A 250,086-nucleotide genomic window follows, 5' to 3' on the forward strand; every position below is an offset into this window, starting at 1 on the left:
GAACACCTGGTTCACTCACTGACTCACTCATTGATTCACAAGCATTTACTAAGCTTATTCTCAACAAACATGTTCAATTTCAAAAGCCTCAGATATTAATGAATAAATCGCATCACTGGAGGCTGTTTTTCAATTCAGTGTGATGAACAGGCCGAGGATGCAATGGGGTCTGTCCAAAGAGTGGGGATGGAGATGAGTTTTGCCTTCAAGGAGCTGTCGTGCAGCTGTGAAGAGAGGAGGCTGGGTGCCCAGTGGAGGGTCCTCCTGGATGGGAAGGAGGGTGAGGAGTGAGCCAAAGAAAGGCTTCCTGGGAAATGAGCGGCTTGACAGGAACTTGGGGAGGGGCGATGGTAACCAGCCGGGCCTGGCAGACGGACACTGTTTGTGCAGCTCTGTGCCGCTCCATGCCGCTCCATGCCGGGCTGGAGGAATTGTGAGTGAGGTGAGTGTGAAGGGGGCGGGGCAGGCGTGAGTGTGGACAAGGCTGGACCAGTTCACAAGGGGCCTGCGGGTCAAGCCAAGGAGCTTCAGCTTTCTTCTCTAAGGGCCACAGATTCCGGGGAAGTTGCACACAGGAGAACACCCTGGGAGGGTGGGAACGAGTACCTGGAGGGGGGAGGCAGGGGAGAGGCCCCTGCAAACCCCCATCTCCTCCAATCTTTGCTCAGTTCGCTACATCAGGAAACACCCACTCTGCAGATACCACCCATTATCCCCCTGAATGAATCACCAAAATCACATAGAAAAATATTTTGCCAACCTCTGGTGAAAATAAGTTAAATCAACACGAATTTTGAGGCATTCTAAAAATGTTCAAATACAGACGGGGTGTATAAATCGGGCCTCTTACGTTCAGGAAGCTGAAGAATACAAAAGCAGAATCATGTTAACGAGCAACGAATTAATTTTATGTAAGGAAAAACTGCCTCCCTCCCTTTGACTTTTTTTTCTTTTCATAAAGTAAAAAACCTGGTACAATTGAGTTATTTTTTTCCTGTGTATCTAAATAGCAGATGGAAATATTGTGCAATTAATCTTTCCAATTTTGTGAACCTATAACATTAACAAAAGTTAATTTCATTTATTGAATGAACCGCCCCACTGGGGGTTTGTTATTCCAGTCAGTTCAAATCAAGAAGCGTTCACTGCAGACCAGGTAGAAGCAGGTGCTGCCCAGGTGTTTGCACATCTGTTCCCACTTTATCCTCACCGCTCCCACGGCAGTACGGCTGTGGCCACTTTTGTGGAAGAGGTGCCTGGAGATCAGAGGTGTCACTGGGCTGGCCCGAGGTCTCAGCGCTGGGAAGTGACAGAGCTGAGCAGTTAAGCCACTACTGGCTGACTCCAGAGCCCTTTATTTTTCTAGAACTGCACCTCCCTGCCCTGCATACACAGAATATACTGCACTCCCCTGCTGTGAGGGGAGAATGTTCACGTCATCTAAAATATCAAATTGGGGAAGTACAGATACCTGGGTGCCGGAAGAACATGGGATGGAAGTTAGAACAGGATGAGCATAAGTCAGCTTGTGGCAAAGCTTGGGGTGCGTATTCATTTCCAATGGTTGCCATAACAAAGTACCGCTGACCGGGGGGGCTTGAAACAAATAGAGATTTATCCTCTCACAGTTCTGAGGCCAGAAGTCTGAAATCAAGGTGTTTGCAGGTGGTGCTCTCTCTGCGGGACTTGGAGGAGCATCTGTGCCTGCCTCTGTCTTAGCTTCTGGTGTTGCCAGCAATCCTTGGTGTTCCTTGGCTTGTAAATGCATCCCTGTGATCTCTGCCTCCGTGACCACAAGACATTTTCCTGTTTGTCTCTGTGCCACTCCTTGTAAAGATATCTGTCATGTTGGATTAGGGCCCACCCTAATCTAGTGTGACCTCGTCTTAATCTGACTCCATCTGTGAAGACTCTATTTCCAAATTAGGTCATATCCACGGATACCAGGGGTTAGGACCTCAACATATCTTTTTGGGGACACAATTCAATCCACAACAGGATGCTAATATAGATGAGGGCTGGTCAGGGAGGGCTTCTTGGAGGAAGCGACAATTTTAAAGATAGAATCAAATCAGCCCTTATTCAGTAAATCTTAACCAGTAAACCAGAGGCTGTGGCAGACTGGGTGGGAAAGGAGACACTTTTCTCATTTCTAAACCGAGGACTCACACAGAATCCCAGAACTTTCTCAGCACAGCTGAGGAAAAGCAGTGAACAAGTATGGGGCAGTGAGCATTTATTGAGCACCTACTGTGTGCTGGACAACAGGCTGGGAGGCAGTATCGCGATGCTGACCAGCAAGGGCTCTGGATTTAGAGCTGCTCATTTGCATCGTGGCTCAGCTGTTTACGCAGCCCTGGGTGAGTGGCTTGTGGCTCCGTGTCTCGGCTTTCTCCTGCACAAGATGAGACCCATAGTAGTACTCTCCTCAGAGGGTGGTCCTGTGGATTAAGTGAGTGACTACCCTCGAGTGTTTACACGAGTACGGGCATAGAGCAAACACACCATAAACTCTAACTCATCAAATCCTTCAGCCCAGTGCCTGTTGCATAGTAAGCACTCAATAAACACCACTCATTCTGCACCTTTGTCAAGCTCTGGCTGTGCCAGCGCTGTGACAGGCGTCTGTGTCAGTCTCCTTGGGCTGCCAGAACCATGTGCTGCTGTAACACAGTCTGGAGGCTGGAAGTCGGAAGTCCAGGTGTGGGTGGGGCCATGCTCCCTCCGAAACCTGTAGGGAGGATCCTTCCTGCCTCCCTTTCTTCTGGTGTTTGTCCTCCGTCCTTGGCTTCCTCAGCTGGTCGCAGCAGCTCTTCAGTCTCCTCCTCTGTCATCACCAGAGTTCTTCATGTGTCTGTTTCTTCTTATCAGGACATCAGTCATATTGGAGTAGGGCCCACCCTACTCCAATATGACTTCATCATAACTAATTACATCTGCAACAACACTGTTTCAAAATAAGCTCACAATCTGAGGTACTGGGGGCCAGGACTTCAACATATGTTTTAGGGGGACACAATTCAACTCCTTATCAGCATTGGTGATTGCTTTTCCTGGCAGCGTCCTCAGGACCCACTTCAGTGTGCTCCCGACTGCCCACCATCCCCAATGCATCCCCCTGGGACAGGGATCTCAACCCAGCAGGGGGCCCCAGAGGCAGCTCCTGGGGCTCCAGGACCATCCTGGCTGCGCAGTCTACAAAGAGGGCGATGACAAAGATGACTTGTGATGACAGCAGAGCAACAGCAAATTCACATCCATTGCCTCGTCTTAACCTCTGTGGCCCCTGAGACATGGGGATCACCATTTACCTTTGCAGATGAGCAAACTGCCTCTCAGAGAGGGGCTGGTTGTCCTTTTAGCCTGTATCTGCAGGACCCAGTGTGACCAGAAACCAGGCAAGGAAGGGATTAATGAAAATCTGATCCATAACTAAACATCGTCTGTCAAACGTCTTCCAGACAAGGAGAATCTAAAGGTGCTGTTTTCAGAAGTTGATGTCGTCCTGTTTGCAGATGCTGCCATCCTGCAGTGAAACTGACACTGTTGCAGCAGGACCCCTGCGAACTGCTCCAGCTCCAAGTGTCCAAAGTTACCATGGACCTGTCATGTAGTGATATGTGACCTTGAGCTCGTTATGTAACGGCCTGCACATGCGCCCTGATCAGGCCCAGTTGTTACGCAGTTGTAACATATCCTCTGCACTCTGGTGTGTAAAGTCTCTTCCCGCACTAAGCTTGGGGTCACTGCTTTGGGAGCTATTCCCGGTGTTCTCCGTTGCTTGTGCAAGCAATAAAGTTGTTCTTCACCCACTTCAGCCTTGGTTGTGCTTTTCAGCTCCGCACTCACCAAGAGGCGGACCCAGGGAGTGTGGTCACAGCAGCACAATGACCGGTCTCCTGATGCCAGTCCATCGTCCATCTGTCCACCCCTCCCTCAGGTGTAGGCAGCAGCACAGAGCCTCAGCCTCTGGGACTCCCAACGCCAGGCCTGTCGGTGTGTGCTCTTCTTCACTGTCTTCAAGATTCTGGAAGAATTAGAACAGCAAGGACTCTGCAGTGAGTTTTCCATTTAAAAAAAAATGTATTCAATTTACTGGCCTCTCTTCATTCTGAGATTATGCCCTTTCTACCTTTCTTTTTCGGCATTAACATACTATTTCTTTTATAACATGATGGGGATAATAAGTGATCTTGGTTTTAGAAGTCCTTTCTGGGCAATAGGAACAGGTGGCAACAAGGCTGGCCCCTTGGGTTTCTGTGGGAGGTGTCAGTGGTTCATGGAATCCTGCCCTAGCTGACCCCAAACTCCCTTCCACTGCAAAATCATCCGACAGTCATGGTGAGCAGTGCGTAGGCAGGGTGCTACCCACCTCGCCAGCCCAGAAGCGGCAGGCACTCAGAAGGCGTCAGGGGGCTATTTATAGACAAGGCACAGTTTTCTTTGGAAAGCCTGCTGCAGTTGGCTCCTAGCTCCCCACACTCCCCGAAATAACCTGATGTGGCTTTCCCTTCCCCAGCTCCTGGAGGCCAGAGAGAGACCCTGATGTGGATGCTCGCCCTCCTCCCCAGCAAGGCCCCCAGGTGGCTCACCCGGCAGAAGGCGAGCAGGGCCTCTGGGTCAGGGGCCGGATTGGCCTTTCCCCATGACTCCTACCCCCAGGGACCCCTACCGGGCACGTGCCCTCTGTGAGAGGCAGCATGCTGGGCACATAACCCAGCAGGATGCCCTAGAGGCAGCTCATGGGGGTCCAAAGCCAGGCTGGGCAACTTGGGGGCTGGGTGAGCACAGGCAACTTCCTTAGCCTCTCTGAACCTCACTCTCCTCTCCGTGGAGTGGTAATAAGAAGTGACAGCTTCCCAGGGACCATGTGAGGAGTTCACGTGAGGAGAGCACCCCTGACATGTTAGGTGCTGTTCCTATGATCAGTCTCTGAGTATACATCATCCCCATTTTGCAAACGAGGAAACTGAGCTTCTGAGAGGGTCTACAGCACTAGAAAGCAGGAGAGAGAAGACATTGCCTGGCAGGCTATTTGGGAAGTCCTTCCACAGAAATGCATCCCCTCCCTGGTGCTCCACCTCTCCCTCGTTCATCATGTCAGCAGATATCTGCCCCCTGAGTGTCCACTGTGCTGAGCCAGGGCTGGCTTGAAGCTGGGGGTGAGAAGGAGAGAAAATCCTTGGGTTTGGAGGCCTGGCAGACAGGGTTCCGATCCTAGCTCCGCACACAGCATAGCTGAGCCTCTGCTCCTCCCACCCTGAGCGTCCCCGCACTCTGGGGGGCCTGCGGTTGTCCAGGGCTGCCTGGGCTCGGGTGAGTCTAGAAGATTCTGGGGCTCAGCCTGGGAAGCCCCTTGTCCTCAGACGTAAGCCATGCTTTCTATTATCAGCTTTCTCGGTCACCAGGCAGTATTTTGAGGTCCCTTCTGCCTCTCTCTTGTGTCTGTTTTTTAATTGGCTCCAAACCTGGGCAGAGAGCTCACTTACTGGCCCTTTGTATTCCATTCCCTCCTAACCAAAACCTACACCCAACAGGCCGCCGACAGGCACCTGGGCCTAGCCTGTCCACAACAACGCATGATGCCTCCCCAAGCCTCCCCAGTCTTCCTCCGCCTCCCTGGAGGCACCTCAGCTGCTCACTTCACAAGACCCTGGAATTCAGCCTTGCCTCCCTCCACCCCAGTCCCTTTCACCTCTGTCTCAAAACCTGCCCCACGTCCTCCCTTCTCTCCTCTGCTGCAGCCCCCTCCCCCAGGCCCCCACTCACTTGGAGCACCTGATGGGAAGGGCTGTGGAAGGACCCTCACCTGACCAGCCCTTGACCCTGACATCATACCCCCACTGCCCCTGACCTCAGACTCCCCACTGCCCCTCACCTCAGACCCCCCACTGCCCCTCACCTCAGACCCCCCACTGCCCCTCACCTCAGACCTCCCACTGCCCCTCACCTCAGGCCCCCACTGCCCCTGACCTCAGACCTCCCACTGCCCCTGTCCTCAGAGCCCCCACTGCCCCTGACCTCAGACCCCCAGTACCCCTGTACTCAGACCCCCACTGCCTGGCCTCCCTGTCACCCCTGGCCCTGAAGCTGGGCTCTGCCACCCTGCACTGTCTCAGGCCTGCCCACCTCTGGGTGTTCCCACAGTGCCTCTGGCTCTAGCCCAGCACAGACGCCCACATGGACCCCCATCACAGCCCTTGACCCGACCTCCTTTCTCAGCACATCACACGCCCTTGCCTAAGGCTCAGGGGGGCGGAAGGATGGGGTGGAAAAGAGCTTCGTCTCCCACATCCTCGAGACCTGGCTCAGCTCCCAGCTCTGGGCCGGCAGTGGAACTTTAAGGCGAACCGTAAGACTGGCGGCTGGCAGTCAGAACCTACAGCAGGTTGAAGAGCGGCTCTCCGAAAAGACACGTCCACGCCCGAACTTGTCATGTGAGGTCATATAAGAGAAAGGACGGGGGAGTTGAGACCCAGGGTGGAGACGGTGTGAAGAGGAAGGCAGAGGTCAGGGTGATGCTTCTGTTAAGTCAAGGAATGCCGAGGACCGCCGGTAACACCCCAGACGCCAGGAGAGAGGGCTGGAGTAGATCCTCCCTCAGAGCCTCAGAAGGGACCAGCCCTGCTGACTCCTTGATTTTGGACTTCCAGCCTCCAGAACTGTGAGAGAACAAATTTCTGCTGTTTTCAGCACCCTCGTTTGTGGCGCTTCGTCACGACGGCCACGGGAAACGAATACAGCGTCCTCGCCAGGTGCCAGGCACACATCTACGAAGGAGGCAGATGAGACCACAGAGGCGAGAGAGGTTCAGTGACTTGCCCAGGACCACCCAGCTAGGAAGCAGTGACAGCTGGGTTTCAGCTGGTGTCATTCTGACTCATGGGAATTCATTCACATCCCTCCACATGCTTTCGAGTGGAGTTTCTAGATTACAGATTAATCACAGTTTAATTTTTACCAGATAAGGCCAAGTCGGGTTCCTAAGTGGTCGAGGCGATGCACACCCGCCAGCCGTGTTCCTGACGACTTCAGATGCTTTCAGAGCGGGTGCCCGTGGGTCTGCGGGGACGAGACCTCTCCCGCAGGCTCCCCGAGGACCAGCGGGGTCGGGGATGAGCAGGGCTTCGGCCCGGGCCACGGCTCGCAGCAGCCTCCGTCACCAGCTGACATGGCCTCGGGGGCGGTCGTCGTCTCCATCGCAGGGAAGGAGCAGTTCTGTCCCCGAGTGTCTCACGGTCCACCCCTCCTTCTAGACAGGGTGTCTCAGGCGCTGCCTTGAGTGGAGCCATTTCTGTCCCACGTCAGCGGCAGCTCTGCCAACACCATCAGGGTGAGTGACCCGGTCACACAGGTGAGGGGCTGCCCGAAACAGGCCACGTCAGGGCCACCCCGGAGCGCCAAGCACGGCCCCCAACAAAGAAAACGGCAGCGAGACTCCAGCTGGACGCTAGGCCGAGCTTCGTGGTTCAGGTGTGACAGGGGCATGACATGAGGCGCCGCCATCCACCCTCCCCACCAGTGGACTCCTCACCCGACTTCGGGGCAGCGGGCAGGATGCAGGATGGGTGTGCACAGGGCGAGGGCTGCACTTGGAGCCTGAAGACCTGGGGCACGGCTGCCACTTTGGGAAGGTCCACGATGTTCATGGGAATGTTTAGAGTGTCCCCTACATTGAGTCACATATTCCTCCCGGTGGCCCTCCAGGCTGGTGTTTTAGCTGTGTCATACATACAGGGAAACTGAGGCAGGAGAGGCAAAGTACCTTTCTTTTTTTTTATTTTTTTATTTTTTTTATTTTTTATTTATTTTTTTATTGATGTTTTAACGGTTTCTAACATTGTGAAATTTTGGGTTGTACATTTTTGTTTGTCCATCACCCCATATATGACTCCCTTCACCCCTTGTGCCCACCCCCCACCCCCACTGCCCGGGTAACCACAGTCCAGTTTTCTCTGTCCATGTGCTGGTTTATATTCCACATATGAGTGAGATCATACAGTGTTTGTCTTTCTCTTTCTGGCTTATTTCACTTAACATAATACGCTCCAGGCCCATCCATGTTGTTGCAAATGGGACGATTTTGTCTTTTTTTATGGCTGAGTAGTATTCCATTGTATATATATACCACATTTTCTTAATCCAATCGTCAGTCGAGGGACACTTAGGTTGCTTCCACTTCTTGGCTATGGTGAATAATGCTGCAATGAACATAGGGGTGCATAAGCCTCTTTGGATTGTTGATTTCAGGTGCGTTGGATAGATTCCCAGTAGTGGGATGGCTGGATCATAGGGCATCTCTATTTTTAATTCTTTGAGGAATCTCCATACCGTTTTCCATAGAGGCTGCACCAATTTGCATTCCCACCTGCTGTGTATGAGGGTTCCTGTTTCTCCACATCCTCTCCAACATTTGTTGTTTTTTGTCTTGGTGATTATAGCCATTCTAACGGGCGTGAGGTGGTATCTTAGTGTTGTTTTGATTTGCATTTCCCTGATGATTAGTGATGTTGAGCATCTTTTCATGTGCCTATTGGCCATCTGTATATCTTCCTTGGAGAAGTGTCTGTTCATTTCCTCTGCCCATTTTTTGATCGGGTTGTTTGTTTTTTTGTTGTTCAATTGTGTGAGTTCTTTATATATTATGGAGATCAACCCCTTGTCAGATGTATGTTTTGCAAATATTCTCTCCCAGCTGGTTGGTTGTTTGTTCATCTTGATTCTGGTTTCATTTGTCTTATAAAAGCTCTTTAATCTGATAAAGTCCCACTTGTTTATTTTTTCTTTAGTTTCCCTAGTCTGGGTAGGCATGTCATCCGAAAAGATTCCTTTAAAACCAATGTCAAATAGTGTGTTGCCTATGTTTTCTTCTATGAGTTTTATAGTTTCAGGTCTCACCTTCAGGTCTTTGATCCATTTTGAGTTAATTTTTGTGAATGGCGATAGCACATGGTCCACTTTCATTCTTTTGCATGTGGCTGTCCAGTTTTCCCAACACCATTTATTGAAGAGACTTTCCTTTCTCCATTGTATGTTCTTAGCACCTTTGTCGAAAATTAGCTGTCCGTATATGTGTGGTTTTATTTCTGGGCTTTCAATTCTGTTCCATTGATCTGTGTGTCTGTTTTTGTACCAGTACCGTGCTGTTTTGATTACTATTGCTTTGTAGTACGTTTTGAAGTCAGGAATTGTGATGCCTCCTGCTTTGTTCTTTTTCTTTAGGATTTCTTTAGCTATTCGGGGTCTTTTGTTGCCCCATATAAATTTTAGTATTCTTGTTTCTATTTCTGTGAAGAATGTCATTGGGATTCTGATTGGGATTGCATTGAATCTGTAGATTGCTTTAGGTAATATAGACATTTTAACTATGTTTATTCTTCCAATCCACGTGCATGGGATATCTTTCCATTTCTTTATGTCATCGTGGATTTCCCTCAATAATGTCTTGTAGTTCTCATTGTGTAGGTCCTTCACCTCCTTGGTAAGATTTATTCCTAGGTATTTTATTCTTTTTGATGCAATTGTAAATGGGATTATCTTTTTGAGCTCTCTTTCTGTTAGTTCATTATTAGCATATAGAAATGCAACTGATTTTTGTAGATTGATTTTGTACCCTGCAACTTTGCTGTAGTTGTTGATTGTTTCTAACAGTTTTCCAACAGATTCTTTAGGGTTTTCTATATATACAATCATGTCATCTGCAAATAGTGAGAGTTTCACTTCTTCGTTACCTATTTGGATTCCTTTTATTCCTTTTTCTTGCCTAATTGCTCTGACCAAAACCTCCAGTACTATGTTGAACAGGAGTGGTGTGAGTGGGCAGCCCTGCCTCGTTCCTGTTCTCAGAGGAATGGCTTTCAGTCTTTCCCCATTGAGTATGATGTTAGCTGTGGGTTTGTCATATATGGCCTTTATTATGTTGAGGTACTTTCCTTCTATTCCCATTTTATTGAGAGTTTTTATCATAAATGGATGTTGTATTTTGTCAAATGCCTTCTCTGCGTCTATTGAGACGATCATGTGGTTTTTATTCTTTGTTTTGTTGATGTGATGTATCACGTTGATTGATTTGCGGATGTTGAACCATCCCTGCGTCTCTGGTATAAATCCCACTTGATCATGGTGTATGATCTTTTTAATATATTGTTGTATTCGGTTTGCCAATATTTTGTTGAGGATTTTTGCATCAATGTTCATCAGCGATATTGGCCTGTAATTTTCTTTCTTTGTATTGTCTTTGTCTGGTTTTGGTATCAGGGTGATGTTGGCCTCATGGAATGATTCAGGAAGTGTTCCATCTTCCTCTATTTTTTGGAATAGTTTAAGGAGGATGGGTATTAAATCTTCTTTGAATGTTTGGTAAAATTCACTGGAGAAGCCATCTGGTCCTGGACTTTTATTTTTTGGGAGGTTTTTTGATTACTGTTTCAATCTCTTTACTTGTTATTGGTCTATTCAGATTCTCCATTTCTTCTTGGTTCAATTTTGGGAGGTTGTATAAGTCTAAGAATTTATCCATTTCTTCTAGATTGTCCAATTTGTTGGCATATAATTTCTCATAGTATTCTCTTATAATCCTCTGTATTTCCATGGTATCCGTTGTAATTTCTCCTCTTTCATTTCTAATTTTATTTACTTGAGCCTTTTCTCTTTTTTTCTTAGTAAGCCTGGCTAAGGGTTTGTCTATTTTGTTTATCTTCTCGAAGAACCAACTCTTTGTTTCATTAATCCAAAGTACCTTTCTTAACGACCTGCGGCTGGGAAGTGAAATCCAGCTGTGCCCCGTTTCCACACTCTTTGTGCGTGCTCTGTCGCCTCCCTCTGACAACCATGTCGATCTCACCCAGCCTCAGTTTCTTCATCTGTGAAATGGGGAGAATGCGCTCATGTTATATGGTCATTCTGAGAAGCACAAGTTTAAATGAAAAGAAGTCCAAGAGGTCAATCTGGAAGCTCAAGACATTCCACAAATGTTAGATGTCATTACCGTCTCTCTCACAGGAGGCAGAAGAGGGTGGGAGACCGCAGGCTCTGGTCAAATCCTGACCCCATCACATACTGACAGAAGACATCGGGCCTTACGAGTCCCCCTGGGCCTCCATTTCCTCGTCTGTGAAATGGGCATAACTGCAGACCTGCACTGCAGGAGTTTTGTGAGGACTGCTGAGACAATATGAAGTTTTTAGAATGTACCCGGCCCCCAGCAAGTCCTCCAGAAATGTCATCATTCTTGTTAATTATCACCATGCGGACCTCTCGGGTTTACAAACCTCCCTGTCATGACAGGGCAGAACTCAGGTAAGAAGCAAATACAACTCCCTCAATTAACAAAGTGTGAATCGCACAAAGATAGGAAAGTAAGGTTCAGAAAGGTTAAGTAACTAGCCTGAGGCCACACAGCATCAGCAACAGAGCTGGGTTGACTGCCAGCCTCTCTGACTCAGAGTCCAGTGCCCAGATGCTTCTAATGTGCTAAGAGAGCATCCAGTTGCAAACCTCTGCAGCACAGGCGGCTTCGCAGCACAGCTCCTGAGGGGTCTGTCCATGTGTCTGTCCTTGTGTTCGGCTGGCAGGCAACTGCTTTTCACATTAGCTACTATCAATCAGGCACCTGCTCTGTCCAGTCGACAGGAGCTCCTTTACTTGCTTTTCTACGTGCAACATCGTGACAAAGCCTGTGGCACAATTTTAGTTGTTCACCCAATATCCACTCTCCAGTTCGTCCTTACTCATAGAACCCCAATTTTGTTTGGGGTGCCTGAAAAAAACCTTCCCAGAATCCTTTGCAGCTAGGATAAGATTGAGGCGAAAATTGCTTGGGGATGGGGAAAGTCTTCCAGAAAAGCTTCTTAAAAGGGACCAACCTCAAGCCCTTTGTCCCTTCCTCCTTCTTTCCGCCTGTAACATGAACAGGAGCACAGAGATGCAGCAGCCATTTTGTCACCATGAGGCAACAAGCATGAGGACAAAGGCTGCCTGTTAAGCATGGCTGAGCAGAAAGGCAGAAAGAGTAAGGGTCCTGGTGGCATGGCTGAGCCTTCTTGCCAGCCCTGGACAACTGCCCTGGGCCTCTTGTTGCTGGAACGAATAAACATCTTCTTCTTCTTTTTTTTTCTTGTGAGAAAGATTAGCCCTAAGCCAGCATCCGATGCCAATCCTCCTCTTTTTGCTGAGGGAGTCTGGCACTGGGCTAACATCCATGTCCACCTTCCTCTACTTTATATGGGATGCCGCCACAGCATGGCTTGACAAGTGGTGCGTTGGTGCACGCCTGGGATCCAAACCTGTGGACCCTGGGCTGCCGCCGCGAAGCTTGCATGCTTAACCGCTATGCCACCGGGCCGGCCCCCGAATAAACTTCTTAATGGTTACGGCTCGGTTGGTGGGTGGCGGAAGGAAGGGCTCTGGCTGTGTGCTACCCCCTGGACAGGTCTTTGCTAACCTTCATGGAGCTGACCTGGTCCCTTCCCCCCTCCCCGAGGTTACCTTACCCTAGGTGCCCTGCGCTGGTGTCTGCTGTGTGTGGCCATCTTCCCTCGTCTTTCAGGGCAACTTGCTGGCCAGGGCCCATGCAGTGGTGCCCTCCATCGCTGCCTTCTGCGGGGTCCTGACCCCAGGCCTCTTGCTGCTCACCGGCCCACTCAGCATGTCCCCCATCAAGATGCACAGACACTCGGGGCTCCGGGTCCTACTAAGCACACGGTGAGGGACCATGCTTGTCCCCCACCCCGGAGGATTCTGTCCACGTGGAGGGAGCGCCCCAGTGTAGCACACCTGGCCTCTCCCTGCCCTGCCTTCCCTCCCCAGGGAGGAGGAGGGGCCGTCCGATTACAGTGAGCACTAGCCTCTCCCCTGACCATTTTCCTTGGCCTGAAGGGCCTGAAGCAGTCTACACTCAGCTGCACTCCTCCCGGCACAGGGTTCACAGCGGATCGCGGCCTGCCGGGCCGGGCGCTGTGCATGACTGAGGGGTAAGTCCCATTCTGCTGCCAGACACCTAAGCCACGTTCTCCAACATCACATTAGTCAGGAAGGTGCTATTCAGTTTCCCACTGTTGCGGGCTGAAGTGTGTCCCCCAAGTTCACACGTTGGCGTCCTAACCCCCAGTGCCTCAGAATGTGACTGTACTGGAGACAGAATCTTTACAGGTGAGGAAGGTAAGATGAGGTCATGGGGGGGCCCTGATCCAATCTGACCGGTGTCCTTGTAAGAAGAGGGGATCAGGACACAGACACACAGAGGGACGACCAGGTGAGGACACAGGGAGGAGACGGCCGTCTGCAGGCCAAGGGGCGAGGCCTCAGAAGGAACCAACGGCCCACGCCGTGACCTTGGACTTCCAGCCTCCAGGACTGGGAGGAAATAAATGTCTGTTGTTTAGGCCGCCAGCCTGTGGTCTTTGTCACAGTGGCCCTAGAGAACTAACACACCCATCTACTGTCACTTTGCTGTGACCACTCGCTGGTTCAGATGCTGGTGCCATTCGTGGAGCCCCCCTTGAAGCCCCAACAAGGGACACCCCACAAGAGGGTCCCTCCCAGAGCCCATGTAGGAGCCTGCCCGCGTGGCTTCCCCGCGTCTCCCTGTACATGCCCTACCTCGGGGGGCAGCAGGAGAGGTTTCTCTTTGGAACCCTAACCACGTCTTGGCCCTCCAAGACTCTCCACTTCTACCTGAGCTGAGGAGTCCCTGGATGTGAAGCACTTAAACAGCCCCGGCCCGCGGCACTCTCTGTCAGGGCCGGCGGTTGAGAGCAGAACAGTCCTTTCCCTCGGCGTGGCGCTCTGCAGCCACACCCTGCATCCACAGGACAGCCCACACCCACTGGGCATTGCCACATACCAAGAGCCATCTCTGAGGGAGGAATCGCTGCTACCCCCACATTACAAATGTGGAAACTGAGGCACAGTTTACAGAAGAGCCAGGAATCACCTAGGGCCATCTGCCTCCAGAGCACCAGCTGTCACCACCTGTGTGGTGACTGCTCTGCTCCCACTGGGTTCTGCCCTCCCTAAGAGACAACGCGGTCCCTGAGCTAGTGGGTGGGGGATCCAGGACAAAGGGGGCTGGCGAGCTCGGGAACAAGATGTGTTATTTCCAAGCCTCCCCAGTGTCTCTCCATGATGCGCTGCTCCCGGCCTGCCCTCCCACCCCATTTGAGGCTCTCTCCTGCTGCACGGTCCTCCCGCTGGGTGCCTGCTGAGCCTGCCCTGCTCCTCAGGCTGGGCAGACCCCAAAGGGAAGTGCCCAGGACGGTCGACGTCCTTCTGTAATTGTTCGCAGTGAACACAACCCCAGCCACACTCGGAGCTTCCCCGTCACTGCTGATCCTCACTCTAGAGACGGGACACCAAGGCTGGGGAGGTGACGACTTGCTCCAGACCCCACAGCCCGTATTCAGGGCAGATGCAAAAGGACCCAGCTCTGAGGCTCCCAAGCCCCATACTTCCCGCTGCCTCTGCCTCCAGAGCTCCTCCAGGAATGCCCACCCCGCGTCCCCTCCTGCACCTGCCTTCCTGGGCCCCGGGATGGCCGGGGCAGGGGTGGGGGCACTGGGTGTAGACGGGCTCACTCACGGAGGCAGACAGAGCACTGAGTTCTGTGCTAGTGCAGGCCCCGCGGTGGCCGGTGGGAGCTCTCAACGGCTCCACGGTGAATGGAGGGGCCCGGCGGCCCCCGGGTGCGCATGTTCGATGCCATAGATGGCCACTGATGAGCGGCCGTGGTGGGGTGTCAGCAGAGATCTCCCTCCCAGCACTTCTCTACTCCCGGGGTCTCCTGCTAACATCTGCTGAGCCAGCCCTGCTGCCTTGGAGGAGCTCCATTCAACAAGGAGACAGACAGACATACAGGAAAACAGGGAATGTCCTCCAATAATTACTAACGGCTTTCTAAGCAGCGTGTGATCCCATCCCTCTCTCACCACGATACAGAAGAGGAAACAGGATCAGAGAGGAGGCAGCCCATGGTCACACAGGAGCCGAGCAGGGTGGACCGGGAGCCTCTGTACCCAAGCCCAGGGCCTGCTTGGCCACATGTTCATGGGTCAAGAGTCACATGCCCCGTGGCAAACCCCAAACCCGTGCCCTCAGAGTGTGGTCCAAGATGTCACATTCCTCGGTGATGCCCTGACGAGAATCACAGCCCGGCGGGAGCAAGGACTATGCTCTCAGAGGGACTGTGCCACAGGGGTCGCAGACACACCCCCAAGAAGCTGGCGTCTCTCCTGGGAGAGGAATCCCGCAGGGCTCCGGGGCAGGGCCCACCCTGGCCCACCCCCCATTCCCCCACGCTCGAGAGGAAGGAGCACGGGGCTCCCGACGTTGCATTCCCTTCTTCTCACTGTGTGGCCCGACGCAAGCTCCCTCTCTGATCCTTGTTTCCTCCTGTATAAAAGCAGATGATAAAAACAAAAGACAAACAACCCAATTAAAAAATGGACAAAGGATCTGAACAGACATTTCTCCAAAGACGATGTACAAATGGTCAAAAACGTGAAAAGTGGATCAACAATATCAGTCATTAGGGAAATGCAAATCACAACCACAACGGGATACTTCTTACCCACCGAGACGGCTAGAATCAAAACATGAAGACCAGTGTTGGAGAGGAGGTGGAGAAAATGGAACCTTCCTCCCTGCTGGTGGGAAGTGAAAATGGCACAGCCGTTACAGGGTCTGGTGGTTTTTCAAAAGGTTAAACATAATATTATCATATGACCCAGCAATTCCACCACTAGTTATATACCCAAGAGAACTGAAAACATATGTTCAAACAAGAACTTGTTCATGCAGCATTATTCATCACAGCCAAAAGGTGGAAACACCCAAATGCCCATGAACTGATGAACAGGTAAACAAAAGGTGGTGGCCCAGACAATGAAATATGATTCAGCCGTAAAAAGGAATGAATCACTGGTTCACGTACCCAGACCCGCCCTTTATGTCACAGCTGAGGAAACCGAGGCCCAGGCTCCACCCCTGAGCTCCTTTGCTTCTGTCCGCTTCTATGATTGATATTGTCTTCATTTCTACACCGGGCATCTCAAACTTGACACGACCAAAATGGAACTCTTGATTTTCCTCCCCAGTCCTCTCCCTCACCAGCACCCCCACTCTCCTGGCTGCACTTTTCCATCTCAGTTCCTCAGGCCCCAAACCTAGGAGTCCACCTTGATCCTCTTCTCTCTTCGCCCCCACATCCAGTTCCTCAGCAAGGTCCTCAGTTCTACTGCCAGAATGTCTTCTGAATCCACCCGGTCCTTCCACCTTCATTGCCATCGGCGCCTCTACCCTGGACAAACTCAGTATCCTCCCTCTCAGTCTCCCTGCTTCCATCCTCGCCCTCTGTCACCCGTGGTCCACGCGAGAGCCAGCGTGACCTGTTAAAAATGAGAATCCGATCATGTGTAAAGTTTAGAAGGAAATTCAACTCCTTCCCATGGCCTCCCAGGCCCTGCCTGACCTGACCTCTTCATCCCTCCCTCCAGCCTCGTGTCTGATCACTCTCCCCCTCATTCACTGTGTTCGAGGAACCCTGGCTTCCCTTCTCTCCCTCGAGGCTCCCAGCCCTTTCCTGTCTGTGGTCAAGGGTCTCCAGGATGGTCACCGTCAACTTCTTCTCTCCCTGAATGTGATGCTGCTCCTCACATCAAGAGGAGCCTGGTTCCCCTCTCCCAGACTCTGGGCAGGCCATAGTGTCTTACTTACTCAGCAGAACGCAGTGAAAGGAGTGTTTTAGGTCTTGGAGGCTGCATCATAAGAAGCCGTGTAGCTTCTGTCTGCGTCTCTTGAGTTCACTCTGGAGATGACCAGCCTGGGGGAAGCCAGCTTCCTTGACGTGAGAATCCCAAGCCATGCAGAGAGGCCACGTGTGGGTGCTCTTGTCAACCACCCCAGCTGAACTTCCCTCCGACTGCCACTGTCAACTACCAGCCATGTGAAGAGTCATCCTGGACGTCCAGCCCAGGAGAGCCTTCAGATGACCACAGCCTCAGCTGCTGTCTGCACCCTCATGAGAAAGGCCGAGAGGGAACTGCTCAGCTAAGCCCAGTCAGTCTGTAGAACCCCGGAGATAATAATCCCTGTTGTTGTAAGGGACAGTGTGTTACGCAGCAGGTGGTAACTGCAACACTTACTCAGGGTCTCTCCTCTTCCTATCTCCTGCATCTGAAGGTCTTTCCTCAGATCTTTCCACGACTGACCCCTCTCCTCACTTTTCTCTCCAGAAGTCACTTCTCAGGAGGCCTCGGCTGGTCTCGGGGCTGGTGTTTTCATCATTGCACTGTGTTCTGTGTTCGTGGGAATAAGACCTGGTGTGGACGTCGGCAGAGCTGTGTTCCAGGTGGTGTTTGTGTTTCCTATCCTAATGCCAAAACCGTAATACAGAGACCCACAGAAACGTTTGAAATTTAAACCTTTTTAGTTGAGGTACAATTTCATACAGCAAAGAGTACAGACCTTGGGTGTCCAATTTGATGATTTTGACAAATGTGTAACCGGCATGCATCGGATACTGGACATTTCCATCACCTCGGAAAAATCCCTGCCTCCACCTTCCAGTCAATTGTCCTCCCCGATTTCTGAAGAGCCGCCATATTAGTTTGCCTGTTCTAGAATATCATGTGAGTGGGCTGTTTGGTGTCTGCCCTGGGAAGCCAGAGGTCTGGGGAGAGTTCACACACAGAGTTGCTGCCCCGTCTCTGGTTTTCTCCTCGTTCCCCTGCAGTTTGCAGCAGCTGAGACGTCCCTGCACTCTGTCAACTGTTGCTTCAAGCCCCTGAGTCTGCAGGCTTCTCTCACGGCTTTGCTGTCCTGAAAGGCAGAGTGAGGACCGCCCTCAGGCTGAACCACAAAACAGGAAACCCGTCCCGTGCCTGCCCTTCTTACCAGCCTCAACCCCTCCAGTACCCGTCTGCTCCTGATTGCCCTCGGTGCCTTCAGAGGTGGCTTTTTATACTTGGCCCAGGGTCCATGGTTGGTGTTTGTGGGAGGGTGGGTCTGATAGGAGCTACTTTACATCAAGGAAGCAGAATTCTCACTATTTGGTTCTTTTGTTATTGCCGAGCAGTATTCTGTTGTGTTATGTACCGCTGTGTGTTTGTCCATTCTTCTGTTGGAGGCCATTTGGGATGCTTGCAGGTTTGGGCTGTTTGAATAAAGGTGCTAGGAATATTCATCTATAAGTCTGTGTGTGGACGTAAGTGTTCTTTCTCTTGGGTAAATGCCTAGGAGAGAAAGGGCTGGGGCATAGGGTAGGTGCGTGTTAGCTTTATAAGAAACTGCCCAGTCATTTCTCATAGGCTCTCCTAGGTGCCTGGCACTGTCCTATGCACGGCTATAGTAGTGAACAGCATGTAAATAAATAACAGCAGACCCCATAAACGTATCATACAGCATGTTAGAAGGTGGTCACTGCTACAGAGAAAAAGCAGAGAAAGTTGATAGGAGGAGGGAGTTGAGGGATGGGCTTCTATTAAAATCAACCATTTGGGGAAAGCTTTGCTAAAGTAGATATCTGGGTCAAGACTCAAAGGTGGTGCCTGAGTGAGCTGCGTGGAGACCTAGGGGAAGAGCGTTCCAGGAGAGGGAACAGGAGCTGCGAAGGCCCTGAGGTGCTAGCTGGAGTGGAGTGACTGAGGGAGGTAGGAGGCGATGAGGTCTGAGAAATACTGAGGCGGATCACAGTAGGTGACACAGGGCTCATGGGCAACTGTTAAGAACTTGGGTTTACTCCAGGTGGGACAGGAAGCCGTGAAGGTTAGAGGAGAGTTGCTCTGGCCGTGTGTTGAGAAGAGACAGTCGAGGGAAGGACAGAGAAGTGGGGAGCCCCTGAGCATGCTCCTGGGACATCCAGGCACGGGCGATGGGGGCTCAGTGGCAGCAATGAAGGGGGTCAACACGGCCAGACTGGGATCATCTTGAAGGCAGAGCCAGCAGGATGTGCCAACAGAGTAGATGTGGGTGTGAGAGAAAGAGAGGCATCCAGGACGGCTCCAAAGGTTTTAAGACCGAGTGGTGGAAACACTGAGTAGTGCAGAGTAATGTCAATGCTGGATATTGATCCAGCGAAGTGGTAACAGACCCTTGTTGGAAGAGGGGGACCGGGAGGTGTGGAAGTCACTCTCTATCCAATTACCCTGCCTGGTTTCTCCAGAGCATCTCGAAATAGTTTAATTTCTCATTTGCTTATTTATTGTCTTTGTGCCCTACTGGAAGAAACTCCAGGGCCCAGCATAGGTTCTGGCAGATGTACGAGCTCAATAAATATTATGGAATGAAAGGAAGGAAGGATGGGAAATGAAAGGAAGCAGGCAGAAAGGCAAGGAAGAAGCGCAGGGAGGGAGAGAGAGAGGGAGGACGGGGGAGGGAGGGCAGGGGTGATGGAGGGAGGACGGGGGGGCACGGAGGGTGGGCAGGGGGAGGGACTTGCTGGAGGCCAAGGCCACACAATCAGCCTCCTTCAGACTCTCAACCAGTGTGCGCTCCTCTGTGCAGCCCCACTGTGTGTCACAGACCAGACGGGAGATTTCCTCGTTTCTTTTAAAAACAAGTTCCCCAAGGATTTCCTGGCAGACAGGAGGGACCCTGGACTTGGAGTCTCAGGTCCAGGCTTGCCCGGGCTCGCTGGTTCCAGCACTGAGAAGCACTGATGGCAGAGAGTTCATTTGTACAGAAAAGAAACACACTGTCCCGTCTGTCCTCTCCCCAGAGATCCACCCCATACCCTCCACGCTCCTTCCTACTGCTCCCAAGGCCCTTCAGACCCTGAGGACAGAGATGATCCCCAGCCATCTCTTTTCCAGACCAAATCCTCATTGATTCCCGCTTCCTCATTTATTCTTTCAACAAGTGACTTCTGAGCCCCACTTATGTGCCAGCCCTGCTCTGGGCTCTGGGGCCAAAAAGACAAAGAAGCCCCCATCACCCACCAGATGGACCCCACATGGGGAAGATCTGGACCAGATGTGCCACATCCACTCTGGAGGCCCGAGTCCCACTGTCCAGGAGCAGACGGGGTCAAAGGGACAGGGTAGGAGTGACTCCGCAGCTCCCCGGGCCACCCTTAGCCTCGGCCTCCTCATCCGTGAAATGGGCCAATGGCCGTGCCTTCCTCACGGGGACCGGGACCACGTACCTTCCCCCCACTGCTTCTTTCTCTAGCAGCTAGCCCAGGGCCCACGGAGGGCCATCGACTGAGTGAATGAATGTGTCACAGTGTCACGAGGATTAATGCTGCTAACATACATGAACCCACGTGATTCCTGAGGGTGCTCCACGGGATCTGCTGGGGGGATTTCGGGAGGACATTCGGACCCCAGCTGACCGCCCCCGCCAGTCCCAAGAGCCAGTTGGTGACCCCATGGGTCTCCATCAGCATTTGCTGGAAGGGAGCGGCCCAGGTTCCAGCCCCATGCCTGCAGCTCAAAGGCCCGGTTGGTAATTCTGTTCCAGAACCAGCCAGTTACATTTTATGGCAGCAGCTGGGCTGATGCGTGGCGATCAGAGAACGGCATCGTGGCCGTGGTGCAAGGGAAGCAGAGTTTGTCAGAAAATCCATCCCAGGTCTGAATTATCTCTAGATAATTATTCCAGCTTAAAAGAAGCCCTGGGTCACAATGACTGCTTCTCCTGGAGCTGCTGGTGCGGTGCTCCGCGTGGGCCTCTCAGCCCGGCTTCGCTGTGGCGGGAGGTGGCCGGGGTTTCAGGGCTTCGCAGCCGCGGGTAATGTGAAGGTTCTTCCCGTGTCGGCCTTTACTACCCTTCACACCCAGCTCCCGCAGGTCCCTGCAGGAGTTCAGACCATCCTTGAATTAGAGCGATTGGTCCCCACATCGGGGCTTTTGAACCGTTAACCCTGGGTGCCCGGAGGGTGTGCACCATGCGGGCCCTTGAGCTAGTGGTCATTGGGGGGCGGGCCCCAACGCACCCCAGACTCAGTTCAGATGAAACTTCCTTCCTGGTCACACAGAACCTTGAGACTGTGCTCCGACGTCCCTGCTGGGGACGACTGGGGCCCCAGTGAGGGGCCACAGTGCCAGAGGGTCCCCTGGGGGCGTGGGGCCCCTTCTAAGTGATGGTCGGGCCAAGGCCAATTGCCCTGGATGGGTGGGTCAGAGGGGGCGGGGGGACTCCCATCTCCCGTATTCATTCTTCTACTGAGAGAAATCATAGAACGCCTTCATCACTGTGGCTTCACTTCATTTAATAAGTGCTGATCAAGGACCAAGGGTGCCTAGGGACAGGTCTATCCTGGGGATACAGTGGTGGAAAAACCCAGAATTTTTCTCCTCTATGAAGCTCACATCTGGTGGGAGGAGACAGACTATACCTGAATCAGCAGATAATTCCTATATGTAGGGACGAGTGGTGGAAGGACTTTGAAGAAAAGAATGACTTGGTAGGGAGGTGGTTACACCTTTCACGGGGTGGTCTTGGTCACCTTTGAGCAGAGACCTGAATGAAGCCAGGGAGGGAGCGTGCAGATATGTGGGTAGGAGCTTTCCAGACAGAGGAAACTGCACGTGCAAAGGCCCTGAGGCGGGACTGTGCTTGGCATGTTAGAGGAACTGCGAGAAGACTGATGTGGCCAAAACAGATTAGGATGAGGGGACACGAGGCTGGAGAGGGGCTGACAGAGCCCACAGGAAGTAGAAGAAGGACTCTGCATTATTCCAAGAGTACCTCCTGCGTACTTCATTCCCTAAGGTATTTTGTGAACCGAGCACTTTGGAAGATCTAGAAATGAGTGAGTTGGTCCTTCCCCCGAGCAGCCCGGGGTGGTTGTTGCTGTTGTTTTGGTCCAGCCACCCGGCACAGATCACAGAGCCCTGAGCACCGGGCTCTAGGAGTGTTCTGGGGTCTAGTGGGAGCCTGAAAGCAGGAGGGACCACTGGCTTTCGCTTCCCCCCCCACCACCACGTCATGCTGCCTCTACCTGCCAGGGTGCTCCTCGTGGCCCACTTTTCCCCAGCTGTCAGGGAGAGAGAGACAGGGAGGGAGGGAGGGAAAGCCTGTCGAGTTGCTTTACTGTCACTAGAAGATAAGCCGCGTGACACGATACAGATTTAGGGACACCTGCTTCAACATCAGCTCCATTGAGATACGTGATGAGGTCCCTCTTAGGATGGAGAGAGGTGGCAAGAGTAACCCAGAGAAGGCTGTCAGAAGAGACCTTTTCCCCATTAGCGACTGTCTGAGTCACCCTGTGTCCGCACTCGGGCCCTCGCACAGCCTGGGTGCTCCCTGGGCTCAGCAGGTGTTTGTGGCACAAGTGAAGGAGACGTCTGCTCGGGGCGGCTCACCTGCTGCCCTGCTGCCCTGGGCTCTGCACAGTCACCAGCTCCTCCGCCTCGGGGAGTCACCTCTCCGGTCCCCTTTGCAAACTGCTGTCCCTCATTGATATTCCACACCACGCCCAGTCAATCATATCCACCTCACTTCTTTTTTTAATCGTTGGCACCTTAAGTTTCTATTTCTATATTTTAAAAATTATGAAAAATTTGATACACGCAAAAGAATATTTCATAACGTGCATGTAGATTACGGAGCACAGGAATAAAGGAAACACCCGTGGGCTCTCCACTCAGCACAGGACATAGTATTCCACGTGCTCCCTCCTGTCCCAAGCCTCTACACCCCTCTCCACAAAGGCAAACACCACAGTCCTGAGTGTTCTGTTCATCAGTGCCTTGTTTCCGTACAGTCTCAGCACAGAGCTATAGCGCTAAATCATCTAGTGCTCAGCTGAGCGTGGCTTTTGAACTTCATGTAAATAGAACATTCAGTTGTGTTCAAGGACTTGGCTTTTCTCACTCGACGTCTGTGTCGATGTGTTAGGTCCTGCATTCATTTTTACTGCTGTGCACTGTTCCCTTATATGAATGTGCCAGAATTTATCCATCCTCTTGTGAGTAGACATTTGGGATGTTGCCCTTACTTAGTTCTCATGACGATGCGCTGTGACCATTACTGTACGTACCTCCCAGGATGTAGGCTGTGAGAGTTTCTGCAGGGTGTTTACTAGAGAGATGCCGCTGCGTTTAGGGTGTGCGCGTCACCAGCTTTACTGTGTGTTGAAAGAGCTTTCTGGATCCACTGGACCCGGTGACCACCCCCAGCAGCGTGAGACCTCGCCCACTCTCCATATTCACAGACTTTCTAGGTTTTGCCAATCTGGTGGGTGTTAACGGTCATGTGATTTTAATTTCTATTTCCCTAGTGATCTTTTCATATGTCTCCAGGGGCTTCCTCTAGGAAGTACTTGCTCTGGTTTGTGCTAACATTCATTGGGTTCCTTGACTTCTTGTTGACATTTAGTTGTTGACATTTATTTTCTCTATTAATCAATCGTTCATTTTCTGTGTGGTAAGTGCATTCGCCTTGCGTGTGGCTTGTCTTCACTTTGTTTGTGGTATCTTAAGGTCTTGATTTAGTGTAGTAGAATGTCTTCCTCTTTTTGACTTGTTTAAGAAATCTTATCCTACCCTGGGGTCATTAGGATAGTCTTCTGTAACTTATAAAAGTTTTCAAGTTTTGCTTTTCACATTTAAATCTTAGAATTGATTTTTGTGTACAGTTTGAGGTAGGGATCTGAATGTATTTTTTTTTTCCCAGAAGGAGGGCAATTCTTCCAGCAACATTTAGTGAATGTTCTACTCTTTCCCCCTGATCTGTAATGTCCTCTCTGCGTTACGTCCAGTTTCCTTATGTGCGTAGTCTGGATTTTCTCCTGTTCCATTGCCCTGCAGGACTTATCTATCCTTGCACCAATGTCATACTGCCTTAAGTATTACAGCTTTGTAATAGGTCTTGCCACCTGTAGGGCAAGTTCCCCTTCTCCTCCTAAATCCATTTCTCTTCTAATAAGTAACCAGCCACTATATTTCTCTTCCTGCATCATGAACACACTCAGCTGTTTGTCATCTTGCCTTTGTACCCAGTGCTTTGTACCCAGGGGCCCCTCCCTCTCTCCTCTGAGTCACTCCTGGATGGGAGACACAGGTCAAGCATCGTTGCCTTAAGTTCTCTGGAGCCGTCCCACAAGAAGAGCGAAGTGATTCTTCTTTTGGTACAATTATCCTCTTGCAAGGTGTGATGCTTGCTTGCTGTTTACTTGTTGCTCCCCAACCCCCGCCTCCCACCAGCCCTGACTTATTTCATCTTCACACACCAGCACCCACCGCAGGGTCTGACACGCAGAGGCGCCCAGGGAACATCCACCAGAGCAAACAGAACTCCACCTTGACTTGCCTCTTCTCCCCCAAAATATTCCTTCCCTCCTTCCTTCATCACATATTTGTTACAGGTGAGTTTTCCCAGTGAAAATGAAAGGAAGAATATTCAAGCAAAACCTTTGTTGTACCCATTTCAGAGATGAGCTCTCAGAGAATCCTGTCCTTGGAGGCTTGGGCTGGCCGGGTCCTGATGGGATTATTCTTTGGTCTGATTCTTTTCATGCTATGAACGTTTTCTTTGTAAAGTAAGAATTTTCTCCTCATGTGTAATGGATTGAATTTTGTTTTCCAAAAAGATACGTCCAAGTCTTAACCCCTAGCACCTGTGAATGTGACCCTATTTGGAAATCGGGTCTTTGCAGATGGAATTAAATGAAAGGATCTTGAGATGAGATCATCCAGGACTTGAGGTGGACCCTAAATCCGAGGACTGGTGTTCCTCTAGGAGACAGGAGAGGGAGGCTAGAGAGACAGAGGAGAAGGCAGAAACTGGAACGATGTGTCCCCAAGCCAAGGGACACCAAGGACTGCGGCAGCTGCTGGAAGCCGGGAGAGACACCTGGAGCAGAGTCTCCCCAAAACCTCTGGAAGGAACGGGCCCTGCCAGCCCCTCGATGTTAGCCCTGTAAGACTTGTTTCAGACTTCTGGCCTCCAGAACTGCGAGGGAACACATTTCTGCTGTTTTAAGCCATCAAGTTCGTGGTAACTTGTGATGGCAGCCGCGGGAAACGAGCGTGCCGGGCAAAGATTATCCAGCAGGAGAGAGCTGGGAGAGCCAGCCACGAGCCCTCCCTCCATCCTGGGCAGCAGTCAAAGCCTTTGACACCCTCTCTTCCAACTGATGTTCACCGCGGCCCCGGGAAAAAGGCTCAGAGACCTATTATCTCCATTTTCCAGGCGGAGAAAGTGTCCTTGCCCCTCTGCGGCCCGACTCAGCATCACTTTCTTTCTGAATCACTGCTGGAGCCTGAGATGAGCCCAGACCTCACTGGGAGGTCGCAGGGGCAGGCAGGGACGTCACTCAGCCCACGTGGGACCAGCCATCACTCAGCACCACACCCTGAGCCCCCACTGTGTGCCAGCACCGCGCCCAGCACTGTCCCTTCTCTCGAGGGGCCTGGTCAGCGGGCCTCTTGTCCCTCCTGTCAACTGCCTTGGCTGCCCCTGCTGCTGCGTCCCGGGGCCCAGCCAGTGCCCAGCCTCCTTGGGGGTCGGTGTGGCATTCGCTGTGATGACATCAACTTGCTGTCACTCGGGTGGGCTCAGGTGTGGCAGACGTGCCAATGGCAGAGGATCGGGCTGTGTGGTGGCCCGTCCACAGCCTCCAGGCTCTCCCGCCTGTACTGAGAGAGCTGCTCGCTGGCTCTCTCATCTGCAGGACTTTGCTCTGGCTGTGGACGAGCTGGCCAGCTGGAGAGGTAGGGCCCTCAGCCCGCAGGGAGTTGGAGGGTGGTACCCAGCTCCTCTGTCCCTCTGCCTGTACTTGCTCCCCTTCGTGGACAGCTTCCCCCATCACGTGGGCAGCAGGGTCTTCCCCTTGCGCCCCCAGCCCCTCATCCACTTGGTCCCTGCATCTGCCCAGTCCCCTTCTGAGACTACAGTGTCTCCCCACCTCCTCCCCAAAGCATGTCCCCAGGCCAGGCCACCACCAGCCCGGCCTGCACAATTGCCACGGCCTCGTCAGTGGTCTGCTCCAGCCTCGCCGCACGGCAGCCTCTGTCTATACAGCAGCCAGAGAGAGCGTCTCTGAATCCACCCTTTCTGCTCATCTTCCCCCCTTACCTCAACCCCACAGCAACAGCTTGGCCTGGCTCTTGGGCTCGAGTCTACACTGCGTGGTCAGCCCCTGATTCTCCAGCCACACCAGGTGGTGGACAGCTCTCCTGGCCCCTTCCTGCTCACACGCCCCTGTTTCCTGTGCCCGGAGCCCCGGTCACGCCTCCCGCCCGTCCTTCAGACTCAGCGCAGCGGCCCCTCCTCCGTGAAGGCCTCTCTGGCCTGGCCCGCCGGGTCACGTGGCCCTTCTCCAGCACCCACCCTCCCGGCGCACCCTGTGCACTTACCTGGACGGTGCCGCTTGCCACACCGCGTGCTTGCCCGCCTCCACCGGGGCTGCGAGCATCTCGAGTTCAGGACAGGGTTGGCCTTGTTGCCCCTTGCAGCCTGAGTGTCTGCGCCGAGTCTGGCCTCAGTCCGGGGGATCCATGTTGCTTCTGCATTGCTGTGTTCTGGGCCCCAGTGGAATGCAAGCTCTTTGAAAGCAGGGCCCAGGCCTTATTCTTCTCTGCCTGCGGGGGCCTGGCACAGGGCCTGCCTGGCATGAAGGAAGTGCTCTGTAACTGTTTGTTGAATGACTGAATGATTGACAAATGAATGAGTAAATGCAGGACGGGCTCCAGTGTGCGGCACCCAGGGCAGGGACTTCACATCCATATTGACCCCCGAGGGTACTATGTCCATGGGCCATTTCGAGGCCACTCTGCAGGGCCAACCCAGGGCCCCCGGCTATAGGGCTGAAATGGAGGCATTCAGCCTGGACAGACAGGCCTGGACTCGTTCCTGGTCACTGGCCAGAGCGCCGAGAAAGCACAAAAGACTCGTGCTGAAAATTCAGACAGGCCATAAGGCAGTTCAAAAATGTACGTGGCTCAGGAAGCCACGTGGTGGAAAGGCGGGTGTGGATGAGGCCTGGGGACAGATGAACATGTTCGGATTTAAAAAGGCTAAAGCATCTAACAGCCAGGGAGGTTGGCTTTAACATTCCAGCGTGTTCTGTGGATTTACGGCTGTTGCTTGGTAACAGAGTACACTGAGGCGGGTGTGATTTTAAAGCCTGTGGCTCCTGAAGAGTCGACAGAGAGAAAACCATTAATCGGGCTGGGGGGCTGGGGGCTGGGGGAGGCTTAAACGCAGCACAGAGGACCGGGAGCTGTTAGAAGCAATTAGAGCGAAGCCAAGGGTATCCACCCCCTCGGTGTTCGCAATCCTTCACGGGTGTGTTCAACTGCAGGCGCGGAGAGCCAGCCGCTGACACGGGCTTCTCCTTCAGAAAGACACCAGCGTGGATTTATCTTTTATTTTGCAGCAAATTGATTTAGCATGTGTCAGATTTCTAACACAGTGCTGCGAGTACACGAAACGTATGAAGTGTGTGATCTTGATGGTCGGGATGAATTGTCTTCATTTTGTGTTACAGATGGCTCCACCTCCCAGCAACACCGTTCACTGGCTGACACACACCGACACCTACTGTGTGCCTGCTGGGACTCAAGAGAGAACAAGACAGAAGCCCCCACCTGAAGCTGACGTTCGGGCTGGGGGAGACAGACATTAAATAACAGTCATGAGTAACAGGCAAATTATATCTGATGCTAAATAGCAGAAAGAGAAAGTAAAGGTGACCAGGGAAAGGAGAGTGTGTGTGTGGTGGTGGGGAGAGGATCGTTGCAATTGTAAGTAGGGGGATCCTGTTTGGCCTCATTGAGAAGGTGATATTTGAGCAAAGTCTTGAAGAAAGTGAGGGACTGAGCTGTGGAGATATCCAAGGGAAGAACAATCCAGGTTGAGGGATAATCCAGCGGGTGCAAAGGCCCTGAGGCAGATTGGAGAAACAGCAGGTAGGCCAGTGTGGCTGGAGTGGAGTCAGGGGAGGGGGTAATGAGGGGAGGGTAGCAGATCGTTTAGGGTCCTCAGGCCACTGGGAGGACATCATGGCAGGAAGAGGGGGACACTTTCTGGGGAGGGGAAACCACCGTTCACGGGGCCATCTGTGCCAGGTGCCGTGCTAGGGGCGTTGTGCACCTGAGTGCTGTGGGACTCGCTTATCTGGCTCACGGACAAGCAGGCTGAGGCACCAGGGGGAAGGGGCTGGCACGAGATCCAGCAGCTGCTGAGTGGCTGAGCCTGGATTCAGGCCTCACTTGCCTGCGCCTCACCTGCCGGCCGGCACCACACAGAGTGGGACACGTGGGGGCAGAGGGTGACATCGGGGGCCGGGCACCAGGGGCAGACAGCATGGCTCAGATGCTGGCTCCTTTACGATCTTCCCTGTGTGACCTGGGACAAGTTGCTTCATCTCTCTGCCCCCCATTTTCCTTCCCAACCTGTAAAACAGAGGCAATCATAGCTCTGGCAGAAACGAATGCAGCTGTTGAAGGAGCCCACCTCATCCCGCGCTGGGCAAGGACCAGACACTCACTGAATACGCTCCCCTTCCCATCAGCACGCCTTCACTGAACAAGTGCGTGTGAAATTGTGCAGTTCTGGCGATTTGTGGGGTTAGCAATCATGGAGGCAGCCTCTGTTCCTTTCTCCTCAGCTGGGTTAGCTGTGCCCCCTTCTCTGCTACCCATAGGCCCCTGTGATTATTTTACCTTCACAGGGATGACAAATATATGGGAACCTCTACCCCAGTCCCCATCACTTCCCACAGCCTGGGCAGACATTACTAGTTGATCACTGATGGGCTCGGCCTCGGGGTTCTGCTCAGGCCAACACTCGGGGCAGCCGATGCCCATATCCAGAGTTGGCACAAGAGATAACAGCCACTATCTCGCTACTTCACAACTGGCTCCCTGGTGTCCGTCTGTCCTAAGCTGGGAGCGCCTAGGTGAAGTGGCGGGGTCTGACGTACCTCTGGGTCCCCAGAGGCTGGCACAGACAAGGTTCTCAGAGAGGGTGGTCAGGAGGGGAGAGCAGGAGGGGAGGAGGGAGGGGGAAGGAGGGAGGGAGGGAGCATGGAAGGAGATGCACGTGGGCTGAGTGGTCTGTGGAGCCTTCTGGAAGAGCCGGGAAATGAGCCGAGCTCGCTGCATGTCATGTGGGAGGACGCAGGAGACCCTCTGTCTGAGCAGGCTATTGCCCCACCAGCCCTCGCCTCTTTACCGGGACCCAGGTTCTTTGGGGGCGGGAGTGTCGCACAGGCACAGCCCCTCCTCCAGCACTGCCTGCGGCTGGGATTAGATGGCGGCTGTGAGACTGTCTTCCCATTTGTGAGATGGAGGCGAGAATGCCCGCCGGGTGGGGGTTGCGACGAGTGCGCTGTCTGCGGAGGCTCCAGACGGTGCTGCACATGGCAGGGGCCTCATCAATGGCACTTGTGATCCCTTCTTGCCTTTGCACTCGCTCTTCCTTCCTCCCATGGTGCCCCCTTCCTGCCTTATCCTCCCACAAACTCCTACTTATTCTTCAAGGCCCAGCTCAGAGGTCTCCTCCCCCGAAGCCTTTGCTGACCGGGTCTGTACCCCTTGTGTTTGGTGCCCCTGAACCCCCTTCTCTTGTATCAGTGCTTCAGGGCCCCTTCTGGACCATGGGCACTTCAGGGCCAGGCCCTGAGCTGATTTACACCTTGTCCCCAGAGCCACCTCAGCAAGGGGCTGTTGAACAAATGAATGAGGGAAGGGAAGGGGCGAGGGAGGGAGGGAGGAAGTAGGGAGGGGTGTGTGTGCAGGGCAGCCTGTGAGACAGAGAGAGAAAGAGCGAGAGTGAGTGATACATAGCGCACAGGATGACGGGCTGGGGGGGGGGGGTGCCCCCCGCCCCGCCCCCAGGTTAAGTCTCTCGTCACAGACCTTGCCCTTCGCAGGCCCGTGTGTCCAGCGGCTCCAGGATTCCGCCTGGCAGACAGTGGGTGCCGGTCTGAGTCCTGGAGAGCTGGGTTCCATCCCATCATGACCTCCTTCACTATGTACACTGGTAGCTGACCCTGGGTGGGGAGGAGTCCCAACCCTGTACAGACCCCCTCAAAGCCCTGAGGTCCCCCCTCCTCCGGCACAGGGCTTCCCGGGGGCCTGGAGGCAGCTGGCCCGAAGCTCATGGAGAGCTGCCCCCTCCCACCTCCCTGCTGGCTGGGGAGAGTGTGACCACCCAGTGGAGCCTCTTGAACCCCTGGGGCCTGCTGGTGAGGGGACTGGGGGCTGGTAGCATTTCCTCAGGCTGCCCGGCTCCCCAGGCCACCTCCTGTGGGAGGGCAGGGGCTCCACAGAGCTGGGATGTGCGTTCTGGGTCTCAGCCCCCGCTCCAGCCCCTCTGGCTGGGCCCACTCTGACTCAGAGCCCCTTCCAACTCGGCGTGGAGGGGGACTGGGGCAAATGTGTGGGACTCGGCACCCGGACCATGGAGGCTGTGGGAAGTAGAGAGAGAATGAACTCTGCCTCCTTCATTCATTCATTCACCCCCTCAGAAACTACTGAACACCTACTGTGGCCAAGCACTGTTTTAGCGGTGAGGCCCTACGCTCATGAAGCGTATATTCTAGAGACAAAGATGAAGGGTGAATAAACAAATGAGTAAATGATAAGCTCGTGCCCATTATGTTATTCTAAATTATCACATAATGCTAAGTGCTGGGAGAAAAGAGGAGCAGGGTGAGGGATTAGAGAGTGATGGGGTTGCCATTTGCGATGGGGTCACATCAAGGAAGGCCTCTCCGAGGAGGGGATATTTGACCTGAGACTAGAAGAAGAGAGCTAGGGGAGGAGCCAGGGGGGAGTGAGACCCAGAATCAGCTCAGCCACTCACAGTCACGAGAACGCTCTGCTTCCTTGACAGGAAAGCGGGTCCCGTGACACCCACCTGGTCAAGTGCCAGCAAAGTGCCTTGCGCCAGGCCTGGCACAGAGTTGGTGCTCATCACACGACAGCGAGGACAGCTGTGAGTGCCCCCAGTTTGGGGAATGGGCACCCGTCTCTCTCCCTGGGCCTGAGCGGCTCGTCCAGTGCCCCGGGCTCTCTATGACCACTTGCTGCTCCTCTCAGGTCAGCCGCCCCTGGGTCAGAATCCCGGCCCCGAAGTCCAATCCCACACCCGGGGCCCGTGCCCTGCAGTCAGGCCTCCCTGCCGCTGAGGCCGTCCTGCTCCTGTCCGAACGGCCTGCACGCGTGTCCCTGTCGCAGGTTCTCCAGACTCCCAGGGGCCCTCTACCCAGGGTGGCTGGGTTAGGGTTCCCGGAGAGCAGAGCCTGAGCAGCACATGGGTGCAGGTGGTTTATTTCGGAGAGGATCCCAGGGCACATCATTTGTGTCCCTGCTATGGGGAATGGGGCTCCTGCCCACTGAGAGGTGTACAGAAATTTCCAGGACTGATTTCTGAAAGACAGGGGCAGCAGCAGTTCTCCAGGGCTTCTCCTGACAAAATGGTGGAGGGTCGCCCCAGTGGCACTGACTCCCCCATACTCCAGGCCACGTGTGCTCAAGACCCAGCGGCGTTGGCAAAGGCCTGGGAGCAGGATGCAGTAAGACGCCAGGGCGCTTGTGGGGAGGCCTGGCCGCTGGTGATTTGGAGCCTGGGTTGACCGTCCACCGCGGCTGCAGCTGGAACAAGGGGTGGGCTGAGGCTCTCCCGACGTCCTCCCCAACCCCCTTCTCATTCTTCAGCACCGTGCGCCTGGGCAGGCCAAAGACAGGACCTGCCTGCTGCAGGACCCGCCCGGGGTAGGCAGGTGTCCTGGCTGATGCAATGGGAGCGCGCCGTGGGGCTTCCAACTGCAGTGGGTGGTGAGGGGCCCTCCTCCTGCTCCAGCCGAGATGTGACCTCAGAGCTGCTGCTGGCCATGGCCTCCCCATTCCCGGAGAAGCCAGCCTGCAGCAGGGAAGAATGGGGCACCCCCAGGAGAAAGAGACAGGAGAGGCAGACAGTGTCTGATGGAGTTCAAGCCCAGGGTCCACTGGTCCCCAGGCTGGGTCCGCCTGCTGAGGCCTGGATCTGTGTCACCCTCTGCAAGGCCAGTTAGGACTGGCTTTCTCCCACTTGCAACCAGAGAATGCTAATCAACGCTCCTCACTGTCCCTGGCACCACTGGGCCCTTGAGGACGGTGGTTCGCAGGCCCTGCAGCAAAGCCAACAGGTAGAGCCCAGCCAGGGCCACACACCCTCCCCCACCAAGCCCTGCTCCGTGATGGGCCTGGCTGCCCGCCTGTTTGAACCAGTCTCCGCCTCTCTGTCTCTCCAAGGCCCTTTCAGTTCTGACAACCCCATTAGGCTTGGCTCTCTCGTCCCCCGAGGGATGCTCGGGCTGGTCTTGCCACCCTGCACAGCCCCCTGGCTCGACCCACCAAGACCCACACCCAAGCTGGCCCTGCAGCGTCTCCCCACGGCAGAAACTGGGTGGGCAGCCTGCACCACTCCCTGTGGGAGGCACCGTGCGGGGAGGGGAAGCAGGAGGAGGTGGCACCTGGGCTGAGTCCATTCACTCACTAATTCATCCAGCAAGTACTGAATGAGCTCCTGCTACACACCACACGCCAGGGTGCAAGGCGCATACAGCAGTGAACAAGACACAGAAATCCCGCCCCCATGGGGCTGACATTCTAGTGGGGAAACAAACAAAACCAAGAGAAACTGGAAAATACATGATATATTAGTGATGAGTACTAAAGAGAAAAAATAAAGCAGAGCAGGGGGTACAGAACATTGGGGCTGAGGCTGAAAGTTTAGATGGATGGGGTGGTGCCCCATCTTCAGCACAGGGAGAGGTTTGGAGCCAGCGCCAGAGCCAGGCTGCCGGTGTTTGAGTCTCATTCACTGGTCACCTGTGATCTAACAGAGAATGCTTAACCTCTTTAAGCCTCATTTCCCATCTGTGAAGTGGAGATACTAATAGTCCCTCCTCATCGGGGTTCTGGAGGTGGAGGGAAATAATGCATTCAGAGTGTTTGCACAGTGCATGGCGTGTGACTGGTCCCCCAGCCTTAGCTTCTCTCCGTGGCTAACATTCCTTCTCGGGCCTGAGATGTGTAGGTTCCCTAACACGCTGTGCCCTGATGTGTCCTCTCTCCCTGGAATGCCGAGCTTGGGAGAAGCCAGGAGAGCAATCCTCATTCTTGAGGTTCAGGATCAGTGTGGTCTGTGATCATCTGGATGGTTCCCTGTCCATCTGTCCCTCAGGACTGTGGCTTCCTTGAGGCCTCGAGGGCAGGAATGTGTGTTAGTCATTGGTTTCTGCCGCATGTCTACTGCAGGCCTGATACCTAATGGTGATCAATAATTTCTAATTAAATTAATGAATGGTGAAAAAACGCTGTAAGTACTTAGTGATGACTTCAAGCGCTGAAGTAATCCAGGAAGGCTCCATGGAAGAAGTGCCATGAGAGAAGAGCTTGGAACTTCCAGTGGGAAAGAAGAATGCCATCCCACTGGTGTCAGCTAGGTAGATTCCACTCACTGTGGTCCCCCCTTTAAAGATGAAGAACATGTGTCCCCGGATGAGAGTCTGGCTCTGGCCCACTGCACCGAGCTGCCGGGAGCATGCCCTCGGGAGCTTGGAGTCTTCTTTCCCTGGCATCGCCAGGCCCAGGTGGGAAGTGGAGATGAGCATCAGGCCTTCAGAGCCCTCTCGCAGGGCCTGGGCCGGCTGGTCGGAGAGACGGATGAGTAAAGGCCACACACTCTGCCGGCACTGCTGTGAATTATTGATCACCAGAGAGTCCTGTGTAGGCAAGGTCATCTCCTTCCTGGGCCAAACTGCTCGATCATGCTTAATTGCTTGTTTTCCAAATTTCCCTAGGGCTTGCCCGGGGGAGGGATTTGCTGTGAGCCCATTTATTTTGCTTGAATCCAATCTTTGGCATATAAAGCGATGCCATCCATTTCTCTTTGGTATTAAGTTTGAAAACTGTGGATGGGATTAATTCAGGTGCCAAAGAGGGGCTCTGGTCCTGCCTGGAATTGCAAAGAGGTGCTGCTCTGTGCCCCCTAGCCCCTGGGCCTTGACTGACTTGTTTGGGTGGTGGGATGGCAGAATCTGAAGCATAAGGGGCAGTACGTACTTCTGGAGCACGTGCGAGCTGCCAGGCTCTGTGTATCTCATCTCCTTTCATTCTCACTGAGACACCCAAATGAAATAAATACAACAACCAGAGTGGGAAACCAGATGAAGAAACAGATTTTCAAAGAAAATTGTCAAACGCTGGTTGCCAGGATTCTTCCACCCCTCATCGACAGGGAGGGTAAGAAAGGGTGGGGTGGTGGGTGATGAAAGGCGGTTGTGGGGAGCATTGCTCTGGAGAGGGCTGTGCTGGGAGACCTGTCCGTGCTGAGCAGGAGGAAGAGGAGGCGCCTGCCCCTTCTCTGAAGCCAAGCGTAGAGGGACGACTGCAGGACGGAAATGACTTGGCTTCCAGTCAAGATGGAATAACAGGGACCAGATTTACCTTCCCACCCGAAACAACTAAACACAGGACAAAACACATGAAAAGATGGTTTCCAAGACCTTGACATCGGGCAGTGAAGGACAGTGATCACTGAGAGACGAAAACCAACAAGGTGAGCTCAAGGGTTGCTCCAGCTCACGCCTTGAGAGTTTCCTGGCCAGGTGGCAGGGAGAGGTTGTCCAACGAGCCTGGCGGAGTCCCCAAGCTGAACAGACGGAGCCAAGAGCGTGGGGAAACAGAGGCGGCAGAGTCCACCAGGCAGCGTAAAGGAGAGGAGGGAGCTGCAAAGAGAAAGAGCCCCAGAGACATGGAGAGGCGAGCTCGAATTTTCAGCTGAGTACTGATCACACGCGCACAGGAGGAAATTATCTGTTCAGGGGAAGAGCCCCCCAAAGGACCAGAGGGAAGAGTGCTGTGAGCACACGCAGAGTGGGGAATGGTGCCGCCTCTCACCAGCCAGACTGGAAAAACTCATAATTCGTGGGGCGTTGAGTAGCTTACTCAGGAAAGTCTTGCTTACTCAGGAAAGGAGTGGGGAATAATTGGTCCTCAACTTAGAACTGCTTCAGACATACTTAGCAAATCACCACTGCAAGACTCGAGAGGATCAAACTGTTTCTAAGTGAGGTGACTACAGCTCAAAACAAAGTTCAAGAATATTTATAAGAATACAAACATACCCAGCACCCCACAAGGAAAAGATCACAATGTCTGGCGTCTGGTAAAAAATTACCAGTCATGCAAAGAACCAGGAAAATCCAACCCCTAATGAGGAGAAAAGTCAATCAATTGAAATTGACCCAGAATTGATACAGATGTTAGAATTATCTGACAAGGATGCCAAACCAGTTATTATAACCGTGTTCCATATGTTTAAAAAGTTAGAGGAAATATTGAACATACAATGGACATGGAAGATATAGAAAAGACCTAAACCAAACTATTACAGATAAAAACTACAATGTCTAAGATGAAAAATGCACTGGATGGGATGAACAGCAGAGTAGACATTGCAGAAGAATAGATTAGTTAACTTGAAGACAGCAATAGAAACTACCCAAAAAGAAACAGAGAGAGTAAAAAGACAATAATAATAATAATTTAAAAGGTGGACGGAGGCTTGGTGAGCTGTGAGACACTCAAGAGGCCTAATAAATGTGTAACTGGAGTCTCCAAAAGAGAGGAAGGTGAAGAACAGAAAAATATCTGAAAATTTTCCAATTTGATGAAAACTATACACCCACAGATACAAGAATCTCAATGAATCCTAAGTGCAACAAAAATGAAGAAAACCACACTAAGGTACATTGTAATTAAATTGCTCAAAATTAGTAATAAAGAGAAAATCTTACAAGTAGCCAGAAAAGGTGGGGGGGAGGATATGTTACATACAGAAGAACAAAGATAAGGATTACAGCAGGTTTCGCGTAGAAAATAATGCAAGTGAGAAGGCAGTGGGGCAACATCTTTAAAGTACTGATTTTTTTTAAACTGTCAACTTAGAATTCATATCCAGAAAAAATATATTTCAAGAATAAAAGCAAAATGAAGACTTCTCGGACATATAAAAACTAAAAGAATTCACCTCTAGCAGATCCTAAATATAAGAAATGTTAAAAGGTGTCCTTCAAATAGAAGGAAAATGATACTAGATGGAAATATGGATCCACACGAAGGAATGAAGAGCATCACCATCAGACATGGTAACTGCACAGGTAAATATATATTTTCTCTTGTTTTTTTAGCCTCTTTTAAAATATAATTGGCTCTTGAAACAAAAATAACCATGTAATGTTTGTTACCTAAACCATGTAAGGTTTATAACATATATAAAAGTAAAATATATGACAAAAATAGCAAAAATGCTAGGAGGGGAGAATGGAAGTACATTGTTGTAAGTAAATACAAGTATCCCAAGCTATATGTGATGTGGTCTAATACCACTCGAAGGGAGACCATGATAAGTTAAAGACATACACTCTAAACCTTAAAGCAACTACTAAAATAATAAAACGAAGAGTTATAGCTAATAAGCCACAAAGTAGATAAAATAGAATTATTTTTAAAATGCTCAGTTAATCCAAAGAAGGCAGAAAAAGAGGAAGAAGGGAACAAAGAAAAGATAGAACAAATGGAGGACAAATGTCAAGATGGTAAATTCAAACCTAACCACATCAATAATCACATTAAATGGCAAGGGGCTAAATATCCCAATTAAGAGGCAGAAATAGTCAGATTGGATGAAAAAGCAAGACTCAAATACAGGTGACCCACTTTAAATATAAGGACAGGAATAGATTAAATGTAAACAATGAGAAAGACAGACTATGCTAACACTAATCAAATGAAAGCTACAGTGGCTACATTAATCTCAAATATAGCAGTAAAAAATATTACCAGGCTTAAAGAAAGTAATTTCATAATGATAAAGACGATGTAATAGTCTTAATGTTTATGCACCTAATAATAGATCTTAAAAATACATGAAACCAAAACTGATAGAACTACAAGAAGAAATAGATGAATTCATAATTATGGTTGGAGATTTCAATAACCCTCTTTTAACAATTGATAAAACAAGTAGAACAAAAAGTGTAAGGAAATAGAAGACATGAACAACACTATCAACCACAGGACTTAGTTTACGTTTATAGAACACTCCACCTGGCAAGAGCAGAACACACATTCTTTTCAAGAACACACCACAGAACATTTACCAGAATAGACCACATTCTGGGCCACAAAACAAGTTTCAATAAACGTAAAGGGATTCCAGTTACAAAAAGTATGTCTCTGCTAAAATGGAATTAAATTAGAAATCAATAACAGAAAGAGCTCTGGAAAATCTTCAAATATTTGGAAACTATGTAGCACACTTCTATATAATGCATGCATCCAAGAAGAAATCAACAGAGAAATTAGAAAGTATTTTTGCCCGAAAGAATATGAAAACACAATGTATCACAATCTGTGAGATGTCACTAAAGTAATACTTAGAGGGAACTTTATAGCACTAAACATCTGTATTGGAAAAAAAAAAAGTTCTCAAATCAGTTATCTTAGGTTCTACTTTAAGAAACCAGAAAAAGAAGAGCAAATTAAACCCTGGGTAACCAGAAGAAAGGAAATAATAAAGATCAGAACCAAAAGTAACAAAATATAGAACAAAAATGATAGAGAAAATCAATGAAGCCAGAAGCTGATTCTTTGAGCTTTTTATCAGTAAAACTGATAAACCTCTTGCCAGACTGACCAGGATAACAGGAGAGAAAACAAGATTACCAATATAAAAAATGAGAAGGTGACATCACTACAGATCCTACAGATATTAAAAGAATAATAAGGGAATGTTATGAACAACTTTTTGCTAATAAATTCAACAACTTAGATGGAGTGGATAAATTCATTGAAGACACAAACTATCAAAGCTTACTGGAAAAAAAAAGATATCCTGAATAGTCTTATAACTACTAAAGAAATTGAATTTATAATTTAAAATCTTTTCACAAAGAAAACTCCAGGTCCAGATGGCTGCACTGATGACTTCTACTAAAAATTTAAGGAATAAATAATGCCAATTCTACTCCAACTCTTCCAGAAAGTTAAAGAAGAGGGAATATTTCACAAATCATTCTGTGAGGTAGCATTACCCTGATATCAAAACCAGACAAAGACATTATGAGAAAAGAAAACTACAGACCAATACCAATATCCCTCGTGAACATCATACAAAAATTCTTAACAAATCTAATCCAACAATATAGAAAAAGGATAATACGTCATGACCAAGTGGGTTTATCCCAGGAGTGCAAAGTGGGCTTAACATTTGAAAATTGACCAATGTAACTCACCATATTAACAATCTAAAAAAAGCCCCAAACTATACAATCATCTCAATAAACACACACAAAAAGCATTTGACAAAACCCAACCTCTATTCCTGATAAAAATCTCTCAACAAACTACAAATAGAAGCGAACTTCCGCAGTTTCATAAAGAACATCTCTGAAAAACCTACAGACTTAATGGTGAAATACTGAACGCTTTCCCCCTAAGACTGGGGACAAGGCAAGGATGGCCACCTGTACCACCTCTATTCAACATCGTACTGGAGGTGATAGGCAGTGCAACAAAGCAGGAAAGAGAAATAAAAGACATTCAGATTAGAAAGGACAAAGTAAAAGTGTCTTTATTCACAGATGATATGATTGTTTACATAGAAATCCAAAGAGATCTACAAAAAAGCTACCAGAGTTAATATATCAGTTCAGAAAGTTTACAGGATATAAGATCGATTAGAATTTAAAATTTTAAAATACTGTTTACAATATGAGATATGGAGGAATAAATCTGACAACAGATGAGAAAAACCTGTACACAGAAAATTATAAAACATGGATGAGAGAAATTAAAGAAGACCTAAATAAGTGAAGGGATATACTATGTTCATGGGTTGGAAGACTCAATATTAAGATGTCATTTTTGTCCAAATTGATCTATAGATTCAACACAATCCAACTGAAATCTCAGCGGACTTTTTTTTTTTTTTAAGAAACTGACAAACTGGTTCTAGAATTCATATGGAAATGCAAAGGCCCTAAGACAGCCAAAACAGCTCTGAAAGAAAAGAACAAAGCTGGAGGACTAATATGGTCTGATTTCAAGAACTGATTACAAAGCTTCAGTAACTGATACAGGTGGTATTGGTGTCAAGATAAGCAAGTAGATCAATGGAACAGAACAGAGAGTCCAGAAATAGACCCACGTGTATATGGCAACTCATAGCTGATTTTCAACACAGGCGTAGAGGTAGTTCAGTGGAGAATATACAGACAGTTGGTGATAAAACAATTGTGTGTGTGTAAAAATGAACTGTACTTCAAAAAAATGAATCGTATCTCACACCCTATACAAGAATTAATTCAAGATGGATCATAGACCAAACGGCAAAACCTAAATCTATAAAACTTCTAGAACAGGAGTTGACAAACTTTCTTAAAGGACCAGATAGTAAATATTTTATGCTCGTGGACATTATGATCTCTGTTACACAATTCTGCTGTCATAGTGTGAAAGTGGCCATAGAAAATACATAAATGAGTAGGTATGGCTGTGTTTCAACAAAATTTTATATATAAAAATAGGCAGCCAGAGCTAGCCCCGATGGCCTAGTGGTTCAAGTTCGGTGCACTCCGCTTCAGCGTCCTGGGTTCGGTTCCCGGGGGTAGAACCACACCACTCCTCTGTCAGCAGCCATGCTGTGGTGGCGGCTCACACAGAAGAACCAGAAGGACTTACAACTATACACAAGTATGCACTGGGGCTTTGCGGGGGGGAAAAAGGAAGGAAAAAGGAGGAAGATTGGCAACAGGTGTTAGCTTAGGGAGAACCTTCTTCAGGGAAAAAAAAAAAATAGGCAGCCAGTCTGCAGGCCATAGCTTGCTGAGTCCTGTGTAGAAGACAAGATAGGATAAAAATATTTTGACCTTGAATTAGTTAAAGGTTTCTGAGATATGACACCACAGCAGAATCTGTAGAAGAAATAAGTTGATAAATGGGTTTCGTCAAAGTTAAAAGTATCTCCTCTTTGAAAGACACTATTAAGAGGATGAAAGACAAGCCCTAGCCTGGGAGAAAATCTTTGCAAAACATATATCTGATAAACGGCTTGTATTTAGAATATATACAGAATCCTCAAAACTCAATAATTAGAAAACAAACAACATAAATAATAAATGGGGAAACAAATATGTTGGAATCTTAACATTGATTCCTTTTGAATCAATATTCAAAAGGTGGGATTAATAATACACTTCAGTCTCTATTAATTTGAAATATTTCATTAAAATAAATACAATACAAAAAAGTATATAAAGTATGATCATGATTGTGTAAAAACAAAACTCTACCTTGAAAAGGCCCTGGAATGAGATACTCCAAAAGGTTTTTGGTAATTATGTTTGGATTCAGGACATAGCTTCATCTTCCTTTATTTCCACATTTTCTATCATGAGTAAGTGTTACTTTCGCAGTGGCAGAAAATCTCTAAACTTGTGTGTATTGGGCTAGGTGATGCTCTGGGTCCTTCCATGCTGACATCTCTATTTGGTGGGTCTTAGCCTGTCTCAGAATTCTTGGACACTCTCCACCCAGAGGCACGGGGACCTAGACTGGGGGTGGGTAGGTGGGTTTTTGTCTAGCATCACTGGAGAAGAGATGCACCTGGCCCTGTTCCATCCGGCCTCTCCATGGTGGAACATGGTTCACCGTGCCGGAAAGAACCAAGAGCCCACATTGAAGCTCCACCCTGGGACCTGGGTGGTCATGGAGAGGAAAGGTGGCAGAGAAGTAGGCACATTAGTACCAGCCAGGATGGGTTGACTCTGCGAGCTTTGGATTCACACAGACCTGGGTAAATTTCAGCTCTGCCACTTACTAGCTGGGTGACAGGAAAAGTGACTTGGAGCCTGTTATTTTTTCAGTTGAAGAATGAGTACTGTAGTAGATGACATTATTGTGCAAAATATTTGCGGCATCTCCCTGGGGGAGGACTGTACTTGTGTGCTCATTGAGGTCAGCTGGCCACATGACCTACAGTGTCCCTCCCCACCCCGAACTCATGAGTGGCAGTTATGTGACTTACCTGGGCCAATACAGCTGTAAGAGTGAGCTCATGGCCCCCATCTCTCTCTTTTGCCATGAGCCCAGCGATGTCTAAATTTAGGGCTGTTCCATCAGCCTGGTTCCCAGAGTAAAGGCGACAAAGATCCAAGCCACAGCCAATTTAAGATGGACACACAGCATGAGCGAGAAATGGATTCTGAAAGGGCCATCCCCTGCTGCAACATAACCTAGTCCATTCCGGCCGAGACAGAGCCCTCACGTTCTGAGGACAGAACAAGATAACACATGTCCTCAGCCACACTTGACATACAGGGGTGTAGCAGTCAGGATAGGTGAGTGATGCTTCAGTAACAAACAACCCACCAGTCTTGGTGACCAAACGCATAGCATGTTTATTTCTCGCTCACACTACACATCGTATAGGGGTCTCAGTTCTCTGTAGTCATTCAGGATCCTGGCTGATGGAGGCTCTATCTTGATGGGTGCTTTTTCAAGACCCTGAATCAGGGGGAAAAAGAAAGGACCCCACAAACCACACTCAGGCTCTTAAAGCTCCGACTCAGAAGAGTTGCCAGTCACTTCCCTCACATTTCACCGCCAAGGCAAGTCTCATGACTGCGTTTAATTTTTAAAAAGATGAGAAGTGCAAATCTACCCCGTGCACAGAAAGGGGCGGGAAGCAGGATGTGTGAGGTCGGCACTAAGACCCCCCGGAAGCCATGTGATGAACGGCAGCTGCTGCTAGAGTTACCATGCACCCTGACCTTTATGCTCATCCCAAGCGGAGAAAAGTGGGACGTGGGAACAGCATTCTAGGCAGGGGACAAGCATGTGCAAATGCACAGGGTCTTGAAGGGGCCCGCCTAGCTCAGGAAATTGCAAATGTTCGGGGAAGAACAGATGGTGCACACGGGAGCTGGCTAGAGATTTGGTTTGAGGCTGTATTGTGAAGACTTTTGAATTTAGACTTTAGCATGTACAAGCTGGGAGCCTTGAAACTTCTTTTTTGCTGAGGAAGATTGGTCCTGGGCTAACATCTGTGCCAATCTTCCTCTTTTTGCTTGAGGAAGATTGTCCCTGAGCTAACATCTGTGCCCATCTTCCTCTATTTCGTATGTGTGACAGTGCCACAGCATGGCTTGATGAGCGGTATGTAGGTCTGCACCCAGGATCCAAACCCGTGAACCCGAGGCCACCAAAGCGGAGTGTGCAAACTTAACCACTACGCCACTGGGCCGGCCCCCCTTGAAATGTCTTAAACGGGAGAGTGAACATGGTCAGCTTTGAGTCCACATGAGGGAAGGGTGAGCCCCTGAGTTCCAGCGGGGCAACGAGGCTGGTGGGAGGAGGGGGAGGGTTTGAGAGCCGAGAGCAAGTCAACAGGATTGGAGGATGGACAGGCTGTGAAGCTTGAGGGTACTGGGGTCGAGGATGACTCCAGCTCATCCAGAGTGGGGAGGAGGAGGAGGGCCAGGGCCAGCTTCAGGAGAGGATGCTGAGCACAGTGTCAGAGGCGGTGAATGGCTAAAATCACAGACAATGACAACACCTCGCTTGGGGAGGGTGTGGAGCAACAGGAACTCTCTTACATTAGCTCTTGGGTAAACTTTGACGACAGCTCCTGAAGCTCAGCATACAAACACCCCATCATCGGGCAATTCCCTGATGAGTGTGTACACTCCACACTCATCCGTGTGCATGCTGAGACATAGCTTTATTCATAACAACCTCCAAACCGAAAACAAACTAATGCCCATCAACAGGAGGATAAATTGCAGTGTATTTCCACAACGGAATATTATACAACAGTGAAAAATGAATAAATGACAGCTACATATATATAATAATGACAGAACCTCAGAAATGTAATGTTGAACAAAAGAAACCAGATCCAAAACATTCATATTCTATGATTCTATTTACAGAACACCCCCGCCCCAAGTAGCAAAATCAGTGTTAGAAGTCAAGATTATTTTTGGGGTGGATACAGTGGGTAATGAAGGGGACCTCGAGAGGAGGGCAGTGTCCTCTTTTCCTGACTCGGGTGGTAGTTATACAAGTGTTTACTCTGTGATAGTTCATTGAGTTGAACATCTAACTTTTGTGCACTTTTGTGTACTGTACTTAAAACAAGTTGAGCGGAAAAGAGAAGCAGACTAAGACACAGCATTTCAGGGACCAGCAGGAGGAGCATAACTTGTACAGCAGCTGAGAAGCAGCAGCAGATTGTGTCACGGAAGCAGAGGGAAGGAGTGGAGGGGCCCCCCAGGTAGAAGCTGCAGAGAGGGCAGCTGAGGGAGGGGGCGGAGATTCATCCACTGGCTCCAGGAAAGGAAGGTCATTATCAACCCCGGGAGACCAGAGTTTCTTTCTGGGAGGAAGGGTGGGATGGTGGTTAGAAACCAGGTCGGTGGAGGGCTCTAGCAGCGAGTAGGGGCTGGCGAATGTGGGTGTGTTCTTTGGCACCGTAGTTGTGAAGGGGAGGAGAGCTATATGCTGGCAGCGGGAAGGGGATAGAGTCAGGACTGCTTTTTAACGTGGAAAGACCCAAGCAGGCTTTGCCGTGGGGAGCACCAGAGAGATGCTGACAAATTTCACCTTAACACAGAGACCACCTCCACTCACCCTTTATAAGGTAGACGCCCCCTCCACCATCCATCTCCATCCCTGCACCCTACCTTCTCTTCTCACTAACCATGACCCACATGTTATGTGTTCACCTTATCTAGTTGATCTCGCACCACTGGGAGGTCAGCCCCATGGGAGCAGGAGGTTCTGTCTGTTCTGTTCTCCTCTCCGGCCCTGTGCTGGGAACGTGTCTGCACATAGTAGATGCTTAACAAACAGTCAGCATGAATGAATGAAAGAATGGGGAGGAGTCCGTACAGAGACAGAGGCTGGGGATGGGGGACAGAGGGACAGGGAAGGATGCAGATAGAGAAGAGGAAGCAATGGATGGCATGAGGCTGAGTGGGAGCGGGTGGGCAGGAGGTTGAGGGCGGGGTTCTGATGAGGGGGCTTCAGGAGAATGGAGGAGACAGTCTGGAGGTGCCCTGGGGAAGCTGGATAGGGGGGTGCAGAGGGGCTGATGCCGAGCCTTGGGGCCTAGCGAGGTTGGAGACCGCCAAGTCCAGGCTCCCCAGCCTGGCTCAGAAGCTGAAGAAGGGGGTGGATTGCTGTGTTGGGCCAGGGCAGAGCCCTTTTCACCGTGGTCCAGGGGATCCCAGGAGATGGGGTGGGTGTTTTGGCAGAACTGACAGATGGGGAGGATGGAGTGAGGGGGTCTCCCCAAGATCAGAGAGGTGAGGCTAGCATGATGATGATAACAGCTAACAGCCAGAACAGTGGTGAGGGCAAGCCGCTGCTGAGCATGAACTGGCCACACCAACCCTGGGATCACGTTCATTTTACGGGTGAGGTTGTGCTTGCCTGGGCCCCCTCGCTGTCATGACTTGAACCCAGTCTGTCCGTCTTCCAGTGTCTGCGGCCGCAGCCATTTTGCTATACTGAGCTAGAGCAGTGACGAGGGTACAGACAGAGAGTGGGGTGCTGGGTTCAGGATGTGAGGTGCGGGGCATCTGAGCAGACCAGGCTGGTGGGTGAGACAAGATGTGGATGTCAGCGTCCTTCACCATGCGGAGCAAGCACATCCTGAGGGGCCTTGCACTGAGTCTGCAGGAGGTGGACACTGTGAGAGCTGAGGCTGGGGCAGGTGCGGACTCGCCCCAGGTCACTCAGTAAGCAGGTGGTTGTGCTGGCGGCGGAGCCCCCAGGCTCCCCCTGGGTCCTGCCCCTTCCATTAGGCCCTGCGGGGTGCTGCGGGGGTGGGGGGGGGCTTTCACCTCCTCCTAGTCCATTCTGGGAATGAAACCCAGCTCTAGCTGCGAAAACTCCCTCCCACTCCCCAGCAAGAAACCTCAGGGGGCCTCCACCTTCCCCGGTCCTTCCTATGACCCCATCCCCACCCCGCCCAGCCCCTGCTGGACTCTCCTGCCCCAGTGCAGTTTGGGGAGCTGCCTGGAGTCTCTGAAAAACCAGTCAAGAGGAGTAGAGAGCATCAGAGGGACTGAGGGAAACCAGCTCCACCTCCCACCTGGGGCTTGAGCCCCCATGGTGACCCCTCCCAAGGCTGTCTGCACCTTTCCTCCCCCTCCCTTCCCAAAGAGGTTTTGCTGAGCCCCTGGGAAGGCCTGCTGGTCCCTGGGGTTGATCCATTCCCTCCCCAACACCTCTGAAGCCCCCACTGGGGCCTGTGCTCCGTGCAGGGGACGTGATTCATTGGGCAAGGGGTCAGCCTGGAGGAGGTGGCAGCTCAACAAGAGGGACAAATATTTTTTGAAGGCCTGCTCTGTGCCAGGCGCTGTGTACCACATGATGCGGGGTGACTGGTGACGAAGGGAAGGGAGGTTCCTGCCTGGCAGAAGCCCTGGGTTTGGTGGGGAGGCAGATGGGGTGGAGGGACCCCCATATTCCAGCTTGTTTCTGGAGTGTATCCAGCGCTCTTCCAACACTTCACGTCACCACTAAGTAGAGAGCCGAGCACGAGGAGAGATCACGGAGCTCTGTCTGGAGGAGGCCAACTACCCCCAGCTGTCTCATCCAGAGGTTTTCCTTGCAGGGGGCTGCTCTTGGCCCCTCAGTCCGCCCCCTTCTTCTTCCCACGGATCCAGTGTTGTCCCCCGGAGGGCCCTCAGAACGTGTCTGACCCACCCTCTTCTACCAGTGAAGGGACCCTTGTCCTTCCCCCTCGGAAGACTCTCTCCTCCAGGTGCGCCACCTTCGGCTGTCCCCCCATCCCCTCCCTGTCCTTCAGGTCGCTGCCCGCTTGCCCTCCCTTCTAATTCCTCCATCCATTGGCCATCTCTTCCATAATTGGAGCACCTGGGCACCCAAGGTGCCCCCCTAAAGCTCAGCTGACCAGTGCCCCACCCCAAGCTGGCCATCTCCTTCCTCCCTTCCCCGCTGGCGCGCCCAGGCCCCAAAGGTGCCCACCCGCGAGGGCCGGAGCACCGCGGGGCCGCCTCCGCCGGGCGCGGCTCCACCTGCAGGGTGCTCGGCGGCGGGCGCGCGGCGGGCGGTGCGGGCCGCGGGGGCGGAGGAGCGGGCGGCGCGAGGGAGGGGCCTGCGACAGCGGCGGCCCCAGCCCGCGCAGCCCGGCTCGGCCCCGGCTCGGTCGGCGCAGCGCCGCGCGTCCCCTCCCGCCGCCGCCGCCGCCGCCAGCGCACCGGCACCAGGCCGCCGCCGCCGGGCGCACGGACGCAGCGCGCACCGGCCGGCCGGGATGCGCGCCCGGGCCCCGGCCCGCCCCCACCCGCGGCCGCCGCCCGCCCGCCGCGCGCTCGCCTGACCGCGGCGCCCGCCCCGGCCGCCCCGCCCGTCCCCGGCCGCCCCCGGCCGCGATGCCCACCCCCCGGGGCCCCGGCGGCCCGCGCCCCTGCTAGGCTGCGGCGGCATGGCCCGCGCGCCCGGCGCGACCTCTGCGGATTGCATCGGTGTGCGGCGGCGGGGCATGCCCAGGGCACCAGGCACGGCCTTCAATGGGCGAGGACACGGACACGCGGAAAATTAACCACAGCTTCCTGCGGGACCACAGCTATGTGACTGAAGGTAACGTACGTGTTGTCTGAGGCCCCCTCCGGCCGGCCGCGGCGTGGGGATGCCGTCGCACCGAATGCCCTCCGAAGGTTTGGACCGCGCGCTGTGTGTCGTGTCCCCCCGCCCCACCCCACCCCACCCCACCCCGGGTCCGGGAGGGAGGGAGCCCGAGTGCACCGGCCTCCGCTGCCCAGCCGCCCGGGAGGGCAGCGCCCTCCTCCGCGCCGCCCTCCGGCAGGCAGCTTTCCGCCCCCAGGCCTGGTGCCATCCTGAATGGGCCCTGGCCATGGTTTTCAAAAAGGCCATCCCTGCGGCTAAGCCGGTGAAGAAATCCCAGGGAAATTTAATGGCTTAGAATCCTGGGTTTTCCATTCAGCCCTGCCCAAAGCCTGCAGAATTTTCTAGGCTGCCCACTCCCCGGAGACGAAGAGGGACCCAGGGGGAAAAAAAAAATCCATTCATTGCCAGATTCCTTGGAGAGGCTAGCTGTCTTCGGCCCCTCGCTGTGCCTCCAGAGGCAGGGTCCCTTAGTGGGCGGGAGAAGCGGCCGGTTTGGGGTTGGTCTTTTATTCCTGGTGACTCATACTGAGACAAGAGCAGCTGGCCCCAAACTGTCAGAATTTTCCAAAAAAGTGGAATATACCACCCCAAATGGGCCCTGCGTTTCGAAATCCACTAAATTGGCCCTAGAAGCCCAAGCCCAGCCCCCACCCTGCGGCTGGTGCAATCGAGGGTCAGCGCCCCTCTCTCATAGGCTAGTAACCTCCAAGGGTCCCTCTGCCCCACCTTGCCCGGGGAATGGGGGGACCGCTCCCGAGCCAGCCGCAGCCAGGCGCCCGCGGAGCGAAGTCTCCATCGAGGATGGGGAGAGCTAGCCGCGGGGTGTCAGCATGCGGCGGTGGGGACTCTTGGGCTGGAGACCTCCCCGGGTTTAGAGACTGTCTGCGTCCTCCCAGGGGCTGCTGGACTGGTTGCAGAAGTGTTTGTGGGTTTTTAGCAAGAGCTCCCCTGCTGCTTGCCCCAGTGGGAGGGGCCCTGGGCATTGCGTGCTGCGGGGCTGGTGCGCGTGGGTGCCTCTGTCAGGTCACCGGTGTGGGCTCGGCGGCGGTGACCCCGCTCCAGGGTGGTGTCCGCTGCGCTGATGCCTGGCTCCGCCGGAAAGGAGGCCGGACCCGTAGCCGGAGCCCTGCGGAGGCCGGGGAGCGCTGGGCCGGCGCCTGGCGGCCTCCCTGCCGTCCTGACCCGGGAGAGCAGAGGCTGGGTGTGTACCCCTGTGTACCCCGGGCGGAGGGATGCTGAGTGGTGGAGCTCCCCGCTCCCTGCTCCTGGCTCCCCGCTCGGGAACCGCTGAGTCATGCCTTGCTGATGGGTGTGTGTGAGGGAGAGGGGGCAGGGCTGCCCAGGGCTGGGCGCTGGGTGAGGGCTCTGCCCCAAGCCAGGGCTTCTCTGGGCCCAGGGAGCTGAGAGGGGCCCTTTGTCGCCTGCCTTGGTGAGGTTGAGGAAGGATCAGCGTGTGGCCGGGGTGTTCTTTCTGCTCCCAGCCTGCTGAGCGCCGAGGGTGAAAGAGGCCTCCGGGGTTCTGGCAGGTGCCCCAGTGGTCTGGCTCTGGCCGAAAGACAGGGCAACTTGGCAGGTCCTTCTGGTCTGGCTTTCTGGAGGAAGCCGCGGGTTTCCCATCTCTACATCGACGATAATGGACAGGGCTCAGGGCTTTGTGATTAAAAGTAAAAAGCACCAGGCCTGACCCAGAGTGGACACGTGCAGACATTAATTCCTTCTTCATCCTCCCCTCTCCCCCCTTTCTTTCCTCAATGCACCAGCTCTTAACAGGTGAGAGCAAGGGGAAAGTGCATAGTTATAAGGGTGAGAAGTGATGATTTTAATTCCCCTTCATTCATTCAGCAAGTGCCAGTCACTGTGTGAGCCTTGGGGACTGGACAGAGAGCCTGCCCTTGGGCAGCCTATGTTCTAGAAGGGACCTGTGATGTTGAGGAGAGTCTTCTCACTGTCTCAGTTTCCCCGACTGTAAAATGGGAGTGAATAATACCATCCTGCCTACAGGTTTTGGGGTTTCTGTGAGTAGGTGAGATGGTGGATGAAGGAGCCACCTCGGAACCATGCTCTGTTAACTGGCAGCGGAAGTATGGGGGCACCCATGTGTGCTGGGGCCTCACACAAGATCCACATCCCCTCACCCCATTTTATAGATGAAGAAACTGAGGCCTGGCCTTTGTCCATGTCCCAGACTGAACACTAGTTGTGTGTAGGGCATAGGGCCCAGGTGTTAGGGATGCAGAGAGGATCCGGATCAGAAATTCCTGCCCTCATGGAGGGCAGGGTCAAGGAGTGAAAGCAATAACAATAATTATTAGAATTAGAATTGTATGAGATTTCTGGCCTCCCTGAGTGAAAACAGACTTCCACACTGTTGCATCTTGCTCGCGTTTTGTGCTGAGAGCACAAGGTAGGTCCCAGATTTGGATGTCAGACAGACTTGTGTTCAAATCCTACTTCTGACTCTGCCTGTGCCGTGCAGCCTTGGACGAGTTACTAAACCTTTCTGAGCTTCACTTTCTCCCTTTGTAAAGGGAGAAATAATAATGACTTATCTTACAGGGTTGTTGGGGTCACTAGTGGTAATGCTAATATAGAAAGCACCCAGTATAGCATTTGGTCTACTGGAGGCATTTAATAAACAGCACTCTTATAATTTAGAAGTTTTGTTCCTGAAGGAGCTTCATGAGCAAATAGTGAATGCTAAGAGATTGCAAAAGACCGAGGTGTACAAATTCCTGTTCCACTTGGTCATTTGGTTCACAAACACTTGCTCACTACACTCCAGTGGCTCTGATCTACCTCCTGTTCCTTAAGCAGGCCATTTTCTTTCTTGTCTCAGGGCATTTGCACTGGCTGTGTCCTCTGCCTGAAACACCCACCTCCTGCTCTTCTCATGGCTGACTCCTTCTCATCTTTCAGGTCTCAAGTTAAATGTCATGTTCGCCCGTGGGAGTCCTGCTTGAGTTCCTGCACCTCTTCTTATAAAAATCTTGAAAACCTTGGGGAGAGTTTAGGTTTTGTTAGTCATTCACACCTTGGTGTGAATTAGTCAGAACACCTTTTTTCCCCCTAACTCTTGGCTCCAGTCAGCTGAGTGAGGGTTGTGATCATTAGGTGAGGGTGCAGGCCACCTTGGGGCACAGAGAACTTTGCAAGGACGCATGGGTGTTGGGAGAGCGGTGCAGGTGAGGCTGTTAGGAGAGTGGAAGGCCCTGGGCCCTACAGAAAGGGGCCCCAGGGAGAGGAGGATGCCAGGAAGTCTCTGTCTGTCTAGGCTTTTCTCAGGAGCTGGATATGGGCCCAGGAAGGAGTCTTCCCGGCTCTGTTCTCTTGTTGCAGCCCCCGGACTCAGCTTTAGGATGAGTTGAATAGGCATTTCCAGGCTAGACTGGATCTACGAAATCCGTTCCTCCTCCTTCATGCAGCAGGCACCTCCTCCTCTGGGTCTGGCCCTGGACAGGCAGTGATGGACCAGACCCAGGGGCTCACGGACCGGGGGAGGTGGCAAATGCTGAAGAGGTAGACAGTGGCAGTGACTGGGTCTCTTCAGGAAGCAACAGTCACTCCAGACGCCCCCCTGATGGGTAAGGCACTTTGGGGGCACACTTTTCTGCTGGGACCACAGGCAGAGCTTTCCCTCCCTCGAGCATCTCAGCCACTAAACCCTGTTGTATGCACGTGCCTCTTTCATCCATGGAAGGAAATGTACCTGTTTCCCTAACCCTGTATCCTTGCCATCCTTGCGTGCCCCATGTGATTTCAGAGTGATCTGTTTACCCCACAGGCTTGTCCTGAGTTTGTAGCTGAGGAAATGAAGGGGGCTCAGAGGAGTGAAGGGGCTTGCTCAGGAATTGGGGAGATGAGGAGGGGGTCCCAGGCCTGTCTGAATCAGGCATTTAGGCAGTTTCTACCGCATGGAATTGTCTTCATGTTTTGACCCATGTTTTGGACCCCGGATGATGTCAGTTTTCTGTCCAGACCTAAACCACACTGGAGAGGGGGTGCTGCTTGTGCCCCACATTCAGGCAAATTGGCCCCCCATGGTGGGTGTTGTGGCTGATCTCCACAACACCCTGTCCCCCTCACCCCACCGAGAACACAGGTGCTTCCCAGCAGGAGACCTGTGGCCACGGGCTGGATCAGCTTGGTCTGAGGGTATCCCATCGCTCGTGCAGTGACTGGTTCCAGAATGGATGTGGGAGTTCGTTCTGGAGGTTCAGGGGAAAGTAGAGAGGGCTGCAGGGAGCCACTCTCTCTTGTGATGGAACGTGGAAGCCCCATTATTGGTGGCAGCCACCTTGAGACCCTGAAGGGAGTAAGGCTTAAGCCAACAACGCTGTTGACGGCAGGGCAGAGAGCGACTGAGAACTGGGGGCGCTAGTGACATCTGTGACTCCTTGGATTAACCAGGCCTGATGTCCACCCACCTCTGACCTTCCAGTTCCGTGAGCTGGTACTTTTATTTCCTCATTGTTATGCACTTTAAGCCAAGGCTCTGTTACTTGCAGCCAACGGCACCCCTATGTGCACAGCCTTTCCTGGTTATCCAGAAAACCAGGAGGCCACCCTTCACTCACGACCAAGACTCAAGACACATAAAACCCAGAGGGACTTTGATTTGTTTGCCCTCTGTTTTAGGAATCCTCTTTGATCTCTTTTAATGCACTTAAGTCAAAATTGCCAAGTTCTGGTTTCCCCTCCTCTGCCCTACTGAGGAGGCGTTTCCAGCCAGATGACATGTCCCACGATCTGGTGCCAGGAGACCTGCGTTCCCGTGGGGTCTGGCTCTGGGTCTGTAATCTTGGGCAGGTCACACGGTCTCTCTGAGCCTTAGTTTCTTCCCAGCTCGTTGCTTAGATCACTTGACACGAGGGCTGTACATCTCATGAACCCCCAACCCAGCTCCATGAAGGGAATGCTCTCAGTGAACTCATGGCATTAGATGGTGTGGCGCAGGGCCTGGGCACAGTCAGTGCTTAATACATATTGTCCATAAATCATGATACCCGTTCTTTCGGGGTAAGAGTTAGACTAGCCCATAGAACTGTCACCAGACTGGCTGACCCGACTCCGTCCCTAGCCCATGGGGAAATCGAGGCTGAGGGGGCATTACTTGTGGCACTGACGTAGAGCCAGCCCTGAGGGAGAGCTGGAGGGCCAGGCTTCGATTTTTGAAGATCAAGACATGGGCTGCTCAGACCTTGGTTCCTTATCTTCCCTTGAGGAGTGTCACTTCCACAAGCTTTCTTGGGGTTTCACAGCTCATGTTGTCTCCATCTCAGGGGTGGGGCAGGGAAGGAGGCTGCACTGGGACACCAGTTGTGTGTTCTCCACTAAATTGCATCGCCTCTCTGAGCCTCAGTTTCCCTCACTGCGTCCTGCCCAGGGTTGTTATAGGCTCTAATGAGCGAAGGCCACGGGGACTCCAAGTTCTCCAGTGTGAGGGGTCATTGTTGTTACCTGTTTCCCCAGACTGTCATGTGGACCAGCCCCACACCCCCGCTGTGGACAACTCGCTCGTTTATTTGCCATCAGTCCTGACTTAGAGGTTGGTACAGTCACGGAGCAGGGTTTTTTCATTTTTCTTTCCGCAAGATGGAAATCAAATTCTGATAAACTTTTTCCACATCGTCTCCTGGTTGTTTTAACTTGCTACAGCTTTTGGGTTTTATCCTTCGAGCCCGCAGAGCTAAGGGAGGTTTTGTAAGCGGTATGTTAGGTCTTGAGAACCGGCAGTGTGGCTTGTGAGCTGCTGGGCTTAACGGAGAGGATTGCAGAGTAACAGGCCGATGAAGAGGAAGGAACCGTCCCAGCCCACCTCCCAGAGACACATCGTCCACAGTCTGTGACGGTTCCTTCCAGTCTTTTTTTAATGCCCATGTCTGTTTTTAGTAAAAGCTGTAATCTCTCTAAACAATTTCCAAGGCTACTTTTCTCATTAAGCGTGAGATTATAAGAATTTTCCAGTGCTTTGCTACAGGGCTGGCTTCACAGGTGTGCCACCTGTGCAGTCATATAGGGCCCCATACTTAGAAGGACCGTGTGCTTGGTTTCATGCTCTGCTGTCACCGTCTTGAAATGTTTAATAATCTCATCTTTGAACCTATGTTTTGTAAGTGACGTCTGATGGGACAGTGGAGCACGTGCGTGAGCAGAGGCGACACATGCAACAGGTGTCTCTGCTGTTCCTTGTGCGTCTTCCATAACACACTTGCTGTGTTCACTTTGAGTGTCGCTGAGCTCCCACGCGTTGTGGGGCCACCAGAATTCCGTGCTCGTGCACCGGATCAGTGTGTCTGTGATTGCGTAAGCAAGGGTGCTGACAGCCCTGGGACGCCACGCGTTATGTCTGAACCAGAACTTGTTCTGAATGCAGAAAGGAGGCAGTGACATTCTCAGAAGCATCAAGGCCCAAGGAACCCTGTCACGTCCTTTCTTACTCATGTAACGTCCCCGCGTTAGCCGATCACTGATGCTGAAATGACGACACCGAAGGAAAGGAAAGATAGGACAACCACAGCTTCTTTTCCTTTCAGCTCTTATTGGTCATTGAGCCAAGGGTAGAGATGTGTGCCTAGCATGTGCGAGCATCAAAAAGTGAAACAGAAACAGATAAGTTGGGTTTGTGCAGTTTTTCTACTGCTCTGGGAAGATCGAAGTGTGTATGCGTGTGGGAGCCACCAGATACGAGCGGTGTGTTTCAGTGACGCTGCATTCCAGTTCAGTGCTCTTCTGTTTGCATTTAAAACTGAAATTGCACAATAGAATGCTGAGCCATAAAATTCATGCTAATAATTTAAACTTTTTTTTCTTTATTTCAGTTGGCATTAAATAGCAAGTAAATAGCACCATGACAAGTCATGGAAAAAATGAAAAAGCTGTATATTTTAGTACCTTTACTGACACTTTTTCCCTGCTTTTTGTACAAGGGGCTCTGCATTTTCATTTTTCACTGGGCCCAGCAAATGATATAATTGGCCCTACTTGCTGTCAGGGGAAGGCCGGAATTCCTGGGAGGGTGGAATCCTTGGCCCGCCTCCCACCCCCCTTGGCTTTTGTGATTGGTGGAAATGGGGAGAGCCTGTCACCCATTGGGCAACCTTTCCCTCTTGGGTGGGGTTATACTGTTAAAGGTCCCTGCTCCTCCCCTGCCCACTGGGGCCCTCACCCCATGGGCTGCTCCGGGAGGAGGCCTCCAGTTCCCTCCTTTTAGAGTCCAGCCTTCAGACTTCTTTCTCCCACAGGCCCTGCGGGAGAGGCACTGGACTAGGGATCCCTAGCTCATTTTTTCCTCCAGGTTTACCATTAATAAAGCAAATTTTTTTGACTTCTCTCTTTTTGTCCTCCTTCTCTGTGTGTTCTCAAGTCCTAGCAGGGCAGAGGGGTGTGTAAGTGGCTGCCTGAGCCCCCGCCCCTGAATTCCATCATTTTATTGGCTGCGTACTATTCCCATAATAGATGTGTCACAGTTTAATCACCCCCTGATTGTTGGGTAATTAGGTTGCTTTTTTTCCTTTTATAACTCACACTGAGTGAATGAACAGTATTTGTGTATGAAGATCCCTACTCCCATCCCTCCCCCAACTTTGGAATAATTTCTTCGGAGAGAGTCCTATGCATGCAATTTTATGTAAAAATTATGAGCGGGTTTAATATTCTTGACACATATTGCCAAATCATTCTCCAGAAAGTTTCTCTATTTTACTACATGCTGATCAGCATTAGGTATTCTAATTTGTGTGACCTTTGCAGATATCACAGATGAAAAATGTTTGTTTTAATTCGTGTCTGAATACCAATGAGGTTGAGCATTTTTTCCCCTTTTGTTCTACAGACATTTCCTGGTCACCCTTATATGCCAGGGGGACGTTAGATGCTGGACATTGTTGTTGCTCACTCACTCACTCATTGATTCACGCATTCATTTATTCAACAAGTATTTCTGGAGCGCCTACTTTGTGCTAAGCACAGAAGAAGCTCGTGTCGCTGGGGCAGGGAGAGTGAGGGTGGGGGTGAGAGGAAGGAGAGAAGAGAGCTGAGGCCAGAGCGCAGGGTTCACCAACATCCACGGGACAGAGAACAAGGAATCTGTGATGGTGCCAGAGTTGGGATGGCCAGCTCTGGAAGAAGGAGGAAAACAGGAGGACTCTGGAGTCACAGATCCGAGAGAGTCCCGGGAAGGAAGGGAGAGAGGGAGGTGGGAAGAAGGATGGGTCACCGGCATTAACCGCCGCCAGGCGTCGGGGGGACAGCATGGGAAGGCACCGCTCTGGCTCTTCGTGTTCTGGGCGCTTGCAGACCTGTGCCCGGTCCCCTCGGGCACTGCTTTGGTGATGCCCTATTTGCAAGAACCTTTGTAGCTTGCGCCCCTCGTCTCCCCACCAGTTCTCCCTGTAGGCACGCAGAATAGTTTGTTCTCTGTTCTCCTCACTCCAGGACGGCTCCTGCCCCACCCACCTCCCACCCCGTCTTACTGCCTCTGGGGCAAACACTCCAGGTCCCAGAAGGCACGTTTGAGAACTCTGCACTCCCAGTCTCATTTTGTGGACACGAGCCAGGCTGTGTGCTTCTTGAGGTGTGGGCCCGGCCCTCCCAGGGTCTTGGATGCCAGTGAGAGAGTGGGCTGCCTCAGGAGAGAGTCTGGAGTTGCTGGAGGAATCTGCAAGTCCACAGTGCCCTGGGGAGTCTTGCTAGTTAAACCGGGCCATACAAAGAGAGAGGCCTTGCTGGTCAGCCCTCGTGCAAAATGACCCACATGGACTTCGGTGTTAAATAATTATAAAACAAACACAACAGCCATTACATTTATTGAGTACATACTATATGCCAGATGCTAAGTAAGTCATCTTATTGGATCGTCACAAAACCCAATGTTGTGTGTATTATCTCCATTTTACGGAGGAGAAAACTGAGGCTTGGCTCTTGCGTGGAGTCACATGTGTAAGAGGCAGAACTGGGGTTAATGTGGTCCATCTGCCTGCAGAACCCACACTCCTGACCTCCACGTTGCGTAGTGGGACCAACAGGGCAGGCGTAGGTGGTCCATTCAGTTCTGATTATGCGCCCAGCTTAGGAGGGTCTTGGGGTTTGAATCCAGGGCGGCCTGATGTGGTACTGGGTGTGCAGCAATGCATTTGTCACAGCTGTGTGTGTGGTTAAAAGCATTAGAGATGGTCAGTAGGAGAAGGGATCCCCTCCGCCGCACAGGTGGATGGCGGTGGGGTGATGGTCACAGCTCTGTGGAGGACAGGCACTTCAGCACTGAAGGGAGCGGCATTCCCCAGGTCTTGTTGTTGTGTTGGGATACGGCATTCTAGTACATTCCAGGCAGGAGGAACAGCATATGTGAAGTGATATATGCATGTCCCCTGACAGCATCCAGGCTCCTCTGCCTGAGCCCAGGAGGCAGTTGCCAGCCTGTCCGGGGAACAAGACCCACCTGGGAGGAGCTGCTGTGCTGCCCAGGATGGGCACTGCCTCCTTGCACAGTGGAAGCCATTGTCCCCCAGAACCCTGGGCTGAATGGTGCATTGAGGCAGAACAAAGGCGGCTCAGAGGTCCCGGCTGCCCCAAGCAGGGATGGGATCTCCAACTGCAGGCCCAGGGCCTCCTCTGGGCGGGCCTGGCCTCCTGCACCCCGTCCCCACCCCGACCCCCTGTAGAGCTTGCAGCCCTGACACCTGGGGCTGCCGATGCTGGAGACCAGGACCTGGGCCCCGGGCTGAGCTCCAGTCCTTCACAGCCGTGAGCCTTTGGCTGGTTCTTCAGCCTCGGAACCGGTTTCCCATCCTCAGACAGAGGGAGAACTGCCACCTGGGCTTCTTGTGAGTATTAGGTGAAATAATGTACACACCGCACACAAATCTCAATAAAAGGGAACTACTTGCATTATCATTATCAGCTTTTGAATTTTTTTTTTCAACTTCAAGAAAGTTTTAATGAAAACTTTCAAATATGTCCAGAAGTAGAGAAAATAGTATATGGAATTGCTCCTCTCCCACTGCCTCGCTTCTGCTGCTCTCAAGGTTTTACCATACTTCCTTCCTTGACTTTCCCCTTTTGGCTGAAGCATTTTTAAGCAAATTCAAGACTCTGGTCACTTGACCCCTCCATCAGCAGATGTCTGTGAACAGTAAGGGCATTTCTTTCATAACCAGATACCACCATCCCATCTCACAAAATGAGTACCGATTCCTTCCAAACTATATCCTGGTCCATCTTAGCAATGTCCCCAGTTGTCTCAAAACTGTCTTTTTATAGTTGGGTGGTTTGACCCCAGATCCAAATGCACCTGCATTTGTTGTTCTGTCTCTTAAGTCTTTTCTGATGGAGACCAGTCCTCTGTTCCGTTTTCAGACCACTGACTGCAGGAGACCTTCGTTACTGTTTTGTAAGGATTGTGGTTTGTCTCCACTGTCCCTAACCCGTGTCTGGATCCCAGGTCTGGGAGGCTGATGGGTGGTTGCCTGGATCCTGGGAATCAACCCCAGGGTGTGCTCCTCCCTCCTTCCAGGCCCCCTCCTCACCTCCCATCAGCTGAGAGATGTAGGGCAGGTTGTTCAGCGGTGCACACCATCTCCACCAAGACCTTCCCAGATTGCAGGTTCGTGAGCAAACAAATGGGTCCTGTGTTAAGCCACTGAGTTTAGAGGTGATTTGTTACACAGCAGTAGGTAATGGAATAGCCGTGGATTCTCGAAGTTGAATTCCCAGTCCTTCCCAAGGCCCTGCTCCTTCTGAGGTCCCCTGTCCAGCTGCTGTGCTCTCTCCTTGATTCTGTGGCTCCCTCGGAGCCTTCCAGTAGCTTCCTTCTTGCTCGTGTTAGCCTGTGTCAGTTTCCATTGCTTATAACTAAAGAACCCTCATTCTCAGTCCCAGCCAAGAGGGGTGACTCAGCTCACAGCATAAGATGGGACTGGGACCTGGGCCTTTCAGAAACACAAGCCCTAGAGTCCTGTCCATGTAGATACAGATCTTGGACATGTCTGCTTCCTCTGTATACAGCTCAGCACCTGGTACCTACTTGGTGCTGAGAATATGTGTTTGAATGACTGAGTGAACAAATGGCACATCTTCAGATCTGACCTCAGAGCAGTCCAGATTTTTTTTTTTAACCAAATGCCACACCTTCCCCTGGCCAAATTTCCTGAGTGTAAACAGCCTTCACTTCGCACAGTTCCATATGTACAGATTTCAGTCACCACAGTTCAGTTAAGTAATGCCAGTCCCCCAGCCACACGGTCCATCTACCACGTATGGTAACTGTGGGTAATTGCATGAAGTACAAACTTTGCCACCACTTCCTCAGTCCACACAACACTAAGGAAATAACGTTTGTGCATCATGATTTATGACCGAGTCACTTCTTACATTGTCATTTGCTGGTCGGTCACCGCACTTCTGTCAGTTCACACACAGACAGCAAAGCGTGTGGTGGGGTTGCCTCCTTGTTTCCCTGTGATGAACTCATGGATCATCGAAAGAGGGAATTGTCCCACGAAGATGAGGTTCAGCAAAAAAACGAAAAGTGATGATGCTGGAGGAGAGATTTGGAGTGAAAGTGAATGGAGGTGTAGGAAAAATGGCTGATCCTGGGAATGTTGAAGCTGCTGCCATTCGAGACTCTTCTGTGCAGCCAGAGGAACTGAGTGAAGGTGAACTTATCGACACAAGTGAGGAGAGTGGCTGTGACAAAACAGATGAAGATATCCCGGAGGAAGTGACTCCAGGAAAACATTTCACGTTAAAGGAAATCTTAAAGATATTTCACGATGTTGAAAGTGCATAGGGTAAAATCTTGGAAGCTGACCTAAACTTAGCAAGACAATTCTCCAAGGCAAAGAAGAGATGCTTGCCCGGTGTCTTAAGTGATACAACAAGCAGAAGAAGCTAGCACTGTTCAAACTGCTCTCAATACATTTTTTACAAAGAAATAAAACACTTGAATTCTCAGCGTTTCTCATGTTTTAAATTACTGTGTACAAATAAATGCTAGTGTTACTACTTTTAATTTCCCTTTACATTTATAACCATCAATAAGAGAGTTTTTAATATCTTGAAAAACATTTTAAAGGTCATGGAACAGTTATAATTTCCACACTGATTGTTGAGATCGCTTTGAATGGTTTCAGCGTGCATGGTCACATTTGTGGTCCCCAATATGCGGTGAGAACTCCCTGCATTTATTCCAAATGGGCAGTGGCTACACTGTGTGGCCCTCCACATGTCAAGGCCACGGTGATGTTTTAAACCCTGGCTGGAGGATTACAGTCAATATATTCCTTATTGAAGGCGACAGCCCAAGAATATTAAATAACTCGATTCCTCACTGTGGAAATGGTTAGGCAGCCCACGGATCACCGCGAGAGGGACACACACCTTCCCTCTGCTGTGTTTGCCGTGCAGACCTCCAGCCAGCCTGTCAGCTTCAGGAACAATCCATCATGGAATGAACTGGCTTCAGGAGTCAGGGGCTGAACGATAGTGGTTCCTACACCTGCTTTCAATGTGAGAGGTGATAAAAACAACCCTGAATATTTTATAGCCCCAAGGAGAGGTAAGGCTCTTTATTGAAACTGTGAAAATATAATCCATCATCATAATGTGTCAGGCTCTGGGAGCTAAGTTGTGTGTATGTTAAGGTGCTCCTTTTGAGAAGATTTTAATTTTATTTCTCTATTTTGTCTCATTGCAGAAGCATTTGAAAATGCAGAAAGTAGAATAAAGAGGGGGAAAAATAACATCCTGATTTCACTGCCTCACAAACATTGTTCCAATTTTGTTGTTTTTCCTTCTTACCACTCCCCTGTAGATTGTAATATAAATACAGTTTTGTATCTTTTTAAATATTTACATTTCCCCATATCATCACATACTCTGAGTAAACAATTTTTAATGGCTGCATAATAGTCCATCATGTAGCTATAATTATTCATTCAATCACTGTGTGTGGATTCATTCATGAGACTAGAGTTGATGGCCTGCGGTGGGTGGGTGGGGTGCAGGAATGAGGAGGAATAGGGCACAGCCCCTCCCTTGAGAACCTCTGGAACCAGGGGGACATAAACAGGTGCCCATAATACAGTGTGATGGGAGCCGGATGAGGTGGGACCGTGTCGCAGCCTGGGAGCAGATGGGCAGAGATGCTGAGTCTGGAGCAGAGGAGCAGCTGGTCCAGCATGGCAGGAGGGAGTAGGGGAGAAGGCATTCCAGGCGGTTAGGGACGTTGTGGGCAGAAGCACGGAGGTGCGAAACAGTCTGGCTCCAGGGTGCTGGAGCATTAACTTGGAGCTCCTGGCAGGCCTGGTGGATGAACAGACGAAACAAGCTGCTGGTGGTGGAGGGACCTTGGTGGTCTGTCCAGGCACGGAAGGAAGAGGGAGCTGAGAGTGGCCAGAGGTCTCCGGGAGTTTGGAGAGTGGAAGTGAAGTTCAGAGGGGTTGTGAGCACTTCCAGGAGGGGCGCCCAGACCGGGCAGTGGGGGTGGGGTGTGGAGGTGATGGTCGTGGGAAGGTCGTCCCAGAGGGTTGGTGTGGTGGAGGTGTGGCGTGGTGGAGGCAGGAAGATTGAACCTCCTCTCCTGGACTTTGGTTAACACAAGAGCGTGCCAGAGGCTGGTGGGTGCAGATGCTGGTGGGTAGAGGGTGTAGAGACCTGCCTACTCTTGGACACCCATGTCCCAACTTTGGGACACCCATGTCCCATGAATTAAGATGTGTTGAGCGTCCTTGTGCATGTACATGTTCCTGTGTTTCAGATTATTCCTGTCTCTGGGTATCCGGGAATGCAGTTTCTTAGTGGAAGGACAGGGGTGTTTTTAAGGGCTTGAATAAAGATTCGCATATCATGTTGTCTACTAAACTAAAAATAAAATTTACCAAAAATCTTGTTTGGGTGATCTTTAAAAGAGTAAATCCACGTGTATCATGCAGCTCTGGAGTAATCTGTAGATTACAGCAAACCCATCAGTCTCTGTCTCTCTGGCTTTAAAAAAAAATAAGGATCGATTTCAGCTCCAGCCCACGGTGACTTATGGCTGTGTTCATTGTCTCTTGATGTGTGTCTGATGGGTGATGGGGCTTCGGCTGTGCTGCAGAGGTGCAGAGGAGTCGTGCTGTGAACCGCCTTTCTCCACGTGTGTAACTCTAGTCTTCACCGTAACATAGTAACAGTGATGGTGATGGCGATGATAAGGGAAGCTTCCCTTTCTTCACTGCTACAATGTCGCCACACGGATGTTCGTGATCTCATTGAAACTTTTACCTGCTCTTGGAGGCGGTGGGAATGACCCCCTTTTATATGTCAGAAAACAGAGCCCCAGGGAGGTTGGGCACGAAGTCACACAGTGAGTATTATGGTTACTGTTACTATATAACAAACCACTCTAAATTGTAGTGACCTAAGACAACAACCATTCTTTTATGTCCCCTGGATTCTGTGAGTTGGGAATCTGGGCAGGGCTTGGTTGGCAAATCTGCTCTGCAGGGCAACTGCTGAGTCTCCTTTCTAAGCTGGTGGATGGTCTGGTCCGGAGGGTCCAGGATGGTTTCACTCACATGTTTTGTGCATGGTGGGGATGGCTGGGAGACTGGGCTCGCCTGGGACTGTTAATATGGCCTCTCCAGCATGGCCGTCTCAGGGTAGTTGGACCCCTTAGGTGGTGGCTGGCTCTCCCAGATCAAGGGTCCTACGGGAACCAGGCGGAAGACCTGACTTCCTGACCTCCTCAGAGTCTCACGTCAGCTTTGTCGCTTGTGTCACTTAAGGTCATCGAGTTCCAGGCTGGCCGAGGTTGAAGGGGAGTTAGACGCTACCTTGGGGTGCAGGGAAGGCCAGGTCCCGCTGTGGAAGAGCTGGTGGGATGGGAGACAGCGCTGTGGCTCTCTTTGGGAAACATAGTCTGTCGCAGATGGCGGCGCCGGGCAAGATCCACGCTGAGCTCTGTCTGACCTTGGAACTGCTGCACCTCAGGAGCAATACTCCCTTGTCATCCGGACCAGTCAGAGGAGGAGGCCTCCTCCTCCACACCGTGTCCCTGTTCCGAAATGTGAAAAGCATCCTGTAGTTTTGCCCATTTAAATACAGAGTTTGTGACAACGTGGATGGATCTTGAGGGCATAATGCTAAGTGAAATAAGTCAGAGAAAGACAAATACTGCATGATCTCACTTATATGTGGAATCTAAAAAAGCCGAACTAAACAGAGACTGGAATGGTGGTCACTAGGGGCTGGGGGGTGGAGGAAATGGGGAGATGTTGGTCAAAGGGTACAAACTTGCAGTTAAAAGATGAATAAGGGGGCCAGCCCGGTGGCGCAAGCGGTTAAGTGCGCGCGCTCCGCTGCGGCGGCCCGGGGTTCGCTGGTTCGGATCCCGGGCACGCACCGACGCACTGCTTGGTACGCCATGCTGTGGCGGCGTCCCATATAAAGTGGAGGAAGATGGGCACCGATGTTAGCCCAGGGCCGGCTTCCTCAGCAAAAAAAAAGAGGAAGATTGGCGGATGTTAGCTCAGGGCTGATCTCCTCACAAAAAAAAAAAAAAAAAAAAGATGAATAAGTTCTGGGGATCTAAGGTACAGCATAGGGACTATAGTTAATAATATGTATCATGTACTTGAAAGTTGCTAAGAAAGTAGATCATAAATATTCTCACTACAAAAAAGAAATGGTAATTGTGTGACCTGATGGAGGTGTCAGCTAATGCTACGGTGGTCACCATTTTGCGATATATGAGTGTCTCAAATCAACACCTTAAACAGCATTACATGTCAATTATATCTCAGTAAAGTTGGGAAAATATAAATGCAGAAAACGAGAAGTGAGTAAAAGCTTCCTTTAGGGGTGGCTAGGTTTCCCACAGACCTGCCTCCCTGTGTGTGCACCAAGCGGAAGTGCTTCCTACAAACGGGGTCGGGTTGGGGTGCAGCCTGCCGGTCGCCCCCCAGCCCTCCCCTTCTGCGGGCGCGCGGTGAGGTGCCCACACTGGGGGTGGTGCCCTCGGGTGGAGTTGTGCTTGCCTTCTTGCCAGGGCCCCCGCGTGGGGGGAGGACTGCAGGCGGGGAACGGGTGAGCTGGCTGGTTTTCTGCTCTGCTTCACTCTAGGGGCTGGCCTCCTGGATCGTCTTATGTGCTCAGCCTCGAGGAAACAGTTTGGTTGGAAACCATTATGGCCCGGTGGCCTGGTCCTAGACAGGGCACACACGGTGTCCACCCCCCGGGAGAGGGGGTGTTGAGCCACAGTAGAGGCTCCCCCAGGCCCCTGGCCTCAGAGTAAGTGGGGGTCCGTGTCCTCAGGGTGTCAGCAGAGCTGTGGAAGGAGCCCTTGTTCCCCAGGGGTGCAGGTCACGAGGCAGGTGGTGCCTTGGGCTGGCCCACGTGGATCGGCTCAGCCTGCCCCCTGGAACCCTGGCCAGACAGAGGCCCAAGCCGCAGATGTTTACACCTTTAATTTTTATTATAAAACAGCTTTATTGAGATAGAATTCACATACCATGCAATTCACCATTTAAAGTGTACAACTGAATAGTTTCTTGGTATATTACATAATTAATTTTTTAAAAATTGTAGTAAAATATATATAACATAACATTTGCCATTTTAACCATTTTTAAGTGTACAATTCAGTGGCATTCATGACATCCACAATGTTGTGCAACCATCACCGCTATCTATTTCTAACTCCGTCCCCATTAAGCAATCCACCCCTCAGCCCCTGGGAGCCTCCGAGCTGCTTCCTGTGTCCTCCCGGGACCCCACGTAAGTGCCGTCTTGCTGTTTGTCCTTTGTGTCTGGCTCGTTCCACTGAGTGTAACATCTTCTAGGTTCGTCCGTGTTGGGCAGTGGGGAGGAGGTGCCCGAGGCTCACGGGGGAGCAACCCACGTCACAGAGGGGGCCTGGGTGTTCTGCAAGAGGGAGGGGCGGGAGACCCCCCCCGCGCCGGCTGCGGGCACTCACACCTGTGCCTTTGTCCAAATGACGCACGGTGCCCTCCCCAAGTGGACAGCTTCCCAAAGGCCCTTCCCCCAGCTAGGAAGCATGCTGTGGGCACATCTACCCGCCCACCCCCTGCCAACCATTCATCGTCTGTTTTCCCCCTCTCAATGAATCGTGAGCAGCCCTACAGGTGGGGGTGGTTCCCCCCTTTACAGATGAGAAAACTGAGGCTCCCAGAAGTTAAGACCTCCCCCAGCCAGGCGGAGGCAGGGCTGGGGTGCCCGGGGCTTGTTCCCCATGCCACGGGCACTTGCGATGACTTCTAACTCCCCTCCTTCCTCTTTGGGGGCCCCTCCCCCCATGCTTTGTCTCTAGTGCTTTTACTTCTGCAGAGTGAAGGGCAGGAGAGGGACTCAGGTCACCCTGGGGCCAACCTTCCTCTGCGCCCACTGCCCCTTGTGCAGTTGACCTGCTGCAGCCCCTCTCGGCACCTCCGTATCTCCAGCTCTAAATCGGAGGCCAAGAAGAATGTCCTCTCGGGGTCTCTCCAAGGGCGATGGACAAGATAACGTGTTAGGTCCCATCAAATGCTCACGTTTCCTCTAAGCAGTGGAACCACGGACGGAGGGGGCCGTACAGACCCCTCCATCTCGTCAGCCTCAGGTGAAGATGCTGCAGGCGGTCTGCTCTGACCCACCCCAATCCCACTTCGCCCTTTAACCAACCGAAGGGCGTCCTGCAGTGTGGCCACAAGGAGGTGGAGCCAGGGATGGGGCAGACCATCCAGGTGGTGAGCGGGCAAGCCTGCCGGGGTGGCAGTGTGGCCCAGTTGCCCATGGCTGGCCCAGCCCCGAGGTCTCCTGTGGTGCGCGCCATGTTCCCAGGAGGGTCCTGATCTGTTCCCAGGAGGGTCCTGATCTGTGCGGAGTCAGAGGGTGAGTGTATCTCGAGGAGAGCGCTGGGCTGGGATATCCCGCGGGACAGAGCTGGGCCCCGAGGACCCATGCGAGCTTTGTGCCAAGAACTCATTGGTGACTTTGCCTCCAGGTGACTCCCTGAATCCCGGGCTTGGGAACATTTGGGGTGGAGCCCTGCAGTCAACCAGTGAACCCAGGCATGCCTTGTTGATGGCACGTTCCCTGCCAGTGACCCAATTTTCAAAACCCCAAACTGGGACACTTGTCTGGCTACATATATGTGTCCATATGGGGACAGTGGGACAGCAGGTGATAAATTGGGGCAGTGGCTGAAAACCTGGGGGTTGAGGTCGCTCTAGCTGCATCCTTATAAGGGGCCCTGTGGCGTGGTGACAGGTGACGACGGTGAGCCTAGAGGCCCCTGTGCAGGCCAGGCTCTGCTGGTGACTGGCTGCGTGACCCTGGGGAAGCCCATGGCCTCCCTGGGCCTCAGTTTCCTCATTTGTGAAATGAAGACTCTGCCTTGGGGGCACAAATGCCGGTGTGTCCTCTGAAGCGAGGGTGTCTGCAGAAGGGAGGGGCACGCAGGTGTGAGGCCCAGGCCCCAGGAACAGGCCCCGTGACCACCCAGGGAACAATCCAGGAGGACTGAGATGGGACCAGGGTGAAACCGGGGTGTGCCCGGGGAACTGGGGAGGGAGAGTCACACATTCGGGATGTGAGTGGGGACACGCAAAGTCATTCTGAGGGGACAGATGGCCCCAGGCCAGCAGGAGGTGGCTGGTCCATTTATAAATCTAAGGAAGGCACAAGTCTGATTTTTCAACAATATCGCACAAGCAGAGTGGGACCTGGCCCTCCTATCTCCCATCCGGGCTGTTGGGGGGCCCTACGCCAAGCCCTCCTCCTGGGGGAGGGATCCTCCTGACCCCCCCACCCTGGAGCGGGGCGAGGGGTATACTCTGATTTGTGGGTTAGGGCAAGTTGTGACATGCAGGGGCAGGCTGGGGGTGGGGTGAGGCGGATGAGGTCAACTCTGGGTTCTGGGACAGCGGGTCCCGCTGGTGTCCGCGCTCACACCACGTCCTCCCCTGGGCCTTTCTCAGGACCAGGTGCTGCTGAGCCCAACTCTACACACCTCACCCTCCTCTCCTTCTCGGGGGGTTTCAGACTTGGGCAGGAACAGGAGTGCCATTTACTGGGCTCCAGACACCCCAAGTCCCTGGAGGACCGAGGCCAGAGGGGGAGGTGGAGGGTGAAGGGGACTTAGTTCAGTCGGACGGAGAGCGCAAAGGAGCAGCTGAAGGAAAGGGTTCCTTCTCCTCCCTCCTCCCCGGCCACCCCAACCTTGCTGAGGGGACAGCAGGACTGCGGGGAGGGGCTGAGGGTTAATTACGCTTCGGCTTTGTAAACAGGCGGCTATAAAACCTATCGGCAGTGCAGCACCTTCTCCACAAGACAGGCGCGGCTGGATTTATAACCCGGTCTCTCCAGGGCTGCAACAGAGAAGGAACAAAGCAGCCCCACCCCGCTGGCCTGCCCCCCGCCGCACCGCGCAGAGGGGTGGTACCGTCCACTGTAGAGAACACGGAAAATACAGGGAACAGAGGAGGAGGCACATTCGGTCTTAACGTGCGTTAGAGGGAATTCGTCTCAATGAGAAGTTGGATTTAGTGGGGGAGCAGGTGATTCAGGAAGCCTGGCCAGCTAGGAAGAGAATGAGATGGACATGTTTGAGAGCATTTACTAAGGTGTGGTGGGAATCTGTGCATATTGATTGTCCTGGACAGCCCGCAGTTCATTGAACACCTACTGTGTGTCGGGTGCTTTGCTGGGAGTGGGGGATATGGCTGGGGATGTGACTGACAAGCTCCATGTCCCAAGGAGTCCCTAGAACAGACCAGGTGGACAGGGAGTCAGTGCTGGGAAGGTGGCAAGAAGGAGCCTGGGGGCTGGGCTGCCCAGAGGAGGGCTGGGGCCATGGGAAGTCACGGAGGGCTTCCTGGAAGAAGGGAAGTAGCACGTATTGATCGGGGCCTGCTATGCACAGGCATTGAGATTGGTGTTGGAGGTACAGGAGAGACAGGGCCCTGAGCAAGTTCTAGGATCTGAGGAGGAGCAAGGAGAGGAGAGCGAGGAGAGGGAAGAGGGTTCCAGACGGTGAGCAGGGAGGCTGGCAATGTGGAAGGGGAGGCAGAGGCAGGCCCAGCTCAGGAGCCCCCTGTGGGGTGTGGAATTGTTGTCATCTCCAATCCACAGACAAGGAAATGGGGGCGGGTTTCACAGCCTCTAAGCGGGTGGGCTGAGATTTGAACCCAGGCCTGCAGATGCCACATGCAGCCCTTGTTCAGGCCTGCACGCACCTCCTTACACCTCCGCCCTCTGGGGTGGGTGTGGTGTCCGGGATGGCTCGGGCCTTCGTTGGCCCGCTGTCCCACCGGCCTTCATCCGTTATTGGCGAGGACACTGTGAGCGGGCGCTGAAGGGCCGGAGTCCCCTGAGCTGACCCGCTGTGCATTCATCTGGTGTTTTCCTTCAAGCGCCTGGCGAGCTTTGAGAGTGTGGCTGAACCGTTGCTTGATTTTCCTCTGACCCAGATGAAGAACTGGATAGCCATTCCCCCAATAAAGTGGGAGACAGACCCCGTGTTCAGGTTGAAAATGGGGGTGTTAACGGCAGGCGAGGGAAGCCAGTATGTGTGGAGTAGGTGCCACGGAGTGGATGCTGGACACCGGCCAGAGGCGCCGCAGTCTGTGTCTCAACAACCATCTGCAGTTGGTGCCAGTACCCTCCCTGCCCCCACCCGCACAGATGAGAAACTGAGGCTCAGAGGGGTCAGGCTCCTTGCCTAGTGTTGCACAGCCAGCAGGGTGGTGGGGATCGAATCCCAATGGGGATTCGGCCCAGCCTTGCCTGACTCCAAAGTGAATGCCGTGTCCACCACTAGTTACAGGAAACCCCACCCCCCAACGCTATCTAGGACAGGCAATGCGATGAAAGAGAATGAGGAGGGAATCCTACAAACACGGGGCTCCGCAGCTCTCGCAGCTGCCTCTGCTGGCAGATCGGGAGCGGCCTCCTTCAGTCCTCTCTCGCCTGGGAGCCCCATTCCCATGTCCAGGACTGGCCGTTCCTCCAGAAATCATAGCCCACCAGCATTGGCTTCTGGGGAAAGGAGAGAGGGGATTCTGGCCACTCAGAGCAGGGCCTGTGGGGGATGTAGCACGTTTTCTGGAACTCTCAGGCAGGGGCCGGAGGGGGGCCCCACATGCTGCCTGGGTGGCCTGGCATCCCAGGGCTTGGAAATTTGCTTCTCTGCTGAAGACATCGCTCTCCTGTCTGCTTTGTGTAACTCACCCCGCTGTGTGTGGGGCTGTGGCCGTCCTGACACCCGAGGCCCCCGTCGTTGTCTGTGTCCCCCCATCCCCAGTCCTGCGTCTGTCCCCCCCACCCCAGCACAGAGGCCCGGTTGGGGCTGTCTGTATTTTCCTTTCTCTCAAGTACATATTTAGTAAAATTTTACTAGCAGTTGCTTTTATAGTCATTAAAAAAGGCAAACTTTTTTATTATTAAAAATTAAAGTCATGTGTTCACATGGTAAACAATGTTTAGAGCCTGGCAGAGGTATAATGTGGAAATACAGTTCTTTCTGAATTGGCACGTAGACCTCGCCAGTTCTCTAACACTCCAGAGATTTCCCTGAAGGGACAGAGCACAACTGACTAAACCCAGCACCTATAGAGACGTTAGCTTTGCATCTGGTTTTGTTTTTTTCCCCCATTTTGCGTGATGCTGCAAATTAACACCCACACCATATATCGGAGGATGAATTCCCACGAGTGGGTATTGGAGGGTCAGAGGGTGTGTGTATTTTTATTTGGATTAGTGTAGCCAGATTTGTGGCGCCGGCTTCCTTGATCCTCCCCAGAGCTGGGCTTTATGGCTGGGGAGATGCTGAGCGGAGTGTGCCCGGTGCCTGCTCTCAGGTGCACTTTGTCACTAGACCTGGCCTGGGTCCTGCAGGGACCCCCTCAGGAGACGGAGGTCGGCTGCTTGGTTACTAAGGCTGAGTGTGGGGAGATCTTTGGGGGCTGCGAGCGGCTCTCTGCTGGAGGTGTCATCAGCAGAGACATGTCTGCGCCTGCTGGAGTCAGCACTCCCCCCCACCCCACCCCGATTAACCAGGACCTCGGTTGACTGATGCAGGCGCCTCATTGCCGTGCGTCCCTCTGGGGTCGTGGTCATTGGCTCGTGGTTTCTTTGTTCATTTGGGGTGAGGGGGACAGCCGGACACGGAAGAAAGGGGCTTGGAGGTGGGAGTTCCTGTCCCTGCCTGTGCTCCAGGATGAAGGTCCTGGGGAGGTCACTTGGCTGCCAGGGCCCCAGCTTGCCCACCTCCCTGGATCAGCAGAGTGGTGGGTGGGCAGGGCCTGTGCACCTTGGCCCTGGTGGTTCTGGCTAGGGCCTCCTGCTGAGTCCTGGGAGCCGTGGTGACGGGAGGGAGGAGTGGGCCCTGGGACTAGGGGGAGGGTTGGGGTGACCGAGCTGTGAGGGGACAGTGACGTGGATCAGCGGGCTCGGCGGGCCTTGCCCTGAGGATGACGGTGGGACCCGAACCTGAGCCTTCAGGAAGCCACAGCTTGGAGCTCAGTGGGGTGGGGCGACCTGGTGGGGGCAGGGGGGTCCCAGAGTGGCCTGTTAAGAGGGCTGCAAGGAAGTGTTAGGAGAACTGAGCCTGGGTCCTGGCTGGCCACCCCTCTCTGTGACCTCTCGGGGTCTCAGTGTCCCCATCAGCAAAGTAGGCGTAACAGTTCTCAAATCAGAGAGCGGCTGTGAGAACTCTGCGGGAAATGGTGGAAAGGGCTTCGAATGTGTCTGGCACAGAGCAAGGGCCCAGTGAATGCGGGCAGGAGTTACTCCTCGCACTAGCTGATGGTCCCCGGGAACTCCTCTGAGCCGCGCTCTTGTCATTTGCCAGCTGTGCACGATGGCCGTCCTCATGCCCTACGAGGGAACACATGGAGCCTCCCACTCTCCCTGCCCCCAGCAGGGGCTCATCGAATATCTGCTGCGTGGAGAACTTTCCCATAATCTTGTAGGATTATTAGGTAAACGCATACCGATTCCCGGCGCGGGATGTGCGGGCCCTTCTGTATCCCTCTGCCCTTACCTAAAGCACTTGGGAAAAGGGACGCTCTAGGTTCAGGGGCTTGTCCAGGTCATGCTGCTGTGACAACAGACCCTGGATTCAACCCCAGGCCATGTCCCTGCAAACCCGAGCCTTCCTGGGCGGGCATGGGGCCTCTCTCAAAGGGAGGCAGATGGATGTTGTTTCAGGAGAGATTACCAATTTCCTTCTGTCATTCAACTGCCAAGGAAATGGTCTCATTGCACCCCAATAAAGGAGAGGAATAAAGGTCAAGTCTGCCCCGAGGCCCTGGCCGTCTCTGCTGGTGTGAGTGAGTGGGTGGGTGGGCAAGTGGTGTGGGGTTGGGCCCTGGGCCTCGAAATTTCCATGGCATCCTGGGCACTGGTGAGTGCCTGCCTCCCTCCATCACATTTATCCTGAGCCCTTCCCCCTCCGGGAAGAACAGCAGCCCATCGTGGGGTTATTTCAAGGGGATTCCCATGGAAACCAGAGTGGGAGGCTCCTCGGCACTCGTGCAATGGAGTTGCCACGGCTGCGGGTCCCCGACTGAAGGATGGAGGGCCTCTGCCGGACCTTTGCTGCACCTCGTGGGGCTCGGGCTGGGAGTCTCTGGCTGAGAGAAGCCAACTGCTCCTCCACGCTCTCCTCCGCTGATGATTGTGAGCCCACCCGCACTGCCTGTCCAGGCCCCCACTCCTTCGCATGAGACCCGGGCCGGCTCCCTAGAGGCCTCCAGGCCTGGCCCTCACCAGCACTCTCTCTTCTCCAGCAGGTCTTGGGCTGCAGCCAGCGCAGCTCCCGGAGTTCTCTTGGCAGGGCCTCTGTGCTTTGATCCTGTCAATCTGCCGTTGCCCGAATCAGTCCAGCGTCCTTAGTTCTCTGTTGCATCCCTCGGTCATTCATCCACCTTTATCCAGCAGATCTATTCTTTACCAGCAGAACCCTTTGCTCAAGGAGAGAGTGCTGACATGGACGTATAACCTCTCCCATCCTCGCTTTTATCATCTGATTAATGGGAACACGGGCTCCCTGCTTACAGATGGCTGGTGAGGGGGGGTGAGAAGGTGGCTGCAGGCAGGCAGTGCTGTGCAGGCATCATCAATATTTCCATGGCCATGAGGCAGGTGGCTGATGGACAAGCTCCTGGAGGCAGGGAGACCGCTGGGAATGGCCTCGGGGTCTCGGAGACCTGTAGAAGTGTCCTCAGGACGGTGGGACTCATCAATTCCTGTGAGCCCCTGTGTGCACAGCGCCCTTCAGCATGCAGCGGGCTCTCCTGTGGGTAGTTTTCATTGATCCTGACGGCAGTCTTGTGAGGTGGGCGGCATTAATTTCCATTTTACAGGTGAGGAAACTGAGGCTCAGGGAGGCAGCATGCCCTCTGCCCACGCCTGGGAAGAGGCGGAGCCAAGCCTCAAGGCCAGGTCTGACTCCAGCTCCAGGGCTCTGCGAGGGTTCAGCGCCTCCCAGTGGCTTGGCTGCCAGGCCTGCAGTGGGAGAGGGTTAAGACCACACTGGGGGACAGTGAGTCTCGGTGAGTGGGTGGGGGTGGGGCTGGAGAAGTGATGCCTGTGCTCCTCCAGGTCAGCTGTGCTTGGTGGGAGTGGGGCAGGTGGGGGACCTCAGTCCTGTGTGCCAGGGGAGGTGGAAGATACTGTGGGGACGCCCCTGAGTTGTGGAGTCTCCGGATAGTGACTGAGGGTTTCTGGGCACGTCCTGTGGGGCAAGCATTGTTCTAAGCACTTTACCTTAACCTTCAACATGACCCTGTAGGTACGTACCATTGTCAACTGTAAAAAGTGAAGAAACTGGGGGCTGGTGAAGTGGCATGGTGGTTAAGTTCACGTACTTCACTTCGGCGGCCCGGGGTTTGCAGGTTCGGATCCATGGTGTGAACCTATGCACCGCTTGTCAAGCCATGCTGTGGAGGTGTCCCACATATAAAGTGGAGGAAGATGGGCACGGATGTTAGCCCAGGGCCAGTCTTCCTCAACAAAAAGAGGAGGATTGGCAATAGATGTTAGCTCAGGGCTGATCTTCCTCACCAAAAATCAACAACAACAAAAAAGAGGAAACTGAGGCACAGAGAGGTTGGGTAATGTGCCCAGCGTCCTTCAGCTAGGAGGGGGCAGAGTGAAGATTTGAACCGGGGCCCACACCCAGGAAATGCTGGCTCTCGGGGTGACCGTGTAGTCCTTGGGGAGCGTCCAGTGCAGGCGCCTCAGTGGGCTCGAGGCCACATGGGCACTCAGGGGCGGCAGGTCTTCCACTCCTGCTTCAGGTGCCGGAACACGCGGGAGCCCAGGGAGGAGGGGGGTCCCAGAGCCCCCGCCAGAACGTCACACCAGGAGGAGAATGTTCAGAGCAAGCAGAAGCCTTGGTGCTTAGAAAGGCTTCCTGAGCCACTTGGATTAAGGAAAGTTATACATTTAGAACTCTGTTTTTCTTAAAACTTTACCTTTACAGTCTCACCAGCCCATTTGTGAAGCTATGCTTCTGTGTAAGGTGAGGACAGTCACTCCTGCCTGTCCTGGGAATATTTCGTTAACAGGTGAACAGGCTGGACTTCTCCTACAGTCTGTCCTTTTGCAAACTTCGTTAATTCATTTCCCCTCCATGAGTTCCAGTTGGATTAATTAAATGCACGGTGGCTGATGCAGGTGTGCAGTGACCCCAGCATGTCATGTCTTATCTGAGCAGCAAACAAGAATCTGGAATATTCTTAGCTGTTGCAGAGAGTACCAGGAGTCACCTTGAAAAGGCTTGGGGAGACGTTTTTGATGCCACCGGGCAGTAGATGTGAAGGTGCCACACGGAAATGATCCTTGCAGCCTGTTTGTCTGTCTAGTGGACGTGTCTCTGATCTATGCAAGATCGTTACAATACGTCAAAGTAAAAACCGCTGAGGGCAAAGCCGCCTGTCCAGCTAGTCATCGCTTAGAAACGTGGAGACATTTTGTCTTTTGCACAGTGATTCTCCTTCCATAGGCAGCTTCCTTGTGTTCAGAGAAATTAAGAAACTCAGCCCTCCTCAACTTAGTAGCCTCTGAAATGCTGAATCGGGGTCTCTGAAGCTGCGGGGCAGGGAGAAGAGAAGAGAGGCGCGTGATAACTTTGAGAAACCTGGGGAGGAAATTGCACCTGTGAGGACCCTGAGTGTCAAAGCGCATTTGGAATTTCCTGTAGTCCTGGCTTCCCTGCTTATTACCCAGGGGACCTGGGGCAAGTTATGTGACCTCTTGCAGCCTCAGTCTTCTCCTCTGTAAAATGGGAGGAGGAACAGCTAGGCTTTGGTGTTGTTGGAAAGACAGAATAAGACAGTGGCTGTGAAATGGCTGTCACAGTGCCTGGCCCTCCATGCGTCCCCCAGGCCCACCCTGGTCTCCGCCCACGCAGACCTCCTGTGGCAGGTATCAGGGCCTGTGTTTTATTTATCAGCCTGCGTCCCCTCCCTGGGTAGACTGTGTGTAGTCTGCATTGAGCACCTGGTGGGCAGCTGTACTGTCAGCCTTTGTCCATCATTTGGTTCTGGGCTGTAGTTTTCCTAGTCTGTCAACTCTTTCCTAATCAGATGTGTGTACCTGAGTGGGGTCCCCAGCTCAATCATCAGCAAAGGGCTGCAGGCAGTCCAAATATGTGACCGGGGATGGTGGCTTGTGCTGCTGTGGGGTGAGACCAGCCCGACCAGCCTCGTCACGCTGCCTGCAAGCCTGTGTGGGCCGGTGAGGCTGCCGGGCGAGATGCACCCAGCAACCATCTGTTTGCAGCCCTTGGAGCAGATGGTCTGCAAGCACTCCTGGGTGGAGTGGGGAGGGAACGTTTACCAAGCACCCCGCATCTTCCAGAGCCTCTTTACAGCCCTACAAGCTGGGCATTGCCATCTGATTATACAGACCGGGCTCGTGAGGCCCAGAGTGGTCGAGTTGCCGGTGGAGGCCACACAGCCAGGAAGTGGCGGTGTGGGATCTGAGCCCAGGGCTTCTTAGCTCGTGTTCTTTCCACCAGGCTGCTGAAGGTTACGATCATCCTTCCAGCTGAATGCTGCGGCAGGGACTTATGGGAATATCCATAAATAGGGGGTGACTCATGCAGGATAAGCTGGCTCCTCTCACCATGCCTGACGACCCCCAGGTCCCGGGGTGTCCTCGGGCTCTTGTGCACCAGTTTGGACTCCTTCCTGCAGCAGATCAGACAGCCAGGAGGGAAGGTTTGGTCTGGAGGGCACCCTGTGTGTGCCGTAAGATGCTTTTTGCCTATAACAACCTTTCTAATCAAATCAGTGCAAGACGGAGAAGCCAAATTCAGTTCTGAGAGATGACACTGATCCTATTAAGGTTGACCAGGCTGACTGCATACAGAACTAGTCCTGCCAGGAGGCTGCCCAGTGGGCTGGCTGGGGACCGCATGAGAGTGGGGCCGAGGAAGAGAAAGGGAGGAGCCTCATCTCTTCTGGAAGTTTGAAGAATTGGAGCCACTGTAGCGCTTTGTTCTCCGGGATCCCTGGGATGGAAAACAGGGTTTCCCACAAGGTGTGGAAATGGGTGGTGGATGGTGGTAACCAAGCAGGGAGGTGGTCCACCACGGTGATTCAGGACATGGGCTTCAGGACCCAGCAGATGCACGGTCAGGTTCTCTGTGTGACTCTGGGCAAGTCATGCAAATTCTCTGAGCATCAATCTCCTCGGCTGTGATAGGAGGAATACAGGTGCCTCCCCTGGTGAATTCTGGGGGCTCAGAACCCATCATGGAGAGCACTGGGCCCAGCCAGCAGCTGCTCTGTGCTGGGGCAGTGGTGAGAGCGTAGGCTTTGGAGTGAGACCCGTGCATTCAAAGCCCCACTCCTTTCACTAGCTGTGTGGCCTGGGGTGAGTTGCTTAACCTCTCTGTGCTTTGGTTTCTGCATCTGTAAAATGGGGATGATTAAACTGTATTCATGCCCCGGGGTTGTGGGAAGCTGAAATGAGTTAATTCGTATAAAACATGCAGTGAGTGCCTGGGACACACCAAATACTCAGGTTGTCTTGGTGGCTCGATTATTGCCGTGGTCATCATCGTCATCACTGAGTGCTCTCCCCAGCCCACCAGGGTCGTGCTATTTGTGGGGCCCAGTGGGGCCTGATGACACCTGAACTAAATTGAGCTGAATGGTCAGCAAAGCATCACGGTCATGGATTGGCGGCCCTGGGGGCTGAAGCAGGTGGCCGAGGGCACTTTTTGCTTCCCTGTGTGGGTTCTTGAGTGTCCAGGTAGGTTGGTCCTGAGCCCAGGCCTCTGCCCGCTCGCCCACCTTCCTGCCAAGAGCAGGCAGGAGCTGACGCTCCCCCCAGGCAGGAGAGTCATCTGCAGCCCGACTCAGAGGGGAGCGTGGGCCGTCTGCTGGCGGGGCAGATGGCTGGGTGTGGCAGGCCATGTGCTGGGAGCCAGCGTGGGAGATGGCATATTAGACAGTCTGGTGGCCTGTTCGCCCAGAGTCCGCCCAAGCCACTGGCACTTTCATTGCACATCAAGATGCCACATGTCACAGCCTTGAGTTGAATCAGAATGTGACAGCCTGAGCTCAGCAGCTCAAGGATCAGGATGAATCCAAGAGTGAGCTGGTCATCTTGGCCAGCTGGCTTCTCCCACCCACGGTCAGCGTTTGGCCAGATGGGCTGTGTGCTGGGCCTGACCCAGGAGGTCAGGCGGCTCCTGCCGCGGCCCTGAGAAATCCATGGAGGAGGTCGGTGGAGAAGCAAGGAGCTATGCTTGGCTGAGACCTGCGTGTACCAGGTGTTTAGTTCTGATGGTAGCGCTGGGAGGAGGGTCTGTGACCCCGAGTCACAGATGAAGACACTGAGACTCAGGTGCTGGGTCCCTGTGCAGAGATACAGGATACCTGGTGGAGCCATCATCTCATGTGGATGCAGGGGCCTCACCCCCTCTCTTTCCACAACACTGCCCTTGTTACTTATCCCGTTCACCTGCGAGGTCCCTTTCCTCCTCTGGGACAGCAGTGAGGGGAGCGGAGGCCTGGGCTGAGGAATGGAGGTATAGGCATGGGCGAGGGGCAGGGACCTGGGCGAGCTGAGCAGGTAACACAGACACCTGCAGGGTGGATGGTGATCCCTGACCCGTTAGCTGAGTGGGCCAGTCTGGGAGGGCTCTCCGGGAAGAGGTCACAGCCTGAACAAGGCCAGGCGGTGAGAAGTGCACATGTGGGGGACTGCAGGCTGTTCAGTAAGGCAGAATTGTGAAATGCAGGTTTGGGGTCGGGGGGCTGCAGCTGTGGGCACCTTGTGAGGCAGGCTGAGGAGACTGGATTCTCCCTGCAGCTAGTAGGGGCCGAGGAATGGGAGACCAGAGTTGGGCTGAGAAGGGCTGCTGTGGTGTCAGTGTGGAGAGGGGCTTAAAGGCAAGGAGATTGGAGGTAGGGGCTGTGGCCTCTGCCTGTGTCCCTGCAGACCCCTGTACTGTTTTCCAGCATAAGGACCCCCGAAGTGCTTTCTCTTCCAGGAGCCTGCACTTGGGTCTCCCCTGGGCTGCTGGAGCAGCCTGTGCACTGGGGAGCCAGGACTCCTGGGAATCTGTGTCCTCTGAGGGGCAGCCCTCCCCCAATGACTGACAGGTGCAGTGGTACAAATATCCCAGCCCCCTCGCTCCTGATTGGAACACGCTGAGGGGTGACCTGCACTGTCCCCAGAGCTCCCCACAGGATTGAGCCAAAGTTGCCCTCCTTGGGACTTTCTGTGGTCTCATCCCCTCTTGGCCTCCTTCCTCTCCTGGTCCCACTCTCATATCCTTCCTGGTTTTTCCTGGCAACACTTCCTAATCACTTTCACTCAAATCCTTGCCTCAGGGTCCACTTTTGGACCCAGCCTAATGCAGGGCAGCGAAGAGGCCGAGGTACTCATTCAGAAGGAAGTTGAGGGGAAATACAATGAGACAAGACCCAGGCAGTGGCCGTCAGCTATGCCGGGAGGCTCTGAGGTGATGCCAGATGGGGAGGAAAGTGCTGAGGCCATAGGCTGAACCGGAGGCTGGAAGTCAGCACCGTGGTCAGAGCCAGGGAGACTGCAACCTCCCCGTCCCCCACCCGCCGACCCCCCACCCCATGCTGCCTTGGCTCTCCCCATTGGCTGGGCCCCACGGACCACAAGGGGGTTTATTTACCTCCATCCTGTTTCCTCACTGCTGAAAGGCTGGTCATCGGTCATCCTCTGGTCAATGCCTTGGTGGTCCGGGAGCTTTGGCCTCCCTTAGGGAGTTGCTGATCCGCCCTCTCCACATCCACCGTGCAAATCCTTGGCCCAGTGGGACTGGATCTGGACAGGACTTGGGGTTTTCCTGTTTCTGCTTTTCTTGCTCGTAGGATTGGGATTCTGGCTTGAGCTTGTCAGGTCGTAGGATTGTTCCTGCACGAAGCTCTAATGGTAGATACCCTTTACTGAGGACTTCCTAGAAAATGAATGCGTGGAGCATTTGCTCACCTGTCCGTCTGTCCACCCATCCACCGTGGATTGCGTTCCAGTTGTTTGTTGACGCCATGCTAGGCACTGGGGACCTCGAGGTGGCTCGGTCCCCACGGTCACGCCCTGGGGAGGTAGCTGTGGAGGGAGAGACAGTTGGACAAAGAGACAACGGTGGTGTCATTTTGACAAGTTCTAGAAAGGAGGGACCCCAGGGCCTGTGAGCCCTCTGTAGTGATGGCAGGATGGGGAACGGTGGGGCGGTGGTCCTTGAGCTGGTCTTAAGAGATTAATAGGACTTTTCCAGGCAGCAAAGTGAAAGTGGAGGGCAGGCTGGGGGGAGGGGTTGGCCCCTAAAGGATGCGCAATAGCACGGTGTGCACAAGGAACAGCAGATGCAAGGTGTGGTTTAAGCTCAAGCTGGCCAAGATGGGGCTGGCAGTGTGGATTTGGTTAGTAAGGACTCTGAGAAGTATGCCAGGGTGCTGGGACCTGACCCTGGAGGTCCAGCTGTCCAACAGTGGTGTTTAAGCTGGGTGTGGTGGAGTCAGATTTTCAACTTAGGAAGATCTCTCCAGACGTGGAGGGGAGAGGGGAGAGATGGGGGAGCCTGGAGGCAGGAGGGCTGGCGGAGACCGCACACTTTCCAGGGGAGGGAAGAGGGCTGGTCCCCGGGCCTGGCTGTGAGAGGTGGTGACCAGAGGCACCATCCGCTCAGATCACGTCTCCCTAATTTAGAAGAAAATGAGAGGAGAGATACTTCTCATCTCTGCTCTTCTGGGATGGAAATGAGCTATTTTGAACCATGCTAAAGTTGGATTTCTAATTTTCCTTTTAATCCGTGTCTCATTTAGAGCATTAGAAACTGAGAAAACAGCACGGTATGAATGTAGTGCCATAAATCAGTGCATGTCACAAACTGCAGAACAAATCATTTCTACAAGAGGGCACATCCTTGCATTTATAATAAATCTAATTCTTTATCTTTTTAGGCTTCAGACTAGAGTAATTAGTCATTTCTGCTGATATTGGCAAACCAACGCCATGCAGGGTTAATGGAAAGCAAATTTATTTGAACTGCCTTTGCTGTTGCTCATGAATGTCACTCATTATATTGTCTTCTGCCTATTTCTAGAAGGAAAACATTCTGTTTATTTCATTGTTGCCTTTTCTAGAAATAGGTGTGGCAATAATAGTAACAAACACCATTACTGAGTTCTTCCCACATCCCTGGCGCTGGTCCGGGATTCAGTGTGAGCGGATCCTTTGTCCGAATGTCATCTCCCCGGTGTGCTCTGAGATCCTGTGGTGGATCTCACCGTGTACTGTGTTTGCTCTGTGCCCGCAGTGTCAGGTTTCTGCCCCTAAACTGTAGTGGGTCAGGGACCAGCTGCACACCACTTGTATTATTACTCACTTAATATTTTTCTTTAAAGATTGGCCCTCTAGGGGCTGGCCCGGTGGTGTAGTGGTTAAGTTCATGCGCTCTGCTTTGGCGGCCCAGGGTTTGCAGATTTAGATCCGGGGTGCAGACCTATGCGCCGATCATCAAGCCATGCTCTGGCGGCGTCCCTTATACAAAATAGAGGGAGATGGGCACAGGTGTTAGCTCAGGGCCAGTCTTCCTCACACACACACGAAAAATTGGCCCTCTGCCATAAATGGAAAACCAGCAAATCAGGCCAGGTAAAATGTAATTGTAAAGTAAGTACAAGTATTTCTACTCTAATAGGATATATGCGTTCCTGAGAAACCTCTTAAGCTGCAAAATCACATGCTGACAACATCCAGGCTGAGGGACAGGATAAGGCTGGGGCAGACCACTGGAAGCCTGTGCAGCATCTAACCAGAGCACTGACAAAAATTGTAACAATCCTATAAAAATCTAGCACAGTTAAAAAAAAAACACATTAAACTTCTAATAAGTAAATATTCCAGCACTTATACAATGTTATCTTGGAGAAAAAAGGTGAGGGTCATTTGACGGAAGGGGCTATGAGGAAGGGAGCTGACGTATAGATGGAGACTGTTCCCCGGTACGGAAGGGAGGGTCGCCCATCAGCCCTTCCACACTGAGCCGAGGGGGAGAAGGGAGTGGACGGGGGCGGTTGCCTGGGCCGTGTTCCTTTGCAGCTTGCTGTGTTCAGCTGTGAGTGTATTTTGTGTTCAGCTACTTCCACTGGCTGGCGCAAAGCATTAACACACCAAGAAAAATTGTATTTGAACCAACCCGACTTGCACATTATACTGACATCATTCTCCTGTTTACAAATCACGTATGACCTAATTTGCTTTGCAAAAGCAGTGCTTATAGCAGAGCCGACTGTACAACGGCAAGCAGTATTATTAGATGCAGGCTAGATACTGCTGGAACAGGGCTCTGACTCGGGACTGTTAATCCACTTGCCTGGGATGAAAAAGGGCAGGAAGGAGAGGTTTTATGAGAACTCTGGCACAGACCCATGAAAGGCACTCTGATTTGCCTTCCAGAAAACCTAGTAAAACTGCAGTTAAGCCAACAGCAGAGCTATCTGGGAATTGGTCCAGAAGATTGAAAGAAGAAAAACTAGCTAAAATATTTCTATCCTCCGCCTTGCAAGAGTCTCTAGTTCTGTTATGGTGAGAAAACTTACTCGTAGAGACAGGAGACAGCAGTTCAGTCACGCCAAGGTGAAGGCAGTTTATCCATGCACGGGCTTGCTGTGAGGATTGGATGAGATAAGGTAGACGGAGCCGAGAGTGGAGGTGGGGATGGCATGGAGGTGGTGAAGAAGATTCACTCACACAACCTGAGTGGCCACCTGTCCTTGGAAGCTGAGAGGATAACACACACCACTGGCCACCGAACCTTTCTTTGTGCCCTCAGTTCATGGGCATATTTATGAGTCTTTATGAGTACATTTTAGTAAACACAGAGACAGATGGCGAGAGACACGACTCCTTCTGCTTTTCCTCTCGGCCTAGATTGAGTTCAGTTTTGAAGAAGGGGCCCTAGCGGATTTATAAATGACAGCGTCCTGGATGAGGAGACATTTAATGAGAGCTGTTCCCAGCTCCCTCTGGCTCTGGTCAGGTCATGCTCCTCTCTGGGCTCTAAATCCTCATCCTTAAAAGGAAGGGGTTGTGCCAGATGGCCACAAGAGGCCTTGCCAGCCCTTATGTCTCAGGTCCCCTGTTGCCAGCAGGATGAAAGGATGGCTTAAGCCAGAGATGTAATTTACTTCTGAGAATTCCAGTTGTATCTCTTGACAGCCATGTTCAGCCTAGCACTTTACCAGCTTTTTCGAGGAAATGGAGCGAGATGCTTGTCCTTCACTTTGGTGACCGTTAAGCTGGGATGCCCCAAGAAGCCAGGCGGGTCGTGTCGGTGAGCAAAGTACAGAATGAGTAAGGAAGACACGGTGCAGCGTGATGTCAGGAGTGGCAAAGTGACACTCCATCCAGGCATCAGGGAATGGTGGGGACTGTGGCGTGCTGGCGAGCATAGCCTTGTGGGACTCTAGAGTGGCCAGCTCTTAACGATTTCTGAAAAGAAATCAGAAATTCAGGTTTGTATGTCAAATCTTTTCATTTTTAAATTTTCACTGAGAAGTTTTTGAACATCATTTGGGTCAAAGCACAGCCACGGGCCACGTTGCCCAAAGATGGCTTGGGCATTTGCAACTCCATTGTGACCTCTGCTTTATAGGCTTTATTAGGGGTTGCTAAACTCTGGTCCCTGGTCCAAATCTGGACTGCCTCCTGTTTTTGTGAAAGAGTTTGAACGGAATGCAGCCATTCTTTGTTGAGGGATCGTCTATGGATGCTTTCCTGCTGCAAGAGCAGGGTTGAGTAGTTGTGACCAATGGTGTGGCCTGCAAAGACTGACATATTTACCATCTGGTCCTTTAGGGGAAAAGTGTGCCGACCCCTGGTCTATATCAACGGATCGTTGTGGGGCAGGGGAAACATTCGGAATCTGAGAATGACCTGAGTTCAGAGCCTGGCTCAGGGGTTTCCAGTTTTAAATGACAGAGTAAAGACGGTGTTTCTTTTCTCCTTTTGGAAATTATCCTGAAGCAACAAATGGAAATGCAAATGCCATCCTTGATGAAACCATAGCGTCTGGAACCTTGTATGTGGGGAAGGTCAGAAAAGGTCAGAAGTGGGTGCGGGAGGACTCCAGAGGGAGAGAACATGCCCATGGCTGAAGAGCTCAGAGCACGAATGCAGAATTCTGTGCACTCTGGTGCCTGCAGAAAGGAAAACCTACAGCCCCTTTTATGGAGCAGCAGGAGTGAGTGCCTCGGCTGGCGTGGGAGCCCTCCCAGACCTAGTTTTATGCAAAGTAAAAGCAGGGAAGGCTGGGCTGAACACGGTCTCAGATGGACAAACCAGAGCTTCCAGAAGCAGTCTCCTGGGGAGGCTGGGGGGGAAAAGAGGCTCTGTGTGAGGTGCAGGCCTGAGGCCTCTGATATTTTGCCCGGAGAAAAGTCAAGGCTGAAAGAACTGATCTCACTCATGCCCTGTCATAAGAACCGTGTCCCTTTTTGGACTGTCTTGCACATGAATCTTGTATAAATTGATGGCTCAGGAAAAACTCGCCTCGCGCAGAGCTGAGGAATAACCAGTAAGAACCAGCACAGGCCCTAGATTATCTTACCCTGAAAAACCCAGAAAGTGAAGAACATGCATGAGAATCAAGTTGCCACACAGCAGATGAAAATTTCAAACATACAGAATGTCTTGAATTAAGGAGAAGGTGCTGGAGGCCGTCCACCCATGAAACAGAAGTCCCAAGATGAGATACAGGAACTCGGGCGAGGAGACAGTGATGGAGAAGAGGGTGAAACCTCATACAGCTGAGCTCACGAAACAGATGGACTGAAAAATAAACACACCTAGAAGTGAAGCCACAGTGGGGTCACCACCATGGAAACAGAGAAAAGGCTCTGAGGGATCTGGGAGGTGGGGCTGGGAAAAGCAAGACCAACTAACATGGATAAAGAAGGAGATCCAAAGGGTAGAAAGGAAGTGATGCAGAAGACAGACGGGGTCCCTGACGTGCACGGAGCTGGTGTCCCTGGAGATGAGAATAGAAACAATTAAATAAATATTTCGAGAAAACTTCCCCCAAAATAAGAAGATGTGAATTTATGGATTGAAAGAGACTATGGTGAGTGACTGAGGGAATATCGGTATGGTGGGGTCGACACAAAGACATACTACAGAGAAAGGACTAATTTCCTTATAAGTCGATAAGAACCCCCCTCCCAAGAATTCAATAGAAAAATAGATAAAGGACGTGAGAAGACAGTTCAAGTAAAAGGAAATAGAGATATTTTACATATATGAAAAGAGATGCTCAACCTCACTCCTCATAAGAACATTGCAAGTTAAAATGAGGTACCATTTTCATCTGTCGTCTAGACAAGGACCAAGATATCCGATGGAATTACGTGGTGGCGCAGGTGGAGGGATGCAGGAACTCTGCTTCCCTGTAACAATTCTAGACTCAGGAATTCCACTTCTAACCATTCTCGAGTAGATTCTTGAATAAGTGAGAAATGACATTTGCCCATGAGGTTCATCATGCCATTGCTGGCGATGCAGGAGGGTGGAAGTAACTGTAGTGTCCATCGATAGGGGACTCGTTAAATAAATGTTCCAGAGTCTGATCACATTCAGCGTGAAGAGAACGAGACAGCTTGAGGGGCGCTGATACAGAACAATGTCGAAGATGCTTTGGGTGAAGCAAGCGGGGTGCAGAATAGCGGGTGACCTGTGATGCCAGGTCCACTTCAAATGTGACATCTTACGATTTCCCGTGCACAGACTGTTCCCGGGAGGAGGGTGTGCTTGAAACTGTTCACAGTGGCTGTCACTAGGCAGGGGAGCTGGGGCGGGAGGGAGACGGTATCAGGGAGACGCATTTTCAGCAGTGGCTTGGTTCCACCCTTCGCATAACCAAAGGCCGTGCAGCTGAGAGGTTATGACCATGAGCTCTGGAGTCCGCTGTCCGAGTCCAAATGCTGGCTGGGCCACTGACTGTCTCTGTGACCCGGGGCAAGTCACTTCACCTCCGGGGGTCTCAGGCGTGTACAGTGGAGTTAACGATAGTACCTTCCTGCTGTGGTCTGAATGTTTGTCCCCCAGAACGCGTATGTTGAATCCTAACCCCCAAGGTGATGGTATTAGGAGGTGGGGCTTTGGGAGGCGATGAGATCATGAGGACTGAACCCTCATGACTGGGAATAGTGTCTTATAAAGGGGACCCCAGAGGGCTAGCTTGTCCCTTCTGTCACATGAAGTTAGAGTGAAAAGAGAGCTGTCTGTGAGGATGCGCGCCCTCACCACACACCGAATCTGCCCGTGCCATGATCTTGGACTTCTGGCCTGCAGAAGTGTGAGAGAGAAATAAATATTTGTGGTCTATAAGCCACCCAGTCTGTGGTCTTTTGTTGTAGCAGCCCGAATGGGCTAAGACACTACCGCATAAGGTTGTTGACTATTAACTGAGGTAATTCAAGTGAAAAAATCAGGACAGAACCTGGCACAGACTAAGTGCAGTCAAATTAGCTATAATAATTACTGTGTCCATCGCTGATCCCAGGGTCTGGAGTCGGAGCCCATATGCCTCTCAGCCCAGTGCGGGAGGCTGATCTGGCAACAGACTGGCCACAACCAGGCAGTAAAAGGTCTGGAGAGGGGTGCTAGGGAGGGGACAACCTGCTCACCCTGGGGGCCAGGGGAGGCTGCCCAGGGGAGGCCATCTTGCTGGGTCTTAAGAATGAATGGGAAAGTGAGGCAGTATTGTTTCGTCCCCTCAGATCTGTGGACTGCTGACGTCTCCTGAAGCCAAGTGTGGGGAGGGCTGGAGAAACGGAGACGCACATACACTGCCATCGGAAGCGTACATGAGAGCACACCATCGGAAAGGAATTGCCAATATCTGGAAATGTAGAAGATGGCCAAGGCCTACAGCTGGCTCTCCCTTCCTGGGTAGACAGGATAGAAAAACTCTCGCAGCTCTGCACAAGGAAACCCGTTCAACGATATTCTAAAACCACAAAAACTCCAAAGCCAATAGATTTTTCATAACTTGTTTGGCAGCGAAACCCAATTTAAATTGATGCCTTAAATTGATTTCTAGTCTTGATTTATCCCTTTAGTGTGAATTTTCATGTTTTGCCACAGAAATATAAATGTGTTTGAGTACGGGGCGCTGGCCCAGATCCTCCAGGGGGTGACATGTAGTATGTGGAAGGCAGGGCTGGGCTGGGACCGCGTCTGACTTGTGCTCAAGAAGGTGACGTGGCCACTGCTGGAGGATGGACGGCTCAGAGTGGGCAAGCAACAAACGCGGAAGGGGAGCCGGGAGACAAGGTAGGAGGCCAGAGCCGTCGTCTGGGTGAAGACCGCAGTGGGGGGACGGAGGAGAGACTGGACAACTGGAGAAGGGCTAGTGAGAGAGGCCCATCCTCCACCCGAGACCACATGGCTGGGAAGAGTCAGAGGCAGGCTTGAGATCTTGGGAATCCAGGCTCTTCAGGGTCCCCAGAAGCCGACCCTGTGATGAGGACTGAGGTGCAGGTGGTTTATTAAGGAGGTGCTCCCAGAGGAGGCCAGGTGGGAGTGAGGGGGTGGGACAGGGAGGGTGTGAGTTCAGCCTGATTCTGCGTACATGGTCCTCCCCGGGGGCTGGGGGCGGGGTGGTGGTGGGATTGCAACTTCACTGCTACGGGCCTGGGGTGGGGGGCGGCCATCGTCCCTCCCAGGCACTCCCGTTCTCTCTGGCTGGGGGGAAAGCAGCTCCAGGAGCTGGAGGGCATCTTCCTAAGGGAGTTCTGGGTGCAGGCGTGTAGAGCTGGCACACAGAGAAGCCAGGGCAGTGTCCCCTCTGCAGGCTTTGCCCTCAGTCCCCTCAGTCCCCTCAGGGACACAGACTGCAGTGGAACAGGGCTTAGAAAGGAACCAGGGCTGGTGGCCTACCCTCTGGGTCCTCCAGGGCTCTGGTGGCCGTCGTCTCAGCCTGAGCCCCCGTCTCTGTGGAGGCCCTGGACGCCCCCGTGGCCCTGCCCCATTTTATCTGGGAGGCGGGTCTCACCCACTGGCCTTCTGGAGCGGCTCATGCGAGCTCACGAGAGCCAGCTGCTGAGGTTTTAGTCTTGTGAGCAGGTCCTGATCTTGTTGGAACTTTGAAATTGGCCGTGGGGGGAGAATTTACACCATGGAAATGGCCAGATGCTACGATCCCCCCCACCGCCTCCCCAGCCAGGTGTCACACATTTGCCAGCACACCTGTCTGCCCTTCAGACCCTCCTCTCCCCTTCAGGAGGTGGGGCGGATCCCGGGGCTGGAGAACAGAACAGCATCTGTCACCGAGAATCTCATCAGGACCCCCCCACCCCCCCATGAGTGGGCTCCCTTACGGTCGTGCTTCTCACAGTGGGGTGAGTGGCAGAGCGCCCAGGGCTATAAACATCTTCCTTTTCTAATTTTTTACATTAAAACAGACAGGGATAAGTACCTGCAAAGCTGTAATTTGGTGAAAGAAGGAATGAATAGATTACAAAATCGGCCTGAATTTTCTAAGTGAACATATCAAAGACATGTTATCCTGGCCGGGGGCACCGTTGTTCCACCCTGTCTGGACTGGGTTCCCTCTGAAGTTAGGAGTGTTCAGTGTAACTGGGAACCTCTGGCCTTGGGCCAGTTCTCCCAGCACCCTGAGTGTGTGTGGGGGTGTCTCCTCTCTCTTCCTGGACCTGTGGCCCCTTTGGCATTTCACTGATACAAGGCAGTAGAGATGGAGCAGAGAAAACATGGACTTTGGAGCCAGACCACTGGTGCAGGCTGTGTGACGTCAGGCAACTTGCTTCACGTCTCTGGGCCTTGGCTTCCTTCTGGGAAATCTGGATGATCATCATGGACCTCCCAGGGTTTCACGGTGGGGGGTCAGTGGACAGTGTGGGTGTCAGCGGTGAAGCACCCTGTCCGTCCAGGACATAGCTGTGGTAACTTTCACTGATTTTGGTGCTGGGGAAACGCAGCTCGTCGTGGAAAAGGACATGGATTCAGGTGGCCACTTCTTAAATGGGAATTCATGCCCCCAAGTTTGAACTGGCCCAGATACGAGGTGATATGACCAGTTAAGCCCTGGGTAGCATCATAAGATTATGAAACGAGCGTTCAGCTGGGGGTCAGGGCCCTGTGGACGTGACGTGTGACCCTGGACCAGGCATTTGGCCTCTCCGTGCCTCGGGGGCCTCAGTGCACGCTGGGCCGGGTGGAGCAGGCCGTCTCCAGAGGGCGTCCTGCATCCTCAGACCTTCGCGGATGCTGTGGGGGTGCCGCTGGCCCTCAGCCCCCGCCTGCTCCTCGGGGGCCGGCCTGCACTCTTCCTTCTTGGACGTGACCGGGGTGTGTTTATCCCCTGGCAGCAGACTCCGCTCCATCCGGAATTGACACGCATGGTGTTAGCATTCAGTAAGGCTTCAAGGAGCCGGTTAAACAGGACGAGACGGGTCTTAAATTCCGCTTTCCCTCCCTGTCCGAGCTTTCTTCTTACAGAAACAAGACGCAAGACGCAGCCGCACGGCGTCTTCTGCAGCGTGTTGGATTTAGAGGAGCAGTCGGACGGCCGGGGCTCCTCTGCCGTTGGTACCCATGGGCTCGCAGATCTGATTCTGGCGGATGGTGCGGAATTAATTCGGCATACTCAACTGCTTACTTTTGGGTGTCCTTTTCAAATTTGTGGTTGATTTCTTTAATGGTACTTTTTCTTTGCAGTCTTTTTTTTTTGTGTGTGTGAGGAGGATCAGCCCTGAGCTAACATCCGTGCCAATCCTCCTCTTTTTGCTGAGGAAGACCTGCTCTCAGCTAACATCTATTGCCAATCCTCCTCCTTTTTTTTTCCCCCAAAGCCCCAGTAGATAGTTGTATGTCATAGCTGCACATCCTTCTAGTTGCTGTATGTGGGACGCGGCCTCAGCGTGGCCGGAGAAGTGGTGCGTCAGTGCGCGCCCAGGATCCGAACCCGGGCCGCCAGTAGCGGAACACGCACGCTTAACCGCTAAACCATGGGGCTGGCCCTCTTCTTTGCAGTCTTAAATTAAAACACATCTTAGCGAGGCTTCTGATCTCCCTTATTGTCTTTCTACCAGTACAAGGGCCTGAAATTTACTGCTAATTGATTATTGATTATCTGATTTGAGCCATACATTACTTTTTTTAAGGGGTATGAAAAATAAGCTTAGAAATGAAAACAAAAATGTGGTGTTTAAGTTAGAGAAAAGACAATGTCACGGTCGGAAATTAAGGCTGCTTCTACTATGTCATGTGGTATAGAACAAGGGGTGGCTACTACAGACCGTGGGCCAAATCCAGCCCACTGTCTGTTTTTGTAAATAAAGTTTTATTGGAACACAGCCACACCTATTCATTTCCATCTTGTCTGTGGTTGCTTTTGCACTACAACAGCAGAGCTGAGGAGTTGCAACAGAGGCTGTGCGGCCAGCAAACCTCACATACTGACTATATGGCCCTTTATAGAAAGAGTTTGCCAACTGTGATGGTTAATTTTGTGTGTCAATGTGGCTGGGCTGTGATGCCCATATATGTGATCAAACATTATTCTAGATGTTTCTGTGAGAGTGTTTTTAGATGTGACTGACATATAAATCAGTAGACTTTGAGTAACGCAGATTACCCTCCTTAATGTGGGTGGGCCTCATCTAATCAGTTGATGGCCTGAATAGAATGAAGACTGATCTCCTCGGGCAAGGGGGAATTCTGCCAGAAGAAGCTTTCAGACTCAAACTGCAGCATTGGCTCTTTCTGGCCTCTAGCCTGCTGGCTGACCCTGCAGACTTTGGACTTTTCAGCCTCCATGATCACATGAGGCAATTCCTTAAAATAAATCTTTCTCTCTCTATAAACATCTTATTGGTTCTGTTTTTCCTAATACATGATCCCTTGGTAGAGAGGAAAGTATGTGGCTCGGGGTCAGACCATCTGTAATGAAAGACTATGCAGGGCCTAGGAGTCAGGCAGACGGGTTCAAATCCCAGCTCTGCCACTTCCTGGCTGAGACTTTGAGTGATCCCTTTACCTCTCAGGGCTCTGTTTCTGTATCTGTAAATTGCAGTCAACTACTGCCCACTTTGCAGGGCCTTTGTTTGTGACTGAGACACTTAACATGGGGCCCGGCACCTGCTGGGGTATTCAGTTCTGGTCACCGTCAGTGTTATCACTGTAAATGAATTGTCTGGCTTATTCATCAGTCTCTTGTGAGTTTGGATGAGATGAGTCAGCCCTCCAGGCCTGCTAAACTGCAGCTGCCCCAACAAGATGTGGTTTCTGAACCAGAAAAATGGAAGCCCTGACTCCTGATAGTAGAGTCACAGGTGGCTCTGTGACACTGTTCTCTTCCCTGTCCCCCACGTCCCTCAAAAGAACCAGACAAGCCCCTGGACTATGCTATCTCCCAGGCCCATGGGCTAGTGGACCGGGATGGGGTCACTTGAAATCAGCTCCCACAAACTTGCTGGCTGTTGGGAACGTCAGGCCTGCCCTGGGCTGACTTCTGCTGTGAGCAAGTCTCGTGGGGAACTGTCTGTCCAGGCAACAATTAGAGATCCAGGCACAGCCATGCTGACGGGAACCCAGAGGCAAACAGAAGCCACGAGGGTCTCCCCCCATGAAGTCCCAGCCTTCTCCGGATTCCCACCAGACAGCCTCGATCTGAGAACGCAGCACAGAGCGCCAGGATGAACTTGTACCAGGTGCACAGAGAGGAAGGTGCGGATGTGACGGCTCTTCGGGGCTTCCTTCCAGCTGCGCTGGGTGGCCAGGGAGCTGTGGCTGCCGGGACAGTGCTGTCCTTCCAGAACTTGGCCCCTTAGCTGACCTGCTCTGTAGCTCTTTCCTTATTTGCAAAGCAGGGGTGCCAGTGCCCACCTCTGGGCTGTAGGGGAGGAAGGGAGATCGTAAGTGGCGGCGCCCGGGAGCCTCCTTCCCGGCGTCCCACCTGCGCCTGTGCCGGGGTAGGTCTGACACTGGAGCCGTCTGCCTCCAGACCTCTCGTGCCCGTGAGATGATAACCCCCTTCTGGTTTCAGCCCCTCTTAGTGAGGGTGCTGTTAGTGCCGTCTCTCCCTCAGGGGTTCTGTCTGTCCTGGCCTGAGGCCACGTGCACTTGAGGGCAGGGCCCGGTCTTGTTTCTCTCCATCTGCAGTCCTCAGCCTGGAGCCCCGCACACAGTAGGTGAGCAGGAAGTGTTTGTGGAACAAACGCATGTGGGGATGGAAGGATTTTTAGCAGCTGACCGTGGGAACAAGCTGGCCTGCACGGCCCCCTCTCCTCCTCCCACTGCCTGCTGCCAAGGTGCCTAGTAGACATTGCAAGGGCCACAGGCTGATCCGAGTAGCTGCTTCCTAGTGCTCCCAGGCGGGCAGAGAGACGGTGTTGGTCCCCAGGACTGAGTCGGCCGGGAGGGGGGTGACCGGCCGAGGCCCTGCGGGCGCTATAGCAATGACTGGGGGTCCACCAGCTCCTTGGCTCGGATGCATGGATCAGGGCTGAGGGGGAAGCAGAGCCTGTCTCTGGGAAATGGCCCATCTCACCTCCACCCCTGACACAGTCCTGATGGGCTGCCGAGCCCCCCCACACTCAAGTATTGATTCCGGGGCTGTGTTCTCCACGTGCACCAATTTGTCTGAACAGACGCCCTTCCCCGCTGTCTCACTCAGTACCATAGTCTGGGGGCCTTGATCAATAGACGTTTATTTCTCCAGTGCTGGAAGCTGGAAAGTCCAAGATCAAGGGGCCAGCAGATTCGGTTTCTGGTGAGGACCCACTTCCTGGCTTGCAGACGGCGGCCTTCTTGCTGTGCGCTCACATGATGGAGAGAGGGGAAGCAAGTTATGTGTCTCTTCTTGTAGGGGCGCTAATCCCTCACGGAGGCTCCACCCTCGTGACCTAATCACCCCCAAAGGCCCGTCTTTAATACCACCCCATTGGGGGTTAGGGCTTCAGCATATGAATTTTGGGGGGACACAAACATCTGGTCCACAACAGCCAGATTACGATGCTGGGGTGGATTCAGAACGTGGGCTTGCCCTTTTGTGTTGGGGACAGGCAAGGACATGCTTTCTAACATTTCCTGTGTGTACTCAGCGGGAAGTTGTAACGGCTCAGGCTGCTCTGTGCTCTGTTCCCGCAGAAAGGCAGAGGGTTTCAAGTTTGCTCAGAAACCAGAAGCCACATGTTCACATGCCTGGGCGGGAGGTGGAGGTGAACGTGGTGCTCCTGAGTCTCTGCTTCTGCACACGTGCGCTGAGTCCCCCCGGAGCACTGAGGATGAGGTTGCTAGGTACAGAGATGGCGGTGAATGCCAGGGCTTTGGTAGCACCGCACAGGCCTCATGAGGGAGGGCTGGCAGCACCCTGTTCTCCAGGTAACTGCGCTGCCCCGGGGCAGTTCAGATCAGAGAGGTTATGCACAGTCCGGGACACACAGCGAGTGAGGCGCAGAGCTGAGTGTGGCCAGCATGGGGCTCCTGAGCCAGCGGGCTCCTGTGGGTATGTGTGGGCTGTGCCCTGGGGGCCCACTGTCTCCTAGGAGAGGCTGACGGGTGAAGAGGTCATCAGGGTTTGGGAGGGAGCTGTGCAGGCAGAAAAGGAAGGCCCTTGACCCTCACGCAGTCTGTGCCTCGGGGCTCACAGCACTGCCACTTTCTTCCTCTCGTTCTCACCACAGCCCCATAGGAATGAGAATAAGAATAACAAATGCTTTTTGTAGCTCTTGGGTCCCAGGCTCATCCTAAGTTCTTTGCCCAAATTAACCAAGTATTCCTCAAGACAGTCCTAATGGTGGAGACTTGTATCCCCATTGTACAGAGGAGGGAACCGGGGCACAGAGAGGCCTCCCAACTCTGCCATGGCCACGAACCCAGGCAGCGGTGGAGTCGGGCTTCACACTCAGAAAGTCTGGCTCCGAGGTCTTAGTGTTGGCCATTACGAGTGAAGACACAGGCTCTCCGAGGTGAGGTCATTGTCCTAGGTCTCGTGGGAGCTGGAAGGGTGGCCTGCCCCCACCCCCTGCATCTCCCACAGAGCTGCAAACAGGGGCACTGTCCCATCCCCGAGCCTTTGCACACCCAGCCCGTCTGCCTGGAGTGCCCTTCCCCTCAAATGGTCAAACCCCATCAACAGCTCAGGGCCCCATAGCAGGGCCCGCTCTGAGGAGGCCTTTCCTGGTCTCCCGCAGGTGCACCTCACCTACACTGCTTACCTGTCTGGGGTCTGTCTCCGCCACTGGAATGAAGCTTCTTAAGGGCAGGAACCATGTGTTTCTTGCTCACTAAACTGCCCCCGGGGGATAGCACAGGGCCTGGCGTACAGTGGGGCTCCATGGACGTTTGTGGAAGGACTGAGCCAGTGCCTGGGTGGGTGTACTGCAGTCCCTCCCAGGCAGGGCACAGCCGTGGGAGGAAGTGAGTGTCTGGTAGGCCCTGGGATGGCACAATGACCCATCTCACTAGGTTGTTCCCTGGATTAGAGATGATGCCTGTAAAATGCATGGTGTGTTGCTGGACTTAATCAGTGCTCAGTCACTAAGAATTATTATTCTTTTAAAAGCTCTGGTCAAGTAGGTGTGACATTTATGGAGGTCCTACTGTGTGCTAGAGCCTTTGCATGCATTACTGTTATGAACTGAATTGTGTCCCTTTCAAATTCATACGATGAAGTCCTAATGCCCAGCACCACAGAATGTGACTGTATTTGGAGATGGGGCCTTTAAAGAGGTAATCAAGTTAAAATGAGGTCATATGATTGGGCCCTAATCCAGTCTGACTGGTGTTCTTGTAAGAGAAGGAGATTAGGACACAGACAGGCACAGAGGGACGACCAAGTGAGGACACCGGGAGGAGACGGCCATCTGCAAGCCAAGGAGAGAGGCCTTAGAAGGAACCAACCTGCTGACACCTTGATCTTGGACTTGTAGCTTCTAAACTGATAGAAAATAAATTTCTATTGTTAAAGCCCCTAGTCTTTGGTACTTTTTTACAGCAGCCTTAGCAAACAAATACAGTGTGCCCTAATTTAATTCTCTAAGCTCTATAAAGGAAGGATTTTCCCCATTTTTGCAAACGAGGATGCTTAGGCTCAGAGAAGTGAACTAATTTGCCCAAGGTCACAGTGCTTGCTGGTGGGTGTTGGTGCTGACATTCAAACCCTGGTCCGCTTGTCTTTCTCAGGGCTGGTACAGGCCAGGTGGGTGGACTGGGCCTCACTCGTGTGGCTGCTAAGGTCAGAGGTGGCTATCGAATCTCAGTGTCTTGTTCTTGGCTGGTTGGAAGGTCACGGTGACGTGAGTGTGTAGAAGCCCATCAGCCTCCTGAGACTTGGGTCTCAACTCCCCCTTTTGGTGTGTCTGTCTTCAGTATTGTATTTTTTATTTTTATTTTTTACCACTCAAGACTCTACTTAGTTAAAAAAAACAAGAGTTCTACCAGTGTCCCATCAGGGCTGCAGCATCTCAGGGGCATCACTCAACTTATGCAGCCAGTAGCTGTTCCTGCAACATTACAGGGAATTTTTTTTTTTTCCCTTCAAGTTGACTCAGCACCTAGCATTCTGCTCAGCACATAGAAGGCATTTGGTTATTGGGAGGTGAAGTAAAATGACGATCCTTTCGTAGAATATATGTGCCTGGCCTGTTCACCGAGCCCTTTTACACCCTGTATTTCATCTGATGCTGAGGATACCGTTGTAAGTGGACGGGGGCAGGAACTGTGATTTCTCCTCACTCGGGTCCCAGCAGGTGTGGAGGAGCCCGCGGCCAGCACAGGCAGCCCTCTGCCAGGCGCCCTCGCCTCTCCACTCAGCCCCCTCGCGTGGCAAGTCACCTCGTTGGTTTGCAGTTTGTGGTCCGTCTGCCCATGAGCTGTCCCAGCCAGGTCTACGTACAGGCTTTGCGTTCACGGCCGCCAGCTGCGGCAGCCAGCAGGCACCTGGCACAAAGCAGGTGACACTAAACATCCGAGCTGTGTCACAGTGATCCACAAACACTGACTAAACACCCAGGTGCCAACTGGGGTGCTCTGAATGGCCAGACCCGGGACCGGGCTCTGGCTCCACCAGACTCGGCAAGAGCTGAAAAACCAGATTTTAAATGGCAGCCTGGGAAGCCAAGCAGCAGGAAGCACACGACTGTCCTTCAGCGGGGCAGATCAGCTGCCTGACCCCACCGTTGCCTCCAGCGCCGCCGCGGCCACGAGTGAATTCAAGTCCTGCTTGTCTTCCGGAGGCATTCCTCCCTGAGTGGGGGGAGCATCTGATTGGCCCAGCCAGGTCATGTGCCAGTCAGGGAGCGTGTGATTGGCCGAGCCCAGTCACGTGCCCGCGTACGGTGGGGGGCGCCGCAGGGGGAAGGGTCTGGCCGCTCCACTTTTGTAGATGGCTTGCATTGGGGGTTCACTCCAATTGGGAAGGGGGTGCACACAGAGCAGTAAAAAGGACAAGTGAAGCCCCCACTCCCACTGTGTGTCCTCCACTGCGCTTGGGGTGAAGGGAGACGGGGAGGTCAGACTGGAGAGCTGTGCTGTGTCAAGTGGTGCCGACACGGGGTTGTGCCTCCTGCCTCCGATCCCGGTAATCCGTCTACCGGGAACACCCTCCATCCTATTCAGAGCCCAGCCCTGCCCCCCTCCTCCACGCAGCCCTCTTCAAGCCCACGAGGAGAACCAACTGCCCCCGCTGCCAGCAGCAGCAGCCTCCCTCCCAAGGCTTGGTGGGAGAGAGGAGGCTTGGTAAACAGATGGTAGTACGTTCACCTAAAATGTCCCATCAGTAACATTCACTGCGCATTTAGTGAGCACTTAAGTGTGCAAGCACAGTCCTGGCGCCAGGAACGTCCTGACCATCTTTCCACATCAGATACTCGAGCCGTTGTTGATAGGGTCTGGTATTGCTCTGTATGGCTGCGCCATCTCATGTTTACCAACCCTCTTTTCTCCGGCGTTAGGTTTCTGGTTTTACTCTGTTAGTACCATCTACAGGGCCCCAGAGTCCATCACTTCCATCGGCATGCCCTGCAGTAGCCTGAAGAGCACCATGATGAAGTCATGGGTGACAGTGTCCCCAGCAGATCATAGGTGCTCAGCCACCAGCAGTTCCCTTTCCAGACCTAAGTGGGTGGCAGTGAGAGGTGGATGTAGAGAAGCAGTGAGGGGGCCTGCCCCTGAGGCTCACAGGCAGGGGCATGGCTGACACTTTGTAGAAAAAGTACATTGGTCCCTGGGACCAGAAACTGACCAGGCAGTTCCAAATCCCAGGCTGGGCCTTGTGAGAGCCTTGCTGCCTGCTTGGCTGATGGGAGGGTGGGATGCTCTTGAGTCACACACAGTGAAGGGTCTTATTCTCACCTTAATCACTGGTGGTTCATTTTCATGAAGGAGACATTGGCAGTGGGGCTTGGCAAGAAACAAGCCATTTGTCACGGCCGTGTGCCAGCCTGCATGTCATCGCACAATCCGTCCTTAGGAAGTCTTAGCCACCTGTCACGTGGAGTAGAACATCTGTGTGCACATGCATGAGTGTGTGTGTGTGTGTGTGTGTGAGAGAGAGGTGTCCACACTCTTGGTAAATCAGTTACCCAGAGGAGGCAGCATTAATGGGTGAAAGAAATTGGGAGCTCCAGGCTGTAGTGGGTTGAGTAGTGTCCCCCAAAATTTGTGTCTCCCAGAACCTCTGAATATGACCTTATTTGGAAATAGGGCCTTTGCAGATGTAATTACTTAAGATGAGGTCATACTGGAGTAATGTGGACCCTAAATCCAAAGACTGGTGTCCTTAGAAGAAGAGAAGGGACACAAAGACACAGAGGGGGAATGTCACATGAAGTCAGAGACAGAGACTGGAGTGACACGTCTGCAAACCAGGGAACGCCATGGATTACCAGCAATCATGAAAAGCCAGGAGAGAGGCAGGGAACAGATCCCGCCTCACACCCTCCAGAGGGAACCCACACCGCTGACACCTTGACTTTGGACTTCTGCCTCCAGAGCTGTGAGACAGTCCATTTCTTTGGTTTCCAGCCTCTCCATTTTTGGCAGGAAAGGAGACGAAGACACAGACCCGGCTCAGTCCCTAACTTTCTGACCCCGATTTTCTCCACCTGCAAAGCAAGGTGCTGGACTGGAGCAGAGCGACACAGGCTTTCTGTAAATGGCCAGGTAGTAAATATTTTAGACTTTGCAGGCCACGTACGGTGTCTGTCACACATTTTTCTTTGCTTTGTTGTCACTGTTTGTTGTTTGTTTCACAACCCTTTAGAAATGCAAAAAACAGTCTTGATCTTGGGCTGGATTTGGCCCCTGGGCCGCAGTCTGCCAGCACTGGACTCAAGGCATTAGTCTTGCCTGTAAGGACCCCCAGCCACACCTCAGCCCCTCATCAGGCCAAACAGTCATGTATCCTGCTGTCGGGCCACGTGCTGACGAAGGGGGAGCCAGCCTGGAGCCCCCGGGTGTCAGTGTTCTCACTGTCAGGGGGAATAAGGCCTGGTTTTCCCAAGTGAAGGCCGTGGGGGACAGTGCTGGGCCGGCGCCTGCCCCCCGTGTCCACGGCCAGGGCCCGTCTGTCTTGTTCACACTCCCCGCCCTGGTGCTGGGGACAGGGCCTGAACATCGTGGGGGCTCAGGGGAGATTTGTTTGAAGAATGAAGGAACCTCTCCGGAAGCTCTCTCTGGGTCTGTACTTGTCTAAGTTCCTTCTTTCACAGCAGAGTTCGTGGTGTCATTGTCCCTTTGGGACGGCAGGCGCTCTGGCTGAGTCATCTCTGTACAGTGTTTGATGACAGAGGGGAGGAGTCAGCCAAAGTGAGGTACATCTGATGGGTGTCCGGGCCAATGGGGTGATTCGAGCCCCATCCAACCCTAGCACAGCCAGAAGTGCTGGGCCTGGGTTCCGTCCTGGAGATGCGGGATCTAGAGAAGAGGGAAATGGTCTTGAAGAGCAGCATCAGCTGGTATTGGGAGCATGGGGTTGGGAGTCAGAGAGACCTGGATTTCTCGTTTTGCTGCTTGGCAGCTGTGTGACCCTGAGTGAATGTCTTAGCCTTGCTGGGCTTCAGCCTCCTCTCCAGGAGGGCACAGCAAGCCCTCCCTGTCAGGTCTGTCCTGAGGCATCAGCAGCCTGGCACACGGGTGCCAGTCTTAGTGACAGCTCTGTTGTTAGGTGGCTCTGTCAGGCCCTCTCCACTTCCAGAGTGGGTTCGTGTCCTCTGCCCCCTTGGATCTTTCCCATCCTGGCACTGTCCAAGGGTTGCTATGGTCACCCCATTTTACAGATGAGGAAACAGAGGCTCAGCAAGGGAGGTGACTTACTGGAGGCTACAAGGCAAGGCAAGTGGCAGAATGGGGACCCCAGCCTGGTCCTCCTCCTGCCCGGTCCTCCCCCTGGCGAGTCACTGTCTGCTCAAGGCTTTGTCCCAGCCGTGGATGGTCAGGACACATCGGCCAGAGGTAAGGGAAGCCTCCATCATCTCAGATCATTGGGTTGAATGACAGGGATCTGCCGAGAATGCTGCCATTTGAGGCGTGGTGACTCTGCTGAGCACCTCCCCGGTGGCTGCTCCCTGCACCCCGCCACGTGCCGTCCCCTCCCCGTGCGTGCACACACAGCCGGATCTTGTCCTTTATTAGATTCTCCCAGGCTTCATCAGAATCTGTCCTGAGAAGGCCTGTTTGATTGCCCTCGACTGGGAGGCATCTTTGAATTATTGCCGCAAGGCTGAGGCCGTGGTCCCCGGGGCCCCCCACCTGAGAGCCTCTGCAGGAGAATGTGTTTACCTGAAGCTGGAGCGGTGTCCAGAGGGAGCCGGCAGGCTGGGCCCTGGAAACATACAGGTTGAGTTGCCCTTGGGAGTCCAGGAGCCTGGAGCTCCTTGGCATATTGCAGGGAGGAGGGTGGGTGCTATCCGGGAGGGCCAAACGGAGGCCACAGGGAGGGAGGGGCGCCGGGAGCCCCAGGAACGGTGGTGCTTCTTATCAGAAGCTTCCCGAGGCCCAGAGCCTGGGTCAGCAGGCAGTGAAACCGGGGGAAGGGCTACGCCGTTGATTAGTGTAACCCAGAGGAGCGGCCACGTGCAAGTCTGGTCTGTGCACCTGGGAGCTCTAGCTGCTTCTTGTTTTCTCTGAAGCAGCATCACCACCACCACTTCACCCTCGTCCCTTTTCACTTCTCCCTCCCCCTGCTCATCCTTTATGGTGTCCTCACAGGGTGCCCGGAGCCCAGAGTCTGGCCCCATGGAGGTGTTGGCCAAAGGAGGCAGCATGGAGAGGCAGAGTAGCACCTTCTAGCACCATGTTGTGGACACTGGAGGACCTGGCTTAGATGTGTTGGCCAAATGGGCTTCCTAATACTTAACTTCAGAATTTGTCTGGTGTAACCCCCATCTCTGGACTCTGGCAGGTGTGCAGCAGCAGAATAGAGCAGGCTCCCAGTGGGCACTGACTCCCAGGAGGAAGGGGAGAGGAGGGGCTGGGCTCCTCATGCCCACCCCTCCTTCCAGATGCACCAGAGCCAGCCACACTCCCGCTCAAGAAGGGGAGAGGCCAAGAATGTACACAGGAGCGTGCCTTCCCGTGGAAGGACACAGCAAGAGTCTGGAAGAAGTGTCTTCTCCACTCCCCCAACCCTGTCAAATGGTCTCAGCCATCCTGTGGGCTGGTGACAGTGTGGTTCAGTGGTGGGAGCCAAAATCTTGAGAAACAGAAGGATCTGGATTCAGAGTCCAGCTCTGCCTCTTGGCGTCTGTGTAGTCAGAGGGCGTAGTGGCAGCCCGGGCCCGGGCAGTGGGTCAGGGTGACTGGAGCAAAGGTGGGGGAGGGGAGGGAGCATGGCAAGAGAGAAGCCTGGACCAGGTGCTGGCTCAGCCAGGGCTCCTCCCGCTGCGTCCTGGAGATAGCAGCTGGTCTGGGAAAGCTCAGGCTGGAGGGGGTTGGGGTGGGTAAGACAGTGGTGAGTGCTAAGCTGCGCAGAGGTTGGGGGGTCCCAGAGGAGCATGACAAGGGACATCAAGATGACAGAAGGGACTGCACTGCTGGATTGCCTGTGGCATTTTCGCTGGGCAGTGGAATCAGACCTGGATTTGAGTGCTGGCTCCCATTCTTGGTAGCTGTGTGGCTTTGTCAAGTTGTATGACCTCTCTGAACTTCAGTTTTCTCATCCATGAAATGGGGGAAACTCCCTGCTGTGGGGCTGTCGTATGAGCACCGAGCCCAGGCCTGGGCGCACAGGTAGCCTAAGGATTGCAGTCTCCTTGTCAGTGTACGTCCTGAGAGGGGTGGGAGCGGGTGTGGAGCTGACTCCAGCTTGAAGGCTGGGCTGCTGGCAGAGGTGGTGGAGGAGTGGGGTTGTTTCGGAAAGTGGTGGGCTCAGTCCTAGACATGTGTCTAAACTGCTGGTGAGAAATCCAAATAGAAAGACCCAGTGTGACAAGCAGGGATTGGAACAAAAATGGGACCTGGGGTCCTTATCACTTGTCCTGTGGATACAGGAGCTGGACGCTCTGTGTGGGCCCAGCTGGCAGACCCAGTAGGGGGAAGACCTGGAGGAAGGATGTTCCCACCACCACTGCTACCTTCAACTGGAATGGGTTGTGCAAGGAGGTAGTGAGTTCCCCATCATGGGAGGTCTGAGAGTCTTGGCTGGAGGTCTGCTTGGGGGGCTGTGGAAAGAGGGTTGGACTGGATGACCTTCAGGTGCCCCACTGTGTGTCTAAAACTCTTCAAAGCCCTTGGCAGCTGCCTGGCCTCTGCACAGGATTCGGGGTATAAAGGTGTTCTCCCAAGTGTCACTGTCACCGTGGCCCAGACACGTGAGCCTCGGGCTGGGCAAGCATATCGAGTTGTATTTTTTTTTAAGCAGAAAACAGTAAAGCAGGCACAAATTTGCCTTTAAAGTAAGATACTGGGCGTCTGCCAAATGCAAATGGATTTAAACAGCTGGAAGTTTAAATCTGACCTTGAGACGTGTCATTGGTGGTTTTAGAGGGGCTCTGAGCCCCCATCAGGCTGTAATGGTGGCCCGCTGGCACTGGCCAGTTTGGGCCTGTTGGAAGGCGCCTGGGATGTTCACCTCTGAGCGAGGGCAACTCGGCCAGTCCTCGACCATGTGGACGAAGGGAGCAGGGCTGTGATCTACCAACTCTGCGAGAGGACAGGGCTCTGCCCATTGTCCTGGCATTCCATGGTCCTGTCCCCCCAGATACCTGCATCCATTGCTGTCACCACCCCGTCCCATCAGTACGAGTGACATGGTTCCTGCGACCACTGGGAGAGTGACCCTTAGCTCAGTGTCAAGGGGAGCGGACTGCTAAGGAAGTGAAGAGCACGTACTGAGCATCTACAAACAGCCCTGGGAGAGAGGTGCTTTCAGATGAGGCCCCTGAGGCTCAGAGGGGTGAGGTGACTGGCCTGAGGTTGCGCAGCCAGGAAGGCGTGAAGGAGTAGCAGTTTCCACTGGGGTCTCCACTCCCTGTTCTTCCCTCCACACCGCAGTGCCTCGTTTTAGGTAACACCCAGCACAGGGCCTCGGGGACTCATTAGGAGCTCACCAAGAGTTCCCTTCCCTTCCCTCTTGCTTCTCTGAGCTCGGCTTCCCCACCTGCCCATCTTGCAAGGCTCTAGGAACTGGTGAAATGAGAGGCGGATACTGGCTCTCTGTGTAAACTGTAAAGTGTTTCCCAAGTGACGGGTCGATATTAATGCCTGTGCCTTCCTTGAAGACAAAAGGGATTGCTGCTTTTGCCTGGTGCTCCCGCACGGCCTCCTGCTTTCTGTCTGCCTGCCCTCACCCCCGTGGAGAACACAGCCCCCTGCATATGGGAAGGCTCATGTTAATTTCCACCAGAATTCCCACTGTGCACACGGACAGAGCACTCGCACACGTAGCTCAGGTCTTTGGATAACTAGCTCTTTTCATACGGGTAGAAAATCATGCAGAGCTCTCCTGAATAAATCTTCAGCCTGCCCTGCCTCCAGCTGAGTAACTTAACCAGCTCAAGCCAGGTCTAGATCTAGCCCGGAGCAGAAATGCTAGGCAGTATTTTGTTTCTTTGAATATTTATTTATCTGTTAAAACCCTTGCTACACAGCCATGCATGCACACACAAGCACACACACAATTTGTATTGTTGTCCAGAGCATAGTTCTATAGATTTGGGGCTCACTGATCTGTTTCTGGCCATTGACTGGCAACATAGCACTGACCGCAGAGCTGCGAGTGAGGATTCTCTGATCTGATGCAGGGAGCCTAAGGAAGCAGTGTTGGGCCCAGGGTGGAGGAAGAGGAAACCCCCAGGAGGAAGAGGAGGGCGTGAGCAGGGGCTTCAGGGATGGTGGTGTGTTGGGAGCTGGCCGGTGCTGGGTGGGAACCCAGCTCTGCCCACTTGCTAGTTGTGATCTCGGGCCAGTTGCTCACTTCTCAGGGCCTCAGTTTCTCCCCTTGCTGACAAGAGGATTGTTGGGGTGTGTAAATATAAACATGTGGGTCGTGCACCAGCCACAGTGGAGACCTGAATCAGCTCCTGCTGTCGTGACTGGAAAGAAGGCTCGTGCGCTTGCATGGGTCAGAAGGCAGCCAGGGTCTCCCCACCCAGTGAGGTCAGGTCCTGGCTCTGATGACCACACCAAGACAGATACTCGCGGCCTACCGGACGCACACGCCGCAGCATCTCCCGGGCACATTCAGTTACGGCTGAGATGGATTGTTCTGCGTCACCCATGGTGCTTCATCAGTGACAAAATTGGGCAGGTCCTCATGTCAGAAGGCCCTGGCGTGGAGCCCAAGTGGCTGAATAAACGGGGGGTTCAGCTTAAGCTAATGGAGTGTGTATGTGTGTGAGTGTATGTATGTGTGTTCCCTGTTTATTCTCTGGGAGAAATAGCAGGAAATCTTTAAGAAATGATTGTGTGTCAGTCCCACAGGCAGGGGCTGTGACTGTTGGAATCATCTTTGGTACTTGGCCCAACTTTCCAACGTAGAGCTTTAAATGAGGGTGCTGTCAGATGCGGAAGAGAAGACCCACAATTGTTAAGTGCCACGTGCACAGAAGCACTAGGTGCTACCTTTGAAGCTCCCAGGTCGCTCGAGTCCTGATCGAGTCCTGATCATGCTGGAGGCTTGTGCTCCTTGGGCGTTCCTTCATTTTTGTTCAAGCACACAGCGGCATCTAAGGAGCGCCTGCTGTGTGCCTGGGGGCGTATCAACGAAGGTGCAAAGGTGCCAGTCACTGTCACAGTAGGCAGGTGGCCCCTGGGCCTCATCTTCCTTACCTGTAAAGTGGGCCACCACCACCTACCGGGTAGGTTATTTTGAGGGGTCAGGAAGATGAGCAATGACAACATTTAGTGCGATGCCGGGCACGTTGTTTGTAAGTAAATATTCCGTTCCGACCCGTCGCCTCCTCCTCGCTGCTTTTGACTGGCAGATAATTATCAGCTTCTGAAGTCGTTAGGAGAATGTGTTTTTTATTATGATGATGTCATTAAAACTGATCTTTTATCCAAGGTAGCTTTTTTACGACCTCATCCAGTGAAGATTTACCCGGCTCCTTCTGTGCGCTCGGCACTGGGCACGGGGCCTGGGAGAGGCGGAGCTGGGAGTGGAACCTGCTCTGAGGAGCTTACGCTCAGGTTGCACACCCGCTCCTAGAACCTCAGGGCCAGAGGAAACCTGACGCCTGAATGATGCTTCTGTTTCCCTCCACAGCATTTCCTACAAGGGAACCTGCACCTTCTCTTTGCACACCTCCAGTGACAGGGAGCTCACCACCTCCCTACATTCTACCTTCAGCTTTGACTGGTAGGTTCATCCATAAGCTGAGCTGAGTTACCTCCCTGAGTTCCCACCCACCAGACTGGTTTTGCCTCTGGTGCCACACAGACCAAGTCAGCTCCCTCTTAGCCACAAGAACCCACCAGAGAGCTGAGGACAACAAGCCTTGTCTTCCTTGAGTCTTGTTTTCTCCTGGTTAAACATCCCACATTTCCTTAAGGGTGCTTTTGGAATGGGGTTTGGGATCCCTTCTGCCCGAGTGCTCTGCTCAGAATGCACTTGGTTTGTCTCTGTTCCCCAAAATAATGTGTCTGTGATTGAACCCATCTCCCCAGCACACAGCAGCTCAGACCATCGTCTGCCATGGTCCTCATGGCACTGTCCAAAGTAGACGGCTGTGGTGGGCACCCTCATCCTTGTGAGCACACCCCTTGCTGAGTCACAAATGTGTGACATTGGAAAAGTCACCTAAACCCCCTACACCTCAGTTTCCTGATCTGTAAAATGGGGGAGTTCATTTAACACTTACTTCATAGGGTGCAGTGGGGCTTAAAGGAGGTACAGCAGGTGAGTAGTGCACCCAGACGGGGCCTGGCACGTAGGTGCTCGTCAGCGCTGGCTGCCATGGTCCTTATTGATTTATTATTGGCCTGGACCCCCGAGAGCTCCTTCACTGAGCTGGGCTGGTGTGTGTGGCCCAACCCCAAGTCTGGTCTCCCCAGTCTGCTATAGGAAGGGCCTGCCACCCCCAACCCTACCAGCAGGAAGGACTAAGGGAAAGAAGAGAATCAGCGACTTGCATTATATTTAACAGATACTTAAATAGTGCTTACTGTTTGGCAGGCACTGATCTAAGTCATTTTCAACTATTAACTCATTTAATCCCCTAAACAGCCCCTTGATTGTTCCCCATTTCCCAGATGAAGAAACTGAGGCACCATGAATATTAAGTACCCAAGGTAAGTGGCAGAGCCACTGGGATAGAGGACTGTTAAAAACTCCAGGTGGAGAAGAGACACAAATTTGAAAACTTACAAGAGCGTGGTTGGTTTAGGGAGAACCATAATTTGTGTGGAGCAGGGCACGCATGAGGAATGATGGGAGGAAGGTTGAAAGGGGATCCTCCTTGCTGTGTGCCAGGCCCTGTGCCGGGAGCATCACACCATCAGCGCTAATATTCACACTGGTGCTGGAGGTAGGCACAGATAGCCTGGGCTGGAATCCCGGCCCCACCGCTTCCTGGCTCTGTGACTATGGGTGTCTTACTTGCCCTCTCTGACCCTCAGTTGCCTCAGCATTAAAATGAGAGTAATAATAGTCCCAACTCTACAGGGCTGTTGTGAGGATCAAATGATCAGTGTATGTGAAGGACTTTGATCCTGCATAAGTGTTTCTGAAAAAGGGTGACTTGCCCAGACTTGGTGGTAAGTGGCAGAGTGGGCTTCGTTCTCATCTGTCTGACTCTGATATGCCATGCTGCCTTATGCTCAACCAGGCCCCGCCCACACACCAGCCAGAATGGCCCCCTCAATGGCCCCTTCCGTCACATGCTTGGCACATTCCTGCCACTGCACCACACAGTACCTGTCCCCCGGCATGCCCCCCCATTATCCTTTTGATATTTTATCTTCCATCTAAATCCAAACTCAAACCCCAGACCCCAGTAGCTGGCGCATGAACTCTCTCCTCTCCCAGTACTGAATCTCCTTCTAGTGCACACCCCCAATTATTCAGTCACTGCTGCTGCGCCCCGAGTCGGGTTGGGGTCTCCTCCTTCGTAATGGGTGTCTAGAGCGCCCCCGGAGCAGAGGGTTTATTAAATCATGCACCGAGGTTTGTAGAACATGGGACGCATCATTAGGCCCTGCGTGAACAAGCACGCCCGCCTGCTCCCGGCACCCTGCGCTGGCTCCGGAGCTGGTGTAATTACAGCTTACATGCAGTGTCATTAGCTCCGTGAGGCTGCTAGCGGGCTCCTGCCTTTGGGCTCCACCGACAGTGGTCCTGAGGCTCAGAAGCCCAATTCTAAGCAGGTGTGTCCATCTCCTGCCGGTGTGCTAGTGGTGCAGAGGTGCAGAGCTGGGGCCCTCTGTTTAATTAGGGCACCTGAGGGACACATTTCAGGTTTAGATGGTGACATGAGGCTGGCTCCTCATTCTAAACTGCTTCCTGAGAGATACCCCCAGACCCCTGAAACCAGAGAAGGCTTCAGGGGGAGGTAAAAACACAGCTTTCATCAAACAGACTCAAATGAAAGACAGGAAGGGCGCTCCAGGTCCGTCTGCTCCAAGCTAGTGAGCTGAGTGCCTGGCACCTACTGGCCGGTTTTCTAGAAAGCTCTCTGAGGCCACACTGGATGGGGACTTTGTGGTGAGGGTGCCCTGCGATCCTCTAGGGGCTCCTGAGACAGTGACATCCTTAGCTGGCTCTGGCCCCCTGAAGTGGACCCAAGGCAGCCACCCCTGGTCTGCTCCCCAGGCTCCACCCTCCCCTCTGACCACCCTCTGCATCCTTTGCCCTTGGGGTTTGTCACAGTGTGACCCGCAAACCGCAGGTAGCAGATGCACTCAGGGACTTGTTTAAAACACAGATTCCCAGGCCTCACCCAGACTTCCTGATGGCAGGGCCAAGGAATCTGAATTCTTAACAAGCATCGCTGTAATTGCCATTCCCTGCTCTATAGGATTATACGTGTTTCTCCTGGCCTCCCCTGCCTGCCCTGCAACCCCTGGGAATCCTTACACTTGCTGAACTCACCCCCACTACCGCCCACATTCCCACCCCAGATTCCTGGGAGAGAAACGTGATTGGCTCAGCTCTCTGGGCAGCCTGGTGATTGGCTGCTTCTAGAGGGGTGTGTCTACCACTTGATCCAATCAGCTGAGGATAGTGTGGGGGCGTGGTCATGTGGTGAAGAACTGCTGATCTAGCCAGTATGGGGCAATAAGAAGTCACAGCTGCTATTAGTTTATCAGTTTATGTAACATTTGACCCCTTTTGGGTGTTTTTGTGTCCTTTGGGGATCCTAGTCTCTTCTGCCATTTTAATTTTTTTTAAGGCAACCACATGACACACACAATGTTTAAGTACCCAATAATCACCAAAATTTCAGCATTCTTTAGATCAGCGCTGGAGCAATAGAAATGTAAATGAGAGCCACACGTGTACTCTAAAATTTTCCAAAAGGCACGTTACACAAGTAAAATGAAATAGGGGCAATTAATTTTAATAATTTATATAGTCAACATGATTCAGTATTGAAATTACTCGTGAGATGTTTCACGTTCTGTATGTCACACTAAGTCTTTGAAATCTGGTGTGCAGGGTACACAGAGCACAGCTCAGTTCAGGCTGGCCACACTTCAGGGGCTCAGTGGCCACGTGTGGCTGGTGGCCACCAGACTGGACGTCGCAGCTCTAAATGATGGCTTTGCTTTATATCCTCTGTATCTTTTTTAATGTGTTTTACCCACCTTTGAATAGCTTAAAATAGTTTAAGGACTTTTCAGTCCATTTGTCAAAGGCTATTTGACTTCCAAATGTTACGTTTCTAGCAATACTTGCTCGTAAAATCTGCTGGAGTTTTGAGGGTTAAGTCTGTTTGTCCTGACTCTCCGTGTCCTGTTTTTGCTGGGTCCTGGTTGACCAGGCCAGTAGCCCACCATCAATGCTCATTTCTGATTAGTGAGCAGGTTAGTTTTCTGGGGCTGCCATAACAACTTACCACAAAGTCAGTGGCTTAAAACTACAGAAATTGATTCTCTCACAGCTCTGCAGGCCAGAAGTCTGGCATCAGTATCGGGAGGGCTGTGTTCTCTCCGGAGTCTCGGGGGAAGAGTCCTTGCTCGCTTCTTCCAGCTTCTCGAGGCTCCCACGTTACTTGACTTATGGGTGCATCGCTCCAATTACTGCCTTCCTTGTCACATGGCCTCCTCCTCAGTGTGTCTCTCCTATGTGTGTCCTTATAAGGACACTTGTCACTGGATTTAGGGTCTTCTCAGATAATCCGGGATGATCTCATCTCCAGATCTGTAACTTAATTACATCTGAAAAGACCCTCCTTACAAATAAGGTCACGTTTACAGGTTCTGGAGAGTAGAACATGGACACATGCTTTGCAGGGCCACCAGTGACCCACTGAAGTGAAACGTTAGCGTTTGGATAGTCAGGATGAAGAAGCGAGGAGGACGAGACAGCGTTTCCTTTTTCTGAGCTGTGGAAGGCACAGAGTAATCGTGGGTTACGAGAGGCGTGCTGTCCTCAGCACCATTCCCCGGGTAATGGGAAGTGCTGTCCATGTCGGCTGGGGTGGGTCACTGTGGCCAGGACTGGTCGGGGGGTAATTTGAAAACACGTGTGTCAGATGAACTCAGGAAGGCAAACCGGAAGACAGCATAAAGGCAAGACTGTCGTAAATTGTTCAAAAGTAAATATGGTAATGCTTGTAACGTGCTCTGCATAGGACCAGGCTCAGCATGAGCACTCTTAATAAATGCTAAATTTTGTCATCGTAATTGTAATTATCATTATTACATGTTTATATCTATATCTTATACCTCTATATTATTAATGAGGATGATGATAGATAAACTAAGGGAAAAAGAGACCCCTGCCAGGATACAAAACAAAGAATTGAGCTGAATCCATAAGTCACCAATGGGTTTGATGACAAAAACCTTTCTTTACGAGCTCTCCCAGCTCGTTGGTGACGCTGTTACCCACGGTCATGCTTGTTCACCGCTCGCTTTATATGCCCATCCTTCTTTTATATGATCATAAGGATGGCACTAATTTGGGTTTGCAAATGAGGTTTTCTTGATGTTGTCATGTCAGCATCTGGATTCAAGACGGGCTGCTTCCCAGACCCGGACCCTCCAGTGTGGCCCGGGAGCGGGCCCAGCCTCTCCTCCATCTAATCACCCCCAGGAGCCCCGGGGGATTTGCTAATGGGCCCAGGAAACCATAAACAGTAATGAAAGTGCTTGTGTTACTGCCGCGTGGGGTAGCCCTCGGGGTCCCTCCCCGTCATTAAATTGGGGATCCTCCTTCTGCCTTTGAGCTCAAAGAGAAAGTTTATCCTCCCCATGGCATTCATTCATCCCTTCATTCCCCCCGTTCATTTGTTCATTCATTTATTCATCCATTCATTTGCTCAGCACACCACTGTTGAGCGCCAGCTAAGAGCCAGTTTAGAGCACTGCGCTTCCCGTTCCCGACGGGCAGAGGTGGGAGGTGGCCAGCCTTCGGTGGGACAGGAAGGGAGGGCTGAGGAGCTGCCCTGACCCAGCTCTTCTACTTGGGAGCCCTGTGCCCTTGGGAAGTTCCTTTACCCCTTCTCACTAGGTTTCCTCCCTGTACAGTGGGGAGACCAACAGAATAGCAGCTACCTTACCGAGTGCCTGCGGGACTTGGAGGGGATGGGTCTAAACTCCCGCACGCTGCCTGGCCCAGGGCAGTGACAGCTCACAAGGACCCCTAACACGTAGGCAGCGCTTACTTTGTGTCAGACCCTCTTCTGAGCACTTGACATCTATGAACTCATCTGATTCTCCCCAGAGCCCTCCTCTGCCTGCCTCTCAGCACGCGTGGGATCCCCGCTCGCCTGACCTGCTCGCTCTGTGTCCGAATCTCCATGGCAATTGCCCAGGGCCCTGGATCCACCTCACTTTTCCATACCTACCTGCTTTGTGCCTGCTGCAGACCCCTGCTCCCCACGTGCTCCAGCCTCCCCCAGGGAGCCTGTTAAATACAGATTTCTAGGCCCCACCCCAGGCCCCCCACGTCCGAGTTGTCAGGGCCCATCGTTTTCTAATGAGCTGCTGGGTGAGTCTGATGCACCTGCAGATTTGGGAACTTAACGTCATCCTTCCAACCTCAGTTTCTTCGTTTAGGACGACAAGCATGCCGCCTGGGTGTTTCACAGCTGATGTTGCAAGCATTCAGCCAAGCGCAGGAAGTGAATGCACCCTGAATCTGCAAAGTGATGTGTGAGGGCAAGGTCAGGGGCAGCGCCTCCCCCTGGGCCTCGGGGGCTCTGTGGATGGGATGGGAGCATCTACACGGAGCTGCTTTCCTTGCTATGGAACAGCAAGTTCAACATGCACTTACAGGGCGCCTTTGTGTGCCAGCCCCTTAGTGGAACTGGGGACCCAGAGAGGGGGCCGGTGCATTTGCTGTGCTGAGGAATTTGGACTTCAGAGATCAAGGCACCTTCAGCTACGCCTTGATGGGGGGACCCTGCAAGACCTCCCCTTTCTCAAAGGAATGCCCCAGAGGCCTGTTACATGCCCAGCACTTTCCCACCAGCAACGTTACTTCTTGGTTAAGGAAGGAGGTCTCCACAAGTCCCCTTCCAGGGACAACAGTTTCCCTGGTGGAGACAAATGCTGGACACCTCCGAGGGAGCAGGGGACCAGGACATCACAGGTGGTTTCTAGTCCCAGCCCTGCCACTTAGCAGAGTTACTCAGGCTCTCTGAGCCCCAGCTTTCCCATCTGAGAAATGAGTATAATAAAAATCCACCTTATCAGAGGTGTGGGAGGGTCAGTGAGGTGTGCATATGGATTCCTAAGGCAGTGCGTGATGTGCAGTGAGAGCTAACTAACCGTGGTAACTGTTAACCAGAGAGAAGGAGTGCTCTGTGGGGGTGGAGACTACCTCTGGGGAAGGCAGCAGCAGGCCCGTCCCCTCCTCTGGTGTAGAGCAGGCCGTCGGTACTGTCAGCTGACAGCACGGAGCTGAGAGGGATGAAGAAGGGGCAGGTTGGGAGGGAGGCGGTGGGGGACACTGTGCAAGGCCTCTGCAGAGGCTGAGGCTCAGACCAGGGTCTGAGTGGGACACATGATCTGGGAGTCCTCCGTGGGCATGGGGGCCCAGCTCCTGGGGCGCAGGGCGGCTGTGGCCCGCGACGAGCTGTGTGAACCCCGGCAAGTCCCTCCACACTTCTGGGTCTCCCTTTCCTCATCTTTACAGTGGGAGCAACAGTGCCGGCCCGGGCTGTTGAGAGAAACACACGGGGCGGGGCATACCCGAGTATCAGGAGCAAGGTGCGCCCCCAAGAGCTGCAGTTACCTCTCGGGAATCGTGGGAGCTGCTCCTCCTGGCTCAGTGGTTCTCAGGCGGAGGGCGCTGACCTGGAGAGACTCCTGGTAGGCCCACCCCCCACCCGTTATCCCCCCACCTCCCGTCCCTGCCCTCCTCCCACTCTGGGGGAAGCTCTCCTTGGTCTACTTAGGCTTGCCAGATTTAGCAAATAAAAAGACAGGCTGCCCAATTAAATTTGACTTCCGAAAACACTTTTTTTTTAGGATGAGTACGTTCCATACAACATTTAGGTTATGCTTACACTAAAAAATGATTGGTTGTTTATCTAAAATTCAGATTAACTGGGTGTTCTGTCCTTTATCTGGCAACTCTCATTTCTGGGTACACTGGGAAGTTGTGGGGTCGCAGAATTTCTCCTTTTCTCATCCAGCCACCACTGCCCACTTTACAGGTGACCAAACCAAGACCCTGAGAGGCTGAGCACCAGAGCCACAGTCCGACAGCAAGGTGGAGGCAGGCTCGGGAGGAAGCTGGGTCCCTGACTCCCTCTGCAGTGCTCTTTCCTGCGGTGACAGTGATGGGGGTGGAATGGCAGAGTGTTACCCCCTCAGATGAGACCTGGTTGTATTTTTAACCCCCAAGACCAAATGTCCACTCCAGAGGGGTAGGTTCTGAGCTCAGAGCACGACAGCATGCCCCTAAGTGGTGACGGTGATGGTTTCCGGGAAGCCGGGCCCCACAGCAGCCTCTCCTCCATCCCGCGTTTCTCATCAACTTCACACACTTGCAAACAGAGCCGTGATTTAAGTGCAATCTCATTTCTGTCTTTTTTTTCAAATCAAATAAAACACTGGGGAGTGGGGGGGGGAGCTGAGGAAGAGGACGGGAGCGGTTCTTATTCTTCTAGTCTCCAAACCACTCCCGACGTGGGCTCCGCTCGCTCCCCAGTCTCTGTCTCTGAGGCTCTGACCCCTCCGAGGGACAATCGCCCATTTCAGCGAGACAGAATTGCTCTGGGACCCCGCCTCTTTTTAATCCCTCGCACCGTGCGCGACACCCCGGGGGACTTAATCATCCCACACAGATGCCAGGACGCGCCTCCCTGCCGGGAGCGGTAATTGAAGTCCTCCACTGCTCTGCGGTTCTGATTAGTCCAGAGTGGCTCCTTCCATAGAATTCACAGCTCCTCCACCTCCTGATTTACTGGCGGGTCCTAGAAGGTGTGAGTGAGTCCAGAGACAGCAAGAGGACACACAGATTTCCCTGACTGAGTCGATCTTTCTCAGGGGGTCGTTCAGGGCCTGCAGAGGGGTGACGTTCGAGGCTCCTGGCTGCCTCCGTCTGCTCTAGGGCCTCCCTTCATGGGTTGGGTGCTCCAGCTGTGCATATGCATGCCCCTTCCCACCCGGAGTGCTCCGCACCAGCAGTGGTTTTGCTCATACTGACCTTTTAGGACTCAGCTTTGGCACCTCCTCCTCCAGGAAGCCATCCCTAATCCTCTGGCTGGGCCCTCACAGTCCCATGTCTCCCTGCACTGAAGCGCTGGCCGTACCACGTGGTGCTTGTTTACATCCCTGATTCCCCCATGAGACCGGGAGCTCCTAAGGACCAGGCCTCTTTGTCTGGGTCACTCCTGGCCTGGTGTGGTGGCACCGCACATGTCTGCTGAAATGGAAGGAGGGAGGAAGGAAGGCAAAGAGGAGAGGAAAGGAGAGAATGAAGGGTGGGCGGGCAGGTAGCCCCATGCCCATTTTGCAGAGGAGAACACGGAGGACACCTAACCGGGAAGGGGCAGAGCCAAGCACCCCACCGACTAGCTTATCATACTTCCCATCTTGGGTCTAAAATAGCAAAGAGGAGCTTGTCTTTGAGTTGGTGAAACAGGGACAGCTTATCTGAAGGACAGCTGATATGCAGCTCAAGTGGAAAGACACAGGGCTGGAAGTCGGGCAGGTGTGGGGGCAAAGCCGGGCTGTCCCTGCTGCGGGCCCTTGCGCAGGCCACTCAGCCTTCCCACTGGGTTTTCTCACCCGTAAAGTGGAGACCGTAGTCTCCGCCCTCGTGTTGCTGGGTGGACAGAGGAGAAGAGAAGAGCGGCAGCAGCTGCACCCAGGCAGTGTTCCGAGCACTTCCCGTGTGTTACCATTCATCCTCGCGGCAGCCCCCGGAGTGCTCGATACCCGCTGTACCATTAACCCCGTGCACAGATGAGGACAAGGCACAGCGCGGTTGAGGCGCTGGCCCAAACTCACACAGCTCCTGAGTGTCAGCCAGGATTTGAACCTGGGAGCTCTGGCTCTGATACTGGTGCCCTTGACTAGTCTGCTCTACCGCCCAAGGTTCGTCAGCATCTAGTACTGTGTCTGGCCTACAGGGGGACCTTAAGTGGAGCCGTTATTATCATCATCCCCAGCACCCTCTTCAGCACCGTCATGTCCCACTGTGGTGCTGGGTGAAGAGACGCCCTCTCCTGGATTCTGCTGCTGGAGCTTGTGAACGGCTTGTGACTTCCATCTGTGAGTTTACCGCCAGGCACTTGGAGCTGATCTGTGGTCACCGCTCCGTGGTTGTGGCCCCTGGAGCCACTTGGCTGTCAGGCTGACGGATCCTGCAGAGGAGAGTGGAGACCTCAAGCTCAGCTCACGGGGGATCTCGGACCAGGATGCACCGGATGTTAGGGCTCTGCCCTGTGTTGAGCCCTGAGCTGCTGTTCCACACTTTGGCCTCACCCTTGGTCTCTGGAAGGCTGAATAGCTGCGTCGTCTTCACCCGTGAACTGTCTGGAATCAGTGGTCCGAGAGTCGTGAACATTGCCGTTGGAACCAATGCGAATGATAACTCACTGGGCAAGCGCGTGCAGAAATACTGAAATTGAACACGTAGGTGAGGGAGACAGTCTGAAGACTGCTCCTGAAAATACTAGAAGCACCTTCCTTAGAAGCACCTTCCTTCAGCATTGGCCAAAGTGTCCATTCGTGGGGTTGCTTCATGAAACTGCATCCTCACCATAAACCGAGTCCAGGAGATGGAAAGATCTTCACCCTGATCCGTTTTTCAGAAGGGCAGGCGAGCTGAATAATTTGAGTGCTAAAATTTCTAATAAGATGAATGATTCAAATGTTGAATACAATTCCAGATTTATTCTCATAATCCAGAGGTTTTTTCTATGGTAGTGAAATAGCGATTTTAGCCCCCTGCCATGCTCCATTTGGCTAAAATGTGCAGTGGACACACCTCTGCTCTTGGCAGAATGTCTTTGTGAGTGGAGACCCTTTCTCCCCCTTGAAATGTGCTCTTGGTCTCTCCTGGCTTTGCTTTTCTCCTGCACCTCCTCGACCGGAACTGCCCCGTGAGCAGAGGCAGGGCGTCACTGGCGAGCCGGGACCAGCAAGCCCGCCAGTGGGAGCTTTAGGCCAGGTCAGGAGTGTTTGCTCTCGGGGTCTCAGTGGCTTATTTTAACTTCTCCTTCAGGTCTGGGCATCTTGTGACAAATGGCACCAGCCTAGAAACAAGGGAGAGTCCTCGATGGGCCAGGAGCTCTAAGCCCTAAGGAATGTGGCTTGGATGGAAGGTACATCAATAGGTCAAACGCCCAAATTGCCCAGCGTACTTGGAGGGCGGGCTGGACTGGACATTGCTGGTGGAAGCCTGCATTTGACCCACATCAGCTGCCCGCTGGGTTTGAAGCTTCTCTGCTGTCCTGCGCATCTCAGCCCCTAACGCCACATCAAGATGCTTCCGACTCTGCCTTTTCTCGCTGTTCCCAGCCTCGGCATCTGAGAATGTCCTGGAAAGGGCTTTGTCTGTGGAGAAGGGCAGCCTTGGACTTCTTCCAGTGTAGCTCAGGCTGCCCACACTGGCTTCCAGCTTCCTGTCGGCCACTGACGAGCTGTGTGCACCCGGGAAAGCAGGGCCATTATTACTCTCTTCAACATGCAATTAATGAGATTCCACGGTGTGCCTAGCACAACGCATTTCTCATGCCCAGGTCGGGGTGGGTCAGACCTCCTTAGACAAATCTAGGTGAATTAGCAACTTGATAAATATGAATGATCTCAGTTGATGAAAAATGCATCAACTGAGTGTTTCCCTTAATGTAATTACTCGGGCGGTCGGCTGGCTTTCGGGTATGACGTCAGCAGTTCGCTGGAGGCTTCAGCAGAGGGCAGGTGGCCGCTGCCGCTTTTCTCCTTTTCCACTTTACTGCAAATAAAGACTTTGTAAAAAAAATGTCATTAAGTACAACAAACTGCATCTACTTAACGTGTAGAGTCCCATAGCATTGACAGCTGTGTACACCTATGAGACCACCACCATAATTAAGGTTACGAACACTTCCATCACCCCCAAAAGTTCCCTTGTTCCCTTGTGGGTCCATCCCTGACTCTGCCTATGTCTTGGCAACAACTGACTTGCCTTTGACACTACTCAATATTGGTTTGCACTTTCTCGAGTTTCATATCAATGAATCAGACAGTGCACACTCTTTTCGTCTGGCTTCTTCCACGCAGCATGATCCTTTGGAGATTCCTCCTTGTTGCATGCATCACGAGTTTGTTCTTTTTTATTGCTGAGTAGTATTCCATGGTAGAGATGTCTCTCAATTTGTCTGTCCATTCACCTGTGGGTGGATATCTGGCTTGTTGCTGGTTTTGAGCTGCTGTGGATAAAGCTGCTGTGAACACATCTAGACAAGTCTGTGTGTGTCTGTGGGCTTCCACTTGGTAAGGAGAAATGGCTGGGCCATGTGAAAGGCACGTGCTTAACTCTAAGAAACTGCTGGGCTGTTTCCCAAAGGGATGGTGTTGTTGTGCCTTCCCACCAGTAGTGGAGGAGATTCCTAGTTGCTCCAAACCTTCACCAACTTGGTCTTTTCAATCTTTTTAATGTTAGCCATTCTTTTTTTTTCTATTTTTATTTATTTTTGGTGAGGAAGATTGGCCCTGAGCTAGCATCTGTGCCCATCTTCCTCTATTTTGTATGTGGGATGCTGCCACAGCACGGCTTGATGAGCAGTGTGTAGGTCCGTGCCCGGGATCCAAACCCACAAACCCCAGGCCACCAAAGCAGAGCGCATGAGCTTAACCACTACGCCACCAGGCTGGCCCCTCATTTTAGCCATTCTAAGGGGTGTATACTGGTATCTCATTGTGATTTTAGTTTGCCTTTCCCTGGTGACTAATAGTGTTGAGCATCTTTTCATGTGCTTACTGGCCATTCATGTATTTTGCTTTGAGAGCTGTCTGTTCAAATCTTTTGCCCATTTTTAATTAGGTGGTTTGTGTTCTTATTGAGGTATTCAAGGGCTGTGTACACTCTGGATGCAAGTGGTTTGTCTGATATATGTATTGAGAATATTGTCTCATTCTGTGGCTTACTTTTTTGTTTTCATAATAGTTTCTTTCAAGGAACAAAAGTTTTAAATTTTGATAAAGTCCAATTTATCCGTTTTTCTTCTGTCATTCACACTTTTTATGTCTTGTCTAAGAAATCAAAGTTGCAAAGATTTTTCTCCTATATTTTCTTCTAGAAGGTTTATAGTTTTAGCATTTATGTTTAGGTCTATGACTCATTTCAACGTGATTTTGTATATGGCATAAGGTAAGGGTTGACATTAATTTTTTCCCCACACGTTTATGTGTTTACTGGAAAGACCATCCTTTCCTCATTGAATTATCTGGGCGCCTTTAACAAACACCAACGGACCGTGGATTTGTGGGTCTATTTCTGGATTCTCTGTTCTGTTGATCTGTGTGTCTATCCTTTACCAATACCATGCTGTCTGGATTACTGTAGCTTTATAGTCAGTCTTGAAATCAGGTTGGGCAAGTCATCCAACTTTGTTCTTTTTTTTTGGTAAAATTGTTTTGGATTTTTAGATCCTGATTTAATGCCAACACATATTCACTCATTTAATCCTTACAACACTCTGAGCAGAAGTGAGAATTAAGCCCATTTTACAGATGAGGAAACTGAGGTTCAGAGGGGACGAGTAGCTCTTCTAGGTAACTAAGAGGTGGAGGTGAGGTTTGAACATGGGGCGTCTGGCTGCCTCACCCTTCCTCTGGGGTTCCACCTGTTCCCGGTACAGACCTCTACCGCAGCACCTGGGAGGCTGAAATGAGTTTATTGGTTTCCTTGCCTGTCTCCCTCTAAGCTGTGGACCTCATGAAGGCAGAGACCATATGGACATCCATCGCTGTGGCTCAGCCTGGGGACTGGTGCAGAGTGGACCTTTGGTGAAGGTTGGGTGAATGAATGAATGAATGGATGAATGGATGAATGGATGGATGAAGTCCATTCAGAAAGGGGCCCTAGTCAGCTCTGGCACCTGAAGGACCAGGTCCCCACCAGCCCAGGATCTCAGCTGGGAGCTACTGTCCTGGGAGAATTGGCGGCGGAGTCCTAGGCCTGGGCTGGCAGAGGGGGACGGGTGGCTGCAGCTCTCCGAGGGATGCATGGATCACCAGGTGCAGGGCTGAACCCCACCTCCAGGCTGCCCCATACCAGGTGATGAGACAGAGATACTTAATATGCTTCCAAGAGGGGAGGGGGGAGGGCGAAGGAGGGCAGGAGGGTCCAGGGCCTGCAGTGCCTCCTCCGGGCCAGCAGAACAGGCGGGGGCAGGCGGGCTCTCTGCAAAGCCGCGGGAACAGGTGTCCCTCCCAGAGGGGCAGATGGAGGGCGGGTGGCTGGAATTGGAGTTAGAATTGGTCTCGTCCTGCTCCCATTCATCCTCCCGCTCCCCCTCCTCCTGCCCAAACCGGGGAGGTGGGTGGAGGGGGAGGAGGCCCTCGCGGTGCCTGGTTGTCACCAGGGGACTTCCTTCCCCCTGCACCCTTGGCCTCTGACTCACACAGTGCAGGAACATCCCCCCGGATTTTTGCCCCAGGCAGTGAAGTTCTGTGTTCCCACGCCAGGCCTCGGCCCTTCCAGTCACTGCGGGGACTGTTGTTCACATCTGGGGAGGAACACTGCGTGGTGTATGGGGTCTGTCTTCCGAGCGAGCTCCCTGGTCCCGGGTCTGTGATGCTGGGCCCGGCTGGGTGGGGGCTTGAAAGGGATGGCGAGGATGAAAGGGATGGCGAGGATCCCGCTGACTGAGATGTGGGGCCATGCTGCCCTGGGAGGGCCGGTGGTGGGCTGTGGGAAGAGTCTCCCTCAGAGGCTGAAGGCCGGGACTTACCCCTGACTTGGGATTCCTGCCGATGTAGACTTGGGGAACCCCGTCAGGGTGTGCCAGAGTGCCTCTCCTTGGGAATTTTGTGAGCCAGTTGTTAAATTTTTAGGAATTTTGCAAACCAGTTATTAAACCACAGGTGCTTTGAAGTCCACAGACTCAGAAGACACTACAAATCAGGGTGTCTCCCCCACCCCACCCCACCCCGAAGAGCCATGGTCAGCTGTTCACCACCACACCACTGACCCCGCCTCTGGGAGCATCAGTTTCCCCGTCTGTAAGTGGGGGGTGAGTAATGCCCCCCGAAGGCTGTCACAACCATGAAATGAGGTCATAGGTGTGAAATGCTTGTAATGGAGCATGATGCCAAATACAAGGTGTAATCACCTTGCTGACCTGACAGTTGTCCCCCACTCAGCAGTTGCTGAATAACACGCTCGCGCTGGAAGTTTGCGTCTCCAGGAAAAACCCGGGAAAGGAGCCTGAGAACCCACAGCACATGGGGTAGCCTGCCAGCTCCACCTGAGGATGCCTCGGTTTGCTCATCTTTGTAATGGGCACAGGGATCCCTGGTAGGAAGGAGTGTTGGTGTGGTGGGGATGCAGGGCACCAGGCGTGAGGCATGGGGCGTGGCCCGGGGAGACTGCAGTACCATCACTCTCGTGGAGGTGCACGGCTGTCCCTTGGCAAAGGGACCTGGGGCTGGCTGGACCGCGCCTCACAGAGTCAGGAGCACAGGCCCTGGGACCGACCGGCGCAGAGAAGCCCTCTGCTCCCCATGGGAGAATGGGTTAACCTGAGCCGCGGATTCCCGGCATGGAAATGGCAGAGCGCCACACACTCCCAGGGCTGCTGTGAGGTTAACGCACCCGTGGGTGAGGCTCCTAGCTGCGCCCAGCCCGTGGTGGGCTCTCAGCGGTGTGAGACCCCCGGGACCCGGGTCCCATCGGGGCTGACGTGTAACCAGGATGGGAACATCTCCAAAGCCGCTCCTTGTCCACTGCCGTGTATTTGAAGCACAACGGCTGTGCCACCCGCAGGGCCCAGTCGGCCCCGAGGCCTAGAGCGAGGAGCCTCGGGAAGCCGGGTTCCTTCCTGCCAGGGGGCCTGGTGGCCTAAGGATGCTCCTTGCCAGCGAATTGGCTCCCACGGAGAGCAGCAGCATCAGAACCTGTGGGCTGGCTGTGTGCCGGGCCCCATGCTGCGCATCTGCTGCAGCAATACATTTCATAGGCGCGGTCATGCCCATTTTACAGATGAGGAAAACGAGCCTCCGGAGGTTGAGTTGCCAGCGGTCTGCAGCCAGTGCAGAGCTGGAGAGACCCTGCCCGTCTGCCTGCCAAGTCCACGTCCTCAGCCTCGGCCCACCCCAGGGGCCCCCCCTCTGATGACTGCTCTTCCAGCCCCTCTCGTGGGGGTGTCCTGGGCACTGCCTACACCCCATGCCACACCCTAACAGGGACGGACTGTCATCCTCTATCAGACCGTCACCCAGAGCCTGGGACACGGGGCCTTTGGACGAGGAAGGAGGAGGGGAAAGGACACTGGGTCTGTGTGCACGACGTGCAGTGTTTGCTTCGTTTATCTGTGGGCACTCACCGCCTCCCGGGACAGACTGGTCTGGGAGGCCTGCATGGTGCCCATGGGGCTCACCTCTGAACTCCTGTTGCCTGGCATAGGGTCTGGCACTTAGTAAGTGCTCAGTAAATACTCGTCGAATAAATAAATGGCGCCATTTGGGGAAATGCAGCAAGTCCGGGCTGGCTAAGGGGTGAGGGTTGTGTTGGGAGTGGGGGCTAGTGAGGGCAATGGGGAGCCATAGAAGGCTGTAGGGAGATCATGAACTGATGAGGTTTCAGTTTCAGAGAAGTTCCTCTGGCCACGGGTGGGCCAGACCAGGACGAAGGTAGAAAACCCAAAGAGGAGGCGGCACAATCTTCCAGGAGGGAAGCCACAGTGGCCTCCGCCAGAGCAGAGGCAGGAGAGGTGGACAGAGGGGCTGCGCTGGCTATGCCAGCCATGACCTCAGCACCCAGCTCAGTGTCTGAGACGCGTCTCCCCACCCCCGAGCTGACACAGGCCTGGCGGGGGGCCTGATGGACATGCTGATGTGATGAGGCCCGAAGGTGCTCTTGTCGTCGGGCCGTATGGCCTCGCTTGCCTGCCTGCTGGCCGGGGTCTGAGGAGCTGGCTGAGCCTGCAGAGAGGACGGGGCCTGCGGGAGCCAGGCGCTGGGAGGACAGAAGCCAGCCCAGGCCAGCTGGCCCGGCCCAGACACAAGCCATCAGTCTGGGTCAGCCTCAGGCCTCCATGCTCCTCCTCATCCTGGCACAGGACAGCACGTTACAGTTTGCAGAGCCCTCCAGCAAGGGCAGCTCTTAGCCTCACCATTACACAATGGGGAAACTGAGGCTCAGGGGGTGAAATGACAGCCAGGACAGGGTAGGATTCAAAGCCAGGTCCCCCAACAGCAAATTCACCACATCGCAAACCCTCTTTCTCTCTCGTTAATTCTTCCCCTCTCCCCCTTCCTTTCAATACCCAGATAGTTCTTGGGTTTGGTTTGCATGCTTAATAATAATATACTACTAATTGCAGCTAACAATTTTTTGGGCAGTTTCTTGTTGCCAGGCTCTCTTATGTATGTTGCCTCATTAAATCCTCACCATCAACCCTGAGATGATAGTATTATACCCATTTTAGAGATCAAGAAACTGAGGCTCAGAGAATGTCTGTAACTTCCTGAGAATTAGGCAGCCCCACTAAAGTGAGGCTCTCTCCTTCCCAACCTGTCAGCGCTTTGCCAGTGGTTCTCAGACCTCAGCACACCCCAGAAGAGCCTGTCAAAATGCAGGTTCCAGGTGCCAGTGATTCTGATCCAGTGGGTCTGGGCAGGACCCTGGGAATCTTCATCTTTAGGAGAGAAGGCCAGGTGGTTGTGTTGGGGGAGCTTTCAGAAGCGCATGCTGCAACAAAGCAGGCAGGGAGCAGGTGGTCTTCTCTCGGCCCCCTTCACCTTGACCCTGTCCTGAGGCCAGCTGCTGGGCCCACGGGGGTCTGATTGAGGAGTGGTGCCTGGAGGGCTATGCTGGAGTCGGATCTGGGAAGTCACCCCTGCTGTGAGCGTAATCCGACCTGGCCAAGAATCAGATCAGGGCCTGACCACAGGCAAGTCCACAGCTGCCCCGGCCCTCCTCCCCTGAGCCTGTCTGCGTCTGTGCGGTCAGGCCGGCAGCTACGCAGCAGGGGCCCGGCTGGCCTGGGCGAGGAGTGGCCGGCAGCCACAGCCCCTGGCCTCCCTCGCACCCTGCCCCTCGTGGGGCACCCCTCCACCCGCACTCCAGCTCCCGCAGCAGCCCCTCGGCTGGCAGGGCTGTGTGCAACCACAGGTCAGGGGCGCAGAGCCGTTCCAAACCCCCTCAAGTCATCTTCTGGGACTGGGTTTCTGCTTGAAGAGAATGGGGCCTGTCTTTGCAACTGTCATGATCACAATGGAATATTGTTCAGCCACGAAAAGGGCTGAACTGCTGATTCACGCTACAGCGTGGATGGACCGTGAAAACATCACGTTGAGTGAAAGAAGCAGGACGCATAAGGCCACGGACTGTGTGACTCCATTTATGTGAATGTCCAGAAGAGGCAGATCCACGGAGAGAAAGCAGATGAGCGGTTGCCGGGGGCTGGGGGAGGGGAACGGGGAGTGACTGCCAGCAGAGGCGGAGTTTCTTTTTGGGGTGATGGGAACGTGTGGAATTAGATGGTGGTGATGGTTGCATAACACAGTGAATACACTGAAAACCACTGAAGTATACATTTTGAAATGTTGAATTTTATGTTCTGTGAATTATATCTCAATTTAACAAATGAGATAAATGTTGCCAAAATAAAAGCAACAACAACAACATCACAGTGATGCCAACACCTCTCCTAACAGGGAGAAGCAGGGAGAGAAACTGTGTGAGGCAGTGAGTGGCAGGGGTGACACAGGCTCCTGCCATCCCCTACTTGCCTAGCGAGCATCTGTGCTCCGGCATTTACTTAACAAATGTTTCCTGAGAGCCACTCATGTGCCAGGTCCTGTGCTGGGCACAGAAGGGACTGTGCCCACCCCTAAAAGAGCCATCTGTGTTAGTGAGAGACACACAAGGATAGGAGCAGTCATTACACCTGAGTCAGGTCATGGCTCCCCCGATCAAAATGCTCTGCAGTTTCTCCAGTCCCTTAGGATGAAATCCCAAGTCCTTCCCCCGGCCTGCAAGGCCCAGCCCACCTCTCTGAGCTCATGTCCTGTCCTGTCACCTTCACGTGCACACTGCCCTCTTTGCTGACCTGCAACAGACCACGCTCATGCCTACCTCGGGGCCTTTGCACGTGCTGTTCCCCCAGCTATCTGTGTGGCTCCTTCCCTTGCTTCCTTCAGGTCTCTGCTCAAATGCCCCTCCTCCAGGAAGTCTTCCTTGACCTCCCCAATGAAAACAGCACCTCCCACCCCAGCCACCCCCTTTACCATACTTTATTTTTCATCTTAGCTTTTATCCCTTCCCCAGAAAAATAATATATGTATTGATATGAAAATTTACTTATTGTGCGTCTCCTCCACTAGAGAGTGAGTGTCCTGTGGGGGCGTACACTGCTGAGTTCCCAGCGTATGCAGCAGCGCTTGGGATACAGTAGGTGCTCAATCAATATTCTTCTTTTTTAATTAAATTTCTTATTGTGGTAAATATACATCAGATAAAATTTACCATTCTAACCATTTTTAAGTGTACAATTCAGTGCATTAAGTGCATTCACAGTGTTGTGCAGCCATCACCACTATCCATTTCCAGACCTTTTTCATCTTCCCAAACCCAAACTCTGTACTTTTTTTTTTTATCTTTTATCCAACAGTCCACGTTAAAAATATCAAACTCTGGCCAACATTTTCCCTTCAAACAATAACTTAGACAATAACTCCCTATTAATTCACACTCTTTTGAATGAATAAATGAACTGTAAACGGATTTACCACGTGCTGGGGGATGTGCAGGCCAACTTCCAACAGCCTCGGAAGGCGGCTATTGCCGTCTCTGTCTGACAGATGAACAGATTGACTCAGAGAGGTGAAGTGCCCAGTCCAAGGCCGCACAGCTAGTGAGAGCGGGATTTGATCTTCCCCCTTGGCAGACAGTGGCTGTACTGTGGAGTAACTACACTTAGGGGCATAGCCTAACCCAGCCGCAGGCCCTCTGCCCCCACACGGGCTGCCCTCCGTGCCCCCTCTCCCCCAAACGTTCTCTCACAGACAAATGTTCCCAGCGTCTCAGCTCTGGCTGGCTGACCAGCGGTCAGCAGGCCTGTTGTGGGATCACAGTTCCAGGTTCCGACATTCCACTTCACCTGGAGCTCTTGGGGCAGGTGTCGGGACAAAGGAATTATTTTTCAACTTTTAAAATCAGTACCAGGCCCGGTTTAAATGTTTATGTAACTTATCATCCCCAGGTCTCCCGTTTGGGTCTCCTTTCCTTTTACAAAGCCAGCTTGAGGGAGGTGATGCTGGGTCCAGGACCCCGAGGATGCCCTGCGGGTCATGGAGAGGATGAAATGAGGCGCCATGGGCAGGTTCTGAGCACACACCCGGCCCTCGGGCTCTTGGTCCCACGTAGTTCCCCTCCCCCTCCCACCCCCTCGTGTCCTCTGAACGGGAGGAGGTGTGGTTCTAGAGGGGAGCTGACATGCCCAGGGTCACCAGCCAGAAACAGGGGGAACAGGCACTAGGTCCCAGGTGTGGGGTGGGTGTCCCATCCGTGGGCTGGGACCACAGCTCTGTGTGATTGCAGGTGACAGCACAGCATGCCCCATCTCCCACCTGTGAGCAGCTGGGGCTGGACACCCCCTTCCTGCTCTAATGTGAGAGCCCTGGTCCCTCACAGGCAGAGCCCAGGGTCCTGGGCCTCCGGGCTGCATGGGTGGGGGGCGCTGCTGGTGCCCGCTCCACACAGACCCTCCCAAACCTCCCACCAGCCCCTGCACCTTTCCTCCGGCCAGGTGGCCCAGGCACTGTCCAGGGGGACCTGCCTTGGCCTGGCTGCAGCATCCCAGCTCGCCCCACGCGGCCTCTGCCCCGCCTGGGGGCTGCCCCACCCTCCACCGAGTTCAGGCTGCGGGAGGGAGCTTGTCACCAGACCTGCTGGGGGGCCAGGGGGACAGGGGGCTGGGGTGATGCAGTGTGGGGGTCTGCAGCAATGTTGAAATTCAGCAATAACATGATCATGGCCCCCAGTTGGTGCCAGGGACCACAGTGAGCCGGGTACCGGCTCCCCGCTGAGGGCGGAGGGGCAGCATCAGGCGGGGACAGTGAGCTCAGCACCCCGTGGTTTGCCTCCACTCTCTCATCACACCTTAGTCAGGGAGGTCATCTCCTCTGCCCCGGACGAGGACTCGGCCAGGCCAGGCCTTTGTGGTCACCCTCGCAGAGCTGGGCGGCCTCTGGTCACATAGCCAGTACTGAACGTCCAGTCCTAGGTAAGGATCCAGACTCCAGACCAGACCTCGAATTTCTCCTTCTGCGTCCCACGGCAGGGCTGACTGTGGGGAAGGGCCTGGGCCCTGTGGCCTCTGCCCGCCCCTCCCCCTTCATTGGCGGGAGGGCAGCTGGGGGCTTTGCCCGCTCTGCTCTGGGTGGGCCTGGCAGGTGGATACAGCTGGTCGTTTCTCGCCTGGGTCCTTTGCTGTGTGGTCTGGATGTTTCCTGCCAAGCCGTCTCCCACGGAGCCCATAACCTGGGCAGTCACAGCTCTATGTCCTGTGGCTTTGCTCGGCCCCTGGGCACCGCGGCCTCCCTCTGCTGCATGCTCCTTGGCCCTCTGGGAAGCCAGCAGAAAGAACCTAAGATGACCCTAAGCCAGCTCTCTCCTGTCCCCGGGAAGCACATGGGTGAAAGCCATTGGTCCTTCCTCGTCCCTGCTCCAGACCCCAGACCCCTTTGCTCTCTGAGTCTCAGGCCCAGGTCTCCTGCCTTCAGGAAGTGGCCTTTGGAGCTCTGCAGGGGTCTCACTGGACTGGGGGGATGGCAGCACTCTCTCCCCCCAGCACCTGCTTTCTCCCAGGAAGTGTCTTCTCCCATCCCCCAGCCCCCATCTCTGACCCCTTCAAACGTCTTGAGAAGCACCAGGCCAGGGGGTCAAGTTCAAGGACTCTGGAGCCAGCCTGCCTGGGAGTAAATGCCAGCTCTGCGCCCACCAGCTGGGCAGCTTTTGGCAAGTTATTTATCCTCTCTGTGCCCCAGTTTCTTCATCTGTACACTGGGGTAACAGTACCCCTCCAGCACTTCTTGGGGTTGTTGGCAAGACGCAGCAATGTGTGTAAAGTGCTAGAACGGCTCCCGCCAGTACCGGGAGGGAGCTGTTCCTCTAACCTCTCCTGGTCCAAGGGGCCACACAAGTCGTGGAACGTCGTCAGGGCCACACGTAGTCCAGGTTCTCAGGACTCACTCCCCTGCTCTCTGGGTCCCGATCCTACGGGTACCTCTGTTGAAGGTGAGGAGAGAGGAGCCCATGGGTGGCCTCCTGTCGGGCGTACGTTAACCCCGTCCTCCCCACAGCCAGCGGGAGTCCCGGAGAATACCCGTGGTTTACAGGGGAGGACTCTGAGTCCCGGGGGGATGGGACTTGCTCCCGGCCACACCGCTGGTGAGCGTGAGGCCAGGCCTTGAGCAGCAGTCTGCTGGTGTGGGAGCCTCTGTCCTCTTGCCACCTCACACTGCCTCCGCCCCCAGGGCTGTCACAGGCCCAACAGAAGAAGTGTGATACCAACAAAGGAACCAGATATCAGCAGGGAGGTCCCGGGCGGCCTCCCCGGGAAGCAGCACTTGGGCTGAGACCTCAAGAGTAATTAGAGTTGTCAGGGAACCAGGAAGGGGCACACTGATGTCAGAGCATGGCCACGTGGACAAGGCCCTTGGTGAAGGCCGGCGGGGAGCACACGCCCTACTGAGAAACTAGGCTGCACTTAAGAGCTTGTTCTGATCAGGAAGGTCTTTCCTTTTTAAATGATTTCCTCACCTCCAAAAAAGGGAAATCCACGGAGCAGAGCTGGATGGGATGCTGAGACGGAGCTCTGCCTGGCAACCCCTCTGTCTGGGTCAGCCGCTGCTGCATAACAAACCAGCCCCAAACTCAGAGGCTGCAAACAACAAGCGTTTATTTTTGCTCCTGAGTCTGCGGGTCAGCTGGCTGTTTCCTTGCATACTGGTGGCACTCAGTCGTGCATACGCAGAAGCTGTGGGTCAGGAAGGTGTCTCTGCTGTCTTTGCTGGGCTCTCCCATGTTTGGGGGTTGACTGGCTGTAGACCGGCCCAGGATGGCCTCAGCTGCAGTGCCTGTCTGTGCTCCACATGGTCTCTCATCCTCGAGCAGGCAAGCCTGGGATTGTTTCCATGGTGGAGCAGGGGTCCAAGAGAGCAGAAGCTCAAGGCCTCTGGAGGCCTAGGCCTGGAACCAGCACCTCTCACTTCCACCACATTCCATTGGCCAAAGCAGGTCACAGGCAAGTGCGGAGTCAACGGTGGGCAAATGGACTCTGCCTCTAGATGGGAGGAGCTGCACGGTCACGTTGTCGAGGGGTGGATACAGGACGCCATTGATCGGGGGCCCAACGACGTACACACCATAGGTCTGCCGCCCTCCCTTGTTCCTCGAGACCCCACTCCTGCGTTACTGTTTGCAGGTGGCCCTTGCGCATCCCGCCCCCCATCACTTCCCCTGGCCACCTTGTCGCTCCCTCGTGTCTCCCTGGACCCGGAGCACCCTTGAGGGCAGGCCTGGCCTCCCTCGTCTCCTTATCCATGGGACTTGGCCTGGCCGCTCCTCCCGTGTGAGCCCAGGGAAGATGCTGGGTGAACGTGCTCAGCAGGTCCTACCCCACGCTGATGTGGGCGCACCGCGCCTCCTTGCCCTCACCCAGCTCTCTCGTTCAGCTGCGGGCAGACTCCTCTTCCCTCTCCCTCCTCCCTCCTCATTGGCCCTGATGCCTCTGACAATACTAATTAAATGCAACAGTCCCATCAGAGGGATCGAGCTGGGCTTTCCAGGGCCCCCTCTCTGCCATGAGCTCCAACGTCTGATGGATCTCTAGTGGTGTCGACAGCACTTACGGTGATGGACAGTTATGGATGAGCAGGGGAGGAGTTCCCCTGACGAGTGTCTTAATCTCCCCATGAGTTTGCACGCCTCTACCAGAGTTACCCGAGAACTTTCCAGTCCATGGAGTCATTTGAATTTCACAAAAATCCTAGGAGAACTGTGGCCAGGCAGGGATGACAAGTCTCATTTTATTGATGAGACAAAGCTCAGAGAGGGTGAGTGATCTGGGTGAGGTCACACAGCTAGTATGTCCCAGGGCTGGGACTGGAATAGCTTCCTCTTGATGACAGCCACAATGGGCATCTTTGCGATCCCAGGGCCCATCCTCCCCACGTGGCACCAGCAGGGTGCAGCCTCTGTCCTCCGGTGCTGGTGCCTGCACAGCCTCTTGTTTCAGTTCTCTTCTCGCTGTGTGTTGCTTAGGGCAGCTGTGACACATTACTGCAAATGCAGTGGCTTACAACAACAGAGGTTTATTTCCTCACAGTTCGGGAGGCTGGAAGTCTGACATCAAGGTGCAAGTAGGGCCACGCTCCCCGTGAAGGCTCCAGAGGAGAATCTGTTCCAGGCCTCTGCTGGCTTCTGGTGGTGGCCAGCAATCCTGGACATTCCTTGGCTTGTAAATGCATGACTGCAGTCTCTGCCTCCCCTGTCACGTGGCCTCTGTGTGTCTGTGCCCCTGTGTCTTCACATGGCCTTCCTATCAGGACACCAGTCATTTGATTTAGGGCCCAGTGTATCCAGTATGACCGCATCTTAACTTGATATCTGCAGAGACCCTATTTCCAAATAAGGACCAAATAAGTCACAGTCACAGGTACCGGGGGTTAGGACCTCAGTGTGTGTTTTGGGGGACATGGTTCAACCCACAGCAGGGTCTTTGCCCATCTCTGGCTCCAGCTCCCACTGTGGACCTGTTGCTGGGCTGGTCACTTGGGACACCATCTCTGACTTCTCCAGGAGCCCACGGTGTGGCTTTCTGGCTCCCTAACCAGATGGCTCTGGGGTCCCACTGACAGGCTGTGCTGTAGCCGGTCCCAGGGAGTTGACGGTGCCTCCTTGTCCAGCGTCCAAGACGGTTCTTCCAGCTCTGCCTCGCCATAGGGTGTCCTCCCTGGAGCTGCAGCAGAAGCACAAGGGGGCCTCGCAAGAGGAAAGACAGCCTGACTCTTCATGGGAGTTTTCCTCACCCACCACAGTCATGGGTGGGCTTGGCAGACCTCACCCAACGGCTGCGTTGGGACCCTGAGCCTGAGGCGTCAGCCGCTGGCACCCCGAGGCTCTGTGCTGTGGGGGCAGGGATGTGCCGGAGGAGTACAAAGGCTTTGCCATGTATGTGCCTTTGGGCAAGTGGCTCACTCAGGACACGGTTCCTTCTCTGCAAAGAGAGAGTGATGACAGGGCACTAGGGCTGCTCTGAGATGAAAGCCCGGGTCCGTGGGGAGCTTTAACTGAAATGCCTTTATTTGCCTTTCATTCTTGAGGGCTGTTTCCACTGGGTACAGAATTCTGGGTTTACAGGTTTTAAAATTTTCTTTTGGCACTTTAAAAGAGTCTTCTGGATTCTGTTATTTCTGATGAGAAGTCAGCAGTCATTTGAGTAATGGTGCATCTGAAGGTGGTATGTTGCTTTTGTTCTAGCTACTTACAAAATGTTATCATTATTTTGGTTTTCAGCAGTTTGACAGTTACATCTGATTTTCTTGGTGTTTATCTTGCTTGGAGTTAGCTGAGCTTCCTAAATTTGTAAATTGATGCCCTTTACCACATTGAGGAATTTTTCAGTCATTATTTCTTCAAGTTTTTCTTTTACTCTCTTCTCTCTCCTCGTCTTCTAGACCTCCCCTTACATTATGTTAGACCTTTTGATATTGGTCCACGACCCCTGAGGATCTGTTCTTTTTCTTTTTAAATTTATTTTCTCGCTGTTCTTCAGATAGGGTAATTTCTATTGGTATATCTTCAAGTTCACTAACTCTGTCTTCTCAAAGTTTGTGTTAAGCAATTTAGTGACTCTTCTGTTTCAGATATTGTATTTTTCAGTCATAGAATGTCCATTTAGTTATTTTTTAATAGTTTCTATTTCTCTGTTGAAATTTCCGTTCTTTTCATTCAGTAAGAGCAAATTTTCCTTCACAACTTTGAACATAGTTGTAATAGCTACTTTAAAAATCTTAGTTTGCGAATTCCATATCCAGGGCATTTCAGGGTCCATTTCCATGGATTATCTTTATGTTAAGTATGTTTCTCTATTTCTTTGTACATCTTCATATACTTTTGGCTTATGTCCTGGGTGTGGTGAATGATAACACCGTAGAGACTCTAGATGTTTATGATGTCCTTGCAAAGAGTGTTTTTGTTTCGTTTTGCATTCGTAAGCGGTTAGTGTGGTTGAACGCAGCTGCAGACTGTCTCCAGGGTGAAGGGTGGCAGCACAAGTCCCAGTTCACTTCTTTTAGCCTTACCTGCACTTGGAGTCTGCCGTGTGCATGTGTGGTTTGCGGCCAGCTGATGATTTGGGCAGAGTTTATATGCTGCCTTTGGGGACCTCTCTGTGGACCTCTTTTCCAGGATTTACTACCTCACTTTCCCGCTACTGGGATTTCCCCAGACTCTGTCTTCTCGTTGATCGAGCCTGAGTATGACTTTCTCTCTGAGTTTCAGCAGCCACATGGCACAGACTGGGACCTGTCCTCAGGCTAAAATCCATGAAAACAGGAAACGTGTTTACAGTGCTGCCTCTTCTTCCAATCACTGACTCCCCTGCAGCGTCTGCCCTCTGATGAGGGGCATAGGACTGTAGTTGTAGGAGTGACCACTGAAGCGGGGGGCAGGGGCATTCTCTGGGAAGCCTTCCTGGAGGAGGTGGTATTGGGCCTGGAGATGTGTCAAACATTCCAAGATGAGAGGATGGACTTTCCAACTTCATGATTTTACTGATGAGAACTTCCTGCTCTCAAGGGAGGTAACTTCCTAAGGCAAACCCTAGGAGACATTCCCTGTAACATTGAGTAGATAGTAAACACCCACCAGCCCCTTCCTGTGCCAAGGAAGCAATGCCCTGGACTGAGGTCTGGTCCTTGCTCCGTACATGTTTGCAGAATGGGACTGGAGGAGCTGGTGGTCAGGACCCCAAATCTGCACAGTGAGGTTGAACCACGCATTTCTCTAGCACATCTCTGAGCTGGCTGCTGTGAATTCTGTGCAGCCAGAAGAAAAGATGAGAAAGAGTTTTAACTTTCTGTCCGGTAACTTTTGGTAATTCATCATTCCTCAGAGCCGTGGTCCTTGCTCCCTCCCAAACCCTCTCACCCCATCCTCTCACTTGAGCTTCTAATCCTGGGCGGACTCTACTATAGTCACGCTCCAGATGACAAAAGTGAGTCTCAGAGAAGTGGTGTGACCAACCTGAGGCCACACAGCCGAGGAGCTGGAGTCAAACCTCCAACGCAGGACCTCTGACTGGCCCATGAACAGCTCAGGAGGTTGTCGCTGGGGATGGGCCTCCATCACCTCAGCTGCCAATAGAAATAATAGTCATATCTCTCAGGGGCCGGCATAAGGTTCAAAGGAGGCAGTGGATATGAAACCGACATGTAAATTGTAAACTGCCTGCAGACTTGAGTGTCTGTTACTGTGGTAACCGCCCAGCATTTATGGACCACATTCGCTCTGGGTACCAATGGTTATATTGGCATTTTAATTTATAATAGCATTGTTATTTTTCCATCGTAAAAATAATATACCATATGCATATATCCAAACTCACTAAATTGCATACATCAAATATGTGTGTTTTTTGCATATATCGATTATCCTTCAATAAAGCTATGAAAAAATATACATTCATTACAGAAAATTTAATAAACATAGAAAAGTAGAAAGAGGAGGAAAAAAATTTTTTCAACCACCCTAAAGCCACCTCTGTTTAACATGGTAGAAAATTCTCTTCCAGGTTTTTTTCCCTCTTACAGTTTGCTCGCTATTTAACATGGCTGTGATCACTGGTCTATATAATTAAAACATTTTATATACAATTTTATGTCCTGCTCTTTCCCCCTTAGGGGGTGCTGATCTGAAATGGCGAGAGCAGTGCCCCGTCCAGGAACCCCAGCACTGCTGGGATGTGGCTTGTGCCTCTCCCGTGCCCCTGGGCCAGGGCAGGCTGCCCGTGGAGGGACAGCGTTGGGGCAGTCAGGGCCTGCCCCCACTCCCAGTTCCACACTCAGCGAGCATTTACATGTCCCCACAGAGCTGCTTGTCGTGTCTTGTCTTTGTAAGTTTAATGAAATGTGCTTTTATCTTGATCAGTGAATATGCCCAGCCCCTCATCCTGCTTCTAAACCACCTTCTTTCTCCCCTCGTCTTTGGCCGTCAAAGCCGGCACTTCCTTGTGGCTCTGAAGGCCCGCAGCGGTCAGGAGCTGCCTCTAAAGGCACTGATTGGAAGAGGAGAAGGCATTGAGGGAATAGGAGTGCGAAAAGCATTCGAGGCCGAGAGAACAGGTCTTGAGACAAAAGGTAGCAGTGCTTTTGAGAAACAGCAAGGAGCCTAGAGTCTGGAGTGGGAGAGCAAGGCGGGGAGCAGTGGTGGAGGAGGCTGGGGAGAGAGAGTGTCAGTGATCTTTTATTGAGTCGAAAACATGAAACTCCTTGGCATTCAATAATACACATTTTTCATCACGCATCTGCCAATCCCGCTGATCTAGGCTTGGTTGTTGGGGGCCCCTGGTCGGGGCTGGCTCGCTGGGGCACCTCTGCTGCACACGTCCTCCCTCCTTCTCCTCCCAGGCCCAGTGGGCTAGCCCGGGCAGGTCCTCTCCTGGCAGTGGCAGAGGCACAGCACAGCGCCTTGTCTGCTGGCGTCCCAGACCAAGGCAAATCACGGGGCAGCTTACCCGGCCCAGGGTGGGGGGCAATGCCAAGTACCCTGTGCAGGTGAGGAGAGTGGTGAAGACTGGGCTCCTGACGTGGTCTGCCTCCAGGGCTGCAGGTTACCCAAAGCTTTAGACCGCTCTGAGACCTTTGCTTCTGTTCTGGGTATAAAATGGGAGCCACTAGAGGGTTTCGAGTGGCTCGTCTCGCTGCTCTGGTGAGGCTCGCTTGTCGCCGGGCCAGGGAGAAATCGAGGAGGTCGGTGAGGAGGCCGTGGCAGTCATTCAGGCAGGAGATGGGGAGAAGTGGTTGGAATCTGGATGTATTTCGAAGTCCAAGCCAGCAGGATTGAATGTGGAGCATGAGAGAATGTGACGGTGACTCCAAGGCTTGGGCCCGAGCCAGGGAAGATGGGCACTGCCATCACCAGAGACGGAGAAGGATGCAAAGGAGGGGGCTGGGGGACCAATGGAGGGTTTTGAGCAGAGGCACCCCATGACTCGGGAGGCGGCTGTAAGGAGCATAGAGTGCAGGGCAGGGGCCAGCTAAGTGCCCAGCCTGGGGCCGCCGGGACGAGTGGTCAGATCTGCGGTCTGTTTGAAAGGAGGTCCACTGTGCTAAAGCTGGATCAGAGATTTTGGTGCCTTCAGAGTCCAGGCTGGGAATATGAAGATTTACGGGGGTCCCACCCAGGGGCAGCTCAGTGGGAGCAGGGCTCAGTATGGTTGGTCTTGGTGGCCCCCCGAGTTGGGCTAGTGAGAATCAGGTTTTTATCCCAGTCACCTGGTCAGCATATGAGGAAACCCCCAAACTGCTTCTGGAAGGAAGGGAGGGAGGAAGGAAGGAAGCAGGAAAGAGTCAGTGAAGCAAGTCCATGGAGCAGTCTCTGTCCCACAGCCAGCGAGGAGGGGGCACCAGTTAGCCCCTCGTCAGTGCTCCCGGCCCCTCGGACTCCTGCTGTCCAGTGATGGGGGCCTGTGGGGGGGCGGGACGGGTGCTGTTCTGTGGAACGGCATAGTACTGGGGTCCTAATGAGCCACGCCTTCCTGTCTCTCTCCCCGCAGCCGATATCATCTCTACCGTTGAGTTCAACCACACCGGAGAGCTGCTGGCCACAGGCGACAAGGGTGGCCGGGTCGTCATCTTCCAGCGGGAACCAGAGGTGTGGCAGGGCCTGGGGGATGTGGAGGGCTACACTCAACTGGGGCCTGTAACTGGCAGGGTGCCTCTCAGCAGCCCACCAGGATTGCATCTCTTAGGGGAGACTGCCGCCTTCCCCACAGGATCCCCAAGCTAGACGGAGAGAGTGCTCTGGGATGCAGGGATGGGACCCACCAGTTCTGGGGGGGCAGGCCAGGGGGTCAGCTCACACCTGCACATTCAGAGCCCTCTCTGCTCAGCAGATTTTTGCTGGTTGCTCCTTGATCCCAGAGAAATAGTTTAGGCAGAGCCAGCTGCTGCCTTGGGTTAAGCCTCCAGTTAAACTGCCCTCTGCCTGGGTGAGCTGGCGCTGTCCCGGCCAGAGCTGGGAGGACAGGAGGATCGACTCTTCTGCAGCTGTCAGGCCTGCCCACAGACTGGGGCTGGCGAGCTTGCTCGGCCTCACACCTTCGCCCCAGTGAGGGTCACTGTCCAGCAGAATCCTGGGTCAGGCAGAGTGGCCTGGAGCAACCTGCCCACGGGTGCCGTTTCTGAACCACCCGAAGAACCTCGTGATGAAAAGGCCCCGCTTGTGCAGCACCGACTCGTGCAGACCCCTTGCTACATCCTGTACGTTCTTTTCTCATTTGCTCTTCATTGCCCACCTCAGAGGGTGGGGAGTGACACCCCATTTTACAGATGAGGACGCTGGGAGAAGTCACCCAGCTAGGGAGCAAAGACCAGGACTGAAACCAAGACTGCGTGTGGTCTGTCCCTTACACACCACCCTGCTCCGAGAGGGGGCATCTCGCGTGTAAGACACGGGTGGGATCAGATGCTGAGGACAGGATGGTGCGACACCAAGGAGGTGGGGGGAGGAGAGGGAGGGAAGAGGAGGAAGGGGCAGAGAAGGAGAAGAGAGCAGAGGAGGAGAGGGTGAAAGAGAGGGGGAGAAAAGAGATGCTACTGAACCATCCTCTCCGTCATTCAATTCCTAAGCATCGTCCCCAGAGCTGATGTTCCTGAGGCCTGACTTCACTGGGTTTGCTCCCATAACCCTCCCTCATGACACCCCTAGTGGTGCAGTTAGGTGCTGCTATCACCCTCATTTACAGGTGGGGAGTCCGAGCTCAGAGGGTGTGAGAAAGTGGACAGCTGAAAATCGGGTATCCAACACGGTACTGTGGCCGGAGCGTGCTGATTTCATGAGAAGGACCAGTGTCCCACCAGGGATTGCAAAGCCAAGCTTTCTTTTCGCCAGGTTGCAGAAAGAAATTAAATTGGTCAATGCAAGTTTTTCAATTTTGAATTTTTCTCCTTTAATTTTTTCCTTTATTCTGGTCCCGCTGAACTTTGTCACAGGCAGTGCTCATGGCACATAAAGTGAATTAGGGACAAAAATACTGAAGAACTTTAAAGCTTTCCAGAAGCAGGACAAGTATAGAAATATAAAAATAGATACTTTTTAAAAATTAAGAGAAAACCTGAAATTGAGCATGATTGAATGTCTTCGTTTTGCCCCCAGGCAGTTATGCTTCTGGTTGTGGCTTCCGATGGTCCCATGAACTTGAATTGTCTCCTGGGAAAGTGGTCCCTGGTGCTCGCAGTGGACTCACCACCTCACTATTCTGAGGGCTCCGCCAGGAGGTCCTCATTATAAAGAGCTCTGCTGCCTAAACCAGGATGGGTCCTGCTGAGAAAAGCCAGGGGGGCCGTATTCCATCCCAAGTCTGACACTGCAGGGGTATTCTGCCCCAGTGTAAAATCTGCTCCAAAATGCGACCATTCCTCCAGTCAGGCCCAAGTCGGACAGATGGACGTGAGGAACAGGTCGGAGCCTCGGCCTTTATGTCAGACAGGCCTCAGTGGAGTGAGGGACTGCATGTAGGGGACATGTGGCCTTGGGGGGTCGATTCACCTCTGAGCCTCCACTTGCTCGTCTGTGAAATGGGGAGAGTCACGGTACCCACCCAGGGGCTGCAAGGATAGAACGAGAGGAGGTGTCAGAAGTGCTTAGCTGAGTGTCCGGCACGTGGTGGGTACTCGGTGAACAGGAGCCTGGTTGCTGCTGTTCTCCCTGACTGGACCGAGGAGGAGACAGGGCTTGGCCGCGGCCGCACAGCAAGTTATTGGCCATTTGAAAAGCAGAGCTTCCTTTGACCCTCGATGGGCCCACTGGCACTGCCGGACGCCCGGTGGCCGTGGCCATGCCGGGCCCTCGCGGGTTTAACCCGTCCCGTCCCGGTCCGTGCGGCGCCGCCCCAGCCCCGCCCCCTGGAGCTCAGGCACCTTGTCCGGGTTCCTTGCAGAGTAAAAATGCGCCTCACAGCCAGGGCGAGTACGACGTCTACAGCACCTTCCAGAGCCACGAGCCGGAGTTCGACTATCTCAAGAGCCTGGAGATAGAGGAGAAAATCAACAAGATCAAGTGGCTCCCGCAGCAGAATGCCGCCCACTCCCTGCTGTCCACCAACGGTGAGGGCCGCGCCTGAGTGCGCATGCGTGGGGGCGCCAGCGCCTGTGTGTGCGCGTGCGCGCGCGCGCGCGCGCGGGGGGCGGGGGGGGCGCGCCTGACTTTGTGTGCGCGCGTGCGTGGGCCCGTGTTGTAGCAATGCATCATCAAATGCTGGTTTTCACCTCATTTACATTGTGAGCATTTTTCTACGTCTCCAGAACTAAAGCATTTTTGAGCAGCATGTACATTCCATCCAGTGAAAGTGCCGGAGCTTCCTCCGCCTCTTCCCTGGGATGGACACGGGCTGACTCCCACTACATAGCAGCGTCTGAACGTCTTTGCGGGTACTTTTCTTTGGGGTGGAGGGAGCTCGATATTCCTGACGAAGGAGGCCAGGTCAGGAAATACAGTGAACGCTTGACAAACTAACTCTTCGTCGCGCCCCCGGAACCCCAGACCACCCAAGTGGAGGTTATCCCCCCACGGTGTGAGAGCAGCTCTGGCTTAGGAGCTGTGCCGTTCTGCCTCGGGGAGAGGGCGCGCACCCGCTCCCGGCCCCCCAGGAGGCTCCCGGCCAGACTCGTGCTTCCCGTGGTCCACTCGGAGGGCGCGGCTCCTGGGGCCAGAGGCTCAGCTGCCCGCATCCGCGGTCCGCTGCTCGTCCTCCTTCACCTCTCACCCCATCATCCGAGGTGCCGCGGGTGGGAGCCGGACAGGCCTGGATTCTCTCCCAGCCCCGGGATCTTGGGGAGGTGGCCTTGCTTCCCTGAGCCTCAGTTTCCTCACCTGTGCAGTCGTGTGGATGCAGCTCCCTCTGGGTTTCGCTGAGGGTGGAGGGAGATAACGCCCACCCAGTCCCCCCAGACCAGCCCCTGAGCCCAGCCGCCCTGCTGCAGCGTGAGAGAACCTAGGAGATGATGCCCCCTGCCTTCCCAGACGGAGTCCAGACTCGCAGTGCATCCTTTAAGGCATCACTGAAACGGGTCAGACTCAATCCTGCCAACGCACCCATGTGCCTGAAGGCTGGCCCTCTGCCCCTCACCTGGCCAACCCCCTCCTCAGCCCTTAGGCTTCTGCTGGGTGTCGCCTCCGCCTTACAGCTGAGCCAGGTGTCCCTCCCATGGAGGTTCGAGCCCAGGCCTGCCCCCCCCACCCCCGTCTCCTGCCATTCTGGTTGTGTGCCACTGCGCCAAGTGTAAAATCTGTGTCCCCTAAGGGGTGCCCGGCACAGTCTCAGTGCTGGGCAAACCCTTGTCTCGGAGCCAGTGGGGCCTCCTGGGCACTGGAGCAGAGGCAGCGAGAGGCCCTCCCCAAGGGCGGGCCGCCAGGGGCAGGAGGGCCTCATGCAGTTCCCAGCCTGCCCTGCTGCTTCCTCTTCTGAACTGTGAGGGCTGTGCCGGCTCCTGGGGCGACTGGGAGGATGAAACGGAATAACATCATAATGGGCTTAGAACAGGCCAGCCCCTGGGCTTTTTATATTGAATCATCTAAGAGGAACGTGTCATTCTCCTCCCGCCTCTCTGGAGGCAAGTTCAGCTTCAGGAGCTCCCTAACGTCCCCAGCCTCAGAGCTTCCCGTCCGCGGGTTCAAATCCCGGCTCCCCCCCTTCCTAATGGCATGTCCTTGGGCACCTGTCAGGTGTTGAATTGATATCATTTTTCTCTCCTTCCTTCTCGTGAACTTGGCAGTGTTTGTTTTGGGGCTGTAGCAGTCAGGTTCTCCAGAGAAACAGAGCCACTAGGCTGAGCATGCGTGTGTGTGCGCGCGCGCGTGCGTGCACGTATGGATAGAGATGTAGAGATAGAGGTAGAAATAAAGAGGTTTATTTTAAGGAATTGTCACGTGACTGTGGAGATTGGCAAGTGCCAAATCTGCAGGGCTGGCCAGCAGGCTGGAGTCCCAGGAATAGCCGACGTGGCAGTCCAATCTGAAGGCCGTCTGCTGACAACATTCCCTCTTCCTCGGGGGACCTCAGTCTTCTTTCTCTTAAGGCCTTCAACTGATTGAATGAGGCCCACCCACATTATGGAGGATAATCTGCTTTACTCTAAGGATTTCAATGTTAATCTCATCTAAAAACTACACAGCAACATCCACACATTTGAGCAAATATCTGGGTACTGTGGCTTAGCCATGGTTGACACATAAAATTAACCATCACAGCTACTGAAGCTTACTCTTTTGATGTTCTTGGCAGGATTCCAGAGAAGTGAGGCTGTTGGAGTGCTGAGTTCTGCGTGGGCAGGGTGCTGCTCAGAAATAGCAAATAGGTTCCCTCTTTTGTCTGCCAATGAAGGGCTTAAAAAAGCAAGAAGTTACATTAGTACAGTCTTTCTGGAAATCATTTGAGAGATTGATAACTGCCCTAAAAGTGTCACACCCTTTGACCCAGCACTTTCACCTTTGGGATCAGTTGTGAGGAGCTGGAGAATGAAGACAAGTGTTCCTCAGCAAAGACGCTCGTTGCGTCTTTATATGCAGTGAGTAAAATTAGACAGAACCTCCGTGTCCAAGAGCAGGATAGCGGTTAAGTAATTTCTGGGTGGATGCCTCCTGATCTGGTGGACTGAAGTGGGTATTCCAGTCTCTGTGCTGCTGTTAATCACGTGTCTTGTTTCACTTGTTCTGCTTTTAAAGATAAAACTATCAAATTATGGAAGATTACTGAACGAGATAAAAGGCCTGAGGGATATAACCTGAAAGATGAAGAAGGGAAGCTTAAGGACCTGTCCACGGTGACGTCCCTGCAGGTAAGACGTTGAACACGAGAGATTCCGGCAAGCGGGAAGCACGTTTTTGCTTCTTTTATGAAACAGTGAGGATTTTAGGACTTGAAGGGCCTTTGAGCTGTTTGAGCCACAGTCGGGTTCACATGCTGGCCGGGCTGCTTACTTGTTGGGCGGTCATTTCTGTGCTCTGAACCTCAGCTTCCTCCCCAGCAAAGCAGAGACCATCATCTTTCTCCTGGAAGTCTTGAGGGTGAGGCGAGGTGATGCTTGCCCTAAAGTGCTTTTCAGCTGCAGCTGAGGGTGGAGAGCAGGTCCTGTGATCCCTTGTTTTACAAAGAGGGAAACTGAGCCCAGAGAGAGGCAGCAACTCACCCACAGCTGCTCAGCGATGTAAGTGGCAGAGCCAGAAGGGGAACCTGTGAGCTGAGCTTTGTGGATCCAAGCCCTGTGCCGAGGGGCAGGGGGGTCTGGAACTTGGGATTCTCGCAGCCTGTGTGAAGGCTCAGCTTGAAAGGTTGCCGTCGCTGTAAAAGAGGCCGGGAAGGTTCAGTGGCAGAGCTGGGCTAAAGGAAACTCTTGTCCCTAGTGCAGCTAACAGGCAGAAGGACTCATCGTTCTTCCAGCAGAGGGGCTGTGAGACATGGAAGAAAGAGTTCTGGGATCACAGGACCTGGGTTCAAATCCTGCCTTTGCCACTTCCTGGTAGTGTGACCCTGGGCAAGGCTCTCAGCCTTCACGAGCCTCCAGTTCCTCATCTGGAGCAAGAATAAACACTTCTGTAGTGAGCATGTGTCTCCCAAGCACTTGGGCTGTAATAACTCATTTAATCCTCACCAAAATCCTATAAAGTGGCCACATGATTAATCCCCATTTTACAGATGAGGAAACTGAGACCTCAGATCCAAATCCAGGGAAGTCTGGCTCCAGAGTCAGCATCCCAGTCTCCTCTGTAAATTGGAAATGAGGTCCCTGCCTCACGGGAGAGCTGTGGGGTTGGTTAGTGCATCATGCTGGAAGGAGTCTGTAAAAGTTGGTCCCTTTCCTTCTCCAGTAGGGCGGGAAGCACACCATGGCCCCCTTGTCTGTCCCTGGCTTCTGGAACCATGCCTGGGTGCTTTGCACATGTCTGTTGAAGGTGATGCTGGTGCACAGCTCATTCAGATTTATTCATTCAGCACACACTTATTGAGCACCTACTGTGTGCCTGGCCCTGCTTTAGGTACTGGGGGCCGCAGTAAACAAAGAGCCTGAGGGCAGGATCTGTTCTAAGTCTTGTGGTGTCCCCAGTGCCTAGGACAGGCCTGGCTCCGGGGAGGCGGCCTGAGTGCCATGAATGAGCAGGGATGCGCATCAGGAGGTGACCACTCACTCAACTCCAGTTTCCACGTTCTAGCCGATTTGAAATGGCCGGGCTCACATCACGTGAACTGCCGTCTCCCTCGGTTCCTGCCTCCACTCTGAGTATGTGCTGCTCCAGGCGGGAAGCAGTGTTGCTGGTGTGGGGTGGTGTCAGCGCTTCTCCAGGCTCCCAACTGCTCACAGACCCACTCACTGCCTGGGGGGTGGGTGGGCATTTCCCTGCTCCGTGCCTCAGTTTCCTCACCAGCAAAATGGAGATGATGACTCGTTTTTTCTGAAGCGACTTAGCAGGCTCACGAGCTACGCATCCGGTGAATTGTCATAAACATGAAGCGGTAATCAGTGTTGTTCCCGAGAAGGAGAAGTAAATGTTTAAACACATTCACCTCTAAATGACTGGCAAATTGCACAAGTAAATTCTGAGAAAGCGGAGAAACCAATTAGCTTTGACGTTGAGCAGTGAGAGTGATGGTGCCCCCCCCCCCAGCCCCAAGAAAGTTTATGAGGGTTTCATCTGGCGGTAAGGATGCAATTATCGCCTCTTGATTGGCCTGGTGTTTGTGGCAGAGCCAGTGGCCCATGGGAATCGTGTTTCTTTCCCTCCTGGAGTCTGAGGTTCTCCTGTGTCACATACATCCCAAGATGGCACTTCACTGAGGCTGGAGGAGAAGAAAGGGGGGAAGAACGTGGGTGTCTGGTCTTTCCTCATCCCGCCTCTCACCTTGCCTCCTCCCCACTCCCACGCCACCCCAACCCTGCACAGCTTTCTCCCTGAGCCATGCTGCTCATGCTGGAGGCAGCTGTCCCTTCTGAGAACCTACTCTGTGCTGGGCCCTGTGCTAGGTCTCTGGGGTCCCAGAGGTGAGCAAGGTAAGACTGAGTACCCACCCCCAAAGTGTACCCAGCCCCTCAAGGAAACAGACATGGAGTCACCCCCTCACTGGAGGTTGGTGCTGTAGCAGATGGACACACAGGGAAGCCTTTCTCTACCTTATCTATTTGGCGAATTCTTATTCATCCTTTAAAACCCTATTAGCCTTCACCTCTGTAAAGCCTTTTCTACACAAGCCAGATGAGAATCCTTATCCTTCCTCTGTCCACTCTAGTCTTTTGTATCCCACACTGCTCTGTCCTTAGTGTTCATGTGTCTGTCCTCCTGCCCCTCACCTTGACTAGACTCTGGCTCTGGAAGTGTGTGTGTGGGGAATGTTTTATTCATGAAACCCCCAAACCTTCAGGAGAAGTTTCTTTTCACTTTCCTGCTCCTTTTTTTGTTTAATGGCTTTGAAATATGGTTTGGGGGGGCAGTGAATGGCTGATGCACTGGGTGAACTGTTCTGAGGCTGCCAGGAGGAAACAGTGTTGCTGGAAGGCAGGGGAGGCAGACTGAGATGCCCAGACTTTGTGAGGCCAGTGATACTCTGACCTCCAGGAGCAGGTGTGACCTGAGAGGGTCCAAGGGCCCCCAGGGCGGGCAGTGGCTGTGCCTTGAGGGAAGGTTGGGAGCTGACCTGGAAGATCTGACACACAGGGACATGCGCAGGGCAGAGGGCCCCACAGAGGGGCTCAGACACCCCAGCATCTACTCCAGGCATACAGCCTAGAAGCACACAGACTCAGAGCCGGCGACACAAGAACCACCCAGAGCCAGGAAGGCATGCACAACGACACTGCGTGCACACACTCGTGTACTCACACCCCCACTCATGCACACACACCCACACTCATATGCACACTCACACACATCCACACTCATGCATGCACACACAGGCACACACTCACACATGCTCCCACTGGGTGCCCTGGTGCATGAGAAAATCTGACGTTAGCTGCAGAGCTGCATTTGCATCAGAAGGAACGCCTAGTGCTCACTCACCCCTGCTGCAGCACCGAGGCTGTCACCTCCCGTCTCAGCTGTCCCTGGGGAGCTCGAGGGACACAGCCCATTCATTCCTTCACTTGGCCACTCACTCATTCACCTGAGGATCTCTGAGCTGGGCCCTGGGCTGAGTACTAGAGACACAGAGATGAACAAGAGAAGACATGCCTGTCTCCCAGGCACGATTCCTACCCACTGGGTCCCCAGGCCACTGGGGAAACGAACGGAAGCAGATGACACCCTCACGATGTGGTCAGGGCTGTGAAGAGGGACTTACAAGCTGCGGGAGCCTCAGGGAGCCCCTGGCCCAGCCTAAGAGTGGGGTGGAGTCAGGAGAAGTGCCCACATCCACCCGAGTCCGACTCACCCAGCCTGTTGTACGAGTTAGGCCAACACCAGCCTGTAACAAATAACCTTGGCATTGCAGGGCAGAACACACGGAAATGTATTTCTCACTCACAGATAGGTCCAGTGGGGCATTCCTGGTCGGCACATGGCTCTCCTACAGGCCCGCAGGCTCCTTCCATCCCATGTGCCTCCATCCCTAAAGCTTGGGTCCTCCCTTTCTGGCAGTGGAAGGGGAAAGAGGGTGGAGGAGGCACCCCTGCCTCTTAACCCCTTGGCCCACAAGTGCCAGGCATCACTGTGTTCATATCCCATTGGTCAGAACCAGTCACATGGCCACACCCAGGTACATGGGCAGCTGGGAAATGTAGTTCCCATATGGGCAGCCACTTCCCTGTGGAAGGGACACAAATGTTTGGTGGACAGTCAGCTGTCTCTGCCACGGAATCTTCTCATTCCATTTTAGAGATGAGGAAATTGGGGTGCAGAGGGGTTCAGTCATTTATTCAAAGTCACACGGCGGGCTCAGAACCAGGCGGCAGGCTTTCCTGCAGAGCTGGTGGGTGATGGATTTTGGCCATGTGGCACTGCTTATTTCCGACACATGCAGGATGGACGCCCACTGGCACGCTCCTGGCCTCTAGTTTTGATCGCACGGCCCTGGCGCTGCCTGGCCCACATGGCCTGCCTCTGACACCGACCCCGCGTCGTCCTGCTCTGACCGCCCCTCCTCCTCTGCAGGTGCCTGTGCTGAAGCCCATGGACCTGATGGTGGAGGTGAGCCCAAGGAGGGTCTTTGCCAACGGCCACACCTACCACATCAACTCCATCTCCGTCAATAGCGACTGCGAGACGTACATGTCGGCGGACGACCTGCGCATTAACCTCTGGCACCTGGCCATCACCGACAGGAGCTTCAGTATCCTTTCCAGCTGCAGACCCCCCCGTCATCTCCCAGGGACGGGTTTTGGATGGGGGGTTGGTGGCTTGGTTGTAAGCAAGCTGACCTGGGGGCTTCTGCCTTGTTCAGCGTCTTCAGTGAGTTACCTTCTGGTTCACAGTGTGTGAGTGAGGACCAGATGCAGAATCAAGTTGAGTTTATTTATGAAAACTTTAAAACTGTGGCTGCTGAATGGCTTCCAGAGTGGCCCTGATCCCCGTCATCGTAGGACCTCACCAGGGACCTCGGAGGAGATAAAGAGTCCTCAGGTCAGCCCTCCTGGAGGATGGACAGCTGACTCACCCTAAAGTTGACTGAAGGCCCCTCTGGACCCTCCTCCATGGGGCCAGAGGCAGGTGCATCTGTGTTTGATGCACAGGCTTGGGGTCCCACCCAGGGCTTAGAGGGACAACTGGGGTATCTGAAGCCTAGCTGGATGGGGCCAAGGGGGGCCCTGCTTGGTGGTCGCCTGTGACTGGGCAATAGGATTGACCCCAGCCCCCACCGACTGGCGAGGAAAGAACTGCTGGTACGTGAATATTGGCTGGGGAGGGACCGAGGCTCAGGCCAGTGGGGGCTGCAGTGGACAGAGCAGGCAGGTTGCTAAGGTGTCACTATTCTGCAGACTAATAATAGTAATAATACACTGTGAGGCTCTGTGTCTAATACTGACATGTGTTACTATTAACCCATTTCATCCTCACAACCCTGTGAGGCAGGTGCTCTCATGATTCTCCTTTACAGATGAGGAATCAGACTCACAGAGAGCCCAGGTCAACTTGCAAAACTCACACTAGCGATTGTCAAAGCTGGGCTCACACCCAGGCCCTGCAGCCCCCGAGGGCACGTTCAGTCAGCCCCTCTGAGATGCGCCAACACTAAGCTAGTGGAAACGTTAGCATCTGTCTCCTTCCTCCTGCCCCGAAGGAGTAGCGTGCTCAGAGCCGGGAGGGTCGAAGTGGATCGGGGTGGTCAGGAAGGTTCCAGGAGGAGCTGGGGCTGGAGCTGCTTTGAGCGATGGAAGCTCAGATTTAGCTGGATGGAGACGGCCAGGCTGGGCATCTGCCTGACCCTCCATCCGGGCCCCACCCCTCTCCCCCGCCCTCAGAGCATCAGTTGGTCAGGACCCTTCCTGTTGCAAGGGTCAGAACACCCCACTCCATCTGGCCTAAGCAAAGCACAGGCATTTACTGACTTATGGAACCGTAAGAGAGCTTCAGGCACAGGTGGATAGGGGCTCAGATACCGTCGTCAGATGGGTTTCTCTGCTGTTGCCTCTGCCCTCTGCTCTGGCTTCAGTCTCAGGCTCTGCATGGTGGCAGCAGCTCAGGCCCTGCCCTCCCAGAATAAAGTCCAGGAGACTAGAGACTGGTTCTCTCTAAACTGTCCCATCAAGTCCCCAGATGGCACCCCGTGGGCTCTGATTGGGCCTGAGGGGCACCCTTGAACCCATCCCTGTAGGGCTGGATGCAATGCTCTGATTGGCCAGACCCGAGTCACGGGCCCCTCCCTGGTGTTAGGTGCGCCTCCAGCATGGTGTCTGTGTGGGAAGGGGCAGTCCCCTCGGGAGAAGCAGGCACTGCCCCAGGAGTTGGGCGCCTGCGTGGTGGGCAGCACAGATGGATGTCCGCTGCCAAGTCTGAGGTGTGGACCGGCTTCCCAGTGGAATAAGACGAGGAGTCAAGCAGGAGCTCCAGGTCTGTGAACTGGGGGGTGTGGGAGTCGCGTGACTGCGCCTGGCCGTGCTCAGAGCTTCCTGCACAGTGCTCTGCAGTTTACAGGGCAGCTTGCCATTCACGATCGCACTTGGCGCTCCCGTTGGCGTGAAAGCTGTGAAGCAGTGGCCGTGTCGTCATCATCCCATTTTACAGAGGAGGAGATGGAGGTTTGGGGAGACAGGGGGCTGGCCCAGAGTCCCCAGCTGCAGGGGCAGAGCTGGGACTGGTGCTCAGGCTCCCGTGGTCTGGCCCAGTGCTGTTTGCCCTGTGCTCGGGCTGTCCACTGCGGCACTGGGACAGTGGCAGCCACCCTCCTGGAGCCCGGTTTCCTTATTGTAGGATTAGGGTGGGGACGTGACCCCGGCCCGATTTATGTCCCTGGCTGTTGTAAGGATCCAGTGACACTATGGGTGCCGAAGCCCCTTGTAAACTGTAGAGCCATGCAGCTGGGTAAGGGATAGTATTTCATTTTGGTCATTAAGCCGTCAATTCCCTGGTGCCTCTTCTGTCCCAGGCCCCAGGAGCCCCTGGGACACATGGAAGACACTCAGCCCTTCCCTCGAGGGCCTCGTGGGCCGTGTCAGGGACGTCACCTGGCTGTAACCCAGGTCTGCACAGGCTGCCGTGGGCCACCAAGGAGGACCGGGGAGGAGGCATGGGGAGGAAGCTGCCAGAGCCTAGAGGAGGCTCCCGAAGAGCCCAGGGTGCGCGGGAGAGTGTGATGAGCTAGGATGGGGGCAGTGGCGGTGGGCTGGCCGATGGTGTGAGTGGGGTCTTTCTCCTGGGGCCAGGGTCTCGGAACATCGGTCATTCTCAAACCCCTTCACAACTGACTCCATCTGCATCCATGCCTGCTTTCATTTACTTTCCCAATTTTTATTAATTTTATTTAAATCAAGTTGCTTTATTTTTGCCTATGTAAATGCGTTTTGAGAGAGACTTTAACTTTGCTGCCATAAATGAAAATAAGACGTATCACATACCGTAAATACGAGGTAGCCATAAAGATGAATGCTATGGAAACAAAACAAAAGGAATAAAACCCATTCTAGGCCCGTCCAGTGGAACTCTCTGGATAATGGACACGTCCTCTGTGTGCACTGTGCAGCAAGGTAGCCACCAGCCACGTGTGCCTGTGGAGACCTAAAACGTGGCCAGGGCGACTGAGGAATGGAATTCTTTGTTGAGTGCCGATTTCCAGTGAAACAGCCACACGTGGCTACTGAGTCGGACAGCACAGACTCTGTAAGTGTTGTGTGTTAGACCCTGGGGCTCGTTCTTGCTGCCAAAGCTGGAGATGAGCCCATGCTTGAGGTGTTAGGGGTATAATAGCAGCAAACGGAGACTTTCTCCCTCTTTTGTCAAAAGGATTGAAAAATAAGTGAAAAGCTTTCCCGGTGTACAAATCTGTGTCCTGAAGCCTGTCTACCTCCCTCCTAACTGCTTCTCGGGCGATGAGAAGCTGTTGATGCACCGCAAGCAGGGGAGCCCACGGCTCAGCTTGGAGGGAGACCCCTGGGGCTGTGAGTGTGTGTTGTGGGGGGGACTGGATTCCAGCAGACGAGCCTGGAAGCCAGGAGACCAGCGAGGAGATCCAGGGAGAGACGAGGATGGGCAGGGTGAAATCATGGCCATGGCAGGAGGCGGTGGAGTAGAGAGTGGAAACGTAGGTTTCATAGATTTGAGGCTGTATCGTAACTGTCTTTTGGACCCAGGTGGCCACAGGGCATTGGAACAGGTTAGTTGTGGACTGCAGACATAGTCCTCCGGAGTCCTTACTGTTAGCTTCGCCTCCTCGCCACATCTTAAACACACCCATTGTGCCCTGTACCGCATGTCGGAGAGCACGCCATTCACCACTGTGTTTATTGAGCACCTACCATGTGCCAGGCCCTATGCCCAATGTTTGAATTAGAGAGACAAAGATCTTTCCTCTCCTGGAGCAGACAGACAATAAACTGTTAAAATAATAAACAAGTAAAATATCCAGCATGCGAGCAGGTGATAAGTGCTGTGGGGAACGAGTGGGACCAGCCAGCAGGGTGGTGTGCATTTTTCTCCGGCCGTTTAGCTGCGTGGCTGCCGGTGTAGGGCAGGTGGAGAGTAAGCCAGGATGGTGGTTTTGCCAAGTGAATAAGCAGACGTGGGGCTGATGGTGTACACAAGGGAGGAAAATGATTGACCCGAGGAGCTAAGCCAAGTGAGGAGGTGAAGGCTAGTGACAAGAAGGGAGCAGCGGGGCACTGGGGGCCCCTGTGGGAACCAGGGGGCGTCCATGGCTGCAGATCCTGCCCTGTAACTCTGTGTTAAATCTCTGTGTTGCCTCCAATTTTGTGAAAGTGACTCGTTGGTTCATTTGAACTGAGGTATCAAAATGTAAAAACGTCCTGTCTCTTGGAGAAAAAGGAGTGTGTGTGTGACAGAGGCGGGCTCAAGGCAGCCTTGCCTGTGGAAGCTGGGTGCCAGGTAGGCAGACAGAGGGGTTGAGTGCATCTCCAGAGTGTGTGGTGGTTGTGGAAACCTCCCCGATTAGATCAGTGCATCAGGGAACCATGTTGCACGTGGCACTCCCCATGGCCTGCTGCCACTTGGCCACCAGAGTGACAAGACACAGGGACCCAGAGCAGAGAGACCTGGCACTCGTCCCATGGAGTCCAACCTCCCCTGGCAAGGAAGGTGTCAGGACTGTGGGTGCAGGTGCGATGGTGGGTCCGATAGCAGCCGAGTAATTAGAGAAGGCATTTCGCTTCCAGCATGGGAGGAGGCCCGGAAGGCAGCTGGGACTCCACGCTGAGCTGGGGAATTGCTCTGAGTGTTTGAGACACTGTTTGAGTAAGTAGCTCCTGGAGGATTCCAGACCTGGGGGTTTGCATTCCTTTCACTCTTGCTCTCTGGTGTCTTGACTTGTCCTGATGCTGCTGTTCAGTCCTTAAGGCTGCTGCAGGTTTTCGGCTGTGTTACCCATTTCCTCGTGTTCAAACAGTAACACTTACCATTTAAACAGAATTGATTTTTAGCAAAGGTTTTAAAGAGAAAGGAAAACCTTTTTAATAAAGGAGAAAACATGTGTGTTATTTTGACCTTTTGAGAGGAGGAAAGCTGACTGAGAAGGCCTTTCCTCCGCTAACTCCAGAATTGGCTGCTCTGAACAAGGGAGGGGAGCCTGGTACTTAGCGACCCTCTGCTGTGTGCTGGGCACATGCGTGGTGCTGTGCCTTCCTCTGTCACCAAGGCTCCAGCGTGAGGAGCCCTCCCAGCCTCCTTCCTCTCTCTCACCCACAACGTGGAAAGAGGTGCCAAGGGCTTTCCATTCTTCCCCTGATGGCTCTGGAATCACGCCCTCCCCTCATCCCTGCCAAAGGCTCAGCTCGGGCCATGCCATTCCTGCCTGGCCTGTTGCCTGAATCCCATCTCGCCCAGCCGGCTGCCCCACCACAGAGCTGCGACTGGCTTTTCGGAAACTCTGGTCTGACTGTGTCCGTCCCCAGCCTAAAGCTCTCAGCCGCTCCCTATCAGCTTCTGGAGAAAGTCCAAATCCTTCAGTGGTGCCCTAGTTAGTCATCTCTTGGTGACCAGCCTCTGCCCACCTCCCTGGGGTCCTGTGCATCAGGCTTGCCCACACCTTTAGGTCACTGGGTTTCCCTTCATGTTACGGGGGTGGAGGCAGTGCTCGGCCTTCTGCTGTTCCTTCTCCAGATCATCCTTCCTCTCATAGCCTAGCTGGCTCCCGTTTGCCCACAAGTGCCGCTCACAGCCCCCCCTCACACGGTCACCTCTGCTCTGTCCATTCTGCGCCCCTCCCAGGCTGGTCAGAGCCCCTCTGGGCCCACACTCCCTGGTCACACTTGGCTTTCCTTGTCTGGTAGTCTGACCACCTCCCCCATTTTCAAATGGGGGAGACCCTTGAGATTAGGAACCTGGTCTGAGCCCTCTCTGTATCCCCACACGTAATGCAGAGCCTGGCGCATAGTAGGTGCTTATGAATGGTTGTAGATGGTGACGTTGGGGCGAAGCAATTCACAGTTTCTGTCTGGTCATAGGATATAGACACCTCCCTGTAAATCTGGGCTCCAGGGGGCTCAGAGACCCCGGACACTAAAGAGAGGCAGTCTGGGCTCTGCAGTCTGGCAGACCTGGGCTCAGATTCGTTGCTTAACCTCCTTTGCCGGGTCTGGCCCCTTGGCGCAAGTGGTTAAGTGTGTGTGCTCCACTTCGGCGGCCCGGGGTTCGCGGGTTCGAATCCGGGGCACGCACCGACACACCACTTGGCAAGCCATGCTGTGGCGGTGTCCCATATAAAGTGGAGGAAGATGGGCACGGATGTTAGCCCAGGGCCAGTCTTCCTCAACAAAAAAAAAAAAAAGAGGAGGACTGGCAGATGTTAGCGCAGGGCTGATCTTCCTCACACACACACAAAAAAACACCTCCTTGGCCATGAATTTCCACGAATGTAAAATGGACAAATTCCTTATTGTAAGGATATTTGTAAGAAATAAAGAAATCATTCACATGAAGGGGCCCAACAGTTTGCTGGTACTATTTTCCCTCAAACAACAGCCCCTCAAATATTTAAGGTGGTTTTCATAAAAATCCCCACGTCGTCTTGGATTGTTGAAGCCCGTTTTTCCCCAGCACCATCTCCACATCTGTTTAAACAACCTCTCACGTCCTTTAATACCAACATTTTGAGACTGTTAGGTGGCACTGGGTCATTTTTCTTGAGTTCAATGCATCTTAAAGGTAACGGATTGCACAGGGGGCCTCGGCTGACAGACCTCTGCTTTATTTTTAGCACGTGGAGAATTGTAAAGATGGTTCAATTGATTTTTCTCCTCCCTGAGTGATTTCTCATGGTGGAAGCTGGCATTACACCAAGCCTCGGTCTGCAGCCAATTTCTAACTCCCATTTATGAGGCTGGATGGTGGTGCAGTGATTGGGGCAGAGGCTGCAAACCTCTGTCAGCACACAGCTGCCTGTGGGCTGTTCTTTGTAGAGGGGGCAAAGGAGGGGACCAGCCAAGGCCCCTCCATATGCCAGGCTCTGTACTGACTGAAAATCCTAGAGCCTGGGGTCCAACCCTGCCTCTGCCACTCACTCACCGAGAAACCCTGCTGGTCCCTCGGGCTTTCTGAGCCTCGCTTTTGTCGTCCATTCAGTGGGATGTGCCTCCTGTGCCAGGGTCTGTGAGGGCAGAACGGCTGGTGAGTACAGGGCCTGATGCAGTGTGGACACATGGCCCACAACAGCCCTGACCCACCGTCAGGCACCTTACAACCTCCCCCAGTACCGCTCTGCCATGAAGGAAACTGGAGGGCACCTGCTCAGAAATGCCCCAAGTCTGAATCCTCCAAATCATCCGGAAAGTGTGTTGTTCAACTGTTACCAGCACACCACTGCTCTGGGGTCTCAGCAAGGCCGGCAGTTGGTTCCTGAGCTTGCCCGTGGCGCAGGGCTCCTGCGCGCTGTCCCTGGTGCTGACTCCACAGGAGCCAGTGCTGCAGTGTCGTCATCATCCTCACCCACCTCCCACACCGCCGTCGCCTCTACTGAGCGCTTACTCTGTGCTGGGCGGTGCTCCAAGCACGCTGCACGTATTAACCTATTCAATCCTCCTGACCACACTGTGGAGTAGGCAAATTAACATCTGCCTTTTACAGAGGAGAAGAAATCTATCCAGAGTCACCCAGCTGGGAAGCAGCAGGGCCTACGGTTCACACTCAGGGCGTCTGGACACGGAACCTGTGCATCTCACTGTCACACCACACTGCCTGTCTGTCACGATAGTGACGACCCCAGGACAGCCACTGCTCTGGCATGTTTAGTCTGTGGGCGTCGGGGTGAGTGCACTGCACTTGCTGCGTGTAACCCTCATGGCAGCTCGCGTAGGCAGAGGAAGAGAAAGACTGTGATTCTGATTTAACTAACTTTGTTGCTAAAAGTACTAACCATGTGCTAGAGCTTTTGATTTAATGTCACCTCATTAAACCCTCGTTACAGCCCTGCAAAGCAGATACTATCAACCCATTCTACAGATGGGAAAAGCAGGGCACAGAGAGGTTGAGTTTTCCAGAAGTCACCCAGCTGTTACTTGGTGGGCTATGCTGGTCTTTGTGACTCAGAATTCAGTGCTTTTCTAAGCCTGTCTAAGCATTTAGGAACCACATAAGCTGGCCTGTGGTAGAGGTGTGTAGACTGGATCATCACACAGAGAAAACACGCCATTGCTTCCGTGGGCTTGTGCAGCCGAATGGTTACACAGACCAGCCCCTCCCCCGCAGCCCCGCACAGCCCCAGTGATCCAGTTCTTCTCTCTGAGTGGAATGCACCGTCATAGTCATAAGGCTCTGAGCAGAGAAGGAGGGAAGATGTTATAGCTGAATTGTGTCCCCCCGAGATCTGTATGTTGAAGCCCCAACTCCCAGTACCTCAGATGTGACTGTATTTGGAGATAGGGTCTTTAAAGAGGTCATTAAGGTAAAACGAGGTCATTAGGGTGGGCCCTGTTCCAATCTGACAGGTGTTCTCATACGAAGAGGAGATTAGGACACAGACACAGACAGAAGGACGACCACGTGAGGACACAGGGAGAAGACGGCCATCTACAAGCCAAGGAGAGAGGCCTCAGAAGGAACCAACCCGCCCACATCTTGATCTGGGACTTCCAGCCTCCAGGACTATGAGAAAATAATTTTCTATTGTTTAATCCACGCATCTGTGGCATTTTGCTACTGCAGCCCTAGCAAACTAATACAGAGGCAGAGGTTGCCAGGAACCTCCTGTGGGATCTGACTGGTTTGGCCTGAGTGCTTACAACTCATGTTTGTAGCCAGGTCATCTTTTGGAGAAAATTTGCTGGAAAAAAGCAGCTTTGCTGGCTGGGCCCCAGTGAGACTGCGTCCACGTGCAGGAGGCCCTGCAGGGCACCTCCACACCTAGTGTCTCTGGGGAGCTTGTGTGGCAGGCCTCTCGTGGCATGGCCCTTGGCAGACCTGCCTCCATCCTCACTCCAGCGGCTGCTCGGTTGCCGTGGAAACAGCCTCCACCATCCTGAGAGCATGCTCCTGCCGAGACATCTGGGTCAACCACGCTTTGCTCTGTTAAATGGATGGAGCCCGAGGCTGCGTCTTTCTCGTTGCTGAACCCTTGCCCACTCTCAGCATCCATCTTGCTGAGGACACAGCAGGTCCAGTGAGTCCCAGCAGCAGTGCCCTGGGGGTGCTCACCCCATGGGCAAGCTGCATATCGTGGGAGATGCAATCACTCCGGAACGGGGGTCAGAGGGAGGAGCACCGGCTGGAAGTTAGGAGGCCAGGATTCTATTCTTGCCCTGCCGTGCTCCACGTGTGGCCTTGGGCAAGTCACTTCCCGGCCCTGGCCTCCTCTCCTCCTCTGTGGCATTGGAGGGTGGGTGATCCCTTCCTTCAGGGACGCCGAGGTGCCTGGCCTGTAGGGGGATGCCCTCAGCACTCCCCGGGGCTTTGACCGTGTCTCCAAGCCCAGTTAGTTGCTGTGTCTGCAGAGTCATTTGTTGTGGTGTCACCACGAAAGCCCGTCGTGAGGTTGGTTAGTATTTGTGTACTTCTCTGGTGTTTATGGGGCATTGTCCATACCCACTTCTCGCGTGAGCTCCTCACCAGAAGGAACCAGCAACATTTCTTCATTCCGTGTGCCTGACTCCCTATATTTATAGTCAGCAGGGGTTTGCCCAGTGGGCGAGTGACAGCCCTTTGTACCCGTGCCCCCATTCAGGTGAGGGAGACCGAGGCTCGGAGAGGTGCAGCTCAGCAGAATGAGGGCCACTGGAGGCGCAGAGACCTTCTCTCCGACATTTCACGCCCCTCCGAGTGGGGGCCCACGTGGCGTTTCGGCTTCAGACCGAGGGCCAGGGTGGTGCTCTGTGCTGGCGTGACCCCAGCTGGCTTCAGGACAGCAGGTGATGCCCTTGGCAGCAGGAGATGAAGGAGTTTCTATGAAAATCTCTGCAAACCTGATGACTCTGCAGAAGGCCCGCTTGGATTGTGTTCCTGTGTCCTTGGTGGGAAGAGCCGCAGACTTGGCCCTGGGGCGGGACAAACCCCTGTTTCTGAGCTTTGCTGACACCCCAGGATGTAGCCAGAGCCTGCAGGGCTGGTCGGAACAGCCAAAGGGCATCTTCGTGCTGGGAGTGGGGGGGCGGGGAGAGGGCCCCACTTGCTCCATCTGAAGTTGAAAACGGGGCTCTGGGGGGAGGAGGCCAGGCTGGGGGAGCTGTTTTACACGCTGGTCCTGCGTGTGGTAAACAACAGCCAGACTGCGGTCCCTCGTCCAGGCCTGGGTCAACAAAGTGCAGCCCGGGGAGTATGGGGGGGGGAGTGGGGAGCAAACCCACCCGTTTATGAAGTCTGATGGGCGCGTGGCCACACCCGTTCATTTACCTACTGTCTGTGGCTGTTCTGCACGACAGCAGCAGAGTCGAGTAGTCGAGGTAGAGACCTTATGGCCGAGGTTAAGCCTAAAATATTCACTCTCTGCCTTTTTCAGAAAACATCTGTGCGCCCTGGTCTAGAATGATACACCTGTTCACCTTGGGCGTGAAAGGAAAGGGCTTCACTGTAGGACATGGGGGCCAGGGGGCTGGAGCCAGACAGCTGCCAGGAACCAGAGACATCCTCCCATCATCCCATCCTCCCAGGCCGTCCTGCCCACGCCCGCATGTCCAGTGTGGAGTCTTTCCTCTCCCGCTCCTGGAGCCTCTGGTCCCACCAGGCCAGAGTAGCTGAGTGACCGGCCCGAGGCTCCACGATGGATTAAAGGCAGATTCAAGCCTGAAGTCCAGGCTCCCTGACAGCCCGTCAGCACTTGCCTGCAGCATTATGCCACATACCTCTTAGCGCAAGGCCCTGTCCTCAGCATGTCACATGCACCATCTCAATTAATCCTACCATGACCGTAGCAGGTAGGGCATGTGATTGCCGTTTTGAAGTTGGGGAGACTGAGGCACAGAGAGGTTCAGAAACTTGCCCAGGGACGCACAGCTAGCAAGTGGCAAAGCCTGGATTCACCTGCACGCTGACAGGGCCAGAGTTTTTGCTTCTTGCCCTTGATCTGTTCTGCCTCCCAAGTCACAGCATGCATATTGTGGACTCTGGAACCCAACTTAGTTCCAGGCCTAGGCTGGCCTCCTCTGCCTGGCCCTGAGCAAGTGGCTTCCCTTTGCTGAGCCTCCGTCTCCTCGTCCACGGAAGGGGGTGCTCCTCCCTCACAGATGGAGAGGATTGAACGAGACACGGATGTGTCAGCTGTGGATGGGTACCAGTGCCTGGCTGGAGTTTGGAGAATAAACGGAAACACGATTTTGCCCCCGGTCAGATGGATGAAAGGTCAGCTGGTGTTTGCAGCCTGGAGAGAGAAGCCTAAGGGGTCTGTGAGCAGAGTGCGGTGGAGACCAAAGCGAGTTATTATGGGGAACGGGTCCTTCCTGACGAACCGGCGGAAACCGGATGAGCAGCGGGCTTCCTGGTGTCCGCGATGCTCACACGTTTGTGTGGCTGCAGCAGTGCCTCCTCTGCGCTGCAGAGCGACGGCTCCTTTGAATGGCCCTCGTGGGTGACAGTCCACTCCTAAAGGGAACCCCCCATGGCCTGAGCTCTCCTTGACCCTGCGTCATCTCCACTTGAAGGGCTTCTTCCCCTGGAGCTGGGTTGGAAACTTCCTGTACTCCCTGCCCGGATCCGAGGGGCCCACGACGGCCGGCTTGTTCATTCAGTCCTGCAGCTGCTTACTAAGCACCTACTGTGTGCCAGGCCCTCCTCTAGGCCCTGAAGGTGCAGTAGTGATCCAGGCAGACAAGTCCCCACTCTCCTTGGGGAGGTGGATAGTCAATAAATAAGCCAATGGTAATAGACAATGGTTACTGCTTGCAAAAATATAAAGTACACACATATATATACACATATATATGTAGCAAGGTGAAAGAGATCGGTTTATTTGGGGGACAGGAGGTGGTTTATAGGAGAAGACCACTTTCTTAAGGAGCCTCTGGATGGAGATCTGAAGGACAGAGGAGGGAGCCTTGCAGAGTTGCTCTCCAGGCAGAGGGAACAGGAAGTGCAAAGGCCCTGAGGTGGGATTGTGCCTGTCGTATCCTAGAATAGACACTAGGGGACAGGGGGACCCAGCCCTGGAGGGCCATGAGAGGAAGAAGAACCTAAGCTAGATTGACAGTCATGCGTCCCTGGTTCAGATGCCAGCTCTGCTGCTCACTGGCTACGGGAACCTCTGAGGAGCCACCTAAATAAAACTAAGGGTAGTGTCACCTGCCTTCCACTCCTGGAGGAAGGGGAGGGACACAAATGACTGTGACAGGGTTTCTCAATTGGAAGAACTGTTCACGATGAAAGTTAAGAATCTCGTCTTCATCTGATGCTCGTTCACACATCAGCCCTGCAGCAGACACCCTGAGTGCCCCCTCTGGGCTGGCAGTGTGCGATGGGGCGGTGGGGCTGAGGTGGGTCTGACAGGGTCCCTGCCCTGGAGCTAACTGTAGAGAGTGGGAGACGGGCATGTACGCAGTGTGGCGAACTGCAGGAGGTGAGGTCTGCGAGGATGAGCAGATGGGTAGGGCTTTGTCTTGGTGTTCAGCCAGAGACCAGTACCATGGAACGTTCCAGAAGCTTCATACTGTTGGGTGTGGCTAGAAGGTGGGGAGGGAGAAGTGGCCCAGGGTGAGATGGGACAGGCAGGCCTTGAATGCCCAGCACAGTGTTTGACTTCTCCTGTGGACAGTGGGGACCACCAAGCAGGGCAGTGGAAACCCACCCCCTATTTAGGGAGTTCACTCTGCCTGAGGTTAGGGGACGAGCAGAGGCAGGGAACCCCACTGGGGCAGAGATGGCCTGGGCTGAGGGGCAGAGCAGAGGGGTCTTCAGGAGGAGGAGCCCCAGGACGTGGAGGCCAGTTGGATGTGGTGAAGGAGGGAGAGGGAAGGATCCGGAAGCTGCCCTGACTCCTGCCTTGGCATCCCAGGGCTGGGGCTGCTAAAACATGGAATTGCAAAGAAAGAAGCGGTCTGGGATGGATGTAGAGGAAGATGTCCATGGTACTAGCGTCATGCCCGTGTCATTTCTCCCCAGGTCCCACGAGGCAACCTGGGTGTCTGAGTTTCCCCCGGCCTCCGTAACAAATTTCCACAAACTGGGTGACTTAAAACAGCAGAAATCTACTCTCTCACAGTTCCGAAGGCCAAAATTTCACAATCAATGTGTCGGCAGGGCTGTGCTCCCTCTGAAGGCTCCGGGGGAGGATCCTTCCGGCCTCTTCCAGCTCCTGGTGGCCCTGGGTGTTCCTTGCAGCCACATCACTCCAGTCTCTGCCTCGATCCCTCCATCGCCACGTGGCATCTCCTCTGGGTGTCTCTTATGAGGACACTTGCCACTAGATTTAAGCGCACCCTAATCCAGGAAGTCTCATCTTGAGATCCTTAACTTGATTACATCTGCAAAGGCCCTTTTTCCAAATAAGGTCACATTCACAGTCTCTGGGGGTCAGGATGTGGACATGTATGTCGGGGAGCCACCATTCAGCCCACTGCACCAGAGAGCACCCTGTGCTCGGCCGAGGGGTGTGGGCCTGGAGTGGGGTTACCTTCTCTCCTTTCCATCCTCTCTGCGGGACCTGCTCCTCTCTCTGCCTGCCCGGGGCTGACAAACTTTCCTTGTAGGGAGAGTCATTCCTAGCTGCCAAGGTGTGATCGGAAGTTAAACAAAAGCCCGTCAGACAGTGGAGGACAATTAGGTGGGAAAATAGAACGTGAATAATTCATCCAGCTCTGCCAAGGGGAGGGGCTCGTAGATGAGTCTAATTACGGTCCTTCCCGAGGGAGGTCAGTCCCGACGTGGACCTTGTGGAGCGCCGTCCTACAGGTGGGATTAGTGCAGCTGATCATGAAATAGGGGAGAGTCCGTGTGGGGGTTAATCCTGGAAATCAAAGAGTGCTCCAGGATCACGCTCAACCCCTCATTTGGCCAATGGGGTAAATCGAGGCTTCTGGAGTGGGAATGACTTTTGCACGTGACACTGAACATTCCGGAGAGAGCTAAGACGGGATGCCCTGCCCAAGGCCCCTGACGTACAGCCCAGCACAGGTCCTGCTGTAGTCAAAGCCACCATGTATGGTCATTGCTGGACCAGGTGTCTCAGAGTCCACACATGGCCGCGTGGGGTGAGTCCAGGAGGAGTGTTGGCCGTGTCTGTCTGGGGCATAGTTATTGTGTTGAGGGGGCTTGTTCCGCACCTCCTTCCCTTGTCAGGAATCCGTCTTCAGGCCTCTGTGATGTGACTAAGGGGATTCAGCAGGGACAGCCCCACTCAATAGTTGAGTCCTTTCACACGCCCAATGGCACAAACGAGGGGCTGGGCCTGCACCGGGCAGGTCCTGTGGCGGGCTGAGCTGAGGTCTTGGAGAGGCCGTCCTGGGATCAGGTGACCATAGACCTGGTTGGGTGGCCACACCCTGAAGGACACTGTGTGTTCCGGAGGTGCTGGGCGTGGCTGTGGGCCCTGGGATTCAGAGGTGACCAGCTGCCCGCTGGGCCTCAGGGAGCCCCTGCCCGGTGGAGCCCTGACACGTTGGCCATGCCTGTGACCAGGGTCCTCCTGTGGAAATGAAGGCTCTGGTTTCACATCTGTCTTTCCTCAGCACCCTCTGTATCCAGTCCTTGAAACAGCAAGAGAGATGCCCCGAGTGATGCTCGGGCTGTGAGAACCTCAGTCCTGGGCTGTTGGCAGGACCCACGCATGGGTGGCTGTCTCCCCAGCCTACACACGGGCCTTCGTCCAGAGCATCGCACCTTGGCCCGCTCTGTGTGCCAGGTTCAGGCATGTGTCCTGCAGAGGGCTGTGAAAGCCCTGTAAAAGCCCTGTAAAAGCCGTCATGGCCTTCTACAGATGAGTGTTTGGAGAAGGCAGGCCAAAGCCATGAGGAGAGTGAGTATCGTCGTCATGAAGCCATCAGAAGCATTCAGCATGACGGGGGGCGCCCTCAGCAGGAAGCAGGAAGCACGCACTCTATAATCAAGTGGAAAGGCCACACGCATTTGCTTGGCCCCTCTGTGAGTCTGGGACCAGGGTGTGGGGGCTGGGAGATAGGGCTTCTGAGCCCCACACAGCTCTCTCTCTCTGGCCACCAGCGTCCACAGCTTGCTAGGTTAAGAAGACGTTCATAACACCAGCTTCAGTCTCCCCAAGGCTCGGTTCAGATGTCATACCTCTGAACCTTCTCCATTGACCTGGGTTCTAGAACATTCTGAGGCCGGAAAGGAAAGAGTGTTTGGACACTGAATCAGTCAGGAGGGCCAGATATTCCTGAGGTGACAATCAGAAAGTCTCAGAGGCTCACAGCAGCCCAGGGTATTTCTCATCCATGCTCTGTGTCCACCACAGGTCACCTGAGGTGCGGGTCTTATGGCAGAGGGAAAAGTGTCATGGCAGACCACGTGCTGGCTCTCAGAGCTTCAGCCTGAAAGTGACACACGTCACTTCTCACTTCTGCCCTCCATTTGTTGGCAAAAGCAACAAGCCAGCTGGCTGTCCTGAGTCCCGTGGGGCCGATGGACAAGTCTCTCCCTGGAATGTTCAGAGAACCACCTATGGGCAAGGCATTTTCACTTCATCCCATTGAGTCCTCCCCTCCCCCCCAGGAGGTTATAACCTGTTCCCTAACAAGTGACACAACCAAGATTCGAACCCGACCTGCATTCCCCGAGGCCTGGGCACGTCTGTCCCTACCAGGCCTCCTGTGACTTTTGTGTCCCAAATCCTGTGGAGAGAATGTCATCACTGTTTGCCCTGACCCTTTGGTGCGGAGCGCTAACAGGTGCTGTGCTAACGTGTGTGACTGTTCATAAACAATGCCCTTGTTCTCCAGTCTCCATTTTAAGTCCAGTGAGAAATTAAAGCCGTTCCTGAGTGGGCAGAGCCTCGCGGAAAGTCTCCAGCAGGCGCTCAGCCCGCGAAGGGGGGCTGTGAGGTTGATGGTGGTGGAATTAGCCTCCAGAAGTCTTGGCTCTTTTTTTCTCCTAACCTTCAGTCTCGTTATTCGTGATTTAATCTCGGCCTCTTATCTACCAGAAAACCAGTTTCCTGGGAAACCAGGTCAGGCACTGATGACGTGGCTCCTTTTCCCTCTCTTCATATTTTCATGTGGTTCTAGTTTCCAGGAAGCAAGACCTGAGCACGGAGGCCCTCCTCGGTGCACAGATTCAACCATCTTCTCTGATATTTTATAAACTCTCGTGTTTCCAGAAGTCGGAAAGTGCCCCTTTCTTGTTGGGAGAGGAAGCAGCCTGGGTGGGAGGAGAAGGAGGGCTGACAGCGGACGAGTCGTAGAGTTTCAGCTGGTATTTTCCAGATAACAGGACATGATAATGGCAGCTGACGTTCATTGAGCTCTGCGATGTGTCAGGCGGTGTGCAAACCTATGAGGTTAGAACTGTTAACTTGTTTGACAGTTGAGGAAACTGAGGCACAGTGAGCTGGGGACTCACCCACGACCACACGGCCAGGAGGTGGCAGAGCAGTGATTCAAACCCCAGACCCTCTGACTCCAGGGCTCCTGGGCAAAGGAAGAGGGAGGAGGGGCATTTTCATCAGAGGGAACAGGCTGTGCAGAGTCCCAGGCAGAGCTGGGGAGACCAGAGACTAGGGAGGTCACTGTTGGGAAGGACAGTGCCTTTTGGGCAAAGCAACTAGTGGAATCTGAAGCTGGAAAGATAAAGGGGCCAGAGCGTGCTAGGCTTTGAATGCTGCACCAGGGGGTTCTGATTTCTGTTGTAGGCAATGGTGAGTGGACAGGAAAAGATAAGACTTGGAACCCGGGAGGTCATGAGGCTGAATCCAGCCTTACCACTCACTACTGAGTCAACCGGGACAAGTTGCTTACCCTCTCTGGGCTCCAGAGTTGCTTTTCAAGCAACAAAATTCTTGACCCTAAACAGAAAACTGATTTATTGACTTCCGTATTTAACAGTCTAGGCGTCATGGCTTCAGGTGCAGCTTGATCCAGGATTCAAAAGGTACTGCCAGATCTTTCTCTCCACTCTGTCTTTGGTGCTGTCTGCCCCACCCTCAGTCCCCAGGGTTTCCCCCTCCTCTCCACACCACCCAGCCCAGCAGAGATAACGGAACTGCACCCCAGTATTCCCAGTTCTGGGGTCCCTCCATTGGCACAGCCAACATCGTTTGCTCATCCCTCATGGTGATTGTGAGTGGGGAGTGGAAGGCACAGGTCAGAGTGAAACCCCAGAAAGGCAGAGACCCTTCTCCCAAGGGAGAGTCTTGATGCTGTGCACAGAAGGGTGGGTGCTGGGGTGAAGGGGGTGGGGGGAGCTGACAGAAGCCCATACGCTCAGCTCCAGACACAGTTCGTGGAGTGAGGGGGAGAACTGAAATTGTTCACCAAGAGCGTCCATGGTCCAGCATGTAGTAGGCCTCAGTAAATGCTCCTTGCTTTCTGCTCGGCAACTGGTAGGAGAGGTGGGAGGAGAGGAGAGGCCTCGCAAGTTGGCCTGCGTGTGAGCTGGGCAGCTGATGGGCACTGGCTGGGTGCCCTCCACACGTCAGGAGGGAGGCGGCGGGTCCAGCCTTGTGGGGACAGTGGATGACCACTGTGGGTGGGAAGATGGGACAGACTCTCTGGGCCTGGTGTTTGTCCGAGAGTTGTGGGAATGGAGAGGTGCTGAGACGCAGGGTAGATGGATACACTGAGGAGAGGTGCTGGGGAGACCTGAGGGTCTTGAGCTCCAGGAGGCAGAGCAGCGAGGGCGCCCTTCCTTCACTGCCTCTTCCTTGACCTGCCGCCCAGACATCGTGGACATCAAGCCAGCCAACATGGAGGACCTCACGGAGGTGATCACTGCGTCCGAGTTCCACCCGCACCACTGCAACCTCTTCGTCTACAGCAGCAGCAAGGGCTCGCTGCGCCTCTGCGACATGCGCGCAGCTGCCCTGTGTGACAAGCACTCCAAACGTGAGTGTCCGCAGCCGCCAGGGGGCCCGCTGCAGAGGGCGGACGGTAGGGCCATGGTGCTGGAGCTGTGGGCGGGGTGGGTGTGTTCCGGACTGGCTGGGAGGTGGGAGTGGGCTCAGTGCTTCTTTAGCGCCAGCTGGCAGGGGGATCCTGGTCTTGCCACCCATCGCGCCTTGTCCCAAGTCCCTGCACAGCCAGGAACTGCCAGGCTTCCAGGGCTCAAGCAGCTAGGACGAGGGTCAGGGAGTGAGCTGGGATCCGGAAGCTAAGGAGGGACCACACTCAGCTGTCACCTCTTCCAGGAAGGCTTCCCTGACAGCCACATTGGGCCAGGCCCCTCCTCTCTGCCCCCAGAGCTTCCCTCTCACAGATTGGCCACCCCCTGCAGAACTTTTTGTGGGCTGCTCTGTGCCCTCCAGCAGCCTGTGAGCTCCTCGAGGTCACCTCCTCATGCTGGAACCTACCACAGGGCCAGCCGCCACGGAGGTCCGGGGCTGAACAAAGTCCGACAACCACTGCCACACAACAGCTCACACTGGACGCTCCCTCTGAGCCAGGTGCCCAGCTGAACCCTCCCCGTGTTGTCTCATCTCATCTTCACACGAGCTCTGCACAGGAGAGGAAACTGAGGCTCCAGGGATGGGCCCGAGGGCACCCACACTGGGAAGTGGCAGGGCAGGACTTGACCCCGTGACTCTGGGACACCTCTGCTTGGTGCCAGGTTGTGACCAGCTGCACGCTGCCACGGCGTTCCCCAGAGGTGCCTGAAGGCAGAGGATCAGACTCTGGTGTCCTCCCTGGATGCTCTTGCAGGGGTGGCTGGGAGACGGGGACAGACAGGGGCCCCCGGGGGGCAGGGACCTTGTCTGGTTCGTCCCTGTATTTACCCCGGTGCCTACGACAGTGTCTGGAAATAGACGCTTGCTGAATGAATGAGTGAAGGAATGAAAGAGTGAATGAGTGGTGCCCAGTCGGCCCCTGGCGGGGCTTCATCAGAGTCTTGGTGAAGGAGGCAGAGGGGTGTTGGGAGGGACGGGGTCACTCTTCCTCTCAGGAGTCCGTTTTCCTGGGCAGCCAGAGAGGGCGGTGCTTACAGCCCCCCGGGACTCAGGACCCTCTGAAGCCGCCAGCTCCTCCTCCCTCCTTGCCAAGTTCTGTCCCCTTCGTTCCACCCCACCGCTCTTCTCTGGGTTTGTCCACGTTCCTGGGAGATCGTATTGGGCTCCGAGGAGGGGTGTTGAGAAGGCAGCCAGATGTCTGGAGTCAGGGCGAGGTCCCAGCTGGGGATAAAGGTGTGGGAGGCATCCGTGTGTGAACGGGTGGGAAACTCGGGAGCCAACTAACGAGCCCGGGATGTGAGTGTGGACAGTGCCCAGCCCCACATCAGCAGCCGGGGCTGCGTCCGTGTCCCAGGGCTGCTGTAACAAATGACCAAAGGCTTAGTGGCTTAAAACAACACAAATGGGGCCGGCCCCGTGGCTTGGTGGTTGAGTGCGCGCGCTCCGCTGCTGGCGGCCTGGGTTCGGATCCCGGGCGCGCACCGACGCACCACTTCTCCGGCCATGCTGAGGCCGCGTCCCACATACAGCAACTAGAAGGACATGCAACTATGATGTACAACTATCTACTGGGGCTTTGGGGGAAAAAAAAAAGGAGGAGGATTGGCAATAGATGTTAGCTCAGAGCCAGTCTTCCTCAGCAAAAAGAGGAGGATTAGCACGGATGTTAGCTCAGGGCTGATCTTCCTCTCAAAAAAAATAAATAAATAAAAATAAAAAATACATTAAAAGAAAAAAAAACACAAATGTATGCTCCTACATTCTGCAGGTCAGAAGTCTGACGTGGGTCTCACCGGACAAAAAATCAAGGTGTTGCAGGGCTGCCTTCCTTCTGAGGGCTCCAGCGGAGAATCTGTGTGCTGGCCTCTTCCAGCTTCTAGGGGCCGCCTGCATTCCTTGGCTCGTGGCCCCTTCTCCTTCACAGCCAGCAGTGGCCGGTTGGGTCTTTCTCACGCTGCATCACACTGACTCTGACTCCTCTGCCTGCCCCTTCTACTTCCAAGGACCCCCATGATAACACTGGGCCCTCCTGGATAATCCAGGATGCCCTCCCTATCTGATGGTCAGTGGCTCAGCAACCTTGGTGTCCCGTTTGCCCCGTAATGTAACATAGTCACAGGTCCTGTGGATTAGGATGCAGACAGCTCTGGGGCCGTTATTCTGCCTCCCACAGGACATTGCCCCCGAGCACCTGTGCCTACCACCTGTGGCTCAGGCCACAAGTGCCCCCGAGGTTTGCCCGTGTTCAGCTCTCGGCCAGACTGGCATGGAATAGAGCAGAGAGAAGAGTCTGGGTCTCTCCTCCTGGGTGCAGCCCTGACCCCGTGTGAGCCTCTTGGGAAAGAAGAAAGATGAGATTTCATGGTACATCCTTGTGTGTAGGGGCCCAAGTCCAGAAACGTCCTACATGTCCACCAGAGAAAATGACAAGTAAGTGACTGTGATGTCTGTACAATGGACTAGTGCTCAGTCATTTGAAATATTGATTTAGAAAGTTTTTAATGACATGGGGAAATGATTATGTTAAAACATTCGTGGGGGGAACAGCGCGGCAGTGACTACTTGACCAGAAAATGGAAACAGGGAAAACAATGGCAGAAATATGCCGCCCCTGCGTGGTGGGCTCTGGGAAAGTGATTTACTGTCTTCTCTATGCTTGTCTGTGTATTTGCATTCTAGCTGTGGACTTCAGCCTTGAATCAGGAGACCCGTGTGTGTGGGCAGGTGGTATTTAGGGAGGATAGGAACTGTTCTGTGCCCCCCACACCGATGAATGACATTCTTCAGGGGGCTGGAGGTGGAAGTCAGGGCCCCCTTGGCTTTTGTAACCGCATCTCCTGGCTCCCCAGGGGTCTGAGCGAGCAGCCTCCCACCAAGGCCACCGTCACTTGTACACTTCCGGAGCCCAGGCACACACGCATAGATGTGGGCACATAATCGTCACGCGGCTGGAGGTGTACGAGCATTGTGTGAATCAGCCCACAAACCCCACTGCAAGAACTGTGACTGTTTTCTGTGACTCAACTCCATTTGTGTTTCTCGGCCCCTCTCCCAGGGCTGCAGGGAACGTTAGCTTTAGGGCCATGGCGGATTCCGCCTCACCCCAGATCATTACTGAGATTCCAGAAGGCTTTTCAGGGCCAAGGTGTGAAGGGAGGGACATCGAGTCTTCTGACCACCATGGGCTTTGGTGGTGCCTGGTGACACGGAGGCCAGGGCTCTTGCTGAGAAATTTTTGCATAAATGCGAAAATTACACTTTCGGCATAAATGTTTGTAGGTGAAGTTTGTCTTTAATTTTCTTTGCCTACTCTCCCTCTGCCCAGTTTTATTAAGATTATTCTACTCTTGTAAAATGAGCTAGGACGCTTTCTTTTTTCCTGAACTAGGATAATATATCTGCTCCTTGAAGTCTTAGTAAAAGTCGTGTAAATCTTTGGTACACCAAATTATTGGTTTATACAGATTTTCTATTGGAGTTAATTTTTGTATTTTAAATTTTTCTAGGATTTGTTTTCATTCTCAGACTCAATATCCTGCCCAGAAACTGTGTCTCTAATGCCAATGAGAGGCCTTTGCAGCTTCTATTTCCTTTTCGCATGTAATTTGCCGTCAGTAAGCAGTGAGTGGCTGAAACACCCGTCCTGCCGTCTGCTTTATCCGGACCGAGTGTTTGTAGTTCTCCCGAGAAATTAAGCAAGCCACCAAGTGCCGATTAGCAGGTGGTTATTGTTGTTGTTTTTAATCAGAACACAAATGGTTGTTATTCGAGCTAAATTTTTTGAAAAGCCTTGGAGATTGGACTTGTTCTTTACATCTCGCTTCTGCCCCTGTATCCAGTGACTGCTCACACCTCAGGGCACGGCTGGTAGCGACACCCCAGAGACGAGCGGTCACAGCGTCCTTCTCCTGGTGGTTTCCTGCTCATGGAATAAGGTGTGTCCCAGATCACCAGTGCATGTTTACTTCCGCCGTCGGACGGATGAGGAAACCGAGGCTCAGCGAAGTACCGTGGCTCCCCCGACGCCCCCTGTCCGGGGCAGAGCTGGGGTGCAGGGGCTGCTCTGCCGCCCAGCCCACGGCCTCCTGTCTTTCTCCGAAGCGGTAGAAATCGGGTCTTTTGTCTGCTAGTCCTTATGACAGCATCACTGTGGAAACGGCCTTATGTGAGGCCTCGAAATAGACAGCTATTTCTGCTTCTAACAGCGCAGAGTCTGCCAAAAGCGGGGGCTGTGCCAGAGCGCTGAGATTTCTCGGAATAGGTGGGAATGACAGTCGCCACCCCTCGTGGGCCCCCTTCTGTGTGCTGTCCGTGTGTCGCGGGAATGACAACTGCAGTTGTTGAGTGCTCGCTGCGCACCAGGAGCTGTTCCAAGGTGACGTCTCATTAATCCCTCAGAGCTGCCCTGTGGTGGGGGTGCTGCGTTATTCATTTTACAGGTGAGGAAACTGAGTGTCTTGGTTTCCTAAGGCTGCTGTAACAAATCACCACAAAGGTAGTGGCTTAAAGCAACACGAATACGTTCTTTTACAATTCTGGAGGTCACAGGGCTAAAATCTAGGTGTCGCAGGGCTGGGTTCCATCTTGAGGCTTCCAGGGGGAGTCTGCTTCCTGTCTCTTCCAGCTTCTAGAGGCCACCTCCATCCTCGGCTCGTGGCCCCTCTCTTCCTCTCAAAGTGCATCTTCACCCACTGCTTCCATCTTCCCCTCTCCTCTTCTGCCTTTGATCTGTCTCCGTCCCTCTTGTAAGAACCCTGGTGATTACAGGGCCCACCCAGAGAATCCGGGATCGTCTCCGCGGCTCAAGACCCTTGACTTAATCACATCCGCAAAGTCTTGCCGTGTGAGGTAACGTACGCATGGGTCCCAGGGATTAGGGTGTGGACACCTTTAGGGGCTGTTATTGTGTACCACATTGAGGTACAGAGAGGTGAAGATATATTCCCGAGGTTGCCCAGCTAGGTAGAGCCAGGATAGAGGCCCCCATAGTCTCATGCCTCTCAGCCTGTGCTCTTTCTCACCTAATCGTCACAGAAGCCTTGAGGACTAAGACCTCTTGTGGGAATTGTGGGTGAACCAGGTTCACTTAAAGGGGCTGGGTGGGGTAGAGTCCCAGGACTCGTCCCAGGTAATGGATCTGAGGTAGAAAGACCAGACCCAGCTACCCTCTGCTGGGGAGGCTCCAGGTAACAGGGCAGAGCTGGGGCAAAGTCCCCAACAGAGGGAACAGCCAGTGCAAAGGCCCTGCAGCTGGAGCCTGAGGCCGGTGTGGCAGGAGCAGAGCAGGGGGAAAGGTGGGAGGTGCGGTCAGGGGGGCGTGGATAGAGGAGGATCCACATCAAGGGGGCTTTACAGACCACGGCAAGGGCTTTGGGTTTCCTCGGAGAGGACGGGAGCCAGAGCGGGCTTTGAGCAGGGAGTGGCCTGGCCTGGCTGTGTTTTACCAGGATCCCTCTGGCTGCTGAGTGGAGGAGAATCTGTGGGGCGCAGGTGTGAGTGGGGCCAGCTGGGAGACGAGCATGTTAACCCAGGCGAGCGATGCTGATGCTCAGAGCGGGGTGGGCGCGGTGGGGGGAAGGCGGTCATCCACATAGAAGGTCGGGCCGCTGGCTTTGCTGGTGGACTGAATGGAGGGGGAGGGATGGCTGCAGGCTCTGGGCTGAGAGGAGGCACCTGCTTCTGTGGGGCCGAGAGGAGGGGACCGGAGGCAGACTGAGTCTATAGGAGCGTTGAAGTGCGGAAGTTTCTGAAGGCATCGCGGGTGTTCTGATGCGGCTGGCTCTTCATTAAGGTGGCCGGAGGGGGCATCTCTGTGGCTTGAAGGATAAAAGAGCGAGCCCGGGCGGAGAGGGCAGAGGGCGGGATGAGGGCCCTGCAGCAGGCAGGCGAGAGGAGCCTGGCCGCCGTGGGGCGAAGGGCCAGGCTGTCGGGTGCGAAGACGGAGAGGTGGGGCAGATCACGCAGGGCCCGGGCCACAGCTGGGGTTGGATTTTATTTTGTCTGGTGGGGTCCGTCACATGGTGCTGAGCAGGGGACAGTTACAGAGAATGACAGTTGTCAGCTCTTCATCAGTGAGTGTTTGTTGTGCCCACCGCTTTGTAGTGACCCCCTGTCCCTCCCCACTCTGCACACCAGCCTTCCTGGTGGCCGGGTGGGGGCAGGAGGTCAGAGGCAGGAAGGCGGCCACGCAGAAGGCCCCTCCCCCAACAGTGGCATCGTGCCAGAGCGACGAGGTGCCAGGTACTCAGGGGTACCCTGTGATCCACAACCCCACTCCTTCTTCTGCTGCACCCACCCCTCCCGGCTCCTCCTGGGGGGCTAGCCTGCGCCCCTCCTGGAGCCCAAGGTGGGGCTAGCCTGGACACGTGCTCATCATTTGAGTGGATCTCCTTGCGTGATATCAGAGCAGAGAAGGGACCCGTTGCCAGGGCGACAGGAGCAAGGACCAGGCAGGACCCCGTCTGCTCCTTCCCGCCCGTCTCCTCCTGTGCTCTCCAACTCCGAGGACCTACAGCCCCACCTCCACGTGTCTGTCTGTTTCCTCCGAGGGCTCACTGACCTGCCCAGCTGTCCCTGAATGTGTAGCTCAAGCCAGTGCAGTTCTACGAGCTAACCCTGGGCCCCCTTCACCTAGCCCCATCCGATCAATTCTGCCTGCTCGGTTTAGCCCCCACCTCCCCACCACGCCCAGAGAAAAGGCCATCCACACACCGACAAGGACGGGAGTGGCCATAGCAGATGCCACTGAGGGGGACACAGAGGCAGAGAAGAGGCCGCCTCGGCAGGCAGCACTGGAAGGTCCTGTCTGCTCTGTGAGCAGGGCTGGGCCCTGATCCAGGCCCAGGATGGGAGGGAAGCCAAGATGACTGATGACAGTGGTAATTACGACTCCTGCCCCAAGAGCCACAGCCCATGAGGTGACCACGCACCCCTGCTGGGACCATACAGGAGGGCATCTTGGGGCTGTGCGGGCAGCAAGGGTGAGCATTTGATTTTTTTAGAGCCTCTAGACAAGATGCACAGAGAGCGGGGTGTTTGAGTTGGGGTTCTGAAGGATGTATAGGAGTTGGTAGGAAAGACAGGGACTAAAAATGGGAGAGGAAATTTCAGGGAGAGAAAACAATGTGAAAAAATAACTATAAAAATAGCTACACAGTTTCCTTGAGAAGCTATTCCGAGTCCCTCACTGGTCCAGGTGCTTCCAGGTCTTACCTGTGGAGGTCCTATCACACTTGTTCTCCAGGTGAGGGAACTCGTGCTCAGAGAGGTTAAGGGGCTTGCCTGAGGTCACACAGAGCTTTGCTCTGCTCTGCTGCCTGGTGCACAGCAGGGCAAGGGCTAGGATAAGGCGAAGGAGATGCCCAGGGCACGACATTGGCGGAGGCATTCATTAGGGCGACTGGAGAGAGGGTTGTTCAATGTGGTGTCCTCGGGGCCGTGCTTGCCTCTGTGTTTGAGGCCCTGGGCCCTGGTGGGAAAGGGGGTCGGAGTGTGGCTGCAGGAGGGAGATTTGTGTGTGTGCAGCTGGAACAGCAGGCCGGTGGGGGCCCAGTGAGGAAGGAGCTTGTCAGCCACACATAGGAGCTTGAACCTTGGTCCTGTGGGCACTGGGAGCCGTGGAGGGCTCTGAGCAGAAGAGGGACACGTCAGAGTTGTGTGTGAGGCTGGCGTGGAAGGCTGGCACCCACCTCAGGCTTTGTCTTCCGTTTCCTGGGGTGCACGGGGGCTTCAGGGCCTTGGCTGGGCTCCCCAGGGTCCCTCACTTCACCTCAGTGAGTGTTGTGGGGGCTTCTCACCTCCCCGCCCCATGTGTGACGGTGACGCCGTAGTCACCCAGAGAGGAGGATGTGGTTGTCAGGGAACCAGCTAGAACTTAATTATGAAATGTTTAAAAAGAAAAATAAGAACTTTTAGGTATAATTTTTTCAGGCTTGTTAATATCCCTTCCCATTTATCTTTTGCAATTCTGGTCCTTTTGTGCTTAAAAAACCATCAGCAATGCCAAGTACAGCCAGAACTGAGGTGACAGGGGGCCGTTTGGTTCTGTCTTCAACCATCCATTAGATCTTCCTCTCGGCCTTTGACCTTTGTGGTTTCCTGCTACTTGAAGCTGGCGGAGGACGCAGCCCAGGGCTCTGATAGCCGGGGGGGCTGCACCTCTGTGATTTGGTCCCCATCTGCCTACCTGACCCCCGCGAGGCGTGCCGGAGCTCTGAGGGTGCAGGGGCGAAGGGAGCGGGACCAGCCTGGCGGTTGAGGTGGGGGCTGGAGGAGACCCCCCAGGTGGGCAAGGGGTACAGGAGCCCCCTCAGAGCTGGGGTGCAAGAGACAGACCCCACTTTATGTTCTTATATCTCACCTCCTGTTCTGACCCCAGCGGCAGAAATGCCAGTTCCGTCAAGAGAGGGTCCCCACCACGTACCTGGACAGGTGCCAGGGGCCACCAGGTCCCTGCAGAGAGTTTGGGTGCCTCTGCTCTCACACCCTCTGCCCGCTCCTTCCAAATATTAGGTCTGCACCCTGTTCATTTAAAGACAGCACCGAAGCTCACTGCTCTCATTGGAGGAAGAAATAAAGTATTGAAATATTTTTTCCTTTACTCCAGGCATCTGAGAGAAGAGCGAAATGTCATTGATCCTTTCCTGGCTTAACAAACAAAAATTCCGAATGTTTATACCCACAGAAATAAAGATGTCAGTGCAATTATTATTACCAGGGCATAAAACATGACATGCGCTGACCTATGGGAATTCAGAGGTTTTAGAGGCTAGAGGTGACCCCCAGGAGATGCAGATACCCCCGCCCCCCGTGCCCTGTCCTGCGCGCCCCTCTGGCTCCCCGTTGCCTGTGGGATGCCGTCCTTCCCTTGGCTTACAGCGCCCCCTCTGTCCTGCCTCCACCGCAGCTCAGGGCCAAGGGCGGCCTGTGGTCCCCTGTCGCCTGGGTCAGACCGAGGAGAGGGGACCACTGTGAGCTTCCTCCGGGCCAGGCTCCTTCAGGGCAGGATGGCTTCTGCCTGTGGCTCCTGCCTGCGCCCAGGGTGGCGCCCTGTCTGCCCTGCAGCTCCCCACCCTCCCTGCAGGGCCTGCGGGTTCAGAGGCGGCAGCCTTTTCCCAGGGCACAGCTCCCTCCTGTCCCCAGCGTCACCCTCCCTTCTCACGGTGCAGTGTTTCTTTCTGGTCCGCGCTTCAACTAGCCCTTCTTGAGAGAGGAAAGCTCGGCCGCTGGGAGGTGGTCCCTGTGAAGGGTGGAAGTCCAGTTTGGGGGGTTCTCCTCCTTAAAGAGCGATGTGGGTACAGTCTGTTTGCATTTTGTTAATCAAATGGCTCATCCTGCTGAAATCTTCCAAATCCAAATGTGACATGTTAAACAAGACACCCCCCCCCTTCTGCCCGGCCTTCCTGCCAGGACAAGAGTGTGGATAAGTTCACGGGTGAGGCGTGGGGCCGAAAACCGCCCCTGCCCATCAGAGGCCGTGGAAGGATCTCGGCGGAGCTCTCAGAGGGGGCGTCTGAGGACCTTTCTCGTAGAGGGGGCCTTCCCAAGGGGCGCATTTCCTTCCTTCTCCTCTGATTATTGGGAAGCAGGGGCATAAAGTAAATAGCAGGGCCTTTTCTTGCCCTCTAGCCGTTTCCCTCCATCTCCATGCCTAGTGGCCTGAGATGAGGGTCTGTTCTGCAGCACTGGTCTCCCGGTGCTGGCACTTTCCTTCCTGTGTGGGAAGGGGACTCCAGTCTCCATCCTGCCTTCTTGCCTTAGATTTCATCCTCCTCGGCTCTGGACCCTCAGTGGCCCCCACTTCCCTATAGTAACACCCACACCCCTCATCCTGTGTGGGGTGGCCCCCTTGCATCCCTCTCCACCTTGCTCATTCCTTTCTCCAGCTACCTGGCCGTCAGCTCGTCCCTGTCTCAGGGCCTTTGCATGTGCTGCTCCTTCTGCCTGGAGGGCTGCTCTCCCGGCATTTACACTGTGCTCTCCCGCGCTGCCTTCAGATCTCAGCTCACACCTCATCTCCCACCGAGGCCCCGTCCGTCCAGATCACCAGCCCCCATCCCTCTCTGTGTCCTCCTTGCTTTATTTCTCTTCCCAGCACCCATCACTACTTGACAGTATAGCATGGCACTGAGTTTTATTGTCTGTCTCCGCCAGGAGAATGTTGGCTCCAGGAGGGCGGGGGCTTTGCGTTGCTCACTGCAGCATCCCAGGGCTCTGAATAGTACCATCCCAGGGCCTCAGACAGGCCCACCCGCATGGCGGGCACTCAGCATGATTGACTGCCTGGAGAATGAACGGATGCAGACATGCGTGCACGAGCGCGTGAGAGCATCCGATCGGCATGAAGTGTCCCCCGCCAGCCTGCAGAGGGAGCCAGGCAAGAGCTGTATTTCTGGGAAGGGCAGTGGCTGGGAGCGGCATCTGCCTCGGACGAGAGGGAGAATGGGGGTCCCAGGTGGGGGTAAGGGCTGGGACAGACCTGGGAGGTGGGCCCTGGGGCCGTGTGACAGGGCCGGCAGTGGGGGCCCTCCTGTGAGCCTCTGGGACCTGTGCTCAGCCGTCTCCCTATCTCAGGTCTGGAGGCTCAGAACCAGCCGGTGTCCACGGGGACGGCTGGACAGGTTGTCAGGTGTTTAAGTCCTTCCAGACTGGCTGATAAAGGGCTGCCAACCGCTACCCTGTTCTCTTCCCTGGATGCCCGGGCACAAACATGGCCCAGGTGCTAAGGAGCTAATGCTTGGCCAGCAGGGACCCTGGTCCCCACCCTGCCCCAGCATCAGGGCCACCGTAGGACCTGACGGGCCAGTGAGGTGTCGCTGGGCAACTGGTGGGACAGCCAGCAAGAGACGTGAGCGTGGACAAGCTTGTCCTGCTGTGGGGGAACCTCGGCATGTTGGGAAGGCCTGCTCACCGGGGGCACTGGGGAGGGGGTGCTGGTCGGGGAGCCCACTGTCCCAGACTGGGACCACCCAGCAGGGGCAGCGAGCCGTGGTCTTCTGAGACCCGGTAAGTGACGCCCTGTGTGGGGCGGCTGGCCTGAGATCATCGGAGAGGGTGGCGGTGCCGACGGGACTCGAGCTCCGTCTGTGGCCGTGAGATCTGATTTTGCTACAACCCCGTGGCAGCCAGACAGAACAGGGCTCGGCCATGAGTGCCCAGGACCCCGCAGACAGAAACCCTGGGGTCAGTTAGTGCCAGGGCCACGGCAGCGCCCAGCCTAGTCCAGGACGGTGTCCAGCGCAGTCCAGGACGCCAGGACACCTCGCAGTCCTGGCACTCAGCGTCACCGGGAGGAGGCAGTGGAGTGCAGCATGTCGAGGCAGCGCTGGGTTCACATCCCGACTCTGCCGGTTTCTGCCAGCTCTGAGACCCCGGGCCTGGATTTAGCCATCTTTAACCCAGTGTTCTTGGCTATAAAATGGGAATAATGATGGTACTGACTTGATATATTGATTGGGGGATCAGATGCAGTAATGCACGGAAGGACGCAGAATCTGGTCAGGGTAAATCCTCAGTAAACATTGCTGGTTCTTCCTTCTCCGGACAGTTTGGGCCCAATGCCTGACAGGTGTTGAGTTACAGGTTTGATGAATGAATGAATGACCATGCAGCGCGAGCCCAGGGTGGCAACAGTCGTCTGTTGTTTCGGCCCCGTGGGACAGCCCGGTGACGGAGTTGTTTCTCTGTCTCCGCAGTCTTCGAAGAGCCTGAGGACCCCAGCAACCGCTCCTTCTTCTCGGAGATCATCTCCTCCGTGTCGGACGTGAAGTTCAGCCACAGCGGCCGCTACATGCTCACCCGGGACTACCTCACGGTCAAGGTCTGGGACCTAAACATGGAGGCGAGGCCCATAGAGACCTACCAGGTGGGCGCCGCAGCCTGGAAAGCTCGGGGCCCTCTGCGGTGGGAGACCCCCGCCTGCCTTCCCTGAGCTGAGAGCCGCATGGAGGGCGCTCCCAGCTACAGGGGGCTCTCATGCGCCCGTTCTGTGGGTGAAGGCACAGGCCCCGGAAATCAAGACGCTCATCCACAGCCAGGCAGCTGGGCCGGGGGCCGAGAGCCTGCCCAGCCCTGCCTCCAGGGAGCTGTGTGTCCCCTGCTTGCTGGCTCCTGCCCGAAGCAGGGCTGTGGCGAGGCATTCAGTCCAGGCCCAGGGGAACAAAGATGAGTGTTACAGGGGTTGCATTTCTAAATCCTTGGCACAGGCCTTGTAAGCCCAGTATACAGGATGGAGCATGGGGCACCTTCCTGGGAAGTCCTTATTACTTATTATATTTCTGTTATGATCCATCCAGATAGGTTAGGTGGTAGAAAACAAAATTCACATGATGTTAAAATGGGGACTTGAAAGAAATGTGGGGCTGCTTTAAAGCTGTTTCCCATTATGTCTTTACCTGGGGAGATCAGGGGGGCTTCTTGGAGGAGGCGACATTTGCTGGACCTCATAGGATAAGTAGGATTTGGTTGTGCAGATGTGAGTGGGAAAACACCCCACCAGAGGCCCAGCCAAACCCCCACAGTGTCACCAAGTATTCGGCACTCATGGGGTGCCATGCACTCGACATCTGTCACCTTTATTCCTCACTGTTCCTGCGAAGGGGGTGCCATCAGCGCCATTAGGCAGAAAGGGAACCTGGGTGCTAAGAGGTTGGGGTGTGGAGCTGCCTCACAGCTGGGCAGTGACAGACTCAGAGCCGCATGGGGGCCTACATGTCCCTTCCCTTCTCCCCTCCTGCCACGGCCAGGGGAGGGGAGTGTCCTGGAGGCAGAAGGGGCCCCACTGGGAAGGGGTGCAGAGCTGAGAGGACAGAAAAGGGCAGGAACCTCCTTTTTCTTCCCCTCCCCTCCCTGCACCTGACCCTTGGTTTGTGGCCTGTGTCACTGCCCAGCAGGAGGTGGACAGTTATTCTCCCTGTCCCTCCAGGGTTAATCAGGGTCACAAATCCCCCTACGGGGCTTGGTCCTGTGTCTCCTTGAATCGTCACTCTCTTCTCGTGGGAGGATTCTCGTGGCCTCTTTTGCAGACAGTAAAGCTGAGGCTTGGCCGCTAACCTGCCAAACCTGTGGCTCTCCCGGGTCACACAGAAAGGGGCAGAGCAGTCAGCTGGATGCAGGTCACCTGTCACCATCTCTCCTGTGGTGTCATATAACCCTGGGAGAGGGTCCTGGTCTTCCACTCATCCGCTGTGTGATTTTGGGCCAGTTACTTAACCTCTCTGAGCCTCAGTGCCTCATCCACAAAACAGGACAGGTGACGCCTGCCAAGATCACGCTTGAGAGGCCTGTGTGAGTTCTCCTCCCCTCTTCTCCATGACGGTCACCATTGTGCTCATGGTGACTATTGTTATCCTCAGAGGTGTGACCCTACACCAAGCAGTGTCCTACAGTTGATCCCAGAACAGCCCGTGAGGTATGCGCTCTTAGCACTCTCAGAACGAAGAAACCTAGGCTCAGAGAGGTGAAGTCCCTTGTCCAGGATCACACAGCTGGGGAGGGGCGGAGCCAGGATGTGGTCCCCGTTGTCACTGTGACTGTCGGCTCTCTGGCCACAGCTCAGGGGTCAGCCGTGGGCCAGGCAGTGGGCCCTTCCCGATGAGCAGGGCTGAGTCGGGAGTGCCATCCGGACCCCGGAGGGCACAGCCCTCACTGCGCAGTGAGACCCTCCTCGTGGAGGGGCCAGGACTCACCCCCTCCCCTTCTCCCGCCAGGTCCACGATTACCTTCGGAGCAAGCTCTGTTCCCTGTATGAGAACGACTGCATTTTCGACAAGTTTGAATGCGCCTGGAACGGGAGCGACAGGTAATCTTCAGACCTGGGACCCCGCCCGCCTAACGGGAGTTCCTGCCCAGGGGGCCCCCGCGGGAGCCCTGGGCGGGATGCGCCAGGGGAATTCGCTGTCTATAAGCCTTGATGAATCGGGGTGTTGGCAGGAGGCCCACCCTTCCTGGCAGCAGGCAGGAGCTCGGCTCTCAAGTTCAAGGGCAGGAAAGGAAACCTCACCTCTGTAACGACACCTAACGTCTGTTTGAGCCCCGTCCTCCTGAGTGGTGGTGGAAACATATTTCATCAGTTCTGGGTCCCTAAGCACCGGCCCCTTCCCAGGTTGTTGGGGGTGAGGGGTGTCCGGGTGCCCAGGCCTCCGTGGGGGTGGAGGGCTCTAGCCATTGGTCTGCCCACCCCCTCCTCCCACCATCATGGCTGCGGCCGCCTCTTTCTGGCGGCAGCCCCACTTCAGGCCCTCTGGGGCTCGGGGGAGCGTGGCAGCTCCTGCACCTTCTAGGGGAGGGGGTCCACAGGTCCGGCCCCTCTCACAGCACCTCCCACCCCAGAAATGGCCCTGAGCCTCATGTGAGTTCCTCTTCCCCATCGCCCAGCTCAGCCCTGGGCCGGTGTAGACAGGGATGGCCCAGTGCAGGGACCCAGATGACGAGACAATGCGAGGGTAAAAACCACACTGGCCCATGTATCAGGATGTCGTCCATCATGTTTGCACAGAGCTGGTTTGGTGTCACCTCCCTCCCCTGCAGTCCAGTCCAGTCCTGCGTGGTGGGCAAGGAGGGTGGGTGAGAGCCGGCAGCCTTCGACTCATGTCATCCAGAGTGTGTGTCCATGCACGGGGACCCCATCAGTCACGCGTGTCTGGCCAGGAGCAGGCTGGCTGTCCCCAGGTTCTGAGGTGGCCAGCACTGCCAGCTTCTGTGCTCCGACCTCATGTGGCTTTGGGCCCAGGCATGCTGGGATCCTACGGGTGGAGGGTGGGGGTTGGGGGGCTGGAGACCACAGGACAGGACCAGGAGGGAGCCACCTGGAAGCAAGACGCTGTGACCAGGGCTGGGGGTGCCCTGGCCCGCGGCGGTCTGGGGAGTGCTCTCTGGGCTGTGCTCTCTGTCAGGGACCAGGATGGTGTCACGGGGGTCCCCTGAAGGACCCTTAGGGAACCAGGATGGAGGCACCGGCCTGAGACTGGGCTGACACAGCTGGGTCAGAGGGTCACCTCCAGGCACCTGCACCCAGGCTGACGCAGACCCCCCTAGTGAGGACAGGGCCTCAGAGACATCCCTGAGCTGCAGGCTCTGACACACTAGGGGGGATGTGATTCCTGCACTACTCTGTGCAAGGGCGGGGGGAGTCCCCACTGGTTGTGACCACTGCCCGCCCTTCCTCCATGTCACCACCAGGGGGAGCTCACGGACAGGCGATGCCTGGCTCCCAGGGACGGGCGCTGCCAAGCCCGCCCTGGCTAATGGGTGCCCAGCCTGGAGCTCAGCTGTCCTGCCTCTCACCCGGCACTCCCTGCTGTGCACGTTATGTGCCAGCCACCCCAGCCCTGATGGTCCCTGCTAGCCCCCTCCACACTCGCTCTGCTCCCGCCTCCTGGAACCCTGCCCATACTGCACCTGGCTCACTCCTGCTGTCACCTGGCATTGCTGACTCAACTCAAAGCCCCCTCCTCCAGGAAGCCCTCAGGGTCCTCTCTGCCTTAGTCCCCCTGCCTCCTGGGTTTTCCTTCTATGTCTTGGGATTGGTTACATGTTTTCTCCTTGCCTCTATTTGCCTTCCCGCTGGATGGAGTGTCCCTGGGGGTAGGACTGGCTCAGCCCAGCCTGAGCCCCTCCCTCAGGGCCTCAGGAGTGTCCAATGGCTGTTGAGACATTGTGGAAGGCAAAGGGGTGTGCCACCTCCTTCCACTCCATCCTGAGCATTCCTCTGAGCCCGGCATGGCCAGTGGAGGAGGATCCTGAGATAAATCAACCCTGGTCCCTGTCTTCCAGGAGCTCAGAGGCTAAGGGGAGAAACAAGTACTGGCCCCCAGGACATCCACCCTTGCAGACCAAAGCAAGCCTTCTGAATCCCCCGGGCTGGTCGTGCTCTGTCCTTCTCACGTTCGTGGGAGCCTGTAGCGTCCGCTGTAGAGATGGCAGCAGAGAGCTGCTGAATGTCTGACAACCCTGCAGCGGCCTCCTGCCAGCTCCAGCAGGACTTCCGTGGGCAGCCTGGTGTAGAGGAAAGGGCAGAGGCTTCTGGGTCAGACACTCTTGATTTATGGGCCACATTCCACTCTCCAGTCGTGAGCTTGAGTAAGCTGCCAGGCCTCCTGAGTCTGCTCACCTGGAATGTGAGTTCTAATGAACCGTGCCCTCCCAGGGCTGTTTTGAGATCCTGTGTGTGAAGCTCCTGGCAAGGCCGTGGGTCCGTATTGGCAGTGGATGGTCTAATGATTTGCACACATGGGTCTGTTCTCTGTCTTGCATGCCCCCCACCCCAGTTGAGCCTCTAAGACCCACCTCAAGTGCCCCCTCCTCTGGGAAGCTCTCCTTGATCCGTTCTGCCTGGGACAACGGGATTTGTGTCAACCAAGCATCTTCTGGTTGCAGGAGTCAGACAGGCCTAAGCTTTTCTGAGAAGTTCCAGGCAAGGCTGCCCCAGGGCTCACCCTGTATCTTTGGGGCATCTCCTTCTCTCTGTCCGTTCCCATCTCTGTGCCTCCCTGCCTCTCCTTACACACTAGCCTCATCCTCTCCCACTGCAGACGGCTCCTCCTCACTGCTGGCGATGATGACCCCAAATAGTTCCCATTCCAGTGTCCTCACAATCCCCCCTCCCAGGTCTATGGGAAATTCTCATGGAAGGATCTGGTTGGCTCTGTTTGGGTCACATGCTCACTTTTCGAGCCAATCAGCATGGACGTGATTATTGCATGCCACAGGTGGCCAGCAGGGGCGGGCAGAGCTCTGTGATTGACCGGGATGGGGCGGGAGCCTTTCCCCAGTGGCAAGAGGAGAGCTGGGGACCAGAGCAGCCAGAGTCCTGATCCCGCGTGCAGATGGGAAAACGAGGTGAGCCGAGGTAAAGCAACTTGCCTAGATGCAAGCCGAGGCAGGGGTTGCCCTTTTCCCTGTGAAGGGAACCTTCTGGAACGTAAGAATGTAAGATGGGCCATTCTGTCCTGGCGTGGTTTGCAGGGGGCTGGGACCTGGTATTCTGAGGCGAAAGGGACCCCCTCTCCCTGCAGGTGGGGCGGGGTCTCCCTCCTCCCCAGCGCGTGTCATCTGGATCCTGCCCCTTAGTGGGAGGAGGATGAGCAACTGTGTGGGCCTCAGGTGACTTGGATGATCTCCCCCTCCTCTCCTGATGGGTCCGGGCAGAGTGGGTGTCGTGTGAAAGCACCCGCTGGCGAAGGGAGCTGTTTCCTGAAGGACAAAGGGGGGGCTGCCTTGCTCTCTTCCCTGGCCCCTGCGGCGTGGCGGGGGGGAGCGTGGCCCTCGAGCAGGCCCTTCTCTGGGAACGGCTCGTCACCCGCCCGTGCCCTCTGCTTCCCTCCTCTTGGGCTCCCCGGCTCAGAGGAAGCCAGTGGGGCTTTGGTCGTGGACGGGCAGCAGGAGAAACACCTGCTGGCGTTTAGTAACTAGCCGGAGGCGGACTCCCCGAGCCCAGCGCTGTTCCAACTGTTTCACCGTGTCACTTCATCCGTGCTCACCAGGGCTGGAGGCCCCGTTACTCCACTTATAGATGGGGGACCTGCACGGAGAGTTGGGAAGCGTGTCAGGGGCAGAGCTGGGGTCTGGACCCAGGTGGGCTGGCCCGTGCACCTGCCCACACCGCCTGGGCTTGGGGGCGTACTTTTGCCTTGTAGGCCCGAGTGGAGCGGTGGGGAGAGAAAGGCTTCTGTCCCCCCTCTACAGTGCGGTCATTTACCAGCCCCAGACCACCCAGCATCTGGGGCGCCCCCTGCAGCTCCTGGCCCCCATCTGAGCTCCTTGGGTCTGCCCTTTCTGCCCCAACTGCGTGGGGTCCGGGCCGGGGGAGGGGCGGCCTCGGCCCATGGGGTCTCAGAGTCCCTGTCCAGAGTCAGTGTTTGGAAACCACAGCTGCACCCGCCCCCAGGCTGCTGAGTGCCCCCCGGGGGGGCTGGTGTGGGGTTTCATGAGCTCCCCAGGGGGCTCTGCGGCCCCTCCAGGCGACCCCTCTCCTTTGCAGGCTCTGGGAGCCACCGCCTAATAGGGCAACGTTGGAGCCATCCCCGGGCAGCCCAGGGTTGGGGGCGGAGGTCACAGGGAGAGGTGGGGGGGCGCCCCCGGCCACTGGCCCCCGGCTCCCTCTGGGGGAAAGCGGGAATCCACCTTCTCTTGCTGCTGCTTCAGTGTCACCCGAGTGTCCCGGGGCTGGCACAGCGGGTGATCAGGAGGGGCAGAAGAGATAAAGCAGGAATCACCTCTCATAAAGCCTGGGACAAGGCCTCTGGGTGCCATCAGCACTCACCACCTGTGGGGTCCTGGCAGGTGGGGGCGCTACCTGTGACCCAGCCTGACCCAGAGCCTGACACCTGTGGACGCCTGTTGTGGGAGTGAAGGGGGGCGTCTGGCAGGGCCACGGGGGTCCCCCCTTGTCCGCTGAACCAGACAGGGCTGATGGAGTTGCTGCCCTGAGTCGGGAGGTCAGAGGTCATCCCAGCTGGTGGCCCCCGAGGTCTGAACGTCCCCCTCTGCAGGGCACGTGGCCATCGGCCCACCTGGGGGTCTGTAGATTCTGGGCTCCTGAGAGCACAGGGCACCAGGGACACAGCGGAGAGGGGACCTGGCACCTGCCCAGGAGGACCTACCTCGTGGTTTGCAGGGGGCAGATGACAGCAAAGCTCTGAGGGAAGCCCCGGGCCAGAGGGCAGTGGGGGTGGGGCCCATCGGGGGTGCTGGGGCCAGCCTCCTGGAGGAGGCAGCACTCGAGTCTCGAGAAACCAGTAGGAATCTGCCCACAGAGGGTGGAAGGGCACTGGGGCAGAGGGAACAGCATGGCAGAGGCTCTGAGGTCAGGAAGAGCAGTTGATGTGGCCACAGCTTGGTGTTGAGGGCAGAGGTGAAGTTTCCGGGTTAATAAGTCCTCTTGGACCTCCCTGGGGTGGGTGTCGTGAGAAAGTCCAGCATGGGGAATAACGGGCTTGGGGGGTGAGGGTCAGAGGCAGGGAGGCCAGGGAGCAGGCTGCTGCCGCCGTCCGTCCAGGCGAGAGATGATGGGGTGTGGACGGTGAGGGCAGAGGGAAAGGGCTGGATTCAAACGGCCGGTAGGTGGCCTGAGAGTGGACGGGGGTGGGTTGTGCACACTATCCAGGGTGGGCACGGGGTGGTTCCCTCACACCGCCCCCCCATGCGCCATCCACCACAGGGTGTCGAGCCTTAGAGGAAATATCAAACCCTCTTCTGGAAAGCACCACAGATGTGGCGCAGAAGGTTCCCTCAGACGTGGGCGAAACGTGGCTGGGTTGGCGCTCCTGTCCGCGAAGAGCAGGGCGGGTGTCCAGGGCACCCACTCCCCACCCACAGGCTGTGCCATCCCAGGAGTCACCCCCACCTGAGCTCGGAGTCCCCGACCGCAGAGTGGGACACCCAACACCCCTCTGTTGAGCTGTGAGAGGAGAATGAGGAAAAGACAGGGACCCCCCACCCCCCAAACCTGGCCCCTGCTGTGCTGCCCTCTCACCACGCAGGGCCCCGGGCTGATGGCCTCGTGTGTCATCAGGACCCAGGTTACAGGTGAAGAGACTGAGGGCTTCCCTCGGGCCAGGGGCAGAGCCCCGTGCCCATCCCCAGGCGGGCTGCTCCACTGGCCTCTTGCAGGCGCTGGGCGCCGAGAGAGTCAGCCAGGTTGACCCGGGTACGACAGGCTATGCAGGCAGCTCCACTGTGCGCCGGAAGACAGCCGGAGGATGGGGCCGTGGGCCACACAGCCAGGTCCCCTGCTGCTGCTCAGGCCTCCTCTGCAGCCCCCTACCTCCTCCTGACCCCTCCTCCTCCTCTGCCTCCCACGTGCACTTTCTCTCCCTCTCTCTGTCTCTCTCACACACACTCAGGCGCCTCGCCCACCTTCCTTCCCACAGCCCTTTGCACACCTCCCCTCTCCTCCCTCCCCTCCTTCGCTCACCTGCTCACCTCGTCACCTCCAGGATCACTGCCTCAAGCTTTCTCTGTGTCTGCAGGCTCCCCTGGCCTGTGCTCGCCCACCCCAGTCCAGCTCTCTCCTGCACACAGAGAATGCCCTCCCTGGTCCTGGCTCTCCACCTGGCCCCCTCACCCCCACAAGTCGCCTTGGGTCGCTCTGCCACATGCTTGCTCCTGCCTCTCCTCCCTCCCTCGCACCCCTGTTACATCTGAGGGACGGGGCAGCTGTTCCCCTCTGTCACCTCCTGGGCTGCGTGGGGATAGATGTGACGATGAACAGGCCAGCGTTAATCCCCACGGGCCCTGCCTGCAGCCCCTCCTTGGGACCCTTTGGCACTGGGCAGCAGGGTGGCCCTCGGCAGCAGTGCCAACCTCACCCAGCCCCCATCCCTGTCCTCTAGCATGGCCCTTATGAAGCCACGTACACGGGGTCCACGGGCTGGACCTCGGGAGCCGCCAGAACTGATGCTCTCCATCTCGTGGGCTTTGAGTGGGCTCCGAGGGGCCTAATGTTGGGGGAGTGGCTTCCTTCCGTGAGATCAGCTCTCCTCCCTCCTCTCCTCGCTGGCCTGAGCCACTGGTGTAGGTGGAGGGCACTCCCTGTCGTGACCTGTCTGAGGGTCACACGTTGGGTGGCGTCTCCTGTTTGCTGAAATGGCCGGACGCCTGGACCCTGAGGGGCAGCCCCGGGAGCCCTGGGCGTGGGCTTCAGTGACTTTGACGCCAGATCTTCTCTGGTTCTGGGGCGTTTTGAGGCTTAGCTGACTCCCTGCTCCCACACTGCGGGGGTCACACTGTAGTGAAGTCTCGCGGGTCATAACTTAGGGGGACGTTCCAGCCAACCCCGCCTTCCCCAGGAAGAGCTGATGTTGGAGGAGGAAAGTGGGGGCTCGTGCAGGCGGGCACTCCGGAAGCACAGCGCAGGAGCGGGGAGCGCAGGGAGCTCTCTTCCCCCAGCAGCGCAGGGGGGGGCTCCGCACACCCAGAGCACCTCCAGCCCTTGCGCCTCCACACGCGTGTCATCTAATTGTCTCAACCACAAACCGGTCTATTCACACATACTAAGGCTTTAGAGGCGGAATTTTAGAACAGAAAATAATAGAGCCAGAAAATGCATTAGAGTTCTCCGCCCACCCTCCCTTCTCCTCCAGAGATTAGACGAATCTCTTAAAAGGGCAGGACTGTTTCACTGTCCCCCCGGGGCCCACCCCCACCGCTCTCCCCCTCCACTCGCCGCTGGCCTGTCCCGCCTCAGTGTGCCTGTCCCGCCTCAGTGTGCAGAGGGGCGCTGGGCAAGGTGGCTGCATGCATTTCTGTCCTCTGAGGGTGATTGTGGCTGCGTGCGACCCTTCCACAGCGTTCATTCATTCGTTCGTTCAGCAAATACTTAGTGAGCACCTGGTGGGGCAGGTACCTTCTGAACCTGCAGGTCTGGCCGTGAATAAGAGAAGGTCCAGGCCCTCCAGTCCATTCTGTTTAGAAAGCATTTGCTGCATCTCACCGCGGGCCGGGAGCGCCCTCCCCCAGGCCAGGGGCTCGGCTGGTCAGGTTCTGCTTGGCGGCGGCTGAGGGTCCACTTACCCCACAGGAGGCCAAGCCAGGCCCTGGGGACTGGAGACAAGACACGCCTGCCCCAGGAGCAGGCACAGGCGGACGCTGGTCCCCGGTGACTAGCGCTGTGAAGCGGGCCCAGAGGTGTCTCCCGCCGGCCCCCAGCTCGCATCTCTGCCCTTCCCCACAGAGCCTGGCCCGGAGCCTGGCCGCCATGGGCTGCATCCACGGGCCCCGCGCCATCTGGCTTCTCGTTGAGTTTAACCGATGGCGACCCTAGAAGGAGACCTGGAGGCAGGATGGACAGAGGCCGGGGTGTTTATTCCGCGCCCCTCCCTGTCCTCTCAGCTGACTCTGTCCCTTTGGGCACAGCTCCCATCAGCCAGCCCTTCACCCAAGTCTCTCTCTCCCTCTCTGTCTCTGTCTGTCTCTCTCTGCTCTCTGTCTCTGTCTCTGTCTGTCTCTGCCTCGTGCTCCATCTCTCTGTCTCTCTCCTTCCCTTCCTTCTCTCTCTCCCTCCCCCTCCTGTGACCCTTTCCTCCTCTTGCCCCTCAGGCCTGGGAGTGGTAACAAAATCTCCAAATGTACCAGTCCCAAGACACGGCACTTTCTCTGTAATTCCTTTAGAACCTTCCAGAACATTTGTGAGTAGCCCTTTATGGAGCTCTTCTCCAATCACCCAGTTGGCGTGTGCCCTCTGCTTCCTGCTGGGGCCCAGGGGAGCCCTGCCTGGCTCCGCAGAAGAGCCAGTTTATGGAGGAGGTTTTCCATCCTCATTGCCCCCGAACACCCTCCTGCTGATCTCTGAACACAAGGTCAGAGAAAGCAGTTTGGTGGTCAAGGGGAGGTGGCAGCAACTTGAACACTGCAGACTGTGGGCTCTGGCAGAAGGCCAGCCTCATGGGCGCACGGCCATCTCCAGGGGCCGCACAGGCTGGGCAGGGGAGCCCTGAAGCCGCTCGTGGGCAGGAACCAAGAGGGAACTCTTGGCCCAAACTTGCCAGGCCCCAAGCCTAGTAAAAGTTTCTCTCTGTGGGGGATCAGAACTCCAAGGGGCAGACTTATCAGTGAGAAGGGAGGCAGCAGAGTCCCTCATTTCATGGGCCGTGTTGTTACGTTAGGAGATGGTTAGACGTCACCCCACCCTCTGCCCTCTGCTGGGGGGACCCCTCCCCTTGAGCAGTTTCAGTAGCCGGGCAGCAGAGGGGCCTCCCACCGCACACCCCGCCCCTCACCGTCTAGAAGGGACCGACACTAAGAGATGGTCCGCAGGTGAGGCGACAGTGTGGCTTCTAATCACAACCTGTCCATTTGCCTGTGGCCCCTGGGGCCGACTTCCCCTGGCCTCCCATGGAGATGCTACAGGCTAGGGCCTCGGGTACCAGACTCTCCTGGGGTCACTTATCAGCCCGAGCTTCCCCACAAGGAGGAAACACGTCACAAGGAGAAGTGTCACCTTCAGCCTGCAACACAGCATCACCCAGGGCCCCTGAGCACCTGACCCTGCACAGCCTGGTGCTGGACTGGACAGCCTCTCCTGGTCTATCCAGGTGGGCCTCTGCCCTGAGCAGCTCTGGCTCCTCTACGCTGTGTTATTCTCGTAACTCGGGTGACATTGAAGATGTGGCACATGCAGGTAACCCTTGTAAACGTAGGGTCCACATGGCCCTGTCTCCGGCAGTGACACCGTCAAGAAGCACAGATCAGCTTCCGAAAGGGAATTCCGGTCTGTGCGCACCTCTTCTGAAGAACATTGTGGGGATCCGCTCCCGGACCCTCAGTATTGCTTCCTAGAATCCACCCCCTCCTCAGTTAGTTTGCCCCCACCCAACCTGCCCCAGGGCCTCTCCTAGGCCAACCCCCAGCCCCTTCTCTAGGCCCAGGCCCCTGTGGCTGGTATTCTTTCCCTCTCAGCTCTGACTGTGTAGGTGAACTTACCCTTCTCTCATGCAACAGGAAGCCCTCCTCCTTAGGAGAGGAGGGAGAAGAGAAACGGAGTGCATGGACACACGTAAAATTCTCTTTAGCAGGGCGGGATGATCACCTGAACGTCAGCGGTGTGCAGAGAGCGTTCATTTAGTCACTCAATTACTCAGAGAACAGGGGGGTCCTGGGTCCCTCCTGGGAAGGGCAGGTCTGGTTGATTCAGGGGCCTGCTCTTTGTCAGCCACAGAGTTTATTTTCCAGCGTCTCCTGTGTTTATTTCCCCTTTCTTTTCCTTCTGTTGTTGCCTAGTGTTGTTAAAAGTCCAGGGCTCTCTCTCCTGGGCTAAAGGGAAAGTACAGGGGGATATTTTTATGATGTTTGGGGCAGAGCATTAAAGGGGTCTCAGCTCCTGGCCCGAAGTCAGTGTGCTGCTGGCAGCTGAGATGTGAGGGAGGACCAGAGACCCTAAGAGACAGATGGAACAGAGTCAGGGTGGCCCCACGTCTCCTCACACGGGCTCCTCTCCAGGGAGCGATGGCCCTGCAGCCCCCAGGGTTATTTCTGAGAAGGGACAGGTTTCTTTCTTGCGTGGTCCTCCCCGCCTGACGCCTCTCCTTCTCCCGCCAGTGTCATCATGACCGGGGCCTACAACAACTTCTTCCGCATGTTTGACCGGAACACCAAGCGCGACGTGACCCTGGAGGCCTCCCGGGAGAGCAGCAAGCCGCGGGCCGTGCTCAAGCCGCGGCGCGTGTGCGTGGGCGGCAAGCGCAGGCGGGACGACATCAGCGTGGACAGCTTGGACTTCACCAAGAAGATCCTGCACACGGCCTGGCACCCGGCCGAGAACATCATCGCCATCGCGGCCACCAACAACCTATACATCTTCCAGGACAAGGTGAACTCTGAGATGCACTAGGGGCACGGAGCCCCGTCCCGCCCGCCTGTGGCAGTGTCCCCGACACGCCGGTCAGACAGCAACTCGAGGAGAGGAGGAAGATGGCAGCGGCACCAAGGACAGCCGCAGGAGTGGCCTGGCCGGGCAGTCGGGAACTTTGGCCCCGTCCCTCCCCCAGCTGCCCTAGGCCAGACCGCCTTGGCCGGTAATCGTTTAAAGAAAGGAAAACCGAGGATTCACAGCCACAAATCGTGAAATGGACGTGATTGTCGGCCTCGAAGTTCAGGGTTCCTTCCCGTACTTGACCTGCCGTGGGTCTTTACCACATTAGTAGGGTTTTTACATCTCCGGGTTAATTTTTCACTCCAGCGGTTCCTTTCCGGGGAAGCGGGAGCCCACGGGAGCTGTTTCTCTCGCGCACCTCCCTGGCCCCAGATCCGGGCTCCGGGGACAGATAATGAAGCGTTTTCAAACAAGCCAGCCAGGATTCTTTTGGTTATAAAGGGAGCGATTTCCACTGTCTCCTTGCGGAGGGTCTCGCCTTTGTCTTGGGTCGTGAATTCCTGCTGAGAATTTGCGGATGCAAGCTCCTCCTCTAGGTTCTTTGAATGTCTTTCCATATCTCAGGTCCCTGACGGTTTCCTGAGAGGGAGGGGGTGAGGTCCACCCACCTGTGTGCCTGTTGTTCTCCCACTTACCCACCTCGCCGCTCGCGGGCTGTGTGCCAGGCGTGGTGCTCAGCCCCTTAGGCGCATTGATTCAGTCCCTCCACCCGCTCTGTGGGGCGCTCCTGTCATCCTCCAGCGGACACTGGGCACCTCGTGGGAGTGCCTGCTGGCTCTGTCCGTGACCTTTCTGAATCATCATCATGACCCTGTGAGGTGGGCATCCAGTCATTCCGTCCATAAACACCAACTGCTCACCGAGTGCCAGGTGCCAGGGATTGAAAGGTGAATAATTGATCATCCCCTTTGAACACACGGGGAAACCGAGGCCCAAGAAACTTGCTCAAGTTGTGCACCAGCCAGTGGTGGGGTCAGGAATCCCGCCCAGGTCTTCGCACAGGCGCCTTCCGATCCACCGCGTTGGTGGCTCATATTCAAGTGACAGTCTAGCCTGGAAGGTTCTAGAGACGTCTCTTCATCTTGTGAAGCAGAACAGAGTAGGTAGGATGATGACGAGGGTCCCGGAGAGAACCGAGACTCAGAATGGAGGATGGAGAAGACCCGCGGTGCTCCTTGCTGTTGGTGACTTCAGGAGCTGGGCCCTCTCTCTGACTCCTCGCTCCGCCCCACATCTGCCTCCCAGCTCCTCGTTCAGATGCACGGAACTGCCTCCAAAAGAAAATTGCATGATATGACCATTTTAGGGTACCTTTCCTTTCATGATCACACCATCTCGGAGGACGCTTTCCCAAGGGCCACTGTAGTGTCTCCTGCTCTCTCAAGACCAGATCCGCTCACCCCGCCAACCACGCCCACTTGTCTTTGCCGGTGGAATTGCCCCGGAACCACATGGCTTTGCATTTTGATTCCGAAAATCCTGCAGAGGCCCAACCGAATCCAACCTTTTCTAACAAGATGTAACCTCACCCAGGAACTAGACCCACCCGAGATTTTTCTCAATGGATAACAGTAGACTTTTGTGTGTGTCAAAGCACAAAACGCATGTGCGCTCACTTCCAGCCATACGATATTCACATGAGGAAATGGGTCCATTGAATTTTTTTCTTTTTTAATCGACGTGAATGAAGAATGTTTGTTTATGTATCACTGTAAAATCCAGGTGACCGGGACAGTATTATATGTACATATCTATTCTAATTAAAATTAACAATCACAGGATCGGATTCCTTCTTTTCCCCTTTGGAAAGAGGTTCAAGAATGTGGTCAATTGTATAGAAATCTTTTTGAAGCCAAAATCCCGCTCTGAGGGCCTTACACAATTACTCGGATATTTGGCACAGTCCATCTCCCTTTGTGATTCAGACGCTGAGAGGAAACCTGCATTTGCAGCCAGAAGTCACACCAGATTCAACATTACCATCCACAGAGTATAAACCTCACACTGGATTCAAAAGGAGGTCTTAATCTAGTTCCTGGTTCCTTACTTCTGTTTTAAACTTTGGATGTCAAACCAAAAACGGAAAAAATAGGGAAAGAAAGAAAGAAAAAGATCTCAGAAGAAAGGCATGCCTCTGGATCCCCAGAAAAGAACGCTGTCCAAAGCAAATTGTGAATAATAGGATGTGTGTTGAGGGGGGAGGGGCAAAACTAGAAATGGCAGAAGGGCCAGTAAAATCGTCACAAACTTTTCTTCCTTACTCTGTAACTCTTCTGCTCTTCTTGAGTGTATGGGCGCTCACATCGTCGTCGTGAAGTTGTCGGGTTGCTTTCTTTTCCGTGAGTGCTCTGAGGCCTGAGCTCCTGGTGGGGCGGGCCGTGTGGTGGTGGAGTAGACAGACCCGGTCCTTCTGGACTCTGTAACCCATCGGTGCATTCCTGCTTTCTTTGGTGTCTCACAAATTATCCAACTGTTGAAGAAAATTATAAATATGTTAATACCAGCTTTTTCCAATAAAATAACAAATGTTACATGGAAAGTGAGGCTCAGAATGCTGCTTGTTTCCATGAGGCCGACCCCAGGGCGGGGGGCCCAGCAGGAGGCAGTATGGCGGATGGGGACACACAGGGCAGAGAGAGGGAGGCCGGGCTCACTTGAGGCTCTGCTGCCTCCAGCTCCTAACACAACCTTTAACCCTTGCGAGCTCTGACGTCATCCCCGGGGAAATGGCGCTCATAATAACCCCGGCTGTGGGGAGGGGCGAGGTTAAATCCGCTGAATCCCGCACAGCCCGGGCCTGGCGAGGAGGCTCTCATGCAGTGCTGGTGGTCGTGCTTTGTTTTGTTTGAAGCGGGTGAGCACAGCCCACCATGATTTCCAAATATTCTCCTACTCTCCCTGGATCTTTTTTGACCCTCACATTCAACAGTCCCCGGGGAGCCCAGGCCTCGCCCTTCTGCTTTCAAGGGGGCGTTTTACACTTCAGGCTCAGCGGGAGGAAGGCAGAGCTGTTCTGCTGGGTCTGCTGGCCAAGTTCTCCATGAACCACACAGCCCTCAGGACAGAGCACAAAGGAGGAGAAAGCTGCTTCCCAGCTGTGCAACCTTGGACATGTGGCTAACCTCTCTGAACCTCATGTGTAAATAGAGGGCAATGTTGCTCCTTCTCAGCTGCGGTGACCAATGAGATAAAGAAACTTTATTGAACCCGGGTGCCACGGTGCAGGGGACTTTACACGTATGATCTCGTTTAAGCTTCATGGTATCCCTCTGGGGGGGGGGTACTATTGCTCTACCCATTTTACACATGGAGAAACTGAGCTTAGAGAGGTTAAGTAATTTAACTTGTGCCCAAATTCAGTAGTAAGTGGTAGAGTCTGGATTCAAACGCAGAGGGTCAAAGCGCCAGGCACACGGCAGATGCTCAAAAGATGGTAACAGATATCGTGGTCTCAGCCCCACAAATCCAGCTTCAGCCAGCACTGCCTGAACACGGGCTCTGGGACTCTGCAGGGGTGATTAAGGTCGTGGACCTTGAGATGGGGAGAGTATCCTGGCTTATCCAGTGGGACCAGTCTGTCACATGAGTCCTTGAAAGTGGGGAAACTCTGCTGGCTGTCCTCAGAGAGAGATGCAACAACAGAAAGAGGGTCAGAGAGATGTGACACGAGGACTCGACCTGCCATCCTGGCTCTGAAGACGGAGAAAGGGGCCACGGGCCAAGGAACATGGGCACCTCCAGAAACTATAAAAGGCAAGGGATGGATTCTCCCCTGGAGCCTCCAGAAGGAACACAGCCCTGCTAACACTTTGATTTTAGCCCAGGGAGACCCATGTTCGACTTCTGACCCACAGACTGTGAGAGAATAAGTGTGTGTTGTTTTAAGCCACGACGTTTGTGGTCATTTGTCGCAGTGGCCCTAGGAAATGAATACGCTTGGTACCTTCATTCTGATTTCCCAACCGCTCTTTTCGGCAGATTCCTGCCCCCTTTCACAGATGAGGCCCCTCAGAAAGGTCCAAGCACATGCCTGAGGTTGCACAGCACGTAAGTAGGCAGCGAAGGCAGGATGGGACAACACGTTGCCCTTCTTGAGGGTGGCCAGGGTGGGACCCTGCAGGGGACTCCTGGCAGTACTCAGGGGCTTGCAGCCAGATGGTGGCAGGGAGGGACGGGCAGAGGCCCTAGAGGGCTAGGGACTTGTGGGGAGCCGGGCCTCTGGGCAGGGCGGCCAGGCCAGCTCCCTCTGCGTCAGCACACGTGGACGGGCCCCCAACTCCGTGCCAGGCCCTGGGCTCAGAGCTGTGGGCGGGCCACAGAGGGGAGCATTCGAACAGGTGACATGAAATAATGCTCAAACTCTGCTTCCCTTCCCGGAACTCTCTCAGCTGCAGACCATCGTCTGCTCAGATGAAAACATAATTGTCATCCCGTCTCTCCCCAGCCCTGGAACATCTGAGGCTCCCACACCCCCTGGGCTACATCCATGAGCCTGGCATGGGGGCTACTTGCCCGCCAGCGTTCTTTCCCTCCACACTCCGTGTCGTTATTGTACTAAGAGTGGACGCTTCTGAGCAGTGCCCCGCACCAGGCACCGGGCTGGAGCTCTGTGTGCATCGTCTCATTTCATCTGCACAGTCGCCCTAAGAGAGGATGCTGTGATTTCCTTCACTTTACAAACAAGGAAACTGAGGCACAAAGAGGGGTTCACTTGCCCAAGGCCACAGCCTTGTGAGTGCTGGAGCCTGGATCGGACTCCAGGCAGCGTGTCCCCAAGCTGAGTCCTGGGCTCTCCCCACCTGAACCGTTTCAGGTCCCTGCGGGGGATTTCTGGGGCATGTTTCCAGGCCGCTGCTCAGGCTCTTGCTCTGCCTGGAACTGACTTAACAGCCTGGAGCTCCAGGCGGGGCCAGGGCCTGCTGAAGTTCAACCCCTTGACGAAAACTTTAACAAAGGCTTCCCAGCTTCCAGGGGTGGTTTCCTAGCAACTGAGAAGCTTTTAGAGCTCAAAATAATTGCCCAAGTCGTGAGTGATTAATTTCCAACAGCCATGTCCCTTTTTTTAAAAACAAAGCCCCATTATCTCTACCTGGATACTGTCAGAATTACACTTGGGGCCCACACAGTCAAATGACGTGATGAGTTTCAGAGAGGGACTGAAAATCTGCAAAAGGCAGCAATATTAGGAGGACAAAAGTAAAAATGAAAATGGAAAGGAATCTATTATTAAAATTATGCAAAAAAAGTCCAAACATGCAAAATAGATATGGATGTTTCGAGAAGTGAATTATTCATTTAATATGTTTATAAAGCCTCTGAGAGGTGCAAATGACTGTATCATTTATAAATGTTCCAAATAAGAACTAACTTCACCTTGGAAGGATCACCATTTATCTTTGCAAATCTATTTAATCATTTATTCATTTAAGAAACGCTTTCTGAGCACCTACTATGTGAGCAGCAATGAGGCTAAGTGGCTCAGGGCAGGGACGCTGGAGCCCAGCTGCAGGGATTCAGGTCCTGGCTTTGATGGTAGCTGTGGATCTTGGGGGCGTTACCAGCCTTTGCTGTGTCTCAGTTTTCTCCTCTACAAAGTGTGGAGAATGATGGTACCCATATTGTGGGTGGTATGGATTAAACCAGAAAATCCCCACCACAGAGCCTGGGTCCCCTGGAAGCCCGTTAATGACATCATCGCTCTTCCCTTGCAACCCAACCTTCAGTGAAGTCTTGCTGAACCCTGCAGCTTGGTCCCAGCCATCCCAGGGGGACACTGGGGACAGTCTGTGTCCATACGAAGTGAAGAGGCCTCGCTGAGGGGGGCAGCCCGAAGGAGGGAGGGGGCACTGGGGGGGCACTCCTCCTGGGGAAGAGTAGGGGGTTTGCTGCAGCCTGGAGCCAGCGGGCTGACCAAGGCCGCCAGTACCCTCCAGGATGGTCTGGGGGTCCGCGTGGATCCCCGGCCCCTGGCACTGCTGGCCAGAACCAGGACTCCCTCCAGCCTCGCAGGGCGGGAGGGTGTGGACGAGAGCTGTTCCTCGCTGGCAGCAGCACTCTCCCTTCGACTGGTGACGGGGCTCTGAACTGGTGGGGGGAGGTCCCTGCCCCTGTGCAGGCTGGGGAGTGGCAGTGCAGTGTCCTGCCCCTAGTCCCGGGGTCACTGTGTGGCCCCTAACCCTCGAGAGCCGGGGGAAGAGTGCCCGGGAGGCCGCGTGAAGGGCGCCCCAGGAGCTGTGGAGTGTCTGTCTCTGATGTGACCGTCGGAGCCAGTGTGGCGGCTTCGCTCTGCAAGGCTGGCAGCACAGGACGTGCCTCTGTCCCTGACGGGCACGGCCCTCCCACCGCTCCCACTGCACAGGAGTCAGGCACGGGACAGGGGAGGCTGGAGCAGGTTGTTCTTGGGCACCCAGAGGTCCGGCTGAGGTCAGGGCTTCACTACCATGGAGGACGGGGACTTGGGGGACAGAGAGCGGCTGTCTCCGCCTCAGAAAAACGGGGTGGTCCCGTTCCTTCTGGTGCCTGAGCCTGCACAACCCCCAGTGAAGCCCTGGGTTTTACCCTCCCATTAGGACTTCCACCAGAGTCCATTCTGGCACTTGCCACCAAACCATCCTGACGGGGAGAAGAGGTCGGATCGCTGTGCTGTCGTAATGTAACTCAGGCCTGCTCCTCCCCTGGGGGTGTGAGCGTCCCACAGCTGATCCCCAGAGGAACGACACACCCAGGACAGAAAATACTGGCTTTCTGGAGGCCTGACAGTGAACACCAGCAGGCAGATCCCAGAGAAGAGTAGAAACTATGGAGACGGGCAGCCAGGGAGGGGGTCCCAGTGGTGTAGGTTCAGCCTGAAGGCAGGTGCAGGTCAGGCCACAAGGGGAGGCTGACCAACTGCCTGGGAGGAGCAGGGTCCTGATGAGCGGGGCCCTGCCCGGCTTGAGCCAGAGAGCCGCGAACCTCTGCGCTCTCCCTGGACTGTGAACAGCAATTCCCCTACTGGCTGGGGTCTTCAGACTCCCTGCAGGGGCAGGCACCCTCAAGGAGTCGGAGTGGGGAGGTGGGGAGATTTGGTGAAAAACAAAAACCACTTTCAGGGATAAGAGGCAGAGAGCAGGAATCCAAGGGTTTCCGGGAGGCACCTGGCTGTGGGGTCTCAGGACCTGTGCAGTGGGGCAGTGGGTGCCCAGATCTGGGGACCCGAGCCCTGTCGTTGGCCCACATCCAACACCCTGTCGCTCCTGCTTGGGGGGACCGGTCACCATCAAAGAGCCTGGGCCTGTCATGTCAGCAACAAGCGAGGGGAACCGGGGAGACAGGCCCTCGGGCACACTGTCGGGGAGAAATCCCCAGGGGCTGAATGGTGGAGGCAGCCGAGAGTGGCAAAGGAAAGTAGAGTCCTGGGTCCTGGGTCCTGGGTTAAAGGAGGAACAGAGAGATCAGGACATCAGCCAAGGCCTGAGTAGTGTCCCTGGGCCACGGAGGGGTTAAAGACTGCCAGGTTCCCCGGTCCTGGGGTTCCCCCAGCCAGGAGCGGTGGGCAGCACTGAGCAGTGGGGCTGGTGAAAGGCCGGTGCCAGGACGAGGTCAGCAGGGATGCTGGGGCCGGGGAGGCAGGGGCGAGAGAGCGAGCGGAGCGTGCACGGCTGCGCTCACCCGGGGGGTGTTTTGCCGCCCAGGTGTTTAGGGTGCTGCTGAGTGCTCGGCCTCCAAGCCGGATAAGAAGGAAGGCGGAGAAGGAAGAGGAAGTGGACGGTGAGAGAACCCGAGGTCTCTTGAGGGTGTCGAGCTGTTGTGGCAGGTGGTCCTCAACGGCAGGGACAAACGCGGCCGCCTGTGAGCTGTGAGGGGAGACGAGCAGACGGCTGGGGCAGGCTCCCCTCCGCCCGGACCCCGAGGAGTGAGGAGCGAGCCGGGGCTGGGCTCCTGGCGGGGGAGCTCCGCCCCGTACACCACACTCACCCTCGATGCTGTGTGTGCCACCCCAGTGCTGGCTGCGTCTGCCCTGGCTCTGGTGACTAACGGGGAACCGCGGGCAAGGGCTGGCGCAGGCTTGGGTCAGAGCATTAGAAGGGACGAAAGTCCACCAGGAGAAACTGGCTGAGGGGATGGACCAGCAGGTGTACGGGGGGGGGGGGGGGAGCCAGGTCCACCTGGAGACTGAGCCCATAGCAACGCTGGAGGATTTAGGCTTAGATTATTTTTAAGAGGTGACTTAAACAAGTTCCCAAGGACACTTTAAATTTTGGGTGGTTGGGTGTACAAATAGCTAAAGACTCTGGGGCACTTTTTGTCCTAACATTTAATTATGAAAAATGTGGTTGAGTACCCTTTTAAGAATATCCTTATCTATTCTTTTCACTCCTTTCTGAAAGTAACTGCTGAATGTAATTTACACCCCTATCCTGCCCCTATTTCCAGACAGGGCTTGAGGTCTCTGAGAATTTCCTCCTTCCAAGGGCACCTGTCGGCAGAACACAGAACTGTTCTGTCCCCTGAGAAACAGGCCCGTGTACCACGGGAGCACCAGTCTGGTGGTCTCGTGGTTAAGATTTGGCATTGTCACTGCCCCGGCCCGGGGTTCATTTCCCAGTCAGGGAACCACACCACTCGTCTGTCGGTTGTCACACTGTGGCAGCTGTGTGTTGCGATGTTGGAAGCTATGCCACCAGGATTTCAAATACCAGCAGGCTCACCCAGGTAGGTACCTGTCACCAGTGGGTGGAGAGGTTTCAGCGGAGCTTCCAGACTCAGACAGACTAGGAAGAAGGACCCGGCCACCCACTTCTGAAAAAATTGGCCCTGAGAACCCTGTGAATAGCAGTGGAGCATATACAGTGCCGGAAGGGGAGAGGATGGTGCAAAAAAGACCGGGCAGGGTTCCACTGTGCTGTCCACAGAGGCACTGGGAGTTGGAATCCACCGGAGGGCACTGACAACAAACAACAGGGTACAGATGCTTCCCTCCTCGCCTGTCAGTATTGCTACATATGTGCACTTCATCTTCAACTACACAGAAAGAACGAACTTGAAACCTTACATGCAGCTGGAGGAGACCACAGGCATAGGGGCCAGCGGGGTGGCTTGAATCCCCACTCCATCAATACTGACCTATGTGAGCTGGGCGAGAGCGCTGACCTCTCTGGGCCTATTTCATCTCTCTATGAGCTCCTGTGGCTGCTGTAACAAATCACCACAAACTTAGTGGCCTAAAACAATGCAAATTTATTGTCTTTCAGTTCTGGAGGTTGGAATCTGAAATGGGTCTCACTGGGCTAAAATCAAGGTCTCAGCAGCGCTGGTTCCTTCTGTGGGCTCCAGGGAGAATCCATTCCCTGCCTTTTCCAGTTTCTACAGGCACCTGCACTCCTTGGCTCCTGGCCCCTTCCTCCATCTTCAAAGCCAGCAGTGTGGCCTCTTTAATCTCTCTCTGACCCTCCTGCCTCTCTCTCATGAGGATCCTTGTGATTACACTGGGCCCGTGGAGAATCCAAAATAATCTCCCATCTCAAAATCCTTACCGTCACCCAGATGGGTGCAAAGTCCTTTTTGCCCTGTTTAGGGGATTAGGACATGGGCATCTTTGGGGCCATTATTCTGCCTATCACGTCTTCAGAATGGAAGTGTCTATCTTGCTATGGCTGCCATGATGATTAAAGGGGAAAGCGTATGTTAAGCACCAGCACACAGTAGGCACTCCACAAACACTGGTCAATTGGACAGAAGCATCGAAGGCGCTTGTGGTAGGTGATCGTTGCACTTTTCTTTACCTGCCATTACATCACTTTATGTATTGGCTGACGGTCCCTCTCCCCCAGGCAACATCACCCCCACCAGTGCAGGGACGGTTCTGTTCCCTGCTGCATCCCTTGTGCCTGAGAAGAGCGAAGCACACAGTAGGTGCTCAGTATTTGTTGAACCAATGAATATTAATTTTTTTCACCATGAATGAGAAGCACTGGTCACCAGGAGACTGCACCAGTCACAGTGCGCTCTCCTGGGGCTTCTTGATGAGATCATGATGGAATAGAGAGCTGGTGTTTAACTCTGACACCCAAACGTGCAGATCAGGAGTTGGGATGGGTAAAGGATTCTGTCGTAAGACAGCAGATTCGAGGAAGACAAGGTCCTGCTTTGTGGGCAACTTTGAAATAAGCAACTGAAGAAATTTGGGTTTTTGCCACCTGGGAGTATGGTTACATGATGTGGGATCAGGATATAGGAACGGAATTGAACAAACGGAAAAGCATCTGAATAAGTGAACACTGAGTAACTGGTCTCTAGCAGCATGTCCCGAGCAGGCAGGGCGGTCTTTCTGATACTGTTTTTCACCACCCCAGAGAAGGGTCACTGCCTGCTCCATGAAAGAATGCCCCTCTGGGGGACTCTAAAGAGGGGGTCTCACTGTGCTGCGTTGGAAACCGGCGCCAAACCCTCTCCAGGGGCCCAAGATGGCGCCACCCAACTGGGTCTTTCTTGAGCAGCTCAAACACTGCTATTGCTTCATGGGAGCATCAGGATACCACCCCCCCGCCCCGACACAGACCCTCCCTGGGGCTCCCACATCCCCGGAGATGAAGGCCCAGGGCCAAGAAGGTGCCCAGACATGGTAGGGACTGCCAGCTGCCCCTGCAGCCAGCGTGGGTCTTTCCTGGGAGGTCCGAGGGACAGCCCCTCTGTGCGGTGTTCTAAAGAGGGAATTTAAGATCCGGGAAAAGGGTGATTTCTTCATGGCCTGATAACAAGAACAAGCTTTGGTTCCCATCCCAGCTCTGTCACCTCTTAGCCATGTGACTTTGGGCCAGTCCACACAATATGAACATGAACTTTTAAGAATTCTGTCAAAGGTGGGGGGGGAGGCCTGGCACCTGGTTGCGAGGACGGAATGACCTCACGTAAACAAAGGACCAGACTCACAGCAGAGCTCTAAAATCTGAATCTCTTTCTCCTCGCAGAGGGTGGGGTCAGCTCCTGGAAGCAGGAGCCTTTGCCCCCCACAGTCTGACCTCCGCAGATCCCTCCATGTGTCTAACACCTGGTCGTGGGCCCACAGGCAGCAGCCTGTTTATCAACAGGAAGGGAGGATGGCGAGCACGTCATGGAGCCTCGGGACCACAAGGCCAAGGGCATTCTGATGTTTACGGCTTCATGGAAGCTGTCCAAAGAGGCAGCCTCCAGAACTAAAGGGCTGTAGCTGCCAAGTTTGCTGGGAAGGGGGGACAGCCTTTCATGGTCTTTCTTACTGGGGCCCTGGCTTCGGAGCCAGGAGGGGCTCCCAGCTGCCTGCACGACACAGACCCAGTTCCAATGTGGCCTTTGGACCTTAGGCTCTATCCTCTGGAACCCCAGCATCCCGGGACATGCCTGAGGCCTGCCAGGGTGCCCTGAATGTTGCTCGTCTTCCTCTGACCTCGCAGATCCAGTTCCTCCCCTTGCTATCAAGATGGGACAAACCCCACATCCTCCCCAAGCCTTCCTCACCCCATCTCCTACCACGGGCTGGAAGTTCCTCCCTCTCTGGGCTCCCACACTGCCGACTCTGAATCAGGGCCACTCACGTCTGACTTGTGTGATTTCCCTGAGGGCGGGACCCGGGTTTGACTCAAACGGTGGAATTACAGTGTCTGCTCAGCATCACAGTGCGATAAATATTTGTGCAAGGGTGGCAACGAAACCATCCAAGGCTCATTAGTTAAGTTAAATAAGGGATGTTTTAGATAGTAGTCATAGGTACGGGCCAAGCTTTTCTGGACATGTCGTTGTGGGGAATTAACCCGCAATGCAGGGAGGGAGGCGGGACTGTGCGTCCTGGGGTTGGGGGCGGGGTGCAGACAGAAAGCATCAACAGACCCCAGCCCCTCTGCTTGGATTAAGCCACTCCGATCAGCAACGACCTAAACATGGTTATTTTCACAAAGTTTAAGTTTTTAAAAAGCTAGAAGGGACAGTTCATCTGGTGAGGGATAGTCTAAAGGTTCTTAGTTGGTTCTCAAATTCCATGAATGTTTCTCCCTTTAAAAAATTCATAAACGTTTACTGAGCATTTCCTAGTGCCTGACACTATTCTAACCACCGTGCAAGAAAACTACCTGGTTAATCCTAAAAACAACCCTTGAGGCAGGTCCCGTTATATCCCCAGTTTACAGAAGAGGAAATCGAGGCCCGGAAACCATGAACTTGCCCGAGGTCATACAGGTGGGAAGGACCAGAAGGGGGTTCAAACTAGGCGGCTGGCCTCCTGTTCTCACCTACTGTGTGTGTTCCACTTGAACTTACAGATAGCACTTTCCTTCCCTTTAGATTGGAGTGCTGGACATTTAGTTTCTCAAAAAGGGTTTCATTGCTAACAAGCTTTAGAAACCACTGGCCCAGCCCAGACTTTCCATTTGACAGATCGGGACCCTGAGGCCCAGGAACAGGGGCTGAACACCTCCTGGTCACACAGGGGCTTGTGATAGAGGCAGAAAGAGAACCTGGAGCCAACACCCAGTCTGGGGCAACCCTCACGAGGCCACACCACCCCATGCTCCAAGGAGGCGGCTCTGCTGGGGTGCCGAGGAGCAGTGTGGTGTCCCAGGGGACAGGCAGATCTCAGTCCAGTCCTGGCTCTGCTGCTCATATGGGGTGTGACCTCCTCCCTGAACCTCGGTTTTGTCTTCTGTGGGTCGGGGTTGTCACGCAGGGTGAGGATTGGAATGAGGTCATCTGTGCCCCCTCGGAACGCGCCAGCGCCCCCTCCCCCCCGCCACCGGACAATCAGTGGTGAGTCAGGGAGGCAAAGCCAGAACCATGAACGCGTTTCGTGGCCTCACAAATCTGCGGAATCTGAGAGGGGCCTGGGGTGGGGGTGGGGAGGTGCCAGCTTTGTCCTCAATGTCAGAGAAGAAACCAAAGACCTGAGGGACTCAGCCGGACACACATCCCCATCCCAGGGGGATCTAAGTTTGCTGAGGGACCTGCTCTAGCACCTCCTAAATGGCTCAAGTTCTGATTATAATTCTATGGACTGATCACGGTCCACCACTGAATACGGGATTTGGTTTCACAAACACTGCCGAACGGGGCCAGCTGTGAACCGTGAATACCTACGTGTGCGCTACCCTGGCAGTGGTTTGAGTGTCACAAACAACGGTGACCACGCGTGCTTTTCACCCCGTAGACCTGAGTGGACAGTGGGGAGGTCGCGGCCGACACTGTCGTGGCCCCCGGCCTAGAGGTGGCGCCGGGGTCTGCTCACTGGCAGGCAGGTTGTCAATGAGCAGGAAGGTGAGTTCTGCCCTTTGTGACTCCAACTGCACTTGTGGGTAATCCAGTGCAAGTGTGGATGCCTGCTAATTCTCATGCTCACACAAGGCAAGACCTCTCTTAAATAAAGAAAAGAGGAAAACGGCAGTAGATTTCATCAAGGGCTTTTATTTTGGCTGCTTTAAGACCTTGGCTTTCCCCTCTCCGGGACTGAACACAGCCAAGCCTTTCCAAGCAATCACTGGGAAGGGTCGCCCCAGGTTCTTCTATTTCCTCGTCCCGGTGGATTCAGGCGAGACCCTCAGACCCACCCACTGCTCACTAGACAGGAGAGCCGGGAGGCAGGCTGCGGGCCCCAGGGCTCAGCACGGACACACTGTGCCCGAAGCTGCCACTTCTCTGGCCTCCAACGGATGCCACCAGGCGGGGCCCTGACCACATGACAGAGCTCAGCACTTTGCACAGCCCCCGGGATCCACAAACAGCTGTCAAGGCTTAGCAGCAACCAGATAAATAAGTGCTCTCCTGGAGTTTACACACCAGCACATTTGGTTCTTTCAAAAACAAATCCAATACCAAGGTAAATACGGGGCATGGGTGCTCGGAGGGGCGGGGGAAGGAGGGAGAACATCATCTGTAAAGTGCTTTTCAGGACACAGGAATCCTAGTCTAGCCTGGCGCCAGCTCCGCTCTGAAAGGTCGGGATGGGGGGACAAGACTGTGCATGCAATTTCCAGCGACGCTGGCATTCAAAGTGGACAGAGCTAAAGCAGTCAGCACATTCAGGGAAGTGTGAGCAGATTACACACAGACAGAGGTCTCTGAAGCCCTGCGTTTGCACACGGGAGCACGCACACACATGCACACTCAGGGTTAGTGTTGTGCTGTCTGGTGGGGCGGCCACACGGGAAAGGCCACGCAGCGACACATGCCCACACCGCCCCCAGGCGGGGCCGCGGTCAGGCCGCCGACAGGAACGGGAAGAAGAAGAAGTCGAAGGCGAACTTCACGGCGCCGTGCACCGTGCTGCGCCAGTCGTGCTCGACCTTCACGTGCCGCCTGGCCAGCGAGAGCTCGGCCATGCAGTTGAGGCAGCTGATGGCCTTGAGCTCGAAGACAGGCCACTTGCTGCCCAGGCGGCCCTCGAGGATGGTGCTGAACTCGACGAGGCTGCCCTGGCGGAGGTGCAGTAGCACGTCCTTGAACTCGCTGCTGGCCCGCAGCACGATGTCCTTGGTGACATCGTCCTCCTCCGGGCTGCGGGGGCCGTCGGCGCCTCTGTAGGGCATGCCCACCGTGAGCTCGAACTTGTACCGGCCGAACTTCTTGATGTGGCAGGGGTGCTTGGCCAGCGGCTTGAGGCGGCAGAGCTCCTCCTCGGCCGTGGAGACGTTGCCGGGGCTGCAGGAGGGGTAGGCTTCGCCGTAGAGGCAGCGCATCCAGTCGCCGATGAAGAACGGGAGCATGTTGACGGCCGACTCGGCGCTGTTGTCGATCTCCGTCACCCGGACGTACTTGAAGCGGCCCGTCCACGTGACCCTGTGGCCCTCCAGGTGGCTGCACAGGATCTGGGTGCGTGCCATGTTGGTCTCCTTCCAGGCCCGTGGCCCGCACAGGAAACCGTACTGCTGCCACGTCAGCGTGGAGTTGTAGACCTTCATGCCCTCTGACCGGTACACGCAGAACCAGCAGAAGAGCACGATGGCCGTGATCCACACCAGGATGAGCTTGACAAGGGAGCTCCGCGTCAGGGACTTGACCAGCTCCACCACAGAGAAGTGGGTCTTGGTCCACCAGCGGAACAGCAGGGGGATGCTACAGACCACCATGGTGACCGCAATCTTGGTGAGCTCCAGGGACACGAACCAGCGGGCAAACTGCACCACGCCCATCAGCGCCAGGCCGGCCACCAGGATCGGGAGAGCGAAGAGGAAGAGGAAATAGCCAATGGACGCGCGGACCAGCCCCAGGCCGGTGGACTGGAGCAGGATGACCACGGAGAGCTCACACCACATGAAGCAGACCAGGTAGGGGACCAGGTAGCAGTAGGTGCCCTTGAAATGCCTCAGCTGGGCCATGCGGAGGAAGAGATAGAGCAGGTAGACGTAGAGCAGGCAGGGGACGCTGACGTTGAGGACGACGAAGTGGCCGAGGGGCACGGTGAAGAAGGTCTGGCCCAGGAGCTTCAGGTAGCCCCAGTCCAAGGGCACGGTGGGCAGGAGGGAGAGCAGGCCGGCGGCCACCTCGGTCACCAGGGCCCTCCGGGTGTAGGGCTCGGCAGACGTGCTCAGGCTCGTGTAGCTGGTGACGGTGAAGAAGACGCACACCACGGCCAGCTCCGAGCAGGGGATGCAGTCCTTGCTGGCGATGGGGAAGGAGAAGATGACAAAGACAACGGACAGCAGGAAGTGGACGTAGGGCTGCAGGTGGTTCCAGCCGAAGTTCACCTCGGCCTGCGCCACGTCCAGGGTGGGCTCGAAGCGCAGCAGCAGGCCCGTGAGGGTGCGGAAGCTCTCCCAGGCCTTCCCGTCCTGGAAGACCTTGAGGGTGCAGATCACCATGGAGACGAAGGACAGGTAGAAGACAACCAGGGGGACGAACAAGGCAAAGAAGTCGATGGTCAGGTTGCTGATGATGAAGAAGACGACGAGGGCGTTGATGTGGTGGGTGGGGATGACGGTGGACAGCCAGTGCATGCCCGCCCGCGAGGCCACGTCGATCAGGTACTCTTTGATTTCCATGATGGCGTGCAAGGGGTACTTGACCACCTGGGGGTGGAGACGAAGACGGGCACTGGACAAACGCCGGGACAGCAGCCCCGCTCGCTGTCATCTCATCACCCTGTCAGCCACCCTAACTCACTCCAGGCACAGTGATAACTCACCCCTGCCGTTTTCCCACCCCTGGGCCTTTTGTCCAAGCGGATCCTTGCACACGTAGCCCCTCTCCGTGTTTCCACCCTTCCCTTGATTCCACCCAATCCTGCAGGTCCCGGCCCCACCTCTTCTGGGACCCTGGCATCTGTTCCCGACTCCCAGCCTTCTGCCAGGGTTTCCAGACTCACGCCTGCTAGTGTCCCCGGCAAGACCTCAAGCACCTGGAGGAACCCAGCCGGCTCCCCTCTGCCCTCCCCACGGGGCCTCATGCTTGTAGAGACGACAGAGCCCTGGGCTGCTGGGGTGGGAGCCGGGCTTGTGTCTCAGCTCCCCCTGCAGCGAATATGTCACCTCCCGAGCCTCGGCTCCCCATCCACTAAGGAGAAGAGGACCCGTCAGTCTACAGCCCACGAGGGGCTCTGCAGGGCTAGCAGACACGAAGAGTCCCAGCAGTGGCAGTGGAGTTGGGACTCCAGAAAAGAGAGCGTGGTACAAACAGGAATAGCAGCGGCTCGGCACGGCTCCACCGACCAGAGATGATTCAACTGTGACGGGCCAGAGGAGACGTCTCCGCTAGCGGCAGGAGACCCCGAGCACCAGCTGCCTGCCACCACCCACCCCCATGCGTGCACGCACGCCACACGCACACACACCATACTGCTTACAACAGACACACGACCCCACGCGGCCACGTTCAAAGGCAGCCCCCCGTCCCTGCCTTGGGTCCCACTCCCCCAGTCTGCACCCAATGCAAAAGGCAGCAGTAACCCTTGGCCTTTACACAGCAAAGAGGAATGAAGGGCTGTGGGGGAGATTCTGCCATCCAGGGCAGACCCCCACACCCTGCCTGGTTTTCTGTACAGAACTCACAGAGGCTCTCAGCCCCGCCAGGGCTCGGGGTAGACGGGAGAGAGGCTGGAGGAGCGAAAAGAGAAAGTGGCCGTGGAGGGGCCGGTCCTCACACAGTGCGGTGTGGAGGAGGGCGGGGGTCTGGGCGTGTCCAGAGGGTCAAGGGCCTAGACTAGACCACGCCAGGGAGTGGGTCCTCAGGGCAACTGCCCATGCGTGGGGGCAGGAAGGCCCAGCTACGGCCCAGAGCCCGTCCGAGGGGCTAGTGATGGGAGCAGCCATCGGCACCCAGGGGAGGTGGGCAGCACTAGCCTCGCCCATGCCCTCGGGACAGGCTCTCTCCGAGGGCCGAGAAGACTGGCCCAGGAAGAGGGATCCTGGGTGAGCATAACCGAGTGACAACTCCAGGATGTGGCCATCATCTGCCCAAGAGCCCAGGCTGTCCACTCAAGATGATCAGAACGCCTGGAAGCAACCGGAACATGGAGTTTTCCACAGATGAGAGCGATGGGGCTCGTAAAGGAAACTGAAATGTTTAAGAACGTGTGTACGTGCACGCATGTCTACATATACACGCATGCACGTTAAGTATGAAGATTCCCCATATGTCTGTGATGGTCCACTTAATCTCCGTATTATAACAAACAAGAAAATGAACAAACGAATAAACCAGCTGGGGGCTGCCCCCCCTCCTGCTGCCAGCTTGCCAGAGAGCAAACAAGTGCCTGTGAAAACGAACTTGCTCCAGGCTTCCTCTGGGAGGGGCCCCCTCAGCACAGAGCCGGAGCAGCCGGCTAAAATCAACGGCCCCGGAATGAGTCCCTGCGTGCGTCAGCCGCGGCCTGCTCAGCTCATGACCGTGGAGGTGGACAGACCAAAGGCGCCCCCAGAACTGCTACTGCTCACCATCATCCTCTCTGAGTGAAACCACACCAGGCGGCCTTGGGGAGCCGGCCCAGAGGTGCCTAAGTAGCTGGTACCTTATTAATCTGAAATTCTGTCCTAATTCTCAAAAACACTCATACTTTTTTTTTTTTTGCCCAAGAGGCCACACAATCATGTGATTGAGAGGACGTTTAAAAAGACAATGAAGCTTCTAGAACATGATGTCTAATGGTGTCTGGCCCCTGCCGCACACGGAGGCTCCTGGGCCACTATGACCAGGGAGTTCTCTCCTTTTAAGCTCCCAACTCTGCCCTCTGTAGCTTCCACCCAAGTCCTACCTCTTGGGGCCTCACTGAATTGTGAGATTAAAAACCTTTTCTGTAGAGAAAGTCTAAACAAATTAAAATGAACTCTTCTTTGAGCAGGAAAAAAAAAAAGGGAAATTAAGAAAAAAATGAGTAAGGAGTCAGTTCCATGAAAGGCCAGTAAGGAGCGCTCTGGCCAGGTCTGAGGTTATCAGCTGTTCCTCTGACACGGAAAACCAAGAAAACAGAATGTTACAACCCGGGCAGCTGGCCAAGGGCCCCATTAACTAACCAGGGTGAGGCAAGTCAGTCTAAACCAGATTGTGCTCAAATGTGAGTGAAAGCTTTCACGTGTTGGACTTTCCAATAATTTAAGGTAAAAACCATTAGAATTTTAAAATATTACTAAATTTACTTTGAAGAGGGTTTCATTTGTCATGAAAGGCTGGAGAAGTGCCTGCAGTCTGGAACATTCCCGTGGGAGTCAGTTTGCCCACGAAGAAGCGCCTGTCATTTCTCTCTTGGGGTGCGGACGGCCCCCCACAGCACGTGTCCTCGCTCTTGCTCCGAAAGGCTATTAAAAGCTGGAACAGCTTCCAGCGTCAGGAGACGCCTGCTATGATTCATTCTCTCTCTTTTGCAAAAGACTTTTAATGAGACAAATTGTAAAGGAATCAAGTGCTCTGACGGTTTCAAAAACTGAAAGAAAACACACAGCCTTGTGTATTTCTTGTCAGGACACTTGAAATCTCTTTCCCAAGAAGGACCCTCTGATACTGCACAGCACTGAGCTGACCGCCCCTGAGCAGGGTGACATAATCTGCTGTCCCAACCAGGCTGCGTCTGAAAGGAGGCACTGTTAGCGAAGACGCTGGGCCAGGCCACCTGGCCCACGGGTCTTCTCCAACTGACCTTTCACCCTTGACCCTCACTGGCATTTGGGGAGCACCTCCTCTTTGCCAAGAACCACGGCCAGTGGCCCCCTTCCTTCTCTCACGTTAATGAGCAAACTGACGCATCTACCCGTGAGCGCGGAGCCCAGGCCCGCCTCCTCGGGGACCTTTCTGTACCACCTGTCCCCAGAGGGAGACCGAGGCTTTCATCGTGGTGTCGCCCTGGGGGACTCTGCAGCCCTGGCGCCACCCTGGGACTCACCCGGCCCTCCCTGCAGCAGGTCCTGCAGCACTGTTTTCTGTCTGCCTCCCTACCCGAGGGCGGCCTGGTCTGAGCCTCCACTGGGCTCCCAGCACAGTGCTCACGCTGGGCTGTCTCCGGCATGGGGAGTCCTGAGCAGACTTCCTGTCTCCCACTCCCCACTGCGGCTGAGCCGTTGCCGCCCCGACCCTGACTCAGCCCATCTACCACACTGACGGGGTCCAAACACGCCCCCGGTCAGCTGAGAACACCCAGAACCCAAAAGGAGTCTCGGCTGACGAGCGCCCCGGGCTATGACAATTCATCACAGGCCCGCAGAGCTGGCCTTGGCCCCAGGGCCACACGTGCTGACGGACCTGTCTAGGTCGCATGCTCTGCAAAGTAAGATATGGACCCAACTCATTCAACCCGGGGAACAGGACTGGGGGTAATTCTGTAAGAAGACAGCATGACCACACTGTATGTCTGCACAGAGTAAGTCAACCACATGGCCAAAGCAAGAAAACTGTCACACCAGGGGCACAATCTGCCACCACTGGCTTTCTGTATGCTCCTCACTTGTTCCTGGCTGACGGCAGGAGCAAGAACGTGCTTGCTTCTCTCAGGTCAGCCCGCTGTCACCTCCTCACCACCCTGTCCACACCACGCCCGTGGCCACCTCCTCACCACCCTGTCCACACCACGCCCGCCGTCACCTCCTCACCACCCTGTCCACACCACGCCTGCGGCCACCTCCTCACCACCCTGTCCACACCACGCCCGCCGTCACCTCCTCACCACCCTGTCCACACCACGCCCGCGGCCACCTTCTCACCACCCTGTCCACACCACGCCCGCCGTCACCTCCTCACCACCCTGTCCACACCACGCCCGCCGTCACCTCACCACTCTATCCACACTACGCCCACCTCGCTCCTCGACCTCGCAGATCCGGATGGACAGGCACCACTGCGGGATCTCCTGGTCTCCTGAACTAGCACTTTGTTTTCTGGGGAAGGCATCTTCAAGGAACTGACCTCCACTCTGTGCCGTAAATGGTAATTTTTCAAAATGACCAAGTCTAAACGAAAGTCGGACTCCAGTCCACGCAGCCTGCTCCCACACAGCGTCTTACATAGACAGACAGAAGGATGCCTGTGCTCGTCCATCGCCCGCTGAGCACGCCAGCCCGACTGCTCCCTTGGTTTCAGAGCCTGAGTGTGTGTGAAAGGCCTCCCTTCATGGGGACACATCCTTACAGTTACAGGGAGTGTCCTTGCAGGACAGGCCTCCCCAGAGACGGAGTCCCAGAAGGTCCTGTGTTGGGCGAGGACCTTCCCACAACAGCTTCCGGGGAAGCGCCAGGTGCGTGGAAGGGCAGGAGGGTGCGCCCCGGGGGCGAGGACCCTCCCGTCGGGGTCTCCAGCCCCGCTCACCTTCAGGTGCAGGGGCAGGTCCTCGGGGCTCTTCCCCGCCAGCTCGTCATCCTCGTCGTCCTGCAGGAACAGGTTGGTGGGGATGATGCCCTTGGCGTACTTCTTAGTGATCTCCACAAAGTCGTCCAGTGCGATGTAGTTCTTGGCTGAAGCACAAGAGAATGGCCCTGTGTCCACCCGAACTGCAAGCACACTGTCCCCCCGCGTGGACAAGCAAGGCAGGGGACAGCGGCTGGGGCCAGGCTGGGAGAGGAGCTGAGTGAGCTGCGGAGCAAACGCCTTTCCCTCCTGGACAGACAGGCAAGGACCTGGCCGGTGGGGCTGCTGACCAGCCACCTCCACCCTGCCTCCTCGCCGTGTGACATGCTGCTCCTCCCCCGAAGTGTCTCTCTCCTCCGCTCTTCAAGCCCAGCTCAAATGCCAGCCCTCCAGCCACCTTCTCTCACTTAGCTCTGGCTTCTCACAGCACCGGGACAGGTGCCCTGCAGCCCAGACACCCTCCATCCCCTCCATCCAACACGCTGGGCACTTTCCTTAGCGCTGGGAAATGCTTGGGATGCTGCACAAACAACCCCGTGTGTGCCCGAGTCTGGGCTCCCCGTCTAGTGGGGGAGTCACACTAAATAAGGCTGGCTGCTGGCTGTGGGCTGCGTCCACGTTGGCAGCTCTCTTCCGGGCAGCAGAGGGGGCTGCCGGGGAGGCTGGGGGGAATGAACACAAGCGATCTCGCCCGTGACCAGGCCACCGGATGCAGGCTGGCCCTGCCACGTCTGCCGTTCACTAGGTATTTCTGAGGCATCCTGTCGGGGGGCTGTGTTCTGGGTGCTGGAGACACAACGAGCTGATCAGGGAAGACAGCAAACACCAGCGATAACAACAAACAGTGTATGAACGCAGCGAGCACCAGGGGAGACGGCAGGGCGGAGAAGCAGACGCTCGTTAACCTTGGCGGGGACAAGGAGGGAACGGGAGCCAGGCGGGGGGCCCGTGGGCCCCTGAAGGATGCCAGCTTCTGCCTGAGGGAGAGGGCACTCAGGAGGGCCTTGGTGGGAGGGTGTGATCTGACCTGGACTGAGGGGCCCTCAGGGGCCGCCGAGAATAAACTGCAGGGAAAGGGTGCAGCACAGAGACCTGTCAGGCCGTGGCCTCTGGGATCACCCTAAGGGCAAGGGAAAGCCACTGGAGATCTGTGAGCAGGCAAGTGAGAAGGACGGACTAGGCCTGGGCAAGAGAGAAGAGATGACCAGTTAGGAGTGTGGCGGGAACCCCAGGAGGAGGTGGCAGGACCGGATCTGGATGGTGGCTGTTGGGGGTGGAGCATGGAGAGCTGATGGGATCTCCTAACAGAGCAGGTGTGGGTCACACAGAGCAAGAAACAGGAGTCAAGGAGAGCACCCTGGAAGCGGTGGCCACCACGAGGACGGGGCGGCCAGGGGAGGGCTGTGCTGGGGTGGATACACGAGGTCTGAGCTGACCACGAGACAACCAGGAGAGAAGATGTGGAGTGGGGGCTGGACGCACGGGGCTGAGTGGCCTGGTGGGGGCGGGACATTTGGGGGTCATGGATGGCATGTGACACCACGAGACTGGCCACTGAAGCAGTGAGTATGGGCACAGCAGGAGTGTGGGGGCAGCTCCAACGTCCCGAGGGCTGGGAGACAGGAAAACCGTGTCAGGACGCTCAGAAAGAGTGGCCAGGGCAGCAGCAAGGACACCGCGAGGGCGGGGCCTGGAGGGTGGACGGAGGGTGGGAGTGAGGAGGAAGAGCGGCCACCTCCGTCCACGCTGCCGACGGACTCCCTGGGACAAGGACAGAGAACCGACCTAGAAGTAGGGTCACCAGGGACCCGGACGAGAGCCACTCTGGCGGGACGACAAGGGGAGAGGATGCCCCTTTCTACGAGTTTCCTTGGAAAGGGGAACAGAGAAACAGGGACAGCTGATGGGAATGTGGGGTCCAGAGACAGTTTCATCCTTTTTGCTGACGTGGGGGAAATAAGCACATGTTTGTAAACAGCTGAGAATGTTCCAGTGGAGAGGGGAGAAGCTGATGGGGAGGGGCAAACGCTGGGGCGACGTCCTCGAGGGGCGAGGGGAGGGCTGAGCCGGCAGGGAGGGCTAGGCTGGGCCCCATGGACAGGACGGTCCACACCCACACAGAGGCCTGGGACCCGGTCTGTCTGAGCCAGGGCGTGAGGTTTTCCCATGTGGCCCCATGACCTCCTGACAGTTGCTCGGTCCACAGGAAGGCTCTGCGGAGGTTAACCCTAAAATCCCCAGGAGGAGCAGGCCTGGCCCGACACTGACCTCAGCTCCGGCCGCCACCTCATCCCAGGAGCAACTACGACCTCGCCCACTGCTGCTCAGGACACCTCAGCCCAAGTGCACCCAGACCCCCGGCACCTCCGGGCCTAAAACTATTCAAAAGCCGCTCGTTGCTTGGGTTTCCATCTGTCACAGATTTCTCTCCGTTTCAGTGAGACGCGCTGCCTTGCCTCCCCAAACGGAGCAGGAACGCAGCCCGGGGAGCCCCACCTGCCGCGGCCTCGGGAAAGCCACTCAGACTCACGATTGCATCGTCCCCAGAGTCCCAACGACCCTTCCTGACAGACTCCTCACCAGCCCAGCTGGAAGGGGGGATGTGCACCCCACTCTGTACGATGCCCACCCCCCCCCACTGCCACAGAAGCTCTTAGCTCTGGCAGGGTCCTTCAGCCCTCTAAATCTGACATCACTGTGCAGAAGGGGAAACCGAGACCAGAGAGGAAACCAGACCTGTGCGAGGTCACGTGCAGAGGGGTGGCAGAGCAGGGGGAGGCCCGGGTCTCGTGTTAGTGCTGAGCAGTCCCCAGGTCCTCCCACCTGTGTCTCCTCCAGGATGGGTGCCCGGGACACAAAGACCAAGAGCCCACAGGCTGGGCGGCTGCACACGGAGGATTTGAAGGTCTCTTCTAATCGGATGTCCCAAAGGCACCCCAGCTCCGTGCGCCCCAAGCCCCCATCCCTCCCGCTGCATGCTATGCTCTACACTCCCTACCTTCCCGCGGCCCATGCTGGGGCACAGCCCCCACGCTCCCTGCGGCGAGGGTCCCCTCCGGGCCTTTGCTCGCGCAGTTCCCTCCGCCTGGAGTGCCGTCCCGTTGTCCTGCACGGGCTAACGCCCTCCTTGCCCCTGCTGACTCGCTCAGGCACCCCAACGCGCCCACCTCCCAGCCCACTTCTCCATCCTGCAGGGACCGTCCTGCATCTGTCCTCCCTCCAGCGCCTGGGCTCCCGGTGGGCAGGGTCCAGATCCTGCGCCCAGGACACTGACGCCCAAAAAGACAGCTCCAAACGGCCTGGACTGAAAATCCAGCTGGCCTCTGAGAGCCTGGGGCCTGGACTCTGCAGAAAGGGGCGGGCGCAGTGCCCGGGATGGCGGGCGGGGCAGCACGGCCGAAGGCAGCCTGGGCGCAGGACTGACGGCCGTACTCACCTTCGCTGCTGACCAAGCGCTCCAGCACTCGCCTCTGCTTCTGCAGGGACTTGGGGACGGGGCCTGGCTGTGCCCCTCCATCTGCAGGGGACAGAGCGAACTGAGAATCAGGGCAGGCTGACTGTCCCCTCATGCCCTGCAGCCCTCCAGAAACCGGCCCGTGTACTCCTGTGGCATCCCCGAGCTCTAGGGACTACAGGGCCGGGGCCTCATGTAGCCCTTGGTGCAAGGGCCAAGTGCATGGGCCACTGCCCTGGGCAGCCACTTCTCGGCCTCCACTCCCTCGGGTGACTCAGCGCCCTGCAGGGCACTCCCATGCCACTGGGCATAGCCTGTCCCCCCTGTGGATGCAGTCGGAGCACTGGACACACAGTGCTCTCTGGTCAGCATAACCTGTCCCCAGACACCTTTGCTGGCGTTGTCCCTTGGTGTGCTTTTCCCCTGGGATAGACTGAGCTCCCCAGGGCCAAGGCCAGGCCTTCCCCTGTACCCCGGCCCTGGTGCAGGGAGAGGCTCCACACGCACCTGTTCAGTGAATGAACACCAAGCCAGGACTGAAATGTTCCGCCTTTTCATCAACACCCACCCATCCACCGCACCCCCATCCAGCAGGCGTTTCCCAAGCTCCTCCCACGGGCCAGGCACTGAGGCGTGCCTTTGCAGGCGCAGGCCAGGCAGGAGCCAAGGGCCACGGGAGCCCGGGCGAGCTGGAGCTGGCCCAGTGGTGGTGGTTGAGGGGGCATCAGGAGAGGCCTGGCTGTGGCACTGAGGCGTCTCTGGGGCTCTACACAGGGTGCCCGGAGCCTCTCACGTCAAGCACACCTCTTGGCGAGGGCACTGCCACCCAAGCCCCAGGCCTCACAGCCACCTCTGCTCGTCCCCAGCACCTGGCCTCCTACCCCGGCCAGGAGAGCAGGCGGGTCACCGGGGTCAAGTCAGACCAAAGTCCTGCCCCCAAGACCCCAGGAGGAGGGGCAGAAGTGTCTGTCTCTGATGCTGTCAGCCCTGGCTGGATCTGCCCCCGAGGGTAGGAGAGGCTGGGGGAGCCCCGGGCAGAAATCCACTTTCTGAACAGCTGGAGGCAGGAGGAAGAGTCAGGTGGGCCTGGGGAAACGCAGAGGCCACACCCAGGCAGGGACGCCGGCTCTCCCGCCCAGTTTGTCCATCCGGCTGGCTGCCCGTGCTCTTTTGGGAAAGCTGGGTTAGATGAAGGCAGGAGAGGCCTAGGGAGGCTGGGAATGAGGACCATGGAGAGGCTATCGGAGCCACAACAGGCTGGTGCCCCTGCAGCCTTGGGGACCCGGGTCCCTGCCCACATCTGTCACACCCCCACTCTCCGTTCCCTCAGGAGGAGCTGGACACCCTTAGAACGACCAGGTCTGGGCAGGAGGGGGAGGGAACCCCAAGGGGTAGAGCGAGTGAAGGTGGAAGCAAAGCAGGAAGGGCCTGCTGGGCACCCAGACCGCGCGCTGAACCCAGAGCTCAGGGTGTGGCTTAGCAAGGACCCCATGAACAGGAGGAAGCCCCAGACGCCCCAGGAAAGACCTTCCCTAGGCCTTGGAGGAGACATGAGGCCCCCACAAGAAGTCCCTGGGAGCCCCCAGTTAGGCTCCCAAAGTCCCCACAGGGCTTCCAGAGGGAAGCCCCCAGAATTCCAACAGAAAAGCCCCTGAGGTCACCACGGGAAGGCTCGCGTACCGTGCTCATTGACCTGACCGACATTCTCCAGCAGCTCCGACACGGCCACTTGCTTCTTCTTCTTGGGGTTGAGCTTCCAGTACATGACCAGGGCCGCCTTGCGCACGGCCCGCTCCAGGTCGGTCTCGGAGGAGAGCTGCTTCACCTCCTGCTCATTCTCGGAAGTGATGCCTGAGAGACAGGAGGCATTAGAGGCTTTGTCCTGCCCGCCTGGAAGCCTCAGTGACACTCCGAGCCCTGGCCAGCTCTACCTGAAGGGGCCTGGGAAGGGACTCACGTGAGAGGCCCTGGGTTACCAGGGCAGAAACGAACATTTGACCAAAAAGGACATCTGGCCAAAGTTCCTGCTGGTGCCCACTATGCAGGTCAGGGGCTCGGCCTGGACTTTCAGCAGACACTCACCAAGTGACCACTGTGGGCAGGCACTGTGCAAGGCCTTCCGATCCTCCTGGTTTGCTCCCTTCTCCCATTTTATCTTCAGAAGGACCCTCCAGAGTAGGTACTGCTATCCTCATTTTACAGGTGGAGAAACTGAGGCACACAGGCGTGTCCTGGCTTGCCCAAGGCCACGGAGTCAGAAAGACTCAGACCCAGTCTCGAACCCAGGTCGGACTCACTGCACAGTTACTGTCCACAGTGCCTCACAGGCGCTGGCCTCTCCCAAGGCATCCGGGAGAGCTGTGCTCCCGCACAGACGGCCCTTTCCGAGGAAGACAGACTCGCCCACAGAGAGAGACAGGGCACAGATTTCACAGGCCGGTCAGTGGCCGCCTTTCTCCTTCATTCCAACTGCCAGGGACATCAGCATGCCCCTCCCAAAGGGCAGTACGACTTGGGATGGAGGGTTGGGTTTTTCTCCTTTTAAACATTTTCCACCAGAGCACACATTTCCTTTATGATCAGGAAGCACTCAATGTGAGAATGTGGGGGGTGGGGTATGTGAGGCCCGGCCCAGCCCCCTCCCTCACACGGCCTCCAGTCCCGGGTCCTGACTTGGCTTCCTCATGGCCTCTGGGAACCACCAGCTCCAACAAGTGGGCCACAGTGACTCATCCAGCCAGCGCAAGGGGAGGTTCTGTCTGCTCCAGAAAGGGGAGGTTGGGTGGGTGAGAAATTCTGGCTAATAGAATACTCCCGGTCCATGTTTTCAAAGGTACCAGTCCAATTTCCAAAGAAAGCAGATTCTATATAATAAATGTAACTCTTAAAAACATTTGAAACAAAACCAGAAGGAAATACATTCAACTAGGAACTGCTTCTCTCTGGGATTCAAGGTCATGGGTAATTTGTATCTTTATGTTTTCTATGTATTCCAAGTTTTCTACGATAAACATAAACACTTTTATTATCTGGAAAAAAAATGTCATTTAAAAAATCCCCTTATGATACACACTTTCATCTTTCTCTGAGGTGTGGAACCTTCAGGAAGCACACTCCCCCATGACACCAGGGATGAGCCATGTCCCTTGGGCAGGATAATTACTAAGCGACCACATGTGGCCAGGCTATGCTTCCTGCCCCCCCAATACCCACCACTCTAGCAGCGAGTGCATCTGAGCAGGTCTTCCCTGGCCTAGGGTCCCCCAGCCGTTCCACCAAGACTGGATGGAAAGTCAGTCCAGAAAGTTCCATTCTGCCTCGGGCCACTGTCACATTCTCCAACTTGACCACAGTGAAGCTGACCCTCCACTGGCTCCAGGGGCTGCTCCTCAATTTGGATTAGAACCCAGAAGGGATCTATTGTAGACACCAGCACAAGCCAAAGAGAACGAAAGTGGCTTTGTTTGATAAGATCCCGTTACGCTCTAGAAACAGTGCTGACACGACAAACACTAGCAGCACAGAAACTACTCTTCTTTCTCCGCAGCGTCTCTGTTGCTAGTGTTTCCCTCCTTAACTGAGGGAGCAGCACGCACGCCTCACGCACACCCACCTTTCCTGTCCGCCAGGCACCGGCGCAGCAGCTTGACGGCCTCGCGCCGGCCCTGCTTGGCGGCGAGGATGAGCCAGTCCACGGCAGTGCAGTTGTTCACCTCCTCGTCTGCATCGCCGGCGAGCTGCAGGTAGCGCTTCCCCACCTGCGCGGAGCCAGACCCGCTCAAGCCGCACCTGCAGCGGCCTCCTGCTCCGCGTGCCGGCCCGAGTGCCTCCCTGCAGCCGCGCCTCCTCTCCGCCCCTGCCCCCGCCAGCCCACCTCCTCTCACCCCCTTTGTCACTCAGGCTAAGGAGAAAGGTGGCTGGAACGGGGTCCCACTGGGCCTCTGCAATGGGTGGGGCCTGTCGGGCCCTCAGGGCCCTTGCTCCTCCCCAGACGGCGAGGAGAGTGAGACAGCCCCTCCACAGACGAGGTGAGAAGGGGCGGGGGCACCGAGGACAGGCCAGGAGCAGGGACAACGTCCTGAAGGAGGTGGTGCCCAGCACCAGGAGTGAGCTGGACATGCAGAGGGACACATACTCCCCAGACGGTGGCAGGAGGACAAATGACACGTGAACACGGGAACACAACAAGGGGGGCCAGGCACACGGCGGGCGCAGTCAGGCTGGCCCCCGCTCTCCGTTCTCATGGCACGGGCTTCTCCGAGGGCCGCCGTGCTGGGGGCCGCAGCCTGAGCCTGCGGCTGGACACCGGGGTGCTTACCTCTGTCTGTGCCTTGGGGTCCCCGGCCTTGGCCTTCTCCAGGACTTCTTCAAAGGGGGTTTCCATGTCTCCCTTCACGGGCCCTTAAACACGGGAAAGACAGACAGACAGAATGTCATGAAGCTGGTCCTTGTCGCTTGTCGGAGGAGCAGTGGGGACGGCGGGAATGGGCTTCAGACCCGGAGCAGCTTCTCACATTAACATCCAGGTCAGCTGCAGGAGAGCAGATCCAGAGAGAATATGCCAGAAAGCTACCTTCCGAAGATGCAAACAGCCTCGGAGCAGATGGCCAAGCTACCGTGGGAGTGATTTGCAGCAGCAGCTCAGTCTCTCGGGTGTGAGGTGTGGGAAGGACGGGGGCACAGACTCGAGTCCCACCATCACCCCCCAACTCACTGCAGCCAGGGCAGATGAGCTTAGGCCTGCTGTTACTGGGGCTCTAGAAAGATCCAAGGGCTCAAGTTTCAAAGCCACTGACCTATATAAAGAACCTGCACCCAACGCCCAGTACCCCAATAAACAAACCAAATTCATGTTTTCCATGATCGTGTCGTCTACACACGTTTTTGGGAGGTCATAATCAGAGTACAGACATTTTGATACACAGATGGCATCCCAAATACAAAATAGAGGAAGATTGGCACGGATGTTGGCTCAGGGACCATGTTTCTCGCCAAAAAAATAAATAAATAAAAGGTTTTGGAAAAGTCATTTTTTTTTTTTTTTTTTTTTGTGAGGAGATCAGCCCTGAGCTAACATCCGCCAATCCTCCTCTTTTTTTGCTGAGGAAGACGGCCCTGGGCTAACATCAGTGCCCATCTTCCTCCACTTTATATGGGACGCCGCCACAGCATGGCTTACCAAGCAGTACTTCGGTGCGCGCCCGGGATCCGAACCAGCGAACCCCGGGCCGCCGCAGCGGAGCGCGCGCACTTAACCGCTTGCGCCACCGGGCCGGCCCCTGGAAAAGTCATTTTTTACCAGCCCCCTTCTCTGATTTACACAACCAATGTTTGGGGCCTACGTCCAACTCCACACCTTGCCTCCATCCATTGCCACACCCCACCTTGGCAGGTAGCAAGACACCTCGAGATGACACGTGGGATGTGGCTGCAGCATTGCCGACCACACAGTAGATGCTTATTAGAGGTCAACAGACTCTCACTCTAGACATTTCTGAAAACAGAAGGCAGAATTCAGGGAAGCAAGTACAGTCCCCAGTAATACTGCCTGATCCACCAGCCTGTCCTGTCCATTCATCCAGGCCTTTCCCAGAACCAACTCTGCCAGGCTCAGAGATGCTCTGCAGCAACCACTGCCACCGGCCCCTGTGTTCACAGCACCCGAGTCTACAGGACACAGGACTCCAGGAGGAGGCAGCAGGGGCGCAGGCCTGGGGCAACACAGCCTTCGAGGTTCAAAGGCCGAGGGCTCACATCCCGTTTGGAGGGAGCACAGGGCGCTGGGGACGGCTCAAAGGGGAGGAGGATTACTCAGGAGACCCCACAGATCAGGCATTGGCACTGCGGCCCTCTTGGTGGACGGTTTGCAAACACAATGACCCCTCTCGCTGCGGATTTCAGACTGGGCTCCTCGCCGAGGTCCTCAGGGACCTTACTGGCAACGGCTTCAGCACCAGGAGTCTGTCCGCCCTTCCCCAGCGGCCCTGCACCTCAGTGCTTCCTGAGTCGTCAAGGTCAGTGCTCCCTTCTGGCTGCATCACAGCACCTCCAGCCCCTGGAATGTACTTTCTGGCCCAGGGCTCACACTTAAGAGAACAGGAGAATGCGAAGCCTGCAGGCTCCAAGCCAGGTCCCTCCTGCCGGCTCACAGGGAAGGAATGCGTGCCTGCAGAGAAATCTGACCGCGTGTGAATCCGCCCTTCCCATCAGAGAGCCGCATGACCCAGCGAGAGCCATTTTCAATCCAATTGTTAATATCCATCCAATAAAATGGTTTATGAAGAGTGAGATACTTTGTATTAAGTGACTGGTCCAGAGTTGGCATTCCCAAAATGTGAGTATCTTTTCCCTCCCCACTCCCCATTGCTCAGCTGACCCCAGGGCCTTTGCTGCTCACTGATGCTGCACTTCACAGCGTAACACGGGGCACCTCTCATGAGTTCAAAACTCTTTTCTTTACTAACTGAATTCATAAGTCCACCTTCTTCTTCTTTTTTTTTTTTAATCAGACTGTAGAAGATTCAAGCATGCATCTGTTGGCTAAAATGATTATTCTAGTCCATGATTAATTTTCACAAAAGTTATTCATAGCCTGACATTTTAAGAAGTCTCCCCAATATACAGAATCTCTTTGAAACATACACAACACCTTCTTCGTTATTCCAGTCTACATTTGACACTGGTAGAAATATTTCTACAACCACTCAAATGCTGGGCTCACGCTGCAGAACAATCAGAGGGTTCTGGCTTTTTCCATTTAAGTAGGAGCCTTCACACAGGTCAAAGGCAGAATCCAACTGTCTTAGCGTTCAGTGCAGTAAGAGGGCCTCCGGAAGCCAGCTGAGACAGTTTGGACACAGACGCGCATGTTCTCTGCAGGCCCGACCTCCAACCCCGGCTTCTTCTGGTAACAGCACCTCGATGTCCCTTTGGGGACCCACCCGCCCCCACTTTCAGTCCTCAAGCTCTGGTGGCACTCCCCTTCACCCCTGCTGCAGGGTGGGCTGTCAGCCCCGCTGGCCCATCAGAGGGCTCCATCTCCCTGACCACAGCACCTGGTTCAGGGATGGACACAGACCCAAGTCAGGCTGAATTGCTGGGACACAGGCTTCCTCCTTCTGCTGGATCTCGGCTGACGGACGCCAGCTTGGAGCCCTGGAGGGCTGCGCCAGAGAAGAGCCCACCTGAGAGTGAGGGCACACAGGAAAGCAGAGTTGAGGGGGAGATTCCTGATCACATCATCTGATCCCCTGGATCCAGCCGTGAGTAAAGCCAGCATACTCTAGACTCTACAGATATAGAGGACTAATAAATCCCCCTCCACCCCTGTTTTATTGCTTGTATCAATTTACACTGTGTTTCTGTGTCACCTGCAACTGAAAGGGTCCTGAGTTGAACTGGGTTTTGAGAGTCTTCCTATCCATCACACAGCAGGAATAACTAGAGCTGCAGGGCCTTGGGCAGGTCTCACCACCTCTGCCAGCATCCCGGGAGAACCACGCCCCGCCCCATCTTTTAAATTCCTTATCTCCCAGTGACCCCACACACTTGAAGGATTTATGTGTGCCACATCAAATTAGTAAATACCCCTCATCTTCTCAGGTGCTCTCCAGGAGAGGAGTACCTCCAGGACGCCATCCCCCTCCCCGGCACAGCCCATCACGTTTTCTTGCTGGAACCTGGGAAAGCGTCTCCCACGGCTCCCATCAGCCTTTATGGGGACAATCTGTGTCCAGTGGGTCTGACCCGTCTCCATCCCCAAGCTTCTGGCACCGTGCTGGACAGTGCAGCTCAGGAAACGTTGGACGGACAGAGGGATGAATGATGGGGACTGATGAGAGAAAGACGGCGGCTCTCACCTCTGTCCGCCCAGATCCGAGCGCCGGGCCTGGGACACAGTCCACGCTTGGCCTGGTGGCTGAACTGCCAAGTTTGACTCCTTAGTTTGAGCAGGTACTTAGTAGAACTGGAAAAGAGTGGTGAGCAGGTGTTGCCCCCACTCACCAAGAGTGTCAGGACCACCCCAGGGCTGTGAGCAGGGGAGCCTCGGGCGTCCCTTCCCAACAACCCCTGCGTGCACGCCAGCTCCTCCATGCATGAAGCTCTCCCAGAGGCGGTGGGAACGACGAAAATTTCCATTTTCGTCCATTTTCACATGACTGCTGCTATCTGCACACGCTGAAGTACAACTTTTTACACCGCTGAATACATGTCAAAAGCTTTTAAAGAGTGCAAACTGAAACGTAGTAAATGTCTATGATGCAATACTCCTGTCTCCAAGGTGGCTGCTGCCACCTCTCACTTCCTTACCCGCTGCCCCTGGACAGGTCTTAGCCTCCCAGAGTCCCTGGTCCTCTCACGACACCCACCACAGGGGCTGTGGTGAAGGGCCAAGTGAAAAGGAACCTGGGGCACATCATGCATCCTTATCATCACTGTGGCCAGAGCACGGGGAGCTGGGGTCACATTACACCAAGGCGGCGTCCCACACATGGGGAGCTAAGGTCACCTTACACCAAGGGGGTGTCCCATACACTCCCACACACGGGGCGCTGAAATCGCCTTGCACCAAGGGGACATGCCACACACGGGGCGCTGGGGTCGCCTTGCACCAAGGGGGCGTCCCACACACAGGGCGCTGGGGTCGCCTTACACAAGCAGGTTTCCCATCAGCCTTTGTGACGCTGACTCTGGTTCTCATGAACAATCCTTGCAACCCTGTCTCTTTCTGGGGCTGGCTGAGCTCTGAGGTGGGGGGTCCGGGCCGGGAGGTCCGCCCTTCCTACAGGCCCTGAGCAGGAGTCGTGGACTCTGCCCCTCTTCCCCGAACAGACTTTCCCTGAGCACAGGCCCACACCAGTCTGAGTGCCAGGAGCCGCAGGCACCGAGCTGACCCCTGCCCTCAGGGCCCGCTAGGGGGCTGGGCAAGGATGATCACATTCCAACAGTGCAGGTTCATGGGCTGTGGAGGTGCCCGGAGTCATCCATCCTGATAGGGTGGGTGATGCCTGAGGCTTCGAATGCAAGTAGGAGGCTAAAGGTGACCGAGGAAGGACACACTGCCATGTTTCCAGGAAACCACGGCCCCCGGGGGGAGCCTCACCCGACCCTGCCATCCATCCTCAGGACAGGTCAGCCTACAGCGAAGGAGTCACAGCATGGGCCCGGCGACCAGACAGACCAGGGCCTGAATCGGGGCCAGGACAAAATAGCACAGGTAAAAATCCTCCTATGTTATCAACGGCACGTTGGCCGGACAATAAGAACCCGAGTCATTTCCAGCTGTGACCTGTCCCCAGGACAGCAGGGCCTCAGCGCTCCGCACCCGCTGGCACTCCCACAGCCCCCTCGACTCCTGACCCTCCTCGGCCCCCAGCCCCAGCATCCAGGACCAAGCTCTGAACCCCACTGGGAGACCACCCACCACCCACTCAGCACTCCAGCCAGAGACCCGGCTCCAGCCTTGCTTCCTCTGCCCCCCAACCCCCTCAGCTGCCTGTCTCTCGCTGCCCCCGCCCCTCGCTGGCCCGGCTCCCACGGCCGCCGCAGGGGTGGTCCCCACACGTCTGCCCAGGCGGCTTCTGCTTTAACGTGACAGAGAGCACATCATTCCTTTGATCTAAACCCTCGAGTGCTCCCAGGAACACCCCATCTCCTCATCCTGACCCTTGAAGCCCTGCTTGGCCCGGCCGACCCCTTGACCCCACGCTCCAACCCCTGCCTCGGGCGCCATCAGCCTCGGAGCCCCTCGTGCCCAGTATGCCCTGCATTGTGCAGGCCCTTCTTCATTTACCCCCTCAGCGCCTCCCCTCCAGGAGGGGGCCCCTGCCTGTCTCACCCACTGCCTCCTGCATCCAGCTGGGCAGGCCCTTGGGCAACCCTGGGGTGAACGCTTCCTCGCACCCCCACCCAAGGGTTCCACCACCATCCCTGTCCATGGCCCTGCGGCCGCCTGAGTGAGCACTGGCCCGGCACCGACAGCTGGGAGGCCTCACAGACTCAGCAGTCCTGTGGCTGGCGATCCACTGCAACCCAATGAAGTCAGCAGAAAGGGCGCCTCGTGCTCCACGGGCCCCTGCACAGTGCCCCCCACCTCAGGACACAGTTACTTGTTTAGTTCTGTCTCTCCCTCGCCCGGGGGCTCCCGGGGGCAGGCCTGAGCCTCCAGCCCTCTGACCAGAGACGACTCGGGGCCGGCGGCCGAGCCTGGGCTCAAATCCCAGCCATCTCTGGTTTGCTCGTGCACAGGGCTCCCTGGGGAGACTGACCTGGGCACTGGGCACACGGGCTCTGTCTCTGGTCACCACTGTCACCAGTGGTGCTCATTACACCTTGGCTAGATGGACAAGTGGTTAATTCATTAAAGCCAACTTGAAAAGCCCCTCCCTGGCAGATGCTCTCCGAGCTGCGCAGGGCCCTGCTATGTCCATATCAGTGACCAGTGACAAACATAGAGCAGCTGGGGAAAGCGAGGTAGCACGGCCCAGATGTGGGGGGCTGGGACTCCAGGCGGTCAACCTGCCCCCTGTGCTCGCTCCACACTCCCTTCCCCTCCCTTGGGGGCAGAAGCCACACAGAGACCACATCTGTTTCCTGACTCTTCTTATCTGAAAGTTACAGCCCTGACTCTGTCCTCCAAGGGCTGTTTTGCATCACCCAGATTGAAACCAAGCACATCCTCAGCCCTGGTTTCCGGGCCCCAGGCCATGAGGCACGTGTGGCCAGGCCAAGGTTCTGGGGTCAGGCCCTGGCCTGCCCAGCGGCCTTGGAAACAGAGCAGAGAACACAGTGATCTCCGAAGTAAATGTGAAGATCAGAAGAGCCGAGAACGGGGAAGTTTCTGGGGTAAATTGGCGCTGGTCCAGCGTGAACGGCACAGGGAGCCTCAGGCCCATTTCACCAGCGCTTGGAGATCCACGTGGCTCTGCTGGGGGGCCCGTGTAAGACAGCAGACTCGGGGCGCCCATGCGCCCATCACTCGGCAGCTGATCACCTGGGCAAGTCTGTGCCTCAGTTTCTTTCTCTCTCACTGGGGATAACAACAGAGCTTCCCTCACAGGCAGCTGTAAGGGGTCATGCAGACCCTGAGGAGAGTGGTGCCCACAGTAGGTCTACCCAGTAGGTGCTCATCGGGGGTGTAGCACCTCTACATGGGGGCTGTTGCTGAGCTGAGGGTACTCACCTTAGGCAGCTGGCCTCTCTAACGGGAAAACAAGTGATAAAGGCCGGGTGAGCGGGAGGAAGGTGAGGTGAGGCATGCCAGGCGGCAGTGGGGGCTGGGGCTTCCTGAACTCACACAGACCCCTGGGGGGAGTGAAGCCCCATCTCAGCTCAGCCTGTGAACAGGAGAGATGTCACAGCATCCCGCCACGTGGTGGTGGAGGAGATAGAGAAAGCGTCACTTCCATGCACACACACGCACGTGCACACATGCACGTACAGTTTGTAGCACAACAAGCCTCCCTCAGGGGAGAGAAGAAATCTGATGTGCACGCAGAAGCCTCTAAACGCAGACACGCACAGCCCCGAGCTGATGTCAGGACCAGTCACCACAGAGGAATTCAGCGGGAGTCGTAAAACTTGATGGATGCACTGCTGTGGGGTGACCCCCAGGAGGAGGTCTGAAGAGGACTCAGTGAGGGAAGCAGGGGCCCAGGAGGCTTGGCGACATTCACAAAGCACACCAAGTTTTGCAGCTCCAGGTACAGAGCATCTCTGTGCGCCACCAGGCCAGTACCTACAGGGACAAGGGGGCCTGGACTCCGCACGGCATCCCTCCACGCACACGGGGCCTGGTGAATGTTCGCTCAGGCACAAAGTCCCGGCACCAAGTCCCAGCACCAGCGTACTCCCCACGCCACCTCCGTGTGGTTAGTATGATCGTGCCCACTTTACAGACACAGAGACAGGCTTGGTGAGGCCTCCCGACTCCCTCCAGGGCACACAACTCCAGGCCACCAGCCGAGCTGACAGTCACACCTCAGCCGGTCTCTGGCCCTTCCTGGACCACCTCAGGGCCCTGACACTCAATAAATAAACAGTTCGTGTGGACAGACGTGTGCTCCAGGAGGCCTGGCTGGGGGAGCAGGACACACTCACAGAGAACAGGCACTGGCACCAAACCACAGACAGCGTTTGTCAAACTGCAGATTTCGACCCAATAGGTCACAAAATCAACTTAAGCGCCCACAAGCGGCATTTGTTTTTAAACAAGAGGAACAGAATGGAGACTATCAGACTGTGCCACACACGGTAGGACAGGTATTGTTTTGGAAGTTTCCATTCCCACTGAGTGTGAGGGTGAGCGTGTGTGCGTGCGTGCCAGGTTAGGACAGCAAATGTATCTCTTGCTGTGGGTCAGGTCAGAAAGAGGCGGAGCACCTTAAGAGCTAGGTAGGCTTTCAACAGGTGGAGATGGTGACGGCAGATTTGGGGCAGAGGCTCCTGTGCAGTAAAGGGGAGGCGGGAAACGTGGAGGCAGATCTGGAGAACATGGAATGGTCTCCGTGTGCAGGGAGGAGTGGGCGGTAACCCACAAAGAGAAGTAACGGGCTTTCACCACCCACCGAGCTTTTAGACAGCAGAGCCGGAGCAGGCTCCGTTCTTTTCACCCCATCTGCAATCAGAGCTAACGGTCCCTACTTCGCAGGGCTGGGTGCTGTGAGAATAAGACGGACGACGTACTGAAAGTACTGGGTAAATGTCCAGAAAGAGCAATGCTAATACTATGTTTCCCCAAACGTCACAGCCAGAGGCCCGGGCTCCTCCCTCTTGAGCATCCATGAAACTCACAGTGAGGCATGAGCATTTCTACCCGCAACAGCCCCTAAAACATGAAGACACCTCTCAAACAAGGCTTGTGTTAAGGCCTGGTGACCGACCCTGTCCCCCCTCACTCCTGGTGTATCTCAATCACAGTCCAGACACACGAGCATTGTCACCCCTGACCCCTACCATTCCTCCTCACCACCTCGTCACCCGGGAGAGGTCTGAGGTCCCCACCCACACCCCAGGCGAGGCCATTTCTTCCTTCCAGCCCTTGCCCAAGCTGTGCCCTCTTCCCCCAGGCTAACACTTGCTCAGGCATCATCTCTTCCTAGAAAGCAGGCTTCCCACCCCCCTAGCCCTGGGTCCAGGGCCACCTCTGTGCTCCCTAGGCCCCATTCTTCCCTCTGCTCCTCCCTAGACTGTGGATTCCTTGGGGGCAGGTCCAAATCACTGGTGCCGCCCATGGCCACATAGGGCCGGCAAATGACCATGCTTAGTGAGCAGCAGGTGGACAGAGGATGGACCAAACCTGAGTGCCCCTCCTCCAACATCAGCGAGGCGCCCGGCACCACAACCAGCTGTCCCGTCCCACCCAGGTCCTCACACCCTCTCGCCTCTGCCCCTGGGGGATGCCTCCTGGAAAAGTCTGAGGGAGTGGAAACCTGAGGAAGCCCAAAAGTGGACTGGGGGGGACAGCCCTCAGCAGCCCGGCCTGGAGATGGAGGACAGTGGTCCAGAGGGCAGTGGGGACCTGGGCCCAGGTGCATTCCAGGGCGGCAACCAGCCCTGGAGAGGGGAGGCCATGTGGGGCCTCCAGACTAAGCAGAGCTGCCTGACCAAATGGCCCCTGAGGAGTGGCCACAGTGGACAGGGGACAACGTGGGCTTCCCCGAGTGCTGTGCGGGACCAGAGCTGGGGGAGGGAAGCCTTCCGCCCCCTGCACAGGGCCTGATGCAGAACCGCCCGCCAGCCCATAGCATGAGCAGGTCGTAATTGGAGCCACTTGATTATAAATAAATTAGGAACCGTGACGTCTGCCGCATTCCAAGTTTGTGAACTTAGGAGTAAAGCCCGCTGTGCAGGAAGAACCAAGAGGCCCCGAGGGGAGCGGGGGGCCCCGAACCACGGGGACATCCCCGCAGGAGGAACCTCCCGGGGGTCCTTGGACCATAGGCCAGGACTCGGTGCCTGCCTTGCTTCCACGGAACAGCCCCCCTGGGCTGAGGACAGTCCGGCTCCCTAGGCCCCGTCCTCTTACCCGTTCCGTCCACTCTTTCTCGGCTCCTGGCACGCGGGCCCTGGGGCCCGGCTGGGGCAGCGGCGTCTCCCACATCTGGTCCAGGCCCAACTTGGGGTCCAGGGGCTCGGGACGTCCCGCTCTTCTCCTGCTCCACCGAGGCAGTGGCGTTGAGCCGTGAGCGGGACTGGGGCTGCAGTGGCGGCGGAGGATGTGGACCAGAGGGGCTCAGAGGAGGGGCGCTGGAGTCCATCCTGCTGGCGAGAAAAGCTGCAAGTCAGACACCAGGGCCAGCCGAACTCAGCCAGCTCTGGCTTCTAGTTTTGGGTACAGAGAGGAGGCGACAAGGGAAATAGAGTGGGGGCTGCCCACCATTCTGTACGTGATCTCATCCAGCTCACAACAGCCCCCATAAGCTCAACCCCACACTCCAGTGGAGGAAATTGAGGGAGGACACTCACTCAAGGCCATCTGACTCAACAGGATCACAGCAGTCAGGCGCTGGGGCCTAACGTCTTGAGGCCGTGAGCCCCTGCCTCACCAAGCATGAGCCTCGGGTGTCCTCATCTGAGAAGTGGGGATGATGGAATGTTGGGAGGATTCAGTGAGAGAATCCACATGGGGCACCGAGCACAGTGCCCAGGCTGTGGTGGCTTGAATGGTGGCCTCCAAACAATACGTCCACCCAAAATCTGGGAAAGTGACCTGATTTGGAAAAAGGGGTCTTTGCAGATGTCATTAAGGATCTTGAGATGAGATCATCTGGATTAGGGTGAGCCCTAAATCCAGTGACTGGTGTCCTTACAAGAGGAGGGAAACACACAGAGAATGCTGGTGAAGACGGACACAGAGATTGGGGAGATGCAGCTGCAAGCCTCAGATGCCAGGGAATCCTGGCAACACCAGGACCAGGAGAGGCAGGAAGGACCCTCCTGCAGAGCCCCCAGAAAGAGCCAACCCTGCCGACATCTCGATTTTGGACTTCTGCCCCCAGAACTGTGAGACAATAAATTTCTATTGTTTAAAGCCACCAGGTTTCTGGTAATTTCCTATGGGAGCAAAGAACAAGTTACATGAACATGAGAAGGTAAGACAAGGACTGGGTGGGGGAAGGAGGAAGGGACACAGTGGGCAGAGCCAGGAGTTAGTCCAATCTACCCGACTGCAAAGCCCTCTGTGCCAGGCCCAGACCACAGGACATGAATCACAGAACTGGAGCCACCAGATATGATGCATATTAAAGAGCAGACTGATGTAAGCTGCGTGGGGTGTAAGAAGAGATGACCAGAACAGACGAGAGACAGATTCCAGGACTGTCTCACAACAAGGGGAAAGGGCTCAAGGAGTTGATAAAGGGGCTGCACATGCTGTTTCAGCAACGTGGAAAAATCACCACTGACGCCATCAGGGCAACCACGAGTCACAGACCACAGGGCTGAAGGCTTTGTGAGGTCCTCTAGGCCTGGGATCCCGAACCCCCAAATTTGCTGAGACCACATGTGCACTGTGTGGAGGATCTGGGGAGGCTATTCCTCAAATTCCCAAAGGATTCCATGACCCTCCCCACCTCAAGGCCACATCCATCCTCCACTGAGGCGAAGAAACTGAGCACAGAGCAGGGAGGGGCTGGAAATGAGGAAGCCTCGCTCCCGACCCTAACCTGCCATGGCACATGCTCTCGGCCCCATGCTCACAGCTGTGTGGTCCTGAGCAGGCCATACCCTTCTCAGCTTCTTAGTCTCCTCAACTGTAAATGGGGACAATCATCTCATGCTTGGGGACACTGTGAGGACCAGATAAGACCAGAGACCACGAGCTGCACGAGGGGGCCAGGGTCCCGGCCATCTCCAAATGCCCAGCTGCAAGCACCAAGCCTGCCAGAGTAGGTGCCCGACGGATGTTTCTGGAGACTGCTGTCACAGGAAGAGTAAGGGGGTCCCCAGGCTCCATACACCAGTTCCCAGGGGCTACACAACCATGTCTTCCCCAGCGCCAGCTACAAAGGAGCCCCAAAGATCAGATCTGCATCCGCCAAAGAACCATGTAGATTTCAATCTGGACATTCCTCCTTCAGAGGGACCGAGCCCTTATTTTAAAAGATCCCCCTGGGTGCAAACAAAAAGCATGGTCAAGCCACGTGAGTCTGATTGGAATTCAACACAGTGCTCGGTGCTGTTTCCACTCCAGGCTTCCGGGAAACAAACAAAGAGGTAACTTCTGCAAAACTGTCATTTGGCTGAACGTGCAGACCAGAGTGAGCACGCAGCCCGCTGTGGGCAGGGAAACCGGCCAGGGACTTGCATACTGAACCCAGTCGTGCAGGCCACTGGCCCACCTCAGACAGCAAAGTCAGGTCTTCGAACCACACGGGGCCACTGCCTACCTGGCCATCTCCCGTGGCTCCCGCAGCCCCCGGAATCAAGCGCCACCTTCTTGGGATAGCAGGGGGCAGCTTGCCTTAATGAGAGCCGACCTGTGCCAGGGCACCTCAGTCATTAACAACACCAGCAACAAACACGTGTCCAGGATGTGCTCTGTTCTCAGCACTTCCCACCGACTTTCTTGGGGATCCTCACACAGCCCTGAGGAAGGCACTGCTGTTATCCTGGTGTCACAGATGGAGAAACGGCTTATCCTTCAACCCTCACCCCACTTCACTGACAAGGAAACTCGGGTCCAGAAAGGTGAGATTCCCGCTCAAGGCCCCGCAGCTCCTAGTGTCAGAGCTGGAATCCAAATCCACAGAGCCTCCGCAAACTCTGTAGGGGGCTCTCAAACCGGAGCCTGCCTGCCTCTGCAATCCCACCCCACTCCCCCATCCCCCGTCCGTCCACTCACTCCCAGCACTTGCCGTCCTCTGACCTCCACGCCCCTGCTCCTGCAGAGCCCTCTCTCTGGAATGCCCTCCCCTCCCCTCCCCCCGTCCCAGACGTCTTCAAGTCAAGGGCCCACCTCACCTCCTTCCCGGGAGTTTCCCAGCTGCCTCTGCTAAGTCCTGTCTCCCTCACCTGCTCTCAGGTAAATACATCGCACTCTCCATCAGAGCCCCCTCTCCACCAGAGGAGGACCAGAGAAACCCGTTTGTCTTGTCTGTCTCCCCCTCTCTCAGGAGCCCCTGGTCAGGGGGGACCATCCCTGGCCAACAGAACACAATTTTACCACCAGAAGCAACATGGGGAGTGAATCCCAGTTCTACCTTTACCAGTAGCTACTTAACCTCACTGTGTCTCAGTTTCCCTACCTATAAAATGGGGATAACACCTCGCATGTAGGGGTGCTATGGGGATTAAGGGTGTGAATGCTAAGAAAGCCACCTGCAAACTATAAAGCGTTAAAAAAAAAATCCAAGCCATTTCTCTCGGGTGCAAAGGCATAGTCAGCTGAAAAACATAACAGGAATTTCAGGAAAACACAGGTTCTGGCTGGCCTGTGGGGCTAAGTATTACACGTGTCACATTACAGCCAAAATAAAACTGTTTAAAGTAAAATCTGTGGTTAGTAAGAACAGATGAATAAAGAAGAATTAATTTTCAGGGTCCCTGAGAGTTGGCCAAGCCCTTGTGGGATCAAAGGGCTTGTCACTGTAAAGCAGAACGGTTCACTGCCGCGGCTGTCCCAGGGAGCACCTCAGATGATGTCCCAGTGGAGGGACCGCAGGATGTCTGGTCCTTCCATCTCTGACGAGTCCTCTCTCCGAGACGCTGGAGCCCTGAAGGCAGGGGCTGCCTCTCCTCCTCTTGGAATACCTGCCCCCTTGCCCGGCACGCGAGGGGCCTAAGGTGCGAGGTACACCTGAGGCAGCCCAGCCGTGGGGAGAAGCCTCTCTGATCTCGCTGTGTGACCCCAAGCAGGTCCCCCCGGCCCCAGAACCCCAACAGCAGGACGAGAGCACCACCATCCCACTCCGCCCCAGCTTCACGACTCCTCAGACCCACCAACACGTGGGGCAGTCAACCCCGACTGCCATCCGATGGCCAGAGTGGTGGCTTTGACCTGTCATTGTGTAAGATCCAAAAAAGCAGAGTGGCTGGCATTCTTTCCACATGAGCACCAAGGTATATTTTTATCCCATCGAAACACAAAATGCCAGCACCAAGGAGCTCGGCTGAGGGGCTGCCACCCCCGGAGACGGCTGCTAGCACCACTCGTCGACTGACTCACGGAGAATGACTGCATGTGGACTGCTGCCCCAATGCTCTAACCCTTGCTCAGGCCGGCCCCCACTCTGCTCTCCTGGGGGGCAGCTCCAGCTCTGAAACAAGCCCCCGGGGGGAGCCTTAACGACGTCCATGTGCCCTCTGCCCAGAGCCTCCAGGCTAGGATGCAGCCCAGGGGAATGACCAGGGATGCTCGGGTTTCACACTCGCTCCCCAAGCTTGCTGTCCTCCCACATCCACACACAACTGCTGACTCCACGCCCCTGCTCCCGCACAGCCCTCTCTGGAGTCTATCCCAGTGGTACCCTCCAGCACCGTCCAGAGAGGGCAGTGACGACAACTACAGCCCCTCTGCGTGGTGCAGCACTATATGGTGTCAACCACGACTGTACAAGAACGTTCACAGACAGGGACAAGGTCTGTGTAACACAGTTCAGCAGGATTTAAAGCAGCATGAGATACTGTCCCAAGTCTATACAGGAGGAAAACAACATCTATCTGCAGAAAAAGATGGAAGAAAATGCCCCCAAAATGGTAATGCTGCTCTCACTGGTGGAGGGAATACAGGTGGTTTTATTCTAGTCTTTTTCTAAAGGTACTTCCCTAATTTCCTATAATGTATGTGCAATGTTTTCGGAATTACAACAAAATGTTAGTTTATTTTATTTATTTATTTGCTGAGGAAGACTGGCTCTGAGCTAACATCTATTGCCAATCCTCCTCCTTTTTTTTTTCTCCCAAAGCCCCAGTAGATAGTTGTATGTCATAGTTGCACATCCTTCTAGTTGCTATATGTGGGACGCGGCCTCAGCATGGCCGGACAAGCGGTGCGTCGGTGCGCACCGGGGATCCGAACCCAGGCCACCAGTAGCGCAGTACGCACACTCAACCACTAAGCCACGAGGCCGGCCCCAAAATGTTATTTTAAAAGCACTCTGTGACCAAGCCCTAAGGGAGCAGGCCCAGGGGTTCCCAGGGTCTGGGATGTCTGCTCTAGCCGGCCCAGCCCAGCCCAGCCCAGCCCCCTGGCACAGGGCCTGCTCCTCAAGACAAGGGCACGAAGCCCTTGGAGGCTCCCAGGTACCTATTTTTGCCCCAGAGTATTAAGGGCCAAACCAGGGAACATCTCAGCTCTACCCAAGGTACCCAGTTCACAGGAACAAGAGGGGGTCACTGGGAACACCCCGGGCAATGATCACAAGCAGCCAGGAACGTCTTCCCAGGAGCCGAGCCCCCACCGCACACCTGGCTCCTACACCACGCCTGGCCAGGCGGGTCGGTGGGCCGATCCTGTGCCAGGCACTGCCTCCCTGCCTAGAGAGGACTCTTGTAGGGCCAGCCTTAGAGAACTCAGTCTGGACAGGAAGGATGACACCTAAACAGACAACCACAAAGATGGAGCACTTGGGGGGTGCAGGCATAGAAGGCAGGCCTCACTCTGCTGTGGAAAAGGGGTAGGGTAGGGATTCTGCAAAGAGGACTTGACTAAGCCTTCAGGACAAGCAGGTATCAGCCAGACAAGGGTGGAGGGAGGGGGAGGAAGGTGTCTGGGCATTCCTGCAGGGGACTATCCAGGAGAAAAGGCTGAGGCAGAGCGAGCCAGCAATGTGGCCAGGAAGGTGCAGGCAGCTGCTGGGAAGTGACCTCTGGGGAGGGACACAGGAATGAGACCAGAGGCTGAGTAGGCAGCCAGGCAGGTCCCGAGGGCCTGAACGAGTGCCAGGCTTAGAAGACGAGGGCCCGAAGGAAGTGCAGGACAGTGCTGAGCAGGGAAGTGGCAGTTAAAGAACCAGTGGGCTGTTGGGGACAGGATGGAGAGACCAGGGAGGGGGCTGGGAGGCCATCCAGGGAAAGGTGAGGAGGCCTGGTCCAGGGCAGGCATCTGAGCGGGGCTCCGGGGCCAGGAGAGACAGGAGCATCGCCAACTAAATGTGAGGGGTGGGGAAGCAGAGGGTGGCCTGGTGTGTGGCAGGGGCCAAGGTGGTGCTGCCCCCTTCTGAGGTAGAGATGCAGGAGGAGAAGGAGCCGAATGAAGCAATAAAGCTCCCTCTCTAAGTATTAGCATTCTTATCACCACCATCGGGGACCAGGCTTTGGTCTCTGTCAAGCAGCACAGGCATGTAAGGGGGCTGGGCCTGAGCTGGGTCTGAGACGAGTCCTGAAGGCCTGTCCAGCCCTGGCTTGGGAGAGGCGTTGCGGGGGGGCTCAGTGGGGAGCCCCTCCACATACTCTTCCCTCCTGGGAAGGAAGATGAGATGTTCCCAGCTACCTTTCCTCTGTCCAGTCAAAGGTCCATCTGCTGGGGGAGGGGGAGGACAAAGGAACCTCTCTCTAAGACGCCGAGGGGCTCCCGTGAGAATCACAGCCCCTTGGAGACAGAGGGGAACAGGAGCGGACACTGGAAAGTGTGGCCTCTGGGCCTCCATCAGCGCGGCTCCCTCACCGGGGCTGCAGTGAGGGCGGACAGCCAGCACAGAGGGTACCCGGGGCACTCTGTGAGGGATGGCTCCTGGCAAAAGGGAAAGCTCTTTACACATGGCCAAATGCCAGGGGTCACAGTCCAAGGAGAGGACAGGCGGGGCTGCGCGGCGCTTGCTCTCAGCTGCCCAGGGCAGAGGTCTCCCGCCAGGCTCCCATCGGGCTCCCGTCAGCTGCGTGGTCCCGGGCAGGTCGGCAAACCCCAAAAAGCCTCAGCTTCTTCATGTGTCAAATGTGGCTACAATGCCCACCCCTATGATGACTGAGAGAGTTAAGTATCGTACAAATGTTAGTTCCTTGGAATTTCCTAACATCAACTACAAAAAACTGGGTGGGAGGACAGGGCCCCATCACCCCCAAAGCGGCTGGGTCAGATTCCCCAGAAAGCTTCCATCTGTCAAAACAGAAACTAATGTTCCCCAGGCCGGGTTCACACCAGCCAGGGCCCAGGGGCTGTCGCGACACCCGCCCCCCAACTGAGGAGGAGCCCCAGGGGCAGAGTAACTGCCACACAGATTCTAAGTGGGTTGTGGGCACTTCAGCTTGACCCAAAGGCTGCCCCGCCCGGCGGGCGTGGTACCCAGTGGCGGGCTGAACCCCCTTCCCCCCCCCCCCCGCCGCAGCCCCACCTGAGGTCCCAAACGCCTTCCAGCGGCCCATCTGACGGCCACGGGGGAAGGGCCATGACGGGCCAGCTCAGGACAGGCCCTGCGGGGCGCGGGGAGGGGGCGCCCCTACCACCCGCCAACCCCTCGGGTCTCTTTTCCCGCCCGCAATGGGGTTCGCGGCGAGGCTCGCGGGCGCGACAGTGCGCGCACCGCGCGGTGCCCACGGTTCTCGGGGTGCCGGGGCTGGGGCCGAGGGGGCGTGCACCCCCGAGGAAGACCGGACCCAGACCCGGGCAGGGATCGCTGTGGGCATCGCGGAGCGGGTGGGACCCGGCCCTCCACCTTCTGAGGAACTTGCAGGGTCGTTGGGACCAGCGGCCCATCGGCTCAGATGGGGAAACTGAGGCCCGAGGCGGGCGGCGCCTCTCGGCGCTCCCAGGTCTGTCTCCAGGCCCCCGCGCGGCCGTCCCCCGCCCCGAAGTACTCACCGGCCCGCGAGTGGGCGCAGGCGGCGCCGCGACGGCCTCGGGCCTCTGGGCCCGCCGCAAAGTTGCTCGGGAGGAGCAGGACGCACCGCAGCCAGAGAGAAGCGGCCGCGACGGAGCGGGCGGCGCTGGCTGCAATGGGAGCCGACGAGCGCGGACCTCGGCGCGGGGAGGGGCGGGGCCGAGGGCGGGGCCGCAGCCCTCGCTCCACTCCCGACGCGGCACGGGGCACGCGGCTCCGGCTCGGCCCGCTGAGCGGCCGGCGCGCCTGCCAATCACCGACGCCTCCGCCAATCACGGCGCGCCTCGCTGGGCTGCCGCCGACTCGTCCCCTGCTCAGCCAGGCAGGAGAGCGCCGGGGGGGCGGGTCCGACCCGCCCACGGCGAAAGTTTCCGAGCGGACTCGGGCCACGGCCCCGCCCCGTCCTGGCCCCGCCCCGCCCCGCCCCTGGCCCCGCCCGCACGGCGCCTTGTCGCCGGGCGAAGCTGGGCACCTCTGTAACAGGTGGTTGGACGCCTGGACAAAACTCGGGCCGCCTTCCACCCACCACTCTGGCCCCAGAGCCCCCAACTTCAGGTTTATTATCGTTGCTATTGCAATATTAACTAACACGTTGAGCGCCTACTGTGCGCCAGACGCCTTAATTCCTGTCCGGCCAGAGACAGAGAGGCCCTGCTGATTCAGCCGCAGGAATGGAAAAATATGGCCGATTTAAATGTGTACATGTAACCAAGGGCGGCTTCAAGTGCACGAAATCAGATGCAACGTAGCACGCTTTTCACAAGGTAATTGTGGGGCTCGTTTAAGAATACGTATTAGCCCCAGGAATTATGGCAGTTCGGAGACTCTGTTGTTTCGGTCCTGTGCGGTGTCTGAGAGGTGTGGTTTGGAGATGAGGGCAAAGGTCCAGCCTTGAAACAGGCCCTTGGGACTGTGAGGCCCTGGCCTGTGGCCCTGGGTCCCCTTGGGCTGTCTGCTCCATGTCTGCTCCTCACAGCCAACCTGAGATGCCCGTCCTGGGTTATTGCAGAAACTGGCTCAGAGTGGCTGCCAGAGATATGTCACCAACATGTTGGGAGTAAAGATTCCATATGGTTTTGGGGATGAGTTCTATCCTCTGGACACACTGTCCCGGAGACTTTTGTCAAAGCTGCGCAGTTCCCATCAGTGACCTCATTCTATTCTCCTGCTGCCCCCCTCCATCCCAAACAGCCACTGAGCAGCATGCCCTCTGCCCCAGGTTCAGTTTGGGGGGCTTTCACACACTGAGGTTTTTCATCTCACCCCTAATGAGCCAATGAGGCTGGTGGCATTGGGCTCATTTTTATTGATGAGAAAATTGGGGCTCGGACATAGATAGTTATCTGTCCAAAGTCAAAGAGGACTCTACCCCCTTATAATATACTAATTATAGAAAATTCAGAGAATTACAAAAGTAGAAAGAAGGAAAAAATCACGCAAAGACGATTACTGTTCACATTTTGGGGTCTATGCACATTTAAGAAAGGGTTTCCAAGGTCTCGCAATGGCACCGTCTGTGCGTGCATGACGATTTCGCTAGAGAAGAGTCCCGGGAGCAGGAGCACTGGGTCCTGACAGGCTTTTTCTTGTTTACCAGAACAAGTCTCTCAAAGTTGTTTCCAGTTTACCTCTGAGGGGCACACATGGCATGGGGAATTACCTTTTTTTCACCCTTTCCTAATATGGTAAATACAAAGTGGTCTCTTTGCAATTGTATTTTGCATTTCCATGGTAACTAAGGAACATTTCATATTTCTTAATTTTGAGAAGCAGCCACTCTCTCATTGATCTATTGGGAGCTTAGAGGCTCTTTAAAAACCAATTAGACATTTCTTTTTTTTTTCCAACCCACCCACTTTTATGGCCCATCCTCTCCTTCGGCTCTGAGCACCGGGGGCCAATCTGAATGGCTCCTGCAGCCCACCTGTGGGAACCAGCAGCCCTCTTTACCCCTGCGGGGCCGGGAACAGAGAGGCCTCTCCCAGCAAGTTGGCAGGACTTTACCAACTCGTTCTTCATTGTCTGCAGGAACAAAAGTGGCTTGTCATCCACCACCTGCTGGCTGGCCACTGCCCAGGAGACCACCACGCCCTGGTCCCTATGGGCCCTGAACACACAGCACAGAGAGGCCAGGACGCTCCCCAAACCCTTTATGGGGACTCAATCAGCAGAGGGAAGAGGACAGAGTGAACAATTCCTGCTGGGAGACCTAGGAGAAGAGAGAAGATGAACTTCAAGAAAAATGTAGGAGACTGTGTAAGGAGCCTCAGGCAGAGCATAGAAACATCTCACATACTCCATGGAACGAAAAACCTTAAAAAGTCCTAGGCAAATTCAGACAGAGAACTGTCAAGGAGAGGAAAATTAGCAAAGTGGAAGATAACATGGAGGAAAAACACACGCAAAGCATCAGGAAGGAAATGAGAGGCTTTTGGGACGGCTCCAGCAGGAACAGCACGCAAAGAAGAGGAGCTGGAGGGGACACAGAAATGAAGAAATGCTAGAAGAAAATGTCTCTGGGCTGAAGCTCTGCTGTGAGGTCTCCAACTCCAAGCGTAAGGAGAAAGTCTTGCAGAGTTCCAGAAAGAACTGGTCAGGTCCAGAGGCAGGAGAACCAGGGGGTACCAGATTCCTAGGAAGCTTTGGAACAAGGTACAGGGGCTCCGATTAACCACTCAAGGAGGTGGAATTCATCTGCCAGGACAAAAGAAAGAACATACCCGACATAGCAAGACGCAGAGAGGGCACCAGCCACGCCCCCTTTCACCCACGGAAGTTCCCTCTCCCCGAGACAGTTCAGGCACAGAGGAGATCCCAAGATAGAGCAGACTTGGCGGACAGGAAATGGTGGTGAGCACTGACCCTTGCAAAATCTGTGGTTAAAGCTCAATATGCCTGGGATTTTGCATAATTACTAAGTAAGGATTCTTGAAACATAGGCCACATACTGTGAAGGAAACCCATATTAGCCTGGGAGTGAAAAATAGAATCGACCTTAGCAAAACCCAGGAGTGGAGCAGTCAGAATATTCTAAGATCACATCTGGTTGGGGGAGAGGGAGGAAGTACAAGGATCTGCTTTGGTGCCTGGCGGGGGCGGGCTGGAGGGGAAGTGGGAAAGGAAAATCTCGTGGGCGGGGACGTCGATACCATTTACTTTTCATACATTAACAGGGAAATATCAGCTTAATTATGACTACCAGGGATCAGAAAGCAGCAACGAGTGGAAAAGGAGCAGAGCAGAACTTGTGAATTAATGGGGGGAGGTAGAGGGGTGGAGAGGATGAGCGAGGAGGCAAAATTAAGGAAGAGGAAATAGCGATAACAGAGCTTAATAAAGTAGACGTAAAATGAGATGAAATAAATATAACCATGGACACCAGCTTTCATAAGGAATGTGAATGGGCTGAATTTCCCATCAAAAGCCTGTAAGATTGGGGTCAAAATCAAAATCCAGTTACGTGCTATTTACAAGGAATGCACCTAAAATGCTGACGAATAGAGGATCAAAGTGGACACCATGTGAAAACTAAAATTAAAAGAACAAGAATGGCAAATTAATATTGTACAAGGAAGAATTCAAGGCAGAAATTATTCACAGGAACAAAAAAGGATGTTATGTAATGGGGCAAGGTACAATCCACAAAGATTCAATAGTCGTAAATCTCAATGTCCCAGAAAATATAGCAACTGAGATGGTTACTTTCACATGTCAACTTGACAGGGCCACAGTACCCACATTTGGTCAAATACCATCTGGATGTTGCTGTAAAGGTATTTTTTCAGATGAGAGTAACATTTGAATCAGTAGACTTTGACTGAAGCAGATGACCCTTCGTAACCCTTCATAAATTAGATGGGTGGGCCTCATCTAATCAGTTGAAGGCCTTAAGAGAAAAAGACTGAGTTCCCCTGAGGAAGAGGGAATTGTGTCAGCAGACTGCCTGCAGATTCAAGCTGCAACATTAGCTCTTCCCTGGGACTCCAGCCTGCTGGCCTGCCCTGCAAATTTCAGACTTGCCAGCTCCCAGAATCATGTGAGACAATTCCTTAAAATAAATCTCGTTCACTGTCTCTCCTTTTATATATATGTACCAGACATATATATATATATGGCAAGCGGCCTGTCTTCACTCCCCCACGGAACTGAGCCCCGTGCTTTGCTGTTGAGTACTGAATGAATGAATGGATGAATGAATGAATGAGTCACCCTGTGCAAGGACCTCACATAGCTCTTTCTTGCCTTCAGGACAGTGTCCAGACTCTGTAATGTGACATCTAAATATGCCTCCCATGCTTCATTCCTGTTGTCCCACCTGCGGTCCTCTGATTTCTTCCCCCAGTTTTCAGATTCTGCATTCTTGTTCTCATCTCGCTTCCTTCCCGACTCCTATTTAAAGCCTACTTCAGTTTACTCGACAAACATTTATTGACTTCCTACCAGCTCCAAGCACAGGGCTACACGCCAAGCATACAAAGAAAAGTGAAGAAGGAGGTTGGTGAGTTACCTTCTGAAGGACAGCAGAGATGGGGGCTTTTTCAGGACCATCAGTGTATTAGGCCAAAAATGGTCCCCCAAGATACAGGTCCTACTTCCTGGGACCTGTGAATGTTGCCTTAGTTGGAAAAACGTCTTTGCAGATGTGATTAAATTACACGTGGTGTAATTGCATGAGATGGGAGATTATCCTGGATCATTGGGTGGCCCTAAATGCAATCACAAGTGTCCTGGTAGGAAGGAGGCAGAGGGAGATCTGACACACACACACGCAGAGGAGAAGGTGATGGGAAGATGGCGAGAGAGAGATTTGCTGGCCTGAGGATTGGAGTGATACGACCGCAAGCCAAGGAATGCTAACAGCTGCCAGAAGCTGGAAGAGGCAAGAAACAGATTCTCCTCGATTTCAGCCCAGCGATACCGATTTCAGACTTTTGGGCTCCAGAACTGTGACAGAATAAATTTCTGTTGTTTTCAGCTCTGAGTTTGTGGCAATTTGCTACAGCAGCCGTGGGAAACTGATATAATCATAATGTTACGTCACGCCCACAGCCCTGCTGTGATCTGGTGTCCACTGGGGTCCTGCAGATGAACCTTGGGTCAGGCACGGAAATTCTAGCCCTCGAAACTGTGGCCTTGGGGTAAACACCACCTGACTATGGAACTAACCCCTCAGCATTTAAACCAATGCTCGTCAAAATCAAGGAACCAAGGGGCCAAATCAACCTCTCGTCGGTCCCAGGAGGATAAACGAGCAGTATTGAGAGTTGGGGACACGGCCTCGGATGACCAGGCTGAGTGTTCCAGAGACTGTTCCAGAGACTGTGGCCCTCAGGGCATTTGCAACCCTCAGTGACCGAGGTCCTGAGTGTGTAGCCCACTGGGCCAGTGAGATAAGAACAACACGTGGGGGCGTGTTGGCCACACATTGGACTTCTAGGACAGTGTGACCCCAGGACCACTCACGTCAGCATCCTCCCCAAGGGAGGTCCAGGAATCCTCATTTTAACGGGTTCTCCTGGGGGATTCTGATACACAGGGAAGTTTGAGTCCCCTGACTGTAAAGCTGAGCGATTCAGTGTGATCCGTCACTGGACCGGCAGCACTAGCATCCTTCACCTGGACGAGTGTTCGAAATGCAGAACCCTGCGCCCCACCTAGACCTTCTGAGTCAGTAGCTGCATTTTAAAGTGACACCCCTGTGATTCATATAGATATTGATGTTGGAGGAGCCCTCCTTTAGGCTGGAGGCTCCCCGCCCAGGCTGCAGGAATATTAGCACCCCCGAGCGAGGCCGTCCTGCCCAAGCCAACGGAACCAGAAGTTTGGATTTCATGGGGAGTCCTGGATAGATGGAGAGCAGAGGAGCCACGTTTGGCATTTAGCAAGGTCTGCGGCACACTCAGGCCATGCTCCCACAGTAAGCAGGATCCCGTCCCAGCCTCCCTGCTGAAGGCCGTGCCACCTGCCCTTGGCCACATGTCTCTTTGGTGTTACGTCTCAACGGATCTTCCTAACACCCATGACCGATGGGTGGTCTCCCACCATCTCCAAGGAGGTGGAGGCTCCTCAAGATCACATGTCACACAGCTGCTGGGTGGCAGAGCCTCTGGGCTCCCAAGCCCCTGGCCCCTGCTCCCTCTATCCCCCCGAATCTCCCAGCCCATCTCTCCCCCACCCCACCAGCAGCTCCCCACCCTCCTTTCCTACACCCCTTGGTAAACCTGAGCTCCCAGTCCACTCTGCGGTCTCCTTGGAGCTGCAGCAGGAGGGGCCGGAGTTCCAAGGGAGCTTGGTGCCGATCACGCGGCTCTTTCACCAGGGCTGGGTGCTGCACCAAGAGCTCCCCGCCCCACCCACCCACGCCTGCCTGCACCTCCACACGCCCCACACGTGCACTTCCACACACACTACGTTGTTGCCGGGTAGCTCCGAGGCCCCCCGAAGTCTGAGTCGTAACTTACTCGTCTCTGAAGGCTGGGAGTTAATGCCACCTAACGGCCTCGCCACGGGCAGTTTCATGTGGGAAAAAAGAGCACTGAGGTTGTGAAGGCAACTTTGAGGCAGAAGAAGAACAAATGCCCGGCACAGGAGAAGCACTGTCCCAGGACCACCCCCCGGTCCCCGTCATCCCGCTGTGACTGGTCACTAGTCGGGGTTCTCCAGAGAAACAGAACCCGCAGGACATATATAGACACATAGAAAGAGATTTACCCTGAGAGATTGACTCACTATTATGGAGGCTGAGAAGCCCCACAGCCTGCCGTCTGTAAGCTGGAGGCCCGGGAAAGCTGGTGGTGTGGTTCTAGTCCAAGTCGGAAGGCCCGAGAACCAGGAGCGCCGATGTCCGAGGGCAGGAAAGGATGGGCGTCCCAGCTCAAGCAGAGAGCAGATTCGCCCTTCCTCCGCCTTTATGTTCTCTCCAGGCCCTGAAGGATTGGATGCTGCCGCCCACGCCTGGGAGGGCGATCAGCTTTCCTCACTCACTCCTAATGCAGATGCTAATCTCTCTTGGAGCCACCTTCACACACTCAGAGATAATGCTTTACTGGCTTTCTGGACACCACTTAGCCCCAGCCAAGTTGACACAGGAGCCACTAACATGGTCAGTAGGCCACAGAGCTCTGTGTCACCGGGGTGGACACAGCAGCAGCAGCGGCAACATTTGCTGAGCGTGTTCCTGTGCCCAACACAGTGCATCTGTCATTCGATGCTGAGTCCATCCTATAAATGTCAGTCATCAACAGGGTGCAGGAGGAGGTGTTCATTGAACACCTACTATGCGCTCCCTCACAGGCCTCCCTGGGCACCATGGCAAGAGATGGAAACACCCCGTTCCTGCCCTGGAGGGGCTTGTGGCTGATTTGGTTCAGATGCTAGAAACACCGGCCACTTGTCAGAGAGCAGGGACAGGATAACCGGGGAGAAGCTGGGCAGGCCTGCAGATTCCTGGCAGGGGGAGAAATTGCCGTTGGCTGTGGTGGTCAGGGAAGGCTCCCTGGAGGAGGTGCTAACTTCACTTTTTTTTGCCCTTCTTCTTCCTCTTCTTTATTAATAGACTTTATTTCCTAGAGCAGTTTTAGGTTCACAGCAAAACTGAGCGGAAAGTACAGAGAGTTCCCATATACCCGCTGTCCCCCAACACGCACAGCCTCCCCCACTATCAACATTCCCCGCCAGAGTGGTACATTTGTTACAATCAAGGAACCTGCATAGACCTGTCATTATCACCCAGAGTCCATAGTTCACACGAGAGTTCACTCTTGGTTGTGTACGTTCTCTGTACAATATTCTACGACAAATGTATAGTGTGATAGTGTCATACAGAGTACTTTCACTGCCCTAAAAATCCTCTTTGCTCCATCTCTCCATCCTCCACCTGCCCCTCCGACAACCACTGGTCTGTTTACTGCCTCCATAGTTTTGCCTTTTCCGGAATGTCGTATAGTTGGAATCACACAGTATGTAGCCTTTTCAGATTGGCCCTGTCACTTAGTAATACGCATTCAAGGCTCCTCTGTGTCTTCTCATGCCTTGCTGGCTCGTCTCATTTTAGCGTGGAATAACATTCCATGGTGTGGCCGGACCACAGTTTGTTTGCCCCATCTGCCGCTGAAGCACCCGGGAGATGCTGACCTTACATCAGAGACCTGAGCATAGAGGATCATTAGGTGACTCAGGGACCTCTCTGAGGTGACCTCAGCATACCCCTGTGCCCTCCGGGTTGTTGGGAGGGCCCGAGAGCTAACCTACGGGGAGGTGGCCAGCGCAGCGCCAGTGCACAGTGGGACTACCAGATGCCGGTTCCCTCCACGTCACACCAGAAATCATCACCACTCCTTACTGAATGGTTACTACACCTGGGGGCTCGTTAGCTCTACACCACGACCCTGGGAGGTGGGTATTATCCCAGGTCACAGGTGGGGAGTCAGAGGCTCTGGCAGGGTGAGGGGTGTGCTCAAGGGCCCTCTCCAACACCTCTTTGGTCTGATTGTCCCCAGTCTGTGCTGCAGCACCACACCACCCACAGCTCCCAAGTCTGAAACCCTACAAGCTGCCCTGGGGTGGGGGTCTCAGGTGAATCTAAGACGACAAAACTTGTGTCGCTGGAGGCCTCTTTCAAACAAGCCTCCCCCACCCGGGGTGTGGGCTCCTGACTTCCTCCTGTGCGTTCCCATGGGGGAGCGGGCGCCGCTTCTCCTCCCTCCTGAAGTGACGTGAGTCCCTACTTTCATCTTGACAAAACCCAGAGCTGGTGGGAGAGGGAACTTCTCGTTCACTTTAGCAGGAAACAGAAGAAAACTTAGGCACACAGCACTTACGAAGTGTCAAAAGGAACTGAAAATTACCCAATTCAAAATCCTCCAAAACTTTCCAGCAGCCCACTTGGCTTAGCCGCAGTGATCAGAACAACACAGACACGTGCTGACGTGCAGACTGGCCAAGAACGCTGGTGGGGAAAAGCACTTCCGATGTTTCTGGGAGCACCCTGGACAGTTTAGCAAAGGAGATTTTGTTTTTGATAATCGTTAGAAATATAAATTACCCAACAGCTTACTGTGATCAGAGATAATCGTTTTCCTTAAATTTTCAATACAATGGAAGCCGTCAGCCTCTGGTTGCGACATGCTCTGTGACATGCCCAAAGAACGTCTGGTACGAGAAACGAGAAGGAGCCTGGGTACAAGGAGTTACCTTGGTGCTCGCTTTGGGACTGTTACTGTGAGGAACATGAAATGCTGCATGAATTCGTTGAACTGAAATTTTTTCCTGGAGAAAATGTAGTTTCAGTGGCTATGCTCAATTCAGCTTGTGTTTGTCCCACCCAGACACGGGGACCATGAGCTGCTATCCTCAGAGTCCATCCGCCCTTGGTCCCCAGGGGACAAAGGGGAGGATGGTCCAGCCTGATGTCAGCACATAGATTCCTCCTGGAGAGACACTGGGGCCCTGGACGTGCCACACCAAAGGCAGCACACACAGTTATTTTCAGAGTAACGTTCAAGGTGGCGAGTGTGACAGACCTCTATGTAAAGGTCCGTGGAGTCCGGAGGTGGCCTGGGGCATCTGGGGAAAAGGTAACATTTGAACTAGGTCCTAAAGAAGGAACAGAGTTTTGCCCTTGGAAGAGGAGGGAAAGGGCATTCCTGGAAGAAGGCAGGATGGATGCAAAGGCGTGGGGGGGTAACAGAGCAGGGGGCATCAAGGCAGAAGTGTGGGTTGATGAGAGCAAAGGTGGTGGGGAGTAGCTGCCCGTGAGCTGGAGAGGGCTAGAGGGTGCAAGAGTTGGGAGATTACCCAACAGACATGGGACCAGCAAGTCCTCCCCGACACCCACTTGTCCCGCAGCGGTCCCCTGGGGAGGAGGGAGGCCTGTTTCATGGGAATCAGTGCTCTGTTGCTGTGTAACAAACGACACCAAAACTTAGCAGCTTAAAACAACCACTTTACATGCTCCTGGTTCTGGGATCAGGAATTTGAGTCAGCCAGGTGATTCTTTTGCTCATGTGGCATCAGCTGGGGTCATTTGTTCGGTTGCATTCATCTGGTGGCTGAGCAGGGCTGGAAGGTCCAAGAAGGCTTCATGCATATGGCCCCTGTCTCTCCACGAGGCTGCTTGGGGTCCCTCCCAAGCATGGCAGTTGAGGGCAGTCAGACTCCTTACGTGGCAGCTGGCTTCCAGGAGGGAGGGTTCCAAGGAGGTTAAAAAAGCAGAAACTACACATCTCCTAAGGCCCAGTCTCAGAAATTAGCGTTTATTTCCACAATATGTCCACAAGCTATTGTTCAAAATTAGTCACAGAGGAACCAGCCTAGACTCAAGGTGCTGGATGAGGAAGAATTTACAGCTGTTTTTAATCTACCACAGCATGCGAGCTCCCAGGACGTGAAGTAACCAGTCCTGTCACAGCTGAGGTGGTGCAGAGTCAGAACTCAAGCTCAGGTCTTGGGCTCCCGGCCAGGCCTCTTTCCTCGTCATACAGTCCTCAAAGGCACATTGTTGGAACGGAAAATAGTTCATCTAAAGAGGCAAATTGCTAGGATCAGGGCTCGGATTTTCTCCTTCACTGAGTGTCCGGGGACTTTTTCAAGAGTCTATTTAACTGAATGAAAAAGGCAAGTGGGAAGACTTTGTCTTTAGTGGGGAACACAAAAAAGCAGTTGTCAATGTTACTAAGCAACAGATAGAAGGTAAAATAAAATGAATAGCATCAAATTAAATAGGGCTTCCCAACCATTGTATCATAGCCACATAGAACAAAGTACTTATGCAGGCTGTCATGAGTGGATGAAGCTACTCATGTGGGTGCTCACTGGCCTCTGGGGGCTCTAGGCACCTCAGGCAACAATGCGTCCCGGTGCTGAGGAAATCACTATTTCATCACATAGTAACCCACTTGCTATCACCTCCACCATCACCACCACCACCACCATTACCATCGCCACCACCATCACCACCACCACCACCGCCAACGCCACCATCACCACCACTACCATCACCACCACCACCACACCCCCCACCGCCACCACCACCATCACTCTCACCACCGCAATCACCGCCGCCACCACCACCACTATCATCGCTACTATCACCACCACCACCACCATCACCACCACCATCACTACCATCACCACCACCACCACCACCATCACCACCATCACCATCATCACCATCATTACCATCGCCATCACCATCACCACTGCCACCACCACCTCCCTCCTCCACCACCGCCACCACTGCCATCACTATCACCACCGCCATCACCACCATCACCGCCACCACCACCACCGCTATCATCGCTACCACCACCACCACCACCACCACCACCACCACCACCACCATCATCACCACCACCACCACCACCACCACCATCACCACCCCCACCACCATCACCACCAATGCCACCATCATTACCATCGCCACCACCATCACCGCCACCGCCACCACCACCGCCCCCACCACCACCATCACTACCACCACCGCCATTACTGCCACCATCACCGCCACCACCACCACCGCCACCGTCACCGTCACCACCACCACCATCACCACCACCACCACCACCACCACCACCACCGCCATCACCACCACCATCATCACCACCACCACCACCACTGCCATCACCACCACCATCATCACTACCATCACCGCCACCACTGCCGCCACCACTACCATCACCACCACCATCACCACCACCATCATCGCTACCATCACCACCACCACCATCACCACCACCACCACCACCGCCATCACTACCACCACCGCCATTACTGCCACCATCACTGCCACCACCACCACTATCACCACCACTATCATCGCTACCATCACCACCACCACCACCACCACCACCACCACCATCACCACCACCACCACCACCACCCCCACCACCGCCATCACTACCACCACCACCGTTACTGCCACCATCACTGCCACCACCACCACTATCACCACCACTATCATCGCTACCATCACCACCACCACCATCATCACTACCATCACCACCACCACCACCACCATTACCACCACCGCCATCATCACCACCACCACCAGTACCACCACCACCATCATCATCACCACTACCATTGTCATCACCATCATCATCAACATCCAAATATAATGGAAAAACACCTGAGTGACATCTAGGGACTTCATCTCTCTTCCTCATTTCTGAGCTGGGGTAGTACTAATTAGCATTTACTGAGCACCTACTATGTATTATCTCATTTGATCCTCTCAACAACCACATGAGGCAGGTGCTATCATTCTCCTCATTTTAAGATGGGGGAAACAGAGCCCCTACATAACCTGTCCAGGGACACACAGGTCCTCAGTGGCAGAGGCAGGCCTCGGACCCAGCAGCCTGATCACTCTTGATCACTCAGAGCCTTCCTCTTGGGCCTCTTGTGAGAATCAAACGACATCCCTATTTTGCAGCTAAGGCTCAGAAAGGTTAAGAGACTTGCTCAAGGCCACAGAGCCAGGGGACCAAATCTTGTCTCTCCCTCCTGGTTGGGGCTCTGTGCCCGAGGCCACACCCCAAGAGCCAGTTCTGAACCCTGCCTGCCCAGTACATGTGGCTATCATCATTCAATGCCGGTTGAACATTCACATTAGTGCACTGAGTGTGTGTCTTTATATACGCCTGTCTTTGGAGCTTGCATAGCAGTTATCTTGCATGACCGGATGGAATTAAACCTCTCTGGAGGTGAAATAAGATCTGTTGGCACGTCTGCCTTCTCCCCCCACCTCGGGTCAAGGGCAGGTGCGTTGAACTGAACTGCAGAAGGGCTTTGCAAATTATAAAGTGCATATAAACCCTCGTGATTATAAAGATTACGATCCGAAATTCCTGCGGAACAATTGAGCTCTTTGGTAGCAAGCTGAGAGCATCATTATCAGGAGTTTATCACAAAATGAAAAAGTTATTGTGAGAAATACTTGCAGAAACCACCACATCCAGCCTGGAGAAGAGATGACTGGGGCGTGAGCATGTCATCAAGCCTTTGTCCTTGCTGTGCCCACTGCCTGGAGCCCCCTTACCCTGGCCCTTCTCCTGGCTCCTCAGGTCTCTGCATGAAGGTCCTCCTATCAGAAAAGGGTCGCTGACGGCCACTCTCCTGGCATTTCTTTCCATCCCCAAGCGAGGCCCTGGCTCTGGGTGATTTATTTGAATTATTATTCATTGAGTGAATGAATGAATGTTTGCAGATCTTCCACACAGCAGTCAAAATGACATAAATCCGATCATGTCACTCTCTTGCTTAAGACTCTCCAAAGACTTCTTGATGCACTCAGAAGAAAATGCTTGCTCCTTCCCGTGGCCTGCCCACATCACGCTGCCCTGCTGAGCTCATGCCCCTCTCCCTCCTTCCCACCGCCTTGTTCAGCCACACTTGCCTCCTTTCCGTCCTTTGAGGGTATCAAGCTCTTGCCACCTCAGGGCCTTTGCCCATGCTATTCCCTCCACCTAGAATCCCCTCCCCGACCCACTCCTCATGCAGCTGCCTCACGCCGTCCTCTCTCCCTGACCACTCTACCTAAAGCATGCTTCTCCTGCCAACCCCTCCCCACCACTGACTTTGCTCAGGCTCTTCTCAGTGTCCCTTATTTGTTTGTTAACTGTATTTTTAATCTTTCTCCCTTACTAGCTTGTAAATAGCTTGAGGGTAGGTGCCATGCTTGTTTCAGTCACTCCATTATACGAGTGTCCTGGGGCTGCCATAACAAAGGACCACAGACTGGGCGGCTTAGAGCAGCAGAAATTTATTCTCTCACTGTCTGGAGGCCAGAAGTCGAACATCAAGGTGTCTGTAGGGTTGGTTCCTTCTTGGGGGCTCAGTGAGAGAATCTCCTCCAGGCCTCTCTCCTAGCTTCTGGTGGTTGCTGGCAATCCTTGGTGTTCCTTGGCTTGTGGTAGCATCACTCAATCTCTGCCTCCTTGATTACGAGGCCTTCTCCCTGACTGTCTCTGTCTTCACATGGCGTTCTCCTCTCAGTATCTGTGTCCAAATTTCTCTCTTCTCATAAGGACACCAGTCACGGAATTAGGGCCCATCCTGTTCCAGGATGACCTCAGCTTGACTTGATTACATCTGCAAAGACCTGATTTCCAAAGACCTGAGCTTCCAAGTGAGCCTGAATTTGGGGGTATGCTATTTAACCCAGTGCACTCACTATCCCTAGCAATCCATGGTATTTGTTGAATGAATAAGTGTATCAATCAATTAATTAATCAAATACTCATTATCTCCTGAGGGAGAGGGAGCATATGTGTTCTGGGATGTTCCAGAGGGTAGGACATCAGGGGAAGATACAGGGAAGAAGATTTCAACTCCAGATGAGGAAGAACTAGTGGTGACTGAGAGGGGCTACAAAGAAAGTGCTGTTCGAATTCAGAGGCAAAAGAGGGAATTTCTACCTGGGGTTGCGGGGATGAGCAGCCATGGTGGCCTGTTGGGGACACGGCATTCAAGCTTAGTTCACCTAACGTCCAGTTGTCCTTTGACCACAGATTGTAGGGAGGGGGCTCAGGCAGACAGGGGAGTGGGTTGGAGGTGGGGTAAGCGTGGTTGCCCCCAATGGTCTCCCCATGTCCACCCTGGTGCCCCGTCTAAGCTCACCAGGGCAGCCAGGATGACGTCACGTCTTGTCACTCCTTGGACAAAACCAGTCTCTCTCAGTGTAGAAGCTGAAGTCCTTCCAATGCCCCTGAGGCCCGTTGTGCCTGGCCATGTTGCCCTTTGGCCTCATCTCCTACCCCTTTCCTTTTGCTCTCTGGCCTCACACTGGCCTTGCTGGTTCCAGAACACGCTGAACCCATTCCTGCCTCAGGGCCTTTGCACTTGCTGTTCCCACTGCCTGATGATGTTCCCCAGTTCCATGGTCCCTATACATGTGCCACCTTCTGACTGAGGCCTTCCCTGGCCACCTTAGGGAACACTGCAGCTCTCCCGCCCCTGCCCCTTGCTCCCCTCTCTGCTCAGTGCTAGAGGTTTATGGTTGATTTCCTGTTGGCCTGGCTTCCATGGAACATGAGCTCAACGAGCGCAGGGTCTTGTCTGTTGCTCACTGCGGCCTCCCCAGTGCTGAGAGCAATGTCTGCCACCTGGTAGGGGCTCTATAAACAGAGGTGAAAGAAGGCAGGCGGGCAGGCTGACTTGGGCTTATGGACACCCAGCAGGTGGGCCCGTTTGGCAGGATGGCTGGGTATGCATTACCAGGCAGTTGAGTCTCAATCCTGAAGGACATTGATGCCAGGCTTGGAAGGTGATGTTATCTGCAACAGGGAGCCACCAGGGACTTTTAAGCAGGGAGGTGGCATGGTCAGAGCTGTGCTATGTGATGACATAGGGCACTGCTGTGACCCACCAGGCTAGAGGGGCCCCAGTTAATGTCTCTGCAGCCAAGCGGAGAACTGGATGAGACCCAGCTGTGGGCAGAGAGACCCTCTGCTCATGTTATCCCGGCAGAAACCCTCAGGACATTAGGATTGTGGGCAGCCCCAGCAGGTCTCGTCCTGCTCTGCTGGCCAAGGCTCTGAGCTCTGCTCTGAGGGAGTGGCGTTCTCATACTCTCCGCACCCCACGAGAACATCAGCCAGCGAGCACAGACTTCTCCCAGAGACCCAAGCAATGAGAATCCATCAGACTCCCTTGGAAGGAAGCCTTCAGAATTTGGCTGCTGCCCTCGGCCCTCGGATGCCTGAGTCCAAGCTCCACCACTGACTCTGGGCTATAGGGACCTGGGAGATAGTCACGTCCCTCCCTGCACCTCGGTTTCCCCATCTGTGCAGTGGATGGGTTGGTCCAGCTCTGACCCTCTATTATCTTGCACCTCTGCACCCGTGCGCAGAACCCACTCCACTTGGCACAGAGACGAATGTGCCATTGCCTCTAGAATGCCAGGTATCTTAAAATTCCAGGCCTGCCAGACACCCGAATTTCAAGGCCCAGCCCTGGTCTCCCAAGGCTTTGACAGCCAGGAAGAGGAGGCAGGAGCTCGGAGACAGGTTCTTTTTCCTTGGCAGATTCTGGGGCACAGGACAGAATGCTGAAGCAGGAAGAGACCCACATCATCCAAGCTGAGGCTTTCGGACCCTGGGAATCTCAAGGTCCAACTGCCTACACTTTACGGGGGGAGACGTTTGGGCAGAGGGAGAAGCGCCTTGCCAAGGGTTACCCAGTGATGGTGGGAGCAGCGCTAGCACTCAGTACCCCGTCTTGGCTCCCCTCTCCCACCAGGCTGGCCCCTACAGCAGGGTTTTCACGTGAAAACCAGTGCTCTGACCTCATAAGGTGCATCCCTTGCAAATGCAGATTTCTGAGTAAACACGCCTTTGAGAAGGTTGGCAGAGAGTTCCCCAATTGGTGGTGATGGAGGAGGATTTCGTTCTTGGAGGCACTCCCAGCCTTGTTCCTGACATTTTTTTTCCCCAAGCTCCTGGTTGGCAAATCAAATAATTAATCACTTGATTCTGGTGACCTCTAGTGGACACACTTTAAAAGCAATATTCAGGACTCGGTTAAAGGGACAAAACTCAGACAAGTTTCCCCCAAAGCAGTTTATCCAGGGCCGTGCTTCTCAGACTCTCACGTGCCTGCCAGTCACCTTGGAACGTTATGAAAATGCAGAGCCTGCCCTGGTAGGTCTGGGTGAGTTCGAGATTCTGCACTTGTAACCTGCTCCCAGGAGATGGCCATGCTGCTGGTGTTTAGAGCACACTTTTGAAGAGGGGGGGCATGAAGAACTTAGATCCACCCGCTTCTGAGCTGGTGCCTGTGGGAGGTGCTTGCACGGGCTGGCTTACTACCCTGATGTCAGAGAAAGGAAGATGTGACTCCCCCCAGGACACACAGCTGGCGAGGGTGCAATTTTCATTGAGGACCTTGAAAAGCCAGCAGCCCCCACATCCACAGTAACATATGTTAGAAAATAGCGTGGACAGCACACTACAGTTTATACAGAGCTTTTCACCTGCATTACCTTCACTTGGCTACATAATTTGTGGGGCCCAGTGGAAAATAAAAATGTGGGGCCCCTTGTTCCAAAAGCATGGTAAACTACAGCCAAAGGAATTAAATATAAAGTTTTCCCTTTAGAATATTTTTGTGTATGTGTGAGGAAGATTAGCCCTGAGCTAACATCTGTTGCCAATCCTCCTCTTTTTGCTGAGGAAGATTGGCCCTGGGCTAACATCCGTGCCCATCTTCCTCCATTTTACATGTGGGACACCTGCCACAGCACGGCTTGATAAGTGGTGTGTAGGTGCGTGCCCGGGAACAGAACCTGCGAACCCTGGGCTGCCCCGAAGCAGAGTGCGCGAAGCTAACCACTACACCACTGGGCCAGCCCCTCCCTTTAGAATATTATATTACACATACACTCTAATAGGGACAATAGTGACACACGAGTAACAACATAAACTTACAAATTGTAAAAATAATATTTTTGGTGTCATAATTTATATAATAAAACAAATGATACTACTTTATCAATGTGATAGCTTGATTATAAGATTTTCTTGGCTTTCTTTTCTGCAAATTCATTTATTAGGTCATCAAAATTCATACTTTTAGCAACTCATTTTTGATCGATATAATGGAAAGTGACATCAGGTGCTCTTGGCAAATGCAAGATCACAAATTGTTTTTGATAATTTTTCATTTCAAGAAGGGTCTTTCTGCTGAGGCAACTGTCATTGGAACTAAGAGTATTTTGTAGGCTGTGATAACATTGGGATAAATTTCTGATAAATTATTTTGAAATACACATTTTAGTACTTCTAGAGCTGACGATTCTTGCAGAACATGTTTTCTAAAAATATTTAACTCTTCATACAAATCGGTTTCATGTAAGTCTGAATTTAGGTTGAAATGTAAATTTATACAATGGTATTTTAATGTTTAATGTCTGACATTTCCTGTAACTTATGAAAGTTATACGAGAAATCAAAGGTGGCTTCATGATATATGTATAGTTCAATCGCCTGTTTATGCATTCTGTCACTCTATCTTGAATTGCAAGGGAAATTTAATTTTTAAATTATCTTCCTCTTTAATAGTTGGTTCATCAAAGCTTGATAGGGAAATAGTGTTCTTTTTCATCAAATGTGACAATCTTTACATTTCATTTGTATTTCTAAGCCTTTCAATATTTGCAGTGTTGCAATAGTTTTCAAAACCAGAGCTTCTAACCGGTGAAGAGTTCTGATAACTCCTGGCGTGCTTTATTGCCATGGCCAGGTGTACACTTCTATTCTGTAACATCTTACAGACAAAGTTTACTGCCTGAGCCCCGGCAGTTCCCGTCCCGGTGCTCAGGCCCGAGAGTTAATATTTATGCAGGTGCCGCAAGGACGGGCTCCAGGGATGGAGGGGCCAGTGGTCTCTCACTATGGTCCAGGCACCAGCCCCACGTGGAGCCCCTCCTCTCACCCAGGGTCGCCCCCTGCTGCCACCATCACCACCAGCATCCTGGGCCTAGGCCCCAGTCCCAGCCCCGCCCAGGGCCCCACAGTGCCCCAGACCGCCCCAGCCGGCTGTGTGCGCGTCTGTCCTCCAAAGGTCAGGCCAACCGCTTAGGGCGCTGCCCACTGCGCCTGTGCGCACCGCCGCCTGGCGCATCCCCTCTGCTCATGCGCATGCTCCGTCGTCCCATCAGACGTCACTTATAAAACACAAGTTCAGAGATAAAATCACTAAGATTTTCAAGATGATAACAGAAGATCATTAAACCAAGCACGAAGCCGTTCCGAGAGCGGGGCTCTGCGAGACTTCAGAGGTGCACACCTGTGAAGCCGGCCCCGATTATCATCACGGCTAATATTTACTGAACTCACCACGAGCCAGGCCCTCGTCCAGGGACCCACTTAATCCACACGACAATCCTATGAGGTCCTGCTTTCATCCCCATTTTACAGATGGGGAAACTGAGCATCCTGGAAGTAAACTAATTTTCCCGAGGTCACCCAGCCAGTAAGTGGCGGCGTCTGGACACCCAGGGACTCTGGCTCCAGAGCCAGTGCTCCTAACAGTTCAGCTACACGGTTTCGTCCTCATTCTTTGGCAGAGTGTTATCAACACCTCTGACTCTTGGGGTCGTTAGGTCTCACCCCAGCCCATCCCTGCAGGGATGCAGAGCTAGATGCACAGCCCAATTTTCTTGCCTCCTGTGTGAAGAGAGGAACGAGTTCAGATCTGAGATTGCAACCTGCCCAGTCATAAATTCGGGTAATCAGACTTAAAGCGGCTGTGGTGAGGATACCCAAGAAAGGTTTTTAAACCGTAGCCCGTGACCTTTTAGGAAGACCTGAAATCAATTTGGTGGGCTGTGCCCAGAAGTTTTAAAACATGAAACAGAAAAGAAGACAAAGTGTCAGAGTGCACCCCTGAAGTAGGGTAACTATTGTTTTACACCGGTTCAGTTTTAGTTCTGTTTGTGCATGCTGGGTCACAAGTAAATTGCATTTCTTTCTGTGCCTCCTTGTACAGAAGTCTGGCTCAGATGATTACGTTTCAGCTCTGCTCACCAGGGGGCACAGCCCTCATGCTGCAGAAGTGCAGTCATCATTCCTGCAGTCCCAGGGCACCATAGTGCCGTTGTGAGCCCCATCACCCAAGGGATTTGGTTCCTCCCGGGTATGTACCCCGGAGGCCTGGGCCCGGAGTTGTGTAGGCACTCTGCCTGGGGGCCTTCGGGTAACCCCCTCTGGAGGGAGTTGAATTTGCAGGCCGAGGTGTGAGCCGTGGAGGGGAGAGGCGCCTGGGAGGAGGCGCGCATTGATCAAGGCTACCTGGCCTCTCCCCATCCCGGCTGCTCCAACTGCACTATCCCCCAACTCCACCCCCCACCCCCCAGCCCTGGGATGCGACCGAGGACCGTGGTGCAGGGTCCTGCAAATGCCAGCTCGCAGGGTGGGGCGTGAGAAACCCAAACCCAAACCAGAACCCCGAGGTGCATGGTGAATGGAGTCGCTTCAACAAAGAAGCTCGGATGCGGGGACAGCATGAGACAAGCAGCATGCTCAGCACGCGCCTGGGACCTGTCGGATGGTCGACAGGGTGCTACGGCCACCCTATGTCCCGGGGCGGACCCTGGCACAGCGATTGTCAGTAACCACAGGGATAACCTCGTCGGGTGCCCCTGCAGCAGGCAGGCCTGTGCCGGGGTCCTTGCGGTAACCCCACCAGGTGTTGATATCCCTGTTTTACAGATGAGAAAACTGAGGGCCAGGGAGGAAGCGCCTTGCTGAGTCCTACAGTTGCTAAGTGGGGACAGCATTTGGGTTTGGGCGTGTTTGGCATTCAGACTGGAAGCATTAGACCCCGGCTGGTCCAGCTCCCCTGTGGCAGGTGGAGAAAGGAGATGAAGGGACAGGCTCCAGGTCCCGCAGGCTTTCAGGGGCAGAGCTGAGGCCGAATCAACCCTGCCCACCGTCCACAGGTAAATCCTTCCACCTGCCGCCTGAGGAGGCCTGCCCTCATCCCCGGCACCCCTGGACCACCCCTCCTCGTCTGGGGCCTGCCCCACCCTGCTTCTCTTGGTTGTTTTGTGAAAAAGTCGGGGTCTCAGACCCTGGTACCTGGGGACAGCTCAGCAGCTACAACCAATTTGCCATGTGTCCTGGGGGAAGTCCATCCGTTCCCAGTGATGAAATGAAGGGCTGAGCTAGATGAGCTACACAGCCAGTGAGGCGTTCGTGTTAGGGCAGCCACATCAAACACGGGACGTCCAGTTAAAGTTGAGTTTCAGATAAACAATAATTTTTCCGTATAAGTGTAACAGGACTGAAAAGTCCAATTGCCCAGGTTCTTGGTCAGCGTAAGAGGAATTCAGACACCGACACAACGGCAACAGCAAGCAAGCACAGACTGATTAGAGGAAAGGTCAGGTACACTCCAAGTGAGGAGCGGGTGGCGCCAGAGGACGCATCTGCCCCAAGTCTTGGGTTAGTTTTATTTTTATCTGGGC

General features: G+C 54.6%; 2 protein-coding genes across 10 annotated transcripts; one reads left to right on the forward strand and one right to left on the reverse strand.

The window, feature by feature from the left end:
* Positions 1 to 46,230: 46,230 nt before the first annotated feature.
* Positions 46,231 to 183,503, forward strand: PPP2R2C (protein phosphatase 2 regulatory subunit Bgamma). 4 transcript variants are annotated; one of them, XM_058546687.1, is made up of 9 exons: positions 46,231 to 46,616; positions 131,216 to 131,313; positions 133,601 to 133,766; positions 136,384 to 136,496; positions 140,800 to 140,977; positions 158,556 to 158,720; positions 170,473 to 170,642; positions 172,486 to 172,577; positions 182,813 to 183,503. In XM_058546687.1, exons 1-9 carry the CDS (start codon positions 46,547 to 46,549, stop codon positions 183,102 to 183,104), a joined length of 1,344 nt encoding a protein of 447 aa, XP_058402670.1. In that variant the 5' UTR covers positions 46,231 to 46,546; the 3' UTR covers positions 183,105 to 183,503. The 4 variants fall into 4 exon arrangements, with proteins under 4 accessions (XP_058402670.1, XP_058402668.1, XP_058402669.1 ...); XM_058546685.1 differs by lacking the exon at positions 46,231 to 46,616 and adding an exon at positions 101,813 to 101,958; XM_058546686.1 differs by lacking the exon at positions 46,231 to 46,616 and adding an exon at positions 101,813 to 101,958 and having other exon boundaries at positions 170,473 to 170,597.
* Positions 183,504 to 196,533: 13,030 nt separating this feature from the next.
* WFS1 (wolframin ER transmembrane glycoprotein) lies at positions 196,534 to 235,958 on the reverse strand. 6 transcript variants are annotated; one of them, XM_058546690.1, is made up of 8 exons: positions 235,848 to 235,958; positions 221,390 to 221,622; positions 211,682 to 211,764; positions 210,977 to 211,121; positions 209,044 to 209,214; positions 207,346 to 207,426; positions 203,871 to 204,016; positions 196,534 to 199,153 (listed from the first exon to the last, which is right to left on the reverse strand). In XM_058546690.1, the coding sequence occupies exons 2-8, from the start codon at positions 221,619 to 221,621 to the stop codon at positions 197,345 to 197,347; spliced, it is 2,667 nt and encodes an 888-aa protein (XP_058402673.1). In that variant the 5' UTR covers position 221,622; positions 235,848 to 235,958; the 3' UTR covers positions 196,534 to 197,344. The 6 variants fall into 6 exon arrangements, with proteins under 6 accessions (XP_058402673.1, XP_058402675.1, XP_058402676.1 ...); XM_058546692.1 differs by having other exon boundaries at positions 221,390 to 221,625; XM_058546693.1 differs by having other exon boundaries at positions 235,830 to 235,958.
* Between the last annotated feature and the right edge of the window lie 14,128 nt (positions 235,959 to 250,086).

This window comes from Diceros bicornis, chromosome 8, assembly GCF_020826845.1.
Source record: "Diceros bicornis minor isolate mBicDic1 chromosome 8, mDicBic1.mat.cur, whole genome shotgun sequence".
NCBI lineage: Eukaryota > Metazoa > Chordata > Mammalia > Perissodactyla > Rhinocerotidae > Diceros > Diceros bicornis.

Coding starts and splice junctions, on each gene's coding strand:
- PPP2R2C (XM_058546685.1), top strand. CDS start 101,841: ATGATGCTTCTGTTTCCCTCCACAGCATTTCCTACAAGGGAACCTGCA. Junction 133,767..136,383: donor CTCCCTGCTGTCCACCAACG/GTGAGGGCCGCG, acceptor CTGCTTTTAAAG/ATAAAACTATCAAATTATGG. Junction 158,721..170,472: donor GTGTGACAAGCACTCCAAAC/GTGAGTGTCCGC, acceptor CTGTCTCCGCAG/TCTTCGAAGAGCCTGAGGAC.
- WFS1 (XM_058546690.1), bottom strand. CDS start 221,621: ATGGACTCCAGCGCCCCTCCTCTGAGCCCCTCTGGTCCACATCCTCCG. Junction 209,215..210,976: donor GTGCCTGGCGGACAGGAAAG/GTGGGTGTGCGT, acceptor CCTGTCTCTCAG/GCATCACTTCCGAGAATGAG. Junction 204,017..207,345: donor GCGCTTGGTCAGCAGCGAAG/GTGAGTACGGCC, acceptor CTTGTGCTTCAG/CCAAGAACTACATCGCACTG.